This window comes from Oryctolagus cuniculus, chromosome 10 (genome assembly GCF_051225735.1).
Source record: "Oryctolagus cuniculus isolate XC-2025 breed Fujian yellow rabbit chromosome 10, ASM5122573v1, whole genome shotgun sequence".
NCBI lineage: Eukaryota > Metazoa > Chordata > Mammalia > Lagomorpha > Leporidae > Oryctolagus > Oryctolagus cuniculus.
In genome coordinates, this window is record NC_142876.1 from 22,564,206 (window position 1) to 22,852,563 (window position 288,358).

The 288,358-nt window shown below is 40.3% G+C and overlaps 1 long non-coding RNA gene across 2 annotated transcripts; it reads right to left on the bottom strand.

Moving 5' to 3' along the window:
* Positions 1-25,520: 25,520 nt before the first annotated feature.
* Positions 25,521-221,525, bottom strand: LOC103349348 (uncharacterized). Of its 2 annotated transcripts, none has more exons than XR_016213985.1 (4): positions 220,989-221,525; positions 92,739-92,786; positions 32,921-33,039; positions 25,521-26,573 (listed from the first exon to the last, which is right to left on the bottom strand). It is a non-coding gene; the product is annotated as an uncharacterized LOC103349348 (long non-coding RNA). The 2 variants fall into 2 exon arrangements; XR_016213986.1 differs by lacking the exon at positions 220,989-221,525 and adding an exon at positions 149,019-149,337.
* Between the last annotated feature and the right edge of the window lie 66,833 nt (positions 221,526-288,358).

The following is a 288,358-nucleotide window of genomic DNA, read 5'->3' on the forward strand; positions in this document are numbered from 1 at the left end:
ATGCTTTTAACAAAGTGGTAATGTGTTTCAATCCACATGCATGAAAGATAAAATACAGACATTAGCTTTTCCCATCTCTCATTAATTCTTACACCATTGTAATTATATTTGTTATATGCATTTGGTTTTGCACTTTAAAAAACAGATTTTTTTTGTAATGTGGGAACAGTGCAATTTAATGGGAAAATAGGGCGCTTTTAATTTACTTCAGCAAATTATGTTGGCCAGAGAGATTATGGCCTAATCTCTCTAGTATGTTGATAACTCCCTTAACTGGGTGTTGCCTCTATAGGTGATTTTCAAAGCACCCTTTCAGAATAAGAACTGTAACATGCATTCTTCCCATATATTTTAAAATTTTGAATGCTGATATTGTCACCTATAAAGGAAGATGGACAGAAAACAGTGAAAGATGGAAGTCTGGCCATTTTCCAGGTTTCAGACTTTTACTCTTTTTTTCAACAGAGAAATACGCATTGATGCTTGAAATAGAATTAGTTTCTGTCTTTGGACATCCTCAATGAGATGTTAGTGTCAATTTGATTTAGATGAGGGAGAAATCCGAACCTTATTTTTCTAATCACCTTTCATTTTACTGGTGATTGACACAATCAAATAAGAGACCTACTTTCCCAGAGAGCAGGTTCCTGAAGAAGAAGTAAGTGATTTGCAAAGTGACTTGCATAATTAGGTGAACTGGCCACCCAGGGGTGCCTTCAGATACCATTAGAGATAACTGCTAAGGACAAAATCTAACCCTCTTTCCCTTTAAAACCAAATTTCTTTCAAAACAACAAAAGAAAAATTTGAAATTTCATGAGGATTACTCAGAGTCCTCCCAAATGGCCTTAGCTTTGTCAAATCTGGATTTAAATGTCCATAATTTAAGGTTAGCTTTATGTATACAATGTCTATCTCCTGCAGCTGGGCCATATTATTTCAGTGACTTTTTTTATGCTGAAGTTGGCTATAAGTTCTATGCTTGATTTATGAAGCAAAACACTCTATTTACTGTACAATGCTATAGTGCTGACATGCGGGGTCACTCAGAAATGCATTTGGAGTGGAGCGTGGGAACAGGGTTAAATGAGCAACATGCAATGGTTTCTGAATGCAAAATGTAGCTTTTACAAAAAAGAAAGCAAGATTCTAAGGGTCCAAATGGAAATTGTGACAAACAGTAGCAAGCTGTTTAAATTTATTTGTAAGCACAAAGATTACATTTGACTAGGCAACTTTGGATTGCACTGTGAAGTGCAAAGTATATAAAAAAATAAAATAACAATGAAAGTACAGACTTCCCTACCCTTCTCACGGTGGTAAGATTCCAAATGCTTGGGAACTTCTGCTTGTATGCATTCTTACAACATTTGCTCCTTTTGCAGGGACTCAGTATTAGAGGAAATAAATAGTGAAATGATCAATGTAAATATTTTGCAATCAATCACTATTGCCAAATCTGAAGGATCTCTAACATGAACAACCTCAGATGAGTGCATTATGTCAGAATGGGGTCCTATTCTGAATCTGAATTCTAACGTGAAAGCCAAGCATTGATGTAGCTTCTTTCTTCCAGAATCAACAAAAGAAGAAATGACTGGATGAATGTGAGAGGAAGGTACTGATCTCCCTGTTTTGGCATTTTTTTAGGAAAAGAGAAGGGGAGCAATTTTCCAAATTTTATTAAATGGCCATGAAAACCGTGTGGAGGCTGTGAGATGGAGAACGTAAAGTTGGAAGCAGTCAGTCAAGATGTCGCTCGTTCCTCAGTCATTTTTTTACCCTACTTAATTCTAAAATAACTTCCTTGACTAAAGAGAGAAGACAAAATTTTAGAATGAAACATTCCAATTCTGTACCAGGTAGAAATTGTAGAATGCTTTTGTGAAAGTGTTGAAGTTCTGGAGTGGACCCAAGGAGTGCTTGTAGGATCGTGATAGAAGTCCCAGAGACTCAACCACATGAAAAGAAGAACACACCAAACCTTGCCAGACCTGAGGAACAGCTGGAAGGTACAGGTGAAAGCAAAGAAGAAGTGAATGAGAAAAACAATCAGTATGGAGGCTGCTTCACCTGTTGCCTCCATGTAACTTTAGGCTGCCACTACTAGTGAACACCTGTCGGAGCTGGATATTATTTTGCAGTTAAAACAATACCCACGTGAAAAAATAAAAGTGACTGGTTTTGAGAAAACATAGACTTTTTTTTCCAGATTCTCCTCTGACAGTACTGAAGTCTTTGCCGGGGTCATCACGTGACTCACAATAAGGTCGAGCCTGGACCCAGGAACAGCTGTGTCAAATATTAAAGCTGCCTTAAACATGTTCACTCTATGAAAAAAAAGTAATCTGAAGGCAAAGCCCCAAAGCAACTGAATACTGTAAACTTATCTTACAAGGAGATCATTCTTAGATACTAAGGGTGTGACCCAAATGCTTCAGTGAAACTTAATTTCCTGCTAGCTAGGGAAAGAATGACAAACACTTTCTAATTTGATTAAGTCAGGATGAGAGCCGGTGGGTCTCCTGCCACCGTGGTGACTGATAAGATTTCAGCTTCATAGCTGCCGTCAGGGAATAGCCCTGGCCTTTATTTGGGACAACACTTTTGCTATCAAACTGATGGAATATTTTCAGCCTAGGAGAGGGAGGGAAATAAAATTGTTTGTGTTCCCAAGACTCCTGGAAAGCCGCCACATTTGACTTGAACTAGAGGGTTTGGGCAGAATCTGCAGCATCCATAGCTCAGTAGATAGCCCAGTTCCAGTGAGGCTGATGCTAACCCAGTTCAAAGCACCGTAAGATAAGGGTTCTTTCTGTTGAAACAAAGTAGTGAGTATCATGCCCATTTTGGTCACATGAAAATCTGTGACTGCTGCCCTTCCTGTTGACTACCCTGTCAGCATTCTGAAACCTGTTTGATATTTGTCTTGGAGTAAAGCAAGGATTGAGTGAACCCAGCAATTAGTTCAGTCCTGCAGAACGGGAATCTTGACTCTGCTTAGTGTGTATTCCTGAGGATCGCTGCTGTTTGGAGTGGTAAGAGAAGGAGTCACAACAGAATCTTACCTTCGAGGAGGCAGAGAGGCTGTCAAGAGTTGTTAATGAAAATAAAAGAAAACCTTTGAAGAATTACAGATGAACTAACATTAGATAGAAAAACATGGGAAGGAAAGTATCGACACCAGGTAACACAGCAGAAATAACTTTGGAGAGGATCCTACTCTTCATCTCTCTCGCCCAGCCATGTCTCCCTCCAGCACCAACTTCCTCCCCCTCCTGCAAGTTCAACCTCACAGTCACCTTCGACTTCTTGTTACTCATGCCCTCCAAATCATGCAGAATTTTATCACACAGCCAGTAAACTGCATTCTCTCCTTTTTGTTCTTCTGTAGTGGAGGTTCTTATCACATCTCATCTTGTCTCTGGGTCGCCCATCTCTTTTCTATTTTCATTTTAATACACACTATATGCTAGTGCCAGGGTAATGTCAAAATGCAGTTCTCAGTGTATCATTCCTCTGCTCTGAAACCTGCGGTTACACCTCCGTGGACTAAAGAATTAAATTATTAATTCATCATTATTGCTTTTCTGAGTCTGAACAAAATAGCTTATTTTTGAGTATCTCTGTACTTGAGACACTATAGTCCAGCGATACTTATCATACAGTGCCCAAAACCTCAAGTTTAGGTTCCAGTTGTTTAAATGCTGCTTATTAAGACCCATCTCAAATATTATTCCCCTCTTTAAAATTACTCCTATCGATTAGTTCAATGACTGTTCCTTCCTACAGCAATTATTCTACATTGCCGGTTCCTATAGCTGTTGGGGTATTTATTGCACCTGAGCTTGGACTGCTTGACGTCAGGGAATCTCAAAAATCATTCCCTATAGCACTCTGGGTGCTTTCAACATAGTAGCTACTCTATATATGTATGCTGATTTGAATAAAATGCTACAAAGGAAAAAAAAATTTTATGTAGGGTCAGTATAAAAGGAGAAGATTTTGAAAAACAGCATGTTCTACAACAGCTTAATCATTCATAAAATGTGAACTCCAAGAGAAATAAAGAGAAAATTCATTTTCAGGGAGAATCTTAACAAATGTCCCTCCTGCACATTCTAAAATGAGCTACTTACCTTCAAAACTGTGCACCATTGACATTATTCCACAACATGAAACTATAGAAATTAAAAGGGGAAAGGAACTATTGAATAATCTTGGTTTTTTGTTCTGTCAATTCAAGATGTCTACTTTCTTCTATTCTTCATCACGACTGGAAGTAGAAGTCAATTTTCATCTATTCATTTGCCTTTTGACAAGGGAGTTTCAAATGAATTAAATGATTTTTCTGTAGGAGGCTGGTTTCTTTAAGTTATAGTTCATTTTCCTTGTGAATGAAATCTGCCCCACTGTTTAGAGGTCACTAATTGTACAATTGAGGTTGCCACATTGATTTCATTTCTCTTGAATAAGTTGGTGTGTTTTTCAATTCCTATCCTTTTTCCTCAAAAATCTATATAAAATAAGGAATATTCAAAGGCCCTTTTATGTTTATCTGCAGAGTGATGAGTTTTACTTACTTAAGATATTATCTGTAGACAATTTTGAAAACTTAAATTGTGTTATGTCCACTAGATTTCAGCATTAGTGGCAATTGCTAGGGTTAGAACTAGGTCATAGGAACTGGGTGCACTGGGAAACCTGGTAGAGCAACTAACTTGTCCTGGTTTATTTGAGATTTTCCCAGTTTTAGCACTGAAGGTTCTGTGTCCCAGAAAATATTTCAGTTCAGGACAAACTCAATGCTCAGTGATCCTATTGTTAACAATGGTGTCAGGGAACAGGATGTTTTCATTGTGTCTCCTTTTATAATTCTGGATATGGTATTGAATATGCAGTACCCATTCTAAAAATGTATTTAAAAATACAAAATTTTTACCAAGATCTCTAACAATCTATTCAGGAAAAACAAAAACCGGAAACATGCCCAATAATAATAATAAAAAACTCACATTGGTTGAATTTATCTTAATCTCCAAAGAAAAGACGTCCCTAGGTCCACAGTATGAGTTTGGGGATTCTAAACCCATCTTCAACTGTGGAATTACCACAAGGAGCTTGCGGATCCATATGTGCATCAAATTGTATTGGCGCACAGAATAATATGGCTCAAGTATACATGTATCTTTGTTCTTCAGATATTTGTAGGAACAAATTCATTTGATAAACAAACTAAAATACATTTATAATGTTTAATAATATAGTGCATGAATCTTAGAATTGCAGACTTTCAGACCCGAGTGGGACCTTAGAAATTGATTCAGCCAATGCCATTCTTTTACAAATGTGAAAGCAGAGTTGCACAACTACTTAATGGAATGTGTGCTCCATGAATGAATCTACCTCATGGCGCTAAGCTAATTACAGTAGGGTTTATATAGCTCTTATAGAATTGTGATTAAGTCCTGTGGGGTTTTGTGATCATCAATTTGCTGTCTATCGTCAGTGGTACTAAACAATGCCTTTCCCCACTCTCCTTGATTTACCATAAAGTGACAGTCTGGAGTCCAGGAGACAAATACCTCCATGCTAGGCCTGGTTTTGCCACCAACCAGTAGAGTAATCTTGGGAAGTCACTGACCATCTCTAGGCATCCGTGTTCTCTTCTAGGAAAACCAAAGAACTGGTCAAGATGATCCCTACGGTCCTCTTCCTTGATAACATTTCATGACCTGTAAACTATCAAAAGAACTTCCTTGGTCAAAGCCTATAAAAATTGGCTCCTGGAGCTTTAATGGAAGCCAGAATTCCACAGTTACTCAATGGCAGAGTTACAATTAGAATTTAATTCTCTGGACTCCCTGCCTTTTTATCTACTTTGGCCCCCCCACAGTATACATAATTAAGCTTTCAATGACTTCCATCTGCCCCTAGGAACTGTGGAATCACAGATCAACACAACCATGGAAAAGAGAAAAACAAGATAATTCTGAAGTCCAACCTTGGGGATTTGGGGTTCTCTTTTTTGTGGATTATGTGCAAGCAATGATCATTATTGACATTGCTATTGTAGTTATTACTATTAATGACATATTTGAGGGATGCTTTAGACTTTATGACTCATATTACATATAGAATCTCACTTAAGACCATACATGTACTCTGAAATATTTAAAGAAACTGCATTTACTGCCAATTTTTGAGTATGGTGATTATTCTCCAAAATTACATTTTCCAGGAAGCTATTAGCCTCATGTGGCTGTTTAAATTTAAATTAATTAATTAATAAAATTTATAATCAAGTTTCTTGGTCACACTGGCTACATTTTAAGTACTTAGCAGTCATGTCTAGTGACTGTCATATTAGCACATATATTTAATTTCTATTGTTGTCAAAAGTTCCAATGGAAGCATCACTCTAAGAGGTTGTGACTTGCCCACATTCACATAGTGAGCAAGTGATGGAGGTAGGATCGTAGAATTTTTACCCAAAGACTAGTGGCCTCATTCCAGAGTAACTTCTCCTCATCTAGCCTACATATGGTTTTCTTCCTATTTAATTAGTAGTTTCCACAAAAGAAAAGAAAACTAATATTAATATCAGTTAAGGAACTCTGAAGAGGGTAGCACCATCCTAATGTACAGAAAGCATAGGACTACGGATGACAGAGTAGACAGCAAAGTCTGAGCAGAGAACTAAACCCCAGCCACCCCAAAAGTAAACAACAAAGAATTCTCAGAGGGAGAATTCCAAGAAGGAAAAATAGGGAGGGAGCTTCCTGCTCTAGTCTACAGGAAAATAGTTTTAAAAAGTGGAGAGGGGACTGCACTGTGATGTGGTGGGCTAGGCCTCTGCCTGCAGTGCTGGCATCCCATATGGGTATTGGTTCATGTCCTGGGTGCTGCATTTGTGATCCGGCTCCCTGCTAAGGGCCTGGGAAAGCTATGGAAGATGGCCCAAGGGCTTGGGCCCCTGTATCCTTATGGGAGACAAGGAGAAGGCTTCTGGCTCCTGGCTCCTGGCTCCTGGCTCCTGGCTCCTGGCTCCTGGCTTCAGATCAGGGAATGAACCAGTGAATGTCTCTCCTTCTTCTTGTCTGTAACTCTGCCTTTCAAATAAAAAAAAAAAAAAACTTTTTTAAAAAGTGTGGAGAGAGTGCAATCTCATGGAAGAGTTAGGGAGAAAACCATAGAGGAAATTCCCCTCAAATTAGAGGGACACTGTGGATCGATGTGGAGGGCATGGATGCGCACAACTCAGGACCCCAGCAGCGATTAGCCTCAGCACCAGCTTCAGAGAGTGAGGTGAGACCAGACCAGACTGCAGCAGCCTAAGCCACTGGTAATAAAGCAGCAGGAAGAGCCTGGTGTAAGTCCAGGGTGGAGCCTAGTGGGGGACAGTGTACCTGCCAACCTAGAGGAAAAAAATAAAAGAGAGGGTACGTTTCTGTCTCCCTGACCACCAGGCACCAGCGTCCTGTAACTAGAGGGCAGGCACCATTTTGGACATGCATAACAATGATACCAGCTTGCGTCCACACACCCAGAAACCAGGCAAAGAAGATGCCTGAATCTGGCTGTAAGAATTTACGAGGGGCTGGGCTTTTGTGACTGTGGGAGGCCTGTGTGCTGGGATGGACTGTGAAAATACTGTGCCTGCATGGGAGGACTCTCAAGATGTGGCTGCATCTCTGACAAGCCACTGTGGGTGGTTCCACATGCTCAGGGCTCCCTGATCACCTGGTGAGAGTCATTGCTGCCAGATCCATGCTCACACTGAGGACTGCATGGATCCTTTGTGTGGATCTTGTGACAGTGTGGATGAATATTGTACCCACTGGGGCTAGCACCCAGGGAATTGGTCTCTTTGGAGGAGAGGAGGTGAGCATAAGACTATGCCAATAGAGTTGATCAAACCCTCCCCTCTGATAAAAAAAAAAAAAAAAGGAAATTTACCACACCAAACTTCAGTGTCACCTTGGACACTCCCCTCACACTGGAGCACTGAACAGAGCTCCCAGGCCACAGCCAGCGCTTGCCTCTGGGTATTTACTGAAAGAGTAGACATTCCACTAAGCCACAGATGCATAGTCCAAAGATAAAAGTCATCACAGCGGGAGAGGGGGGAAGTATCTCCACAAATGCCAAAAAGTAAACACAGAAGTTAAGGAAACAAGTATAAGGACAAGAACATCATGCCTCCAAAGGAACACAGCAACACTTCAATGCTAGAATGTGAAGATGAATGGATTGAAGAAATGCCAGAAATAGAATTCAAATATTAATTGTAGGATTACTTAGAAGTAATCAGAAGCAAATCCATGAATTAAAAAAATCCATACATGACATGAATGAAAATTTTTCCCAAGAAATAGACTAAATTAAAAGAGAGATCAAAATGAAATATTGGAAATGAAGAATACAATAGGTCAAATAAAAAATGTATTAGAAAGCCTTCACAACAGAACTGGTGAAGAAGACAGACTACCCAAGTTAGAAAACAAATATTTGCAAATAGACCTAAAAATTTTTTCAAGAAATTAGAAAAGTTGAAAACAATATTGGAGATTTATGAGATACTATCAACTGACCCAAAATACAGGTCATATGAGTTTCTGAAGGCGTGGAAAGAGAAAATGGATTAGAAGGACTTTTTTGTGAAATACTTACAGAAAACTTCCCTAATTTGGAGAAAGAAAGGGACATCCAAGTACAGGAAGCACATAGAACTCCTAATAGACAAGACCAGAAAAGATCTTCATCACAGCACATTATAGTCAAAGTCTCAACAGTAAAACATAAAGAAAAGATTCTAAAATATGCCTGAGGGAATGCAAGATTACTTTCAGAAGATCTCCCATTAGACTCACAGCAGAGTTCTCTTCAGAAACCCTATAGGCTGGGAAAGAGTGGTGAGACATATTCCAAGTCTTAAGAGAAAAAAACTGTTGACCCAGAATACTGAACCCTACAAAGTTCTCTTTTATGAATGAAGGTGAATTAAAGATCTTTCATAACAAACAGAAAGTGAAATTTATTACCACATGTCCAGCCTTACAAAAGATAAGCTACACAGAGAAAAACAGAATCATGGTCATCACTATGAAAGAAGGGGAAGGTAGAAAATCTCCCAGTAAAAGTACAAAGAGGTAGCAGCTCAATAGGATAATCCTCCACCTGTGGCGCCGGAACCCCGGGTTCTAGTCCCGGTCAGGGCGCCGGATTCTGTTCTGGTTGCCCCTCTTCCAGGCCAGCTCTCTGCTGTGCCCCAGGAGTGCAGTGGAGGATGGCCCAAGTGCTTGGGCCCTGCAACCACATGGAAGACCAGGAGAAGCACCTGGCTCCTGGCTTCGGATCGGCACGGTCCACCAGCCACAGCGGCCATTGGGGGGTGAACCAATGGAAAAGGAAGACCTTTCTCTCTGTCTCTCTCTCTCTCTCACTGTCCACTCTGCCTATCAAAAAGAGAGAGAGAGAGAGAGAGAGAGAGAGAGATTAAAAAAAAAGTACAAAGAAAATACAAAGTAAAAAAATAGGAATATTTATGGAAAAAAGGCAAGACCAAGTCAATACTTATCAATAGTCACCTTGAATGTAAATGGCCTCAACTCTCCAGTTAAAAGATACAGAATGGGTGAAAGGAAAAAAAATTCTATTTACTGCCTACAAGAAATACATTTCACCAACAAAGATGCAATCAAACTCAGAATGAAAGGACAGAAAAAGATACTCCATGCTAACAGAAACCAAAAAAGAGCTGGTTTAGCCACTCTAACATCAGACAAAATAGACTTTAACACAAAAACTGTTAAGAGAGGGAAGAGATGTGCAATTCAGGACATGCTCAAGCTGACTTACCTCAAACGGTAGAGTTAGAAACATACCAGGGGATTCCAGTTCAATCCCATCAAGGTGGCAGGTACCAATGCAATCTCACTAGTCCCAGTGATCAATTTCTCTTCACAATTGATCATAATGAAAGGACTAAGAACCAAAGGGATCACATAAACAAGACTAGTGTCTGCAAATACTAGCTGATAGAATCAAAAAGGGAGAGAATGATCCAACATGGGAAGTGAGATACACAGCAGACCCATAGAATGGCAGATGTCCTAAACAGCACTCTGGCCTCAGAATCAGCCCTTAAGGCATGCGGATCTGGCTGAAAAGCCCATGAGAGTATTTCAGGCATGGAAAGCCAAGATACTCGGCGGGGGGGGGGGGGGGGGAACCTAAATGAAAGATCTCCACAAGTGAGATCCCAGTGGAAAGAACGGGTCATCAAAGAAGGAGGTACCTTTCTCTGAAGGGAAGAGAGAACTTCCACTTTGACCATGGCCTTGTCTAAATATGATCAAAGTCGGTGAACTCAGGGGGCTTCCATAGCCTTGGCAGCTCATGACAAGAGCCTAGGGTGATTACCGATGCCATAAACAAGAGTGTCAATTTGTTAAGTCAACAACAGGAGTCACTGTGCACTTACTCCTCATGTAGGATCTCTGTCCTTAGTGTGCTGTACATTGAGATTTAATGCTATAACTAGTACTCAAACAGAATTTTTCACTTTATGTTTCTGTGTGGGAGCAAACTGTTGAAATCTTTACTTAATGTATGCTAAACTGATCTTCTGTATATAAAGAGAATCAAAAATGAATCTTGATGTGAATGGAAGGAGAGAGGGAGTGGGAAAGGGTAGGGTTGCGGGTGGGAGGGACGTTATGGGGGGGAAGCCATTGTAGTCCATAAGCTGTACTTTGGAAATTTATATTAATTAAATAAAAGTTTAAAAAAAATAAAGTAAGTAGAAAAAAAAGAAACAAAGAAGGGCATTATGTAATGATTAAGGGATCAATTCAACAGGAAGATGCAACTATAATAAATGTATAAGCACCTAATTACAGGGCATTGACTATTTAAAAGAAATGTTAAGAGATCTAAAGGGAGACATAGACTCCAACACAACAGTAATGGGAGATTCCAATACTCCACTTTCAGCAATGGACAGATTAACCAGACAGAAAATCAGCAAGGAAACAATAGAGTTAATTAACACTATAGACCAATAGACCTAACAGATATCTACAGAAATTTTCATCCTATAGTTGCAGAATACACATTCTTCTCACCAGTGCATGGAACTTTCTCTAGAATGTAGCACTTGGAAGCTGATGAAGCAAGTCTCAGCAAATTAAAAAAATATCGAAGTCATACCATGCATCTTCTCTGACCAAAATGGAATGAAGCTGGAAATCAACAACTCAGGAATTCTGGAACATACTCAAAGAGATGGAGACTAAATGATATGTACATCAGAAATTGGAAAGGCACCAAATAAATTAGTTATAAATACATCTCAAGGACCTAGAAAAACAACAGCAAACCAAACCCAAAAGTAATAGGAGAAAAGAAATAATTAAAATCAGAGAAGAAATAATAAAATTGCAACAAAAAATAAAAAAGACCAGTGAAATGAAGAGCTGGTTTTCTGAAAAACTAAACAAAATTGACACACCATTGGCCCAGTGAACAAAAAAAAAAAAAAAAAAAAAGAGGGAGAAGACCCAGATCAATAAAATTAGAGATGAAAAATGAAAGGTAACAACAGATACCACAGGGAAAAACTATGATCAGAAATTACTATAAAGAGCTGTATGCCAACAAATCAGGAAACCTGGAAGAAATGTATAGATTCTTGGACACATATAACATACCTAAATTGAGCCAAGGAGACATAGAAAACCTAAACAGACCAATAACCAAGAAAGAAATTGAATCAGTATAAAGATCATCCCAACAAAGAAAAGCCCAGGACTGGATGGCCTCACTGCTGAATTTTTCACTGTTGAACTCCAATTTTTCTCAAGCTATTCAAAACAATTGAAAAGGAGGGAATCATCTCAAACTTCCCCCATGAAAGCCAGCATTACCTTAATTCCTACACCTGAAAAAGATACAGTAGAAAAAAAGAACTACAGATCAGTTTCCCTGATGAACATAGATGCAGAAATGCTCAATAAAATATTAACCAATCAAATCCAACCACACATCAGAAACATCATTCACCAGGACCAAGTAGGATTTATCCCTTGTAAGCAGGGATGGCTCAACATTCACAAATCAATCAATGTGGTACATCACATTACAAATTAAAGAAAAAACCTTATGATTAACTCAATAAATGCAGAGAAAGCATTTGATAAAAGACAACCTACTTTCATGATGAAAACTTTAAGAAAATGGGGCATAGAAGGAACATTGCTCAACACAATCAAGGCAATTTATGACAAACCCATGGCCAATGCCCCACTCTCATCATTGCTATTCAATATAGTCCTGGAAGTTTTATCCAGAGCCATTAGGCAAGAAAAAGAAATCAAAGGGATACAAATTGGGAAGGAGGAAGTCAAACTATCCATATTTGGAGATGACATGATTCTACATATAAGGGATCCAAAAGACTCCACTACGTGGCTATTGTTTGTTAAGGTGGCAGGATATAATTTGACACACAAAAAACAATAGCTTTTGTGTACACAGAAAATGCCATTGCCACAAAAGAACTTCTAAGATCAATGCCATTCATAATAGATGTAGAAAAAATTAAATATCTTGGAATAAATTGATTAATGATATCAAAAATCTCTACGATGAGAATCACAACACATTAAAGAAAGAAATAGAAGAAGACACAAAAAATGGAAAAATCTTCCATGTTAATGGGTTGGAATAATCAATATCATCAAAATGTCCGTACTACCAAAAGTAATTTACAGATTCAATGCAATACCAATCAAAATACCAGACATTCTTCTCTGATGTAGAAAAAAAAAAAATGATGCTGAAATTCATATGGGAACACAAGAGACCCCGAATAGCTAACGCAATCTTATACAACAAAAACACAGCTGGAGGCATCACAATATCAGATTTCAAGACATACTACAGGGCAGTTATAATCGAAACAGGCTGGTAGTGGCACAAAAACAGATGGATAGATCAATGCAACAGAATAGAAACTCCAGAAATCAACCCACTCATCTACAACCAACTTATCTTTGACAAAGGAGCTGAACTCAATCTCTGGAACAATGATAGTCTATTCAAGAAATGGTGCTGAGAAAAACAGATCTTCACATGCAGAAGTATGAAGTTCCACCCCACTTACACTTTATACAAAATCCATTCAACATGGTTCAAACACCTAAATCTACAACCTGATATCATCAAATTATTAGGAAACATTGGAAAAACCTTGTAAGACAGTGGCATAGAGAAATAGTTCTTGGAAAAGATCCCAGAGTCACAGGCAATCAAAGCCAAAATTGACAAATAGGATTACACCAAAGTGAGAAGCTTCTGCACTACAAAAGAAACACACAGCAAAGTGAAGAGACAACCAACAGAATGGGAGAAATTATTTGCAAACTATGTAACTGATAAAGGATTAATATCTAAAATATACAAAGACATCAAGACACTGAACAACAAAACAAACAACCCAGTTAAGAATTGGGCAAAGGATTTAAAAGACATTTTTCAAAAGAGGAAATCTAAATGGCCAACGGACACATGAAAAAATGCTCAGGATCACTAGCCATCAGGGAAATGCACACAACGACCACAATGAGGTTTCACCTCACCCCTGTTAGAATGGCTTTCATACAGAAATCAATAAACAACAAGTGCTTGCAAGGATGTGAGGGAAAAGGTACCCTAATCTACTGTTGGTGGGAATGTAAACTTGTAAAGCCACTATGGAAGACAGTATGGAGATACCTCAGAAATCTGAATATAGACTCACCAATGACCCTGCCATTCCACTCCTGGGAATTTACCCAATGCAGATTAAATCAGTATATGAAAGAGTTATCTGTACACCCATGTTTATTGCAGCTCAATTCACAATAGCTAATATGGAATCAACCTAAATGCCCATCAACTGAAGACCAGATAAAGAAATTATGGGATATGTATACCATGGAATACTATACAGCAGTAAAAAATACAAAATCAGGTCATTTGCAACAAAATGGATGGAACAGGAAACTGGAAGACATCATACATAGTGAAGTAAGCCAGTCCCCAAAGCACAAATACCGTATGTTCTCCCTGATCTGTGGTAATTAATACAGCACCTAAAAGGTAATCTATAGAAGTGAAATTGACACTTTGAGGGGCGATAACTCTGCACAGCCCTTCTCTCGACTGTTAAGCAACAGGTCTTTTTTCCATACAACTTGTTGAACTTTTACTTAGTTTAGATTTAATCTTATATGTATAAAGTTAATTGAAAATAGATCTTAGTAGAAAATAAGAATGAGAATAGGCAAGGGATGAGGAAAAAGACTGGAAGTGCAGGTGGGAGGGTGGGTGTGTGGGAAGAATCATCATGTTCCTAAAGCTGTATTTATGAAATGCATAAAGTTTGTATTCCTTAAATAAAAGGTTTATGGGAGAAAATTTTCAAATATTATTAGTGGCAATCTTCCACATTTCAAAGATTATCTACAACCAATTCTGAAAGGATTCAGCTTAGAAAGAGACAAAAAGAAAGAACACTAGAATTTTTAAAAATAGGACTATTAAAGGAGAAATCTGAACATTATCTTGTTTTTTGCATACACTGATTTTCATGCAGTTGTTACAGAAAATACAAAGACTAGTCATAATCTAGCACCACATCTATATGTAATTCAATAGTGGAAGAACACACAGAAATACTATGACAAGGGCAATGATGACTGAGAAACCTTTATTCAGCCCACTTTTGAAGAGATCAAAGATATACAGTACATGTATTTCCAATGGGAAACGGCATGGTGTCTGAAAAGTCTAAACTCTCAAACAACTAAGTATTGCTTAGAATCTTCTTGTATTTTTTCCCTAGTTTTGTGACCTCTAGGAAACCCTGTAAACTCTCTGAATAAAATTAATACTTCAAAGACACAGCTGCATTCCCACATTATTGCCAAACTATTTATAATAGCCAAGAGATGGAAAGAACCCATGTGTCCACCCACTGATCAATGGGTAGAGCAAATATGTTACATGCACATGAATACTATTCAGTATTCAAAAGATTAAATCCTGTGATTTGTTACAACATGGATAGAACTAGAGATCATTATGTTAAGTGGAATCGGAAAGCACAGATCGACAAGTACCTTGTGATCTCACTCATGTGGAATCTGAAAAGGTTGATTTCATAGGAGTTGAGAGTAGAATGATGCTAAAGGCTAGGGAGGGATTGGGGAGGGGTAGGGGTCTGGGGGGAGCTGGTTAGCAGGTTATGAGTTATAATTAGGTAGGAGAAAGAAGTTCTGGTGTTCTGTTGCACAGGAGGATGACTATAGATAACAATAATGTCCTGTGACTTTTTTAAAAGCTAGAAGAGAAAATTGTGAACGTTTTCACCATAAAGAAATGATAAACATTTGAAAAGATTGATATGTTAGCCTTGATTGGAACATTACACAATGTATGCATGGGTTGAATGATCACACAGTACTCCATAAAGATGTATAATTTTTAATGTAATGGTCAAATTTTTAAACTTTTTTAAACTAAAAATTTAAAAAAAACACACACTTTTAATTTGTTCATCTGGAAAACAAAATTTAACTACTTTCCACCGTTGCCTTGAGAACTTGATGATAATCATGTATGGCATCCAGATTTTCTGGGTCTCATGCATTATTATAAACCACATGAGGTTCACTACGAAGTAATATGGCTTAGGTGAGATGGGATAAAGTATGGCATTTAGGTGACAATTTGGACTGGTCATCTAGAATTCTGTTAGGTGAAGATTTCCACTTACTACTGGCTTGCTTTGTTTCAACTGAAGAAATGGTGTAAGTGGCCAAAAAGCACTTGATGAGATGAGGGTTTATAATAAGTAGGATATTTTATTATTAATTTCCCTCAAGAACAGACACTAACATGCCATGTAATTTAGCTATGTCCATCACTTATTCAGATGTAAAAATTCAAATTTTTCATAGGTGGCTATTTTCACCTAAGAGAATTCTAGATGATGGAACCAAACTGTCACTTAATTGCCATCCTTTATCCCATATCACCTAACTGTGTTTATTTACAGCAAACCTCTCACTGAGCAGATAGCAATACACTGGGTCCTGAAAAGCTTGCTTCTAGATATCAATTGCATATGTGTATGTTTATAGATTTCACCCTGGGGAGAAAATACAAATACTCATCTTGTACCTATGTTTTACAAGAACAAGTTCTATGGTAACTTCTACATTCATTATTAGCAAAGGTTGTATTTAAGATTCCTGTGTCTACTGCTTAATAACACCCAAATTAGTCTCGATAGAATTAGCTGTAATTAAGGACATTGTGAAATATGGTGGGGCAAACAGAATTACACTGTATTACTTTATTAATAATATTCTTTAACTACACTGTAAATTGCTATTAGGCCTGCATATTACTGCCTGGATATGGAAATAGTCTTTTGCTATGCTAATCTAACACAATTTTCTTTTAAATGTAAACAAATTATACTCTATTAATATGCTGTTCTACTTGCATAGTTAATTATTGTAACAGTAAGGAATAAAATTGTTCTGCTTTCTCTGTTTCTGATGGAAAAAGGGCTACATAAATAGTTTAATAGGGAACTAATTATGCAAAAAATTTAGATGCCTAAAATGTGTTTGTAATTACATTAAAATGGTCTTCTGTTCAAATATTGGAAAGCCTGCTAATTGGAGGCTAGCTGAAAATTTAAATATTGTGAATCAATGATTTTAATACAGTACATGTTTAGCTGTGTTTCTGTTCATATTTGTCTTGACAATGAAGAGAATATTTAACAGTGTTTAATAAGAGTGGCTCTGAGTTTCATACCAATGAAGTTAGTCTATGACAGACTAGAATTTTAAGCATGTATTTTATAGCATTAACTTTAATTTGCTCAAGAGAAACAGGCAACTTCGGACTTAGTAACAAGAAAAATAAAAGTATACTGCATGAAGAAGAAGCTGATGTGAAAAGAAATTCTGATGTAGACCAAATCAATGAATCCTGGAAAATACCCCATGACAGGCAACCTGGACTTGATACGGCTGTAAATTGCTAAATTGTTTTAGATAAATAAACACATGTAGCAGATCACCTGCCTATTCTCCAAGGATTTCCAAGTGCTTCACCTTACCCAGACATAATTAAGGGGTATTAAAGACATAATGCCTTGCTCTGAATGATTCTTGTGGCATTCAAACTTTTATTTTGATGCGGAAGTGAGGTTCTTAACTGGAGAAAAATACACTGCTAAAATAATCCCACTCTTTTGGAGAGAATTTCAACAACCTGTCCTGAATTTTAAAGTATTTTGGAAAAAAAAAAGAAGGGCAAACTGTTCATTATAATTTTTACAACAATACAAATGAAAGTGCTGCATATGTAACCAGGATTAATCGTACAGATAATTGGGAGCTCAGAAATAACTCAATAATTTAAAATTCTTGCTTCTTAACAGAGTTGTTGTGAGGATCAAGAGAACATACTTGAAAGTGTGTTGAAGGCTATGATACGCCCAAGGAAAGTAGCAAAATAATCACCATGGTTATTTACAATACTAAGATGAGACGTTAATTTGTCCTACAATGTTATCCTTGCTGATAAGTCCTTTCAACCAGACTTCTACAGCCCTCATACCTTGAGGATGCAAGGCAGTGTTTAGGTTTGAGCTCTGGAACTTAACAACCAGAGTATGAATCCTAACTCTACCTCTTAGGGCCTGACATTCTCACGGATGCTGCTCTGGGGATCTGTTTTAAGATTTAGAGAAGGCAATGGACACAACTCATCTATTGACTTATTTCACACAAAGCGTTGCCAATTCTTTCACTTAAGGCATATCTTTTTGCTAATTTTTAAAGAGAAAAAAACACTGCAAAAATTCTCTCCCAGCTGCTTTCAAGAACACTCACCGTGTATGGAGCAAACTCCAACGTCTAAGTCTGGTACTGAAGAGTGTCCGTCCTCTTCGCACTCCCTATCTCACCTCTATGTGAGCTCTGTGCTCTACACAGAGGAAAGGATTCCATCTTTCCCCAGAATGTCGTTCCTCTTCCTACATATGGGTCGTTGTCCTCACTGTAATGCCTCCTCCTCTCCCTATTGGAGTTCCTTACAACACTCTCTCAAATCCTCTTCCTCTAAGGCCTTCATGAAACACTCCAATACTCAGACTTCTCCCTCACTTTGAATTCACTGACACATAATGTCTGTACCTTTCCCTTGACACTTGACTGTCATCTTGCTTGTATTCTGCTTTCTTAGTGTTGTGTACACTTTAACTCAGTAATAGGCTCCTCCAGGGTTTCACACATAACTGTGTTTCTAGCATGCACTAAAACCTCTCGAACATAGGTTTTATATAGATTCTTGCTGTTCCATGAGGCGCAAGCATGTGGTGTTCCAAGACTTTGTGGGGCTGTTTTTAAGTCAGGTTAGCCAGCTTACCCTAAATAACCCATTTAAGAGAAACAGAGGGTCTGAGCCTTCAGGTCCTTTCTGTTCTGTTACCAGTACGGTGGGCAGTTTTGTTTCTCTGAGAAAGCATCTTGGATTATGGTAGAATTTAACAGTTCATAGCAAATGTTTTGATGAAATGGTACTTTGTCTAATTCTTTCCTGCTGTTACATGACAACCACCCACCCATCAACTTCTGTGTGTGCAGAGAAAACACTTTGTATGTACACTGGAGCTGGACAGAAGACACATATCTGAAACTCCCAATCTTGTTTGTTCTCTATACCATTTCTCATATCTCTTCCCCAAGTTCAAATTTTAAAATGTATGACTGCTACTTACTGTAAAGTTTTAACTTATTTATTTATTTGAAAAGCAGCAAGACAGAGATCTTTCACTGGTTCACAGCCCATGTGCACACAAGAGCTGGGAATGAACTGGGCTAAAGCCAAGAGCCTGGAACTTCAGCTTGGTCTCCCAAGTGCATGACAGGGACCCACCTATCTGGGCCATTATCTGCTGCCTAGCAGGATTCACACAAGCAAGAAACTGGAATCAAAAGCAGAGCCAGGGGTCAAACCTGGGCACACCAATATAGGATGTGAGCATTCCAAGTGGCATCTTAACTGCTGCACCAAATGTCTGTCCCTGTAACTGTTTGTTTGGGTGTTTATTATGTCTCATGAAAATTAAATGATTTTCTCATTGTTGATGATGAAGAAAAATCATACACTGACTCGATACCTCCCAGTGGGATTTTAGTGATCACATCTACCTTTTCCAAAATGTCACCAGGAACTCAATACCAGTGTAAAGTCATATATTGGCTGATGCAATCATCCATTAATGTATTGCCTTTTATCTTTTCACAACTATTAATGAGCAGTGAAATGCCAACCTGGTGGAAACAGAGGGAGAAGAAAGAGCTGCAAAGACACCGCTCATTCAAAACTGAAGAAGCAGCTCATGAATAATGCAGAGCTATACGCATACAAATTGCCAGGAGAAGTCATTTCTATTTTTCTTTGATATTTCCATTAGTTCTCTCTATACCATTCAGAAGGCTTCTATTTCCTAGGCCAAGAGTGTACAGTGTGTATCTACATGACCACTCATGTGTATGAAGAATAGCTAAATTCTCTTCATTAAGTGGTATAACAAATATAGCAGAAATATAGCAGGATACTTGCCCTAAACTAAAATTCTCATAACAGAGATGGGGCATATTGTTGTCCACCCACAGCCTTTCTTCTTTGACATCTGCTTTGTTCCCCACTGCAGAAACCTGGAAGAACCTTGTTCAATGTATTGTCACAGAGAGAACCCAAGGGTACACACAATGGAAAGTAGGTCACAAGAAGAAGCAAAGCTCACTAATTTCTTCTTTCCTTTTTCAATTGACATATGTGTGTGTGTGTGTGTGTGTGTGTGTGTGTGTGTATGGTGCTTTCTTGATCTTTTCCACTGATTTCATTATATCTATCTATCTGATCATATGTATATGTGTGTATAGACAGATTGATATAGATAATGACCATTTAAAAAATCACAAACTGTGTGCCAGACCAGTCCATTTTCACTACTTCTGATCTCCTAGCATAACTCAGACAGAATATTCAAATCTAAGAAGGGTTTAGCTCAAGGCACATGTTGTTACTGGTAACTCACAGTATTAAGGTAACCCTATATATTGACAACTGCCATATGTTACATGCATAGATACATGTGCAGACAGTGAGAATGTTTTTTAGAAAACTCATTCCTTTCAATAAAAAAGGTATCCCCTGGAGCATATCACCAAAGCTTTAGGCTATGGATTACTCTCTAACTTTCTGAGTTTTATTTCTGGCTTCACAGGAATTACAGGGAAACCAACTTGTAAAAGTTCTCAGGAAACAAAGAACGGGCACTTACTGAAAAGTCCCAATGAAATGAGATCTATCAGTAAAAGCCCAAAGGTGAGCCACTTGAAGATCTACATTTCAGAGTTAAAAAATGTATATTTTGTGTTCATTTTTGACAAAATATCCCTTGTTGCCAACTGTTAATACAGAAACACCACTAGTAAAACAAAATAAAAAAGTAATAATTTATATGTATAAGGCTCTTCAAAAATTTCATGAAAATGTATATGATGAAAGCACTATTCATGGATTCAGATATTTTTTGAAACCCAAACACATTTTAATTTCATTTTTTCCACAAACATTGGAAGTCCCCGTGTGTGTGTGTGTGTGCGCGCACACACACACAGAGAAAGAAGGATTAAGGTTCATTAGTAGGCTGTGATTTTTTTCTTCACATCCTCTTCAAAAGCTAAGACCTTAGGTTATATAAGCTCTGTCAGAAGATGGAGTGGATTCACATTTCTCAGCCCAGTGAGACAATGCCAAACCCTATCAGCAGCTCCACTTATTCTGTCTGAGGAATGATTAACTGTTTTTGGAAAGAGAACACCACTTTCTCACAAGACCTGGAAGGCCATTTAACACCTTCTTGGTTTGCCCCAGGGATGGAAAGAGAACACATTGAAACTCTGGGAAAATTCATGGAGGAGAATTGTTGTTTGGCTTTTTGAAAAAGCAAAACCTTGGTGAGTGTCTCAGGAAAGATGACAGTGAGCAGTGTAAATGAAGACGTGAAAGACTCCAATCAGAAATTCCAACCTTTTCAGGAAGTCTCTGTCTGAAAGGACCATTACTGTAATGAAGGTAGAAGACTGTGTTGATTTCCTCAATGAAACTGAGACAACACAGAGCCTGAGCAAAGGAGGTTAAGATAAGGACGCTTTGCTTGACCTCGATTCCAAAGGACAAAGTGTGCAGACACAACCAGTGCATGCTGAGCTGTCCATGAGAGAACTGGCTTCTTTGAGACCAAGGTGCTTTATCCTACACATTCTTGAATACAAATGTTTTTCCAAAAGTTCATGGAAAAACATGTATTATGAAGAAAACTGTATGGATCTTAAAGATATTGTGTATGGAAATGAACTTATCTTTTAACTCCATTTTTCCAGAGACTTTCTGAAGTACCCCAGTATTCATAAGAATATGAGTGTTTTTATACTAGTCTAAACTCCACTGTGGTTTCTTGGTCAGTGTGCTTTATGTTGATAGCTAGAATAAAGGGTGATTGTAAGGATAACAACAGCTGTGTCTGGCTGAAGTGGTCTCTTCCATTCTTTGTCACAAAGGAAGTGATTCCTTCCCTTCCTCACGCCATCCCATCTTATCTGCAGGCTTCTTCTTTCTTTTTGAGTCCCAGAAAACTCTATCAGGATCACCCTTCCAGACGCATGGGCCCTGATCTAAACTCCTTCACCATTTTCACACAGTCCCCTCTGCTTTCTCTCTCCTTTCTCACATGAACACACTTTTGAGTCATAGGGGCCCTAAGGAATTGTAGTTCCCAGGCCTAAGATGTCCTGAAAATTCTTGGCCATTCCCTACACATATTATACAACAGCAGAATCAGGGAAGGCATGTCCTAAGCCAAGAATGACCAAAAAGTCAGTTTATGTTAGCTGTGATAATTCAGAAAGCAAAGTGCTTCGTAGTACTTTGCTTCTTTCTAATATCTCCCATCTCCTGTTACAAATAAACAGACACTGATTCTAACTATTAGCCTATATTTTTACTTCAGATTATGGCAAGGCAATATCTATTGTCAAGAAGTAAATAAAATCTTAATCACAGGAAAACTACAAAGAAAAGTAAAACAGATTACATATTCCTCTGTTTAAAATTTTCTCTGGGTCCGCACAGAGAAGTGTATTCCTGGATTATCACACACAACTTCTTTTTAACATAACTCTCATGTTTTTGGTAAGTGCACGAAATAAACATTTCCATACTCTAAGAAGCCTAAAAATTTGTAGACTATTAAACTTAACAAAAAAATAACCACTGAGCATTGTTCTTTACTCCTTCCCCGGTCATAATGTCATCTCATTTGCTATTGAGCCTTAAAAGCTCTCTTGCTTGAAGTCTGCTACTTTCAAAAAAAAAGCAGGAAGTTCTTCAGGGAAGAGAATTTACTTGCCATTTCAGAGGAACGAAGGTAAACCCAAGTCACTGTGGAGAACCAGTTGTTGAATAAAGCATAGATTTGTCACAGATGCAGAGAAAATTAGAGAGACAGATCTTGGGGACAGATACTGCACACGGATTTAAGATGAAGTTGGTTTATGAACTAGAAAAATTATAAAGAAATTAACTATTACATGCTTTTTTCAACTTTTATTTAATGAATAAAAACTTCCAAAGTACAGCTTATGGATTACAATGGCTTCCCCCCATAACTTCCCTCCCATCTGCAACCCTCCCCTTTCCCGATCCCTTCCCCCTTCCATTCACATCAAGATTCATTTTCAATTCTCTTTATATACAGAAGATCAGTTTAGCATATATTAAGTAAAGATTTCAATAGTTTGCACCCACATAGAAACAGAAAGTGAAAAATACTGTTTGAGTACTAGTTATAGCATTAAATCACAATGTACAGCACACTAAGGACAAAGATCCTACATGAGGAGTAAGTGCACAGTGACTCCTGTTGTTAACTTAACAATTTGACACTCTTGTTTATGGCATCAGTAATCACCCCTAGGCTCTTGTCATGAGTTGCCAAGGCTATGGAAGCCTTTTGAGTTCACTGACTCTGATCATATTTAGACAAGGTCGTAGTCAAAGTGGAAGTTCCCTCCTCCCTTCAGAGAAAGGTACCTCCTTCTTTGATGACCTGTTCTTTCCACTGGGATCTCACTCGCGGAGATCTTTCATTTAGGTGCTTTTTTTTTCCCCCCAGAGTGTCTTGGTTTTCCATGCCTGAAATACTCTCATGGGCTTTCCAGCCAGATCCGCATGCCTTAAGGGCTGATTCTGAGGCCAGAGTGCTGTTTAGGACATCTGCCATTCTATGGGTCTGCTGTGTATCTCACTTCCCATGTTGGATCGTTCTCTCCCTTTTTTATTCTATCATATCAGAATAACTGAGCTTCATTCCTGGCTCCAACTCCTGACTCCAGCTTCTTACTAATGCAGACTGAGAGGCAGAAGTGATGGCTAAGTAGTTGGTTTCCTGTGACTCACAAGGGAGACCTGGATTGAATTCCTGGCTCCCATCTTACAGCTCATTAGGCATCAAGGACACCTTTCTCTCCCTCTCCCTCTCCCTCTCCCTCTCCTGCTCTCTCTCAAATTTTTAAAACTTTTAAAGTAAATATGCAAGGGACCAAAACTACAAATAATCTATAGCAATTATCTCTTTATATGATTTATGTAATTTTTATATTTCTATTTAACTCCCAGCTAAGGAACCAGCCCTAGAGTACTGTATTGGTCAGCTTTCATTATTTAACTAAAATGTCTGGGAGAAGATAAGTTACAAAGGAAAAGTTTCACTTTCCCTGACAGATTTGGAGGCCCAAAGTCTAACATCCTATAGTCTCATTAGTCTGACATCTGGGGGAAGCTTTATAAGGCAAGGATCACATGGTGATCCAAGAAGAAAGAAGGGAGAGAGAGAGAGAGAGAGAACACAAAAGAGAGAGAGAGAAGCACAGCCAGGGCACCAGGGCATACTCAGCTTTTTTAACCACCCCCCTCAAGAGAACTACCTGTAAGGGTTCATTTCCAAAGACTAAAGACCTCCCACTGGGCTTACCTCATAGATGCCATAACTAGGTCAAGTCTCCACCCTTAATTCATTAACCACTAACATAAGACTTTGGAAAACAAGCTCCAAATACATGGAGTTTTGGTGGATACCCAAACTATCATCCAAACTATAATGCGCACTGGGAAAATAAATTTGTGTAACATCTTTTAAAATTTTTCTTTTTGGTAAAAATCCCAGAATAATCTTAAGGATTGTCTTAGTGTTTCTTTCTTCTGGAAAATTTAATAGAACCTTGACGATCATGAGGACAAGGGAGTAATAAGAAAAATCAGTGCCTGCATGAGGGATTAGGTGGGAGAGGTACATTGAGTGAGGTCCAACTGTGGCCAACCCTGAATGAGTTTTTATAAAAAACCATCAGTGTAGGCCGGCTCTGTGGCTCACTTGGCTAATCCTCCGCCTGCAGCACCAGCACCCCAGATTCTAGTCCTGGTTGGGGTGCCAGATACTGTCCCAGTTGCTCCTCTTCCAGTCCAGCTCTCTGCTGTGGGCCAGGAAGGCAGTGGAGTATGATGGTCCAAGTGCTTGGGCCCTGCACCTGCATGGGAGACCAGGAAGAAGCACCTGGCTCCTGGCTTCGGATTGGTGCAGCGCACCTGCCGTAGTGGCCATCTGGGGGGTGAACCAATGGAAAAGGAAGACCTTTCTCTCTGTCTGTTACTCTCAGTCTAACTCTGCTTGTTAAAAAAAAAAAATCAGTGTATATGTGTGTGTGTGTGTGTGTGTGTGCGTATATATTTGAGGAGATGGTTAACTCTGGCTACAAATTCTTAATCATATTCATGTAGAATGTTTATATTATAGAATCCTACATTTCATTTCTGTGAATGTTAAAATATAGTCAGTGATGTACATTTTAACAAGAAGACACTGAAAAATGAGCAAACTGAGACTTTTCCTCAAAGTATCACCCTTTCACACTTTATCAGTTCTTTCTTTGTTATGTTTTCTATCATCCATGTCACCTTTACAAGGACAATTGCTATTTATCATCATATTCCTTTTAATTAAGTAGGTTTTCCCTGAATTCCCACTCTAAGATAGGTAGCCAAGTTATTTGTTCCCACCTTACTCTGGAATTCCTTCCCCAACATTCATCCCAGATCACGTTATTTGTTTAAGTGTCTTTCCCCATAGTCTAAGTTCCAAGGGCCAAAAACATATCTGTCTTGTGAACTGTGGCATCTCTAGAAATCTCCATAATATTTTCAATTACTCAAATATTTACGTTACAGAAAAATTTATCAGGCCATTTAAGAGAAGTACATTCCCAATAACTTGATGATTAAAAGTATAATGAAAGCTATATTTTCAAATTTCCCAGAAATATCATGTAGGTGAATGCAACAAATTTGAACTCTTGATTTATTCAACATCTTTGCTTTCACTATCAATTTTTGTTTTATGTTCCAGTCTTCTCATTCTTTTCTTCCTTCGGTAACTCCATTTCCATAGCAGTCAGTGTCCTCTTACTCTAAGGCCACAGCAACCATGTAGGGAAACTGGATGATCACAGTCACAACAACAATTATTGCGCAATAACTGCATTTCTTCTTGAAGAGCTCACAACTGTTCCCTGTCCAGGCCAGGTACAACATCCCCAACATTGTTTATCTGAAACAAGATCATGTCATGCCTACCAATTCCAAAGCAAACATCCAAGTACATTACTGCTACATTTCAGAAGTCTCTAGAGCATCATTTTAACCACTTACTATTGCTGGAATTTTGGGGTTCCCAAATGATCCAATGTTAGTGTGCTATCGTTGTTGTCATCTTAACTGGGTTAATAATTCCCCAAAGTCTTGAATGTTAAAAGAAAAAGTTGCTCGATTTCTGAGCAATGATTTTCAAGAATTTTTTTTAACAAAAGACTGAGAAAAAAATTCTGAAAGCATGATTTCTGAAGTGCCTCAGAGAGGTGGGAATTGTGGTACTGTGAGTTAATCTGCTGCTTGCGATGACTGCATTCCATATTAAGGTACTGGTTTTAGTCCTGGCTCCTTCAGTTCCAAACCAGCTCCCTGCTAATGCACCTAGGAAAGCAAAAGATGATGGACCAACTGCTTGTCACCCACATGGGATACTTGGATGGGGTTCCTGGCTTCTGTCTTCAGCTTGGTCCAGCCATGGCATTTGCACGCATTTGAGGAGTGAACTAGTGGACATAGACTCTCTCTCTCTCTCTCTCTCTCTTTCTCTCTCCCTCTGCCTCTCACATAAAGAAAAAAATTAATATGAAAGCAATGAAGAGCCCCAGTGCAAGCTGAAATAACCCTGTCTTGATAAAGCCTGAGTGATTCATTAACGATTCAAATGATCAACCAACCAAAAACAGAGACAAAATACATCCATGATAATTGTTTTCTTGAATCAAGATCATCTAGAGAGAGAGAAAAAAAAAAAAAACAGCTGATGTATAAAATGTAGGATACACTTTATAATTAGACTTTAGGGGGTACAAAACCTACGGAAGTAACTTGTACCAAAAATTATCATTGTTGATCTTACTTGCTATGTATTCTACTAGGTAATGGAAAAATATATATACACATATATGGGTTCCCTAGTAGGCTGGCTATTTGACAGTTTTTAAGTTGCATTTATTTTTGAAAATTGGAGAGTATTAGATTAAAAACATTAAAAGGCAAATCACAACCAACATGAATATGATATATATACACATATGTATATATGGCAAAGAATATCATATGTATGAGTTTTATCTAGAATATGTAATATATATTTATGTACAAATATATCAATAATTCCTAAAATTTTGTGCTAAAATAGTTGATACTAAAAAATTTTAAAAATAAATTTTAGAAATGAAGAAAATATTCAAACAGGCACTTTACCAAAGAAGATATTTGAATGGCTCACAAACATCTGAAAAGGCATTTCAAATCAAGAATTGCAAATTAAAACCACAAAGAAGTTTCTGCACAGCAAAGGAAGCACTCAACCAAGTAAAGAGGCAACCGACAAAATGGGAAAAAAAATTTGTAAATTATACACCTAATAAAAGATTAAGATGCAGAACATATGAGGAGCTCAAGAAACTCAACACGAAAGCAAACAATCCTGTTGAGACATGGGCTAAAGAAATGAGCAGAAATTTTCAAAGGATGAAATACAAATGGCCAATAGACACATGAAAGATGCTCAGGACCACTAGTCATCAGGGAAATGCAAATCAAAACCACAAAGAGGTTTTACCTCACCCCAGTTAGAATAGCTCTTATACAGAAATACAAAGTAACAAATGCTGGTGAGTATGTGAAGGAAAAGGGACCTGAATACACTGGTGGTAGAGATGTAAACTAGTACAACCATTATGGAAGACAGTATGGAGATTCTTCAGAAATCTGAAAATAGATCTACTGTATGACCAAGTCATTCCACTCCTGAGAATTTACCAAAGAAAATGAAATTAGCACATGAGAGAATTATCTGTGCCCCCATGTTTATAGCAGCTTAATTTACAATAGCTAAGATGTGGAATCAACCCAGATGCCTAGATTAAAAAATGCAATGAAATACTACTTAGCCATAAAAAAGAATGAAATCCTGTCTTTCACAACAAAATGGATACAACTGGAACCCATAATGCTTAGTGAATATGCCAGTCCCCAAAAGACAAATACAATTTGTTCTCCCTTATTTATGGTAACTAATATAAAGAGTATAAAAATGTAATGTATATGAGTGAAACTAACATCTTGAGATTTGATTATTGTTTATAGCTGTTATGTATACTCCTGAGGAATACTGTCTTTCTATTTACTATTTGTTGAATTCTGTATTTTTTGGAGGATTAAGCTTGTGATTATAAATAAATTGAAAGTAAGAAAAATAAAAAAGTAGTAGAGAAAGTGGGAGGATGGGAGGGTAGGGAGTATCATTATGTTCTTAAAACTGTATATATGAAATACAGGAAACCTTTTCCACTTATATAAATTAAAAAATCCATAATGAGGCATTACCACACACATAGTGGGATGCTGTTGTAAACAAGAACAGAACCAAGTGCTGGTATGCATGAGAAACTCTCATATGCTCTCAGTAAAAGTGGAAAATGGTACAACCACTTTGGAAAATTGCTTGGTAGTTTCTAATAAAGTTAAATTTAAGTACACATTCCATTCTAGGTATGTCAACAAAAATTAATAAATGTATATGCCTAGAAAGACTTGAACAAGAATGTTCTGAGCAGAATTATTCATAGCAGCCTAAAACTGCAGCATCAATAAACTTCTGTCAATAGGAGAGTGGACTTGAATGATATTCACACTGTTGTGCATCTCAGAAGCTCATTCTGACTTGTTGGCAGTTATCAATAGCTCATTCTTTTTTGTTCCTGCATAGTGATATATTGCACAATTATAATAAAAATGCTACTGACATACTTCTCTGTGGGGAGCAACTGGGACTAGACTGTTACTCGAATTAAGACTTATTCTATGCATCTGCTCTCCCACAATATGGCGCTGGGAGAGGAGGAAACAGCTTCTACCCAGCTGCCTCTCACCAACTTGACAAGCTGCAGGAGCTGCTCCTGATTGGAGGAGAGCAGCGTACTCGGCGTGTGGGTAGCAGAGTTGGGATTGGTGGAAGAGGACTATAAAGGAGGAGAGAGACAACATGCACCAGGAACACCTGAGGAACATCTGAGCAGCCCCCGAGAGAGCCGGCCAGTGGTGTGCCGCTCCCCGGCGGAAGTGGGGAAAGTGGCAGGGGGAACCACCCTTCCACAGAGGTGGAAGGGACGGTAGCCAACCCGGGAAGAACCAGCAGCAAACCCGGGAAGGGCCGAGCAGACAAAAGAACAGCGCAGGGTCTAGTGTCGTTCCTCCATGAAGAGGGGGAGCAACATAATGGTGCCGTGACTCGGATATGAAGCCTAGGCAGGGTTTAGTGTCGTTCCTCCGTGAAGAGGGGGAGCGACACTTCTCAAACTCCAAATAGCTACCAAACCCTGTATTAATATCCTAGGTTTGCTACTATAATTTGTAACTTTCTTTGGTAATTGAAAAATGGCATTGATAATAGCACTAATATCTTTCCTATGTGATACCAAAAGTCCTTAGGATCTACATGGAAGACCCGTATGTCTTTTTCATTAGTTGCATTACTATGATGAGTCAACAGAATTATGATATATTTTAATACCCAAAATTCCAGTTGTTTCTGACCCAGGTAAGACATAGCAGAACTCACAAAACTAAAAATTGTGAGTTAAGGTGATCATTTTTAACGATCATTAAATTGAGAATCAGAGTGATCATCTCTTAGTAATCATTTTTAATCAATAGCCCATAAAATTAACAAATATTGCAAACAGGTTAACTACCCTTAAAGATTTCTTGAAAATTATAATGGAACTGTTTAAATGTCCCTGCAAAGTCCTCTCTATTTCTCTGATAGGTGTCCACATTCTACTAATGACCATATTTATAGTCTGAAGATAAATAAGACTGTAGTCCTCTTCAATACCTTTATTTAATTCTATTTACCTTAAGACTGATAAAAATAAATACTAAGAAACATTTCATTTATTTTTGCCTTCTAGGTAGCAAGCTTGATGCCACTCAGTCAATGACACAACACTGCTTTTCCACACCCCAAACCAGTCACATGCAGTTCAGTCATTCACACGTTGCACTTGGGCCATTTTGTGGCTGTTAATTTTGAATACACTTCACTTATTTCCTTTGCCATTTCTGTATTTGTCATCTGTGTTGTTTCAATTGAATTACACAATTCATGAGTGCTAGGTTACATGTTCTTTGTTTTGTTGGAAAGAAAATAACCCATCACATATGGAATAGGAGCTCAATATTAATTGATAACAGTGATTATCTTAATTATAATTTATACACCATGAAAACTGATTTAGGAGATCAATATTATATTCATTAATTAGGGCTGTCCTAGTCTATGGAACCGATAAAGTAGTCACTCAGTGGGAGAGAAGTATTAAGACCTTTTTGTTAACAGTTTGGAAAATAATCAAGGATGTAAATATAAATTCCAAAATACCTATAAACAAAGCCTTGTTGTATAGCTAGTATTTGGTATCCAAAATAGAGTTAGAAGTCTTTCACCAAAACATTCTCTATTGAAATGACTCATGGGATAGTGAACCCCATAAACTTACCTTTAAGCAAATCCTTATGTTAACCCCTTAAGTTAACTTCTTATCTGACATTCTCAGGTTAGTGTGAATTACCTCAATTAAAGAATGTTCTATGGATGGGTGTTTACCAGTTATGATGCCATTTAGATACCCAAGGTCCCACAGCTCCACATTGGAGTACCTGAGTTCAATTCCTCCCAACAGCTTCCTGCTACCACAGGTCTTGGGAGGTAGCAATGATGGCTCAGATAGCTGAGTCCCTGCCACCTACATGGAAAACCTGGATCAAGTTTCCAGCCATCAAACTGTGGGTGGTTGTTGGCATTTGGGGAATGAACCAGTAAATGGGAGTTCCCTCTTTTTCTCTCTCTGTCATCTCTCTTGTTCCCTATGCCTCTAAAATAAACAAAGTTTGGTACCAGTGTTGCGGCATAGCAGGTTAAGCTGCTGCAGGTGATGCCAGCATCCCACGTGAGCACCAGTTTGAGTCCATGCTGCTCTGCTTCCGATCCAGTTCCCTGCTAATGTGCCTGGGAAAGCAAAGGAAGGGAGCTCAAGTGCTTGGGCCCAACCACCCATATGGAAGACCCAGATGGAGTTCCAGGCTCCTGGCTTTGGCTTGGCCCAGCTCGGGCCATTGTATCATCTGGGGAGTGAACCAGCTGATGGAGGATCTCATTCTTTGTGTGTATGTGTGTGTGTCCTCTCTCTCTCTCTTCCTCTCCCTCTCTCTCTCTGTAACTCTGCCTTTCAAATAAATAAATAAATCTTTTTTTTTAAATGTTCCCTAAATATTACATGAGAAAAATTCTTGCCATCAGCGTTCTAGCTTGGACACAGAAGAGGGGAAAGAGGAACCAGAGCCAACAAGTGACTTTTGAGTGAAGTGGGTCTGGGTGCACAGGTTTGTGGAAATCTCACAGCAACAAGGAGCCAGCATGGGGGCTCATTTCCTGAGGGAGGAGCTGACACCAAGAGGGAGGTGGGGAAGAGTCCCAGGACACAAGGATATCTTGGGATATATTTTAAGTTGAAAGACCAGAACAAAGGATAGTGCCTGTGGTGCTAATTATTTTTTTTCATGTTTTCATACACAGAGAATTCTTAGAAATAGAAATGTAAATACTTGGTCTTATTGGAGAACAAAAAGACAAAAATGTTTCTGAAGTTAATTGGGCACTGTGAATGAAAAAACTGGAAATGTACATTTATTTCGATGTAGATATGCAAATGTTAGGATTTTCTCCTGAGAAAATAACCAAGCAAATATATCAAATTGTTATATATTCACAAAAAATAAAGCTGCAGTGTTATTCATGATATCAAAAAGATTAAATGACCTGAATATTTATTAGTAGAGAATTGGTTGAATAAATATCAAATTTCCAAATAGCCATACCCACTAAATAATCAAATATCCAAATACTCATACCCACTAAAAAGGATGGTGTTGTTCTGTATTTATTGACATGGAAATAAATGTTCCTGATATTTTCAGTGAAGAGAACATATTTACAAAGTAGTATGTAGAGTGGGATCCAGAAATTTACATATGTATAGACAACAAAAGGCTTGAAAAATATCCACTCCTGAGTGATTATAACTGAAATGGTATTGGCTATTTTTTTTGTTTTTGGATGTTTTTCATCCTTTCCTTCATAATAGGAAATATAGACACCAAAATAAATATTAATTGTTGCAGTTAAAAACATAAAAATCAGAATATCTTAACTCCATACTCCAAATGTGGTAGGAACTGAATTATCTACAGGTTAGTTGTTTGGCTTTTTTTTTTTTTTTTTTAAGATTTATTTATTTATTTGAAAGCAGAGTTACAGAGAGAGAGGGAGACACACACACACACACACAGAGAGAGAGAGAGAGACTGGGAGAGATCTTCCATCTGATGGTTCATTCCCCAAATGGTCCATCCAGGTCTGGGCCAGGTTGAAGCCAGAAGCCAAATGCTTCATCCAAGTCTCCCTCCTGACTGGCTGGAGCTATCCTCTGCTGTTTTCTCAGGCGCATTAACAGGGAGCTGGATCAGAAGTGGAGCAGCTGGGACTTGAGACAGCACCCACATGGAATGCCAACATCACAGGTGGTGGCTTAACATACAGCACCACACTGCTGGCCCCAGTTTTTTTTCTTGCTGTTTGTTTTTGATAGATTGACCCATGGCAAAGGTGGTGATAAATGGATGCAGGCATGAAGTTGAAGGAGTTACAGAGAGTGATGCAGTTAAATCCTAAATCTGATTCTATTTAGATGGTGGCAGCAAAAGGATTCGTATTCTGCCTTCTTTAATTGCTATGAAGATATTTACATTGTGGAGCTCCAGTTACTCTCTTCAATTTGCTTCAGAGTGACAGCACACCACAGTTTATAAGCACTGTCCTACATCCCGCTGGAGGCCCCCAACAATCCTGTGTGAGTCTCGCAATTACTGCTCTCTATTCAGATAGACACTGAAGTAGAGAGGAAAGAGTGATAGATCAAAAGTCACGGATTTTGTACACTGATGAAAGCAAGGCCAGCAGCTATAATAAATAAGCAACAGCATTGCAGTAACTTTATACAACAATTCTTACCTTTTGACAGTCTTACAACCCCATACAGGTGTTTCCGGTTGGTGGGGGTCATCTATGAGGTGATTCAGGACCTGTGCTCCATGGATCTGTGGTTTCACCTTCCTCTCATCTTCAACATCCTGCGAACACATGGGGAAGCAGGAATGGAAAAGACATTCATGCTTGAGCTCCTCAATGCACAGATGATCTATATGGCTTCTGCTGATAGTCTATGGCTAGAACAAGTCACGTGCACCCAACCTGGATGCAAGAGGTTGATACCCAGAAATGTACTTGCATCTGCCTGAGGAAATGTTTGTCAATGCAACTCCCTTCTAGAGAAAAAGGAGCCTATGTGCCACAAGAGAGTAAGTAGAACCCCCAGGTCTCAGAAACAGATATGTGGCTAAATCCAGTGCCTTTGCTATGGCAACACACTACCTGAGTTCAGAGGCGCCTCATCCTATCCCACAGGGTTTGAGCTGCTTTGAGCCTGACTTGGGCACTAGATAATTCTGGAAAGTTGATTGTCCATGATGAGATGAGACACGGAACTGAAGCCCTAGCCCTGCCATATCTGAGTGAATGATCCAGAGTAAATCATAAATTCTTGCTTCATCTCATTTTTCCGAAACATGGATACAACCTTTCCTATTCAGACTACAGGATTCTATTATTATTTTTCCCTAAGATACTCAGATCATCCTGTTACAGAATTTCATGTTGTAAGAGCCCCTTACCAATAAGCAGCAGCTAGTAAAATCACATGCCCTTAGTATAATTCATGCACTGGTAAAAAATAAATAACTAAAAGAGAGTACTTAACTAGCTTGGGCAACAGCTCAATTCCCATTAGGCCACGGGAAATATTGGATGAGGCATGAGGAAATTGCCCATTCTTGGGGCTATCTCCATAGACCTCCAACCAAGAGTTCAGGGGCTCCTCCAGTCCTAACTAGTTACTATCTGAAAATGCCTGTTGTCTCTGCAATCGTAACAAGTGAATTCCAGTCACAGTCCCCTAGCAGAGTGTGTCTAGAAATGCTTGTCTGAATCTGGAAGTGGCTATTAAGCTGGAAGTGGTTAGAGGTGATGGAAAAGGGAGAGAACACTGAAAAAAAAAAAAAAAAAAGAGAGAGAGAGAGAGAGAGAGAGAGAAAACCCTAACACTTAGCAACACTTTGGAAAGTGGAGCAACAAATACTAGAAGACTTAGTGAGTGTGTAACATTGTTTGAACTCCAATATTTTCTTCATGACCCATAAATCCACAATCACCACTCCACCATGAACATCTCCCTTCTTATCCTCTCTTCTATTCAGGAAAGATTCAAAGAGAATTAACATCAGGAACTCCCAATAGCTCTCATAACACTTTTTTATACTTGCTTCTGATAATTTTAAGAAACAGTATAAATAATATTTAAAATGATGAACTTTCCTAGAAACTGTTCCCCATCCCATTTTCTTATTTTCTTCCTCAGAGACAAACACTAATCAAACCTGAATAACCTGAAAATCTGATAAATACCAATATGGTATTCAAATTTTCCATATATAAAGGGTGTGTAACAATATATGTCACCTTTGTTTTTTTGTGTGTTGTCACACAAAATGTATCACATTCTATATATAAATATATATTAATCTATATATTATACTATATATCTATTATTCTTTTCTTTTTTAATTAAAATTTTTAAACTTATTTATTGCAGGATAATAATCTAACACACTTATTTAAAAACCTTTCAAACTTTTCTTTGTATAAATACACCAAGTTTTAAACTCATTCCCCCTATGTACACCACAAGTAACATATAATTCCTTCTGCAAAAGTATGAGAATTTCTGTGATTACATATAGGAATGGGTCAGGTATGGCATTCTCTTCACCTTCACTAGTTATTGACAAGCTTCTCTCAAAATTGGTTTTGACAAGTTCTAAAAACTCCTGCTCCTTTAGTTATTTGTCAAATATCTTCTTTCTAATGTGATTTTATTTGAGTTTGCTTATCAATAATTCCTAGTGTGATGAACATGTTCTCAGGTATATATTGACCATCTGAGCTACTTATTCTGTGAATAGCATGTGCACATGATTTGCCCATTTTTATATTGCACTGTCTCTTTTTACTGAGTTGTAGGACAGTATTGCATGTCTTACACAGGTAATACATATCTCTTGTTACCTGTTGAGTTGCAAACATCTTCCTTCAGTGTTTGTTTTTTATTGTTTTTATAATTTTATTTAAATTTTAGTATAACAACAGTCGTAAATAATTTCCTTTATGATTTATGCTTTTTGTGTCTTGTTTAAGGAAGATAAGTTGCACTCACAAAGATACTTTCCTAATTTTTCCACATAGCTTAGTTTTCTTTAATATTCACACACTTAACCCTTCCTTTCCCCTGGATCTAATTTTTAAGCATTAGTGTGATTAGGAATCGAATTTCATGGAAAACTAATTGTTCCAGACAAGATAGTTTCTCTATATTACTCTTCTTCAGAATGCAATAATTTTTCATAGCTCTTTGTGTGTGTGTTTTTTTTTTTTTTTTTTTTTTTTTTTTTTTTGACAGGCAGAGTGGAAAGAGAGAGACAGAAAGGTCTTCCTTTTTCATTGATTCACCCTCCAATGGTCGCTGCGCACCACGCTGATCCGAAGCCAGGAGCCAGGTGCTTCTCCTGGTCTCCCATGCAGGTGCAGGGCCCAAGGACTTGGGCCATCCTCCACTCCCCTCCAAGGCCACAGCAGAGAGCTGGACTGGAAGAGGGGCAACCAGGACAGAATCCGGCACCCCGACTGGGACTAGAACCCGGTGTGCTTGTGCCGCAGGCAGAGGATTAGCCTATTGAGGCATGGTGCTGGCCGACATCTCATTTTTAATTGTATTAGATCTAGTTATTTCATGTAGAGATAAGCACAACTCAGTTTTATATATTTCAATGTCTTATCCAATGAACTTTCTGAATTCTCCTATTAGTTATAATTGGTGAATAAATTTCTTATATTTTTATTTTCTTTCTTTAGTACAATTATATTTTCTAAAACAAGGACAGTTTTGACTAGTCCTTTCTTTTGATGTTTATTCCTACCCATATAATACTGCAGTATATTGATGATGGGTATCTATTCTCACCTTCTTCCTAAATAAATGGAATGTCAGTTATGCACATTCTGACATAGTATTTAAGCTGCCAGTTAGGACAACCGTGTCCCCCACTGGAATACCTGGGTTCAATTTCCAGCTCTGGTTCCTAATTCTAGATTCTTGTTATTGTGGGTCCTGGGAGGCAGCATGATGGATTCATGTCATCCATATGGGAGACCTGCACTGATTTCCCAGATCCTGGCTTTGGCCCTCTGACTATTGTAGGCATTTGAGGAGTGAACTAGCTGATGGGAGCTTGCTCGCTCTTGCTCTCTCTCTCTCTCTCTCTCTCTCTCTCTTTCCCCACTCCTCACTATGTGTCTATCTCTCTCATTCTGCATTTCTCAAATATTTTTAAGGTTTACTTATTTATTTAATAGGCAGAGTTACAGAGAGGCAGAGGGAGGGAGAGAGAAGTCTTCCATTCACTGGTTTACTCTTCAGATGGTTACAACAGCTGGAGCTGTGCTTATCCGAAGCCAGAAGCCAGGAGCTTCCTCTGGATCTCCCATGAGGGTACAGGGGCCCAAGTACTTGGGCCATATTCTACTGCTTTCCCAGGCCTTAGCAGAGAACTGGATCAGAAGTGGAACAGCCAGGACTCAAACAGGCACCCATATGGGATGGCACTGCAGGCATTGGCTTTACCCACTATGCCATAGCGCCAGCCTCACAGATACGTTTTTTTTTTAAAGATTTATTTATTTGTTTGTTCATTTATTTTAATGGAAGAGCAACAGAGAGAGAGAGAGAGAGAGAGAGAGAGAGAAGAAATCTTCCATGCACTGGTTCAATCCCCAGTTGGCTGCAACAGCAAGGTCTAGACCAGGCCAAAGTCAAGAGCCAGAAACTCCATCCTGGTCTCTCTCCCACATGGGTATCAGGGGCCCAAGTACTTGAGCCATCTTTTGTTGTTTTCCCAGGCTCCATAGCAGGGAGCTGGATAGGAAGCAGAGCAGCAAGGAATCAACCTCACATTCTGATATGGGATGCTAGTGTCACAGCATTGGTTTACTCACTGTGCACAACACTGGTCCCCAATAAGTTCTGTTTTAAGTGGAATTCTTCTAGTGGTTCACTGATATATGATGCTTGCTCTTCTATTCCTAATTTTCTCTGAGTTTTGTATTTTGCTATTGTTTTGAAATCGTTAACAAATGTAGAATTTTATCAGTTTTATCTGCATTTCTTAAGGGAATCACACTATCACTGTTCATTTGCTAGTATGAACTATATTAATATATTTTATGATGTTGAATTATTATTGAATTATTCATGTTTACGTTTCTAAAAACACACTAGTAAAGGGTAGTTTTATGTTGTTTTATTTAGAATTAATGCAACAATGTTCGTGTGGTTAACCTGCAATTCTTTCTTTTTCTTTTTCAAGGGTTTTACCAACAGTTTTTCTACCTTTTATACATCATGAAATACAAATGGAGAGACATGATATTCTTATTTTTTAAAGCTTTGTTGCTGGGATCTGAGTTATTACTTACTGTTAGCATCTAAACCACCAATTATCCATTTCTAGATATTTTCACATTTAGTTTTTTCTTTTATTTTAGTTGCTATATTTTTATTTCCAGCATCTCTACTTTTGCATATCTTCCTGTCCTTGATTCAACCCTGCCTGCCTGTTTCATAATCTTTTTCTTTTAAATGAATATAATCTTCATTTATCTCTTTGAATATTCTAAAAATTCTCATTTTAGTCTTTTTCTGACTATGCCATTAAATTAATTCTTATTCTGCTTGTTGATTTTATTGATTATTTTATTTGGCATTAAATTGCCTTCTCTTATCTTTGGTTTTTTTTCTTCCACATGATTTTTCTGTTTCCTTTCTGTTCCTATCTCCCGTTCTCTCCTTATTTGTCTTCCTAGGCTCTCCTTCCCAGTCTTAATTTTTGAGATTGATATCAAGTCAAGGTCTAGGTCATATTAGAATGTGTTCTACCTGCTCTATTGTGACCTAACAGATGTAACAAATCCAGTCATCACATGAGTTGGCTGAGCTTCTTGTGTTTTTGTCTGAGAATCTGCCTGTGCTCACAGAGCCCTATAAAGCTACAATGTTAGGCAGTGAGTCAGCAATAACTTTCTTCAACTTCATTTGGTAAGCTTATCTCAGTTCTTGGCTTCAAGCTCTAAGCTTGGCTAGGTATGTCCTCTGTCTTGGTGGCATAGGCAGAGTTGCCACTGCCTGCTTCCAGAGTAGGAATGTCTGCACATGCATCCCTGATGACACTTTAGGATCCCGTTTTATTTATGAGCCACAAATATGTTTGCCCCATTTTGGAACTATCTATATCATTTTCCAATTTCATCTGTAGTCGCCATTGGTTTAAAACAGGAGGCTTTTTAAAGTATAAATTGGGGGGTCAGTGCTGAGCATAGCAGGTTTTAGCCCCGGCCTGCAGCACTGGCATCCCTTATGGGCACTGGTTCGAGTCCTGCTGCTCCACTTCCAATCCAGCTCTCTGCTATAGCCTGGGAAAGCAGTGAGAGATGGCCCAGGTCTTTGGACCCCTGCACCTGTGTGGGAGACCCAGAAGAAGCTCCTGGCTCCTGACTTCAGCTTGGCCCAGCTCCAGCCATTGTGGCCATTTGGGGAGAGAACCGGCAGATGGAAGACCTCTCTCACTCACTCTCTGCCTCTGCCTCTACCTCTCTGTAACTCTGCCTTTCAAATAAATAAAGAAATCTTTGAGAAAAAAATAAAGTATAAATTGACAGGAATTTTTTACAAAATTGCTGAAAATTTGTTTCTTAAATGTGGTTTTCATTTTCTTTCTAATGTCTAGTGAGAGGTATGCATGCTATTGATCTTCTTAAGGCCATAATAGAAAAATGGATGAATGAATGAATGAATGAATGAGGAAGAGAGAAAGAAATGAAATAGCATGAATAATTTAAAGACAATATCAAAGAGGATTAAATTATTAAAACAATAATCTGAAAATTCGAAGTTCACAAGTGGAGTAGGTTTGAGGTAACATCCTATCAGGAATGCAGTCCTCTCTCTCAAAGGTTCTCGTAACTCATTCTTTCTCTGATCCACAGTTTCAGAACACCTACTACTGCGTTAAAGCAATGGCTTCCCACAGCTCCAATAGTCAGCTAGGTGAGTCTCCTTGAACAAAACCATGTTACACAGTCATTCCTACACAAAGGACTAACAAGAGAGATGGGATTATCCTTACACCAACTTGGCCCATCCTTTTAAGCAAGGTCAGTTCCCCTAAACACATTGCTATCTCTCATTGAGAGAGAAGTTATAGGATTGATACTACAGAGTCAGTGACAATGTCCCTTTTAGCAGGTAATTGACATCTACTTTAATGCTAGTACATAAATTACTCTTCTGGTTAAGAAAGAGGTTGACTATAGGTTTCATTAGTATGTTCAAGAAATATGTTTTTAAAATTTTGGTTTACTTATAAAGTGGTAACTGATGGAGAGACTATTGCTTAAAATAAATAAAATTATTTTATACACTTGATTTTTTTAAATTACTTTCTGTGGGGGGCCAGTGTTGTGGCACAGCAGGTAAAGCCGCCACCTGTGACACTGGCATCCTATGTGGGCACTGGTTCAAGTCCCACTGCTCCACTTCTGATCCAGCTTCCTGCTAATGCACCTGGGAAAGCAGCAGCGGACAATCCAGGAGCTTGGTTCCCTGCACCCATGTGGGAGACTCAGATAATGTCCTGGCTCCTGGCTTTACTTCACCCAGCCCCAGGGGTTGCGATCATTTGGGGAGTGAACCAGTAGTTAGAAATCTCTCTATATACATATAATTCTGCCTTTTAAATAAATAAAATATATCTTTAAAAAAATTCCTTTCCAAACATTTTAAGGAAGGCTAAAGTAATCCTACAAATCAGACACCATTCTTTTTTACATTATTTATTTATTTCCACTTTATTTGAAAGACAGAAAGACATCTTTCATTCACTGGTTTACTGCCTAAACTCCCTCAACAGCCAGAACTGGACCAGGTGAAAGCCAGATGTCCAGAACTCAATCCACATTCCCTCATCAGTGGCAGGGACCCAAGTTCTTTAGCCATCATCTGCTGCCTCCTATGGTGTACATTAGGCAAAATCTGGATCCAAAAGGAAGGAGCCAGGGCTCAAACCAGACATTCTGATATGGGATATTAGTATCACAAGCAGCATCATAAATGCTACACCAAACACCCACCCCTATTGCTACTCTTCTTATTTTACAAGTGAACACTGAGCTAATCAGATAGTAAGTGCCAAGTATTGAGGGAAGATAGATCACTGTTTGGCAAATATCCACTTTCTCCTTGTACCTTCATTGAGGAGTATAATGCCTGCTCCTTTGATTCTGAGCCTGGAATTATGACTTAATTTATCCAATGAGATACTAACAGACAAGTGAACAGAGTTGAAATATGCTTATAGTTTGCTCTTTTGTACTTCTACCATCAGTAAGAAAACAGCATCCTCAAGATAGCCCATAAGGAACAGAAACGTGGAAGACACGTGGAAGAGATGTGGGCTGACTTGCCACTTGGTGCCAACACCAGTGAAGCTTAGTCTAGGTTGGTAAAATGCTTGAAGTTTGACCAAACTCAGGTGCATAAGCAAGGAGTGGTTGTTGTTTTAATCCACTGCTTTTGGAGGTTTTTTTCTGTAGCAGTATTGGGGTAACATTTAACGGATTCACAAAGGAAGACAAAATGGAAAGAAAACTGACCAAAAAAAAGAAGGAAATATCTTAAATTGAGATAAATATTTGAACTGCTCTTGGTCATTCATCCAGGGTAGAGCCAAATCCCAATCTAATTCCCCTGCTCCCAGATCCTTTGGCTTTTCTAAGACACACATGCTCTCTGTAGCAATAGAAATGATACAGGCAGTTTCCTATTTGTCCATGGTGCTGTAATTGCGCTGGGTAATTCTCTCAGTCACATTATCATATGGTCATAACTCTTCATTCCAGTACATTGATTTTATCAATGAGAGATATGATGCAGTAACTGAACATGAGAGAAATAGGTAATAACTATATACCACTTGAAAAACCTTTGTCTTAACAGGTCTTCAAAGAAGGAGGTACCTTTCTCTGAAGGGAGGAGAGAACCTCCACTTTGACTATGACCTTGTCTAAACAAGATAAGAATCGGAGAACTCAGAGGGCTTCCATAGCCTTGGAAACTCATGACTGGAGCATAGGGAGATTACTGATGCCATAGACAGGAGTGTCAATTGGTAAAGTCAACAACAGGAGTCACTGTGCACTTACTCCTCATGTAGGATCTCTGTCCTTAATGTGCTGTGCATTGAGATTTAATGCTATAACGAGTACTCAAACAATATATTTCACTTTGTGTTTCTATGGGGGTGCAAACTGTTGAAATCTTTACTTAATGCATACTAAACTGATCCTCTGTAAAAAAAAAAAAAAAAAGAAACTATCAACTCCCAACTTGACTCTCACTGGGATTAAACATGACAATAGGTCTGATCTGATTTCATCATCATTTAAAAAAAAATCATCTATTATTTTTCACTTTATGTTTCTGTGTGGGAACAAACTGTTGAAATCCTTACTTAATGTATACTAAGCTGATCTTCTGTATATTAAGATAATCGAAAATGAATCTTGATGTGAATGGAAGGGGAGAGGGAGTGGGAAAGGGGAGGGTTGTGGGTGGGAGGGACGGTATGGGGGGGAAGCCATTGTAATCCATAAGTCGTACTTTGGAAATTTATATTCATTAAATAAAAGTTAAAAAAAAAAAAAGAAAAACCTTTGTCTTATTACGTAACATTCATCTGTTTATTAAAGAGTTGTTTTGTCCAATATGGCAGTCAGTAGTTATATGTAACTGTTTAAATTTAAATTTAATAAAATTTGAAATGCAGTTCTATGGGGCATGCATTTGGCTAAATGGTTAACACTCCAGTTAAGATGCCCCCTCATAGGCCGGCGCCGCAGCTCAATAGGCTAATCCTCCACCTGCGGAGCCAGCACACTGGGTTCTAGTCCCAGTCGGGGCAGCAAATTCTGTCCCGGTTGCCCCTCTTCCAGGCCAGCTCTCTGCTGTGGCCCGGGAGTGCAGTGGAGGATGGCCTAAGTCCTTGGGCCCTGCACCCCATGGGAGACCAGGAGAAGCACCTGGCTCCTGCCTTCGGATCAGTGCGGGACGCTGGCCGCAGCGGCCATTGGAGGGTGAACCAACGGTAAAGAAAGACCTTTCTCCCTGTCTCTCTCTCTCTCTCTCACTCTCCACTCTGCCTGTCAAAAAATAAAAATAAAAATAAAAAAAGATGCTACCTCATGTACCCGTTTTCAAGACATAGGTCAGACTCCTGCCTCCAACTTCCCACTAATGCAGATCCTGGGAGGCAGCAATGATGACTCAAGTGGTTGGGTTCCTGCCTTCCATGTGAGATGCCTGGACTGAGAGAGACCTTGGGTCCCACCTTTGGTCCAGGCCGCCTCCAGCTCTTGCAGGCATTTGGGAAGTGAATCAGCAGATGGGCGCTCTTTCTTTCTTTTTCTTTCTTTCTTTCTTTCTTTCTTTCTTTCTTTCTTTCTTTCTTTCTCTCTCTCTCTCTCTCTCTCTTTCTTTCTTTCTTTCTCTCTCTCTTTCTTTCTCTCTCTTTCTTTCTTTCTTTCTTTCTCTCTCTCTTTTTATCTCTCTATATTTCAAATAACAAATAAATACATTTTTTAAAATTCAGTTCCTCAGCCACGCAGCCACATATCAAGAATTAAACAACCACAGGTTGCCAGTGGCTACCATATCGAGCAGCACCAACACAGACCACTGCCATCATCACAGAAAGCTATGTTGGAAAGCACCGTGACAGAGCGCCCTCTTTTCAGCTGAAGCTAGTTGACTCCTTTGTACAGCTCTGGGATACTTTCAACATGCTGCACTTTGCTGGGAATCCCTTGCTAAAAAAACAATCTCTCTTGAATTAGGACATGTGGAGCCATACAATTCTGTCAGCAAAGCTGGCTGGTGATGTTAAAGCAAATGTGTACAGGTAGTCCTGACCTCTGCCCTCCTGATTCAGCTGGGGCTTCCAGGATAAAAGAGCTTCTGTCTCCATCTGCAAGCGTCTGGAGGCGTGCTCAGCAGTCATGCAGCTGTGCTTACCTCCAACTTGCTGCCAAGCTCAGAAGGGAACAAAATCAATTAAAGGGCTAGATCACAGTATTTACTAAGGAGAAAACCCCCAAATCTGTAACAGTGAGAATAGTAGGCTGATGATTAAAAATATTCTCTGAGCATTGGGAAGATTAAAATGCTGGGTCCAGACTGGACTCTATCTGGAAAGGTTATTTTCATTATCTGGATTTTATATTCCTATCTGTAAGAGAAACTGAATACCTTCCCTTCCTGTCAAATACTATAATGCAGAAACTGCAGGCTTATCAAGGTATGACAGTCACCAACCCCCAACTTCAATGTCACCAGAGAGCTCTGTTCCATCAACAGGTTAACAGACAATGTTCAATTGCCCTTTGTAGAAATCTGACATTAGACATGTGCTAGAATACCTCCACAGGGAACCATAAAAATCCCCGAGACTCTGTATGTAAAAGTGCCTGGGATCTTGCATTATGAGAAGGAGTCATGCATCCCACAATTCAGAGTCTTCCCTCTAGAAAATGACTACAGTTTTAGAGATTGACTATTTAAAATATTACAGTTGTAATAGCAACTCTTAAAATGCATGAAATATAAAAATGAATAAATGTCTGGTGTGAGCAGCATTTTACAGTTTCTCTTCCTAATGGAAAAGACCCCTGTTTCTTTTCATTGGGTGGCTTGGTTTATACTTTCAATTTTTACAGTCCAGACAACCAGCAAAGTCAAATTCAAGCCTACTTTTGTTCCTTACAAAAGGAGCTTGTTTTAAAATAAAAAGGCTTGTGAAAAAATTAATAAAGGAGCTTGTTTGACCTTTTCTGCTAGGCAGATTATTGCCATGAAGAATGAGGTAACCATTTATGCCACAGGTATTTTACTCCACCTGAATTTCCAAACTTAAATAAAACTACCAACACTAAAGGTACCATTATACTTACCAATACAAAAACCACTCAATTCCAAACTATCCCAAATTCTGGAAAACATTCAGAGGTTAAAAATCAAACTTTCCAAAAAAACCAAATTGTTTTCCATTCATTAGTGTCAAGATATTTTATGTAGGAATACAAGGAGACAGAAATAATCCACTCAAGTCTACTGGTCATCCAGTGTTTCATCAATTATCAGTACTGAAGTATCATGATTTTTAATTTATTTTTAAAGTGTGATTTTTATTTGATTTTAAAGTTTTCAACATGTTATGATATTTATTTATTTGCAAGGCAAAGGGACAGAGTGACCCACAGGCAGACAGAAAATTCTCATTCACTCCCTAAATAGCCACAACAAGCAGGGCTAGGCCAAGCTGACGCTGGGACACAGAAACTAAATATGGGTCTCACACATGGGTGGCAGGAACCAACCACTTGACTCAATCACTAAGATTGCCTCCCAGGGTGCACATCAGCAGGAAACTGGAATTGAGAGCGAAGTCCAAACTGTAACCAGGCACCCCAACACGGGACACAGGTATCACAAGTGCATCTAAATCACTCTGCCAAAAGTTCATCCCTATAAGCACATTACTCAATGCTGACCGTTAACTTTCCAGACCCAAATCCAGAACAAAAGGGCTAAAAGTGAGGAAGAATGCTGGGGTCCACAGGAAGGTGTGCAACGGCATTTTCAATGTGAGGTGAAGTTAGCTGCGAGACCAGTCTGAGGGCATGTCGGGGAGCCGGGAGGAAATGGAGCTGCAGGTGCACATCAAAAGCAGATGACAGCAACACCTTAAGGGATCTGAATTTTACTTGGAGACGCCAGAAGGTTTGGGTCACCAAAGATTTCTAAGCTGGGAATTGACATATTCATACTTTAGGAAAATGTTTTGTTGTTAGGAGATGGAACAGACCTGACCTGGTACAGGTGGGACAGGGCAGATTTATCTAAAATTTCAGATACATTAACATGGGAAGGCTTTGAGATAAGAGTACAAGGTTCATATGTACAGCCTTAATGTATGAAAGGAAGATCAAATTTGCTCTTGCTATACTTCTGTTTGAAATGTTATTTACTTTTTGGTGGGCTCCATATCCTAAGGATAATACATACATTATTCTTCATAAACAAATTTGTATGTCATCTGTTACCTATCACCTGATGCTGAGAGCATAGATTCAAAAGTAGATGTGTCTTCAATAATAGATATTTATTCATTCATCCACTTATGTGATTGACAAACCTTCACTGATGACTCCTTTAGTACATACATCATGGATAAGATATATAGAAATTACTTGCAAAAACCATATATTTTGCTTTTCAGTGAGGAAATGATTTCTGTAAGGAGGATCACAAAAACATTTTTGGAGGTGCTGGGCTTTGAAGTAAGCCTGGGAGAATGGGAAGGATTTGAAAAAAAGATGGGTCTAGAGAACAGGCAAGAGGGTGGGCAAGTCAGAGATGGCTGAGAAAAGATAGAGGGCCTAGGTCAGCTGCTGACCAGGATTTTCAAGGAAAACTAATGAAAGGTGAGGCAAGTAAGGTAAGTTGAGAACAAATCCTGGAGCACCTTGAAAATTGAGACTGTAGAAGACAATTGTCACCACTGAAGATTTTAATCAGGGGCTTGACAAACCTAAAATATTATTCAAAAAATAATACTAGAGGGGGCTGGCACTGTGGCACAGAGGGTTAAAGCCCTGGCCTAAAGCGCCGGCATCCCATATGGGCACCAGTTCAAGTCCTGGCTGCTCTTCTTCCTATCCAGCTCTCTGCTATGGCCTAGGAAAGCAGTATAAGATGGCCCAAGTCCTTGGGCCCCTGCACCCACATGGGAGACCCAGAAGAAGCTTCTGGCTCCTGACTTCAGATCGGCACAGCTCCTGCTTTTGCAGCCATCTGGGGAGTGAACCAGCAGATGGAAGACCTCTCTCTCTATCTCTACCTCTCTCTTTCAAATAAATAAATAAATAAAAATCTTAAAAAAAAACCTGTATAAAAATAATAATACCAGAATCAAATTCTCACATAGTCTAGAAAGATCGTCTTAATTTATTATATGTTTTGAAGCTAATATAAAATATAAGGAATTTTTTCTGTCTGCAACTTGAGTAACTAATTAGCATATGGAGGATTGAAATGTTTGGAGTGTCATCAATCCTAGCTTCCATCTCAGCCATAGAAACATCATCATGCTGCTTTGGATAAAGGGCAAATGAAAATATATCACCAAGAAATTAACTACCGTCTCTGAATGCTTCTGTGAAATAGCAAAATTTTATTTAATAAGGAAACTTTCACAGTTCTCACTATTAATTTGCTTTCATTCATCCGGAACATTTAAACTCTTTCTTAATTTAAAAGAAGTAAATAAAAATATCTGGTTTGGAAGCCAAGCCCTAGAATTTCATAAATGATCCCGTCTAAAAATTGTTATGGCTGAGCAATAAATCCCTGGAAAATGATGCTTATATTTGTAATAGAATTGTCACCAGAGCCTTAAATATAGCAGCTAGCCCTGTCTCTATTGCTATGCAGCAAAGTTAAATTTGTAATTGATTTTGACTTGTACCTCCTGCCATGTGTGCTGAGTTTGGTGGCACTGGACAGCATTTTTTTAAATACTTAAATTCCTGATTTTACTCTAAATGGATTAATCTGTAAATCCTTTGTCTCCATCTATATTTTTTAAATCACCTTTCACTACTAAGAACAGATGAATTTGTTCTTGGAATTCTTAATAGTAATAATTGATTTCAGTGGTTATTAAAAAAAGGTCCTAGAATTATACCATATTCCAGCTGCCCTTAAATGGTGAGAGGGAGAAATGAAGAAATCTCCAAGTCAGAGTGTTCATTTATACAGAACTGAACTTCTGATTGTAAGGGCATGGATGGGCATTCCACAACTGTTAGGAAACCATGTGTCAACATTATTGAACAAAATAATGTGATGGTAATTGTGATCTCTCTATTATGCTCTAAGTAAGTAAGCCAGCCAAATAGATACACATACCTAATGATGTTAGCATCCAGCACTCAAAATCCAGTTCATTGTTGTTATGCAAACGTATGAAAGCAGCAATACAAGCTGTCTGTGCAGAATACAATGATAACTGTATGTGGCAGTATGGATTCAAAGTTTAAAAAATTAATTTTCAAATGGCTTTCAGAGATTCTACCAGATGGGAGAGCAACAGAGTTGTGTTTAACCCTTGAGCTGGCAGTATATGGTAGGAACACTGCCAGCTATAAAAAATAATAATCAGAGGCCCATGAACTGCTCTTTTCAAATGGTTACATTAAAACCCAGACACCTGTAGTTTTACTAGTTGTTAAAACGACTTGTAATCGCACATGCATGGAGCAGATGTGTAACCAGAGCTGTAGTAACTGGTTTCCATTATAGAAACACAGGTGAACGGTGGGCAGAAGGAGAATGGAAAACTGAGATTTGTGCATGTTAAAATCAAACATTAGAGATTCATGCAAACCTTTGAAAGCCTTTTTTTTTTTATTAAATCTATATTGGCCTGTTCCTCTATTGCTTTTAAATCATAGATATTTACGTTTTCCTAGATCATCTGCTTAAGTTTGGACAAGATAATAGTGACTAATCCTCCGTGCCTTAAAACATGTGTTCTTCAAAATACTAGTCTTACTGAAATGATTGCCAGTGCTGTGCAGGAAACTTTTCACCAGACTTGAATATTTTAGGGACTTTTTTGTTAGTTTATTTTTTTAAAAAAAAACATAGCTTAAGGGTCTTATAAAAATCAACATTAAAGGATGTTTCCAGAACTTTAGTCTCTCAAAAAACATGAACCAGAGCCTTGTTTCTAGCATCCTGGAGTTTGGTTGTTATAAAATTTACAGTATGGTGCATCGGTTCATTAGGGACTGAGTCACGCAGCCCCGGACGCAGTGCACTGGGGAAGTCATGTGAACCGTTGCACAAATACATTTTTGTGAGTGTTTGGTTTGAGAGCTGGGACTCAGCTGAACTTCAGGGGATTGAATTTTAATTCAAATGTTCCAAAATTCTGGTTTACAACAACATCTGGGATGTGGAGAGTGGATGAGTTATTTTGGAATTTCTTTTAAAAAAAAAAAAGGAAAAATGAAATGAAAACAATTATAACATTCAACAAGAACTGTCCTTCCAGAAATCCTCATCACACCTGGGGTGGAACCTTTGTGCCAATGTTTCCTTTCAGATGTCTCAGCAAACGGAGTGCAAACAGAATGAATGAGCTGGAGTAAACAGGCATGTATGTGAAAATCTCTCTGAATTGAGAAGGAAAACAGGATATGTGTTCATGCTCCCATAACTCATCAGGAAAACTCATTCCAAGTCATTCCCAAAGATGATCTACTCCCCCAGAAGACCTTATCTTTCCACATTTTTTCCATTCTGAAAACACGCTTTTAAAAAAAAAATATATTGAAAGTTGTTCTTGGAATGGAAATGCAGCCTCTTGCAGAATGTGAATGAAAGACATTTCAAGTTGAAGTTGCATGTAATATTTTTAAAGGGCTATGAGGCTCTTTAATCTGTAGCCCCAGCAATTCCCCAGAGTTATGGAGCTAAGGCAATATCAATGATGAGGAAGGTGAGGCAGAGAACGCACCTGCTAGGTCTTCAAACCAGGGCCGGAAAACAACAAATGGACTCAACAGGGCAAAGCTGTTTAGACATATTGCAAAGTCATTTTGGATATTCCCACAATATCTTTTAAATATTCATGTGTATTCTGACAACTATACCCTTGTTCCAGAAGCTTGAAATTATTGGGCCTTTAAGTTATTCTCAGAGTATAAACTGAGCACTCCTAGAAGTGTATTATTTCTTTCAGACTAATAGCATACCATTTACTGTTTGAGTGTTCCACACTCAGTTGGAAAGTCAGAGCATCAAGAAGCTTAGCCTACTCGTATTTTAAAGTTGTGTATGCATTCTGTTTCATAAAGGGCATTAGTTTTCCAACCTGGTTATGGGCTGGAAATACCAGAAGGGCTTTATTAAAATACAGAAGTCTAAGTTCCACTACCGGATTTTTTTTTTTTTTTGAGAGGCAGAGAGACAGAAGGAGAAAGAGAGTTTGTGCAATGGGCACAGAGGTTGAGAGTTTCATCTGCTGGGCTACTCTCCAAACACCCACAATGACCAAGGGCAAACACAGGATCCAGGAACACTGTCAAGGTCTCTCCCACATGGGTGATAGGAACCCCATCACTGGAGCCATCACCACCGTGTCCCAGGGTCTTCAATGTCAGGAAGCTGTAGTCGGGAGCCAGAACCAGGAATTGAACCCAAATATCTCACATGTGTGATGTAGATGTCCTAGCCACCATGCTGAATACTTGCTTCCACTCAGATTTTCACACAGTTGGCCTGAGGCCCCCCCCATATGAATGTTTTCTAAAATGTAAATGCACAGGTAATTTTTGATACATTACCATGACTAAGAAATACTATTAAAAGAGTTAACAGCTTATCAAAACTCTGTACATATGAATTTTATATTTAAACTTAGAAACTCATTTGTAAACCCATCAAGATCATTGCAGTTATGTAGGCCTTGGATGTTGAAAATATGCAGGGATTAATCCCAATACAATCCCATCAAGGTGGCATGTACCAATGCCATCTCACTTGTCCAAGTGATCAATTTCAGTTCACAATTGATCACACTAATAGGTCTAAGAGTCAAAGGGATCACACAAACAAGACTAGTGTCTGCTAATACTAGCCGATAGAATCAAAAAGGGAGAGAACGATCCATCATGGGAAGCGGGATACACAGTAGACTCATAGAATGGCAGATGTCCTAAATAGCACTCTGGCTTCAGAATCAGCCCTTAAGGCATTCGGATATGGCTGAAAAGCCCATGAGAGTATTTTAGACATGGAGAGCCAAGACACCCTGAAAAAAAAAGAAGACCTAAATGGAAGATCCCAGTGGAAAGAATGGGGCCATCAAAGAAGGAGGTACCTTTCTCTGAAGGGAGGAGGGAACTTCCACTTTGACTAGGACCCTGTCAGAATAAGATCAAAGTCGGCGAACTCAAAAGGCTTCCATAGCCTTGGCAACTCATGACTAGAGCCTAGGGAGATTACTGATGTTATAAACAAGAGTGTCAAATTGTTAAGTCAACAACAGGAGTCACTGTGTACTTACTTCTCATGTGGGATCTGTCCTTAGTGTGTTGTCCAATGTGAAGTAATGCTATAACTAGTACTGAAACAGTTTTTACACTTTGTGTTTCTGTGTGGGTGCAAACTGATGAAATCTTTACTTAATATATACTGAATTGATCTTCTATATATAAAGAGAATTGAAAATGAATCTTGATGTGAATGGAATGGGAGAGGTAGCGGGAGATTGGAGGGGTGTGAGTGGGAGGGAAATTATGGGGGGTGGAAGTCATTGTAATCCATTAACTGTACTTTGAAAATTTATATTTACTAAATAAAAAATAAATAAAAAAAGAAAATATGCAGGGATTGGGGTCAACAAAAAGTAGGAAATACAGCAGATGATGTTGGGATAGCTTCTAGCATTCTCTTGTGCCGGTGGCCTTTTCCTGTCTCACAGATAATACCAAAACAGGCACCATCACGGAGACTGGCGGTTTGTGGTTCTCGGAGATATTCCTAGGACAGCTTTCCCCTCAATGGTCCAGTCACTTATCTCTCATGCCTCTAGTAACAACCTGGGTACAGCACTCAACAGTGTCAGGGAACTAGGGTACTCCAAATTGGACGTAACCACTAACAAAATAGACCTAACTGGGCTTCTTCTCCCAAAGTAATCAAAAAACCAAGGTTATCCAAATTGAAGATACTATCTACCTTCCCACTAATAGATGTCCATTTCAAGTCTGAGTCAGAGATCAAAAGAAACTCATGACTGACTTCAAAAGTAAAACTTTAGCTTATCCTGATTTGTCTTGTGTAAGGTGTAAGTTGTAAGTGTTTCATGAAGAATTGATACTAGCCGCCAAGTATAAAGCATTTGTCTCCCATTCTGCAGTTTGGAGGAAGAGACTTTTTGAAGACTTAGTAGAGACTAAAGAAATCCAGGCTAGATCTGCAGGAGGGAACATTTGCCCATCCATTGGCTATCTGATTGGTAGCGACAAACATCCACATCAGTGTCTGACTATTTTTTACTTTTTCCTCAGATATTCTTGACAATTTATACAAACATACATTTTATAGCTTCCATAGAGTCATTGAATCAAGATTTTTAAAATTCCCATTTTAAAAAGAGACAGAGGAGAAGGTGTTTGGCACATCCCATCATGCCTGGTTCAAGTTCCAACTACTCAGCTTCCTGCCACTGCCCATTCTGGTGGGTAGCTGTGGTCATTCTAGTATTTGGGTTCCTGACATGCACATGAGAGACCCAGATGAAGTTCCTGGCTCCAAGCTTCCTCCTGGACCAGTCCTGGTTATTGGAGGCATTTGAGGAACAAACCAGCAAATAGAAAATCAATCTCTCTCTCCACGCACTCTCCAACCCCAGGATTTCAAATGAAAGAAAAAAAAAGTTGTTTTAGTTCATTGAAAAAACACAAAGAAAATAGATATAAAAATCTTGAAAATCAAAGATTCCAGTGCTATAATAACTCCAAATTATTTTTTATCTTGTCCTTATTTCCATTAAAGGATAGGACAGAAAATTTATGTTTTCAATTTCTACTTTTTTATCAATACAAAATGTTTACATCAGATTGTTTCAAAAGTTCTCACTTCCATGATGAAAACTTTGCTTGCAAAATTGGAGTTTCATAAAATTGGAAGCACTGTCGCAGCCTCTCCTGCAGCTCTTCTAAACAGGTCCTCTCTTTATTTATTGCACTAAATACGTCCCATGTCATTCAAAGAACATGACCTTCTAAGTGCTTCTTGATTCAATCAGGTGGCATAACGAAGAACATCTTCATATACATTCTTTAAGTGGGAGGAAAAATAACAAAGAACTTAGGCTTGATCACAACCTGCTCTACCTTTGAGAATTATCCCCTGGTCTGGCTGTCCAACAAGACCCCTTCAGTACGTGGCTGCTCTTTTGTTCTTGTCTCGCCCTGAACTCATTTTCAAAGGCCAATTCCCATAATAACTTAATGCAGCTGTGAAGGCATCCTCTCTCTTTTGATCATTGTGATTAACGACACGCCATAGCACAGGCGAGGCTAGCAACCCCTGCTACTCTTCCTTCCACAGTCCGTGGTGCCTTCTCTTCCACGCCCTGTTCTCCGGATTCTGCGAGCTTCGGCCAGCTTCAGCCCTCACAGCCTTTAAGACGGCTTCTCTGCTGATGGAAGTTCATTTCAGAGTGATTAGGCCAGTGCTTAGGGACTACGTGGGCAGCTCTTCCGTGGGATACACAAGTCGGAAGAGAAGCTGTTCCTCACTACTCCCCAGAGAAGCCTGCTTGGCCTTCATTTCATTCTTCCGTCCGTTGTTGAATGGTTTATGGCAGAATCTTTGTGCTTTTTTTTTTTTTTGTAACTGTTATTCTCCTTGCTGTTTTATAATAGTTGCTCCACAAGTGTATTTTTCTTCCCCAGATCTAGCATGTCAAAATCAAGTGCAAAAACCTTTAAGGTTCTAAAAGAAAAATATATATATATATATATAATCACAGATAAATTGGGATAATAAAAGGTCAGAAATTGAATGTAAGTTATAAGCAACTTTATAATAAAAAAAAGAAAGTGTATACAATAGCAGAAAATCAGAATTTTTCCCCCTATCACGTAGTCTCTGACACCACATTCCTCCCTATATTTTTCAAGCAGGTAAAAAGCTTTGAAATTCATAAACACTTTTGTGAGTGTAATACTTCCTCCAGCAGTGCTCATTTAAGAAGGCTTTATTATATTATAATAAAAAGAGTTTGGGGCTCCTTTTGATAGCACAAAAAAATCAGATTCTTTAATAAGTCAGTATAGAAAAATGTTTTGTCTTCAGGAACACAGTCGCCACTGTAGTAAGTTTACAAATATAATTAATTATACGTCTCGCATTTGGAAGTTTCCTCTTGAGTTTTGGTAAATTATCTGATTCTGTGCATTCAGATAATCATGGGGAAAGATTTAGTACTTCGGAAGTCTTTCTCCTCGAGCACAAAGACCTCAGAGCCCACGGCGAATTCTGGTGAGGAACATACTAAAGAATTTTAGGCTCTGAAATAAGGAAGTTCTTGGAATTGTTTTTTCCGGTTAAAGCTGGTCCAAAAATTGTGTCATGTTTTAATCGGAAAGCATTTAGATAAACGACATAAGGTAAACGTCTCTGCAGCAGCCAAAACATTATCTTCGTTCTTGATTTACGAAATATTAATGTCATTTTCGTGGCAGGAAACCTCTTTTGCTTTAAGCATCTCTTCAGAGAAAGAATGTCAGAAAACAGAAAACGTTAACTGCGTTGGAAAAGTGTTTTTGATGGAACTTATCAGTTGCATCTTTGAACTTCGGGTTCTGCTGTAAGTCAGACCAGGACAAGGAGACCGCTTGGTGAGGGTCTGGAGGGTAAACAGAGGGAGGGACACCACGGGGGCTGGTGCTGTGGCACAGCAGGTAAGGCCACCACCTGCAGTGCCCATTCAAGTCCTGGCTGCTCCTCTTCCGATCCAGCTCTCTGCTATGGCCTGGGAAAGCAGTAGAAGGTGGCCCAAGTCCTTGAGCCCATGCACCTGCAAGGGAGACCCAGAAGAAGCTACGGGCTCCTGGCTTCGGATTGGCACAGCTCTAGCCATTCAGCCAACTGGAGAGTGAACCAGCAGATAGAAGACCTCTCTCTCTCTCTCTCTCTCTTGCTCTCTCTCTCTCTCTCTCTCTCTCTGCTTCTGCCTCTCTGTAATTCTGCCTTTCAAATAAATAAATAAATAAATCTTAAAAAAAAAAAGTTACCACTGATGTCCTTCCTCTTTGGCAGTTTTTTTTTTTTTTTTTTTCCTGACAGTGGCATTAACTTTGTATGCAAGTCCAGGAAGCAAACCATGGAAAAAGGCAAGGGAAGGAATAAACTCCAATTTCCAGGAGCATGATCATCAGAAGACCATGGTAATGACATGGGCGCAGAGACCTAGCATCAGAAACCCTGCTTGTCTTTCATCCTACTCTTATGTGGCCATTTCAACTGGTCATTTCCCTAACATGAAGAACAGGGATGATAAGAGCAATGTTAGGATGACATAGTGAGTGATGTCTGGCCTTGACTTCTGAACTTTCTCCCATGGGAAATAAGGGAGGAGAAACCAATGGGTTATCTATGAGCACTTTCCCCCAAAGAATGACTTGCCCTATGAATTGCTGAATTGCCAGTGAGTAAAGTTACTTAAAAATATTTCCCGCCAAAGCAGTGCAAACAGGAATGAGATACTTCCCAAGTACCTTCTATTTCCTTTAAAAAAAAATAGAACCCCTCTCTCCAGTATCTATTCCTGGAAGTCCTCCATCAGAAACACATACTTCTAGGAGTGACAATACAGATGAAGCCAGCCCCTCATCCCAACACTAACCATACTCCTAAGGAACATCTCACAGTTAGGTTCATGAGTGGCTTTCTGAGGTAGGAATGAGTTACCAGCTTCAGGCACAGGGTGAATCACAGCAAAATTCTGGGACTACAATATCAAGATTAATCTCAAGTCTGTACATAAGCAATTATCCTTTGATATTCTTTCTCCTTGCCCTCTCACTCCTCAAGTCAACACAGTTAGAACTTAGCAAACATGCTTCCAGTCTTGCACACATGCACACACACACACAGATTTGTGTGTACACATGAAAGTATGTGTTTATCTACACGTGCACAGTTTGTGAATAGGAGTGCTTGTAACATTATATGCATTTCACTTAAACAAGAATGCCCTTGGCATGGTATACTTCCTAGGGTTTGATGACTGGATAATAGCAAATGATGAGCTTTGCACCATTAATTCCAGGATTTTGCTCATTGCCAAGGAGATGGCCTTCCCTAAGATTTTCACTCCCATCATAAACAAAAGTGCAAGCTAAATCCTCTGCAAGCCCCAAAGGTGCAGATTAGTTTTATGAGAAATATAGTTTGAAATGGGGTTCTTTCGTCCTCCTTCAATTTTCTTTGAAATGGCCTGGATCTCCTCTCAGCGAATGAGTCCATCTGTAATTACTCTTGCTACATATTTTGCTTAAACTGCTGGGAGTCAGCCGTAGTAGCAAGGTCTTTCGTGGAAAAGTTCCCTCTTCTCCATTTTCTTCCCTATGTTCCGAAAGCTGAGGAATGGTAGATGAATGAAAAAAAAATTATTCTATGCTACCATTTTTTTTAATTGCTATATGGGCAAAACAGGTGCTGAAATGTGAAACCCTTTGGAGGAATTTTCTCGGCAGAACACATCAGTGCTAATACCAAGAGAGGCTGGCTTTCCTGCAGAAGGTTGCACAAAAGCAATGCCTATCCACAGAAGATCCATGGACGACTGTCCCAAAAAGACAAAAAAAAAAATAATAACTATACTGTCACTTTAAGAAAAAATAAACTAAAATATGAACTACCAAAAACCCTGCCATTTCCAGCCTGGGCTTGATTAATGATTTTTCTATCTAATAAAAGGTTCACAAACCATCTGTTTTTCTCCCTAATGCCTTGCCCAAAGGTTTTTCGTTCCTATTTCAGGCTCGGGGCCAACTGACATTCCACTCTTTTTTTTTTCCCAGCCTTGTAAACAAACCCTTCTCTCTTTTTAATCTTCCAGTGCTGTTTCCTACCCATCGTTATGCATATTCATTGCGAGTAAACATTTTTAGTGTCTACACTTAATCTCTTCCACTGGCAATTACTGTTCTATGCTGTTTTGTAATGCAGAAGGGCCAACGCTTTCCGTTCTAATAACAGCTGGGCCGCAGATGGGGCCTGCAGTCATTGTAGAAAATAAAAATTTACAAGATGCCAGTGGAATTTATTTCAGTTTTATGGAGTCACAGGAGGAACCTTTCTGTTATCCGCCTTCAGTGAAATCTGCAGGCACAAGGCAAGCTTTTGACATTTAATCAAAGGGGGGTTCAGGTAGGGTCTGGAACAACGCTAGGAAGAAAGCAGGTGGATCGTATTAGGCAGTGCCATGGTTAATTTATTTAGAAGTGATTGGCTTAGATGTGTGCAGCCAATATTTGACATCATGTATATATCTTGTTTAGCATCCTGCCTCTAAATTGTTACCACTGGAGAGACAGCGAACTGTCACTGTGGACCGAACCAGGTGTTTGGTCGGGTTGCTACTTAGAGGTGCTGATGGGGATGGCACCACACTCACCCAAGACGAGGCATTTGGTGGGCTCTCTAAGAGTTGATTCATTTTTACTTCGCCTCACGGTTCTCTGAACTACTGTAAGTGCTCCTTCAGCAGAATCCCGGAGTGTGCGAATGGGCTTTTGAATACGGGCTGCAACCTTCGATTTAACACAATGTGGTTGAACTGGAAATTTTCTGTTATATGACTCGAGGATGTGAAAATGGATTTATGTGAAAGGCTTAAATTTCCGATGTCGGCTGCTACGCTGATCCAGGGTGGGATTAGAATTGTGCCGTGACATAATTGAGCAGCCCGCGTGCGGTGGGGAAGAGCTAACTACGCCTCCCGAAATGAAAAATACTCTGTCACACGCACACCCTGTAAAACCGCAACCCGAGGCAAAGGCAGGGCTGTTTCTGGAAAGATTCTCCAGGGTTCTTGAGCCCGCCTTGCTGTATCCCCGACTTCGTGCCCCTTACCTTACCCCCAAACCTTTCCCCGCAAAAAATGTGGAAAGGGAATCCACGAAGACCACCCGAGGGTCTCCCACAATTAATTAATAAATGAGCACGAGTTTCTCGCCTAGGTGAATCCCATGCCAAAGGTGCTTCTGTTTTCCCATTTGGGGCCCTTTTTGCCACACACCTTCAGCTGGTTGCCTAGCAACCCTGAGAGACCCACTGAGCATGCTCACTGAGAAACCTAATTGCTATCACAATTTACTTTTGTTGTTGTTTTTAAGCCCATTAACCAAAACAGGATGTTTTCCTTTTTGAAGGACAAGTAAGGTCTGCATGAATTTCAAAGGCAAGAGACTATATTTCAATACCCCCACAATTCATTCAGTGCCATGCCAGGCGTATATGTGGATACGTGTAGCAAACATAAAAAATATTGGAGCAGATTGACATTAAGTAAAGTCTAGATTCCCATTGATTCACATTTTATAGACCCATTCCTTTTATTCCCTTTATGTTTTTTTATTGTGGTTTCTTTTCCTTAAGAAAGTCATTGAGTAACGACGGAATAGCAAAATGTATGTCGCATGATCAAGTATATTGTCAACGAACATAAATGGCTTGATACATTAGATAGCATTTTCCATACCTTTAATTCCTTCCTTCCTTTCTCCCTTCCTATATTTTATTTTTTAATTTCCTGATGGTCCTCAGTCTAAAAGCTAAGATTTAGTTTCTTAATCTTTTTATAAAGGCCAACAATAATTTTGTGTATTTCAGGCAGTTTTTCCTAACTTCAAGACAAAATACATTTTGTTACTGAACCTAATCTATCCATTTATTGAAGTCTCATTACAATGGCTTAGATTTCTAGATAAAACAAACTAGGCTTAGAACATTAAGTCTTATTAACTTGCCTTGTTACTAAACAAAATGCCCTTTGAATGAAATTTTAGGTAGAATTCAAAGCTATATTTCTGAGACTTTTGTGTTTTTTCAGATTTTCTAGCTTATTTTGGAAACTGAACTCTTTGTTCTTTTTTTATATTTATAGATTTGTAGAAGCCATCTTATATTTGAATGAGTATAGTGACTCTCTTCCAAAGGTCCAAGCTTCCCTACTAACTAATCTCATGACCTTGTCTCATGTCCAGTGAGACCAATGGAACCAAATGTGACATGTGTATTTCTGTCAAGCTAGGAGGGACTCTCTGGACGAAGCTCTCCCACCCCACCCACCTTTTAGGAATTTAACAGATATCAACAGGGAATGAAGCTTTTGGGGACAGTTGCTTGTCTAAGCCCTAGACACACAACCCCTATGTCCTACTCTAGCCTCCCCCATTAGACTTTTTTTCCTTCTGCAGCCAAGGCATTCTGGGAAGAAAATGTGCTGGTGATGCTACTGAAGTCACTGCCCAAAGAATACAGTGTTAACTCTCAATGCGAGGGACTGTTTCCCTGAGGATAAATGTACTTGTGTGTTCCCAAACAATAGTTCTTGTGTATGTGGGAGCCCGTAGTTTACCATTTCCTCAGAGACAACCAGCAGAGGGAGCAGCATTTAGCACACGAGCGATATTTCCTGATGTCCCAGCGTTGGTAAGGATTCTGGAAGACATTCTGTCTAAGAAATTAATAAAATTCAATGATTTCATTTCATTATGATTAACCTTATTATGCGTAGAAGCAGGTGGAGCAATGTGCGTAATGAGCAGCTAAGCAAGGGTAATTGGTGTAGTCAGGAGGCCTGGGGGCCCCTGGTTGTGACTACCATAATGTAGCAGGTAAAATGGCACTTGTTTCCCCTTTCTTTCCAAAAAAACTATCACAAAATTTTTTAAAAAACACATACACATATATACACAATATGTGTGTGTTTTTAATTCCATGGTTGGAAATACTTGAGTTCCATTTATATAGTTTCACATATGTTCTTTAATATGTGAAATATATATATATATATATCCTTAGGGAAATCTTTCTTCAATTTCATTCATGTTGACAACTCTCTTCTCTCTCTTCCCTCTCTCCTTGTCCTCTAGTTCATTAGTGTTTCTTCCACTCATGTACAAAGGGACACACACAAACACACACACAGAGACACACAAGCTCTGCAACTTCTATAAAGTTGCAGTCCTCGATGCTTTAGAGCTACTAACATGTTTTGAGAGGACAATAATTTTTCGATTTCTGTTTTAGCCCAAACCTAACAGGTGCCTGGCCTAGAGGGGCTTTGCTGCCTTCGTCCCTGCTCAGAGTTGCTGGGGCACCACAGCTCCAGCTAAATCTCAGAATTTAAACAGAATCTGAACATGTGGGAGCAGAAAGTGATGAGAGCTTTTATGAACAGGGAGAATTGAAGCAATTGTTTGGCATTTTTTTCCTGCTCTCTGTCAGAGTAGGATCAGGATTGATTGTTTCCTCTCACCTGCGGTCATTTTCCTATTTTTTTGTGCATTGATGATATCCGGACCCATGTCATTGTTAAGTTTTCTTAACCTTAATCTCTAGAAATCCTGTAGAGTGTGTCAAATTAGTACCCCATTCCAGAAACTGCATCTTCACATTTCCGTGCAGTTAATTCAATGCATTCATTAGAATATAAAGTGTATAGATTTTCTCCTCACCCCCTGCTTCCATGCTTCTGTTTCTTTCTTCCCACCTCATTCTCCTGCTATATTTCAAGTACTCATACCCTGCGCCTCAGAAAAAAAATTCTATTGGTTTTAACTTATACAAATTTCTATAACATAATCATCCCCTCTTTTATATAAAACCCGACTTTTTGGTTTTTAGTGCAGAAAAAATGGCATACCAAATTCATATGTAAAAATACAAAATCTAAGAAAAAAGGATTATTACATTGTCATATATACTGTGCTTTTCCCTTGCCTGTAAAAATATTTCTCCCTTTTCAGGTTCTTTACAAAATAGCACAAAGATAGCAAAGAATATTAAATGGTCAAATTTCCATGTGTGTGTGTACATATAGATATGTATACATATATATATCTCAGATTTCTTAAAAGCAAATTAAAAATTGTAAGCTCCTAATGTAGAAATGTGAAGTCTTGAAGAATTGCAAAACCACTTTCCTACCCAAATGCATTTGAACAGTTCTTAAGACTGTGCCAAATTCTTATTCATAAAAATCAAAAAAAAATTTTTCAAAAAATTGGCAAACATTTTCTTTGATTAAGCAGAGGGGAAATGTATGTATGCTAACTGATTTATTACAATTGAAATTCCTGCAGGACACAGAGTGTATGGGATAAATGTGACTGTACTGTCATCAAAAACCGCAGACAGAAGAATCTCCTAGTGACTTACTTGACAGGTGCCACAAAATTTTCAATGATTTGGATTAAAGTTGTGTATATTTTCCTCTTACAAAAACGAACATCTATCTGAAAATTCCATTAACATAGAAGAGTGCTTATCCTGGGAGAGTTGTGGGAGTTTTTTTTATTATTATTATTATGAGTTTGAATGCCATAGAAATGGTTACTGAATGGCAGGGTTTTTTCGATAGGAAAAAAAAATCACAAAATATTTTAATAATGCATACCTAACGTTTATTATCTTATTAGTAATTGTTATGAAACCAGAATGCTTTGCCAGCCTATCTGACTGCACCTGTTACTAGATATTTCCAAGAGACTCACACACCAATTTTGCCTGAGTGCACTGGGTGTATTTCCTGTTGTTTTGATTGTACAGTCAGGGCACAGGCAGTTTGCATTCACAAAAGAAGGCACATTTTATTCAAAGAGGGAAAGTGATGTCCTTGGAACTTCAACCTTAATGAAACACTTTTTTGAAAGGACACACTGATTGGAATGGGAAGACATCCAAAGAGAGGCATCCAAAGAGAGAAGAGTGTGTTCGTGATTGAAAAGAAAGGGAAATGGATTAGATCAGCAAACCAAGACTATAGTATCCCAAGAGACTTCTAAAAAATCTGTATGAAGTCATTACAGGCACACAGAATAATCTCGCAGGGTGGATGCTGCTCCGGCGTGCAAAGAAAGTTTGCCCTCAAAGCTGAGTCTCTGCAGAATTAATTCTAAATATTCCCTGCAGTCTAAAGATTTTCCAGTCCCAAATTGCTTCAGTGATGATTAGTTGAAGTCCCTCTGACTAATTTCAACAGAAGTAACATTTCTAGCTGGTTGATTTGGGCATCCAAACGAACCAGTGTCTTCGGACATCTGTACTATAGAGACGCCCTTATGCTAAAACCCAACTCCAGCACTACCCTTACAAAAATAGCACATTTCCGTTCGTGCAGAACGGTGATTAGACTTTCCCAGCACAACTCCTACTTTCTAAAAGGCGCGTCAGAATTTTAAAGTGCATTAAATAAAGGGCATTGGCACATTAATGCAGCTCTCTTTGAGGAAAGATGCCGCATAATTTCCGCTGAACCGTTGCACAAACCTTCACTAAAGAAAGTTCTCAACGAAAAAAAATACGCCCATGCCCACATTTTTATGTTGAGAACAGTGTCCTTGGGAATTACAAAGTGTTGTATGTATATAAAACGCAGCCTTTAAGGTGCTTTGTTTCACAAACTTAAGGAGGAGCGAAAGTCCCCAGGGAACTGTTGTTTTGCTAACTTATTTTAAATATTTTATTTTCCTGCAGCTGTCTGCCTGCGTGGGAGAACTATACAGCACAGTCTGCTGGGCGGTTATTGTTTTAGATAGGTATTACTTTCCTCTACATCGAAGCATGCATTTGTAAAAAATAAATGGCTTTTTGCATTAAGAGCTTTCAAAATGACCATGGCATTGGAACCACACTGGAAGAGTCACAGGAACAGTGTGACAGGTGGATCAGCTCCCTCTTAGCTTTGGCTCTTGCCTGCTCATCTCGGGCAGCTGTGCAGATGTCGTCCAAGCCACAAAAGATAAGGGCTATATGCGTAGAGAGCACCCGCATGATGCCATGCACCCAGTCTACGGTTCTATGTCATGGTCTTCGTGCCTGTTAAAAGGAACACTGAAAGTACAAACTGGGATGGGCCCCAAAACCCAACCCCAACCAAATGAGGCAGTTTTTCAAAACTGGAAGACACTGAACTGAATGGCTGCAGAATTATCCATGGCAGCTGTGGGGATTTGCTCAGTAGATTTCTCTGTGTGGTTGAGTATATTTCAAAGTTAAATGCTTAACAAAAGGAAATTGAGAAGATAAGGGGAAAAATATTTTTATGAAGAAAAATAATAACAATCAAAACACCGTAAGTGTTTTTCTAGCCTGTTTGGGTCATAAAAGAAATGTCTGTTTTGGTTCGACATCTTTTTTCTATTTGCGAAACCCATGTCAGTCATACTTACTGTCAGATTGGAACACGTAGAAAACCAAACAAAAGAATTTTTGCTGTGAGCAACACTAATAACAGTATTGGCCTTCTGTACAGTGGATCTGCTCCCAGCAAAAAGGACCTAGTAGCTAAGCCTGCCCAGATGATTAAGCTGGAAGAGTTACTAAGTTCATAGCTTAAGTAATGGCTTTCACCTGTAGGCTTCCAGCCACAATCAATTTTGCCAAGAGAAACCTACAAAAGTACTCAAGTAAGCCCCTTTCTAAGTCACAAGTGGCACCATCATGCCTGGTCATTGATTTGTTGTTGTTGTTTGGGGCTTGGGGTTTGGGTTTGTTTTTTTTTTTTTTAAATGCCAGTTAATTTCTCTGGCTTCTTGCTCTTAAAAGCTGCCACCTCTCAACTCCTCCTCTTTATGCCGTGTCATGTGTGCACTATAGCAGATCCAGATTTCCTCTAATAAAATTATATATTGCCCCAAACTGGGCCAATCAAGATAGGGTGAGAACAGACAAGGTCACCAGAACTATTTACTAGGTACTAATGTTTTCCAGTCCTACTTTTAGAGGGAAAAAAAAGTCAAAAAAATTTTTTTCTGGGCAAAATTCAGGCATCAAAGACCAAAACGGTTACATCCTGAGAAGATGAGGTGTCTCCCCCATCACTGAGGCATGTAACCAAAGCAGCATGGAAGAGATTTTCTTGTCATGAAAACATGGCAACTTACAAATAAACAGAAAGGGTATTAATTCCTCATGTGTTGAGGTGACGTACAGAACTGGGTCAAAACTAAATTCACAAAATTACAAAATGAAGTGCTGTGGGCATTTTTTAGCATATTCTACTGACATGGGCAGATTTTGAAAAACAAAACATGAGACTCAAACACTTACCCACAGAAAGAGACTCTTTGAGCAAGCCCTTTGAGGTGTCAGAGACTAGAGTTCAGTTTTCCTTCCCTGAGAAAATGAGGTGCTCATTAATCTCAGGGGACAGATTATAGATTTTATAATTCTGATCAAACAACCTAGCACAGCTTCAGCCTCCCACATGTGTATATGTTACTGTGATAGCAAGTGAGATGCACAAGTCCCATTAATAATAGCAGTTGTATGCTTAATTTCATGTGCACCGCACTGAAAAATTATTTCTTACTATCTAAAATAAGATTTGGGGAGAGCCTGGGAAATCAGTATTTCTTCCAACACACCTTCCCAGTCCCAAGGTGACCAAGGAGCTGGCAACTCTTGTCATCACACAGATAAATACGATGGGTGGATTGGAACTGATCAACTCTGAGATCAAGGATCTGCTTGCAACAACAACAAAAAAAGAAAGTGTTGTCAAAATCTTGCAATTCTTTTTACACCCACGCAGGAGAAACACAGTGATTTTACAGGGACGTGTAATTTTGAAATACACAGTCAAGTGAAAAGCAGGTAAGACCTGTGTTGGGAGGCTTGCATTAGAGGCTTTTATTCCGATCTGAATAATTAATTGATGAAGGCAGGGACCTTCCAATATGCTGACCCCAGAATTTGGTCTCTCATGCTGTTCTTACCATGCTTCCATATCATAAATGCATTGAGGAAAGCAAATCTTAGCTACAGTCATAGGTTGGTAGGATTTTAGAGTTGAATGACACCTTTGAGATTCTTGTCCTATTCCTAGGTTTTGTAAGTCTAAATCTAGCATTAATCAGTGTCATAAAAATAAAATAGAAGCCAAAATCACTTTCTCCTTCAGGGAGACCAACTCTTCCTAGGACTTTTGATTGGGACTCTTGTTACTTTGGCACTGAAAGTCCAGCCTTCTAGAAAACCCCTCAGTGCAGGCAAATCAGCATGGCTGAGCACCTGTTATGACCCCTGTTTTCCCCTTCTCTATTGATGGCACTGCTGTTGGTTCTAAGGGCCCAAATTGCAGAGTCGTCTTCACCCCTCATGTGTACATTCAAGGGTTTCTGTTTGATGCCTGGGAGGGTCTCTCTTCTCTGCCTTATCCTTTCCACTCCCACTGTTGGATGCCAGCTCAAGTCCCCATTGTCTCCACCCTGAATCTCTGTGACCATCTGACCTCTTCTCTCCACTTCTCATCCAAGCTTTGGGAGAGGATCTCTCTCTTTGCTTTATTCAAATTGTCATTTGTGACTCCATGTCATGACACTTAGCCCGGAATTCAAGAGCTCACGTTATCACCCCAGTCCGTTTTTCTAGCTTTATAATATAGAAAAAGCAGACAGTTTAACCACAAAGTAGGAAAAGTGTGTCAAAATTCACCATTCTCCATCATAACAGGCTGTGCTAACAAGAACAAACCGTATAGCATCTCTTGGCTTCAAAAATCCAAATTATGAAATATGGCCCATTCATTGAAGGAAGGAAGTAGGCTGGTTGATCTCATAGAGTTCTGATCTAAAAAGTATGGTTTTTTGACCCCCCACTATCATTCTATCTAGACATTGTATGCTATTGGAAAGCTCGTTTCTCTAGGAATCAGCCAGGAGTTTTCTTAGTCACAAATTTGTGTGTCTGTGAGGTTGCGTCTTTCCTTCTATATCCCCTCACGTGTCATATGACTCCTCAGGAAAATATCTACTGGTTGCTACCCCCATCAACAGCCTCAGTTAAACCTCTTCACCTTCTCTCAATTTCTATGACTCATTGTTTTGACCTCCCCTGTGATACTGATGAAATGATTCTGGCTTCTGTATCATTGCTATGCTATTATCTGTGTACATGCCATATTTCCTGTGGTCCCATGAGCTCCCAGGCAACAAAAATGCCATCTCACTTGCAGAGGCACAACAGCAAGCTTGTAAATTATTTTTAAGGGTTGAATTGTGTCTTGCAAAGAAGATATTTTGAAATCCTTACCCCCAAGTACCACAGAATGTGATCTTATTTGGAAATAGGTTTGTTGCAGATGTAATTAGTTAAGATGACGTTATACTGGAATAGAATGGCCCCCAGTCCAATGAGTGGTGTTCTTTAAGAAGAGGCATGGCAATACACAGACACACATGGAGAAGGTCCTGTGACTATGCAGGCAGAGAGAGGAGCTAAGCAGCTGCAAGACAAGGACTGCCAAGAATCGCCAGAAAACACAAGAAGCTAGGAAGAGGCAAAGAAGGATTCTCCTATAGATTTTAAGGAACATGTTTCTGCTGACATCTTTATTTTGGACTTCCAGTCTCCACACTCGTAAGACAACAAATTGCTTCTTGTTTTATGCTACTCAATTTGTTGTGGCAGCCCTAGGAAACTAATGGAGACAAACAAGCTGGATTTGAATCTTTGTTCTGCTGCTTACTGACTGGGTGAGATTCAGCAAGCTACTTCAACACCTGAAGCCTTCATTTCATCTGCAATATGACCATAATAATAAAAACCAACAACCTAGTGTTGATCTAAGGAGTCAAATCAGTGTCTGGAAATAAATGCAGATATCACTGTATTTTTTATTTTTCCCTTCAATACCATGTATATAGTCAACATCAATAAATGTTTATTGAATGAGAAAATAAATAAAATTGGGGCATGAGCCTTTGGTTCAGTGGTTAGTGTGCTACTTGGGATGCCCTCATCCAATATCAGAGTGCTTGGGTTTGAGTACTGGCTCCAGCCCTGAGTCCAGCTTCCAGCTTCTTCCTAATGGACTCTGGGAGAAATCAGGTATTGGCTCAAGTGTTTGGGTCCCTGCAACCCAGCGAAAGACCTGGACTGAGGTCCCAGCTCCTGACTTCAGCCTGGTCTAGCTCTTGGTATTTGTGAGCATTTCAGGAGTGAACCAATAGCTTGGAGATCAGTCTCTCCATCTCTCTCTCTCTCTCTCTCTCTCTCTCTGCCTTTCAAATAAATAAATAGAAAATGTGAATTTATGCAGATATACATATACAGTATATATAGAGAATATATAGTATTATGTATAATGTATAACATATAGTACTTTATATATAATATATAGTATTATATGTATATTATATAGAGAGAATATATAGTATTCCTCAGTATCCATGGGAGGTTGTCTACAGGACCCCCACACCTCAATACCAAAATCTAGGGCTACTCAAGTCCCTTATTAAAGCAACACAGTACTTGCATAGAATCAACACACATTTTTTCATATACTTTAAATCATTTCTATATTACTTAAAACATCTAATATGATATTAATGCTACAGAAATGATTGTTATTCTGTATTTAGAAAACAATGATAAGGAAGAATTCTGTACATGTTTAGTACAGATGCAGGGTTTTTTTTCCAAATATTTTCAATTCATGGGTAGCTTATTTTTCAGACATAGAGCTCATAGATACAAAGGACCGACTGATTATAGCTTGTTTTTTGGTGATATGAGAACTTGACTCAATATGGTAGAATGTTTTACCTGTGGGTCCTTTTCTGTTAAAGTGGTGAGTACCTGTATGGGTTCAGGGTCGGGTAAACACAGGTTCTACAGCTTCCTGGGTGTGTGACCTTGTGTAAGTCCACTTGGCCTCTAGGATGCTCAGCTTCTTCCACTTTAAAATGGAAGACACTTGGTCCATAGAATTTTAAGTGGCGATGATGCCTAACATGCTTGGCTTTCATAAACATCAGCTGTTGCTGTCACTTGATCTTTCCTAAAGTTCTCTTAATGTCTACCCAAGCTCTAAGTCAGTATTCTAAATGGCTTGCACATTTCAAGTTTGTGAACAGAGCAACACAAAGAATGTCTCTCACTGGCTTGCTCTCAATTTCCTGATCTCCAAAATAGAGCTTCTTGGTTTAGAGCCAATCCCCACCACCCTCAAAACCCCAGGAATATTGTGCAATGTCTTAAGACTTTTCTGATTGTTGTGACCAGGGAGTAGGGAGCACCACAGCCAAAATTGTGGCTCATCATCTTGTAATGCCTTGGACAGCCCCTAACAACAAAGAAGCATCCATCCTAAAACACTGATAGTGTCAACAATGGGAAACGCTGCACAAAAATGAGGTTCTTGGACCACATGATGAGACCAGGTGAATTTTCCCAATTCTTTCCACCTCAAATTTTGCATAGGTCCCTGATTTCTGCATTGCATTATAAATGCCTTGCACTCAGACTTTTCAATTAATTATTTTTATCACTCCCTATTTTTCTTTTTTCTTTTTTTTCTTTTTTGGCAGGCAGAGTGGACAGTGAGAGAGAGAAAGACAGAGAGAAAGGTCTTCCTTTGCCGTTGGTTCACCCTCCAATGGCCACCGCGGCCAGCGCGCTGCGGCCGGCACATCGCGCAGATCCGAAGCCAGGAGCCAGGTGCTTCTCCTAGTCTCCCACGGGGTGCAGGGCCCAAGGACTTGGGCCATCCTCCACTGCACTCCCGGGCCATAGCAGAGAGCTGGCCTGGAAGAGGAGCAACCGGGACAGAATCCGGCACCCTGACCGGGACTAGAACCTGGTGTGCCAGCGCCACAGGCGGAGGATTAGCCCTATTGAGCCGCGGCGCCGGCCTCACTCCCTATTTTTCAAATTTATTTTATGATTGTCAAAAAAAGAAATTTTTTGAGATACTCTAAGTTCTCTTAGATTTTTGCTGAATTCTCACTGCTGCACATTCTGAGTGGCTTGATCTTAATGTTCCTATAAAAGTTTTTGATTCACTGTCTTAGGTAGGATATACACTCAAGGCACTTGATAGAAATCCCAGACAGCAGTGGTTTGAGTAAAATAAAAGATGATTTTTTTCACATTTATTTCTCTCTCTAATCATTGCTAAGAAGTGGCTCTAGGAAATCATCAGGACCTGCAGATGTCTTGGGGACACATGAGGTGAAAGCTACAGATTCATTCCCTCTTGTAGTCTGGCCATTCTTAAGGCTTTGCCCTCATCTACATTACCCAAGATGAGAGCAGAACTGTAACCCCATTCTAGCCTGAGAAGTGAGGAAGGGAATAGGAGGATTATGCCCCTTCTCTAAGAATATGACCCCAAAATACCTGCAGAGAGAGGAGCTGACAAGGCCACAACATTTATCAAGATATTAAGGTCTTGCTATAGACTAGTCACCTACTATCATACTTCTGGTTCATGTAAAAGTGTATATAGGAATGGGATAAAGCATTGGGGTAGTGACTCTACAGAAAGTCATCTATCTCTCCTGCTTCACATGGCTGCACATAAGCTCAGTGAAACTCTAAGCACTTGAGGAAAATAAGGTTATCCAGATGCACATCCAATGTGCAAAGATCAGGCAGCCACCTGCATGGGCAGATATTGGGAGAATGTTCTAAAGCACAGGTCACCTCTGTCCCAGCAGTTGAGTTCTCTTTTACTAGGTTGCCCAGAACCCCTCTCTCTCCCTGTGAAAACAGGACCCTTAACTCATCTTGAGATCTGCCACTCTGTGCCCTGCATGGTTCCTTGTGCTCTCAAGCAGAAGTCGTTGTCCCACACAACACAAGGGTGGGGAATGGCCTGAGTATAGCAAGTCATCTGTGTTTATAAAGGATCTGAAAGAAATGAAAGACAAGGAAGCTGAATGTTGATGATGAATTTTTTAATATCTATTTATTTAAAAGGCAGAGTGACAGAGATGATAGAGACAGAAATAGAGATCTTCCATCCACTGGTTCACTCACCAAATGGACATATCAACCCGGGCTATGCTTAAAGCCAGGAGCTAGCAATCCCATCTGTTGCTCCCCCTCTTCGTGGAGGAACGACACAGGACCCTGCGCTGTTCTTTCGTCTGCTCGGCCCTCCCCGGGTTTGCTGCTGGTTCTTCCCGGGTTGGCTACTATCCCTTCCACCTCCGTGGAAGGGCAGTTCCCCCTGGCCACATTCCCCACTTCCGCAGGGGAGCGGCACTCCGCCGGCCGGCTTTCTCGGGGGGCTGCACAGGTGTTCCCTTAGATGTTCCCCTTAGATGTTCCCGGTGCATGCCGTCTCTCTCCTCCTTTATAGTCCTCCTCCGCCAATCCTAACTCGGCTGCCCACACGCCGAGTACGCTGCTCTCCAATCAGGAGCAAGTCCTACAGTTTATTGGTTGAACTGGAGGCAGCTGTGCGGAAGCTGTTTACTTCTCTCCCAGCGCCATATTGTGGGAGAGCAGATGCATAGAATAAGTCTTAATTCCAGTAACTCAGTCTAGTCCGGTTTGCTCCCCACACCATCCTGGTCTCTCACGTAGGTGGCACACATCCAAGCACTTGAGTCAACATCTACTGCCTCCTAGATGCATTAACAGAAAGCTGAACAGGACGTGATATGGGACACCAAGGTCCTGAGTGGTCACTTAGCCCACTACCCAAAATGCTCACCTCCAGAACAGTTTTAATGATGATTCATGGTACCTAAGTTGGTATCAATACCTAGACAGGGTTCAGGTTGGGCTACCTTGAGTCATATCTCCTCCTCCCGTTTTCTGCATATGCCTCTGGATACCACCCTGTCAGATGACCCTACAGCTGCATCCCCAGTCTGTTCTTCCCCATATCCTTGGCTACAAAATTAGCCCTGGCTCCATCATTAAGCAGTAAAGTGTGATGGAAGCTGAAGATGCTGCTGATCTTCCTTGCCAAGACATGGAGTGAAACCATCTAAGAAAAACAGAACAGCACAGAAGAAAATGAATTACAGAGAAGAAGTGAGTGAGCCTGAGCTTTGAAAGAATTGTTTGTACTTTGCCAGTCCAGAAAAGCTCAGGGACTTCCCATCTCCAATATCCCAGTTGAGCCAATAACACCCCCCCACCCCGCCAAATACCACTTTTTGCTCAAACTATTTTCAGTTGTGTTTCTGTGCCTTGCACCAAGTATGCCTCACTAATAGAACCTTCAAGAAAATCTCCTTCTAGTGGGGGCAGAAAATGTACAAATTATTATACTTTTCCCAATTCCAGTGTTGCACTAGATAATGAACATTTTCAGAAACAAATGGCAGAGTTTGTGAACTTTTAGGAAAATGGACCCTTCATGTTTGTGTCAGCCGTTTTGCAAAGATACTAACACTGGTACCATAGGCACTGATACTCATATCTATCACTCCATAAGCTACCGTTAATATTTTCAAAAAAATCTTTCAAACATTTTAATAAAATGTTCAAGGCAGTTCTCCCATTGTTCAAAAATTGATGCCATTTTTAAAAGAAAATATTTTCTCTTAGCAAACATGCATGAAAGAGGCTTTCTATTATATTCTTGTGGCCTTGAATCATAGGTGGCTACCACATGGCAGAATCAATGCAGCTAAGGTTGTTCTGAATGCTTCATTGAAGGCTTCCACTTTAGTGCCAAGGGCAGAATTCCATAGCCTTGGGCTTTGCTCAAGAATGTCTTCTTTTCAGGGTGAGCCAACACTCAGTTAGGGCCTCAAGTAGAATCAACAGAAAACACACAATATACTTCAAGTTTAGGATCTGAGACTACTAACAGCTCTTGAACATGGATTTGGTTTTACATCTTCAGCTTGTTTGAAAGAGATAATCAGAGCCAATGAGACCAGTTTTGGAACCAGCACAAATGCTAAATTTTGGGCCCATGAGCATGGAAGATTGACTTGGCCGGTGGAAAATCACCAGACCGCTCTTGCCAATTTGAAAACACTCAAGGGCGGCACCAGAACCTCTGGGCTGGCGAGCATGTCCCTGGCCGTTCCCTCCTGTTGGCCACTCCAGAGAAAAGAGTGCCATGATGGTAATGTTCAGCTGTAAACCTGCAGGCAGCCTGTGGGGCTGGGCACAAGCTGGAGCCTACGTAAACATTTGCCCTTTCCAAACCAGAACAGCATGCTGTGTGGTTGCTGATGCCCACCTCTCCAAGCGGGACCCTCAGGACTTTCTCCAGAGTTTTGCTGACCTTTTTTCTAGCTATATCCATTCTAACCACCCTCCCAACCCCCAGCAAAGCTCCTCAGATTTGTCCTTCCTCCCTCTTTCCTCTTTTAATTCTCCAGCCACCTGCTGGGGTCATGGTGATGGTTTTGTTGCTGTATTCACTGCCAGGAGCAGTTTTATGCATAGATGGAGATGAAAGCTACCCGTGAATTGAAGGATGCATGAATGTCTGTGGAAACCCAGGAAGCCACCCTTCCCACTCAGTGATGTCCGACACTTTCAGTAATGGTGATTTGCATAAGCATTTACTATATGCCTGGCACTAGTCTAAGGACAGTATATATAAGTATGTATGTACGTAAAATTACTTAATATTTTCATTGCAAATCTAGCACGAGGTTTGGAGTGGCAAAATGTTTGAGAGAGATTGACTCAGACTAAATTCATTCTAAAGTGTTTATGACTGACTGTAGATCTGGTCCTGTTACAATCTTTTACACTTGAGTTGAAGAGAGGAAAACAAAATCAACTCAAAAAGGAGTGTACCACAGTAGGAAGAACAGGGTGCGGACAGGAACAACCTGGCACCTCAATATTAACCACTTAACAGCATCAGTTGCTTCTTGTCTGTTTAAGCTTTCATTTGCCTCCACTCATTCAAATAATCCACACATGTTGTTCTGCAGGGATACAGAGTCCTCTTCCCATGTCTCCTTCTCATACTCCTGGAATAGCTCCCCATGAACCCTAGACCAAAATTAAACCTCAAACACTTCCAGCAGCCCAGGCAGGAATTCACATTTACTTTCCTGAATACCGCATCTCATATTCTGCGTTTCTCTCACTCATTGTACCCTGCAACATGATAACCAGAGGGCAGGACAGGCATTTGGCCTAGTAGTTCAAATGCCCACATCTCACATCTAAGTGCCTGGGTTCAATTCCTGGCTCTGGCTCCTGACTCCAGCTTCCTACTAATACACATCCTAGGAGGCAAAAGAGATGGCCCAAATGATCAGATTCCTGCCCCAACATGGTAGGCCTGGATTGAGTTCCTAGCTTCTGGCTTCAGCCAGACCCTTTATGGACATTTGGGAAGTAGACAAGCAGAAGTAAGATCACTATCTATCTGTCTACGTATCTGCCTCTCAAATATATCTTTAAAAAATAATCAGGGCCGGCGCCGCAGCTCACTTGGCTAATCCTCTGCCTGCGGTGCCAGTACCCCGGGTTCTTGTCCCAGCTGGGGCACCGGATTCTGTCCTGGTTGCGCCTCTTCCAGTCCAGCTCTCTACTGTGGCCCGGGAGTGCAGTGGAGGATGGCCCAAGTGCTTGGGCCCTCAGGAGGAAGCACCTGGCTCCTGGCTTCGGATAGGCGCAGCACGCCACCCAAAGCAGCCATTTGGGGGGTGAACCAACAGAAGAAAGACCTTTCTCTCTGTCTCTCTCTCACTGTCTAACTCTGCCTGTCAAATAATAATAATAATAATCAGGATGGGGCCAGTGCTGTGGTGTAGCGGGTAAAGCCGCCACCTGCAGTGCCAGCATCCCATATGAGTGCTGATTTGAGCCCTGGCTGCTCCACTTCTGATCCAGCTCTCTGCTATGGCCTGGGAAAGCAGCAGAAAATGGCCCAAGTCCTTGGACCCCTGCACCCATGTGGGAAGACCTGGAAGAAGCTCCTGGCTCCAGGCTTCAGATTGGTGCATCTGACCATTGTAGCCATCTGAGAAGTGAACCAGTGATGGAAGACCCCTCTCTCTCTGCCTCTCCTCTCTCTGTGTAACTCTGACTTTCAAATAAATAAATCTTTTAAAAAAATAATCAGGGTACATTTTTGAGCAGCAAACTGTATGCCTGCTATAGAGTTCACATAAAATAATCTAAATATAAAATTTAAGTATAAAATGTATAACTTTTATATAGAAGACAAATATTAACTTAATATTATACTACTGTCTTCAGGATGCTTTATAGGAATTAATTACATGATGTCTGCCGAGTAGTTTGAGAACCTCTGGGAGAGGTGCTATATAAATACCAGGTATGATTATTTTTAGGAACTTCCACTGCTGACATTCAGCATAGCATGAAAGAATGAAAAATTATCTCCATGTTCCCCGTTGTGGTAACAACTTCAGCTTAGAGTTTAGAAAGCCCGTTTATAGAAAGTGCTAAAATTAAAAAATGCGTTCCTTACATGAACTCATCCATGTAGTTTGAACTGTGGAAGAAGCAATCTTTCTAAGCACAACTTTCTTTAAAAAAAAAAAAAACACTAGGACTTTCTAGACCAAAGTCAGCAATTTGGAAATTTAATATTTTTCAGTGAAATACTCAGGCCCTTGGCCCCAAACTCCCTGCCTCAAGAGAGCCCGTATGATTGGATGGACGTTGCGTTTGCCTGTCCTAGAGTTTTCCAGAGGGAGAGAGAGCTCCGTCAACCTCACCACCTGCCTTGTTGAACAGCTCTGCCCCTGGGAAGGCCTTCTTGGTACTTTCTAAGATACGTAGTATTTAGACTTTCAGTAACAATCCTTGATGTTTCCTAATAATTCTGTCACCCTTTTCAACTGTGTGCATAAGCGATTCTGTTCCTAGAATCACTTTCTCCAAATGGCACTCTTCAATTCCACTTCCTTCATATTCAAAAAGGCCATGGGAGATGTCCTAAATAGCACTCTGGCCTCAGAATCAGCCCTAAAGGCATTCAGATCTGGCTGAAAAGCTCATGAGAGTATTTCAGGCATGGAAAGCCAAGACACTCTGGCAAAAGATCTCTGCGAGTGAGATCCCAGTGGAAAGAACAGGTCATCAAAGAAGGAGGTACCTTTCTCTGAAGGGAGGAGAGAACCTCCACTTTGACTATGACCTTGTCTAAACAAGATAAGAGTCGGAGAACTCAGAGGGCTTCCATAGCCTTGGAAACTCATGACTGGAGCATAGGGAGATTACTGATGCCATAGACAGGAGTGTCAATTGGTAAAGTCAACAACAGGAGTCACTGTGCACTTACTCCTCATGTAGGATCTCTATCCTTAATGTGCTGTGCATTGAGATTTAATGCTATAACGAGTACTCAAACAATATATTTCACTTTGTGTTTCTGTGTGGGTGCAAACTGTTGAAATCCTTACTTAATGCATACTAAACTGATCCTCTGTAAAAAAAAAAAAAAGAAATTATCAATTCCCAACTTGACTCTCACTGGGATTAAACATGACAATAGGTCTGCTCTGATTTCATCATCATTTAAAAAAATCATCTATTATTTTTCACTTTATGTTTCTGTGTGGGAGCAAACTGTTGAAATCCATACTTAATGTATACTAAGCTGATCTTCTGTATATTAAGATAATCGAAAATGAATCTTGATGTGAATGGAAGGGGAGAGGGAGTGGGAAAGGGGAGGGTTGTGGGTGGGAAGGATGGTATGGGGGGGAAGCCATTGTAATCCATAAGTCGTACTTTGGAAATTTATATGCATTAAATAAAAGTTTAAAAAAAAAAAGGCCATGGGAAACAGAATTAAGAGATAAGTTTGCTTAAGTACAAAAATGTTTTGAAATCCGTGCCTAGGATGTCATGATACCCTTTCTCCATGAAATTTTTGAAGACTCCTCATATGCATGAATTTCAAAATAGTTTTGCGCCACAGTAAGCTTCTAATTCCATTTTCCATGAAGATTTGGCTGTACCCTTGTGCTGATTTTATCAAGGCGAGGCCCATGAGGGTAGGGAATTTTGCCTGTCTCCCATACTGCTGGATGCCCAGATTGTTGGCCAGTGCCTGGAACACAGCATACACCCATTCCTGCACGTTGAGTACATGAACCAAGGTGCTCTGAAGACTAACTGAAGTCGCAGAGTGCTTAACATTTTAGCATGGAACAAAAGAGGCCTGACTAGACGGCATATTTACACATTTCTGAATTGTACCCTTTTCTTCTTAATATCTGCACTCTGGAAACAGGTACACAATGGTGGCTCATGATAGAAACTTTCTATGGGATTACTTTTGGCTCCCACAATTTTTAAAAGTTTTGCTTATTTAGAATGTTGGTTTCTACCTTCCATTAAAAAGTCAAAAGATGTGACAATAAGGAAAACCTACAACCACACAACAGTGTCCTAGAGCTGAGCAGAAGTCTACTCTTTAAATGGGACTCCTGTTGCTTTCTCATCAGCTTCCATCTCTAGCAGGCCTGCTGCACCCATGTGTTCAACCCACCTGCTATAGGTTGATGGAGCTAAGAGTCCTGCTGGTGACAAAACATCCAAATAAGGGCCGGCGCTGTGGAACAGTGGGTTAAAGCCCTGGCCTGCAGTGCCAGCATCCCATATGGGTGCTGATTCGTATCCCAGCTGCTCCACTTCCAATGCAGCTCTCTGCTGTGGCCTTGGAAAGCAGTAGAAGATGGCCCAAGTGCTTGGGTCCCTGCACCCACGTGGAGGACCTGGAAGACACTCCTGGCTCCTGGCTTTGGATCAGCTCAGCTCTGGCCATTGCAGTCATTTGGAGAGTGAACCAGCAGGTGGAAGACTACTATCTCTCTCTCTCTCTCTCTCTCTCTGGCTCTATCTCTCTCTATAATTCTGCCTTTCAAATAAATGAAATAAATCTTTAAAAAAAGAAAACACCCAAATTACCAACTGAGATGTCCACTTCTCAGCCAGTGGTTAGATGCAATTATCAAGACATGTAATCCTCATGATGGCACTGTAAGCTAGACCCCATCATCATCATCACCATCACCATCATCAACACGTTACGTCTGCATTACATGCAGAGACAAGAAACTGAAATTCACACAAGTCCCTCATACAAAGCATCTCAGTGTTCCAGTTCCTTCTGCAGTGAACAGCTTTCTATGGCAGGGGGCGTCTAACTAGGCTCCAGGGTCAAACCTGCTCCTTCTGTCACTGCACAGAGCCTTGACCATTCATTGACTCCCTGTCTCCTGAGCTGCAGCTGCTGTTCAATTACAAGAGCAGAAATGAGTAGTTGTGTGATAGGCCATGAAATATTTACTGAACATTTGTGATCCCTGGCCTATGGCTTTGTACACTGCTCACTTGAAAGGGGACTTCAGATGCCACTTGGTGTCTCCTCCCTCCCAGGCCAGATAAAATAGGAACCATACTACACTCTGATCGTCAGCAAGCAAATTCACAAGCATACTGTCATCAGAAACATTACTTGGGCATACGATTGTATATTGTAAAAGAATTGACTGAGCTTGATATAATTTAAAAACTTGGAATTAAATTTTAAAGGGGTCAGTGTTGTGGTGTAGTAGGGATAAGTCACCTCTTGAGGTGCCAGCATCCCATCGGAGCACGGGTTTGAGCCCAGCTGCTCTAGTTTCAATTTCACTCCCTGTGAATGCACCTGGGAAGCCAGAAGAGGATGGCCCAAGTAACTAGGCCCCTGCCACCCATTTGGGAGCCCTGGATGAAGCTCCCAGCTCCTGACTTCAGTCTGGACCAGACCTGGCCATGGCAGGTATTTGGGGAATGAAACAGAGGATGAAAAACCTCTCTCTCTCTTTCTCTCTCTCTCTCTCCCTCTCTCTGTTGCTTTGCCTTTCAAATAAATAAATCTTTAAAAACTCACAATAGTTGAATGACTTTTTTTTAACAGTAACTGCATACAATTCATTTTAAGAGAAATGGAGGCTATTTTAATTCAGAGCCTGGCCAAAAATTTGATAATAAGGTTTTTCTTTTTTTGTTTGTTTTTTAAATATTATTTAAGGTATACAAGTTCCACGTATTTCATATATACAGATTTAGAAGATAGTGATACTTCCCACCCTACCCTCCCTCCCACCCATGATCCCCCCCCTCCTCCTTCCTCTCCAATTCCCTCTCTTAATTTTTACAATGATCTACTTTCAGTTTACTTTATACTCATAGATTAACCCTACACTAAGTAAAGAGTTCAACAAATAGCAGGAAAAATAAAACACTGTTCCTCAACAGTAGAGACAAGGGCTGTAAACAATCATCAAAGCTTAAAATGTCAATTTACTTTACCCTAGATGATAACCTCATCTAAATTGGAATGTAGAAGAATAAGCAACGATAGATAGATATGCATGGTTGCATGTGTGTATACATGCACACTACATGAGTATATAAATTAGACTGAATAATTCTGAATGAACAGAAAGATTGGCAGAAAAAACCCTAGGATGAAGCATACCCTACTTAAGGATGGAATGTCTTCTAGCAGTGTGTGTGTGTGTGTGTTAATCCATCTTGTTGTGGATGTGGACTAGCAAATACAAAGTGTGTGCATTGCCAATGACAAGTCTCTGTCCATTCCTCATGTCTACAAAGTAATGGCTAAACTGATTATTGTCCTTTGCCTGTGAAGCCAAAACATAGCTTCAGAATCCTACTTAACACAGTGCCCCACATCATACTCACTGAGAAGAGCTGGCATACTATAGAGAATCTTTGACATTTTTGAAGAAAAGAGACTAGTTAGCAATAGAAGGCAAGAGATTTCAGTTCTCATCTTCACCTTATTTTTAGAAACTAAGTCACTTAGACTATTTGTATCTCAAGCTTTTCCTGTAAAAGTAGGGCTAATTATATTTTTATCCCTTGCCAGGGTATGAGTAAAATGAGAACAAAGGAGTTAATGAGCTCCTTATAAGTTAAACACACTGAACAATTGTAAAGTATTATTTTTGTGGTGGAGGCACTTAATGAACTTAAAAATATGGAAAATAAAATAGCAGAAGGCACAAAATGAAAGCTATCGAAATAAATAAAGGATTAGCTGGATGTTTTCCAGAATGAATCCCTTTTGCAGATTTGAACATAATTTTTTTTCACTTGGTAAAAATATAAAAGTGACTACTTGGTTCAAGAAAATGGGATAACTAGGCACTGAAAGAAGATGATGTTATTTATGGGGGTGCATTTGCAGATATTCCATAAATGCACCCCCATAAAACCACAGAAAGCCATATAGTTTGAAAATATAATAATATATGAAGAGGAGTTGCTTATCCTCTCAAATCCTTTTTGAAATAAAGTGGTGTGATGGTGTGAGATGGGAACTGTGCGCAGCCAATCTGATGGCCACAGATTGCGATGTGGTGGATTAAACACAGAAGAGCTTATTTTGTTCGTGGAACTTAAAGTCAGCATAAACTGTTGTTTGATGTCAGTTCAGCAACTGGTTCAGGCTAACACAGCCTCCAATTCTCTTGGTCTTTCTCTCACGGTTTCAAAATAGCTGCTACAGCTCCGGCCAACACATTCATATTTCAGGCGGAAAGACAAAAAAGAAAAAGTGACCAGAGAAGGCTCTGTCCAATGACTGCTACTTGTTTTCCAATGAATCTTCATCTGCAAGGAGGGCTGGGAAATGTGGCTTTTTGCTTTTGTTTTTGACTGGATTAATTGCTATCTAACAGTACTCTGTATTGAGGAGAAAAGAGAGTGGCTATTCAGTAATAATTAGCCATCTATCATTTATATAAATTAAATAAAATAAATGCTAGCTGTCATGGGAAAATTGATCTTTCTTTCAAAGAGATCCACTCTAATGGGGAAATAAGATAGATACACAACTTAGAACAGAAAACAGCTTGTCATCCAGATAAGCTGCAAACTATCCAAAGGAGACAAAACTGTACTTTATAGAGAGAATATATCAAAATGTCTCTATGCTTTTTAATAGGTCGTGGGACAGTGGCAAATTTTTCTTTGCCTTTTTTTTTTTTTTTTGATGTTTTGTATTCCCCAGGGTCCTAGGATGATGATGATGTGCTAAGGGAGAGAGAGACCTCATGAGGGAAGGCTCACATGTGTCAGTTTCCACATCTAGCTTTTCATTTTACTGCTGTAACCGTGACTTTCAAAGGAACATGAGGGCATAATGCAACATAACAACTTGATTTAAACATGGACTCGTATGAACCCAGATTTTTGGGAAATAGGTGAAAGAAGCGAGTGCCTAAATTGAGCACTGAACTCCACCATGATGATAATTCTCTGCACCCGAAATATATAGAATCCCAGCGTGTTATGTGAGCTGTGAAGAGCAGTGGCAATCTGGGCTGTCATTTATGCTTCTGAGTCCAACTCATTTCCCATTTTCTAAAGAAAGCCATTAGTGGAAGAATGCCAGAAAGTGATTAACAGCAAAACAAGGTGGGGATCTGGCAGATGCACCTGAGCTCTGCGATCCCGAGGATCTGGGCATCAGTGCCTTCCTGCGTCCCCTGACATCTGCACTAAATGGTCCTTTTTATGCAATGACTTTTAATAATACAGTCTATCCTGTCAAAATTACTGATTTCCATTAACTCACATGATAGTAAATTAAGGATCTCCTGGGCCTACTGGTACTTTAAAAATACATGAGGAGGATGGGCATTTGGCACAGCATTCAGGAAGCTGCTGGCAACGCCCACACACCATGTTGGAGTGCTTGGGTTTGAGTTCCTGCTGCATTCCTGACTTCAGTTTCCTGCTAATGTGTAACCTGGAAGCACCAGGTGATGGCTCAACTACTTGAGTCCCTGCCACCCATGAAGGAGACCTGGATTGAGTTCCTAGCACTTGGCTTTGGCCTGGCCCAGCTGCTGTGGGCATTTGGGGAGTAAACCAGTGGATGGAAGATTTTTTTCTGTCTCTTTTTTTCCCTCCCTCTCTCTCTCCTTCTATCCATCCCCACATTTCAAGTTATTAAAATGAAATAAGCAAAAATATTTAAAAAATACCTGAGGAACAATAAGAATAACGTTAGGGGCAAGAGCAAGTTATGAATCTGTAGCTCACTGAAATTACTTAATTGGGTAATGGTCTCTGTGACCAAAGGGAACTTCTTTCACGTAGAGGTATAACCCAAACACCCATCTCCTAACAAATTGTTCAGACAGATGAGTCATCTGTGTTTCTTTTCATAGTGAAGTTGCCTTTGCTGCTTAATTTTGGTTTTGTTCTCTTTTTGCTATAATCGTGTTCCTGGCCCAGACAGCTACAAAGCATAGTCCTCCTAACTGTCATATAAACAGAAGATCAGATGCCCGCCCACTGCTCCTCCTACTGCTCTCCTTGTCAGCTCCAGCATGCAGTTGATTGCTATGGTCATTCACTGAGAAATCTGACAGCTGAAGACACAGACATCAAGTTCAATGGCAGTCAGCGAATGTTTTCTGAGCACCCACCATGTTCCAAGGACTGTTGTCCTACAAGTACAGCAATGAGAAAGAAAGCAGAGTTTTGGCCAGGGGGAGCCTCTGTGTCTTGGGATGAGACATGATAACCACATAAACAAGAAGTGAATATTTATAGGAACTAATCAATTCTGCATAGAAGATAAAATGAAGTGGTCAGTGGGACTGGGCCCACAGGTTTGGCTTCCATGGTAGGGGAGGCTTCTAAAATGGAGACATTTGTTTAGAGAGCTGCATGTTGAAAAAGAGGCAGCTACCCAAACATGTGGGAGTAGGGGCTAGGAAGTGGGAAGGCACATTCAAGCTTGAATTGCCTTCGGTTCAAGTTTGGGTGAGATGCAGTGAAGTGGTAAGCCTCCTTTGACTTGAACCAAAATGGATGATGGCCCACATACACTGACAGATAGAAGTAGCTGGATCTTGCTATATGATCTGGTGGAAGAGTTGAGAGAACTTGCTGAAAGGCAGGACAGGAAGGCTGGAAGGCTTTTCACAGGTGCTGTGACTCAATCTGAGTTATACTTTTGAGCTGGCTCTGAGGGGATGGACTGCAGGAAAACAGGAGAGAGCAGGAAGGCAGAAGGTGGTGCAGTAACCTGGGCTGGGGGCTACAATGCTTGGACCAGAAAAGTGGCTGTAGGATGCGAGAAGTGGAGGGTTTGGGATATCAATCTGACTCTACAGGCTGCAGGATTTATGACTGGTTTTGAAATGAACAGATCAGGTTTTTGCTGTTGTTGTAACACAGAAAACCCAGTGGACAGAACCAGGGAGAAAAGTCCAAATGACCTTCTGTGAACTACTAGATCTTTCTTCCGCCTTCTACCCCTTCATGCACTACACTAATGTAATGAACTCTAAACTCAGCTTCCAAGCATGCCCCACCCCATGCCCATGGGCCTGGATGATTGTTCGCAGTGCCCTTCCCATGCATGGAAGGTGGGGTTTGTGCAAAAGGAATCCTAATTGGTCAAATGTTCAGGCCGCTGAGCACAGTTGATTCACCACTAGCCCAGTCTGAGGGACTTTTCCAGAGACCTTGCACTGAGGACACATGAAGTGCCATGGAGGGAGAACTGGGTGTTTTGTTTGAGGGACTCCATGAAGCACCCAGAGACCTGGGCAAGGCTGCCCTACCTGGTTCACTGAAGCACATGCTGAGTTTACTCCTGGCTCTACAGATGTGTTTCAGTTGATTTCCAGTTTTTCTAGACATGAGCTCTTTCCATAATCCACAAAAAAAATGAATTCGGCATTGCAGATCACTTCCTGATCATAACTACATGTGTTTTGCCCTTCACAACAATGGGTGGGCACAGTTGCTGTCTCTGCTAACAAATCTTTCTTCTTGGTGGGCAGGCAGATACCTCATTGTCCTCACCCTGCATGCTGCCTGCAGTGGGAATGGGTGAGTCAGGCAAAGCACTTGAGTTCCTGCCAAACCAGGACAAGGGGCTCATCCTTGCTCTCAATGCCATCCTATCATTGAATGTTTCCAGGTTGCTTAGGACCTGCATTGTGTACGTTTTGTCTTTTTATCCTTACTCTGCATTCAACCAATGGATAAAATTAGTTATGAATTAACCCATTTATCTAACAAACATATTTGAGTTACCCACAGTGTAGGGGTTAAGAGTCAAGAGAGCTACTTGTTTTTTGTTTTGTTGTTTTCCAAATTTTTGCTGCTATGATAATTGACTTTTTAATTTTTTTCATTTTATTTGAAAGGCAGAGACAGAGAGACAGGGAAAGAGAGATTTTCCATCACCTGATCTACTCCCCCAAATTTCTTCAACAGCCAGAACTGGCTGTTTCAAGCCAAAGTCAGGAGCCTGGAACTGAATCCAGATCTCGCCTGTGAGTGGCAAGGACCGCTGTATTTGAGACATTATTGACTGTGTCTCAGCATGTACATTATCAGGGAGCTGGATTGGAAGTGCAGTGATGGGGACTCAAACTAGACACTGTGATATGGGATGTAGGTCTCCTCAATGATGACTTAGCACTACACCAAATGCCTTCCCCGGTTGCTGTTATTTGAGTATCAACTTCTTAATCTGTTGAAACAGTGATGATAGTAGCACCTACCTCTGTATTCTCATGAAGGTTAAATGAAAAAACACACAGAAAGATACTAATAATACAAGGAGCACATGGTATACACTATAAACCTTTGCTACATTTTTCATTGCTAGGGCCATAAATTGTGCAGGTATTATGTAGTTCTGGAGAGATGAAAGATTGGATAGATAGATAGGTAGACAGATATCATAGATATCAAAAAATAAAGACTGAAACTATAACCAAAGGAGACCAAGGAGGTATGATGACAAAATGTAATGGTATCTTGCAGAAAAATGACATGAGTGGACAGGCCAGTGAGATCCGAATAGAGTATGATCTTTAGTTAATAATAAAGTGCCACTGTTTGGGCTTAGTTTCAACAAGTAATGCAAAACGTCAACCTTAATAAGGGAAACTAGGTAAAAGGGACATGGGGACTCTGTTCCCATTGCGCGGTTGACAGTTAGGCAGCTTTTCTACAAGTCTACTGAAATAAAAAGTTTGTTTTTGAAAAGAGAAGTTTTTCAAGACAAAAAAATCTCTAATTTCAAAAAATTATTTTATTGAGAAATAAATAAGAAAATAAAGAGCAAAAATACAACATTCTGGCTGTAAGAAGGACGGAGCTAGGGGAGCAGGAAGGATGCACTGCCGTTCGCTCAGCCTGGACAACGGCTGTCTGAGAAGTGACAACCGTGTTGTGCTCTCTAAGCAGCCAGGGAAGGGCATTTCAGGCAGAAAAAATGTTTGCAAAAGCTTGCCAGCCAATATAAACAAAGCGGCAGTATTCAAATACCTGGGAAACCAGCGCAGTGAGTATGTGTGGTTCCTGAAAAGGAGTGACCAGGCCTAGAACTCAAGGGGAAGGTGAAGGTGAGATCATACCAGGCACTTTTCAAAGGACAAATCTACTGATGTGTCAGTGACTTCTGATAGACTACACGTCTCTATATTTAACACGTACAAGTCAATAAGTCTTTGTACAAATCCACGAAACTATCACCACAGATAAGGCACACAAATAACACACCAATCATCCCCAAAAGTTTTCTCACACCTCCACCCCCACCACCCAATGACTCCTTCTGTCTTAGATCTGCTTTCTTTCAGCATAGATTGGATCGCATTGTCTAGACTTTTATGTAAATTGAATCATACAGTGTTACAGGCTGAATAGCATCCTTCCAAAATTCCCGCGTTGAAGCCCTAACCCCAGTTCCTCAGAATGCGACCACAGGAACTTTAAAGAAGGAAATAAGTAGAACAGGACGGGCCCTCATCCAATCTGACTGGGGTTCTTCCACGAAAAGGGCACTTAAACACAGACAGAGGTGCAAAGGCAAGACTATGTGAAGACACAGGGAGAAGATCTCCTGCAAGCTGAGAGCCCTCAGGAGAAACCAACCCTTCCAACACCTTGATCTTGTACTGCTGCCTCACAAGAGTGAGAGCATCAACTTCCATTGCATTAGCTGCCCACAGAGCTCAGGTACTTTTTCACAGTAGCCATAGCAAACTGATTAAAACAGAAAGTACTCATATCCTGCCTGGCTTTTCGCTCAGTATATCTATGCTGTTTTCATATCCATAATTTTTTTCTTTTCTCTTGCTGTATGGCACCTGTGTCTAGATCACGACTTGTTTATCCATTCACTGTAATCAACATCTAGATTGTTTCCTGATTATTATCTTTTTCTAGACAAATTTATTTCATATCTTTTAGGGAATATCTAAAAGTAGAAAAGTTAGACAGTAAGATAAATACATTTTTAGCTTTATAAGAAATTGTCAAACTAGTTTCCAAAGTGATTGCATCATCGTATATCCCCACAGCAGAGTGTGTGGGAATTTCTTGCTTTTCCTCGTCAGTACTTGATATGGTGAATCTCTCTAATTTTAGTCATTCTAATAGCTGTGCAGTAATATCTCCATGGTTTTTAAATTTGCATTTCACAATGACTAATAATGTTGAGCATATATTTTCATGTTTTTTGTCATCTGCATATCTTATTTAGTAGTGTCTGTTTAAATATTTTGTAAAGAATGTTTTTAGATCATGCTGAAGAGTTCAGGTTTCATTCTGCTTGCAGTAGAAAACTACTGATAGGCTGTGGGCAGGGAATGAGTGGTAAGATCTCTGCTCTGGAACGATTACTTCATGGTAATGAGGTAGAAGAGACAGTAGAAGCTGGGAGGCTGGTGTAGTCCACAGATGAGACAGGATGAGAGCCTGCGGACAGTGGAGAGAACAGACTGAGGAGTAGGCAGCAGTGACCAGAGCTTCGTGCAGGTGCAATCAGATCTTGGTGACTAATGGACGCACCAGCTGACTTGGAATGAAGGAGAAAGAGGGGTTAGATGTCTCTCTGGTTTCTGGCTTGGATGGCAGTGAGTAGCCTGATGAGAGTGAGTCATCTCCAGGGAATGTTAAGAAAGGGGTCAATCACATTATCAGTGCTGACCCCAAGATTTGAATCGAGTCAAAACGGGAGCACATGAAGGAGGACAAAACAGATTAATCTCTTGGCCTTGGTGAAATGAAGAGTTAAGTAACCTTTCCTTAACCACAGCTGAGCCTACTAACTCTTTTGCCACCTGCTAATCTCATGAGTCACTGCCTCCCTATTGTCCTGGCCTAACTAAGGGCCGCTCCTAGGAGTCCAGGGTTCCTCAGGCAGGCCTCTATCCATTTATTTAATACTTTAAACTGAAATTATTCATTCACTACACTCAGTAATGGGCCCCTCAAAGTCAAGGACCAATTATTGTCTACTATCAATTTTTGTCTGGCAAAGTCCCCTAATGGACAGGTGCTCAATACACTTTGTCAAAATAAGTTAGAATGCACAGCAAAGGAGCCATGCAATGGAACAGTGGCAAACCTTCTGTTATGACTCCTACTGCGAGGTCAGTGGTGGTCACACCACCTTTCCAGTTACCCATTGTTCAAGAAAATGGTGTAAACTCAAGAGATAGTGAACTGTTCCAGCTTTACTCCAAGTGGGCTACCTGTATTTGCTTAACCATAGAAGAAAATTGGAGGTTCACCTGCAGATCAGAGTCACATGCTCTGTCTTGTTCTGCAGCTACAGGTGGAGGTGTTTCCACTACCTGTGGCCAGCCGCAGGCAGCAGAAGAGGTAACTGGTACCTGGCAACGCCAGCTGCAGCTTGGAGGAGGGTCTGTATGTCTCAGCATTGCTTGGTCTTTTCGCAGTTTATTCAGATGTAGGAGGAGACACTGGGGGCCCAGGTATCTCGGTCGTATTTCTGATTCCCGGGGCTGGCATTCAGGCATGAGCACCAGCCTTTTCTCTGGGAGGCGATCTTTTCCTGGAGAGCTCCCCAGTGTCTGTTGTTGATTGAGATTGACATTTGTTCCAGGCCAGTGGGCGGGAGGGAGAAGACTGCACTAAGCGACACAGCAGGAACAGAATGCTTGTAACATTCTCCAGTGGTGTTTCCCCCTTCTCAGAACTTCCAGAAAACTCCCTCCTCTTGTTTCTTTCTCCTATGTTCTCACCCAACTGTGAAATATCAGGAGTTCTGACTTGCTTTTAGAATTGTAGTGGGATGGGACAGATCAGCAAAGTGGCCACAGATGCTCACCCTTCATCCCCCTTCTCACCTCCCGCAGACCCCATGTCCTTCCAACTTTCTCATTTCCTGAGATAAATTACGTTCTATTACACACATCCACATCACTGTCTTTCGCTAGACAAATCAGACGAATGGCAGGCTTGCTGACATCACAAGGGATTTTTTTTTTTTCAGTTCAGACTACACATCTTTGTTTTTCTGGGAAGAGAAAATCAAAATTTTAACATCTAAATAACATGGGTGATGTGGGTGCATCATTTCGAGTAATTACAGCACCACAACCCCTGCTCCCTAATTAAACCCAAAGTAGGCTCTATTTGGGGCCTCTAATTTCTTTCCTTTTTAGTGTTTTTTTTTTAATGTCCTGCAACAGCCTCTTTTGAACGAAAAATTATTATGCTTTAGTCTCAAGCCAAAGAAAAATTTATTTTGGAAAGTTTGAATCAAATTTTCTGAGTAACTCATGAAGGAAAAGGTCATGCAAATGCAATATTTCTGACTTAGGTTTAAAAAAGAAGATGTTACTGAACTTTTGGAATTCCCTCCATTCAAAAATACTTTAAAAAAAGACTGAACTTTTTTTGACCTAGGATTCCCATAACAAAATAGTGGTAAGCTATACTTGAACAGATGATATTTAAAGTGTTAAAGTACATAAGTATACTTTCTGGTTACATATGGTTAACTCATAATACTAATTGGTCACCTCTTGGCTATGCATATTATTGGTTAGAGATATAGATTCTATAAACAGTGGGCAAGTCTACAGCCATGAATATCTATCATCAGAATACCTTACACCTTAGTATATCAGAGGGCCTTACCTGGAAATGTATAATTCCTCCGATGAATTTGGAGCCACATTATAAAATTGAACTTCATAACGCATTTCATTATTTCCCAAATTTTCTATGTTAAATTAATAAATCGTATTTAAAAGTTAACTCATGCCATGTTATTAAAGCATTCCCTTGCTCCCCAAGCTTTTCTGCGCTAAACTCTTCCATTGCATGATGGAAATGAGCACAAGATACAAATTATGAACCAAACATGTGTTTTAGTAATCTAGCTGTATTTGTAATTTCACATTCCCTTAGGTTGTAGGAAGTAATTAAGTGCTTTCACTTAAAAGGCCACCTGGGGGATGGCTGGGTCCAGAAGTAAATTGTGAATAGAGACATCAAATGACATTATCGGATTCTTTAATTCTGTCCAAAAGAATTTAAAATACGAATCTCTGAAGGTAACTCGAAATGAGAAAAATCTATGTGCAAGAAATCAAGAATAGAAATCAAGCATGGCTCCAAATCTACATAGATCTTACTGTGTCAGTAAATTGAGCTTGACTGTCAGAGCCATCTCAGATACCACAAGGTTTTATAGCCCAGGAGCCTCTGCATTAGGACAGCTCATTCCCAGCTCCAGAGTAACCTGAGTGCAGCTCTGAGGCTGTGGAAGAAGCAGTTGGTCTCAGTTGCAGCCCGTGGACACTTTGCAGAAATTAAGGCTCCCAGTGCTGCCAGACCTTTCTATCAAGAGAGCTAAAAATCTGGATTTTTATGTGAATGCTCCCAATTTTTTAAATGTTAGTAGCCAGTGAGACTTTTTTTTTAAATAGTGAGTAGACCAAACAAAACACAACTGGATACCAGATGTGGATCAAGGTCCAATAGTTTGCAACATCCAATTTATATAATTTGTTGTAACTAAATATAGCCCATGTTCCCAAATACATGAAATGTTACTTTAAATGTGTTTTTATAAGAGATCACAATGTTTTTCCCACCTCAACCAAGACTTCTTTGTGCTTTTCTTCTTGTTGCAATCTCAAGTAAGATGCAGAATTTTTAATTTGTGAGTTTTGATCCTCCGTTCTAAGGTTTCATTCTCTTAGCAGTTTGCAAGGTGCTTCTTACTGTTTTACAACATAGTCTTCCACTTCTATCAACAACAAAAATATATTTTTCACTCCTTGTTTTTCCTGACTTTAAGGGGGAAAGAAGCCCTTCTCATTCACTTTCCTAACAATGACTTGCAGCATCACTGATGCCAACAGAGCCACAAGGGAGAAAAGGGGCTCAATTAAATGTCTCTTAATGCTTAGTTGTTCCATGGAAAGAGAACAGAATATTCTGAAAAAGTGGTTAAACTAATTTTAAAAATATGGAAAGAATGCTGTTGTTGGTTCAGCACCAGGCGCTTTGGTGAAGCGATAAGATTTTTAAAAAGCAAAGCTTTTCACCAGGTGTACGACACCATTTCACATAGCCATTTGGGTTTAAATGGAATGAAACTGGGAAAAGAATGCATTTTGCATTTGTAATTCAGTTAAATAGCTGCAACACATGAATTGGTCTGCTGGTAGTTCCCCATATGTTCCTTTAGTCGTTTTAACATTTTCTCCACAACCACTAAAAATGATCACGTTTCTATGAGATTTAACCTTTTATCTTAAAATTTGATAGTTATGCTTTTCTGCTTTTGGATCTATAATTATTATTACCACAGTAATTATAAACAACACTCTGAAAATTATTCATCAAGTGCTTGTCATCATCAAATAATATTTATGCTGCACCTTGGGGACACATCACTCTTCTGTGGCAGGGCCCCAAGTCTTAAATCCCATGCAAATCCTCATTTAAGAAAGGGAAAGGCAACTTCCCCTTCCTGAGATATAACTCGACTCTAAACCTGTGTTCTGGTGCTGCACACCATTAAACCACAAGAGAAAAATGAATATATATTATTTCCAAGGAGAATCACCATTATCTTTTACTTCTATTACTTGTGGCTTTATTTGAAAAACTCAACTACTGATGTTATAGATACCATGTCCAAACTGCTACCTGTATATTTTAATTTTAAGATATTACATTTACATGTCATATATAGTGTCATGAATGTGAATATCAGGTTCTTGGATCTGCCTTCTTAGAACCCATAAAAAATAATAATTCCATCAGCTTACCATCAGCAAGGGTATATTACACAGCTAATATCTGGGCTCTATGCTTCAGAAGTGACTACAACTGGAAGGCAGTATATAAACTTGGATTCTCAATCCCCAAGTTCAACACCTTGTGTCAGACTTAAGTCTTCTCTTTCTCACCTGCTATATCTAATCAGTGGACAATCTACTAACTCTACTTCCACAGTGTTTGATGCATTAATCTCATGCTTTCCTTCATTGGCATTTCTACCATACAACTTCAGAATCCCAGTTACTAGTTGATGATAGACTTCATGGAAGTAAAATCACTTGATATGTCTGGAAGAATTCATGGAAGTAAAATCATTTGATATGTCTGGGTACACCTGCCCCAAATCTGCTTCCAACTTTAAGTCATGACTAAGTGGTGGGTTGTAGCATCACCATCAGGGTCTCTCTAGGCATAAGATGATGATGATGGCCCAGAAGAGCATGAGAATATTCTGGAATGACTCAGTCTTAAGGAATGCCTGGTTGAGGATTTTCCTTTCTCCTGTGATCTATACTACATGAATTTTTCCTCCAAGCAGACCCACATGGACCGAGATACTTTGACTGGATACAATAAGGGTCATATCCATGTGAAATGACTGGAGAAAGGGAATGATGTCTAAGGTAAATTGAAGGAAACACTAAAGACAGAAAGCTTTTGCACAGATTCCTATTTCAGCTCTACCTAGATTCTAGCCATCTCAAAATCAACCTGTGGACCAGCCTGGATACAGCACAGAAGTTCCTGAAGCTCCCAAAGGAGTTGAAATCTTAGTGGAAAAGAGGAAAATGCCCAGAGGCCAGCCGTGATGAGATGGGAGAGACCTTGCTGTGGAGGTTGAGACCAAGGGGAAGGTGTGGCAGAGGCACAGGTGTTTCTAAAAACAAGGAAGCCACGAAAAAAAAAATGTAACCTGGAAGGGCTGTATAGCCCTAGCCTCCCTGACACTTACTAAGCCACAGATCAAATCAGCTGCCAGTTCTATCCACCAAGAAGTCAGCAGAGTGACAAAGAGTCATCACTCCAAGACTAGATGGGCTGCAGTACTCCGGTGCCTCTCTGGAGCTGCTATCAGTACAGAAACAATAATATTAAGGACAGTAATAACTTTTTGAGAACTTACAGTCCTAGGTTCTGTTGTAATTACTTTTCCTAAGTCAATTCAAGTCCCAACAAATTTTGTGGGCTTTTACTCTACTAGATTATATATAGTGTATCTATATATATATATATTATATATTTTTTACTATACTATATATATATATATATATAAAATTTCACACCTTGTAGAAGCTGAGACACAGAATGAAGGAATGAGCAATTAGCCTGAGATCACTCTGCCACTACTAAGTGGCAGGCCTGGGATTCACAACGGGTCCTGTGGCTGAAAGGCTGTCAGTCACGATCATTCTGCTATGATGTCTTTCCTTAAAAAAGAAATCCTTGTTGCACAGACACCTTAATGCAAATCCTTGTTACACAGACACCTTAATACCCAAGGTGGAGTAACCCTACCCTTCTGCACTAGACATGGTCACCATTTTAAAGAGAAATTGGGAAAGGAGAGAATAGAGAGGCTGATGACCATGATCATGATAGTGAACCCTTTCTACTTGCCTGGCTTTGCACTAAGCACTTTAGATGTACTGACTCATTTACTTCTCAGCATACCTTTGCGATGTAGACCACCGCTTCCCAGTAGAACTTTACAATTGTAATGTTTTGTTCTGTGCTCTCCAGTACAGTCACCACCACTCACAGGTGGCTCCTGAGTGCTTGAAATGTGGCTAGTGCAACTGAAGAACTGAATCACTATCCTCAGTTTATTTTCATCACTTTAAATTTAAATTTACGTGACCGTATGTGGCTGGTGGCTACCAAATTGCAAAACTCAAAGGTAGCTCTTCTTCTCCAGTTTGCATATGAGGAAACAGAGGCACAGAATGTCTGTGCCCCTTGTCCCACGTTACGGAGTCGTAAGTCAAAGCCTTGGTTTTAACCTGGACAGTCTGACTCTGGAGCACACATTTTTAACTGTAACATTTCCAGGACAGATCCAAAGCAATCATTCCAGACCACTGAGCATTACCTGTGGTACTGTACAAATTACAGACCTGAACACTGAGTTTCTTTCCCCCAGCCCCCAACAGTTGGGGATTGATGCAGAAAGGCGGATCTGTAACTGACAAAACAAAGACACTCTATTTTCTCGTTAGTTTCTGAACTATGCTGTCTGCTCTCCAGGCAATAGGATGTGTTTCAAACAGCATGATAAGGCAATCCCATTTGGCCTGGTTGCTCTTGCACACCCTGGATGCAGAAGGCTGCCAAATTCCTGTTACCCTAAAAAGGCTGAACTGAAAGGGGGATTGCTCAGTGAATGGGGCAGCCAAGCCTATTTCATCGAGGCTGCCAGGGGAGGCAGCTCACAGGTGCAAGGACCCTGGGGTCAAGCTGAAGGGATGAGGGTGGGATGTCATTGAGAGAAGTAACGCCTGAGTAATTAGAGTGCCAGAAAACCATGAAGCAGAGCTGGAAGCCCAGAGAGATGCAAATTTGGTAGTCAGATTGGAAAATTTTTCTTAAGCCAGGGGCATGTCTTAACATTGGCACAATACTCAATACAGATACCCAGCCACACAAGTAAAGCCTGCCTAACCCCCACTGACATCTTGAAAGACCTTACGCAAAAGTGTCATGGTTCAATGTTACCAATGACCCAGAGACAAGAGTCCCCTCATTCTGAAGTCAATGATTTATTTGCAAAGGGCTCTCTTAGTTGCCTATGGAAGAAAAAGGACTAAAATCTAAATATGGAGGAACATTTTTCTTGTTATGATTTTTTAGATGCTTCGGTTCATGCACAAAGAGAATTGTATTTCCCCGGTTTTTCTCCTAATTCAATTTCCGTGTGTCTCATTCCGGGTTTGGGAGAGAGACGCTGGGAGGTCAGTTTCTCTGGGTCCCATCTTGAGACATGGTTTTCAATGAGAATCAAAACAGGAATCTTTGTCTGAGAGAACAGTTGGGCTTCCAATAAAGCTGCTTTCTCTTTGGAATACAAGACTGTATGTATTAAATTTTTGAGAAAGGCGAACAATGAAGCAGGTCCTGGAAACCAGTGACTTTTTAACCGCAAGTTTCATCAAAGCAAAGGCAAGTCGACCCACTAAAGTGCTCCTATAGAACGGAAGTCTATTAATTTATTATGAAGAACAAAAACCTGGGGGAGGTTGTGTGCCAAGGGGGAGAATTCTGCAATTTAAAATGTGTATGCGTGCGGGTGTGTGTGACATTTGTAAAATTTCACAAAATGTTTCCGTTTTGCCAGGCAGTGTTCATAAAGCCAAACCTTGGAGCTTTGCACAGCACCTAGGCCAAAAGCAATCAACAGCCCGAGCCCACACAACGGCACATTAGAATAAATGCCAACTTCCCTCACATCACGCAGTCAAAGAAACGAAAACCGCAAGGCTGAATTGTACAACTCCCAGAACAGGAGAAACAAAATGGAAAGAAGAAAATCATTTAAAAGGCAAGTTCTTATTACCAATTAGACATGATTGAGAGATAGCTTTGATTTATTTCAATATAACATGCAAACAAACTGGGTTTTTGATGTTTAATCAGTATAACCATCAGACATCCTAAGGAAGTCAAGATTTGCTGTTGTTCTGGTCATCTATGCCCTGAGGAATGTCCCAGGATAGCAGTCAGTAAACATTTGGTATCAAGAGCCAAATAATAAATATTTTAGACGTTGTGAGCCATGCAATCTCAGTTGCAACTACCCAACTCTGCTGTTGTAGTATAAAAACAGCCATACACAATACGTGCATGAATGTGTTCCAATAAAACTTTACTTACAAAAAACAAGTGGCGATTCCTTGTCTGCCAGCTCCTATCCCAGGGAATCTGATAAGGAGAAAAGCATATATTTAGATACCACCACAAGAATAAGATTTATTGATAGTTCATAGGGAGCATGATAATTTTAAATTTTGCATAATTCTTATCTAAATTTACTTAATCTAACTCTATCCAGCATTTTAATATAAAGCCCAGAATTTGGAGAAGATACGGTCATAAATTCATTGGTAAATCTGTGTTTTTGTCATGCTATCTAGCTGAAATGTGTCCTCCACAGAAGAGACCATCCTAAACAAGTTCTGTCATTCTTTTTGTCCCTCAGACACTTGTCTGTAGATCCGTGGTACCTTCTCTGAATTCCTGTAGCCTAAGATTATGTCTCAAGTATAAGACAGCTTGACAATGTAAGAAATGACTGCACTCCTATTTCATTCTTTCACTCAAAAAATAATCAGAATTTTAATTCTAAAATAGAGTTGAAAAGTAACTTCAAAGTTGAGAAGGAAAATGATGTGGGTTCTCCATTTCTATTCCCAGTAACTCAATAAAGCCATTTACAGACATTGAAGGACTCAGAAAATGTGCCACTCACAAAGCCTTTCTAAAGACGTATTCAAGAGTGTGTGCCAAAAAAATGAAAAACGAATCCAAGGAGGAGAAAAGGCATGGGAGTCAAAAAACAGTAAGTTGAGAATACACAAAACTTACAAACAGATCCAAATAATTATTTGTAATGATGCTTTTAATCTTAGTTGAATTATTAAGAAAAAATTCCTTAGAAAATGGAGCAAGATGTAAAAAATGTCAGTCACAGTGTTGAAATAAAATTTCCGCCCATATCAACAAAGAGTAGGTAATAGAGTCACAAAGAAGTAAAAGGGAAAGTTTCAGTCTCATTTTGAGGAAGCGAGAAGGAATACTAATGTTAGAAATTAATAATAAGGAACATGTTCAAATATGATATTAAAAGCAGGCATAAGCCCTAGATGAATGGTGGTAGTATGTAAACTCTTCAAATCAGCCAACTACAACAATAACAAAAAATAACAATAAAGATAACTGATCACTCCATGAAAGGGTAAAAACTAATTTACATAAAAATAGGAAACCAACCAGGGATGTCAGAATGAGACCAAATGTTTCCATTTTCCTAGCAAATGACAACACATAAATTTCCCAATTTAAAGACAGAGAATTTCAGATTAGGGTTTTCTTTACACAAAATCAAGGTATACCTGTTTCCAAGAGATACGTCTAGAACAAAATGATTCAGAAAGATCAAATATAAAGGGAAGGACAAAGATAGTAGGCAAATGCTAATAATAGACAGCAGAAATGGCAACATTACAAGTACAGTTAGCCAAGGCAAGAAGCATTAGATGAGACAAAGACAGTATAATCCGTAAGAAAGATATGAACTGCATGCATTTAACATTAAACTATCAAACCACATTTTAGAAAAAGTATCTATTTAAAATCCAAAAAGAAACTGACATGTTTAATACTGCTAGGAAATATTTTAATACTTCTCTCTCAGAAATGATAGAAAAATCATACCCCAAAAGTGAGGATTTCAGTAACACAATTAATGTATTTGATTTAATAAATATATGGAGAACTTAGTAACAAAAGTAGTAGAATACACATTCTTTTCAAACATCCACAGAACATTTATAAGACTGATGATAGACTGGAAAAATATTTTCAAAAGTTTTGATAGTAGAAATTATGCCAATCATATTCTACAGCTATAATTTAATAAAACCAAACATTAACAACAAAAAATGGCCAAATTAAAATTTACCTCCAGGAAATACAAAAACATATCTTAAATCAGTTTGAGATTAATAAGAAATTCATAATTAATATTATAGACCACTTATAAAATGATGATACTTAAACACTACAAATCAAAATTTGAGGGCATTTGGCATTTCATGGAAACAAAGAAATGATTGAAAATAAGTAGACCAAGTGTACTTTCTAAAAGCTGGATAAGACCAAATGGGCCTCATAATAATAAAATAATAAATAAAATAAAATCAGATATGGATATAGAGATATATAAATAGAAGATAGAAAATAAAATAATTAGTTTACTTGGTGGATCAAAGAAAACAAAAGATTGTTACTTGAAGAAAGATTAACTAGAAATGAGAATGGGGTTTAGGTACAATAAACCTTAAGAGAGTACTGTGTACAGTTTATGCAAATACACTTGGAAACATAGGTGAAATGGATCATTTTCTAAAACAATGCAAATGCTCAAAATTGCAAAGAAATATTAAAAAAAAAAAGGAAAGACCTGACCAAATAACCACAAAGACACTGAAAACAAAAGATAAATCCTCTCCCTGTTGTGGGTTTTACTGGTCCATCAAAGACAAGTCACTGCTATTAAGATATTTCACAGTAAAAAACACAAAATTCTAACAAACTATCACAAGGTGAACAAAACCCCAACAGTAAAATCAGAGTAGAAGAAAGAAAACTGTGCATCAGTCTAAAGCATGAATATAAGTACAAAATAACACATCACTAAATTGATTCTAGTAAAGCATTCGAATTCAAAATAAGATGATCAAAGAAGGTTTATCCCAGAACCACTAAGACTAGCTAAAAATTAAGAAACGAAGAACGCAATTTAAGACCTTAATAATGATTAAAAAATGATGATCTCAATCTATGCTGATCATAATTAGATAAAAGTCAATGTTTATTTCAAAATGTAGGAAAAAAACTTCCTTAACTGAATGAAGTCTATCAAATAGAAATTGATAGCTATCATCACACTTGTTGGTGAATTTTAGGCATATACTCACTCAAGGACTAGAATGACTTTCGTGCCTACTCCCAAGGAATACTATTCATTAGTCATCAGACATGAGCAATAAGTGATATCAATATAGGAACTAATAACAAATTCATTACCATGGACAAAAATGTTTAATATACCTAAAATCAGAAAGATTATAAAAATAAGGGAATTCAATTAGATAATCAGACAAAACACTAGCATTCACAATTTTCTCAATTCTCAAAATAACATTGAGAAAATGTGGTGGGAAAAAAAATAACTCATTGAAAGAGTAGAACTCTTGGGAAAAAGACAAAACTAATAAGTATACAAGAAACTGATGAAGACTCTGAAACTTTATTCAGAGACATTTTAAAAATCTGACTAAAAAGAAACTAGCTGTGATCATAAATGATCAAAAGCATACAGTAATGGTATCAGTTATCCACAAATTAGTCCATTCTTTTACAGTACAAAATCCCAACTGACAAAGTTTTTTCTAAATTTCAACCTAAAGAGAAAAATGACATTTAGGGAAATAAATAGATTTTTAAAATAAGATGAAAACTTGCTTCAATGCTAAATTAATTTTTTAAAAGGTGACAATGATATAAAGACAGACGTATAGTCCAATGAAACAGAACAGAGAGCCCAGAAATTTTCACAGATATGGTCAAGGGAATTTCACTCAATAGGGAACAGACAATCTTTTATATAAATAGCATTAGGTATCCATATGCCAGAAAATTAAGTTCAATCCTTGCCTTAAACATACAAAAAACAAAAACAGACAAATGCAAAGTGGATCAAAATCTAAACAGAAGAATTTGTAAAAAACACACAAAGGAAAAGTTTTATGACATTGGAAAAGATTTATGACATTGGATATGACTTCTTGGCTGTCATACTAAAAGCACAAAGAAACAAAAATAAAATAGGTTAGACTTCATCAAAAGACACTAACACAATTAAAAGACAATATACTGAACAGAATAAAATATTTGAAAATCATCTCTCTGTTACAGGATTGCTATCGTAAGTCTATAAAGAACTCCTACAACTCAACAATAACAAAAACCACTAAATTTAAAAGTATACAAAGGACTTGAATAGACATTTCTCCAAAGAAGACATATAGATGGCCCATAAACTCAAGATCACTAATCATCAGAAAAATATAAAACTACAATGAGGTTTCCATTTACATACCATAGGATGTTATTCAAAAACACAGAAAATAAGTTTTAGTGAAGATATGGAGAAACTACAACCCTTGTGCACTGCCGTTGGGAGTATAAATAGTGCAGATATTGTGATTCCTCAAAATAAGGGAATATGGAAGGACTACATAAGCCAGCAATTTCACATCTGTGTGTATACCAAAACAGAAGGGAAAGCAAGGATTTGAACAGATAGTGGTACACCCATGTTCACAGCAGCATTATTTACAATAGCCAAATGTGCAGATAACCCAAGGGCCTACTGATAGATGGATGAGACTTACATGAGGAAGCTTCAAAAAGTTTGGGGGAAAATAGAATTAAAAGATATATTTACTTTGGTGCAAACAATCTTTGACGTTCTTGCATGGTTTTTTTCATAATATGCATTTGCAATGAATCTTGAAGACAAGTACACACATGTATCTGCATATATAATACAAGATAACTGAAGTGTACAATTGTATTATGTTAGGATATATTAATGTATTATGTGCTATTAAATCATCTAAAAGATCGATAAAAATAGGCACTCATTTTCTATCAGTTACTATATTACTATGACCTCTAAAGTAATACAGCAGTAAATTTTAGAATTAAAAATGCATAAGCTATCCCAGCCATTCCACTTGGTAATTCAACAGAAATGAGAGTAATAATAAACAAAAGTACAATACTTGAAACTATATATACAAAGGAATTTATTGCTACATTGTTTGTAACAATAAAAAAACTAGAAACAAAGCGAGGTTAATCAATAGAAAAGAAGCATGGCTGAATAAATCACAACACATTCCTTTCACAGACTATTGCATAACAAATTAAATATTACACATTCAATCTATATGAGTTAATTTCCCAAAGTTTCCATCTCATATTGATCAATGAAAATATTTTCAAAGGAATCGTGCTATTTTGGAATAGGATGGGAAGTAGAACTTCTCTAATGAATTTGTGCCTGAATAATGGTACATCAGTACAGCTGGCACATGATTTAAGAAGGAAAAGAGATGATTTTACTTTCAGCACTTCCACAGTGATTATGTGGCTTGTATTTTCACATACAATAAGCAGATATGCCTACAAATAAGAAAAATAATGCAAGGGGTGGTCAATGCCCAGAGAATTATAGAAATATGCATCATAAATGCCAGGATCTGTCCAGCAGAAGTAGTTGCAGGGGCAGCAGAGACATCTTGGAGGTCTGTGGTACTCAGCGGGGTTGAGTCTTTAGGTCTCACCCTAGTATGGAGTTCTGCAGAAGAAGGAGTCTCTTGCCTGATCATTGGCCAGTAGCTGGCATTTCAAGACTATAATCTTTTCAACTTATTGACCCTAAAGTCTATGTTCACTGTTACTTTCTTTCCCCAAAATTTTCCAACCTTGGCATTGCTGACATTTTAAGAAGATAATTCTGGGGACCGTGTAGGGATGGGTTATCTGTGTTATGTATTGAAAGATATTTATTTAGCAGCATTCCTGGTCCCTACTCACTGTATGCCAGCAGCATCTCTTCCCCCCAGTTGTAACAATCAAACCTGTCTCCACACATTACCAAGTGTCTCCTGGGAAGCAAAATGGCTTTGGCTGAAAACCACTGGGTCCAATCATTAGGACAAGCAGTCTTGTCCTGGGGAAACTATTGATCTGCATGAACAAACTTGCACTCAGCTACTTAACTAGCAGCTATTACGAGGAACACACACACACAAATCACGTAACACACGAAAATGTTCAAGGTTATTTTTGTTCCATCATTTCACATCTGATCTTTAGAAATAAAATCTTAAAAGAAGTAAACCATGTTCTTTTATGAAAGGTGAGAATTAGAACCCTGTTATCTCTTGGCCACTCCCAGTTTGCTCCTAGGATGTATGAAGAGCATGATGCTGGTTATGTAGAGGGAAAATCTTTCTCAGTCTTTGAATCCATTGGGATTGTAGAAAAGAAAATCCTGTGTGGTTAAAGAAAACAAAATGTGTAAATGCCTGAAAATGCAAACTTAATAGGTATTACAGTCATAGGCTTTACCAACTGTTCTCCTTGACCTAGGTCAAATCATCAGGAATCCTAGCAGAATTTAGAAGATAAAGCCCTAGCAGTAGTGGCTAATAACACATAACAAATAAGACACAGAAGACAGGCATGGTAATACATGTCTTAAAAAAGGCTCTGAAGTACCAGAATTGTTGCTGTTGGGTGTTTCTACCAGGATGGTGGTAAAATTTCACCTTCAGCACCTCTTCCAAGAATCTAGGACAAATGCCTTATTTGCTTCTGAAAGTCATTGCCCTGTAGTTGTGAAAAACAGAGTCACAGGCTATGAACTTTATAGGGCTGTGGACCAAAGTTGAGGAGGGGAGGAGGGGTTACAGTTTTGAATGGAGATGGTGATAAGGTGGCCCCAGACTTACAGGAAGTCACAAGTTGTTTTTAAGTCCCACATGGCAGCTGTTTCAGTTTTAGAGGTTTATTGAAAGTGGACATTATTTACACCATGTTCATACAAAAATACAAGCAGTGTTTCCCCGGCACCTGTGGCAGATGTTTAAGGGGGAAAAACTGAGCTCACATAACCTCAAGAATCATAAACATGCCAGCCTCTCGCAAAAGAATACCTCCCTTTATGGCCAGGCCGGCCTCCCACTTCATGCTGGATCTCTTATCTCAATGTGAACTTGGATGAACTGCCTCTTTTAACCCACCTTTGGCTAGAAACTGTCTGGTCTCATAAGCTACGTAGGTTCAATCCTGGTCTGAATGGGCATGCTCCAAGGAAAATCAGAGAGTTGTCTTAGAAAGCATTGATTCCAGAAACTGTGCATGAGCTTCGAACTGGTTCAGAACCCAAGTTCCTGGATCCTGGGAGCAAAATGGGGAGAAAATAACTCAAGGATGGGGAGCAGGATGCAGAGAATTCTGTCTGAACAAATAGCTTGCTTCAAGGGGAGACTTCTCAGTGTGTGGACTCTTAGTGTTGGTAATACCCCAGTGTTTTCATTTTGCTTCCTGGAATAAAATGATTTTTTAGCTCTGCCTTCTTCTGTGGTCTTGCATGTAAAGCTTCATTTTCTTCCCATTTACTTAAACAAATTGGGTCTGGGCCTGATCTGTTAGTTTAGTTTTTGGCTTGAAGTCCAGAGTGGTGAGAGGGAGCTGAATGGGTTTATCATTTATGCTTTGGAAGAGAGCAATGGATGCAAGGAGGTTTGGTTAAGCACAAGTGATCCACAGAGTCACACACGTGGAGGTCTTCTCCAGTGCGATGGAACTTACAAGATCAAAGCACTAAAGGTTCATTCTATGTTCTGTGAAACCCTCCAGGTACAATATATGGTGATACAGGCATTCCAGGGTGCATCAAAGCAAGCATTATCATCACCATTGGCATTTGAGTTGATGATAGACAATCCATAGCTAAAGAACTTTGCCTCTTTCCAGGCTCTGTTCTTACGCAAAGGCTCCCAGATTATTTCCACTTGTTAAAGAAAAAAAAATTATTCAATGATACTTGTTAAAGCGTGGTAAGGAAGACTTCATTCCAGACAATCAGGGTAGCTATAAAAGCCATAGAATGGGATTTACTATTGGGGAGCCAGATGAGACTCAACTCCAAATAAAACATAGTCAAATGAGAACTTAAAGCCAGAAGGGGGAGGGGAGTCAGAGCGTAGAAAATTACTAAGAAGAAATATCAGAGGTAAGGAGGATTCTGGCTAAACTGACCTAACAGGATTCTTACTTAAGACAGGCACGGGTGATCAGCTATCGCCTGGGGGCTGCTGGAGGAGAAAAAAAGAACCCAATCAGATCCGAAAGGTGATCAGGATCGCAGTAAACCGACTCAGTAGGTTTATTTGTTAGAGCTGGATTTTCCGAGGACGCATGCACAATAGGCCTAGAAGAAAGATCAGGAGACTGACTAAAGTACAGTCAAGAAAGAACCCTCGTCTCTGCCCAGGAAGCCCACGGCCACTGGAGAGAACATTGGTCCTTTCACAAGGAGCACAGTGTTCTTCCAAGAAATCCAGTCCTCCCGTACTGGCTCATATCAGATATTCCTCAGACTGAAACTTGGGAAACATTTAGCTTGAACAAGAGGATATTAGAGCTGGAAAGGATTTCAACTCACTTCTGACCAGCTCCTTGCGTTTAAGCAGAAGGAAACTAAAGGGGAAATGATCCCAAATCACCAGCTGATAAGTGCTGAAACCAAGACCAGAATTCACTTCTCTGCTCCCAGAGCTTTCAAAAGCTGCGCCATAACGATGGTTGTAGAAACACACCTTTGTTATGTCCTCCTCAGCCTCTGGTACGCGAGGGCAGACATGCAAGGAACTATGCAGCAGTCCCTTGTATTTTAAAGTTTTAGGAGTCCTGATACAGATGTCTTTGCACCATTGTTTCTGCTCTGATTTAAAGCTCTGTCTCAGTCACTTGAGCCCATTTCCTTCTTGCAGCCTTGGGAACTGTTTTTCCTTCTGTGTGTTGTGTGTGCTGGGCGTGAGAGGCAGAGGAATGGAGTAATCACCCTTTTTCACACAACTCATGCTTCAAGAAAAAACATCTGTTGACTCATCCACTTAGTGAATGGGTTATCTGTAGCCAATTTTAAAATAATATCTGCCTTGCTGCATTCTAAAGAAGTAGCAGCAACATATCCGAGAAACTAACCAACAGCCTCATTAAAGTGTGACAATCACCAAAAATGGAAATATATACTTAGATTTTTAATAATATAAGGGAAGATGGGCAGGGAATTAGCCAAGAATTATTTTCCAAAAAAATTGGTGGGAGAGAAGAGGTGGTCTGGAGACTATAAAGTTTGGTGAAGTCCTCAACATCCCTAAGAAAAGGGATGGGACCTCCTGGTCACCCTGTGCTCTGTTGCAAGGCTCCTCATGATATTCTTCAGACCCATTACTTTAACACAAGTGCCAGGAGAAAGCACAGAGCCGAACACAGGCCTCGGGCACCACAATTCAGATCAGTAATGCACAACTAAGTCTATGCCATGGAATTGAAGCCCTAAGTCACCAGATTTCTTGTCTTTTGGGAACCATTTTTGTCTTGCATTCAACCTTTCACTGAATTATGTTTGGTTTGCAGAAGGGGTGTGGGGAGGTCAGAGGCCAGAGGCAAACCCCTTTTCTGCTGAAGAACAGGAACCAGCGTGCGGAGTTGAGCCCTCCTTTCCTATTCTTCTTAGTTTTATTTCTCTGAGGAGGTAGCAGGTGACACCCTCAGAGGGCCTCTGAGTCCAAGCAGAGGAGACAACGCACGTTCTTTTGATGTATCACATACATTTCCATCCGTTGATCTGAACCTGTTTTCAAGTTGACCCCAGAAGTGAATTAAAAACCAAAGGAACCACAACCTGGAGAAGAGAGCAAAGCTACATGGGAAAATAAGAAGTAGGCCCATATATCTCACAGGCCAGGAAAAATATTGAGTCAAATTACACCTCTGAATTATTTACACTATTTCTCTTTGCTAAATCTAAGCAAACATTCCACTTGCATCAAATCTACTCTGGGGGTTTTAACTGTTTATTGTAAAATCAAGTACACAATAGCTCTTTCATCAAACATTTAGCTATATGTTTAGCACTAACAAATATCACACATATATTATGAATGCTTCCTTATTATGAAGCTAAACATTCAGTGCATGAAACTTAGAGCTCTGTATTCCAAATCATTATGAACAAGATGTTTCCTCTCAGGCAGTTTCTTCTGGTGATGTGGAACCTTTGAATAAATAGTGACGCTAGTATTTTTAATAGCTGTTTCCCACCACATATTGCAAAGGAAACGTTAACAAGGCTGAATTCATAACTCATCATTGTACAAGTCCCAGACTTAACAACATTTATGGTGAACCCATAAATTATTTTATTTGCGAATGTTCTGCCACGTGGATAATTCCATTTGGTTTCATGTTCCCCACCTTATCATCTTGAACAGAAGATGCCCTGTCTATGAAAGGTCCTCAACAGCATGGGATATTTTAAGAGAACACGGCAGAAGGTGGGGTGGCACATGCCTGTCGTAATTTAACCAAGACTGTTTTCCCTCTTTGATAAAATGAGTTTCTGAGAGAACCATGGCAATAATGCTCTACTAAGTATCCATCCTCCTCTCTTTATATTCTAGTCCTTTTGACCTGTTTGGTTTCCAATAGAGCAGTAACCCCTTCTTGCTTCACGCTGTCCTCCAAATGGTTACCAACATCACACAAGATGCTTTGTTCTTCTGGGTAAAAGGGGGACTACCCTCTCCTTTTTCTGATCTCAGTAAACTCCAACAAGAGAGGGCATTGTATTTTACTGGTTTTTATAAAGTCGTGAAATGGGAACACAGCCTTTTTAGCTTTTTTTAATGCCTGTTGTGGAGTTTTCGGCCTTGCAAAATGTTTGTTAATTCCCTGTTTGTGAAGTGTCACTTACAGTTGTAGCATGATGTGTTTGAAGGACACAGCAGAGACTATCAGATCCATCGAATCCTGCCCAGAGAAAGTGCCGCAAACACACCTGCTAAGCCCCTTGTTTGTCGATTCAGGCTTAGCAGTCAAACTTGGGAGCAAGTGGATGGGACAGGTCAGGAGTTTATTTGTCCACCTTCTGGATTTGTTTTTTTAATGTAAGACTGAAAAAAACTTTCTAAGCAAGTCACAAAACTCATAAATGTAAGAGAAATACATATTGGATTTCATAAAAACTGGAAATTCAGACAAACTTAATGAAAACATAAAAATCAAAGCCCAAAGAAAAATTATGAAGTAGAGGAAATGTTTGCCAATGTGATTTCCCATAACAAAGAACTCTTACAAAGCAATAAGAAAATAAGTTTCTACCCAACTTCATTCATATAAATTATACATTAAAAAATAAAATAACATTGTTGTATATCTGATTCAATAAGATTTAAAATGTAGTAGTTTGGATTTACATGGTCTCTGTTAGTGAGAGTACATTGGTACTACTACTTTGGAAGATAGTTTTCAACATTTATAATGCAAAGTAATTACACAGAAAAGACAATGCCAGATTAAACTATTCCCCCACTTATAATTAATAGTATGAGCAATTATAATTCTCAAAACAAAATTTAAAAAGTGTACCAATAGCAGAGAGTCAGAGAAAGGAGTGACAACTTGATAGCATAAACTTTAAGACGAGGCCAAGGAAATGTATTTATTTTACCCAGGATGTTGATGTTACTCTTCACTGTTCTTCACCATAATTTTGCTGCCCAGAGATGTAACAAGGCAGAAATGGGAGGAAAAAATTAAAATTCCAGGAACATTCCCCTAGTTGGATAGAAGCATACCGAGGCTGGTGGGTAAGTAACCTTGTGAAATTATAGGAACAAGTCCAGGATAACAGACGCTCCCATCTGCAGAATTTCAACAATGGAAGACAACAGCCCCTTTTCCAACTAGTAGAGAAAACTGGGCACATAAATTTCATAAAATACAGATTTAAAACTTCACGTAGGCCGTCGCCGCGGCTCACTAGTCTAATCCTCTGCCTTGCGGCTCCGGCACACCGGGTTCTAGTCCCGGTCCGGGCGCCGGATTCTGTCCAGGTTGCCCCTCTTCCAGGCCAGCTCTCTGCTGTGGCCAGGGAGTGCAGTGGAGGATGGCCCAAGTGCTTGGGCCCTGCACCCCATGGGAGACCAGGAGAAGCACCTGGCTCCTGCCATCGGATCAGCGCGGTGCACTGGCCACAGCGCACTGGCCGTGGCAGCCATTGGAGAGTGAACCAATGGCAAAGGAAGACCTTTCTCTCTGTCTCTCTCTCTCACTGTCCACTCTGCCTGTCAAAAAAATAATAATAATAATAAAAAACTTCACGTGGAAAAAATACATTAGAGGAAAAAGAAAATCTAATAATAATATGAATTCACTTCAATAAGAGCTGGAGGAGGAGAGTGCATGTGCAGGGATAATAAAGCATTCAAAAGGAAACTAAGAGCTGAGGAAATAAGTTGAGAATCAAAAATAGTATTATGCATTTAATAGAAATATTAGAAACAGCAAGAGGAAAATATGCATGTGAAATTTAAATTGCCAGTGGGAAAAGCTATAGATAAACTACACAGGAAACAGAGAGAGAAGAAGGAGTATACAAAGAACAAAGCAAATGATTCAACATAAAATAATGCTAAATTAGGAAACAAATTTTAATGAAAAAGTATTATACAATGTAACAAAAACTTCAGAGAATGAAAGAAGTAAACATGCAGATTATGAATGTTTGCCAAATTCCAAAAACAGTTGATATAGAAGAAAAAATACACCAGAATATATTCAAATTAAATTTAACTTTCAAAGCAAATAAATCTTCAGACAGCCACCCAGCAAAGGCAAATCATTTACAAGGCTGGGCCTCACAGCACTAATTAGACAATTTCCAATGCAACATTCTATTCTAAAAAACAGTAATGTCTAGAAAATTCTAAAGGAAATATGACCCAAGAATATTATACATGGTCAATTGGTTCCTTGTGTATAAAATAGCTAACCTGTGTTCTCAAGCATTCGAACACCTAGAAAAATAGTAATCTGACTCCTTCTTGAAAAATAAAAATAATGTTAGTTAAACCTAGGTAACCAAGAAATAAATCAAAATAACTCAAGAATAGAAAAGCCTTAGCTGTAAAAATAACTCATGAATCTATTAAATATAGAAACTTTTTTAACTTAAAACCCTGGAAGTGGGAGAGGCAGAATAAAATATTATATGAGTGGATTTCATCTTCAAGAGTTTTCAAATCTTTCGTTTTAATTTTAAAGAGAGCTTTTAGAAACTAATACCTTCTGTGGCAACAAAAACTTAATCTACAGTTTAGAAATTCCTTTACCATCACTCTAATTTCTTTTTATCCTGGTACATTCAAAGAAAAAATAAATACAGTATACTTTTAAATCAGCTTATATTCCATGAGCCTTTTAAAAAGGAAATTATTCTATCTATCTGGCTTTCTTTTTACATAGATATTAACAGATATCTGTTAGGATAGTCATCTAAGGTAGACATGGTAATATTAAGGGCCAGCATTGTGGCATAGCATCCCATAAGACTGCTGGTTCAAGTCCCGACTGCCCTGCTTCAGATCCATCTGAATGCTAATGGGTCCCTGCCACCTACATGGGAGATGTAGGAGATGGAGCGCCAGGCTGTGGGCCTAAGTCTGGTCCAATTCCACCCATTGTGGTTATTTAGGGAGTGATCCACCAGCTGGAAGATCTCTATCACTCTCTCTCCAATCACCTTTCAAATAAATAAATAAATAATTTTTTAAAATGGTGAGTTCTATATGGTTATGAATTGGAATAAATTTTTGCTGTCCTCTTTTTATTATTCTTTATTGCTTAGCTTTTTATAAATAAATCTGATTTTCCCCCAAAACAATGTTTTAAAAAATCAGTTGTGCATTATCTTTCACTTATTTAAAATAATAATTTTGACTGGTAATTTCATTTCAGAATTCTCTCTATGTCTGTTTGCCTATTTGTGCTTAGAATATCATAGAGACAAGTACATTCATTGTGGCAAACTTAATGCCCTTCAATTGAAAACTGATTAGATAAATTGTGGCATATTCATACAATGAAATATACAACTTGTTTTTTAAGAATTTTTATTTATTTATTTGACAGGTAGAGTTACAGACAGTGAGAGAGAGAGAGACAGAGAGCAAGGTCTTCCTTCCATTGGTTCACTCCCCAAATGGCCGCCACAGCCGGAGCTACGCCAATCCAAAGCCGGGAGCCAGGAGCTTCTTTCCTGGTATCCCATGCGGGTGCAGGCGCCCAAGCACTTGGGCCATCCTCCACTGCCTTCTCAGGCCACAGCAGAGAGCTGGACTGGAAGCATCAGGGCTAGAACCTGGCGCCCATATGGGATGCCGGCGCCGCAGGCAGAGGATTAACCTAGTGCGCCACCACGCTGGCCCCAAAATATATAACTTCTAAAAATGATGACAAAATACGGTAATAAGAAAAATGTCTCCAAGATATGTATCATTTTATAAAATTCAACTGAACAGTGAGTGTAGTATATTCCCATTTGAGCTAAAAAGAAAATGACAGTTGTGTATAAACACAAATATACCTACATGCCTGGCTATGTACACACATAAAATGTGTATTGGAGTGCACACAATCTATTCATAGCAATTGCATTTAAGGAGAAGAGCAGCAGGCTGGAATGAGAGAACTATTTATATTTTATTTACATTTTTCCCTTTCTTTCACTTATTACTTTCTTTCTTTGGGGAAAATAGTTTAAGAAAGAAAACTTTACCAGTAATGTTGTTGTATTTTATGGGTAAAAAAGCAAAGACTGGGGGCCACTTAAATTACCTGCTCTATCACATAGTTAACTTGTGATTATAATTTATTTTTCTGGAGACAATTCCAATGTGCTCTGTATCCTATCTCATTCTTGTAACAGGGTTGTTACTAAGATAATGACAACAAATACCATCATAATATACAATTTACAGTCTCTCACTGGGATGCTTAGAATTTTAACAATTCCAAAAAGGGCAGGTTGCAACTCAATTAAGGAAGACTTTTGGGGAAATTTGTGGCATGTCAGGTGACATCAAATTGCCATCTACATTACTGTCACCCATAACCTAACACACTTGTTCACAGATGGTTTTTACCTAGATTAATCTCAATTGGCTCTTAAGATCAATTGATCACTCTCCTAAAAACAAAACAAAACAAAACAGAGAGCCCTGATATAGAGAGAAACCATTCTAGAATGTAGTTTAGGAATACTTCCCGTAGAAGTCTACCCTCATACTTAGGCCAATCCTGAGACATCTCCACATTCCAACATGGGGCACACTCATCTGTCATGTTCTGATAAGCATTTTCACACATGGACTTCACACAGACACGACAGATAAACCAATCTGATTTTTTAAATTATTAACTTTCTAACCTCCCATGAGCTTTTCATAAAATCTTTGCCTGCCAAGAGACAATGCAATACCATTTAAAAAAAGAAGGAGAAAGAAAAAGGGATAGATTTGTTTGAATTCTGGCTCTGCTCTTTCCTAATTAAACAATCTTGGGCATATTGGTCTCCAGCCATCAGATTTTCATCTTTAAAATGAGAATAATAGTGGCAGCTTCTCAGGATTATGGAGAGAATTGAATGAGATAATATATGTCAGTGCCAAAACCAGGCTGTGTCAAAAGTAGATATAAAATAAATGTGAATTTCCTTCCCCTCTTTCCCTAGATGAAAACAAGTTGAAAGGAATGTAGACATGTATGCTTAAAGAAAAATTATGTATAATGAATCAGATTTGAAAGAAATCAGCCTGAAATGGAAATGGACTCAAATAATGAATGTGGTCATTCAGTGAATTGAAATTAAATACGCTTCATCTCAGTGATGTCAGTGGTACCAACAGAAAGAAGAGAAAATGCAGGACTGCGTTCCCTTGTATCTCTTGTTCTCAAATTGGCTTCTTTGCTTATAATTATCAAATACAAATGAGGAAAAGTGGTTTGGAGTTGTATAATTAAAATGAAGAAAAGGTAATTTTTGGCAAAGTATGTGGAAAGTGTTTTGATAATGAGATTGTAATACAAGTATTTTCTAGAAAAAATAATTGAATCCTTATAATTTGAGACAGCTAAAGCATCTCTATCAGATGTGTGCTATTTATCATGCAACTAATACCCCAGTGTTATTTTCTAATACAAAGAAACTTGTATTTAATAAAATCCTTGTTTTGTATATAATGCACACAGGATGAGCACTATCTAAAAACATGCAGTACTATGGATAGATGTATGAATATTCATGTTTAGTAAGTCCTTAATAAGCAATGTTCTATACTAAGTCAAAATGTGTGTGTGTGTCTATGACTCAAATAGTGAAATTTGGTACAAGCATTTGGCCTAGTGGTTAAGAATCCAGTTAAGTTGCCTTTGTCCCACATCAGAGTATCTGGGCTCTGTATCCAGTTCTGCTACTAACTCTAGCTTCCAGCTGCTGCAGACCCGGGGAGACAGTAGTGACTATTCCAGCAATTAGATCTCTGTCACCCATTTGGGTGATATGAATTGAGTTCCCAGATCCCAGCTTTGACATCCCAGCCATTGTGAACATTTGGGGAGTGAACAAGCAGATAGGAGCTCTCCTCTGTCTATCCATCTTTCTTTCTCTCTGTGTCTCAGACTCCTTTTTTAAGATTTATTTTTATTTATTTGAAAGGCACAATTAGAGATAGAAGGAAGGAGAGAAATGCAGAGAGAGAGAGAGAGAGATCTTCCATTTAATGGTTCACTCCCAAATGGCTGCAACAGCTAGGGTTGGGCAAGACCAAAGCCAGGAGCCAGGAATTCTTCCAGATTTCTCATGGGCCATCTTCTGCTGCTTTTTTCAAGCCAGTAGAAGGGAGCTGGATCAGAAATTGAGCAGCCAGGACACACCCATATGAGATGCCAGTGGTGGCTATATCCACTACACGACATCAACCCCCTCATATATTAAGTGAATAAATAGCTTAAATGATATTCTTGTATTATACTACCTATATTTATAAGCACTGTGTTTCAGGACTGATCAGTTCTTAATTTCTGTGGAACTAATCTAGTCAGAAACACACAACTAAAAAAAATGGGCCTATTAAATTAGGAAAAGGAGAAGTAATAAATACAAAGTAAAAATAGAATTAGTTTGCTTTTCTCTATCAGATTAGTATTATTATGACATGTGATATCAAATGTCAGTAATATTGGCACAAGGTAGAATAGTCTACAGAAGCATTGTGTATAAACCCTGTCCCTGTTAAGCTGCCAGCATTAGACTCCTATACTGTGATCAAGGCAGCAGGTCTTAAGGAAAGATAAGGTCAAGATGTTAACAGAGATCTCCACATAAAATAAGACCCCTACCTTACACCTTATATAAAAATCAACTCATAATGGATCAAGGATCTAAATCTATGACCTAATACTATTAAATCACTAGAAGAGAACATTGGGAAAACTGCAAAACATCGGCATAGTCAAAGTCTTCTTGGAAAAGACCTCAGAAGCATAGGCAATAAAAGCAAAAATTCACAAATGGGATTAAATCACGCTGAGAAACTTCTCCATTGCAAAGGAAACACACAACAAAGCAAAGAGGCAATTGACAGAATGGGAAAAAATATTTGCAAACTTTGCAACTGATAAAGGATTGATATCCAGGATCTATAAAGAGTTCAAGAAATTCAATAACAACAAAACAGGAAATCCAGTTAAGAAATGGGCAAAGGATATGAACAGATATTTTTCAAAGGATGAAACATAAATTGCCAACAGACACATGAAAAAATGTTCAGGATCAGCCCTGGCTGTTACATTTTCAGGAGTAAAAAAATGGATGGAAGATCTCTCTCTTCTCCCCTTCCCTTCGCTCCATCTTTCCCTCTCTCTCCTTCTGTCGCTCTGCCTTTCAAGTAAATAAAAATGAATAAAGGCACTGATTGCTGAAATGAATGAAAAATCAAGACATAACTATACACGGTATACAAGAAACTAAGTATAAAACATAGAAAATTAAAAATGACAAAGTAGAAAAATATTCCATGCAAATATGAACTATAAGAAATCTGGAATAATTATATTTTTTAACTTTTATTTAATGAATATAAATTTCCAAAGTACAGCTTATGGATTACAATGGCTCCCCCCCCCCATTACTTCCCTCCCACCCGCAACCTTCCCCATTCCTGCTCCCTCTCCCCTTCCATTCACATCAAAATTCATTTTCAATTCTCTTTATATACAGAAGATCAGTTTAGCATATATTAAGTAAAGATTTAAACATTTTGTACCCACATAGAAACACAGAGTGAAAAATACTGTTTGAGTACTAATTATAGCATTAAATCACAATGTACAGCACAATAAGGACAGAGATCCTACATGAGGAGTAAGTGCACAGTGACTCCTGTCGTTGACTTAACAAATTGACACTCTTGTTTATGGCATCAGTAATCACCCTCGGCTCTTGTCATGAGTTGCCAAGGCTATGGAAGCCTTTTGAGTTCACCGACTCTGATCATATTTAGACAAGTTCATAGTCAAAGTGGAAGTTCTCTCCACCCATCAGAGAAAGGTACCTCCTTCTTTGATGACCTGTTCTTTCCACTGGGATCTCACTTGCGGAGATCTTTCATTTAGGTTTTTTGTTTGTTTGTTTGTTTGTTTTTGTTTTTTGTTTTTTGCCAGAGTGTCTTGGCTTTCCATGCCTGAAATACTCTCATGGGCTTTTCAGCTGGATCCGCATGCCTTAAGGGCTGATTCTGAGGCCAAAGTGCTATTGAGGACATCCGCCATTCTATGAGTCTGCTGTGTATCTCGCTTCCCATGTTGGATCATTCTCTCCCTTTTTTATTCTATCAGTTAGTATTTACAGACACTAGTCTTGTTTATGTGATCCCTTTGACTCTTAGTCCTATCATGATGATCAATTGTGAACAGAAATTGATCACTTGGACTAGTGAGATGGCATTGGTACCTGTCACCTTGATGGGATTGAATTGGAATCCCCTGGTATGTTTCTAACTCTACCGTTTGGGGCAAGTCAGCTTGAGCATGTCCCAAATTGTACATCTCTTCCCTCTCTTATTCCCACTCTTATATTTAACAGGGATCACTTTTCAGTTAAGTTTCAACAATTAAGAATAACTGTGTATGAATTACAGAATTCAACCAATAGTATTAAGTAGAACAAACAAAAAAAATACTAAGAGGGATAACGCATTAAGTTGTTCATCAACAGTCAGGGCAAGGGCTGATCAAATCACCGTATCTCATAGTGTTCATTTCACTTTAACAGGTTTCCTTTTTGGTGCTCGGTTAGTTGTCACTGATCAGGGAAAACATATGATATTTGTCCCTTTGGGACGGTTTATTTCACTCAACATAATGTTTTCCAGATTCTTCATTTTGTTGCAAATGACTGAATTTCATTGTTTTTACTGCTCTATAGTATTCTATAGAGTACATATCCCATAATTTCTTTATCCAATCTACTGGTTTTTTTTGACTTTTATTTAATGAATATAAATTTCCAAAGTATGACTTATGGATTACAATGGCTTCCCCCCCATACCGTCCCTCCCACCCACAACCCTCCCCTTTCCCACTCCCTCTCCCCTTCCATTCACATCAAGATTCATTTTCGATTATCTTAATATACAGAAGATCAGCTTAGTATACATTAAGTAAGGATTTCAACAGTTTGCTCTCACACAGAAACATAAAGTGAAAAATAATAGATGATTTTTTTAAATGATGATGAAATCAGAGCAGACCTATTGTCATGTTTAATCCCAGTGAGAGTCAAGTTGGGAGTTGATAATTTCTTTTTTTTTTTTTTTTTTACAGAGGATCAGTTTAGTATGCATTAAGTAAAGATTTCAACAGTATGCACCCCCATAGAAACACAAAGTGAAATAAACTGTTTGAGTACTCGTTATAGCATTAAGCCTCAATGTACAGCACATTAAGGACAGAGATCCTACATGAGGAGTAAGTGCACAGTGACTCCTGTTGTTGACTTTACCAATTGACACTCCTGTTTATGGCATCAGTAATCTCCCTATGCACCAGTCATGAGTTTCCAAGGCTATGGAAGCCCCTTGAGTTCTCCGACTCTTATCTTGTTTAGACAAGGTCATAGTCAAAGTGGAGGTTCTCTCCTCCCTTCAGAGAAAGGTACCTCCTCCTTTGAAGACCTGTTCTTTCCACTGGGATCTCACTCACAGAGATCTTTTTGCCAGAGTGTCTTGGCTTTCCATGCCTGAAATACTCTCATGGGCTTTTCAGCCAGATCCGAATGCCTTTAGGGCTGATTCTGAGGCCAGAGTGCTATTTAGGACATCTGCCATTCTATGAGTCTGCTGAGTATCTCACTTCCCATGTTGGATCACTCTCCCCTTTATTTATTCTATCGGTTAGTGTTAGCAGGTACTAGACTTGTTTATGTGCTCCCTTTGACTCTTAGTCCTTTCATTATGATCAATTGTGAACTGAAATTGATCACTTGGAATAGTGAGATGGCATTGAATTGGAATCCCCTGGTATGTTTCTAACTCTACCATTTGGGGCAAGTCAGCTTGAGCATGTCCCAAATTGTACATCTCTTCCCTCTCTTATTCCCACTCTTATGTTTAACAGGGATCACATTTCAGTTAATTTTCAACACTTAAGAATAACTGTGTGATAATTACAGAATTAAACCAGTCATATTAAGTAGAACAGACAAAAAAAAATACTAAGAGGGATAATGTATTAAGTTGTTCATTAACAGTCAGGGCTATGCTGATCAAGTCACCATTTCTCATAGTGTCCATTTCACTTCAGGAGGTTTCCTTTTTGGTGTTCAGTCAGTTGTCACCGATCAGGGAGAACATATGGTATTTGTCCCCTTGGGACTGGCTTACTTCACTCAGCATGATGTGTTCCAGATTCCTCCATTTTGTTGCAAATGACTGGATTTCATTGTTTCTTACTGCGGTATAGTATTCTAAAGAATACATATCCCATAATTTCTTTATCCAGTCTACCGTTGATGGGCATTTAGGTTGGTTCCAGGTCTTGGCTATTGTGAATTGAGCTGCAATAAACATTAGGCTGCAGACCGCTTTTTTGTTTGTCAATTTAAACTCCTTTGGGTAAATTCCAAGGAGTGGGATGGCTGGGTCGAACGGTAGGGTTATCTTCAGGTTTCTGAGGAATCTCCAGACTGATTTCCATAGTGGCTTGACCAGTTTGCATTCCCACCAACAGTGGGTTAGTGTCCCTTTTTCCCCACATCCTCTCCAGCATCTGTTGTTGGTAGATTTCTGTATGTAAGCCATTCTCACCAGGGTGAGGTGGAACCTCATTGTGGTTTTGATTTGCATTTCCCTGATTGCTAGTGATCTTGAACATTTTTTCATGTGCCTGTTGGCCATTTGGATTTCCTCTTTTGAAAAATGTCTATTGAGGTCCTTGGCCCATCTCTTAAGTGGGTTGCTTGTTTTGTTGCTGTGAAGTTTCTTGAACTCTTTGTAGATTTTGGTGATTAATCCTTTATCTATAGCATAGTTTGCAAATATTTTTCCCATTCTGTCAGTTGCCTCTTCACTCTCCTGACTGTTTCTTTTGCAGTACAGAAACTTCTCAATTTGATGCAATCCCAATAGTTAATTTTGGCTTTGACTGCCTGTGCCTCCAGGGTCTTTTCTAGGAAGTCTTTGCTGGTGCCAATATCTTGCAGGGTTTCTCTAATATTCTCTAATAATTTGATGGTGTCGGGTCATAGATTTAGGTCTTTAATCCATGTTGAGTGGATTTTTGTGTAAGGTGTAAGGTAGGGGTCTTGCTTCATGTTTCTGCACGTGGAAATCCAGTTTTCCCAGCACCATTTATTGAATAGACTGTCCTTACTCCAGAGATTGGTTTTAAATCCTTGATGAAATATAAGTTAGCTGTAGATGTTTGGGTTGATTTCTGGGGTTTCTATTCTGTTCCATTGGTCTATACATCTGTTTCTGTACCAGTACCATGCTGTTTTGATTACAACTGCCCTGTAGTATGTCCTGAAATCTGGTATTGTGATGCCTCTGGCTTTGTTTTTGTTGTACAAAATTGCTTTAGCTATTCAAGGTCTCCTGTGTCTCCATATGAAATTCAGCATCATTTTTCTAGATCTGAGAAGAATGTCTTTGGTATCTTGATTGGAATTGCATTGAATCTGTAAATTGCTTTTGGGAGAATGGACATTTTGATGATGTTGATTCTTCCAATCCATGAGCATGGAAGATTTTTCCATTTTTTGGTATCCTCTTCTATTTCTTTCTTTAAGGTTTTGTAATTCTCATCATAGAGATCTTTAACATCCTTGGTTAAGTTTATTCCAATGTATTTGATTGTTTTTGTAGCTATTGTGAATGGAATTGATCTTAGCAGTTCTTTCTCAGCCGTGGCATTGCCTGTGTATACAAAAGCTGTTGATTTTTTGTGTCTTGATTTTATATCCTGCTACTTTGCCAAACTCTTCTATGAGTTCCAATAGTCTCTTAGTAGAGTTCTTTGGATCCTCTAAATAAAGAATCATATTGTCTACAAAGAGGGATAGTTTGACTTCTTCCTTCCCAATTTGTATCCCTTTAATTTCTTTTTCTTGCCTGATGGTTCTGGCTAAGACTTCCAGAACTATGTTGAATAGCAGTGGTGAGAGTGGGCATCCCTGTCTGGTGCCAGATCTCAGTGGAAAGGCTTCCAACTTTTCCCCATTCAATAGGATGCTGGCCGTGAGTTTTTCATAAATTGCTTTGATTATATTGAGGAATGTTCCTTCTATACCCAATTTGCTTGGAGTTTTCATCAAGAAAGGGTGTTGAATTTTATCAAATGCTTTCTCTGCATCTATTGAGATAATCATATGGTTGTTCTTCTGCAGTCTGTTAATGTGGTGTATCACATTGATTGATTTGCCAACACTGAACCATCCCTGCATTCCAGGGATAAATCCCACTTGGTCTGGGTGGATGATTTTTCTGATGTGTTGTTGTATTCTATTGGCAAGAATTTTATTGAGGATTTTTGCATCTATATTCATCAGGGATATTGGTCTGTAATTTTCTTTCAATGCTGCATCTTTCTCTGGCTTAGGGATTAAGGTAATGCTGGCTTCATAGAAAGAATTTGGGAGGATTCCATCTTTTTCAATTGTTCTGAATAGTTTGAGAAGAATTGGAATTAGTTCTTTAAATGTCTGGTAGAATTCAGCAGTGAATCCATCTGGTCCTGGCCTTTTCTTTGTTGGGAGGGCCTTTATTACTGTTTCAATTTCTTTCCCAGTTATGGGTCTATTTAGGTTTTCTGTGTCTTCCTGGTTCAATTTAGGTAGATTACATGTGTCCAGGAATCTATCCATTTCTGATAGGTTTTCCTGTTTGCTGGCATACAAGTCCTTGCAGTAATTTCTGATGATTCTTTTTATTTCTGTGGTATCTGTTGTTACGTTTCCTTTTTCATCTCTGATTTTATTGATTCAGGTCTTCTCTCTTCTTTTTTTAGTTAGTTGGACCAATGGGGTGTCAATTTTGTTTATTTTTTCAAAAAAAAAACACCTTTTCGCTTGGCTGATTTTTTGTAATGTTTTTTTTGGATTCAATCCTGTTGATTTCTTCTCTGATTTTAATTATTTCTCTTCTCCTACTAGATTTGGGTCTGGTTTGCTGTAGTTTTTCTAGATCCTTGAGATGCATTGAAAGCTCATTTATTTGGTGCCCTTCCAATTTCTTGACGTAGACACCTATTGCTATAAACTTTCCTCTCAACACTGCTGTTGTCATATCCCATAAGTTTTGATATGTTGTGTTGTTATCCTCATTTACTTCCAGAAAGTTTTTGATTTCTCTTTTGATTTCTTCGATGACCCAGTGTTCATTCAGGAGCATGTTGTTCAGTCTCCATGTGTTTGCATACTCTCTAGGGATTCCTGAGTTGCTAATATCCACCTTCATTCCACTGTGGTCTGAGAAGCTGCATGGTATGATTCTAATTCTTTTGAATTTGCTGAAACTTGCTTTATGGCCTAGTATGTGTTCAATCCTAGAGAAGGTTACATGCACTGCTGAGAAGAATGTAAAATCTTTAAATGTAGGATGAAAAGTTCTGTAGATATCTGTTAGATCCATTTGGGCAATAATGTCAGTTAAATCTGCTGTTTCCTTGTTGATCTTCTGTCCTGTTGTTCTGTCTATTTCTGAGAGTGGAGTATTGAAGTCCCCCAGTACTATTGTATTGGGGTCTAAGTCTCCCTTTAAGTCCCTTAACATACCTTTTAAATAAACCGGTGCCCTGTAATTAGGTTCATATACATTTATAATAGTTACATCTTCCTGTTGAATTGAACCCTTAATCATTATACAGTGTCCCTCTTTGTCTCTCTTAACAGTTTTTGTGTTAAAGTTTATTTTGTCTGATATTAATATGGCTACACCTGCTTTTTTTTTCATTTCTGTTGGCATGGAATATCTTTTTCCAACCTTTCACTTTCAGTCTGCATGAATCTTTGTTGGAAAGATGTGTTCCTTGTAGGCAGCAAATAGATGAGTTTTGTTCCTTTACCCAATCAGCCAATCGGTGTCTTTTAACTGGACAGTTCAGGCCATTAACATTCAATGTGCCTATTGATAAGTAGTAGCTTTGCCCTGCCATTTTCCCAGATATTTTCTAGTATATGCTTTGAGCTTTCTATGATCTTTTACTGGGAGGTTTTCTTCCTTTACCTTCTTTCATATTGATGGCTGTGTTTCTGTGTTTCTGTGTGTAGTACATCTTTAAGCATTTTTTGCAGGGCTGGACGAGTGGCGATAAATTCTTTCAATTTCTGTTTGCTATGAAAGGTCTTTATTTCATCTTCATTCACAAATGAGAGCTTTGCAGGATATAATATTCTGGGCTGGCAATTTTTCTCTGTTAGCACCTGTGCTATGTCTTGCCATTCCCTCCTAGCCTGTAGTGTTTCTGATGAGAAGTCTGCTGTGAGTCTAATTGGAGATCTTCTGAGAGTAATCTGACATTTCTCTCTTGCACATTTTAGGATCTTTTCTTTATGTTTCACTGTGGTGAGGATCTCTTTAGGTCATGTTTATTAGGGTTTCTATGAGCTTCCTGTACTAGGATGTCTCTGTCCTTCTCCAAACCTGGGAAATTTTCTGCTAGTATTTCACTAAAAAGTCCTTCTAATCCTTTCTCCCTCTCCATGCCTTCAGGAACTCCTAGAACCCGAATGTTGGTTTTTTTAATAGTATCCTGTAGATTCCCAACAATATTTTTTAGATTTCTAATTTCCTCTTCTTTTCTTTTGTTTGACTGTATACTTTCCTGTTCTCTGTCTTCTAAGTCCGATATTCTCTCTTCTGCTTCACCCATTCTGTTTTTAAGGCTCTCTAATGTGTTTGTCATTTGATCTATTGAATTCTTCATTTCATTATGATTTCTCATCACTATCACAGTTTAATGTTCTACTAGTTGTTTCATTTCATTTTGATTCCTCCTTAATATTTTATTTTCGTGAGAGAGATTTTCTATCCTGTCCATTAAGCATTTCTGTAGTTCAAGAATTTGTTTTTGAAAACTTCTTAATGTTCTTATCAATTTTTTGAGATCCGCTTCTTGCATTTCTTCTATCTCATCATCTTCATAATCTTGAATTGGGGTGTCTTTTTCATTTGGGGGCATGATAGTGTCTTCCTTGTTCTTGTTACCTCGGTTTCAGCGTTTTTTGTTTGGCATTGTGGAGATATTCTTTGGTTTCTTCACTGTGGTGCTTTTTCTTGTTATACTATGACTCTAGATTAAGTGGACTGCCTGCTTTTGATGGATCCTTAGAGGCTGTGATGGGTGTGGCCAGAGAGCTCTGTTTGGTTCTTCAGGGTTAAGTGTGTGCCAAAGGTGACTCACCCAGATTGTTCTCTCGCTTGCTCTCTCTCTCTCTGTTTTTTTTTTTTTTTTTTTGACTCAGTTGGGAAGTAATTCCACACAGCTGAGTGGAATTGAGGGTAGTTGATATATGAAATCTGGCCCCTGTGGGTATTCGTCTGCTTACCCCTGGGACCACACAAAAATTTTATGCAGCCCTCAGTGTGGTCTCAAATTTCTCTGCAGTCTCTCACCGGGTTGTCAAGGTTACTGAGTTTGTGTACTCGGTGAGTTCTCTTGCCCCCCCCCCCCAGATTTTCACAGTCTCAGTTCGTTAGCTCCACACTTTCACTAGGTCCTAACCTCCTGTTATTTCTCCCCACTAGAGTCAGGTTTTTCTGCTTGGCTGATGGCGGGCGCCGCTTTACGTATGTCCAAAATGGCGCCTGCTCTTTGTCTTGCTCAGCTTTCTAAGGTGAGTGGAGAGAGAGGCTAGTGTCCATGCTGGTTCCCCTTATTTATTCATTTTTTTCTCTCCTCCAGTCAGCCTGGTGAACTTTCCCCAGTGGGGCTTCAAGCCTTGTTCCCTCTAGGCTCTTTCTGCCTTTCCCCGCCAAAGTCCAGGGTTACCGAGGTTTTTCTCTCACGTCCCCTTTCAGTGCTGGCGTGCAGACTCTGTGGCTGGGCTTCCACGCAGTGGGCAACCTTGCTCTCCCCATAGGTCCTCCCTGTCACATCCACTAGATCTGGAAGAGTTTCCTCTGCAATTTTTTCCTGCAGTAACTCCACTTTTATTAAACTATCTTTTCCTGGACTATCAGTGCATGCCCTCACTATTCTGCCATCTTGGCTCTGCCTCCCTTGAATAATTATATTAATAATAGGCAAAGTGGGCTTCAGAACAGTAAGTTTATCATGGATAAAAAGGAACACTACATAATAATAAAGAAGACAGTTAACCAAAACGACTTGATCCTAATATGTATACCCCTAATAAAGAAGCTTCAGGCAAAAACTTAGGAAACTGAAATGGAAAGTAAACAAATATACATTTACAGTCAAAGGCTTCAACATACACACCTCTATAAGCAATTATAGGACAACTTGATACAGAATAAGCAAAGACACAAGAAGATATGAGCAACATCATCAACCAGTTATGTTTAAATTACACTTATAGAACATTCCATCCAACAGTAGCAGTATACACATTCTTTTCAAAGATATATCATAATCTGCACCCTTAAAAAAAAAAACAAAGTAATTTTGAATCATATGAAGTGTGTTCTCCAGCATAATGTCAATTAGAAATTAGTAGCAGAAAAACATATGAAGTTGTCTTTGAAAAATTGGGAATAACATACTGTTAGATAGCCTATTGTTGAAGTAAAACCTCAAAAAGGATGTATAATTTGAATGGAAAGAACATGAAAATACAACATGTCAAATTTATAGGATACACTTAAAGCAGTGCTTAGATAAAAATGTATAGCTTTGAATTCTTATGTTAATAATTTAAGAAGAAAAGTTTAAAATTAATTATCTAAGTTTCTATATAAAATGTAAAGCAAATTAAACCTAAAGTAAGCAGTATGATGATAATGATAAAGTCTAAAGTAGTAATTAATAAAAAAAGAAATGGAAACACAACTTTTTAAAAACCAAGGAAGCTTAAGGCTTGCAAATAACAACTATAAAACTCTGATGAAAAAAATCAAAGAAATAAATGAATGAAGAGATATTCCATGTTCATGGATAGGAAGATTCAATGTTGTCAAGATATCAGCTCTTCCAAACCTGGCCTACAGAGTCAATGAAATTCCAACCAAATTTTTAGAAAATTATACTACTGACAATCACAAAATGATTCTAAAGTTTATGTGGAGAGGCAAAAAGATCCAAAATCACCAACACAACCTTGAGGGAGAGCAAAGTTGGAAGAAAAACACTACCTGACTTCAAGACATACTACAATGGAATCTTAATCAAGACAACATAATACTGCAGAAGAATAGACAAATACATCAAGGGAACAGAATAGAGACACCAAAAATTGACACAAATAAATATAGCCAGCTGATCTTTGACAAAAGAACAAAGGCAATACACTAAAGAAAACATGTTCTTTTCAACAAATAGTTATGGGATACATGGACATTCACATGGAAAAAATAATTATAAGCTAATTTAGACACAGATCTTAACCTTTTCCAAGTATTAACTCAAAATGAATTACAAGAGACAGCATTGTGGCACATCCCACATTTTACTCTGTTTTAGTCCCAGTTTCTCTACTTCTAATCCAGCTTCCTATTAATGTGCCTGAGAAGGCAATGGAAAAAGTGTCAAGTATTTGGGCCCTAGCCACCCATGGGGAAGTCCAAGATGGATCCTAAAACTCAATAACTAAAAGAAAATTAAAAATGGATTAGGAGCAGGTGTGTGGCACGGGAGTTAAGTTGCACTTGGAACCCCTGCATCCCGTATCAGAATACCTTGTTCATGTCCTGACTACTCCACTTCTAATTCAACCACCTGCTAGTGCATACCCCGGGAGATATCACGTGATGACTCAAGTACTTGGAACCCTGCCACACATGTGGGAGACACAGATTGAGTTCCAGGCTTCAGGTTGCAGCCTGGCCCAACCTTGGCTGTTGTGGACATTTAAGGAGTGATTTAGTGAGTGCAAGATCTTTCTCCATCTGTCTGTCTGTCTTTCTTTCTCTGTGTGCTGGTCTCTAGCCTTTCAAATAAAATGAAAATAATTTTTTAAATGGACTGAAGACTTTAACACACACCTCATCAAAGAAGCTAAACAGATGGTAAGTAAGCATACGAATAGATGTTCCACATCCTATATAATCAGGGAAATGCCAATTGAATGAGATGTCATTATGCATCTATTAGCATGGCCAAAATCCAGAATACTGAAAGTACCAAATGTTGCCAAAGATGTAGAGCAACAGAAACTCTCTTTCATTACTGCTGGGATTGCAAAATGGCACATCCACTTTGGTAGACATTTTGGCAGTTTCTTATAGAAGTAAACATATTCTTACCATATGATCCAGCAATCACAGTCCATGGTATTTACTCATATGAGTTCAAAACTTATGTCCACACAAAAGCCTGCACACAGATGCTTGTAGCAGTTTTATTCATAATCACCAAAATTTTCAATCAACCAAGATACCCTTCAATAAGTGAATGGATAAGTTGTGGTATATCCAGACAATGGAATACTGTTCATTCCTAAAAACAAATGAATTATTAAGATGTGAAAAAACATGGAGGAAATGCAGGTAAACTGTACTAGGTGAAAGAAGCTAGTCTGAAATGACTTCATGCCATCTGAACCCAACTACATGACATTCTAGAAAGCCAAAGCTATACAGTGAAAGATAATGGTTGTCTACAATTGGGGAAAGAGAGAGCTGAGTAGGTAAAGCTCAGAGGATTCTTAGATCAGTGAAACTACTCTGTGTGATACTATTAGGGTGAATATGTGTCATTACACATTAGACTAAACCCACAGAATGCATAACACCAAAAGTAAATCCTAATATCAACTATGTACTTTGGATGCTAATGCTGTGACAGTGCAGATTCATCAATTGTAACCAAGGTGCCACTTTGTGTGCATGCTGATAATTGAGAAGGCCATATGTATGGTTAATTCTGTAATGTTCTCTCAATTTTGCTGTAAATCTAAAACTATTATGAAAATTGTCTAATTTTATAAAATATAATCAGAAACATTCAAAATGAAATCATACTAATGACAAATAGAGAATTGGCTAAGCAACTATGATCCAGAAATAGCTGTCTATCTTAATGATTTGAGTATTGTGAATTTACAGTGTCTTAATATTAGTAAACAAAAGTATTTTTCAAAAAGGACACATTAGGGCTGGTGTATTAGGTAAAGCTGCCACCTGCAGTGCCAGCATCCTATATGGGCACCAGTTCGAGTCTCGGCTGCTCCACTTCTGATCCAGCTCTCTGATATGGCCTGAGAAAGCAATAGAAGATGGCCCATATGCCCCTGCACCTGCATGGGAGACCTGCAAGAAGCTCCAGGTTCCTGGCTTTGGATCAGTGTAGCTCTGGCCATTGTGGCCAATTAGGGAATGAATCAGCAGACGGAAGATCTTCCTCTCTCTCTCTCTCTCTCTCTCTCTCTCTGTCTCTCTTTCTCTCTGCCTCTCCTTCTCTGTGTGTGTGTGTAAGTCTGACTTTCAAATTAATAAATAAATATTTTTAAAAAACAAAAAGGATACATCATGATTTTATTAGAATCCCATAAAATTGCTAAAATTGAAAAAATTATCAAGCACTGATGAGGATATGGAGCAACTCATACATTGATGTAAGGAGATTCAAATGGGGCAGATACTTTGGGAAACAGTTGACAAATTTTTCTAGCTTTTAATTTACCTTATCCAAACTTTCTACTTCTAGCTATTGATCCAGAAGAAAGAAAGGCATTTGTCTACCCAAATTTGAGACAACCTAAATGTTCATCAACAGGTAAACAGATAAACAAATTATGACATGTACACTTGATGAAATGTAACTCAAAAATAAAAAAATTACTAATCCTTGCCATTTCAGATTTTAATATCCTGAACAGAAAAGATCAGACACACACAAAAAATGTTTTTATCATATGGGTCTATCTTATAGAAAACTCTAGAGATGAGCGTTTAGCGTAGTGGTTGAGACACTCCTTGAGATGCTGTCATCCCAAATCAGTGTACCAAGATGTGAGTCCTGGCTTCACTTCTGATTACAACTTCCTCTTAATGAGAATCACAAGAGCCAGCAGGCAATGACCCAAGTAGTCAGGTCCTGCTACCTATGTGGAGGACCTGGAATAAATTCTCAGCTGCTAGCTTTGGCCTGAACCAGCCCTGGCTATTGTGAACATTTGGGGAGTAAACCAGTGTATGGGAGATCTCACTCTCCCTGTCTCTTCCTTTCAAATTAATTTACTATCTAAAAAAAAAAAAAAAAGTCTACAAAGGCTAAATCTAATCTCTAATGATGGGGTTGGTAGGGAATGACTGACAGTTGCCTAGGGCCAACATGGAGGTGACTGACTGAATACACACAGAAAATGTTTTAGGAAAATATATCAGGAAAGATCTCAAAGTGCAACAGTATCGCATAGAGAAAGGAAAGACCACAGCCTTGTCCAAATCATGCAGGCATACATTGTTCTACTTTCCTTGTCAGAGCTTTCTATGTCAGAGCTGCTCACACTGATGTGCCAAATACAGGAGACACAGTGGAGAATGTGAAACTGGATCTTGTGTAGATTTGAAGGCTGAGTCTACATAAGAGCAAAGTGTCGGATGTTTTGTCTCCTCATTGCCAAACATCTGGACTGAATGAAAGCTGGACCAAATGGACCTCCTGTTCATCCTATTCATCCTATTCAAGGTTGTCTTGTGCTCTTTCTGGCTGTGAAACACCCTTTGATAACAGTAGCAGGTCTGTGCACGGAAATCACCTTCCACACAGAAATTAGGGAAGGAAGCCTTGCTCAGTCTGTCCATCAATGTCCCTTTTTACCTTTCCATTCTTTTCCCCAAGCTCTCTGAGGGATCAGGCCATGCTGCTCCCCCTAATCCATCAGCAAAGAGCAGATAGGTGCCCCCTGCTGTCTTCCCCAGAAACAGGGTGCTCCCACTTGTGCCTAAGGTCTACCTCCCTGCCTCACCCACTCTCCCACTGCAAGGCAGACCAGCGCCTGCTCTGTGGCAAATCCCTCACCCTTCTGGTCTCTCTGCAAGATAAGGGAAGTAGCTCCAGCCCATCTCGGAGCCTCAGATTCAACAAAGCAACATAATGAGCTGCATTTTGTTGAGGGCTCTTCAGGTCCCCCAAATCTTTCTCAAATGTGATTGTTTATAAAATGTTTGATAAAAATAAATGATGCTTTCAATTTAAACAAAATTTCACACTGTTACTGGTTTTAATAACAGTTTTGACAGATGAGATTTTCATCATCTGTTTTTTCTTTGTGAAGGCTTCTTCAATAAGCTAAAAATGCTTTAAACTAACAGATGTGACTATAAAGTAAGGCTTGAGTGTGAGACATCAGGAACTAAGGCTTGTCAAATGCTTCATCATAGAAATTTATTCCTAGTACAAACGTCTCCTGGGTATCAGGAAAGTCACCAACTTAATGCTTGCCGTCTAATGTGTGAAGCTTGTTTTAGCAGAAAGATACCATTTATCCCAAACTGGGAGTCTTCTGCTGCCTGTCCCATCCCAATTACCCTCTGGACCTTGCGATTTCTGCTTCTCCAGCTATCAGAAATCTATTAGGAAGACAACCCAGATTTGTCGGAGCTGATGTTGACATCTGACAAGACTGATGATTCACAATTATTTTTTTTCATCAGCTCAAAAATTTGAATTTTCAATGATACTCTGTTTACAATGTTATTTTTGCCTACTTTAAAAATACATACAGTGTATTCATTTTTAAAAGAGCTGAAGGCTTGATTAAGTACTCTCATTTTGAAATAGCTCACTTGCCTCCGAAATATAGTAGTTCAATGGAAAATTTTCCCTTCTTTTTTATTGTGGTGTCATTAAAAGTCTTAAACTGTCTTTCTTGCACAGAGAAATGAAACACTGTCAGACATACTGACAATTTAGTTGAACACCAAAAGTAACCCTGAAGCTTAGGTAAGTCAATGAGCGATATTATGTAAAGAAAATTTCTTCTTAGATCTTGTCATATAAAGCTTTCTTTCACCCTGAAAAGTATATGTTTAAATTTATTAACATAACCTAAAGATTAAAATAAGAAGCTAAGAAACACTCATTTTCATTTTCATTTCTATCTCTACTACTAACACACACACTCACATACACATACACACATACATGCATCGGAGAGGTCTTTGAAAAGATCATAGAAAATGAGTACTCTGGAAAAATTGCGTGTACATTTCAAACATTTTTGCACCACGATAAACTCATGCTAACTTGTGCTAACTTATTTGAACCAGATCTAATTTGAGGTACTGAGGGGTATAAGACATTGGCTTGAAAAAAAAAAAGTCCTATGAGAGACACATGAATTCTGCTAAAATTAAAGCAAGAACAAGTATCCACTTTATAATGAAGGTTGGATGGAAGAATAGTGAAATCACTGTCACTCTGTGTAAAGTTGATGGGGACAATGCCCCCAAAGAAATCAGCAAATTGCAGATGGACAGCTCATTTTAATACAGAACGAGAAGATACTAAAGACGAAGCCCATGGTAACAGACCAGCCACATCTGTTTGTGAGGAAAAAATTAATCCTGTTCATGCCCTAACTGAAGAGGACTGAGATTTAACAACAGAAACAATAACCAAGCCCATATACATCTCATTGTTTCAGCTTATAAAATTCTGAGAAATTAAAGTGGAGGAAACTTCCAATTCAGTGGGTGACAAAATCTGGGGTCTCCCAAAGAATGGGTGTCTTCACAACAGCTGAAGACAAAAGTAGAACTTTCAATAGAATCTTTTTTTTTTTTAATTTGACAGAGTTAGGCGGTGTGAGAGAGAGACAGAGAGAAAGGTCTTCCCTCTGTTGGTTAACCCCCTAAATGGCCACTACAGCCGGAGCTACGCCGATCCGAAGCCAGGAGCCAGGTGCCTCCTCCAGGTCTCCCATGCGAGTGCAGTCACCCAAGCACCTGGGCCATCCTCCACTGCCTTCCCAGGCCACAACAGAGAGCCAGATTGGAAGAGGAGCAACCGGGACTAGAACCCAATGCCCACATGAGATGCCGGTGCCACAAGCGGAGGATTAGCCAAGTGAGCCATGGCACCAGCCCCTCAAGTAACATCAAGAGCCTGAATAACCTCTTAGTAAGACGTGATTTTAGTAAGACATGAATCATGGCTTTTTCAGGATGATCCCAAAGACAAAGTACAATTAAAGCAACAGCTGCCAAGAGGTGAAAGTAGTCCAATCAAAGCCAAAGACTGATCAACAGCAAAAGTCATGGCAACAGTTTTTCAGGATGCTCAGGGCATTTAGCTTATTGACTTTCTGGAGGGCTAAAGAATGATAAAATGTCTTTATTATGAGAGTGTTCTGAGAAATTCAGTTGAAGCTGTAGCAAAATTTAAAAAAAAAAAAAAAGCCCAGGAAAGCTTCTCTACCATGAAAATGTGCTTACTCATTGCTTTCATCAAACATAAACCATTTTTAATATCAATGGAAAGTTATTAGGTATCCACTTAAACAGTCCTGATTTGTGTCCTACTGACTTCTTCTTGTTTTCCACTCTGAAGAGCATTCAGTTTTTCTTCTTTTAATAATATAGGAAAGACTGCATTGACATGGTTAAATTTCCAGGATGGACCAAATGGCTTACAGATGTATCTTGATCTTGAGCTTATATTGAGAAATAAAGCTTCTACTTTTTAATTTTCATCTTTTAATTCAATTTTTCCATGAAAATTTGGAAGTCAATTCATATATTCCATCATGTTATTCATTCCACAGCTTTATACTTTCCTTGAGGTGAGCAGAGAGCATTTGGCTTCTACATCATGGAGTGAGTGAATAATATGTCACTTTGGTCTCACTAACCTTCCGTTAGTCCTTATGAAAGCTGCTAATGACTTCATTGTTGAATCACCCTTAGTAGGAACAAGAACTCATTCCACTCAACAGAAGGCATCCAGAGAAATTTCTCTGCCAAGACAAGTATCCACTAGGACCATGACCTTGCAGGGGTTCTCACAGAGTTAGGTAGCAGGGGCCATCTTTGCTGTGAGGCATTCTGGGAGGCCTCACAGCAAGGCAATGCATGAAGGAGGAGAGAGCTGTCTAAGGAAAAGAGGAAAAGGCCTAAACCAATTGCCAAGAATGGCCTTCAGCAGGGGTATTCAGGTAGGTAAAAACCAGCATCGAAAGATATGACAGGATCAGACTTGAACTGGGTGACAATTGGAACAAAGTGGTACTGGGGAAGAGACCAATTCAGAACACAGGGGGTCTGGGTGTTTGCTGAAGAGGCAATATCTAAGCTCCTGGTGGAGAGTGTGGGAAAGACCAAGGAGAGCTTCAGAGCTCCAGTCCTTGCTAAATTCTGGGGCTCTGGACAGAGTAGTCAGGCTGAGAGCAGCCTGGATACTAAAGTAGGACATCAATCTGGGAGTTGGGGTTGAGATGTGTCAGCACAGGGCAGGGAGGGGTCAGACGTACGGGGACTCAGGCCTCACACTCGCAGGCTTTAGCTCTCTTGTCTGTCTCCCTTGTTAGACTGTGAACTCATTTGAGAAGACCCACATTGCGTTCCTCTCCAGATCTTTAGCACTCATGTACTATCTCCACATAGCAGCATCCTGGTTCATACTTCTCAATGAGAGGATAAATGAGCCCGAGTGAATAATTTGTGACTGAATAAATATGAAACCACTTGAATGTGTAAGAATACACAATTCTATCTGCCAATTTGTGTATACTCATACACCAAAATGTTGTCTTCAGAAAGATCATAGACAGAATTATCTGATGCTTACAGTGACATGCTTTTCTAAGTGTGAATACTGAAAGACTTAAAAATATGACCCCATGCTTTCATCTTTTATAGATTCTCAGACTTCCTGTTTGTTTCTCACCTGTCAACTCTACCAAATATGTGTTATGGTCAGAAATGGAGCTATAATGAAGATAAATTTAGTGCTAACTATGGAAATTAAAGGACATGGTCCTTTTTCATCTCAACATACCAGAGACTAACCATCTATCATCTCATTCCTTTTCCCAGGCTCTGAAAGAACTTGGTCACCCTTCAACCTTTCCTTCTCCAGTCACCTCCTGGCTCTGCTCAAATAATCATTCTTTTATCTTCTGACATCTTTAGCCATTTTCACTTACTAATGAATCAGGCATTCACTTGTTTCTGCACTCAACTAAACTCTGTGCCCACTATCAAGTATGCAAAGGATATAAACACATGTAGAAAGACATACACAATAGGATAGTGTATTCCACTACTTTCCTTGCCCATGGAAGATTGCAGTCTAGCTCCATCTAATGCCACCTTGGAAAGGAGCAGGGGCTTGTTATCATCACCTTGAGATCCCCTCGATGGAGTTATTGTAAGAGAGATGAGTCCTGGGCACGATCTTAGTCCCAGAATGGCATAATGGATGCTTGCAAAATCACCCTCACTCACTGGCGATGAAAAGGACAGCTGAGTGCTATCTGGGCTTCCATGTACCTCACTAGTGTGGAGGACAGAATGCCTTCGCTGGTGAAAACCTGTTTCTTCACCTCCTGCTCTCCACTCCTTACTCTGCCGTGGGGGACCCATAATCTAACCTCTGAAATAGATTAGTCTCTGAAAGCCACAAAACTCGCTTCACCAGTATGCATTCAAGTCTTCCCAAATTACACTAAGACCAGAGGATTTTCAAATATTTTTAGACTTTGTTTGGGGTGATTCACCGTCTAGCTATCTACTAGTCCTGAGGTAGAGGAGAGAGAGGCTGCAGAGAGCAGGGTGATGTCTTTGGGACACAAGAAAAGAAATGCAAAGATCTCAGAGACAGAAAAAAATATATTAATACATAAAATATATTCATATCCATGAATACAACCCCTCTACTTCTTAATGTAAACTACTGAGTAACAAACTGTATTAAATGGAAGAAGTCAAAGAATTGAGGATCAGAGATAGAGCGTTGATCTCCCCAAAGGTTCTACTTCAATTTCTCTACACATTTTCACTTTTGTGCCTCATGCATAGCCAGGACTTTCTCCTCATCTGTTCTTTTCTTAATCCCTGTAACCTGGCTTCCATCTCCATTGCAATACTGAAACTAGGTACTTAAAGGTTGCCAATTGCTTTTTTTTTTTTTTTTTTTTTTTTTTTTTTTTTTTGACAAGCAGAGTGGACAGTGAGAGAGAGAGAGAGAAAGGTCTTCCTTTCTGCCATTGGTTCACCCTCCAATGGCCGCCAAGGCTGGCGTGTTGCACTGATACAAAGCCAGGAGCCAGGTGCTTCTCCTGGTCTCCCACGCAGGTGCAGGGCCCAAGCACTTGGGCCATCCTCCACTGTACTCCTGGGCCACAGCAGAGAGCTGGCCTGGAAGAGGGGCAACCGGGAAAGAATCCAGCACCCCGACTGGGACTAGAACCTGGTATGCCGGCGCTGCAAGGCGGAGGATTAGCCTATTGAGCTGCGGCACCGGCCGCCAATTGCTTTTTGTCTGACAACTTCGGGGGGGCATTTCTGAGTTCCACTTTCCTTTGTGTCTCTGATTAGAACCACTTACAACATTTTTTTAGCTACTTACCAAGATTTTAAAAGCAAATGTTTGGTGGCTTGGTTATGAAAACAATAGTTACAGATAACCCCCAACTTGAAATGGTTCGACATGCCATGGCTCATCATAGATTTATTTCAGCATGACAACTGTGTCAAAGTGGTATATATTCAATAGAAACCTCATTTCACACCTTGAATTTTGCTCTTCGCCTGAGCTAGCCATGTGCAGTCCAATCCTCTCTTGCAATAGTTGGCAGCCCTGTGATCATAAGAGGAAACAAGCAATATTCTGCAGTGGACTGTGTTGCTAAGCTAGAATATTCAGTCAGTTAGGTATATTCACTGCATTTTTCACTTACAATAAAGACAGAGATGACCATATATGGGCAGTGGCACACTAAGCTTAAAAGTCACAGATATATCCTAAGCAAACAGAACTGATGCCTCAATGCACTGCACTGCATTGGGGCATTTGGGCTTGAAAGAGCCTACAAGGTCATTTCCAGGACAAGGCCACACCAGCCAAGGCTGAACAAATATACAGCATACTGGGGGCCTCAGTAGTTGCTAAAACATCTTTTCTCTCATTGCAGCTACTACACCCAGGGCAAGGGACAGGAATGAGAATAAATTTAGAAGCCAGTAGTGAAATTTTAGCCTCTGTGTAGGAAAGTATCTCAACTCAGCCTGTCAATGGTTCCATCGACTCATGCTTGTGAATGGCCTGTTAGCCACTGAGTGGAAATTCTCAGGCTTCACAAACCTCTCCTTCCAGTATGGAGGCCCCAGATTTTAATCCTTTGCTGATCTTGCTTCCTCTACTGCAGAAATAAATATATGTCCAAATTTCTCTCCTTACTTAGACCCATTTTAATTTCAAATGAGTAAGAAAAGTAACTCTTTTTTGGTTGAACAGAGCTAGCTGGCTTTAAGCTTTCATTACAACCTGGCTTTAATAGTTAACACATCAAGGCCGGCGCCACGGCTTAATAGGCTAATCCTCCGCCTGCGGCGCCAGCACCCCGGGTTCTAGTCCCAGTTGGAGTGCCAGATTCTGTCCCGGTTGCTCCTCTTCCAGGTCAGCTCTCTGCTGTGGGCCAGGAAGGCAGTGGAGGCCCAAGTCCTTGGGCCCTGCACCCACATGGGAGACCAGGAGAAGCACCTGGCTCCTGGCTTCAGATCAGCGCAGTGTGCCGGCCACAGCACGCCGGCCGCAGCGGCCATTGAGGGGTGAACCAACGGAAAAAGGAAGACCTTCCTCTCTGTCTCTCTCCTCACTGTCCATTCTGCCTGTCAAAAAAAAAAATAGTTAACACATCAGTACACAATGAAATAACTTGGCAAAAATGAAAGCACTTACATATTTGCATTGATCAGCAATAATAATCTTTCATATTTTAGCTTCCTTTGCATTTATTTTATTTTATTTTTTTGACAGGCAGAGTGGACAGTGAGAGAGAGAGACAGAGAGAAAGGTCTTCCTTTGCCATTGGTTCACCCTCCAATGGCCACCGCGGCCGGTGCGCTGCAGACGGTGCACCGCGCTGATCCAAAGCCAGGAGCCAGGTACTGCTCCTGGTCTCCCATGGGGTGCAGGGCCCAAGTGCTTGAGCCATCCTCCACTGCACTCCTTGGCCACAGCAGAGAGCTGGCCTGGAAGAGGGGCAACCGGGACAGAATCTGGCGCCCCGACCAGGACTAGAACCCGGTGTGCCGGCGCCGCAAGGCAGAGGATTAGCCTAGTGAGCCGCGGCGCCGGCCCCCATTGCATTTAAATTGCTGATTTCTTTATTACTGTCTGCTTTGCCTTTGCCTCTCGCGCCCTAAATGGGGACACTGCACAAGGCTAACCCGATGCTCAGGACTTCTCTCTCTGTGCTCTCTCCCACAGTCCCCTCATGTTCAGGATAAGCTGTGTTCCCTGCAATGATGGCATCTCTACTATTGTGATCTGATAATGCTCCAGTCTGGAAGCCCAGGACCTCAGGACATCCTGGCTTCAGTTGAGTTCAGGCTGTCAATCAGTTCAGTTCTGAAGGATAAAAGAAAATGGAATAAACATTTATGGATCTGTCGTGTACCCTAGTCTGTGCTGAGGTTTTATATGTCATTATCTCTATTTCTTCAAGTTATAGGACTGAGAAAATGAACACTGACATCACCAAAGGTTGCCAGATAACAACACCTGAACAGTGGCGTGGCCAAGCCCGTTATTGACATCTGTCTGACTCCCAAGTTCATGAGCTTGTTCACCATGCTACCTCCCTTGAAAGCAAAGCTTATAATCATCCCTGAATTTCACTCAAGAAACTGGATCTATTTCTCTGTATTACACTTGGAGTCCACATTTTTTAAAATATTAAAAGGCTTTGGAAAACTTACTAATTGATATCCAGGACTAACTTACTAAATTCACTGAAAATATATTGAGAATTTACCTAGTGCTGATAAATGTTACAAGTCCTGGCTGGAAAAGCAATCAAGACATTATCAAAGAGATTATCATCTTTTTTGTTGTTGTTGTTTTCTGATTCCAATATGTCCAACACATGGTCTGCACCATACACTAATATAACTAAAATCCTCTTCACAAACTAAATAAACTTTGAATAATCACTCTCTTAATCACTACTTGAGCTACCGATAAAGTTAAGATATCTCCAACCTCAAGAAACTCATATCTGGGTCACTGTCATATCTAGGGTTCCACTGTTTTGAATCGTATCTTCTCTGCAAAGCATTAAATCCACGACTCAGTCATCTCTCTCTGCCTTAAATTCATAGACCATGACTGCCATACTGTTAGTTGTTCTAATTATCTCTTATGTGTTAATTTCATCCCATAATGACACTATAATCTACTTAAGACCCAGGATCACTGCTTACCATCATTCTTTTTGGTCATACACAAGACAAGGGATTACTTCTTTGTCTTTGAACCCGAAGAGCTCTTTCATCTCATGATGATTTAAAAGACTTTAAAAGACTTGATTGATTTACAGGAACAAATTCAACAGCCCAGAATTTTCCTGCTTTATTAAAAATTCCACTTAGCTCTTTAATATATAAATCTTCACTAATATTTATGACAAAAAATTGAATTTTAAAAGGGTATCTGAATGGGAATAGCACAGAAAGCATTGTTAGTAACATGACATCTAAAGTTTAGAATTGGTTCTTTTTCATTATAAATTATCCTTTTGGTTTTTCTTTCACTTTATTGCATTTGTATTTTTACCAATCAGGCTAAAACTCTATTAGCATTAGCTTGTTATTTCAGAGAAATGTAAGGTCAAATCATTGCATAGCTTTTCTATAATACCTATAGTCAATGATCATATTACTTTGTTTTTGAGTATGAAAGAAAGGAAATGTCTTAATTTCAATCAAGCTGTTGGTGTATGGGAGTTTATTTTCTGTGCCACATCGTGTGTTTCATGACCCTATCTTGTGACCTTGTCTGAGAGGACCCACAACTAGACCTTCATCTGCTCGCTGTGCTGGGCTGGCAACCACTGATAAGTTTCAGTGGCTAAGAAGTTCAATTTGTCCTGAAGAATAAGAGTCTAATGACAGGGAGAATGGATCTGCCATTGGCAGGGGGAGATAGAATATACTTTATAACACATAGTCATAGATGAATTGTAGTAATGAATGTCCTAGGGAACAGATGAAAATAGAATTTCACAGAGGCAGCTGGCACCAGAGAAGTTAGCCAGAAGGTGGGTGGGATCAGGCATAAGTGGACTGAAAAACCAGAGAGCCACCAGTCAACCATGCATCTTCAGGGAAACAGGCTAAGTCTAATCAACCAAAACAGGGTGTGCCGTAAGAGTAACTTGGGGCTCCCATAATCTAGAGGATGAAGCAAAGTCATCTTGTAAATGAGGCTAAGTGGTTTTCAGGACTTGAGAAATACAGGCAGATTTGGAGCTCAGTTTACCAGGAAACCACTACGCAATAATCATGAGTAAATGCACGACCCCACCTTACAAGTGTGTCCAAAGTGAAGCCTTCCAGACTCTCTGATGTGGTGTTCAGGGTCAAGTCCTAAGGTGGGAGGCAGCTCTGAAGCCCTCAGCTTATGTTGCTTTTGCCTAATCAGAAGACAGATTCAGCACAGAAACCTGCCTGTTCCAAACTGATGCCTATTTATGGGTTTTCTCTGTCCTAAGGATGCAGGCAGAATAGCATATTGCAAAGTTCAGCAAACTGGCCCACAGTGCAAATCTGACCCATCAAATGTTTAATTTTGTTTTTAATAAAATGTTATTAAAGCAAAGCAAGCAATTATTTATGTATAATCTGGACCTGCTTTTTTAGTACAGAGTTGGATAGTTGTGACTGTGTGGCCTGCAAAGCCTAAAATATTTACCATTTGGTCCTTGTTGAAAAAGGTGGTCAGTTCCTGGGACATGGATTATAGAGTATGATTGCTGTAGTTCGTCCCTACCCTTACTATTTACTAAGAAAATAATTTTGGGCAAATCATTATAACTCTTTATCCCTCTAATTCTTCATCTTTAAATGGTGATAATAAAGTAATCACCTCCATGGAATAGGTATAAAGACCCAATGCAATATACTTCCCTAGACTGTGCCTAGCACAGTGCCTGGCATGTAATAAGCATCATATTACAATTTAGAACTACAGCTATCCATCAACTAATGGCAATCTCAGGATTGCATTTAAGTGGAATTTGTTTTTAATAGGAAACCTATAAAGTAAATGTGTACTCTTGATAAATGTACCAATATAGGCATTGGCCAAAACCAGTTGAATCCGGATAAGGTACTTGGTTTTAATATTGTCAATATAAAAACTTTTAAGATCACTTATCATTCTTTATTGCTGGGAATCTCTACAATATCTTGTAAATTGCTTTAAATGGGTACTTAAAGTTTTCTGTAGGACTCTGTCAAATGCAGATAAGGGTTGTGAAGGAAAAATTTACATTTCATCAGTATTAAAAATTTATTAAAACTCATGAAAATGTACTTCATTGAGCTTTTTTTATTCTTGGCTGTTTTATATTACAATCCCTGGAACATATTTTGAAAAAAAATCATTGCACTGCTGCAGCTTAAATCTTAAAACATCTCAAATTCTCTCTTCAACTCAGAATGCCATTCATTAAATTCTTTCTTCTAAGGAACCATAAATGCAGTAATCTAGACCCTGATAAAGGCTTTAAAGTTGTCCCATAGGATACTTGGGGTGGAGAAAGATGGAACATTAGTGTCAAAGAAGCATATTATTTGATTCTCAATATAATTAATAAACTCTTTCTCTCTCCCACAGGAATCTGCTAAATCTCCAATTCTTATTTGTGTTGAAGCAAAAGATTTAGTTACCTACCTAACAAAAAGGAAAAAAAGATCTGAAGAAGGCTTTAAGTATTTAGTAGTTTAAACCCTGCATAAATTGGAGATTTGAATAAAAAATCAGCCCTGGTATTTTTCTATGAAAATGGTGAACAGAAGGAATATATGTGCTCAGTGGAATAGCGTTTTATGCCAAACATCAATCAACCCGGCTTTAGAAGCCTATTTATAATACTGCGGGGGTCCTGGACAGTTGCACTTCACACTGTGAGGACCAATCCATGACATTAGATAGCGAACAATTGAAGTCTTTACAAATAATTAAAACCTTGTTTGAAAATGGAGATGTTTTCCACAGCTTTCCTGTGTATGCACGATGTCATCGATATTCAAGAGTGTAAATATTGACTAGTTATTGCTGGTAGCCAGAAGGAGCAAAATCTCCTTTGAAATAATAATGTGGAGTGTGTGTATATAACATATACATATGTATGCACACACATATGCATGGAGATGTTAAATATATAGTCATATAGAGAGGGAAAATATAGATTTCACTTTATATGACAGTTGAATAGCTATACTTTAAACAACCTATGTTCACTGCCAGTGCCATTCTAGTGTGAGTGTGTATGCATGTATGTATGTGTGTGTGTGTGTGTACGATATGCAGAGAAGATGCAAAAATATTTCTGAAAATTTTATCTGTAATTTTGGTTTCTTTCTTAGCATAAATATGAGAGCTATTATAAAGAAGATTTTTTTTATCTTAACTGAAGACCTTCCATTGTTTGCGCTGGGATCTAGAACTATGATTTTTAGAGCTGGCAGGAACAGAATTAATGATCTTGTCTAGTTTCCATAATATTTTAAGCCCACCTTAAATCCTTTTGGGGTGGAGGCAAAGCACAAGTAATACATAAATTAAACTCCTGGAAATGACTCCTTAACTTAACAATTTTTCATTTAAGGGACATGGGACTTAGAAAATTTTTGAGATTAAAAAAAGATCCCTCAGGATTATTCTTTCAATTTATGCATTTAGCAGAAAACTATTGAAGATATCAGCATGCTCCGGCAATGAAGATGCAGAAAAAAACAAAAGCTATGACTTTCCCCCTGCGAAGCTCCCAGTTCAGAGCCACAGAGAACACACCTGCCTGTACAGGTTGCAGAAATGTCAGTGTGGGGCTCTCTGGAAGGAGAGTTCATTGGGAGGCGCAGACAATAAATGGGAAGAGAGTTAGGAAAGGGAGCAACGTGCACACGGGAGCATTGTCAGGAAAGAGGTGAGCCTTGAACTAGAGAAAAGTAAGTCACAAATGCTGGAGGCAGGATGGGATAGAGGACCACGCTGCTGAGGGCATTAGCAGAGGTGAGCATAGCGTGTAGACAGGATGTGCAATTCTGAGCCAGATGAACTAAAATTGGTGGTCTTTTGAGTGGGCTTCAGTTTCACTTTTGGCTTCTAAGCATTCCCACTCAAGCAACATTAGACACACAAAATGAAAGGAAACGAAAAATTCTGCGTTTACTTAGAAGGTGAAAGGCTGATGATAAAGTAGATTCATCCCTTTCAACTATGTTAACAAACACTGAAGTTTGTCCCGGAACCGATTTGCCCAGGTGTTGGCAGGGATTATATTTCTACGTTTTTTATTCTCTCCACAGTATGAACCAGGAGCAGCCCTAACCACACACATGAAGATAAATCGTATGTATCCAGTAGACTGAGTGGAATTCCCCTCATCACCTTTACCTTCACAGGTGACCAAAGTCCACAGGAGTTCCCGTCCCCTAGTGTTAAAAAGGTCACTGTGAATACAGGACATTACTGGGGTCCCAGGTGGGGCAGGTACTAGGCATCTGTGATGGCTTTATGGCATCCGCGTGGACTAAGGAAGTGTGACAAAGAGAACAATTTTAGGCACCAAGTGATGCAGTCGGATTCCAAGAGTAATCCGATCCAGAGTACAGCTGCCAAATCCCCCACTTCAAATGTGGTTTTGTAAACATGCTCTCTGACAAAACAAGACGTCCACCTAAGGTGACAGCTTAGAAATGGGCCTTTTAAGACAATTCCGTTTTGCTTTTACGCTGTGTAGACGCATTGGCTTGCGGTGCCTTCAGTCAGCCTGAACACAGCAAGGCACCAGGGGGAGCTCCCACATCTTGCTTCTTCTCTTCCCCCTCTTAGAGAGAGAGGGTTGGCTCTTGTAGCCCAGCAAAAGGGTGGGTCAAAAGCAACAACACACAAAATGATTCACTAAAGCTAAACAAGGGTGACTCATCCTGTAAAAATGCACTAGATGCTTTTTGAAGACTGCACTACATCCCGCATTTTGGGCACACCTAACGTCAGCCTTCAGCCAACTCAGCTGGCTTTAACACTGCCCCTGAGATGCCCCCTGGGTGTCTCAGAGACCAAGTTCCTGCCTCCTTGCACGGGGGAAGGGTGGGTCTTTGGGTTTCCATATTGATCAATGGGATTGATTTTTCTGAGTTTTAAAAAAGAGAACTAGTTGCTTTCTCTCTCTCTCTCTCTCTCTCTCTCTCTCTCTCTCTCTTGCATTGAAAACATGAAGCTAGAAAGAAACTCAAAATATCTAATTCATTTTGTATTTTCAATATTTATGGAGAGAACTGTGGCACTAGAATCTTAAATGGCAAGACAATTCACGTGTTTGGCTTCCTGGTGTTGTACTTCTGACCCCCGGATCAGAATGGCAGCCCCGCACGATGGTGGGAGGGACAGAAGACCACCTACTACTGGTATTTAGTTCACATCATGCCTTCTTCTCTCCACTTCCGGCCTAAAGAAATGATAGATTTCTAATCCTAGATTTCAATCTACTGATCACAAAACCAGAGACCCTAGCCCTTGGGGATACTTCCTGGGGCCATCTGATCAAGTCTCTATGCTGAGAGATACTTGCTTTAAATTTTCTGGCATAGTTAAAGTCCTTAAGATCGAAGAGAAAAATGAAGAACCTCGCTTACACTGGTCAATAATTCTTTTCCCATACGGCAACCAGTTCTCCATCCCCACCCACCCTCCCTAAGACTGTGAATACAGTGGTTTTTTTTTTTTTTTTTTTTAATAGCCTGAGTCTAAACTTTTCCCACAAAAAGGGAAAGACAAGAATTCTACGGTCGCGTGGAATTGAAAATTGAGGTAGCTGCGAAAACGCTGGGACTGACGCAAATCTCTCATCAAACGTGGCTTTCTCCTGGGTGGGAGGCGGCTGAGCGGTGGCCTCCCAGGTCCCCCGTGTCGCGCCGCAGCTCCTTGCGCGGAGAGGCAGCTGCTGCCCGGTGCCCGGAGCCGCCAAGTCCCGAGGCGGGGCTGGAGGGGGGTCCGGGCAGCACCGGGCGGCGGGGAGTGCGCCTTGAACCCGGTTTGCAGGGGGGCAGCGGTGCGCTCAGCAGGGGACCCAGGCAGGAGCGCTCTCGGAATGCCAGGGGCGCACCCACAGTGGGCGAGGGCCGCGGCCACCCGCGTCCAGCTGGGCAGGCTGAGACCGCGCCGCCGCCGCCGCCGCCGCACCTGCCACGACTGCGCGAGATGTAACTGAAGATGTAGCCAGGGAGGTGCCTGCAGCGGGGCAGATCCAAGCCACCTCCTTGTCGTGGCCGGAGGACCGGCTGCAGAGGGACAGGGGGGCTGAATGGTGACACTACACCCTGTGCGTAGCCCAGGACTCGAACATCTGAGATTAAAATGCTTGGGACTCACACTTCAGTGCCGCAGAATTCCAGGCGGCTCCGGCGGGAGCCACCTCTTAAGGACAGCTGTCCCTATCACTCTGGCCGCCCACGGACCGCACCATCTGACCTGCAGGAAACGAAATCTGAGCTCGGGAAGGCTTGCACATTCACTCCGGGAAGATCCCCTAGGAGAGGAACTTCATTCTCCACTCTTTTTAGGGAGATGATGTCCTGAGTGGGATACGTAGGCAGACGACAGCATAAGCAAGACACAGAAAACTCTAAATTGTAGACACGTAAGCACCAACTGTCTCGGGCCCTGAGGGTTTGGGGGAGATGATCCATCACAAACTTCACACACTGCCGGCCCTTGGCCTTCGCTAAATCAGCAGAGGGTGTGGAAATTGTCAGAGCACACAACTCATATCCCCGGAAACTTCCTAAGTCCAGAAGCTAAAGGATTTCTTTAGCCCCGTCATTCTTTTGGGTTTAACCACCAAAGAATAATTCCTTATCAGCAAATCAGCAACAACGACAACAAAACTATTTCCACTCAGTATCGCTGCGTGGGGAATATCTGCGCCTGCGGTTTGCTGTGTCACTTTCACCATAAGCGAGTGTGCCATCCACGAGACCTAGCATTGGCCAGGCACTCTCACCTGAGTCCCAGGCGCTGGGCTCTTTTTCTGTTTGGTTTTCTGTTTGCTTGGGTTTCAGTGGAAAGGGAAATGGAAGCGACGGGTTACTGGCTATATCCTAACCCTGTTGGAGTTTGCTCCTTCCTGTGAGGTGGAATGCAGAATTGACAAGTATGAGATCGAAAAAGAAGTTCTCCTAGAAAAGGAACCAGAAATACAAAGTGTTCCTGGGGAAGAAGAAAAGCAAAACCCTTAGTGTGGCACACAGTGGCTTCACATAGAGAATTGGGAACAGGCACAGGAAAAGGAGAGAGGATGCTCACCTTACAAGCCCCATCCGACCCCCGCATCCCACCCAGCCAATGGATCAAGAACTTTACTTACATTATCTCATTTAATCTTCCCCCAACACAAAAGGGGGGGGATATTCTTATTTCTGTTTTTAAACAGATGAGAGACTTGTATCTCAGCAGCCCAAAGTAAACTACCTGAAGGCATAGAGCTAAGTAGGAGCAGAATTAGAATTGTTTGGGATAAAGGAATTCCTTGGGAATGAGTGTTTTTAAATCTTGACTGGCCACAGAGAGCAGTAGGCAAGATTGGTAGGGAAATGAGGCTAAACCCACAGAAAGACAAGCCAGTGGTCCATCATTCGGTTATGGGAAAACTGTGTTGATTTGGGGGCCACTGATGATGCCCGAATTCGTCTAAACCTATTGACCTTCTAGATATCATTAAGCAGACGTCCATGTTCTTCAGGAAACTTCCACGATTTGAAGAGAAAATTAAAGAACTTCCGATTGTCTCAAATTGAAGACAATTTGAATGTTAGGTGTAAAATAGACAATCTGAATGATTCCATTTAAAAGGCTTGGAAAGACACTCCAAAGTAACAGTAACAACCTCAGCCAGCGAGAGTAAGCACAGCTTTCAAAAAAAAAAAAAAAAAGTGTGGCTTTGAGCATGTGCGCCCCGCTGTGTGAGCCTGACAGCTTACTTAACCACTCTGAGCTTGAGTATCCTCATCTGTAAAATGAGGCAAATAACAAGGCTACGTACTGTGATGGTGAAAGAAAGTAGTAGGGGCCAAAGCCCTGCACAAAATGCTTAAGAACGTTAGCAACGTTTCATGAGGTGGAAGCAGGAGAAAGATTTGAAGACAGTGGGAGTGCATCAGACGCTGGGCTGGGCTCCCTTCAGCTCTCTGACAATGCTGCCTGGGGCTGGCCATGGGGGAAAGGCATGGATTCTCAGCAGTCTGAATCCGTAGGACTCTCTTGAGAAAGGACAACCAGCTACAAAAGCAAGCGAGGGGCTTTGGAAAGGTTGGGTGGTTATGGAAAGTTATCTCCACCTCTTTGATCTTGAGATGAAACATCAGTACTTTCAAAAACTGCAAGAAATTAAGGCAAATTACCTGCTGTGTAGTTTTTAAATGAGCTAATACCAATGATGTAAATATAACATGGTTTGTGGCTTTACTTAAACCTTGAGCGGCTAAGAGAATTCTTTTTCTTCAGTGTTTTAAAATAGAGATAGCGTAACCAATTTTAAAATAAATATACACAATTTTTGCCTGATATTTACTACTGCCCTGCCAACAATTATTACTTTGAGGCTTGTGTTTGAGTAGATTTGTGAAATTCTTCCTTAAAAAGTAAACAAAACAACTTATCAAAGTATTTTTTACTAGACAAAAAGCAAGATTTTGTACTAGACCAAAAGTAAGATTAATTCTAGGAATTTTTCGAGAATAATGATTTTTTTTCTAATGATGAAAGTAGTACACACTGATTGTAGACACCTAATATAAACGGTGACTAATATATATATAAATATAAATATTTATATTATATTATATATTTATGTATTATATAAAATTTATATATTATATAAAATATATTATATTTATATATTATATATGGATCACATAATTTATATTATATTTATTATAAATAATATATAATGTATATTATATTGAATAAATATATACATATAAATAATGAATGCAGTATAAAGAATATAAAATCACACATCCTACCAGTAAAAGTTGACCATTTTAAATATTTTAGTGATTTCCTATAAGTCTCCACTTTTTTTAACCTTGGTATGAACTTATTATATATAAAATTTTGTATTCTGCCTTTTATATTTATTTTTCCTCATGTCAGTAAAAATGATCTGTAATGTTATTTTTAGTGGCTAATTTTATATCATACCAATATAACATAATTCTCTATTGTTGAATGTTTGTGGTTTTCATTATTTGCTATTATAAATTCTACTAAAATGAAATTCTGTCTGCATAAATCTTTGAGTTTAATACTACCATATAGAATAGCTTTCCATAATTAGAATGACTTAATCCATATATATATCCTCTGTAATACTTGTGAAATATATTGTCAAATTGGTTTTTAGTAATTATAGCAATTTTCAGTTTTTTGTTTTTGTTTTTGTTTTTTTTTTGACAGGCAGAGTGGACAGTGAGAGAGAGACAGAGAGAAAGGTCTTCCTTTGCCGTTGGTTCACCCTCCAATGGCCGCCGCTGCAGCCGGCGCACCACGCTGATCCGATGGCAGGAGCCAGGATCCAGGTGCTTTTCCTGGTCTCCCATGGGGTGCAGGGCCCAAGCACCTGGGCCATCCTCCACTGCACTCCCTGGCCACAGCAGAGAGCTGGCCTGGAAGAGGGGCAACCGGGACAGAATCCGGTGCCCCGACCGGGACTAGAACCCGATGTGCCGGCGCCGCAAGGTGGAGGATTAGCCTATTGAGCCACGGCGCCGGCTCAATTTTCAGTTTTAACAGCAGTAAGTGAAGACTGTCCCTCCTTCCTATGTCTCTACTAGTGACTAATATTAATGCCAAAAAACTTTTCTAATTTGATAAGTTTACAAAAAGATTTTTGGCAGTTTTATTTGCATTTATTTGGGCAACTAATGTTAAATAGCTTTGTCAGATGCTCACTAGCCATTTCCTCTTTCATAAATTATCTCTTCATGTCCTTTATTCATTTTTCTATTGGGATCCCAGCACTTTTTAAATTCATTTAAATAAACTCATCCAAATCAGCCCTTTGGCATAATTGTGACAGCTTTTCTCCCCATTTTTCTCCTTGATTTTTAATTTTGCTCATGATTTTTTGCATTATTTATTTATTTTATTTAATTAAAAGGCAGAGAGAGAGATAGTTCCCATCTGCTTGTTCACTCCCCAAATGCCAGCTGTCGCTCCCCCTCTTCGTGGAGGAACGACACAGGACCCTGCACTGTTCTTTTGTCTGCTCGGCCCTTCCCGAGTTTGCTGCTGGTTCTTCCCGGGTTGGCTGCGGTCCCTCCACCTCCGTGGAAGGGCGGTTCCCCCTGCCACTTTCCCCACTTCCACGGGGGAGCGGCACACCGCCAGCCGGCTCTCTCGGGGGCTGCTCAGATGTTCCTCAGGTGTTCCCCTTAGATGTTCCCGGTGCATGTTGTCTCTCTCCTCCTTTATAGTCCTCTTCCACCAATCCCAACTCTGCTACCCACACGCTGAGTACACTGCTCTCCTCCAATCAGGAGCAGGATCAGCTCCTGCAGGTTACTGGTCGAACTGGAGGCAGCTGTGTAGAAGTTGTTTACTCCTCTCCCAGCGCCATATTGTGGGAGAGCAGATGCATAGAATAAGTCTTAATTCCAGTAACTTAGTCTAGTCTGAGTTGCTCCCCACAGCCAGCAACAGCCAGGGTTAAGCCAGGCCAAAGCCAAGAGCTAGGAGCTCAACCTAGGTCTCCCACATGGATGGCAGGAACCCAGTCACTGGAGCCATCACTTGCTGCCTGCCAGGCTGCACGTTAATAGGAAGCTGGAATTGGATGCAGAGCCAGAACACAGACCCAAGCCCTCCAGTATGACATGTGGGCCTCTGAAGCAGCATCTTAATCACTGTTCCAAAAACCTTCTCCTTTGTGCATGATTTCTGATATGCAAACTTTTAATAGTTATTTAGATAAATGTGTCACATATTTCTTGAGGGTATTTTCATATTATGTTGCTATTTTTCTACTTACATTTTTATAACAAACTGTTTTACCTTTAACTCTTTATTGCTCCACTGTTTTATTTCATTGTGAAGTGAGTATCTGATCCACCCAATCCCCATCCCCAAATAGCTAAGCAGTTTTTGCATACTGTCAACTCCACATCCATTCCTGCCTCGTGGATTTACTGTGCTTTCTACTTCAGAGACCTCTTCTGGTTGAGAAGTTGGAGAATGCTGTTTACAACTGAGCAGGAAACAGTCCATGAAACAAGGACATCAACCAATCAGGACCAACACCAACCATAAACATCAGATTTGACCAATGAGTTCATTCCAGTTGAAGGTCAGCATTGCAAATGCAACCCAAGAAATTCCTCCAAGCAAAAAAGAAGTGAGAGAGAGAGAGAGATTCATTTTCTAAGAAAGATCTGTGTAATTGATCTTATGTTCAAAAGGGGTTTCTACTGTAAGTTCCATTTGGTTCACTTGGAGTTTCAATTAGCCCCATTGTGTTCACACAGCAAACATTAATTAGGTCTCCACTATAAGCAGGCATTATTTTAGGTGATAGGTATGTAGATAGGTAAGTAGATAGATAGATAGATAGTCCCTCTCTCTTCCCTCTCTCTGTAGCTTCTGTCTCTCTGATATTGTCAACAAATGTTATTGAACTCAGTGAAATTTACATTAAGTAGTACCAATTTCTTATCTTTTCACCTCCCATCTTTCTGCCTTCATTTAAATAATTGTCACTGTTCTTTAAGATGATACAAATCTCATCTGCCAGTAATTTGGTTCACTTATTTGAAATATTGATAGACCTCAGTTTGTCCAACTGTTCTCATGGTTTGTTCCTTAAAGAATTTGATACTTAATACACTTTGGAAGTGGCTTTATTTTGCATGTGTTTCTCGATTTTCTTTGGCATGATAACAATATCAGAAAGATGTCCCAATTTTATTTTGTATCTTTTCTTGGACTTTAAAATAATTTAAATAACTTTGAGAGTAACTGATGAAGAAATTTTATATCTATCAAATTCTTTATGCAATTAAAATCAGGGGATGAAATTGGTATCTGTGACTCTACCCAGTATAATCTAGAATGTTGATGCTGTTCTATTATTTTAGAATGAGACAACCAATAGCCAAACAATTTTGTTCTGGAAAATTCACTAGGATCCACCCAAAGTAGGCAAAAGGTAAAGGAATCAGGATCCAGCCTGGCTGTTGGGTTGAGCTGCTTGCTGGGGCCTTTGGCCATGGGTCTGGCATTGGATGGGCTCCAAAGAAGTCACCCATCATCAAATGGGGTAGTGGGGAGGAATTCAGGGAACAACCATGACGCCAGGGCCTGGCAAGTAAACACAAGCCATGAGGCTGCTAACAGGACAAGACTCCCTTCATTGCAGGGAGAAAGTCAAGACAGAACCAAGTAGGTTTTCTTCACAGCCATGGGAAAGAAACAGCCCCAAAATGTCTATCAATAGATCCAAAAGTATTGAAAAACCATTGAAATAATCAAATTGACAGAGATTAACCAGATGAGGCTTTCTGGCATCAGAAGGAATGGTGACTCATGATAAAAATTTAGGTTAGTAGAAAAAAATACATGTGTCTTACATTTCTGGATCATCCTCATTAAGACAATGACACTAGATTGGGTCCAGGACATGGGAGTTCTTGTAGAGGGTCCAAATACAGTGTTCTATATGTAGTATGACTGTAGGATTGGACTCCTGCCATTCCTTGGGCACTTAACCTGCTCTTGCTGGGGATTCAGTCCTGACACAACGCCTGTTCCAAACATCAGGTCAACTAAGATCTATGGCATTGCCACTTGCCTTTCTCTAACCATCCCAATCTGAGGCTTCCATCCCCAGATTGTATTCCTTTGGAATTAAGTGCTGAACTTGATCCAAATGGAGTTTGTCATAGACTTCAAAAGATTCAAATTCAATATTTTACAGGATTAGATGGCACCATAAACATCACAACAAAAGCTGCAATGGCTATATTGGGTTATGGGAATTATGATTGATTTGACACATAATATGCATGTATTATATGTGTATAATAACAATATAGTGTAATTCACTAATTTAATAAATAATATTTCGCCAATTCAAGGTATCCTAGTTTATTCAGTGAATTTACTCAAGCTTGGACATGTAGGACATTTGTAATTAAATGATACCACTTAGTAAGTAGAAACATCATCTTCACCTATGGAGATGAGGGAGGAGAGGCCCTATGGGAGGGATGAACAAATGGTTTCAACTCCATCCATAATGATTTCCTTCTTATTCTGGATATAGGGCAAAGATGTGCTCATTACATTACTCTTCATGCTTTTTGCTCGTGTTAAATGCTTCATAATAGATTTTAACAGTAATGCTATCTAGGTCAGTGTTTGATGCTGCAGTTAAGTGCTTCATAATCGATTTTAACAATAATATGATAGGACTGGTTGTTTAATGTCACCACTTGGGACAGCCACATCCTACATGGAGAGTGTCCAGCTACTTCATCTCCAGTCTAGCTTCCTGCTCATGGGAACCCTGGAAGGCGACAGGTGATGAAAACAGGAGGACAAGAAAACACAATTATGGAAGAATGAAAAAAAAAAAGTCAATAGGCATTTGAAAGATGACAGTTCTAGTTCTATAGAAATATGAATTAAAATCACAATGACTTTTCTTCCATTATTTCAATACCAAAGCCTCTTTGAAAATATGATAATAGTGTTAGGCACAATTACTAAAAAATAGGCACTCTCACATAACACTATGAGATCGTGAAGTGGTACTGTCTTTTTGACAAATTGTCAAACTGAACAGAAAATCAAAGGGCCTGCCCTTTGACCTACCAATTCCATTTTCTAGAATTATAGCTAAAAACTGTCCCAAAAGCCTAAAAGATATGCAAAGATATTTGCTGTATATTCATTGTATCATTGCTATAATTGTGAAGAACAGGAACAAAACATTGTGCTGAGAAAGGAGCCAATGTGGTCAAATTTTGAGCAGAAAGGTGACAAAAAGATTGAAATATTAAACCATCTTTGCATTTCTGAAATAAATCCTATTCAGCCGAGTATGAGTCCTTTACTACATTACTAATTTAAGTTTACTAGTGTTACCTAGGGCAATACCTGCCCAATCTGTTTAAGTTTCTTCTCTTATTCTAACATTGCTTTTCATTTGAGAACAGGAAGCCTTAGCCTTAGAAATTCCTCCTCAGGCTAACTAACCAAAATCAGTTGCTAGACCCAATGTGGCTGCCTGCCCGAGCAACCTCCAGGCAATATTAAATTTCATTATAATATAATTTCCATACTAAACAACACAACTACTAGATACCACTAAGGAAATATCCAACCATAAAGGATGCGGCACCCAAGTTCCAAGAAATCTCCACCTGATCCAGGAAAACACAGGAATATTTCCCCTCTGCATTTCTGTTGCCCTTTCTTGAAGACCCCAGAGTCCGCATCAGGTTAAGTAGTTGACCTGGGGCCCAGTGCTGTGGCCTAGAGGATAAAGCCATTGCCTGCAGTGCTAGCATTCCATATGGGCACCAGTTTGAGTCCTGGCTGCTCCACTTCCGATCCAGCTCTCTGCTACGGCCTGAGAAGGCAATAAAGGATGGCCTAAGTCCTTTGGCCTCTGCACCCCCATTGGAAACCCAGAAGCAGCTCCTGGCTCATGGCTTCAGATCAGTGCAGCTCCAGCCATTGCAGCCCTCTGGGGAGTGAACCAGCAGATCTTTCTTTCTTTCTGCCTCTGCCTCTCTGTAACTCAGCCTTTCAAATAAATAAATAAATCTTTGGCGATGGGGGGAGGGAGAAATTGATTTATAAGCCAGGCTCCCACTTCCCCATTCTCTGATCAATGACTAAACCTGCGCTACTGGCACTGTTTCCATTTCAGCATTGGCTTTTTATAACAAATGGACAAAGGACCCCACACTGGGGTCCCTGCCCAGGAAGGGGGAGCAGCACTGTGATGGTGATGCTAGTATTTTATCCAGCAATTTTTTTTTACTTCTACTTAAAATAGAAATTTATTGAATTTCAGACTAATTTGAAAATAAAATATGAGAAATTATTCATCTTGCTAAATTCTACTGTGTTAGTTTCCATCCTATCTCAGCTTTTTAAATAAGTTTGCTCATTTGTTTGTTTTATAGGAAGGACACTCCTGTGCTCAACCAAAACAAAAAAAAAATTATATTTCCTAGCCTCTCTTGCAGCTAAGTGACTGAAGCCCAAGCCCTTGCTTTGTAAGTGGAAGTTTGCAGGCACTTGTGTCAAAGTTTGTTAAGGACGTATACCCATTTTCTCTTTCTCCTGTCTTCTTCTTGCATAGGATATGAACATTAACCTTGAAGTTCTAATAATTATTCTGTCTGATGAAGTAAAATTGAGGATTGGAAAAGAGATAATGGAGCAAAAAGATGGTAGGAGCCTGAATCTTCAGTAACTGAATCTTATGGAGATGCATATCTTTGTGCTTCTTTTAAGTATGAAATACCTTTGAATTTTTATTTGGTTTGCTCATATTTTTATAACATCAGGAAATTCCATAGGCATGCCTTCCTTGACTAAACTTAAATCTTAGTCCTCTAGGTTAAAACATTAATTTAAAACCTTTAGAAATAACTATTCAATTAAGTATTAATTCCACTTATCACAGTATTATCTTGCCAATAGTCTATGTACTTGCATTTTCCACTCTATCAACCATCTTACTAAATAAAGATAGCCCGGGCTTTTAAAACTCTCCTTAAACCTGCCTGTGGTATAATAAAGAATTTGTCTGGTCTTTGTCCCATGTTCCTGTCAGGGAGCTTCAAAAAACCCTTGGAATTTCCTGAGTGATAGGAGTATCTCATTTATGCTAATGAGATGACTCATAGCGGACCCTTAGATAGCTTCAAGATGAAGACTGGTCACAAGAAAGACTCACCATATGATTATAGGGTTGGGACTTTCAGCTGCCTGACCTCCAGGGAGGAGAGGGGAACTGAAAATTGAGTTCAATTACAGGGCCAATGATTTAATCAATCCCTGCCTATGTTACGGAACACCAATGAAAACCAGAGCTAGCTGGTGGAGCTCTCTCGATGGTGAACACACGGATGCACCAAGAGAGTGACACTCCCCACTCCATGGGAAGAAGGGTATGGATACTCTGTTCTCCCCTTAGACTTCGCCCTATCTTGATAGTAAAATTACAATTATTAAATGTGCTTTCCCGAGTTCTGTGAGCCCTCCTATTGAATTATTAAGCCAAAGGAAAGGTCATAGGAACAGAGAAAATTGGTAGCCAGTTTGCTAGAAGAGTATGTGGTCCAGGGGCTCTACTTATTCTTGGCATCTGAAATGAGGTCCTGTTTTGGAGGACTGAGCCCTTAATGTGTAGGTGGTAGCAACAGAACAGTATTGTGGTACACCCCATTGGTGTCCAAGTATTACCCAAATTAATAACTATCCCAAAAATAGAAAAAGGAAGGGAGGGAGAGAGGTAGGGAGGGAGAGAGAGAGAGAGAGAGAGAAAGAGGAAGGGAGAGAAAGAGGAAGGGAGAGGGACGGAGGGAGGAAGGAAGGAAGGAAAGAAAGAAAGAAGTAGAGTAGGTCTGGGTTGCTTAGATTCCTTAGTTGTGATAAACCCATTCCAGCTCCCACAATTATTCTCTTTTCTACATTAAGTCACCTGTTAAATAGTATGTGTTTACTAAGTAATTATTCTGGCAATGTTCTTCAATCCCACCATTCCATAGCTTGCCAAATTCTCTGTCATTTCACAAAGCTTACCAGTGGATATAGAGAGTTCATGTAAGAGTCTTTGTAAGAAACTTGAGATGATTCCTGTCGCTCCCCCTCTTCGTGGAGGAACGACACAGGACCCTGCGCTGTTCTTTCGTCTGCTCGGCCCTCCCCGGGTTTGCTGCTGGTTCTTCCCGGGTTGGCTACTATCCCTTCCACCTCCGTGGAAGGGCAGTTCCCCCTGGCCGCATTCCCCACTTCCGCAGGGGAGCGGCACACCGCCGGCCGGTTCTCTCGGGGGCTGCACGGGTTCCCTTAGATGTTCCCCATAGATGTTCCCGGTGCATGCCGTCTCTCTCCTCCTTTATAGTCCTCCTCCGCCAATCCCAACTCGGCTGCCCACACGCCGAGAACGCTGCTCTCCAATCAGGAGCAAGTCCTACAGTTTATTAGTTGAACTGGAGGCAGCTGTGCGGAAGCTGTTTACTTCTCTCCCAACGCCATGTTGTGGGAGAGCAGATGCATAGAATAAGTCTTAATTTCAGTAACTTAGTCCAGTCCGGATTGCTCCCCACAATTCCACGTGACTGAATGATCTTTTCCAAGCTCTTGGTTTTAGTTTCCTGACAACAGTATTTGCTCTAGTTGGGAGCATGATTGGTACACAACAGTTTTCTATGATTATCCTTTTGTAATGGTTTAGTAATTTGCCTAAAGTAATGATTCTGATCCAGGTGATTTTCCCCCCAGAAAGATAGCTGGCGACGTTTTAAGCTGTTTTGAGTTGTCACAACAGGGGAGGGGGCACCACTGGGCCTTCCAAGGGTAGAGGCCAAAGATGCAGCTAATCACCCTGCCAGCCACACAAAGGCCACCCAGAGCAAAGAACTACCTCATCCACCAGGCCAGTTGAGCCCTGGGTAAGAAATCCTGCACTAAGCTTCCCTCGGGAGCATGAGACAGCAAAGACTCAACTAAGGTCTTCACGATGCCAAAGGCTACTCTCAGAATGACCCGCGTTCTATTTTTAACTGCTCACACCTATTCTTTATTTGAAACACTTTGTATTCATAATCATCATTTCCTTTTTGAGACCCACTCACCTGTGGATAGCCTTTCTTTTAGAAACTTTGGCCAACGTACAGTATTCCATTTTTTTTTTTTTAACTTTTTGATATCTGATTTCCCAGAGTCTAAGATGTCCCAGACCCTTCATGATTTGGCTCCAAAATGACAGGAAATCTTCTTTCCCTGAGATTTTCAGCACTTTCACATCACCCACAGTTTTAGAGTGCTAAAATGTGGGGCTAGCTCTGTGGCACAGCAGGTTAAAGCCCCAGCCTGCAGCGCCAGCATCCCATATGGGTGCTGGTTTGAGTCCCGGATGCTCCTCTTCTGATCCAGCTCTCTGCTGTGGCCTGGGAAAGTGGTGGAGGATGGCCCAAGTCCATGGGCCCCTGCACCTGCATGGGAGACCTGGAGGAAACTCCTGGCTTCTGGCTTCTAGCTTCAGATCAGCTCAGCTCTGGCTGTTGTGTTCATTTGAGGAGTGAACTAGCAGAATGGAAGACCTCTCTCTCTCTCTGGCTCTACTTCTCTCTGTAACTCTGTCTTTCAACATAAATAAAACAATTCTTAAAAAAAAGTCTAAAAAATGTTCACTATGCCTTACGGGTAACACAAAAAAGGATAAACACCACTGCACAAAAGAGATATTATTGCCTTTGATCATGTGCTTTTGTGTTTTTCAGATAAGTCAGTTTTCAAATCAGGAGACTCTAATAGATATTATTGCTACTTAGGAAGATAATTTTATGTGAAAAACAGTAGAGGTATATTTGTATGGGCTGTAAAGAATACTTTTCTGCCATGAATCTATTTTTAAGAAGGACCAAGGTGTCACTTAGAAAAAGTACATTGCACAAAAGAAAACGTGGAGTCACATCATCTTGATCCAAAGAGCTGTTACTTAACAAGAAGAGCTATGTAAAAAAATATTCTTTGCTTTCTCCATTGCTGTGAAGGATTTATATCAGACTTCTAAGGATTAAAGATGGTAACCAAAAATCTAAATCAGCTTTTCAAAAGCTGATGTGTGGGCCAGTGCTGTGGCATAGCGGCTAAACCACCACTTGCAGTGCCGGCATCCCTTGTGGGCACCGGTTCAAGTCCTGGATGATCCACATCTGATCCAGCTCTCCGCTGTGGCCTGGGAAAGCAGTAGAAGAGGACCCAAGTCCTTGGGCCCCTGCACCCACACGGGAGACCTGAAAGAAGCTCCTGGCTCCTGGCTTCAGATCAGTGCAGCTCCGACTGTTGCGGCCATCTGAGGAGTGGGCCAGCAGGAGGAAGATATCTCTCTCTCTCTCTCTCTCTCTCTCTCTCTCCCTCGCTACCTCTCTACCTCTCTGTAACTCTTTCAAATAAAATAAATAAATCTTAAAAAAAAAAAAAAAGCTGATGCATGGGGTGGAAGTACTGTTGGTTCTCAGTTGGAGACTGACTGGCAAAGGAGCAGAAAATCTTTTTTTTAAGTCCTTACAACTCTAATACACATGTAATTCTTTTTTACTTATTTATTTTTATTTGAAAGACAGAATGAGAGAGAGAGAGATCTTCTGTCTACTGGTTCACTCTCCAAATATCTACAACAGCCCAGACTGGTTAAGGCTGAAGCCAGGAGCCAGGAACTCCATCTGGATCTCCCACGTGAATGGCAGGGACCCAGATACTTGAGCCATCATCTGCTGCCTCCCTCGGTGTACATTAGCAGAAAGCTGGATCAGAAGTCAGAGTAAATAGAACTTGAACCAGGCATGCCGATAAGGATGGGGGCTTCCCCAGTGGCGGCTTTACCAACTGCACCACAATCTCCACCTTGGAGCAAGAAATCTTATAGCAGACTATGCTGGTCAAGTCAGCTGAGTACGGCCGTCACATCAGCCTACTGATGAGCAGCATGCGAAGATGGAGAACCACAAGGCCAGCCACAGGAACCACAGAAGAGGAAAATGGCAGGTGCCGCTTGGAAGCCAGTGGCTTTGCATTTCTCAGCACAGGTGAACATTCCTGGGTGCAGAGCTAGAAATTACTGAAGGGTACCTGGAATTCCTCTAGCCACAAGGGAGGAAAATGAGCTGGGAGAACAGTGAGCCCCAGAGAAACAGGTTATCATCACTAAAAGGATCTTAATCAGTGTGGCTTCTTTCCATCTGAGCTGCTCTACACAGGACTCCAGTCAATTCAATCTCAAAGTCAGTCACTTGGTGCCTACAACAGGGTCAGAAGAAGTATTCGGTTCCTGGACATCTAAAGAACCATGATTATTCCAAAGTTATTTCAGGGAATTAGACAGACTTCATGATCTATTGAATGGCTAGTGTTTTCTTCCTTGCAAGGTCTGAAATTTCCTCATTATATTGCCAAGTTATGAAGTCAAATCTCTGTTGACATTCAGAAATTGATTGCAAGGCCCCCAGCTAGGAACATAATGCCTAAGGACATGAACTTGAAGTGAAACTTGATTCAAACCTCTGTGCCAGAAATGGTATGCGTGGATTGCTGGCAGCTATAAGTCATCTTTCTATCTCCTCTGAATTTCCTTGGACACTGTCTGTCTTCTTAGTCCTATGTGGTAATAGTGTTATTTACATGTAGCTCTCATCTCTTCAATATGCCTTACTAAGTGAGCATATTGAGGGCAGATTCCAGAACTTAATGTCCTTTTAGGTCATTCCTTAATGTCCTCTTCTAGGTGAGAAGTCTAAAATGTTTACAGCCAATATGATATAGCATATTTTGATTCACTCACCATATGTCAGTGTTGGCTATACAAGTATTTACATCAGATCAGCATATCTCTCTAATAGTCAGAAAAATATTGGACAAATCACCTCATGTAGACCAAATAACCAAATTAATTGATTGCTTCCCTTTCAACCATTTCTGTTGCCACCAATGTCTTCTTTAAACACTAAAATTCACATCAACAACTTTTAAGTGAAACTAAATCAGTTGGAGAGTTTCTATATATAACTATCACTAATATATCTATTTTATAGAAGGTGAAAAATCCCTGCAGAGTAATGAGTTTTTGGAATACTCCCCCAAAAATCTCTGTTTAACTTTATTCCTAAATCACCTGTTCCAGTTAGACATGGCTTTTCAAGGTGTCCCCAGCTCTTTTGACCTAAACAGTTTTGGTCACCGTGATTTAACAGTTTTCCTTTCTCCTCCCCTTACTTGCACCCCACCTACTCTTCAAGGCCTACTGCAAATTCCATCTACAAGAAAACCCTTTTGCAGCACTCCAGGCTACACCACGTTGCCCCTTCTCTGAACTCTTGCTCACACAGTGTATCTCTTAATAGTTCCCTAATTGTTTCATGTTATGTTAGAGTTGTCTCTCCAAGTGGATCATAAACTGTCTGCTGTCTTTCTCCTACAAATCTTTACACAATGTTGGACTTCCTTTAGTGCCCCATAAATTTTGGTCAATTGGCTGCTTGGGTCAGAACCAAAAGTACATAGTAGAGGTAGGGGAAGACTAAAAAGCACTAAGAGATTGCAGATCTGGTCAAATTTTGATGAAGTTTAAACATATATATTCCTTTGAAAATGAGTGCTCCAGCCATAGGCTCTGGGGTAAGCAGGTTGGTCCAGCATGCCTCAGACTTAGGAGTAATCTTTCTGATTTGGTTTTCCTAGGACGTGACTTTGAGAAGATGGATTATAGTGTGCTCCTAATACACTACACAGCCTATTGATTTTATATGTCATCAATGTATATCGTATGTCTACACCATTACCAGGAGAAGCAGGAGGTGCATGTAGTTATGCTACTGCCTCAGCCCGTCATCCCATGCTGTGCCCGATGGGAAGCCACTGATTCTTACACTTGGAGCTGGGACAATGCAACTTAATCAGACTGACAGGAAACAGGCAGCAATTACAGTGTGCTGCTACATCTGCTGGGTTCCACTTCACTGAAGGAAGAGTTATCTCAATTTTAATGTACATCCCTTTTTCATGTTTCATTTAACCTCTGCTGTATTATTAAACACATCAAAATATAATGACACTCGTTAAAGAAGAAAAAGAGGACAGTTGGGATAGTTTGGACTGTATCTCCTATATTTGTAACTTAATTGTATCATTTTTGCTTCTCTCCCACATCTCCCCCTGGTGAATAACTAATTCAGTATATAGGTATTTAAATAGCGAGTTGGGAACTGGCTGTTTAAACACCTACATCAACACTGAGTTCAGCTACAATGGAATGTCCCTCAATCATTTGTCTGTTTTCACCAGGAGTGTTTTGCTTTTCAAAAGCATTCTTTTGCAATGTGTCAAAATAGCTAGTTTACCCATTACCGCCGCGCATATAAACTGCTTTAAAAGCAGCTCAATGAAATTCCCAGGAATGAATTTGTAATATGACTCAGGAAACCTTTGGAACTTGAACTAGCAGGTGTCTCACCCACTGGCTCACCCTGGAACAGCCAGAGCCCAGACAGCTGATCCTCCTGAGCTGGAGGAGCAATTAAACCGTTCATTTCTGCAAGACAAATGTGGTGACACACCAGGCAGACCTTCTCATTTGGGATTTTGTAAATTTTTTTCTTTCCACTTTGATTCTCTGATCCCACATGGTTTCTTGAGCTCCAGTATTTTAAATTTATTAATTTATTTGAAAGGCAGACTTACAGAGAGGTAGAAAAAGGAAGAGGGGAGGGGATGGAGATTTTATATATATATATATAGAGAGAGAGAGAGAGAGAGAGAGGGCACTTCTATCCACTGATTCACTCCCCAAATGAATGAAACAGCCAGAACTGGGCCAGACCTGAAGCCAAGAGCCTGGAACTCCACCCTGGTTTCCCATGTGGGTAGCAGCAGCTTGCATTACCTTCTGCTGCTTTCCTGGGTACATTTGCAGAGAGCTGGATTAGAACTGGAGCAGCCAGGACTACAAATGGCACCCACATTAAACATTGGCATCACAGGTGAACGCTTAACCCATGGCACTATAAGCTCCAAGTTTCAGTTTTCTAATTGCATCAGCGGTGTTTAGTATAATCTTCCCAAGAATTAAATGTCCACCCAAGACTCATTGTGGACTCCAACTACAGACTGACCCCAAGTTTCCAGAGATATAATAGAAATGTGATCCTGGACATTGGCTTGAAATAGTGTTTGGCTACCAGAAATTGTAAAACGCTTAAATGAGTTTATGTGGATTGGGGAAATGGGGGAAAAGATAACAGTGAAAGATAAGCTTCTGTGGAAAGAGGCAGTCACAGGGAAGAGTTCAGGAGAAAACAGCAGAGGAAACTCTATGCAAATTGGAGGGACACAGTAGACCTATATGAAGGGCAAGGACATGAACAACTAATGGCCCCAGCAGCTGAGAGCCTCCACACCAGTGTTGGGTGTTGGAGAGTGAGTTGAGACCAAACTGCAGTAGCCCAAGCCACTGGTAAAAAAAGATCAAGGAATAACCTACAGAGATTCTGGCTTGGAGCCCTGTGGGGAATAGTGTAACTGCCAAACTAGAGAAAAAACAAAAGGGGGGCACGTTTTCTCTCTCCCCAATCACCGTGCAAAGGCATCCTATAACAAGCTGATAGAGAGCAAGCACCATTTTGGACATACATAAGAGCTGTGCCAGCTCATGTCTGCACTCAGCAATCAGCCAAGCGCAGACTCTTGAGTCTTATGGGAGAACAGACAGGGGCTGGGTGCTTGTGACTGTGGGGGATTTGTGTGCTGGGACTGTGAAAACACTGAAGCTGCATGGGGGAACTCAGGGTATGTCTGGGACTTTGGGCAATCACTGTGGGAGGCTCCAAATGATCAGGACTCCCTGGTTACCTGGTGAGGGACATTGCCAGGGAATCTGAGCTTACATTGAGTACTACTCAGATCCTTTGTGTGGTACCTTGTGGCAGAGTGGACAAATAATATACCTACTGGGGCTAGCACCCAGCACTGGTTTCCTGTGAGGAGAGTAGCTCAGCTGAGTCTATACCAACAGAGAAGAACAAACCTCCCCTCTGATTAAAAAAAAAAAAAAAAAAAGATTTACCACACCAAACCTGGGTGTGACACCTCTCAGACATGCCCTTCACCCTGAAGTGCTGAAGAGAGCTCTTGGCCACACCTACTACACATCTCTAGGTATTCCCTGAAAGCAGACACTCCACTAATACACACAGACATAGTCCAAAGATAAAAGCCACCCCAGCGAAAAAAGAAAGAAGAAACCAATGAGTATCTCTACAAATGCTGAATAACAAATGAACCAATTCAAGAAACAAGAATAAGGAAGACAACATGATGCCCCCAAAAGAACACAACACTTCAATACTAGATTGTGAAGATGATGACATTGAAGAAATGCCAGAAATGGAATTCAAAAAAAATTCATAGGCTTACTTAGAAGTAATCAGAAGCAAATGCATGAACTACTGAAATCCATAGAGGACATGAGAGAGAATTTCTCCCATGAAATTGAGATCTTAAAGAGAAAGCAAAATGAAATATTGGAGGTGAAGAATTCAATAAAGCAAAAAAAATGCAGTGGAAAGCCTTATCAACCTAATTGGTGAAACAGAAGAAAGAATATCTGACTTAGAAGACAAATGACAGGAAATTACACGGTCAGACCAAACACAAGAAGGAAAAAATAGAAAACTAAAAAACATTGTTGGTAATCTACAGGATGTTATCAAAGGACCCAACATACAGGTTCTAGGAGTTCCTGATGGCATGGAAAGAGAGAAAGGATTAATGAAATAATAACAGAAAATTTCCCTGATTTGGAGAAAAAAAGGGGCATCCAAGTACAAGAAGTACATGGAACTCCTAATAGACATGACCAGAAAAGATCATCACCATGACATATTGTAATCAAACTCTCCACATAAAATATAAAGATTCTAAAATGTGCATGAGAAAAATGCCAGATTACTTTCATAGAATCTCCAATTAGACTCACAGCAAACTTCTCATCAGAAAGCCTACAGGCTAGAAGAGAATGGCAAGATATATCACAAGGCTTAAGAGAAAAGAACTGTCAACCAAGAATACTATACCCTGCAAAGTTCTCATTTATAGTGAAGGTGAAATAAAGACCTTCTATGACAAACAGAAATTGAAAGAATTTGTCACCATCCATCCAGCCCTACAGAAGATGCTTAAGGATGTACTGCACACAGAACCACAGAAACATGGTCATCATTATGAAAGAAAGGAAAGGAAAGGAATCTCCCAGTAAAAGCACAAGGAAATCCAAACTAAAAAAAAAGGAATATTTATGGAAAAATGGTAGGACAAAGTTGTTACTTATCAATAGTCACCTTGAGTATACATAGCCTTACTTCTCCAGTTAAAAGACACAGACCAGCTGAATGGATTAAAAAACAAAACCCATCTATTTGCTGTCTACAAGAACACATCTCACCAACAAAGATGCACACAGACTGAATGTGAAAGGATAGGAAAATATATTCCATGCTAACAGAAACCAAAAAAGAGCTGGTGTAACCATTCTAATATCAGATAAAACAGACTTTAACACTGAAACTGTTAAAAGAGACAAAGGGCATGATGTAATGATTAAGGGATCAATTCAACACGAAGATGTAATTATTATAAATGTATATGAACCTAATTACAGGTCACCTGGCTACTTAAAAGAAATATTAAGGGATCTAAAGGGACATATACACTCAATTACAATAGTAATGGGGGATTTTTTTTTTTTTTTTTTTTTTGGACAGGCAAAGTTAGACAGTGAGAGAGAGAGACACAGAGAAAGGTCTTCCTTCCATTGGTTCACCCCCAAAATGGCTGCTATGGCCGGCGCTGCACCAATCTGAAGCCAGGAGCCAGGTGATTCTCCTGGTCTCCCATGTGGGTGCAGGGCCCAAGCACTTGGGCCATCTCCACTTCCTTCCCGAGCCACAGCAGAGAGCTGGATTGGAAGAGGAGCAACCAGGACAGAATCTGGCACCCAAACAGGGACTAGAACCCAGGGTGCCAGCACCCCAGGCAGAGGATTAGCCTAGTGAGCCGTGGCACTGGCTAGTAATGGGGGATTTTAATAGCTCACTTTCAGCAATACACATATCATCCAGACAGAAAATCAGCAAGCAAATATCAGAGTTAACTGACACTATAGACCAAATGGACCTAATAGATAAATACAGAACTTTTCATCCTACAGTTGCAGAATACACATTCTTCTCAGCAGTGCACAGAACTTTCTCTAGGATTCACCACATGCTAGGCCATAAAGCAAATCTAAGCAAATTCTAGAAAATCAAAATCATACCATGCATCTTCTTGGAACACAAAGGAATGAAGCCAGAAATTGGCAACTCAGGAATCTCTAGAACATATGCTAACACATGGAGACTGAACAACATGCTCCTGAATGAATGGTGGATCATAGAAGAAATCAAGAGAGAAATCAAGAAGATTCTAGAAACAAATGAAGATGAAAATACAACATACCAAAACTTATGAGATACAGCAAAAGCAGTGTTAAGAGGGAAATTTATAGCAATTGGTGCCTACATCAAGAAATTGGAAAGGCACCAAATAAATGAACTATCAATGCATCTCAAGGATCTAGAAAAACAATAGCAAACCAAACCCAAAACTAGTAGGAGAATATAAATAATTAAAATTAGAGACAAAGTCAACAAAATTGAATCTAAAAAAAATACAAGTGTTCAGCAAAATTAAGAGCTGGTTTTTTGAAAAAAATAAAGCAAAATTGACATACCATTGGCCCAACTAACCAAAAAAAGGAGAGAGGAGATCCAAATCATCAAAATTAGAAGTGAAAAAAGAAAGTTAACAACAGACACCATAGAAATTAAAAGAATCATCAGAAATTACTCCAATGTGCTATATGCCAACAAACTGGAAAACCTAGAAGAAATGGATAGATTCCTGGACACATACAACCTACCTAAATTGAGCATGAAGACACAGAAAACCTAAAGAGACCCATAGTCAAGACAGAAATTAAATCAGTTAATAAAGATGCTTCCAACAAAGAAAAGCCCAGGACCAGATGGGTTCACTGCTGAATTCTACCAGACATTTAAAGAACTAACTCTAATTCTTCTCAAGCTATCAAAACAATTGAAAAGGAGGAAATCCTCCCAAATACTTTCTATGAAACCAACATCACCTTAATTCCTAAACGTTGGAAGACCAATTTCCCTGATGAACATAGACACAAAAATCCTCAAAATATTTTAGCCAGTCGAATCCAACAACACATCAGAAAGATCATTCACATAGACTACATGGGATTTATCCCTGGTATGCAGGGATGGTTCAACATTTGCAAATCAATCAATGTGATATATCACATTAAAAAATTGAAGAACAAAAACCATATAATTATCTCAATAGATGCAGAGAAAGCATTTGATAAAATACAACACCCTATCATAATGAAAACTCTAAGAAAATTGGATATAGAAGGAACACTCCTCCACACAACTAAGGCAATTTATGATAAAGCCACAGCCAGAGTCCTACTGAATGGGGAAAAATGGGAAGCATTCCCACTGAGATCTGGAACCAGACAAGGATGCCCACCCTCACCTACTTATTCAAGATAGTCCTGAAAGTTTTAGCCAGAGCCATTAGGCAAGAAAAAGAAATCCCTTTGATTTCTTTTGAAGATGACATGATTCTATATATATAGGATCAAAGACACCACCAAGAAACTATTAGAACTCATAGAAGAGTTTGGTAAAGTAGCAGGATATAAAATCAAGACACAAAAAAATCAAGTCTTTGTATACAAAGACAATGCCAAGGCTGAGAAAGAACTTCTAATATGAATCCAATTCACAATAACTACAAAAAAAAATCAAATACCTTGGAATAAATTTAACCAAGGGTGTCAAAGATCTCTATGATGAGAATTACAAAACATTAAAAAAATGAATAGAAGAAGATATTTTTAAAAAGGAAGTCTTACCGTGATAATGGATTAGAAGAATCAATATTATCAAAATGTCCATTTTTCCAAAACCAATTGACAGATTCAATGTGAAATAAATTAAAATACCAAAGACATTTTCTCTGATCTAGAAAAAATGATGCTGAAATTCATATGGAAACACAGGAGACCTTGAATAGCTAAAGCAATCTTATACAACAAACACAAAGCCGGAGACATCACAATGCCAAATTTCAAGACATACTTATAAGGCAATTATAATCAAAACAACCTGGTACTGGTACAAAAACAGATGGATAGACCAATGGAACAGAATAGAATTGCCAGAAATCAATCCAATAGCCGGCGCCGTGGCTCAATAGGCTAATCCTCCACCTTGCGGCGCCGGCACACCGGGTTCTAGTCCCGGTTGGGGCGCCGGATTCTGTCCCGGTTGCCCCTCTTCCAGGCCAGCTCTCTGCTATGGCCAGGGAGTGCAGTGGAGGATGGCCCAGGTGCTTGGGCCCTGCACCCCATGGGAGACCAGGAAAAAGCACCTGGCTCCTGGCTCCTGCCAGGATCAGCGCGGTGCGCCGGCTGCAGCGGCGGCCATTGGAGGGTGAACCAGCGGCAAAGGAAGACCTTTCTCTCTCTCTGTCTCTCTCTCACTGTCCACTCTGCCTGTCAAAAAAAAAAAAAAAAAAAAAAAAAAAAAAAAGTTTAAAAAAAAAAAAAAAAAAAAAAAAAAAAAAAAGAAATCAATCCAAGCATCTACAACCAACTTTTGTTTCACCAAGGAGCTAAAACCAATCCCTGGAGCAAGGACAGTGTCTTCAACAAATGATGCTGGGAAAACAGGATTTCCACATGCAGATGCATGAGGCAGGACCCCTGCCTTACACATTACACAAAAATCTATTCAAAATGGATTAAAGAACTAAATCTACGACCTAATACCAACAAAGTATTAGAGAACATTGCGGAAACTCTGCAAGATATTGACACTGGCAAAGAGTTCTTGGAAAAGACTCCAGAGGCATAGGCAATCAATGCCCAAATTAACAAATGGGATTACATCAAATTGAAAAGCTTCTGTACTGCAAAAAAAAAAAAAAAAAAAAAAAAAAAACACTCAGGAAAGTGAAGAGGCAACTGAGAGAATGAGAGAAATTATTTGCAAAGTATGCAACTCATAAAAGATTAATAACCAGAATATATAAAGAGATCAAGAAAATCCACAACAACAAAACAAACAACCCAGTTAAGAAATTGGCAAAGGACTTAAACGGACACTTTTCAAAAGAAGAAATCCAAATGGCCAACAGATACATGAAAAAAACATATTCAGGATCACTAACTGTCAGGGAAATTCAAATCAAAACCACAATGATGTTTCACCTCACCCCAGTTATAATGGCTTTCATACAGAAATCAACAAACAACAAATGCTGGTGAGGATATGGGGAAAAAGTACCCTAATCCACTGTTGGCGGGAATGTAAACTGGTACAGCCACTATGGAAGACAGTATGGAGATTACTCAGAAATCTGAATATAGACCTACCATATGACCCAGCCATCCCACTCCTGGGAATTTACTTTAGGGAAATGAAATCAACAAATTAAAGAGTTATCTGCACCCCCACGTTAACGCAGCTCAATTCACACTAGCTAAGACACGGAATCAACCTAAATGCCTGTCAACCAGAGACTGGATAAAGAAATTAGGGAATCTGTACTCTATGGAATACAACACAGTGGTAAAAAAAAAAAAAAAAAAAAGGCCGGCGCCGCGGCTCACTAGGCTAATCCTCCGCCTAGTGGCGCCGGCACACCGGGTTCTAGTCCCGGTCGGGACGCCGGATTCTGTCCTGGTTGCCCCTCTTCCAGGCCAGCCCTCTGCTGTGGCCAGGGAGTGCAGTGGAGGATGGCCCAGGTGCTTGGGCCCTGCACCCCATGGGAGACCAGGAAAAGCACCTGGCTCCTGGCTCCTGCCATCGGATCAGCGCGGTGCGCTGGCCGCAGCGCGCCGGCCGCGGCGGCCATTGGAGGGTGAACCAACAGCAAAGGAAGACCTTTCTCTCTGTGTCTTTCTCACTGTCCACTCTGCCTGTCAAAAAAAAAAAGAAAAGAAAAAAAGAAATCTGGTCATTTGCAACAAAATGGATGAATCTGGAAAACATCATACTTAGTGAAATAAGCCAGACCCAAATGGACAAATCCACATGTTCTCCCTGATCTGCGACAGCTAATAGAGCACCTAAAAGGAAATCTGTAGCAGTAAAATTGACACTTTGAGAGCAATGACTTGTAAAGCCCTTGTCTTGACTTTTGAGGAACAATTTATTTTTTCTCTTCTTCATACTATGGTTGAACTTTTGCTTAAAATAGAGTTAATCATATGTGTATAAAGTCAATTGAAAATATATCTCAGTAAAAAAAAAAAAAAAAAAGAGTGGGAATCAGAGAGGGAGGAGGAAGTTTCTAAATGTAAAGCTGTATAGTTCTGCATACATTCCTACAGACTTACTTCTAAGTGTACGGTTTAAAAACTTGCAATGGGACCCCAAATCCCATTAAGCTGGGTAGTAAAAATGCTTTCTTAAGTGTTAAAGTGACCATATTAAGTGTTGAAGTGAACATATAGATAGGATTAAGTGTAAAAGATATCATATAAATAAGATCAAGTGTTTCATAATAATAATAGATAGAACTAAAAAGAAGAGAATGTTCTAACATGGAAAGCAGTCCACACAGCAGACTCATAGAATGACAATCACTTTTGATAGCACTCTGACCTCTGAATCAGCCCTTAAGGCATTCTGGTCTGGCTGAAAAGCCATGAGAGCATTTCAGGCATGGAAAGCCAAGACATTGTGGCCAAAAAAAATTCCTACATCAAGGATTTCTGTGAGAGAGACCCCAGTGGAAAGAAGTAGCCATAAAGAAGGATGTACTTTTCTCTGAAGGGAGGAGAGAACTTCCAGTTTGCTTATGGCCTTGTCTAAATACTGACAGAGATTGTGGATTCAAAAGGCTTCCATACTGGGGCTGGTGCTGTGGCATAGTTGATAAAGCTGCCACCTGCTGTGCCAGTACCCTATATAGGCATTGGCTTGCGTCCCCACTGCTCCACTTCTGCCCAGCTCTCTGCCATGGCCTGGGAAAGCAGCGGAAGATGACCCAAGTCCTTGGGCCCCTGACCAACATGGGAGACCTGGAAGAAGCTCCTGGCACCTGGCTTTGGATAGGCCCAGCCCTTGCTGTTGCTGCCATCTGGGAAGTGAACCAGGGGATGGAAGATCTCTCTTTCTCTCTCTTTCTCTGCCTCTCTAGCTCTGCCTTTCAAATAAATAAATAAATCTTAAAGCTTCCATAGCCTTCGCAGCTCCTGTCAAGAGCCTCCAGTGATCACTGACATCATACATAAGAGTGTTCATTGTTAAATTAACAACAGGAGTCACTATGCACTTACTTCTCATCTAGGAATTCTGCCCTCAATGAGTTGTATTATGAGAATCAACTGTAAAACTTGTTCCCAGTTTTGTGTGCGTGTGTATGTGTGCAAATTGCTGATATCTTTACCTAGTATACAGTTGGTCTTCTGTGTATAAAGTTAATTGAAAATGAATCTTAATGGAAAATGGGAATGGGAATGGGAGAGGGAAGAGGAGGTAAGGTGAGAGTGTGGGTAGGAGGACGGTTATGGTGGGAAGAATCACTACATTCCTAAAGTTGTACTTATGAAATTCGTACTCATTAAATAAAAAGGTTTCTTTGGGAAAACAAAGAAAGAAAGATATATTTCTATACAAAGAGTTTTATAGGTTAACAAAAAATTCCAATGTCCCAAAATAAAAAAAAAAAATCTCAATTTTTCTTTAATACATAATCTAATCAAAATACTACAGGTATATCCATCATCAATAATAAACATGGGTTACTAAGAACCAGGATGTTGAAAAAAGGTACAAGAAGGAGTCTGTTTTCAAGGAGCTAACATCTAGTTGTGGAATCAAAACCAATACAGAAAAAGATAAGCCAGGGCCCAGACTTGTCCTTATGGGTATGTGGAATTCACAGCAGGATAACACTCCAATGACTTATGTTTGCAGTTAGGTGAACAAGAGCTGAGGTCCTCAAGATCCCCTTTAGGATAAAAATAGCCTACTTCCCAGCCCACAAACACCTCCACGTGCCTCCCACAAGCCTGTCATCAGCAGCCCTCTGAGTGTTCGTTGCATAGGGTTCTGCATAGGGCTGTGACTAGGCTGAATAGCATTCTGCATCAAAGACTCTGATAAAAGCAATACCGCTTAACTCCTACTTTACTGAAGTGCTCACTGCAGGATCATGATCATCAACCTTGAAAAGACAGAATGAATATCATCAGGCAAGAAGGGAACACAAGATTAGAGCAATGATTGCAACCATCCATGTCCGGTGCAGTCGAATCTCCAGACACAAATTACACCCCTGGGTGCTCAAAGTGCTTGGAGGTGCAATCACAAAACCAACGTCAACAGGCTGAAAAATAATGGAGGGGGAACAGTATAAAGAAAGATTGGCTTGTCTTTCCAAAGAAGAAGAAGAGAAGAAGACAGGGGTTAGGGGTGGAGGAGGAGAAGATCAACTTCAGGAACTACAGACTACCGAGTGGAATGCTTATCTTCATTAATACTTCCAAAGAACTCTTAATAGTTGTTGAGTAAATTTGAGTGGAAGAATTGATCATGGGGAGATAACATAAGGTCACTAAATTGAAGAAATCTAAAACTGCATTTTTAAAAATAAGACGTAATGAGTCAAGGAAACAGTACCACCATACCGTACCCGGATTATGTGAATGCATAACCACATCATTAATGACACATTTGTAGACTTGAGTAAGATATAAAAATTGGAACTAAAATGAAAAGTACTTCTAATGAAACAAAGGGGCTCTCTCCTTGACCATTTTATTTTTGCTAACTCTGTATGATAAAGGTCAAGTTTGAGGGCCAGTATTGTGATGCTTCATGTTAAACTACCAGCTGCAACTCCAACCTCCTACATCAGAACCCTGGTTGGAGTCCCACCTTCTTAGCTTCCAATCCAGCTCCCTGTTAATGGCACCCAAGAAGGTGGTAAAAGATGGCACAAGTGCTTGGGCCCCCAGAGCTCCCAAAGGATACCCGATGTAGGTCCTGGCTCCTGGCTTCAGCCTGGCCCAGCCATGGCTGTTGCAGCATCTTAGAAGTGAACCAGCAATTAGAAGCTCGCTCACTCTCTCTCTCTCTCTCTCTGCCTATCAAATAAATAAATCTTTTTTAAAAAAGTCTAGTTTCATTTAACTCAAAGAAATTTGATCAGTTAATAAGCAAATTCTGGGAAATTTTACAGCAAGAAAAAATGAACCCTGCCAACAGAAAGAATGATTGATGATTTAAAGAATTTTAGGATAGAAACTAGCAACAGAGCTACAAAGATATTTATAGAAAGCAGAATGACAACTGTAAGGCTTTTGTCTGGTTGCACACCGAGTCATTTCAGGTTTATTATGTTGTTGGCGAAAATTTTCTTCCCATGTGAGAAAGGCATAATTTTAAAGTTTATTGTCTTCAGTTTGTCCCCAACCCTATGATCACCTATTTCGTCTAGAATTTTCCAGCGGTAAGCTACTATGTACAGTCCTCTCCTCTCAGTTAGTTTAGACCACTGTTTTTTTTTTTTGTTTTTTTGTTTTTTCTGTAAACTCCCTGTCCACTGCTCCCTGGCAAATAAAATGCCAGGAAAGGTAAGGCCCGTCAAACCCCACTAAACCTGTCTCAAAGGCTCTTCCCTGAAGTCTGAAGAGCACTCAAACCTGAACTGGCTGCAGGTTGCCTTTCAGCTGAACCCACAGCTTCCCTACCCGGAGGTCAGAATTCTGTGTCCGCTGCAACCATCATCAAACTTCAAAATGGACTTGTGCTTCCCCACACTGTCTGTCCCCTTCCAGACGACCTGTGTCTGCGTTCCCTGGACTCTGCAGAGCCGCCCAATCCTTCGGCTGTCAGCGAGAAGGGCTTCTGCCTTCTTCAAATCCCAGCCCTCTGTTTGCTTGGGACTCTCCTTGACACTTCACAGATGGGCCTCATTCTTCAGAGCTAAACGGGATCTTTAACCTGGTACGCGCTAAGTTTGTACGTGCAGCTGAGATGGGGGACGCTTATGAACAAGCAATTAGAGAGGGAGAGGAGAGAGTGAGAAAGAGGTGTGGAGGGGGAGACAGTGAAGGGGGAAGGAAAAGAAAGGGAAGGAAGGAGTCGCTTGAAGGAGGGAAGAAGAGAAGAAAGTTAAAAGACATGAGGCAAAAACAAATGAGAAAGAATCATCCCTCAGTTTTCCTCTGCTAATATTTAATGACTTCTATTTAATCTTTATCTTAAATTTTCCAATTTCCCATCCTCCCTGCATATCATGTAGCTTCTTCCTTACTCCTTTACCCTCGTCTCTAAGATAACCCACTTGTTCTCCTCCTCATATGTTTCCAAGACCCCATGGACTTGCTGCCCCCAGGGAATAATCTCGTAGTGTCTCTCTTAGTTATCTTACCTAGATTCCCGTGTTTTTCCACAGAAAATGGTTGACTGAACACACTCTCCAGTGGTGTGCAGAAGCCTGGAATTAGATGTTCTCCAGTGTTTAATGTTTTCTTGCAACAATATTCATCTCTCAGTTTTGTGCTAGCTTTTCTTCTGCAGTCTTTCTACCTCTCATGATTTCTGACACATTTTTTACATTTCAGTTTTTTTTTTTTTTCAGAAAAAAATAAACTTTGGAAAAAGCTGGTTTTTTTTTTTTAAGTTTTTCCTGGCACATTTTACTCATTGACATTTAACATTCCTACCACCTACTCTTGCTCATGTTTCTGATTTTGATCTGCTCTTTATACATTTTGGCTTTTTCTTCACTATCCCAAAATATGTCATTAACACACCAGACATGCAGCTGATACCTGGATATTTTCTGTACAGAATACCAAGCCTCTGGCTTCTAGAAGCACCCCTTCCACTCCTTACTCCAGCTCTTTCCCTTGGCAACACGCCTCCCACTCTGGGTCTTGAGCTGTCCAGAGCACTCTCAGGCTGTGCGCAGTCTCTTCTTTTACCCGTGAGTGACACACAAGCAACCTACGCGCACAAATAACTTCTATTCCTGTCTTTGTAAGACTACAGGAGGTGGGACCAGTGCTGTGGCATAGCGGGTAAAGCCACTGCCTGCAGTGACTGGCCGGCATCCCATATGGGCGCCAGTTCGAGTCCTGGCTGCTTCACTTCCAATCTAGCTCTCTGCTATGGCTCATCACAAAAAAAAAAAAAAAATACGATATGGTCTCTCTGATCTGTGGTAACTAATAGAGTACCTAAAAGGTAATCTACAGGAGTGAAACTGACACCTTGAGATTCAATTTAACTGAAAACAGATCTTTGCAAAAAATAAGAATGAGAAAAGGAGAAGGCAGAGAAAGAAGGATAGGAATATGGCGGGGGGGGAGAATCACCATGTTCCCAAATATGAAGATATAAAATGCACAAAGTTCGTATTCCTTAAATAAAATAAAAGTTTTGTTTTTTTTTTTTTATCTTTTATTTAATGAATATAAATTTCCAAAGTACGACTCATGGGTTACAATGGCTTTCCCCCCCCATACCGTCCCTCCCACCCACAACCCTCCCCTTTCCCACTCCCTCTCCCCTTCCATTCACATCAAGATTCACCTTAAATAAAATAAAAGTTTTAAAAAAAATTTTTAAAAATAAGATGTCCCAGCCGGCGCCGTGGCTCACTAGGCTAATCCTCCACATTGCGGCGCCGGCACACCGGGTTCTAGTCCCCGTCAGGGCGCCGGATTCTGTCCCGGTTGCCCCTCTTCCAGGCCAGCTCTCTGCTGTGGCCTGGGAGTGCAGTGGAGGATGGCCCAAGTGCTTGGGCCCTGCACCCCATGGGAGACCAGGAGAAGCACCTGGCTCCTGGTTTCGGATCAGTGCGGTGCACCGGCAGCAGCGTGCCAGCCGCGGCGGCCATTGGAGGGTGAACCAACGGCAAAAGAAGACCTTTCTCTCTGTCTCTCTCTCTCACTGTCCACTCTGCCTGTAAAAAAAAAAAAAAAAAAAAAAAAAAAAAGAAGATGTCCCAAGTCCTTAGGCCTCTGCACCCACATGGGAAGACTTGGAGGAAGCTCCTGGCTCCTGGCTCCTGGCTTTGGATCGGTGCAGCTCCAGCCTTGTGGCCAGCTGGGGAGTGAACCAGTGGATGGAAGAACTCTCCCTCCGCCACCCCTTCCCCCCCCCTTCCCCTCCCCCTCCCCCTCTGTGTAACTCTGACTTTGAAATAAATAAATAAATCTTTTAAAAAAAAAGATTACAGGAGCAAGAGGCAAAATCAATGAATGCTAATTAAAAAAATACAAATGAACTAATATTTGTGAAAGTGAATAGAAAAGGAAAAAAACCATGGAACAGGCGTTTAGCCTAGATACTAAGGTGCCCTACTTCCAGATAAGATTACCTGGCTTCCACTCCCAGCTCTGGCTCCTGACTCCAACTTCCTGCTATTGTAGACCCTGGGGAGCAGTAGTGAAGATTCAAGTAACTGGGCTCCTGCCATCCACCCAGCCTTGGTTGTGCCTGGCATATGGAGAGTCAATCAGAAGTTGGAAACTTGCTCTATCTGTGTCACTTTCTGCCTCTCAAATAAACATTGGGATTGGCAGTTAAGCCACAGCCTGCAACATTGACTCCCTACTTCTCTGCTTCTGATCCAAGTTCCTACTAATTTACCTGGGAAGGCACCAGTGGATGGTCAAGTGCTTGGGTCTCTGCCACCTCTGTGGGAGACCCTAAGGGATTTTCCTAGCTATTGGCTTCAACCTGGCCCACACCTGATTGTTGTGGCCAATTGAGACTCGAACCAGGAAATGGAAGATCTCTCTCCCTCTCTATCTGCTCCTCTGCCTTTTAAATAAATAAATATCTTTTAAAAATAATAAAAATTAATTAATTAAAAATTTTAAATGCCTCTGACAGTAAGGACCAGGCTAGAGCCGGGAGCCAGGAATTCCATCCAGGTTTGCCACATGGGTGTCATGGGCCCAGGCAGTTCAGCCATCTTCTGTTGCCTTCCCAGGCACATAGGCCTGCCTCAGAAGTGGAGCAGCCAGGACTTAAGCCAGAGCTCTGAAGATACAGGATGCTGGTGTTGAAGGGGGTAGCTTTACCAGCTATGCAACCATGCCTGCACCCTCCAGAAGCATTTCAATCAGCAGGACTAACTACAATAGGAATGTCATTGTCAGGATGTACTCCCTTCCATTCAATGTCTTTTAATCAAATATTCCTTGTCCCCTCCCTGTTCCATGATTCCTGGATTGGAGATCCCAGCCTGCCTTGGTGAATGGCCTTGCTCCCTCTACTCAAATGAGAGGAAAGGACAGCTGCGGGAGAACTGTGAAGTCAGACGACTTGTGTGGCCCAGCCTCTCCTCTCTGCCCTGGGCGCACCCCCTTGTTTGGATAAAAGTCTCCCCAGACCAATCTACCAGCACCTTGAACAAAGCGAGTATATCTGTGAGGGTTGTGAAGTTGTTCCCCTGTGTGACTGTCATGAGCCTCCATCCCTTCCTGGGCAGACACTGGACCCATTGGTTAAGCAGCTTAGAGTTTGAATTGGAAAGAATATGAGCCAGGGAGAAAATTAGAGGCTGTCTGGACCAATGCCTATTTTACAGATGGGATGACTGAGGCCCAAGAAATGGAAAAAAATTTGCTTAGGCTCTCACGACACTTTTGGGAGACCACGACCGGACTGGAGCCCATGTCTCTCCTGCCTGGTGCACTCTTCTCTCCAGTAGCTGATGTTCTCAACGTGGGGCCCAGTCCAGGAGCACCAGTGTCACCTGGAGAGCAGTGAGACATGCACACTCTCCATTCCCATCCCAGACCCCCTGCATCAGGGGCTGCAGGCCAAGACTCTGGATTTTAACAAACTCACCCCATCATTCTGACGCTCCCTCAAGTTGAGGAAACACTGCATTATATAAAGTTCTTGCCCATTAAAGAATCATTTGCTGGACAACAGAATTCCTGATTTTGTAATACATCAAGTATAGTCATTCTTCTTTAGGTTAAACAGCCCTTTTAGTATCATCCTTACATGAAAATCTGCTCCCCAAAAACTATGATTTCAGAATCAATAAAATTATTAATAATTCTCACTGAATTCTGATTAAGAGTCAGGTAACACACTTTTTGGTATACATGCATATATATCAGAAATATGTAATATTAGCAGTAATTATAACCTTCTTATTAATTGATTTTTCATGATGTCTCACCTTCTATAAAGTCTGTATCTAAAGGGCCAATAAATATCAATGGGAGGAGATGGGGTTGTAGCATGTAAGGTCCCAAGCAATGGGACAAGAACCCATGGAAACTTCCAGAGTCTGCTCGCTGGAAAGCAAGATGAAGCCCAACATATTCAATGGAAGCTGTTAAAAGAGGGGCCAAGGCACAGAAGCCAGAGTTGGAAGGGGGTTATTGTGCATGGTGTGTAGACTGTACACTGAACAATTCCAGAGGACACCATCCCCTAGGAAGCAGGTATGCTCAGCCCAAACTCCGCCTACTTCAAGCACTACCAGTGGCTGGGTTTTCCCTGAGAATTGAGCTCTGTAGCTAGGATGCTGTGAGATGCCAAGGGGACTGCAGAGTTCTGGCTACAGGGTCATTCAGACTGGGTGATTTGTTAGAGGGCAGGAGGCTGCGTGAGATTTGCCAGTGTCCTACATTCCTCACAGAGCCAGACCACCAGAGATGTCCACTCCATTACCACTCCCGGGGATAAGTTAAGGGGAAGGACCTAAAGTTGACCCTCTGAGTCCTTCTGCCCAGGACCCTTGCCACTCAGGTTCCCCAAACATGCCGTGAAATGCTGATGTAATTTTGTCTGGCATGTTTGCTTTGCTTTATAAGTTTAATTTAAATTGAATTCATTTTTTGAATGACAAAACACTTCACCAAAGTCTGTAAAATACATGAGATTTCCTGAGTAAGCCATAAATAACTGATTCCAAAGATCAACTCTGCAAACGGCCATGAACTACAGCAGAACACCAGCCACCCCTGGACATGGCCACCATCTCTTTGAAGCTCAGAACAGTAACCTCATCATGTTTAAGTCTTGATAGAATCCACTGGGCACTGTAACTTAGTTATGTTAGTGTCATCTTCCCCTAAGTCAAAGCATGGAGGATTTCATTTTTCAAGTAGGTTCCAGATAAAGAGGACTTGAGGAAAAACAGGGTAATCCACTGGGCCAAGTCAAGTTCTTGTGCTGGAGTTTAGAGCAAGAAAAACAAGCAGCTTAAAATTTAGAAGAAATAAAAAATGCATTGACAGGCCAAAATGATGTACGAAGAAATCAGTGGTGAAACATTAATAAAGGTTTAAAAGAATATGGGAAGAATAGATGTCAAATGGAATTAGGGCAACAGGGAATAACAAATCATTACTACTACCACCTACAATGCAAGTATCCCATATCAGAGTGCCAGTTCAAATCCTGGCTGCTCCTCTTCCTATCCAGCTTCCTGCTAACCTGCCTGGGAAAGCAGCAGAGGATGTGCTTGGGCCCCTGCTACTCTCATGGGAGACCTGGATGGAGTTCCATACTCTTGGCTGACTAGAGTCAGCCATTGCAGCCATTTGGAATGTGAACCAGTAGATGGAAGATATCACCCCCCCCTTTCAAATAAATAAATCTTAAGAAAAAATTGTAACGTGCTGCACCTCAAAAGCTAGCAGTTGCTACTGCTTTCCACTGTAACTTACTCAGCATTTTTTAAAAATCTAGTCCACCAATACTACTATTCACAATCATACCTCCAGAGGTCAATTTCACTCCAGTTAGAACAGCTGCCACTTGTGCAACATTCATATTAATGATGTTAATTCTCACCAGCTCATCATGAGGCAAGGACTCTTGGATACCACAGGGTAAGCAGGCGATCACAGCACACCACCGCCTGCCCACTGCTGCCATGCACAGGAGAACCAGCCACACTCATCTTTGAATCCTGCACGAAAGTTCAGGAAACTTCTTCCATTTGACCAAGGAAAAACAAACTCGCCTGTTTGACACTTATCCCCCAAAAGAAAATCCCAAGGATGCTGCTTTGTGCTTCAAATGAAAGATTATCTGCTTATAACTACTGAATAAAAATCATTCTACTGCAACTCGGGATCATAGGGCTGCATCTTTGAAGTTAAGGCTGTAGCAGTTTGCTAGTAATTCCACAATAAAGTACTGCAGACTGGGAAGCTGAAACTGCAGAAATCTGTTTTCTAATGATTCTGGAGGCTGGAAGTCCAAGAGCAAGGTGCTGGCAGGATTGAGTTCTCTGTGCTTGGCTTGCTTGGCTGTCTTCTCCCTGTGTCCTTGCATGGTCTTCCCTCAATGGATATCTGTGTTCTAATCTCATCTTCTTATAAGGACAAAAGTCATGTTGGATTAGGACCCATTCTAAAGACTTTATTTTAACTTAATTACCTTTTTAAGGAGTCTGTGCCCGGTACAGTCGCATTCTGAGATTCCGGGGGACAGAACTTGAACATAAGAATTTGGAGTAGGGGATAATCCAGCCCACACAAAGGTCTCTGGGTTGACTGCCTTCATTTTCCCATTCTTGCATCAGAATTTCATGCTGTATGTGCTTTTATGAACATCATGTAGAATCTGAACCCATAATTCTGTCTCCCTTTTCATCACCTTCAGTCAGCAGTTAGTGCTCGGTTTCATGGCTGGTCTTGGGATCACATGCCATTCCATCACTAGGGCATAACACCCACTAGCAACAAGTCTCATCTCAGAAACTTTCAATTTTATGTAAAGTGTTAGCTCTCACTAGACCTTAGCTGCTGTCACTCTGAGGAAGTCATATGATAGAAGCCACCTCCAAAGGAAATCTTTTCGTCAAATTAAAATAATTCATTTTCATTTACTTTTTATTGTTTTTTTTTTTTTTGACAGGCAGAGTGGACAGTGAGAGAGAGAGACAGAGAGAAAGGTCTTCCTTTGCCGTTGGTTCACCCTCCAATGGCCGCTGCAGCCGGCGCACTGCGGCTAGTGCACCGTGCTGATCCCATGGCAGGAGCCAGGTGCTTCTCCTGGTCTACCATGGGGTGCAGGGCCCAAGCACTTGGGCCATCCTCCACTGCACTCCCAGGCCACAGCAGAGAGCTGGCCTGGAAGAGGGGCAACCGGAACAGAATCTGGCGCCCCGACGGGGACTGGAACCTGGTGTGCCGGCGCCGCAATGCGGAGGATTATCCTAGTGAGCCACAGTGCCGGCCTGATTTGTTTTTACATTATGCTGGATGAGACACAGAGTGTGTCATCTAAGAATGACATGCTTCTTACTCAGATGATAGCGCACTAGCAAGTCATGCCCAAGTGAGTATATTCAAACTAAATCTCATTTAAATAATGAGTTGGGGCCCTGAATTGTGGCACAGCAGGTAAAACCACTACTTGAGACTCCCCATTCCATTTTATGTGCCAGTTCAAATTCTGGCTGCTCTACTTCTGATCTAGCTCCCTGCTAATGTGCCTGGAAAGTAGCAGATGGTGGCTCATGTACTCAGCCCCCTGCTGGCCAGTTAGAGGCCTGGATGGAATTCCTTGCTTCTGGTTTTTGCTTGGCCCAGACATGGCTCTTATGGTCATTTGGGGAATGAACCAGTAATAGAAGATCTCTCTCTCTCTCTCTCTCTCTCTCTCATCTGGCCATTTAAATAAATAAATAAATAAATATGGTGTACCACTACTATACACACACACACACACACACACACACGAGGAGAGAGAGCTGATAATTCGTACCCCAAATGACTGTAATAACCAGGTCTGAGCCAGGACAGAGCAGGAACTCCATCTGGGTCTCCTATGTGAGTGGCAAGCATGTGGGCCATCTTCTGCTGCCTTCCCAGGCACATTGGCAGGAAGCTGGATCAGAAGTACAGCAGCTGGTACTCAAACCAACACTCCAATTGGGATGCTGACTTAAACCTACTGAGCCACAATACTGGCCCCAAATTTCCTTTTGTACTTATTAAACTTTACACTTACCTAATTTTGCTAAATAAAAGGAATATTTTTGCACATTTCAATCATTTGAGAAATTCTCATTGCCTGACATTTGAATCACATATGAAATGAAAATTTTAGATATGCTGGTCTGATAAATCTATTGCAAAACCTCTGGGAAAAATGACCATTGAACCTCCACTAAATCTAGAATTAACCAAATTAAACTTGAAACTTAAAGTTTTTACAAAATAATATGATTTGCAAAAAACCTTTATACATAAAGGTTTAAAAATTCTTGATTTCTATGAAATGTAAAAAAAGGTTTCTTATAAGGAGTAGTTGGGACAACTGTACTGACATATTAAGTGCTTGTAAAAACATATCAGTTGAAAGGGCAGTGCTATTCAAAGGAATCAAATCTCCTTTAAAGGATTATTATATTGATTTATATGATAACTCTTCAACTTTGATATGTATTAACTATAACTATAGAATTAGAAAGACTTAAAATAAATTGATTTAAATCCAAAAAGTGCTAAATGCTGGGCAAAAGTAACAAATGAAATAAAAAGGCAATGGTACATGCTATTTGAAAAATTGGCACAAGAAAGTAAAAACTGCAAAAAAGTTGGCAAAGCAGAAAATGATTTTTAAAAGACTTAAAAGAAGTCAAAATGCACTGAATGAATATATATATACACACATACATACATATATATTTGAATATAGAATTTTGGCACCTGTGAAGAAAAACACTTTCTGAATAATAAGTGTTTCAAAAGACAAACTACCCTATGATTATTAGCAATGTATATATAGAAAATGCCTGAAGATACTGCTATGAAAACCATCAACTATAATTTTATAGAATCTTTAAAATATTTAAAATGATCCTACTTCCTTGTCAGCTTTTCATTACTCTAACTAAAATATTTGAGAAGAGCTATGTAAGGGAGAAGGTTTATTTAGGTTCTCAGTCTAAGATCAGCCCCATTGGCTTAGACATCTGATGAGGCTGGAATTTGACAGATAAAGAGTCACATGGTAAACCAGGAGGCAGAGAAACACAGGGAGCACACTCAGCTCATATAACAAGTCTTTCACAGCAACTACCTTCCAAGGACAAGCCCTCAATGACCTAAAGACCAGCCAGGAGGCCCACCTTACAGGTGCCATAATTAGATCAAGTACTTACCCTTAATCCATCAGCAGTTAACACAAAGTCATTAACTGTTGGCATAAGACTTAGCGGTTTAAACATCTGCATAAGTTGGGGAACCAAATCTTGTCCAAATAATACATGAATTACTATAAATGACAGTTAAAATAATCTTTTCTCTTTTTTGTAAATAGTAAATACCAAGCAAATTGATATGAGATTTAGATCCCATGTTCTTTTTTTGTCTTATCCTTAAACCCAATTCTCTGACTCTTTAAATCTTGACACAACTCTGAAAGAGAGGTCTCAATCATTACAGTTTGAATTGCATACCAGTGCAGGACAGAGATTTGCAATTGGACTGGTGCTGACTACAGAAATTTCTATATCACCACTTCCCACCCACCAAGAGGGCTATAATCAAAAAGGCACACAATAGCAAGTGTTGCTGATGACGTGGAGAAACTGGAACTCCTGCTTGTTGCTGCTGGGGATGTAAAATGGTACAACCACTTGGGAAACAGTTCGGAAGTTCCTCAAAACCTTAAACATGTTACTATCCAACAAGGCAACTTTACTCCTAGCCGACTGCGCAAGAGAATTGAAAGCCTATGTTCAGCCCGCGCCGCGGCTCACTAAGCTAATCCTCCGCCTTGCGGCGCCGCCACACCGGGTTCTAGTCCCCGTCGGGATTCTGTCCCGGTTGCCCCTCTTCCAGGCCAGCTCTCTGCTGTGGCCTGGGAGTGCAGTGGAGGATGGCCCAAGTCCTTGGGCCCTGCACCCCATGGGAGACCAGGAGAAGCACCTGGCTCCTGCCATCGGATCAGCACGGCGCACTGGCCGCAGCGCGCCAGCCACAGCAGGCATTGGAGGGTGAACCAACGGCAAAGGAAGACCTTTCTCTCTGTCTCTCTCTCTCTCACTGTCCACTCTGCCTGTCAAAAAATAAAAAAAATAAATAAATTTAAAAAAAAAGAAAGCCTATGTTCACACAAAAACTTGTATGTCGACCTTTATAACAGGCAAAAAATGAAGAGAATCGAGTGTCCACCAGGTAATAAATAGATGAACAAAACTGTAGTGTAGCTGTGCAATGGAATATTATATTGACATAAAGAAGGAATAAAGTAGCAATACATGCTAAAATATGCATGAAACTTGAAAACATTACCCTACATGAATGAGGCCAAGTGCAAAAGGCCACATGGGGTATGATTCTAACCAGAGTACTTTAAATATTTATGGAGAATGGAAATGTGGGTTTCTTTTGGTGAAAAAAAAAATTTTGAAACCCATGCATGACTTTCTTGTCAGATGGGTTTTCCACGAACTTTTGAAAGACACTATATACACATGAAGCTCAATCGTGGAGGGCACCAATATAAAATTATCTTTTAATTACATTTTCTGCAAACTTTTTGAAGTATCCTTCCAATTATAAGGAATATCCAGAATAGGCAAATCCATAAAGTAGCAAAGTCAATTACTGGTTGCTGGGGACTGGATATGGGGAAAATGGAAAGTAATTGCTAACGGGTACAGGGTTACTTTTGAGGCCAGCTAGATAGAGTTTTAAAATTATATAGTGCTTACTTGGACAACTCTGACTATACTAGAAATCATTGATTTGGGTACTTCAAAAGGGTGAATTTTATGACATGTGAATTATGTCTTTACAAAGCTGATATATATATGTCATCAGATATATATGTATACATATATACAGAAATATCTGTAATTATTATTTCTTTTCTATTTGAGTTTGGGATTAAGATATATTTACATACATAAATTTCATAAATGAGACCCCATTGTTCACACTGTTTTGTAGCATGGTGTTTCCCTCCAAAGTACAAGTGTCTTGGATATTTGTCTTTGTCCATGAATCCATTACACATCATCCTTTTGAACAATTCCCCCTGTGTACCATCAGGAGGTCTAGCTTAATGACTTAACCATCTAGAACATCTCAAATGTTTTGGTAGAGTAACAACACAGATATGTGACAATACATATAGTCATTTGCACACTTTTCAAATTATCCCCTGAAAATAAGATCACCTAAAATCCTACCAGTGGGATTTTTGGGTCAGTGCACATTCTGTGTGTTGAGCCACAGTGCTAAACTGCCCTTTAGAAAAGCTTTTTTCCCATCAGTTCACACCATCCCCAGCTGTAATGGAGACTACCATTCCCCTGGTCATACCTTCAGCCCTCAGGATTCTGTTTTTTATTTGAATCTGAAAGCTAGAAGGGGATTTGTTCTTGTTGCTGTTATTCGCATCCATTTGATTGATTCTCAGATTGAGAATCCCCACACACACACTTTAGCCATGGGTACTTCCTGTTTGTGAGTGTCTTAAGTGCGTCCCTTGACTTTTTTCTTATTGTGGTGTTTGTCACTTTCATCTAATTTGCCTGTTCTTTTTGTGGAATAGGAACTGTTACCTCTTAATCGGACATGTTAAAAATGGCTTTTCCTACACACAAAAAAAATGGCTTTAAAGCTTTAAAAATATGTGTTCCAAATTCTCCTGGAAGAGTTAGCTATGGCGTCATCTTTGACAGCAGACCCTAACTAGGTGAAAAGGATAAAATTGGCTCTCATAGAAGCAAGTGAGTTTCTTGTCTTTAGAAAAGTCCAAATAGACATGGGTTTACCATCTAGCCAGGACACTGTAAGAAGCAATTCAAGCAGGGCAAGGGTGGTTGGACCGGGTAACTTTTATGATAGCTCCCAACCCTGAGAGTGTAGGAGTTTGTGAGGGAGACAAATATTTAACTTCATGCAAGCAAGCCACTGCACCTGTGATAACAAGTGAGGAATTGATTCCTATTGCCAAAAAAAATCCCCCTGGGAGAGGACTTCCCTGAGCCCAGATGCCAACAAAGGATCTGTGTGTGTGTGTGTATGTGTGTGTGTGTAGGTGGGTGTGGGTGAATTTCTGTGTGTATGTGTATGCCTAAATACTTTTTCTCAACTCCATGAAATAGGTATCATTGTTAATCCCATTTTACTGATGAAGAACTGAGGCACAGAGAAATGAGATAACTTGCCCAAGGCCACACAGCTAGTAGTAGCAGAGTCAGGATCCAAACACAGGCAGCTAGGTTCCAGCGCGCAGCATCCTAACCCCCACTCAGCACTGCCTGTTACCTAGATCAGTGGTCCCATGAGGCTGGGGAGTCCATAGCAGACCTGACTTCAAATCCACGCTCTGGTGCTTCAAAGCTCTGTGACTTTGCAAGAACCATTTCCCTGCTTAGAGCCTGATCCTGGTTTTCAAACGGCCCGAATAACTTCTGATGCAGTAGCTGCGATGATGAGGAAATGAAATGAGTTTGGGGTCTGCAAGCTGAGAAACAACAAATCACAGCTAGGACAATGCACCTGCTTCAGACTTAAATGCCACAACAACTTGAGGCAAGGAGTTGCTTAAGGACAATTAAACTGTGTTAGAGGGCCACACCCTCTTAGAAAAGTTGGAGGTCCAACAGGAAAAATACCAGGGTGGAAACGAAATCCTCCCACTCCACTCCAAGAGCTCCTGGGTGATAAGACTCCTTCCTCGCTGCCACAGGGCCTTGTTGCATTGTTATCCTCGCACAGATCCCTTGAGGCTCTGGTAGGAGTGGGTCATCTTAGGTGATAAGGGTTGTTAAGGAATTACAACGCCTGATAAAGCCTCTGGTCTTGTTTGCCCATACTTTGAAGAGATATGGGTGACACAGATAAAGTACTGGCAAAAAACCCCAGGTGGGCTTAAACTAACTCCTGGGAGGACTGCAAAGCAGCTGACATTTGGGGCTGACCTGCTACTGTATTTGCTCGGGCTTATCTCAGCAGAGGCTGGGAGCCAGCAAGGGCCAGGTCGGGCTGGAGCCCTCTAGAAAGAGGCGTGAGCGCCTGGGGATTCTCCAAAGGGAGAAAGTTTTTGGTCTCCAAAATGCCAGCTTATGTCACCACAGGGAGACCACTGTGCCATTCTTCCCGCACAAAGGGCTGGTTGTGAGGAAGGCAGGGTCAGGCAGGCTGTCAGAGAGGGAGGCACCAGGCCTGTGCTGTGGGGACGCTGGAAGGGTGGTTCATCCTGACTGGGTGTGGGGGCAGAGGAGACAGAAGACTTCCGGCATCTCCCACATTGATAAGAACATGCTCTCTACAATACACTCAAGTTATCCTTTGGAAATGAAATCTGCCTTTATATGGAGTGTGTGCTCCATGAATGCATGCAGATGTTTCTAGAAGGATTTGTCTGAAATGGTTTATAACAAAGATATGGGAGAAATGGTTGTAGGGGCTTCTGGAAGATGAATGAGGCTTTGAGAGGGATTGAAGGGAGGTCTGAAGTCCTAATACTCTATGTTTTATGCCACTGCATTTTTTCCCACATATATGAAAGTATTTCAAAAAGTACATGGAAAAGGCATTTGGTGTAGTGGCTAAGAGACCACCTGGGGATCTGTATCGGAGTGCATGAGTTCCAGTCCCAGCTCCGCTCCTGATCCCAGCTTCCTGTCAGTGCACACTCAAGAGTAGTTGGGTCCCCCTCCCCCACCCAGGTGGGAGCCCCCAGATTGAGTTCCCCGCTCCTAACTTCTTGGGGAGCAATCCTGTGGATGGAAAATGGATCTCTCTCTGTCTCTTTCCCCTACCTTTCAAATAAATTTAAAAAAAAATACTTTCAAAAGTTTATGGAAAATGTAACTAAAAGATGTTTATTTTGCTGTGAAAATTTTGAAATTTCTGTATACCTTTTTCACAATATTCATTTTCCATGAACTTTTTTGAGGACCCCTTGTACATGTAACTTTTATAATTTAAAAAACAAATTTATGCTTTAATAAAACTTCATTTTTAAAACTTACCACAAGGACAAATATCTTAGCTTCTTTCCTTGGATGCTAAGAGACTGTATTTGCTCATCACAGTCCCTTCTGGGCTATTAATGTATCCAGAATTGACTTTATTTTTGAATTATTTATCTTTCAGGAAAAGCACTCCAGACAGTTCCTGAGTTTTCAGGATGGATCCAAAGCTATTTTTATGGTTTGGGCTGACTGCTATCACTCAGCCCCACCCCCCTTAAAAAAGGGCCCACTCTGTTGTCACCCTCCTAAAATTCTTAATTTTTAAGCAAGATATCCCTCGCTTGCAATGACCCTGGGCCTCACAAATTATACAGCTGCTCTTGCTTAAGGCACTGGGTCACCTTTGGAGACGTGAGGTTTGGAATAAGCCACTGTCCCAGCGGCAGCACACGGAAATTGCTGGGAGGAGTGAACCAGCACCAAAAGCCACCTGGGAAGGTGAGTAGAGAGCCTGTGCCCCACGGTGGGGGGACAGGGGTTGGGGCACAAAAAAGCTGAAAATTTCAATTTTTTTTAATCTGAAACTCCCAATTTTGAAATGTTGCCTACTAATTTGTAGATAAACTCTGAATAGAGTATTGCATACACTAAATTTGGCCTCTATGATTCCCAGTTTCAGCCTCTGTGTTCTATCCTGAAAATACTGGTCAGCAACAACTACAGGGGCACATTGTCAGCCGGGGCTGGTCCTATTCACACATGAGCCGGAACCGGAGTTTGCTTCACCTTAAAGGTGAGCCACTGGCTTAACACAAGCATAGAGTTGTGTCTAGTTCCTCTGAAGGAACAAGGACAATGTGCTGGTCACAATTTTCTTGGAAATTCAACCTCTCTCGCTCATTTGCTGTGCTACCTGCCTTGGTGTTGAATGTGGCAGCACTGTTGTTACAGGGATATTTTTATTATCGCTTCATTGTATCAGAATGCTTTTCAATGATGATGCAAAAATCAAGCAAACAAACAAACAAAATTCGGGCATCTCTTTGGAAGGCTGTGGTTTTGAGCAATGCCATTAGGAAATTTAACAAAATGAGAACTAGCCCTTGGATCCCATCACCCAATGTACTTTACAACTCCAAATATTCAAAAAGTCATTTAGAATCAGAGGATTTGAGAAGCGATGACAGTGATGCTAAAATTAAGAACCACGTAGCACAGATAATTTAATGCATCTTCAAGTCTTGAGATTTTAAATTGAGCCATCCTTAGTCTCATACATGTAAACAGTCTCTGGATTCCCCTGTCCCATCCCCAAATCCCAGATTTTTCTGTTTCAAATAGGATCTTTCCTGGAATTGAGATCATTTTTAATTTTTCAGGAAAGAAAAAGCATTTGTATCTTATAAAATGAAGACAACACTTAAATGGCCAGGGAGATGCTCTTTTTGTATACATAGCTTTCCACCCAGCAGCAAGTTACACACACATATAATCTACCTTCCCCATGGCCCTCTCCAACCCTGATGTACCAAGACAGGGGGCTCCTAAAAGTGGACATGGCCCTAGTGGTGGCAATAAACTGTTAAGGTGTTGGGGAGATAAGCCCCCTACCTGCCAGACCAACTCAGCAGGCTGTAAAATTTAACTCTTTGCAAGCAGCAGTTCAGGTCAGTCTATTCCCAATGATTCTAACAGTTGCAAGGATCCCAGCTTCCAGTGGTAAGAGGATTAGGAAAACTACCTGGAGAGTTGTTGAGTCTTTCTTCACAGGTAGGGAGGCAAGGCTAGAGGGGAGGGGCCGCTCTTCATTAGCCCCAGTATTACAGGACTGGAAACAAGTCCCACAGACAGACTTACTGCATTTGTGCCAGACGCTGAAATTTTCCCACATGCTTTAAGTGTATGAAAGAAGGATCTTGCTTTCCTCCCATTTTCTAGGGTTACATTTTACTGTTTGCAATAAAAGTGAGTGGTTAGCAGATCCATTTCTCTGCCTCCTGGTCTCTCGATACCTTCCATTTAGGGCAAGCCAGCTTGCTTATAAGTTACCATACCTCAAATACTTGTGGTCACAGCTGAAAAAAGACAGTGATGACTTGATCACAATAAACAAAATCTTCAGCTTCTTATCAGCATTACATTAAAGCTCTGACTTGTTCGACAAGATTGTGTACTTCCCCATTTTCCTTCTATGTGTACACGAATAATCATTTCAGAGGCAACACTATTATCTCGATTTTCCACAACAAAACAACCTTGCATGCAAAAAGCCAGACAACTGAGCACAACACAAACGTAACTTTCCCGAAGCCATCGCAGCTCTTTACACATTTGTTATTCTGTTTGACACGCACAATAAATCGTAATAGTTACCAAATTACTGTTCAGTTTCAAATGATGAGCCCACATCTATAATCTTAGTTAGCTGCTTGCTGGCCTGCTTCAGGAATACCATTGCATCCTCCAGGGTAATTCTATATCAATGACTTTTCCAAATAAATCTAGTTGCTGGTTTATATTAATGAACTGTCACAGTTTCTATTGTTTTCCCATGGCCTTGCAGCTGTATTCCTTCACAGGTGCTTGGCAAATTAAAATGATGCTGGTTTGGGGTTTCAGCTTGATGCAAAATCACTCCTTCAGCATATTTCTAGCAAGTTATTCATGCAAGAAACACATCTTTACTCTAGACATTCAGCTTTTCCCCATATCCAATACCCAGGCCTTTCCGACGCTCGCATTTCTGTTTTACTTAGCAAAGAAGTACAAAAAGAGATCGTCTTTCTGACTTGGAACATGTCTATTAAAGAATCACAAGCCTTGGAAGCATTTTTTTTAGAAAAAGAAATGTGTTCTTTTTAGTCAATCCTAACACTTTGTTCACAGATCACAAACATTAATTACTGATGTTTGCAGATTCTATATCTTTTGGGGTTGTTTTTGTTAACAATCAGTACACGAGGGATCAGCAGACAGGAAGAAAATTATTATATGCTAACTATCCAAAAGCACATAAATGCTCCTTTCCAAATCTATTATAACATTCATTTAAAAACACTTTGCTTATGACTAACTTCTACCAGTGGAAATGAGAATGATTAACGTGTAAGGACTGGCTCAATCACATTATCCTGGCTTTGGGATAAATGGTGCTTCCTCCTGGCATTGAACCTTACTTTCCTCTCATAGTCCTGAATTCCTTTCTTGACCGCTTGGTGCATTTGAGCTCAGATCACTGGGGTGTTCTGGGCTGCCCTTCAGGGGTCAAAATATTATCAATTCTTTGGGAGCTCATCTTGGTATTTTTACACACTCACACACCTTCCTGATGGCTTCACTTGGGGATATTTTTCTGTTTGATATTGTCTTTAATGTAAGGCCTGCTGCAAAATTGCTATGTATTATAAATGATCAACATATTTTGATCTGAATTCTCAGGTTCCATATTTGCATTGTCTTATGATATGGATGCAAATACTTTCTCTCCAACCCTCCTCATAAACACAAGTGCTGCAGATTGCTGGTGGTGGTCCATCCAGTATCTGCTATCTATTTTGTTCATTTTGAGACTTAAAGAGATGGAGAGGAAGAACTACATTTCCTGACCTCCCTTGCAAAGGTGGCACTCAAGAGATTGTAAATGGGAATGAGTACAGGCAAGCCTGCCCCTAACTTTTGGAAGGATGGGTTCAAAAGTCCATTCTCCGTTACTATGATAGAACTCAACAGACTGGGTAATTTATAGACACTCATGGTAATGTATGTTCCACTCATGGTTCTAGAATCTGATCAGTCCAAGATGACAGCACCAGCATCGGATGAAGTTCTTCTTGCTGTGTCATAACATGGCAAAGGGCAGGAAGCACAAAGAGGGAGAGAAGGCAAGAGGGGCCGAATTAGTAACAAACCCTCCCTCTTGCTGACTGAGCCTCTCCGGCTAGGAGGTCCCTAATCCTTTCAAGAGGACAGAGCTCTTGTGGGCTATCACCACTTAGGCTCCACCTCCCACCTCATCTGCTTTGGAGGGGACATTGCAACCCAGCAAATGAGTACAATTTTAAAGTTGGATATTGACTATCGCCAGTGTCATCAATCCTTCCCCGAGGAGCACCTCAACACAGCTTAAAAGCATTTGGAATAAAATGAATGGCAAAATGATGGGAGTAGAAGGGAGCATTATTCACAAAGGAAATGGAATGAACAAAAGTCTGGATGTGGACAGAATATATTTGGAAAATGGGGAATAGGATCGTTGGATCTTGTGGGGCAATGACAGATCTACATTAGCACAAAGAGGTTGAGACCCAAACAGAAAAGAGAAAGGAACCCTGGCTTACTCACAACTCCCGTTGATCTGCACAAAGTCTGGTAAGTCAGCATTCAATTGCGTGTGCCTCTTTGAAGTCTTTTCTCATCAGGGAAAATTAACTACACATGAGAATGTAACACACTTGCACACACACTGTGATCCATGTATACGCAGAGTCATACGGCACACTGTACAATTGCAGCCTTGCACATTGTATAGCAATTGTTGATGTGTCTGCTCACTTTTTGGTAAACGTATTGGGAACCAAGTCTTATCTTAGTGTCTCTGTGCTCTTGGTGCACAATCTGGAGCTTGATGCATAGTAGGTATTCGTTCCATAAGCCTTGGGATAACTAATTACTTGGGTAGATAATGGGAAATGATTGGGGGTAAATAATAGTATCTTCAAACAGATATTTTTATTAATCTGCTACTGCTGAGCTGGATGTCTTGGAGGAAAGAAAAAAATAGATGATGGCATTCCAATTGCTCCAGTTTAAAGAAATTCTTGATCCTGGGATGGAAGCCCCAGGAACAGAAAGTGCAAGTTGTATGTGACTATGATTGTGAACAAAATCAAGAAGGTAGTAGTCAGATTAAGTCTGAAATGCAAGGACTGAGAAGAATTTACAGAAGACATGGAGATTTTGAGGTTGGCTTTAAGAATGATGGTACTGAAGTGGAATTTATGAAAATGAGAGGGACTAGTTTCAATGAGAAACAAATTAGTAGTACTGGCTTAATCTTGTTGAGACTGAACACTCAGTGAGACTCTAAAGTAATAATATCTACTAGGAAATTGGAAACATGATAAAATATTAGAGATATTTCCATGTTTTTTTTTAATTCCTTATTTGAAAGGCTTACAGATAGAAACAGAGATCTTCCACCCACTGGTTCACTCCCCACAAATAGCTACAACAGCCAGGGCCAGGACAGGTCAAAGCTAGAAACTTGAAACTCAATCAAGAGCTCCTTATTGGATGGCAGAGACCCAAATACTTGAGCCAACACCTACTGCCTCCTAGGGTTCACATTAGCAAGGAGCTGGAATCAAGAGCAGAGCCCAGACTCAAACCCAGGCACTCCAGTATGTGATGCAGGCATCCTAAGTGGTGGCTTAACTTCTGTACCAAACACCTGACCTGTCTTTCCAATTTTAGTACTAGTGAGTGTTCATTAAATTCTCTTACTGTGCTTTTCTTTTTCTAAATTTAAGACCCAAAACAAAATATTATTGTCTCCATTTTGCAGAAGAGACAACTGAAGCACCCTGAAATTTAGTCAATTTCTCAAGGACATGGAGCTACTAAGTGGCAGAGCCAGGATTCAAACTCTAGCAGCCCAGTTACATCAGCATCCAAAGGAATCAGTTTTAAACTGTAGGCTCTTCCTTGGTCTGTCCCATTCTGGGCCCCAGAATCTTGGTTGAAGCTATAAGTAGAAATCACTTATTCTGTAATTTCATACTTAAAAGCAAATTTTATACAAATGATTTTCCAGTGGACTCTAGTTCTACATGGCTTCAATATGTATTGCTCAGGAGGGAACAGGGAGCACAGCACAGAGGATTTTTAGGACAAACTACTCTGTATGCTATTATCATGGTAGATATACATCATCATACTTTTGTCCAAACCCAGAAACTGTACAACATCAAGAATGAATCTTAATGTGAACTCTGAACTTTGGGTGACAATGATGTGTTAATGTAGGTTCATCAGACACAGTAAATGCACTGCTCTGGGAGGGGATTTTGACAATGGGGGAGGCTATGCACGTGTGGGGACAAGAGGTAAAGTGAAATATCTGCACCTTCCCCTCAATTCTGTTGTGAACTTGAAAATGCTCTAAAATATAAAGCTTTTCTTAATAAAGAGGGTGGGTTGGGCATTGTGGTACAGTGAGCTTAGCTGTCACTGGGGACATCGCGTAACTAAGTGCCTGAGTTTGAGCCCTAGCTACTCCTCTTCCTATCCAATGCACTGTTAATACAGACCCTGGGAGGCAGTAAATGATGACTCGAGTACTTGAATCCCTGTCACCCACCTGGGAGACTTGGAGGGGAATTCCTGACTCCTGGCTTCAGCCTGGTCCAGCCTTGGCTGTAGTGGGCATTTCAGGAGTGACCCAGTAGTCAAAAGTTCTCCCTCTCCCTTGCACTCTCTGTCCCTCTGCGGTTCAACTAACCAAAAATGAGGTTGAGGTGGACAATACTCAATGAAGCAGAACTCGGCATTACAAGACTTCTCAGAGCCTGTGATGAGCTAATAAGGGTTGGTGCTCCATGGAACCCATTTGGTACTTTAAGAAACCAACAAAAGTGCTACTGAAAGCTATATACACTATGGAATAAAAGCAAATACTCTTTAGAACAGTGGCTCCTAATAATAACTCAATCACCTGGGTATATTTTTAAAAACTGTGAAGACCTTTTTTTAAAAAAAAATACTGATTTTATGGGTCTAAGCTAGGGCTCAGGCATCAGAAATTTTCCCGGGTGCTTCCAAAGCACAGCAAAGTTTGAAAAGACCAGCTCTAGAATAATCTTAAGCATAATAACATAGGAAAACTGTAAATGGACCAGATTAGGGTCTAAACATCAAATGCTACTTCTCTGTCATTGAGAAATTATTGACAACTACCAGAGAATCATCACTGTTATGACTGAGGACTGGAGTCCTCTCCTTCTGCCTCAGGCATATTCTTCTGTGTACTCTGCTTCCTTTTTCATCATACATGGGTTTGTGCTGGGATATTTATCGGATTCCTTATTAGATTCCTTATTACATTGCATTGCACTGCATTTTTTTGCTCATTCCATTGCCTAATATTGACCCAAGAACAGTTTTTTTTTTAAAGATTATTTATTTGAAAGTCAAAGTTAGAGAGAAAGAGAGAGAGAGAAAGAGATCTTCCACCTGCTGGTGAATACCCCAAATGGCCACAACAGCCAACACTGAGCTAGGCTGAAGTCAGGAGCCAGGAGCTTCAGCTGGGTCTACCCTCATGGTAGCAGGGGCCCAAGTAATTGGTCCATCTTCTGCTACTTCCTCAGACACATTAGTAGGGAGCTAGATTGGAAGCGGAGTGGCCAGGACTCAAAATGGCACCCCTATGGGTTGCTGGCATCGCAGGTGGTACCTTAACCCAATACACCATAACACTGACCCTGACACAAGCATAGTCGTTATCAGTGCATTAAAAGAGTTAGTTTCATATCGTCCTAGAAGTCTTATGTCAGTTATTTATTCTTCTCTAACTTACAAAAGCTGCAGCTCTGTTTTCTTTCTTGCTCTTCCTCTCTCTCCCTGGATCCCTCACGGGCATTGCCAGTTGTCTCTGTGTTCTGGCTGCTATAGAAGAGATGAGTGTCTCCTATTTGGTTTTTATTCTGGGCAAGGAAAGTGGCTTTCAGACTGAAGTTGAGGAGAAATGGATTCCTCACTTCAGAACAACATGTCCATCCTAAGACATATCCTGTGTGTATCTATTAAACATATTCTCTACCAGCTCCACAGCTGATATACTGTATATTTCACACCATTTCCATGTGAGGGGCTGCACCATCTGAGACGGCTGATCCCACACTTCCTTAGCCCCAACTCCAGTGATCGGCACCAGAAGCAGGTGAATCTCAACATGAGGAAATTCAGACCCATTAAAAGCTCAGCCGCAACTTTAGCCCTGAGTGGTATGAGAGACATGAAGTCATGCCCATGGAAGCCTGCCAGACAGCCAGAAGGTACGGAGCATGAGCAGGGGGAGGGAAAGGAGTAAAGGACTGGATGAAACTGAGAGGAAAGTGGGAAGAGATAGGAAACAGAAGGAAAGGGGAGGAAAAAGGAGAGAGCAGGGGGGAGGAGGGAACCAGGACAGAATCACAAAATATCATCTACTATGGCCTCAGGTGCCATTTAGCTCCATGCTTTGACTAACTCCTCCCTAGACAGCAAACAGATCAACAGATCATATCAACACAATTAATCCTGTTCTTTTTTCAAAGATTATAATCAATAACAGCTTTATAAATGGCAGTGATATGTAGCTATTTGAGTGCAGTCAGCAATTGACTAGAATTTAGAGAATCATCACCCACTCACCCAATTCTTTTGGAAAAAGCAAAGTTCAAGTTTTACTTCTCAAAGCACAATACCTTGTGGGCTTATTAGGAAGGCTGAGGTTAGCATCTGAGTATGGCCTGCCTTTTCTAATTGGTCCAAGGGAAAAGTGCCTCATAGCCACAGCATCTTTTATGGTTTGAATTAAACCTTTCCCAGGGAGTTAATTGCTGGGGATCTTTCATCAAGCTCCTTGTTAATATTCCTCATAATATTCCCACCTGTTCTGATGTCAGTCTGGCTCATCCATCACCCCCGAGGGGTTACTGTCGCATCCAGGGCCACCGACTCATTCTGCATCATGGCTCACACTCTAGTGCGACTGGGGATTGATGACTGCCTCTGATTCTATCAACTCAGGCCAGGCCTGGCCAGGCCTTTGACTCACTCACTATACATTTTGATAGTACAGTTGTGTCTAAAATGCTCCCTCCACTGCTGGCAGAGTCTCATTCCAAACAATGGAAAAAGCTCCCATTTTCCATGAGACTTCAAACAGGCTGACCTACTATGGATCCCTTTAAGCAACTGGGACTACCAGCTTATGTGGACCCAATGGCAGACACAGACAGAGCACATGCACGTGTGTGCACATGCATGCGTGCATACATTTTCTCTGCTCTCACTCAGTCCCATTATTGAAATGAATTATATACTTATCTTATTTCTTCCACATTACTTGAACTCTTAGCTAATCTAAATTATGTTTATTTTTACAATTCCATAATCTATTAGGATTAACTTCTTAAAAATATGCCCATATAATTAGTGTAATTTTCCTGAGAGTAAGGCTTGGCCTCCTCCAACACATGCCATGAATGCTTAATACGTTATCAATAATAAGAGATGGGCAGCTCTCCCAACTAGAGCCCAATATGCCTCTTTATTGTTTCCTATTTAACCTGTGGGTAGGAGAGAAGTGAGATCCAATTATTTCCTTGGAAAAATAGATACCCAGCCCTCTTATATCCTGAGTTTTAATTCGGTTCAATAGTCATTTCTTCACTGATGTAACCATGCAACACTTCATCTGCTCTATGGATGTGCCTTTGTGTCTGAACAGACAGGGTGAAGAACTACCCACACCCATTGGCCCTCCACTTATTTTGTTTTGATGTAGCGCCTCAAGGAACGGGTTCCGTTGGGGTGTGTGTGTTCTGCTGGCTGTTGACTCAGTCTCAGCTTCCCCCAGTGACAACCTGTCTCAACACTGTCAATACCTCTTCAGTGCTGACAATAAGCAGACCTGATGGCAGGCTGTTCGTGTCTGCTCACTTAATGACTTCACTGATGACATGCAGGTGTGCACTGGTGCCGTACCTAGTCTTGAAGCTTTCGTGTTCTCCTGGGTGGTTGGAGGGCTGGCTCCATTAACTTCTAGCCTTGCAAGAATATATAAAACTGTTCTGGGCGCTTGCCAGCTCGAGATGAACAATGTATGGTCGTAATGAATCCCTGACTCATAATTTTCGAGATAGTACTAAGGACATATTGGGTCACTTCATCTAACAGACTGAAATGCATCAAGACCACACTTTAAGTTAGCAGCATGTGAGGATCCAGGCTACCCCTCCCATTTTACAATTGGAACATTGTTCAGCCTTTAAAAGCAAGCACTGCAAACTAATTTCAGACATTCAATCCCAAATTTGCTTCACTCATCCTTCTGAAGCCTGATCGACAATTAAGCTTAGTGTTTACGCACATGAACTCTGGAACCAAACTCTCTTGATTTGAATCCTAGTTTTAGCCAACGCCCTGACCTCGCTGTGACTCAGTTTCCTCATATGTACCCTTGGACAGTACATACTTTTCTAGGGTTATCACTAAAATCAAACAATGCCCAGCCCCTAGGATGTGCTCAATACTGGAGAGCTATTATTAATGGAACTGAAGCAAAAAGGAGGCAAAATGATTTTTCTTAAGACTAGAGAAAGGATCTGAGACAGGCCTGGGAATCCAAGGCCAGTCTTCAGATCACTTTGCCACAGCTGCATCCAACAGATAATATCCCCTAGACAGTGTAGGCTATCAGTGGTGATTGAGTGATTGATTCCTTTATGCTGGTTTGCTTGTTTACTCTCTGCTCAGCACTCTTAAGGACACCTTTTCCCTGCAGTTGTTTGTCCTTTTTCCTAATTGTCATCCTGGGTGTCTGTGCTGACACTGGTGCTAAGGCGCACGCAGACTCTGTATCTGTCAACACAGGCTGGCTTTGCCTCCGACACACTACTTACCAGTTGCAGCACCATGGAAGGTGATGAATGGACACTTGTGAATACATTACTTTGCTCAGTTTCCATAACAGTGCCTACAGGACTATGCACAATTACATAGGACTGGACTTAGCCAATCTCCAGATGTGTATGGGATGTCTATTACATGCAGGTAGATAGAACAGGGGCGAACAGAGAACAGGAGAGGAAACAAACTTGATCCAGGGTCTTAGTGCACTGGACAGAGCGCCAGGCACTTCAGATGAATCCTCCTCACATTTTATAGATGAAGAACCGGAATGCCAGAAACATTCCAACCTAGGATGGCTGACTCCAACAATGACCAAGAATGTTTTCACGGATGAAGTGATTGGTGCATAAGTAGAAGAAATCAACATCACCAGGGTCTTTAGGATACAACAAGAGCCATCTTCATTCCTGCTCACTGAGAATCGTATCTTTCCTTCACACTACAGCAGTCCCTTCAGCAGGACCCTAGATCTCATCTTAGAATGTAACCTCCTGCTTCCTCTAGGACCAGGCCATCCCCGTTTTTGCCCTAATCCCACATCAGATGCTACACTTTTGCAAATCATCATTCGCAGGTGCTACTAACCATTGCCAGTCCTGACAGAGTCCACTCACATGGATCCCTGAAGAGTGTTCATGAAATTTGTGGGCAAGACGCACAAAGAGAGGCAATATAAGACAGGGGTCAAGAGCTGGGGACACAGTCCCGGATGTCCAGAGTTAGTATCCTAGCTTCAACATTTAGTAGACCTATCCTGAGTTCCCAAAATAGGAATGGTTGTACCTATGTCATTAAGCAGTGAGAAGTAAATGAGTTAATTCAGGTGTACTGCCTAGAACATTGTCCACCACAATACATATTCTTATCAACATCAACAACTCCAAGAATAGATCGAAGTTTTACTTTCTATACCTGCATCTCATAATTAACTTCCTGTAGCTGAGCCTCTGACTTATTTGGAAAATATTACCATACACACTGTTAGAGCTTATCAATTTCACCTTGAATTCCCCTCTGTTTCCACGCACACAGAATTGCAGTGCCAGCACAGCCTCAGTGTTAAGTGATGTTTTTTGATGACCTCTGTCCGATGAGCCCACATCAAATGAATGACTGATGTGGGACTGTGAAGCCCAGACCCATGCTCCCAATGTGGGAAGTTCTAAAAGATCCTCTTCTTGGCCGGCGCCGCAGCTCGATAGGCTAATCCTCTGCCTTGCGGCGCCGGCACACCGGGTTCGAGTCCCGGTCGGGGCGCCAGATTCTGTCCCAGTTGCCCCTCTTCCAGGCCAGCTCTCTGCTGTGGCCAGGGAGTGCAGTGGAGGATGGCCCAAGTCCTTGGGCCCTGCACCCCATGGGAGACCAGGATAAGTACCTGGCTCCTGCCATCGGATCAGCGCGGTGCGCCGGCAGCAACGCGCCGGCCGCAGCGGCCATTGGAGGGTGAACCAACGGCAAAGGAAGACCTTTCTCTTTGTCTCTCTCTCACTGTCCACTCTGCCTGTCAAAAAAATAAAAAAAAAATAATAAAAAAAGAGATCCTCTTCTTCTCCAAACTCCCATAAGATCCATTGGAGCCTTCATTGAGACTGCATCACAATCCAACTACTCCTTCCAAATCCTGCCTTCCTAACCATTCTTTCCTTTGATATTAGTCCCAAAAGCAGTCCCTAATAAACACCTGTGGGCTTACCGCCATCTCAATGTCTGTTTCCTAGGGAAACCAATCTGCAGCACCCATACCAGTTCACACAGCCATGCTTTGTGAAATAGGGCCCCACAATTAGTGAAGATAATGAAGCTTAATTTCCCAGATAGAAGGATTATCATTGACCTAGAAATGGTCTGTATCCTACATGAGGATTCATAGAAACCACGTATTTTGCAGATTGGAAACAACCATGAAAAGCCTGGCTGTGAACCACTCCAGGCACAAAGACTTCCTCACCTTTTGGAAGGTTTCGGAAGGCCTGGCGTGGAAGACTGGCTCACAGTTCTGGAGGCTCACAGTCCAAGATCAGGTAGCACCACAGATTGTGCATCTAGTGAGGATGTTCTTACTGGAGAATCCCAGTGCAATGCAGAGCGTCACATGGCAAGAGGCAGCACATGGTCTGTATCTGTACTCGGAGAGCCACAGTATTGATCATGGGAGCTCCAACCAGACAAATTAATCCAACCTAGTCATTTCCCAAAAGGCCCACCTTCAGATACTGTAACTGGATCAATTTTCTACCCACCTTGTACCATCAACGTAAAACTTTGGAAATCAAACCTTTCATACAAGGGCCTTCAGGGAACTAAATGTCCAAACTATGTCCAAACCACAGCAAAGACCTAGACTGTCGAAGAGGTCCAGATGTTGCCAGAGTTCATAAAAAAGATTATCTCCCATTTCTTAGCTATAATGGCACCAACAACCAACCTCCTCAAGAAAGGGAAGGAATTGTCTGATTCTTGGCCATTGGTTTATCTTTTTAGCAGCTGAAAACTTCCTTCTCTCATACGTCAATCAAGTTAACCAAACCACCCAGCACAAATCTACTATTGAAACCACGTCAAGCAAGATACTCTTGGGTAATTACTGACCTGAAAAGTAACAGCTCATGGGCTAGAATTACTGGAAAACTAGCCTGCTTTACAAGTTGTACGGTTAGTTGCTGCTGCTTACAGAGTTGAAGCTACCTTTCCAAAGATGCACTGGTCTTTCTGCGCACTCACATATCAGGGCTTGCTGTGGTTGGACGACATTCCTTTGAAATATGCCGTGAATGCTTTGTGATTGTTGGACATGACACACTCACTCAATTGTTCCCCTTCCTATGTGATCCATTCATGAAAGAGGAAAGGATAAGAGACAGGGGCCTTTCTGGAGAACATTGCTTGGATGCAGAGGTAACTCTGATCACAGCACTCAGGACGCCCTGAAGGAAAATCACAATGGCGGTGAGGCTACATGTCCACAGCAACACTTTTGCTATTGTACTGTATTGTTGCTTGCTATGCTGCTGTTGTTCCAACTAAAAGAAACAACTTGTTCTTGAAGATCTCCTGTTGAGTCATCCAACTCCCCCATTCTGTGTTCTACAGGAGTGGAGATGAGGGTTTGTGTTTGTCGGATGCTGTTTATTAGAGGTGGAGGGGAGGGCACGGAGGGCCGGTAATACTTTATAATGAAAAATTGGGGCGTGGATGTACCAGCTCTGTGTGTGACAGGTTATCAGTGAAGATTCCCAGGGTCAAAACAAATCCTCACCCGATCTAACTTAGCTCCCAATCATGAAAACAGCATGGAACAAAAGGAACACACACAGTCTCATTGAACGTGCTTTTTGGTTCAACAGCAACAGAGAAGAATCTGTGTGTCCCACAGAAAAAAAGATACCTAGAAACTGGAGGGGAATTATGGTAATTAAAAAAAAAAAAAACATTCCCCAGACAATGTTCTTAACAAATACATAGGTCTGGATATGTATTTGCTTTCTGTCATGTGGCTGCAAGTGTAACCACAAACCACCCAAAACTGTCTTGGATTCCAAATGAGCTCTCGGTTTTGTGTGTTACAACACGCAGTATCTGGACCTAAGGGTACTGCTTGTCCTTAAGTAGACATAAATGGAAAGTCTTCTGGTTGTTGGTGGCCTGTCACCACTGGTGGGTGTGTTTGACTTTGTTCTGTTACCAGGTGGCAATCTTCCATGATATCTCCTTTAATCCCCCAGAAGTTAACCCAGGAAGGGAAGGGGAAACAATGGAGAACTGTACCTAGGATTGCCTTTCTTACCAAATACGAGACCCAGTGCCAACCCTAATATCCTATATTGCTTGATTCCAAGGAAGCATAAAAATGCAGAAGAAATTTTAGACTTTTTAAAGTCAGGCTTGAGATATGAAGCTATGAACGTTTAAGGTAGAAAAGAGTCTTAGGTACATGATTACCAAAATAAATGATCTTCTCCATAAAAGTCCATAGTTTTATATTTTGTTCCTATAACAAAAAGGAAAACATTTGAAAGTGGGTAGATCTTATTTTAAGGAAAATAGTTCAAAAAAGGGTATTTCTATACAAGATAAATGTGATAGATAAAATTCATTTAACAAAATGGATTTTTATATCTCAAATTCACCATGAGATTTCTTTTATTAGGAAAATATGAAGAAAAGATTTTACTAATAAAAACATGATTTTTGAGATGTAACATAAAGCAATGATTAAAAGCATCAACTCCTGGGTTCAAGTCCCATTCTTGGCCTCGTACTGTTGGGTTAAGTTCTTTAACTTCTATATTCCCCAGTTTTCTTGTCTTGAAATAAGGGTAAAAGTAACATTACTAATTCATACAAGTGCTGGAAAGATTAAACAAGGAAATACTGGTAAAAGCTTTAAAACAATACCTGACACATAGAAAGTACCAGCGAAGCATTTGTGAAGTAAATAATTATAATTTCAGATGTCTATCCATCCAAAACAGACAGATTTACGTAAACATCTCTTCTTCTGTGTGTTAAGATGTCATTGCTGGACTATCCTGTAATTTTTTTCATTCCTAGATCAACCTACATATTTTATTTTTTAGAAAATATCCCAAGGACAGTAATCAATCTTAAGAGTTTCTTATCATACCATAATACAACATTTCTATAATCATAGCCACTGATAGGCAATGCCTTTAAAAACATATATCTTCGAAAGAGACATTTGGTGCAGCAATCAAGACACACTTGTGATACCCACGTTCCATATCAGAGTGCCAGGCTTCCAGTCCCTTCTCTGCTCCTATCCTAGCATTCTACTAATGTGCACACCCTGGGAGACAGTGGGTGATGGCTCAAGCCCTTGGGTCCCTGACACTCATGTGGGAGACCTGGGCTAAGTTCACAGCTGCTAGCTTCAGACTGGCCCAGCCCTGACTGTTGTGGGGATTCGGGGAACAAGCCAGTGAGTGGAAGATATTTCTCTGTGTGTTGCCCCACCTTTCTAAGAAATAAGTAAAACTTTAAAAAATATATTTATCTTTATGGATTGCATTATGTTTTCGTATGGCCCAGAACACAAAGGTGCTTGCTTTGACTAAAAGAGTGCTGGATTGATGACTTAGCTGTAAGCCGTGCCTCCTTCCCTGACTCTCCTTCCCCCATTCCCTGCCACTTTGCCATCATTACCTGACCAAGAAAGGCAGGGGCAGGGGCAGAAGAGAAAAAGCACAAAGAAAGGAAGAAAACCAAGTTGATATTTCTCAGTGTCCTGGATTAACTATCAGTAGGACCATAATCATAAAATTTAAATGCATGTTTAAAAAATCTAGACTGCATATCTCTATAGTTCCTGTTTTTATAGACCAAATCCTCCAGTGATCCAAAGAGACACTAAAGGAATCCACTGCCAGTCTGGACTTGGGAAGATGGAGGAATGAGGGACACGCCAGGACTTGGGAGAAGTGTGAGCGTCAAGGGTGAATCATTTGCTTGAAGGGCTTGCCTTGTATTTCTCCTTATGAGACTCTGCCTGTTGTTTGGATTTATTTTTCCTCCGGGACAAGCAAGAGTACCTGACTTTCCTCCATATGCTCTCCTATAAAAGGGTTAAGATTTCTCCTAAAATAGCTAACCAAAATACTTCCAAAATGTACAAGTGAGCAAAATTTAGGAACTTACCATGAAAAACAAATGAGAAGAAATTTTGTCTCTATATTATACACAGCATGTGGAAATTATGATATAAAAATTCCCTTCCTAAACACAGGCTTGCTAGAATTGGGCACAGAAAGGTTTCATTTGTACACTCGTCTAAATAAAGTCTTCAAGTCCAACTTCTATTCATTTTCATGGTATTCATTGATCTATTCTTTTCTCCTACCTCTCTTACCTCTCACGTGGTCATTTCTTGGTTTTGTCCTGTTGCTTATTTAAACTTTTTGTTTGTTTAATGGCTTCTTAAACTATATTTCTACACCATTGTTTTCAAATATGCAATCCTGAGCCAAGAAAAGATGTATGAGAAAAATAAAGTTAGAACAAGGAGACAGAGAATCAAGGAGGTTTTAGGGAAGTTGCCAAAAGGGGAAGAATTTCTATGTATGCAATTGTTTTACAGAATCTACGCTTTTAGCTTTACTATATTCTTTCCTAGAGTTGTCATAACAAAGTACTACAATAGGATGGGGAAGAGTGGCTTAAAACAGGAATTTATTCTCTGGGAGTTTTGGAGCCCAGAAGTCTGAAATCAAGGTGTCAGCAGCGCTGTGTGTTCCCAGAAACTGTGGTAGAGGCATGGGCATTTGGGGCAACAAAGGTGCATTCTATATCAGAGTGCCTGGGTTTGAATCCTGGCTCCACTTCTGATTCTGGCTTCCTGCCAGTGCACATCCTGGGAGGCAGCTGGTGATGGCTCAAGTGACTGAGTCCTTGCCACACTCAGGAGACCCAGATTGAGTTCCAGGCTTCTGACACTGGCCTGGCTCAGCAAGCCTTGGGAGTGAACTAGCAGATAGGAGGCTCTCTCTCACTCTCTCTCTCTCTTTCTCCCTCTCTCTCTCTCCTCCCTCTCTCTCTCCCCTCCCTCTCTCTCTCCCCTTCTCCTCTCCCAACCTTCTCTCTCTCCTTCCTCCTCTATCCCCTTCTCCCCATCCCTCCATCTGCCTTTCTAATGAAATAAAGACAGCAACTCTGGTAGAAATCTTTCTTGATTCTTCCAGCTGGCAACACTTGGGCTCCTTCACTGGCGGTTACATCACTTGAACCCTTGCCTCTGTCATCACATGGCTTTCCCACCCCCACCCCCACCTGCCTGTGCCTATCTTCACATTCTTTCTTCATGTAAGGACAGTCAGATTGGCTTAAGGGTCCCACCCTACTCCAGTATGACCTCATCTTAACTGATTATATTTAAAAGGTCCCTATTTCCAAATAAGTCACAATCTGAGGGGCTAGAAATTATTAATAGTAACAGCAAGCAAGATCATATCTATCTTTTCCCCAAAACTGCAGAATCTCAACCCTTTTTTAAACTTTCTTTTCCCGGACTATCAGTATGCTCCCTCCCTATTCCGCCATCTTCCATTGAAGTGAAATGGACACTATGAGAGACAATGACATGATCAGCCCTTGTCTAGACTATTGAGGAACAACTTACTATTTTATTCCTTTTAGTATTTTTGTTGTTGTTGTTGCCCTGTTTGTTCTACTTAAGACCACTAGTTGAACTTTATAATCAATACACAATTATTCTTAGGTGTTTAAAATTAAAAGAAAAGTGATCTCTGTTAAATATAGGAGTGGAATAAGAGAGGGAGGAGATATATAGGTCGGCACATGCTCACTGGACTTACCTCCAATGGTAGAGCTAGAAATGTGCCAGGGGGCCAGCGCCACAGCTCAATAGGCTAATCCTCCGCCTAGCGGCGCCGGCACACCGGGTTCTAGTCCCAGTTGGAGTGCCAGATTCTGTTCTGGTTGCCCCTCTTCCAGGCCAGCTCTCTGCTATGGCCCTGGAGTGCAGTGGAGGATGGCCCAAGTGCTTGGGCCCTGCACCCCATGGGAGACCAGGAGAAGCACCTGGCTCCTGCCTTCGGATCAGCGCCGTGCGCTGGCCTCTGCGGCCATTGGAGGGTGAACCAACGGCAAAGGAAGACCTTTCTCTCTGTCTCTCTCTCTCTATCCACTCTGCCTGTAAAAAAAAAAAAAAAAAAAAAAAAAAAAAAAAAAAAAAAAAGGAAATGTGCCAGGGGATTTCAACTCAGTCTTATCAAGGAGGCATGTACCAATGCCACCTCACTTGGTAAAGTGATAAGCATAAGTACATAACCAATAAAAAAGATAGGGTAAGTATCAAAGAGATTTCACAAATAAGACCAGTGTAAGCAAATAATGAAGGATAGAATTAAAAGAGAGAGAATGATCCTTCAGGGAAAGCAGGACACACAGCAGACTCATAGAATAGCAAACGCCCCAAACAGCACTCCGGCCTCAGAGTCAATCCTTGGGGCTTCGGATCTGGCTAAAAGGCCCATGAGAGTCTCATAGGCATGGGAAGCCAAGACACGGTGGCAAAAACAACCTAAATGAAAGATCCTGGTGAACAAGACCCCAGCGGAAGGAACAGGCCATCAAGGAGGGAGGCGCCTTTCTCTGAAGGGAGGAAGGAACCTCCACTGTGATACGGCCTTGACTAAAAAAGTTCAGAGTTGGTGAACTCAAGGGGCTTCCATAGCCTAGACAGCTCATGGCAAGAGTCTCGGGTGATTGCTGACGCCATAAATAAGAGTGCCAATTGTTAAATCTACAACGGGAGTCCCTACGTAGCACTGTCTCTCTCTCACTGTCCACTCTGCCTGTCAAAAAAAAAAAAGATTTTGAGAGGCAGAGTTACAGATAGAGAGAGAGGTCTTCCTCCCATTGGTTGACTCCCCAGATGGCCACAATGTCCCTATGTAGCACAGGCTCCCTACGTAGGATCTCTGTCCTAATGTGTTTTACTATGAGACTTAAAGACAACACTACTAGTCAAAAAATACCCTATACCTTGTGCGGTTGTGTGAGGGCAGCCTGCTGAAATCCTTGCTTAGTGTATACTAAGTTGATCTTCTGCATATGAAGGTAATTGAAAATGAAACTCTATGAAGGGCGGGATGGGAGAGGGAGTGGGAGAGGGGAGGGCCGCGGGAGGGAGGGAGGTTGAGGGGGGAAGGCACAGTAATACAAAAGTTGCACTTTGTAAATTCACATTTATTAAATTAAAAAGACAAAAAAAGATCATATCTATATATACTACATATATACTATCTCACAAATGTCTCACAATCAGCATTATCAGCCCTCATTTTGTAGACTGAGAAACTTCTACTTTTAAGAGGGTAAGTCCCTTGCCCCAGGTCACATAGCTAATAAAGAGTCAAGATTTGAATAGACTCCAGAGTATTCAAGCTCCAGCTTCACCTAGGCATTTCACAAAAGAATGTGTTACCTCAACAGCCCTTCACCAGAGACTCAGCGGCTACTGCAGGAGCACTACAGGCGTCTTAAAGGTTTCTAACACTGCGAACAGACAAGTTGAAGTCTAAGAAGAGTAAATTGGGAGGGGACACAGGTGGTCACTCGAATACGTCAATGGCCGACTTTATTGGGGAGGACTGGATTCAGAGCCCAGGGGGCAGAGTCACTGTGCCTAGCACATTACCGGGAACCAAAAACCATGAAGACCCCTACTATTATTCAAATGCTGCCTAAGTGCTCTTGAGTCATAAAATGCCCACTCACACGTTTTACAAGCCCAGAGGAAATATTTTGTGCTATAAATGAATATGTAACACTCTATTCCTAAGTCCAGTTGTATTATACTATATTCTGTATCTAAAACTTTAATTATTTATATACTGATTTCAAAATTTTATTTTATCAGCATACAGCCTATGGTGAGTATTTTTCTTATTCACTTCAATAAATATTTTTATTTTAAATGGAACCTAATACTTTTGTACATAAAAATCCAGTATTACATATCATAAGTAGAAGTATAAATTGTATTTACTTTTGTACGTAAGTACATTTAAAACCATAACATAATGTCATACTTTAAAGATGAAAATAAATAATGAAATATAAAACTAACATGAAATAAAAGGTTTTTAAAAGGTATTCAACTTTCAAAATGTCTGCATGTACTTCAAAAAGTTCTTGGGAAACTGGAATTAAAGAATCAGTTTATCCTTTCATGGTACAAAATCTGAAATCTATGTATAGCTTTTTGTATAATATGAATTTTCCATGAAATTTTTGAAAGCCTCTCATATATATGGAAATGAAGTTTCTCAATGAAGAAACCTGGGATGATGTAGAATCTGTTGGTGGTATAGGATTACTTGGCTCTGTGTTAGGAGATTTAAGTCATCAACAGTGTAGTTCTTTTTTTCAGTTTTGATGAGAGTTGACACTAAGAACCCCAAATCATGTGCATATATAGTTGGAAAGGAAAAAAAAATTTGACTTTCTTCCCTGATAGAGTGAAGTCAGTATTAATTCCTAGTCAAAATGATTTAGGTAACTTTTATTTGAAATTTTTTTATTTTAAAAAACTCTATAAAGAGATATCCAGATTATATTTTTCTGATGGCTTCAGAAAATTGATTATGTCCCCCAAAGTGACAAGGAAAAAGATCCATGAAATAGCCAGACAGTCACAGGATCTATTATGTCCACGGCACGGATCAAAGGACCAGGCATGCCTCAGTCACTTAATATGTTATCCCTCTTAGTATTTTGTTTGTTTGTTTGTTCTACTTAATCGAAAATGAATCATGATGTGAATGGAAGGGGAGAGGGAGCGGGAAAGGGGAGGGTTGCGGGTGGGAGGGACGTTATGGGGGGGAAGCCATTGTAATCCATAAGCTGTACTTTGGAAATTTATATTCATTAAATAAAAGTTAAAAAAAATAAATAAAAGTTAAAAAAAATAAGGTACCCCTGATTTTCTCTTTTGTCTGCCATAACATATAGTTGGAAAGTCAAACATTGAGCAAATAATCCACTACAAGGTAATGTGTGTTGGAAAGTACAGGGAGCTGTGTTTGCAGGAGCCTACCCTAATCCTGAGGGTGTAGAGGGTCTCTCGGGTGACTGATCTTCAGGAGACCCCTAAAATGAGTAGGAATTTACCTGGTAGAAAGCAAAGAGTGTCTCCTGAAGGAGGAGAGGATAACGGAGCCTAGATTATCAAGGGTTGTCGTAAAGGCTGGAAATTGATCCTGATGACAAGGGGAAGCCACTGAATGTCAGGTCTCAAAGTTAGGTATTGCCCAGTAATTTATCTTTGTTTATTGGATTTAATACTGATACCATGAAGAAAACACGACTACTCCATTTTTAAAAATGGAAAATAAAGAATTTGCTAGATGAAATTAGTGAATACATAAAGCATCATGGGCTAAAATTTTGACTCTAGATTTTCTAAACAGCAATCACAAAAATCTTTGTTTTATAAAAATGATCCAGTATTTCCTATTAAAATGATACAACTTTTCACTCTTAACAAGAGCTTACAATTTTCAAGTGAAAATGATAAGAAAACTGAAATCTGTATATCCAGTAAAAAACTCTCTACAATTTCAAAACACTCCAAGTTGACAATAAGAAGAGGAGGGTGATTTGTACTTGAAATTTTGTAGCCTTTCTTTTTTTTAAGATTTATTTTATCTGTTTGAAAGGCAGAGTTGGGGGGTGGGGGGAGAGAGTCTTCCATCCATTGGTTCACTCCCCAGATAGCCACAACACCTAGGGCAGGAGCTTCTTCTGATTTTCCCACGTGGGTGCAGGGGCCCCAGCACTTGGGCCCTCTCCTACTGCTTTCCCAGGTGCATTATCAGGGAGCTTTGTTGGATGTAAAACAGCCAGGACTCCAACCTGCACCCATATGGGATGCTGGCATTGAAAGCAGCAGCTTTAGCGGCTATGCCACAACACCGACTCCTATGTTATTATTTAATTTGTAGATTTTAGATTGTGAAGATGATGTTTTTACAACTTAAAAATTATTTATAAAGTATTAAAAGGTATTTTTAATTAGTCATTCTGTCAATGCTTCTATGTGATGTTTGTCAATTCTTCTCTGGATTATTAACCCCTTTTTTGGCATTGTAATTTGTTTCTTAATTCTGAATGTCAAAGTCCAAAGAATAATTTCATTATGATTGTATGCTGAATTGTACCGAATCTAAAAATTGATTGTAGGGAGTAGATGTCTAGTCTAGCAATTAAGATACCCATGTCCCATATCAGAGACCCTGAGTTCAATTCCTCACTCCAGCTACTGACTTCTTGCTGATACAGCCCCTGAGAGTCAGCAATGATGGCTGAACTAATTGGATTCCAGCCACCCACATAGGAGACCTGGACTGAGTTCCCAATTCCTGGTTTTGGCCCTGGCTTAGCCTTGACTGTGGCAGCCATGTGGGGGGCAAACCAGCAGATGGAAGGTGTCTCTCCCTCTCTCTCTCTTCTGTCTCTTGACCTATCAAATTTTTTAAAAGTTTGTGGAACATTTGGCACTGGTATAATACCAAGCATTCAAAGTAATTTAGTCCTTTTTCTTTCATTTTCTAATGCTTTCAATAAAGTTATCTTCTTCCTAAAGAATCTACACATTTCCTAATTCCTAGATCGATGACATTTTATTACTCTGTATGTACTTTCCACTGCTTTTTTTTTTTTGTATTTTTTTAGCTAGTTGTTATTTTTGTCATGTTCTATCTGTCTCCTTTTTTACTAAAAGACCATTTCATTCACATGGTGGGTATTTTTTAAAATGTTATTGACAGCTGGCGCCACGGCTCACTAGGCTAATCCTCCGCCTGTGGCGCTGGTACTCTGGGTTCTAGTCCTGGTCGGGGTGCTGGGTTCTGTCCCGGTTGCTCCTCTTCCAGGCCAGCTCTCTGCTATGGCCCGGGAGTGCAGTGGAGGATGGCCCAAGTGCTTGGGCCCTGCACCCACATGGGAGACCAGGAGGAAGCACCTGGCTCCTGGCTTCGGATCGGCGCAGCACCAGCCGTAGCGGCCATTCGGGGAGTGAACCAACGGAAGTAAGACCTTTCTCTCTGTCTCTCTCTCTGTCTCTCTCTCTCTCTCTCTCTCTCTCACTGTCTAACTCTGCCTGTCCAAAAAAAAAATGTTATTGACTTGTGCTTGATCTTAATTTCTCAAGGTTTTAAAAGTTACATTAGCAGTTTGACTGTAGGTAATCTGTAATAAAACTGTCACATTCAAATTCTTCCTTATGCCTTCTTTGTTTTTTAAAAAGAAAATTCTTTGTTTTGCCTTATGCAGTATGGCACTTACATACTATGGATCATATACCACTCTGATAAAAGCATATTTAAAGATAGAACCTGGGGCTGACGCTGTGGCATAGCAGGTAAAGCCACTATCCACAGTGCTGGCATCCCCTATGGGCACAGGTTCAAGTCCCAGCTGCTCCACATTCAATCCAGCTCCCTTCTAACGGCCTGAGGAAGCAGCAGAAGATGGTCCCAAGTGCTTAGGCCCCTGCTACCCCTGTGGGAAACCTGGAAAAAGATCCTAGCTCCTGGCTTTGGCTGGGCCTGACCCCAGACGTTGCATCCATCTGGAGAATGAACCAGTGGGTGGACTCTCTCTCTCTCTCTCTCTCTTTCTCTCCCTCTGTAATGCTTTCAAAGAAATAAATCAATGTTTTTTAAAAAGGACAGAACCTATTGATTGATACATTAAGCAATTTTCTAAAAAGAAGTTTAATAAGATAAGCACTAAAATAAGAATGAGGAAATGGAAATTTATACATGTTTACTAGTTTCAAAAATAAATTTTAGATTACCTTCAGTGTTTATATAATGGCAGTGAATAAAATTAAAGAACCAATTTATACAAGTATAATGATATAGATTTTATTTTATGTCAAATTCAGAAGTTGTCAAAATAATAGTATTTACTCTTTCTAGGGAAATAGGTGTTGGACAAAAGCAGAATTATTTGAAGAATTTTATTTTAACACTTACTATTTTGCCTAGTAGAGATCTTTTGGTTAGTAGATCTGAATCTTTTCTAATTAGCACATTTGATGCTTTGTGTAAAAGAGTGTGACTAAAGGGATTTTAGAAACTTGAAAGCAGTTTAGCCAGGCTAAGCATTCCTTTTGCAGTCTTTACACTCTTAAAATGCTTAGCATCAAAATCCTTTTATTTTCATATATGGTGCAAAGATAAGGCAGCTCCCACTCATTACCATGATACACTTTTACGGTATTTATTGCCACTGTGAGCAGGTGCTTTCAATCACTAACAACCTGTGCAACCTTGAGTAAATCACTTAATCTCTGGATCCGTTTCCTCATTCACTACAGAAGAAAGTAAGGATCAATGATGACAAAAACATTCCCTTTAACTCTGCAATTCTAAATCTATAACTGAAATTGCATGCTAAGTATTATCCTTTAGACTGCAATTTGTGCTCTGTCCCCCCAAAATAGATAAGAGTTCATATAATTCTAACAGACAACTTGAAATATGAAACAAGAGATTAAAAATGTGAACTCTGAGCTTTCACTTCCAGCCATGATTGGATAGGATTGGACTAGACCACCTACATTAAATCACAAAAGTAGGCAAATACTTGAAAATAGGAAATTCTAGAGTATATTCTTTGAGCATTAAGTAACTCACAAGGGGATCTCTACAATCTACTGAGTCCTCTGCAGGGGAGAATCATCCCATCCATGGTACAGAGTGCTGGAGTCTAAGATAGGCACGGTGACCTAGTGAAATGAGGATGCATAGACCAGAGTTTAGAGCAGCAGGAGGGGCTGGAATGTGCAAATCAGGGTATAAAACAGGATGGAAATGAATCCAGGCAATGGGTGAAGGGAGATCTCCTGAGATGTTTATGGATTCCCCTAGAAGTCCTTGGTCAAAGAACATAGGGTAAATCTACATGAGGCTTTGAAGAGAGTGATTGCTGAATGATTAAGGGAAGCTGACACACTAGAAGTTCAGTAGTTCTGAAGAAGTTGAATTACCCACTTAGGGCGCAGAAATCTCTCTTTTTTCAAGATTTATTTGGAAGGCACAGTTGCAGAGAGAAGGAAAAGGAGAGAGAGAGAGAGAGAGAGAGAGACATCTTCTGTCCACAGGTTCTTTCCAAAATAGCTGTAACTGCCAGGGCTGTGTCAAGTTGAAGCCAGGAGCCCAGAATTCTATCCGGGTCTCCCACATGGGTGGCAGGGGCCCAAGTACTTGGGCTATCTTCCACAGCTTCCCCAGGCACATTAGCAGGTAGCTGGTTCAAAGTGGAGTAGCCAGCACTCAAATTGGCACTCTGATATGGGATTCTGGCATACTAGGCCATGGTTCAATCGGGTGCACCACAACACTGGTTCTCAGAAAGTCTTTAAAGTGTTTCATTTTATGGCACCCAGTTGAAACATCAGGAATCTGTACTAATAGTAAGGACCTTGCCCTAGAGCAAGCCCCACTTTTGACCCCTGCTTTACAGATTAAATCCAATTCCTAACAGGATCTACAGAAGAAAGAGGTCCCACCAAGTAAAAAGTGCTTGGGAAACACCTTGGACTTAGCAAAGATCAGCTCTAACAAAATGCCATATAAAGCAAGCTTACACTCTTATAGGATGATAACGTAGTAATTGAAGATGCCCCTAGAACAAAATCCATCACTTTTCAGAGGAAGACAACAGAATCCAATACCCCATATATGTCCAATACACAATAAAAATTACTGGATATGCAAGGACACAAGAAAATATGGCCCATAGACAAGAAAGTAAAAAATAGCCAATGGAATGAAAACCACCGTGGCTCAGATATTTAACAAGCAGATAAATATACTAAAGTAGCTATTTTAAATGTAGCTAGGTGCTGCTAAACAATGGAGATATATTCTGTAAAGTACATGGCCAGAAGATTTTGTCAATCTGCGAAAATCAGAGTGCCCTTACACTAGCTAATGTAATCTTCTGGGACCACTGTCATACTTGAGGTCCACTGTTGACTGAAACACCATTATGTGGCACATGAATGCATGTTCAAAGCACTAAAAGAGAACGTGTTCAAACAAAGCATGATCTTAATGAGTGAAAAAATTAGAAATCTCACTAAAAAATGGAAACTATAAATAAGAAATACATTGATGGTGAAAGTATGAAATGATACAACCCCTTTAGAAACTGCTTTGTAGTTTGTTAAAAATTATGCATATTGACAGCTATTCAGCAATAAAAAGGAAACAACTATTAAAATAACATGTCCCAGGTGCTCCTCTTCCAATACAGCCCTCTGCTATGGCCTGGGAAAGCAGTAGCTGATGGTCCAAGTGCTTGGGCCCCTGCATCAAATGGGAGACCTGGAAGAAGCTCCTGGCTCCTAGCTTCAAATCAGCCCAGCTCCAGCCATAGCAGCCATTTGAGGAGTGAATCAGCAGATGGAAGACCTTTCTCTCTGTCTTTCCCCTTGTCTGTAATTCTACCTCCCAAATAAATAAATAAAATCTTTTAAAAATGAAATAGTGAAACACTTGGATGAATCCCCAGGAAAATTATGATGAGTGAAAAAAAAAAGACAAACCCAAAATGTTACATATGGTATGATTCAAGTTATGTAATATTCTTGAAATGACAAAAAATATAGAAATGGAGAAGACATTGGCTGTTTTCAGGGACTGGGGACAGGGGCTGAGCAGAGAGGAGGAGGGTGATTGTCCCAGTAAGTGAGAAACATGAAGGATCTTGGTAGTGATGGGTTGTTCTTTATCTTGACTACATCAATCTCACATTTTAGATATAATGTACTATTATGTTTTCTTAAAGATTTATTTATATATTTTAAAGTCAGAGTGACAAAGAGAAAGAGATTGGGGATGGGTTGGAGTGGAGTTGGGGAGATCTTCCATCTGCTGTTTCATTCTCCAAATGTCTGCAATAGCCAGGTCTGGGTCAAGCCAAAGCCAGGAACCAGGAGCTCCATCTTGGACTCCTACGTGGGTATCAGGGGCCCAAGGACTTGAGCCATTTTCCACTGGTTTCCAGGTTCATTATCAGGAAACTGGATAGAAAGTGGAGCAGCCGGGATTTGAAACTACTCTCCATTACAGGATGTCAGCTTGCAAGCAATGACTTCACCCACTGCACCACAATGCCTGCCCCCCGTACTATTGTTTTTGCAAGATGTTGTCACTGGGGGAAACTGGAGAGTAAATGAAATCTTTCTATATTGCTACTTTAGACTGAATGTAAATCTACAATTATCTCAAAATAACTTTTAAAAATTACTGTGCATCTACCTTATAGCCCAGGAAGTCAATTCTTATGTGCATTCATCCAAAAATGTAAAATATATAACCAAAAAAAGCCTTGTACAAAAATGTTCATAGCAGCTTTCTACATAATAGTGAAAAGCCAGAAACAGCTCAGATGTCTATCAATAGATATAATAGATAATAGAATTTGTAAAGGAACTGAAGTATATTCCTACAATGATAACTATTCAGCAATAAAACACAGTAAAATAATGTTACATAAAATAACATGGCTGTATCTCAAAAATATTAAGCTGGCTAAAAATAATCTGGATGGGGTGGGTGTTTGGTACAGCATAAAGATGCTGCTCAAGAAGTCCACATCCCTTATCAGAGTGCCTGGTTCAAGTCCCAGCTCCTCCACTTCCCATCAAGCTTCTTGCTAATATACATCCTGGGACACAGCATATGATGACTCAGACACTTTGCTCATGCCATCCAGGTGGGAGAACTGGATTGAATTCCAAGTTCCTAGCTTTGGCCTTGCCCAGTCTTGACTCTTGTGGGCATTTGGAGAGTAAACCAATGTATGGAAAATTCAGCCTTTCTCTCTCACTCTCCTCCCACCTTCCAAATAAAATAAAAAAAATGCATCTTTTTAAAAATCTGGACACACACAAAACATAGTTCATGTTGTATGATCTCATTTATAATATTCTAGAATAACCCAAATAATTCATCAATTTACTGCTCTGTGAAGGATACTACTGGGATACACAAGAACTATCAGGGATTATAGAAATATTCTGAATCTTGATGAGAACTCATGGAAGTACATGCAGTTACAATATGCACAAAATCTGAGTGTGTTCTCTGTGACTAATACCTTATGAAAACAAATGGAAATTCTGAAAAATATAATAAGTAAAATGAAAAATTCACTTTATGGACTTAGCAGCAGAATGGAGGTGACAAAAGACTAAATGAAATTGGATATGGATTGAAATAAATTATCTAATGTGAAAAACAGAGGGATAAAAGCTTAGAGAAAAATTATGAGAGTCTATGTGACCTGTGTGATATCATCAAACAGCCTACTGTATATCTAATGAGATTCTTGGAGAAGCAGAGGATAAAAATGAGTTCGAAAGTATATTTAAAGAAATCATGGCTAAACTTTCTAAATTTCATGAACAGTATCAAACTGCAGGTCCAACTTCAATGAACTGAAATTCAAATATGTACAGTAAAAACCATACATAGTCACAGCACAAATAATTCATGAATATCCAATAGAAAAAGGAAATTTTGAAAGAATTCAAAGGAGAAAAGGACACAAGAGATAAGATATAGAGAGGCCAGAAGACAGGAATGATGCCCAGAAAGTGCTGCAAGTATAAAATAATGATCCACAATTACACCCCCTGAAAATATTCTTCAAAAATGAGTGAAAAATGAAGACATCTCTTATACAAATGAAAACTGAGGGAATTTGTGGCAGCAAAACTATAAAAATTCTATAAATGTTCCTTCAGCTGAATGGAAATGATAGTGGGAGGAAACTTGAATATATGAGTATAGAAAGGAAAGAAGAGTTTCAAAAATTGCAGCTAAATGAATAAATATGAAGATTATGTTATGTATCTTCTAACAAATTCCTTAAAAGACAAGTGACTATTTAATGCAAACAACATTATATGGTGGGATGTGTGAAGTATGTTGAAGCAAGATGTGACAACAATAATACAAAGCATAGGAAAGGTAGGTAAATGGAATGATAATGTTGTAACATTATTATAATTGTGAAGTGAAAAATAGACAGTGTGAGGTGTGAAGTCAATAGAGAGGCAAGTGGGAAGAGGGAAGTGAGAACTGCAAAGTGCAGATTGCAAAAGTAGGAAGTGTGAAGAATCAGGTGTGAAGTGGGAAGCAGAAAGTGGGACAATAGTGACTATAAATTGATTTGGTAAGTTTGCCATAGAATAACAAATAAGAACTTTAAACATATAGCTAGGAATCCAATAGCTAAAACACAATACTTAAAGTTCTGTGATTAACCTAAAATAAAGCATAAAAGAAACAACAGAGAAAAATTAGAAGGCAGTTTTGGAAAGTAAATAAGAAGATGGTAGACACAAATCCCACCATATCTTCCTTTCCAATTTGAATGGTTTTTATTTCTCTTTTCTTCATAACTGCTCTGGCTAGTACTTCCAGCACTGTGCTAAACAGAGTTGGTAAAATCTGGAATGCTTGTCTTGTTCCCAGTCTTAGAGGAAAAGCTTTCAGTCTTTTGCCATTGATGGCAATGTAGGGTTTCCATACATGGCCATTGCTGTGTTGAAGGCATGCTCTTCCATTTTTAGTTATTTCTGTTAATAGATGACATGATTTTATACACAGAAAACCCTAAGGACTCCACAAAAATCTTCTACATTCATGGATTGGAAGAATTAATATCATCAAAATGCCTTTAGTACCCAAAGTAATTTACAGATTCAATGTGATCCCAATCAAAATACCACAAATGTTCTCAGGCCTGGAAAAAATGACCCTAAAATTAATATGGAATCACAAGAAACACCAAACAGATAATGTGATCTTAAACAATAAAAATACCACTGGAGGTACCACAATACCATATTTCAAAACATATTATAGGGCAATTATAATCAAAACAGCTGGGCACAGGCACAAAATCAGACCCTTCGCCCAATAGAATATATTTGAGACCACTGAAATTAATCTACACATCTACAATCAACTGATCTTTGACAAACAAGCTAAAATCACTCCCTAAAGAAAAGACAGTGTCTTCCACAAATGAAGTCGGGATAATTGGATCTCTGTATGCGGAAGGATGATACAAGACCCCTATTTTACTCCTTAAACAAAAATCTACTTACAGTGGATTAGGGAACTAAATCTAAGACTTAAAACATCAAATTACTGGAGGGAAACATAGGGAAAACTCTGCAAGACATTGGTATAGGCAAAGACTTCTTGGATAAGGTCCCACCAGCACAGGCAATAAAGCCAAAATTGGTAAGTGGGATTACATCAAGCTAAGAAGCTTCTATACAGCAAGGGAAACACTCAACAAAATGAAGAGGCAACCAACAGAATGGAGGTAAATGTTTTTAAACTATACAACTGATAAAAGATTAAGATCCAGAATCTATAAGGAGTTCAAGAAACTCAACAACAACAAAATAAGCAATCCAGTTAAGACATGGGCTAAGGATATGAACAGGCATTTTTCAAAGGATTAAATACAAATGGCCAACAGGCACATGAAAAAATGCTCAGGATCACCAGCCATCAGGGAAATGCAAATCAAAACCACAATGAGGTTTCACCTCACCCCAGTTAGAATGGCTATCATCCAAACATCAAAAAATAACAAATGCTAGCAAGGATGTATGGGAAAAAGTACACTAATACACTGTTGATGGGAATATAAACTAGTACAATTGTATGGAAGACAGTATGGAGATTCTTCAGAAATCTGAAAATAGATCTACAATATGACCCAGCAATCCCACTCCTGGGAATTTACCAAAATGATATGAAATCATGTACCCCCATGTTTATAGCACTCAACCCACAGCTCTAAGATATGGAATCAATCTACAAGTCTATCAATTGATAACTGGATAAGGAATTATGGTGTATATATACATTATAGAATACTAATCATCCATAAAAAAGAATGAAATCCTGTTTTCACAACAAAATGGATGCAACTGGAAACTATTACACTTAGTGAAATAAGCCAGTCCCCAAAAGACAAATATATGTTTTCCCTGATTTCTGGTAACTAATGTAAAGAGTACAAAAAAAGTAATTTATGTGAGCAAAATTGACATTTTGAGATTATTGTTTATAACTCTTGTCTATATTCTTGAGGAACAGTGGTTTTTCTACTTACTACTTGCTGAATTCTGTATTTGGTAGAGTGTAAAACTCATGGTTATAAAGAAAATTGAGAGTATACCATTGTAAAAATTAAAATAAAAATAAGAAAAGAAGGAGGGATGGTAGGAGTGAGGGAGAGTAGGGTGGGATGTATCATTATACTCTTAAAACTGTATATATGAAATACATAAAGTTTGTTCCCATTTTATAAATAATTTTAAAAACCTGTTAAAATTGATAAATTCAGCAAAGTTGCCAAATGCAAAATAAGCATGCAAAAACCAATTGTATTTCTATGAACTAGCAATAAGCAATATAAGAGGAAAATTAAGAAAATAATTTCATACACAGCAGCATCATGAAGAACAATGTACTTAGGAGGTACAAAACACATTCTGAAAACTACAAAACATTGCTGAAAGAAATTAAGAAAGTCCTAACTAAGGCCAGCACCATGGCTCACTAGGCTAATCCTCCGCCAGCAGCACTGGCATCTCGGGTTCTAGTCCCAGTTGGGGTGCTGGGTACTAGTTCCAGTTGCTCCTCTTCCAGTCCAGCTCTCTGCTGTGGCCCAGGAGGGCAGTGGAGGATGGCCCAAGTGCTTGGGTCCCTGCACCGTCAAAGGAGACCGGGAGGAAGCACCTGGCTCCTGGCTTCAGATCTGCTCAGCACCGGCCATGGCGGCCATTGGAAAATGAACCAACGGAAGGAAGACCTTTCTCACTCTCTATAACTCTTTCTGTCTCTCTCTCTCACTGTCTAACTCTGCCTGTCAAAAAAAAAAAAAAAAAAAAGTCCTACTAAATGGAAAGCTGTTTTGTGATCATGGATTAGAAGACTTGACATTAAGAAGACAATACAATCTCCCCAGTTATCTACAGACTCAGTGTGAATACTATCAAAAGTATCAACAGAATTTTTTTCCACAGAAATAGAAAAATCTATCCTAAAATTCATATGGGATTTTAAGGGATCCTGAAGAGCCAAGATAATTTTGAGAAAGCAGAACAAAGTTGGAGGACAAACACTTCTGCAATTATAAAACTCACTATAAAGCTACACTAATCAAAATAATGTAGGACTGGCATAAGAATAAATATATGTAGCCATGGAAGAAAATAGAGAATCCAGACATGAACCCACACATTACATGGCCAACTGATTTTCAACAAAGACACCAAGACCATTCAATGCAGACAGGACAGTTGCTTCCACAAATGGTGCTGAGAAAATGGAATATCCACAAACAAAAGAATAGTGTTGAAGTCTTATTTTAGACAAAATTTAACTTAAAATGGATCAAAACCAAAAATTTAAGAGCAAGTCAAGTTTGTTGATATAATTCATCACATATCCTTATCAATTTTTTAATGCCTGAAATCATTAGTGGTATCTCTTTCTTTCATACTTGATAGTCATAATTTATATTATTTTCCTGATTTATCAAGGTTATTCACAATCCAAACAGCTGCCTTTTAGATTTGTTAATTCTTTTTTTCATGTGTCTTTTTCTATTTCACTGATTTTTGCTGTTATCTCTAATATTTATTTCCTTGCACTAACTTCTGCTCTTTTTTCCTTAGATGAATTAGATAAATTGCTTCTAAAATACAAGTTACCAGATAAAAATCTGCTAACTATATCAACCATTGAAATTAATGTCATATTCAAAATCCTCCAGCAAAGAAAATTCCAGGGCCACACTGTTTCCCTGGTTAGCTCACTGTTTATTTAAGGTAGAAGTAATAATGCCAATTTTACACAAATTATTTTGTAAAATAAAGGACAATCATACATCAACTCATTTTATAGAACATCAAAACATTACAATGCCAGCAAACCCCCCACCCTACAGACACAGAAAGAATACCTTTAGCTCAATATAATTAATAAGATAAAATAGTCTCCAAAAGTAATAACAAATGCAATCCAGCAACAAAAAGGATACTACTTCATGAAAAAGTGGGATTAATCCAGAAATTGAATACTGGTTTAACATTAGAAAAGCAACCAATATAAATTACCATCTTAACAGAATAAAAGACAAATATCTATGATAGTCTTAATATTTGCAGAGAAAGCCTTTGAAGACATTTAACATTTTTTCCTGATAAAAACTTATCAAACTAAGCATAATTGGAAATAAAGTAAATCCACCCAGAAAAAAGAAAACACAACTCTGCAACTAACACAATTATTATTGGTGAGAAGTTGAACAGTTTCTTGTACCATGAAGAATACAAAAACATGTTCACTCTTACCACTTCTGTTTAACATTGAATGGCATTCTAGCAGTGTAATTAGGCAATAGAAAAAAAAATAAAAATAAGGGGGCATACAGCCTGAAAAACAATAAGCAAAACTTTGTTTGCAGTTGATAGGATGCCTTTACAAAAAATGCCAAGTAATCTACAAAAACCTACTAGAATTAGTAAGTGAATTTAGCATGTTTAGAGGATATAAAGCCAATTTATAGAAATCAATCATGTCTCTATCTGTTAGCTACCATCATTTTTAAAACAAAATTGTTTAAAGAATGCCACATGGGCCGGCGCAGCGGCTCACTAGTCTAATCCTCCACCTTGCGGCGGCGGCACACCAGGTTCCAGTCCCAGTCGGGGTGCCGGATTCTGTCCCGGTTGCCCCTCTTCCAGGCCAGCTCTCTGCTGTGGCCAGGGAGTGCAGTGGAGGATGGCCCAAGTCCTTGGGCCCTGCACCCCATGGGAGACCAGGATAAGTACCTGGCTCCTGGCTTCAGATCAACGCGGTGTACCGGCTGCAGTGCGCCAGCCATGGCAGCCATTGGAGGGTGAACCAACGGCAAAAGGAAGACCTTTCTCTCTGTCTCTCTCCCTCTCACTGTCCACTCTGCCTGTCAAAAATAAAAAAAAATAATAAAAATAAATAAATAAAAAACAGTGGACAACTTATGCCACTTGACTTCAAGACTAATTGCATACTTACATTGATCAAGAAAGTTTGGGAGAGATATGAAAATAGATATATCTATATTAGAACAGAATATGAAGCCCTAAGTGGGCCCACAAAATGAACAATTAATTAATTTCCAACAAAGGTAATAACAGAATTCAATGGGAAAGTAGAATATTTTTAAGAAAAGATGCTAGAATAAATATACATCTATTTGTGGCAAAAAGAAAGAAACTCAACCCTTATCTCATATTGTGTACAAAAATTAGAGGTAAATCATTGACCTCAACATAAAATATGAAGTTATAAGATTATAGAAGGAAACATAGGAGAATACTTTTATTACTTGGGGTCTAGCAAATAACAAATAATAAAAGAAAATAATAAATGAGAACTCATAAAAAATTTTAAATCCTGCTTATTGGAAGGTAAGATTAAGAAAATAGACAAGTCAAAATCTTGGAGTTTTAGTTATAAAACATATCTAATAAAGTATTGGTATCCAAGCAATATAAAGAATGTATACAAGTCAATGACCAAAAAAAAGGAACAACTATATTTTTAAAAATAAACAACTTGAATAGACATTTCATACAGAAGAAAAGCACATGAAAAAGAACACAACATAATTAGTCATTGTGGAAATGTAAATTAAAACCACAATGAGTTACCATTATACACCCACTGAAATGGATAAAATTAGAGACTGACAACACCAAATGTTGGCAAAGATGTAATGCAACCTCAGATTCCATACATTGCTGGTGGGAGTACAGAATGTTAAACTGCTTTAGAAAATGGGCCTGTTTCTCATATAACCAAGCATAGCTGTATCCCAGCAATTCTACTCTCAGGTATTTACCCAAGAGAAATGAAAGCATATACCACAGATTTGTACAAAATGCTCATAAGTTTTAATCATGGCACAAAAAATTAGAAACACAAGTGTCCATTAATAGGAGTATGTAAGCAAAATGTGGTGTATTCATAGAATAAAATACTTTAAGCAATTTTTTAAAAAGATCCATGCATCTACATTAATGAAATTTAAAAAATATCATTCTGATTGAAAGAAACATTTCCCAAGAAAATGAACACTACATGATTGTCTTGTATAAAGAGCTAGAATAGGCAAAAGTAATGTAGAGTCTCATTTGTTAAAAGTCAGAACAGCAATTGCTTTGGAGATGTGGGGACAGGGATTAATTTAGAAGGGACATAAAAGGACATAGGAATCACGCATTTTTCAAAAGACATCAGCTGGTACACTTAAAATTTATACACCTCATGGTATGTAAACTATACTTAAAATTTTAAAACTATAAGGAGTAATTCAATTACACTTAATAACACTCATGCTGGCATGTTTGGAATGAAGTGTACTGATGTTTGCAACTTATCTTAAAATATATAAAAAATAAGACAAATAATACAGATTAGATGATGTATCTGTGCTAAAGAAAATATATCTAAATGGTAATCATAGCATCTGGGTGGGGTTGGGCACATGGATGTTTAATGTACTTTTATATTTTTTGCTTACAATTCTCACATTGATATGTGAATTTGGCAAAGTTCTGTGACACACCGTCGAGATATAAAATCAATTGCATCTGTATATAAGTAGAAAACAATTAGGAAATGCTTTTACAATAGCATCAAATATTTAGGAATATATTTAATAAAAGATAAAAAGTACACAGACTAAAAAGTATAAAAATACTGTGTATGACAGAAATTAAATGAAGTTTTTAAATAAATGAAGATATATATATATCACGTTCACAAGTTAGAATTAATAGTGTTAAGACTTCAGTCTCTCCATATTAACTGATAAATGTATTGAATGGAAACTAAATTTTCAGCAGACCTGCGGCAGTCATGTAGCCTGGCAGTTGAAAAGGCAGTTAAGATGCCTACATCCCATAATGGAATGCCTGTGATTGATTCCTGGCTCCACTTGCCCACTAATGCAGACCCTGGGAGGCAGCAGTAATGGCTCAAGTCATTGGGTTCCTGCCACTCATATGGAAGACCTTGGTCCAGTTCCTGGTGCCCTTCAATTGGTCCAGGTTCAGCAGCTGTGGCCATCTAGGGAGTGATCTCTCTCTCTCTCTCTCTCCTTCCCTCCTTTCCTCCCTCCCTCTCCAACCCCCTCAAATAGATAATTGTTTTTAATTCTAAGTTTATATCCTTTTAAAAATTGACAAGATGTTTCTATGACCTAAAGGGAAATGCAAGGAACCTAAGTTAGCCAAAGCAATTCTGAAAAAGAAAAACAAAACTGGAAGAACTGAACTACCTGATTTCAGAATTTGTTATATTTAGTTTCACAAAGGAAGAATGGCACTAGCATAAGAAAAGACTAACAGACCAATAGAAGACCAAAGTCCAGAAATAGTTTCATACATGTATGTTCAGTTGACTTTTTAATAGAAATGTTCCACCTCTGTTATAATTTTTTTTGAAAGACAGAGACAGAAACATAAAGAGATCTTCCATGTACTGGTTCATTCACCAAGTGGCTACAACAACCAGGGCTTACCCAAGCCAAAGCCAGGAGCCAGGCACTGCAGTGAGAACTCCCATGTCGGGGTCAAGGAACCCAGGTATTTCTGCATCACCTGCTATCTCCCAGAGTGCGCATTGGCAGGCAGCTGGAATTGACAGTGGACCTGTGACTGACACAGATTCTCAGAGGAATCCAAAACAGCAACTGAACACATCAAATGTCTGCCCCTATTCGGCTGATTTTCCCAAAGGTGCCAACATAGTTCAGTAAGTAAAGGATATCTCTTAACAAATGGTGATGAAACAATTGGGCATCCATATTTTTTAAGTTCAATCCTGACCCTCACTTAATCACAGGTACAAAAATTGCATTAAAAGTGCACAATAAGCCTAAACAGAAAAGCAGTTCAAGTCCTTTGCTCATTTTTTAAAAGTTTTTATTTAATATTTTTTTATTTATTTTCATTTTATTTGAAAGAGAGAGAGAGAGAGAGACCATCCACCCACTGACTCTCTCCCCAGATGCCAGCAACAGCAGGAGCCCGGCCAGGCCAAAGCCAGGAGCCTAGAACTCAATCTGTGTATCTCACGTAAGCAGGTGGCAAGGGCTCAATGAGCCATCATGTGCTGCCTCATCAGTGCACATTAGCAAGAATCTGGGATGGGAAGCACAACTCGGACTAACACCAAATACTCAGATATGGAATATGGGTGTCTTAACCACTACACCAAACATTTACCACCCTTGCTCATTTTTAATTGGGTTATTTGTTTTTCTGCCACTGAGTTGTAAAAATTATTTGAGTTTTGGATATTATCCCTTAGAGTAAAACTTCCAGAGAAAAAAAAACACAAATGTTTACAACCTTGTAGTACGCAAAGATTTCTTTGCACTCAGAAAGTCAGATTGCATTTTTTAAAATTGGTAAGCTAGACTTCATTAAAATTTAAACCTCTGTTCTTCAAAAGATATTGCAGACATCTTGTGACTTTGACTGGTGTTTTTAGCCCTTGTTTATACTCCTGTGGAACTGTGGTCTTTCTACTTCTTACTTGTTGAATATTATGGTTAGTGATGCATTAAACCTGTGATTGTAGAATAGATAGAAATTATGTTTTTGCAAAAATTAAAGAGGAAGGAGGGGGTTTAAGGGAGGGATGGGGGAAGGAGGGAAGTATGGTTATCTTCTTAGAACTGTTCTCTTTATATTAATAAAACATTTTAAAAAGAAAAAAATGAGAGCCACACATTAGGAGAAAATACTTTCTAAACACCATTTGGAAAAAGAATTGTACTCCTTTTGTTATAATGCACTATTAATAAGATAGACAATCTAATTTAAAAAGCCAAAAGGGTAAACAAAAGCTTCCGTAAGAGAACATATGAATGATCAAGGAAGAATTAAGAAAAAATACATGTCACTGGTCATCAGGGAAATGAAAAACAAAACCACAATGAGATATCACATCACACTCATTAGAATGGAAAAAAAGTAAAAAGTCTCACCATACTGGTTGTGGGTCAGAGCTCCAAGACACAGTTCATGGAATAGAAAACGGTAGGACCATGTTGGAAAACTGATCATCAGTTTCTTATTAAGTTGAACGTAGACATAGTATGTAACCCAGAAAAAAAATGCCCACAAAAATTTGTACATGGTTGCATAGCAGTTCAGCCCATAATAGTACCAAACCAGAAACAACTCATCCATTCACATTTTGAAGGGCGTATAAGTGAATTGCTTTGCTCATACAATAGAATATTAATCACCAAAAGGAGTCAATGTATGATACACCCAGTACCACACAGAACTCTCCACTCTGTGCTGGGAGAACGAGCTAGATACATAAGAATACTACTTATTTGAATGTATGAATTTATCAACCAGCCTAACAAACTCACAGTGGTGGGTTATACTGCTTGATTTGCAAGAGGATAGTTGTGGTGTGGGGAGGAGAAATTGACCCCAAAAGAACCAAAGAATTTTCTGGGGTGATTCATTGGGTTGATAGATACTTGAATGTATACATTTATCAAATCATCAGATAAAATACTTTCTCCCTCTCTTTCTCCCTCTCCCTCTCTTTCTCCCTTTCCCTCTCTCTCTGTCTCTGTCTCTTCCGCTTACTGTAACACTACCTTTCCAATAAAATAATAAATATTTTTTAAAAAAAAATAGAAAAGAAACAAAAAATTAAAATAAACATTAAAAGCAATGAAGACTTGGAGACAATTTCTCTTGGTAATACTTAGGTAACTTTTCATGGTTTTGGATTCATTTTTCTAATGTGTGTTTGGCTTGTATTATGTGAAGCTTAAAAGCTTATTAATGCTAAAGTCACATCTTAACCTCTTCCACACATTAAAACTGTCAATCAAATTTTATTATGTGAATGAAGTACTTTACCTTAAATCTGTCAAGATAATTGCTGAGATTAAGTTAAATGGAAAGAAAAATAAAAGTAACACGTAGGACAGGAAGTTATTTTTAAATTAAAGAAGTTTCTATAAGGAATTGTAAAGCACTGTGGCACTATGATATATTCACTTTCCTATAATATCTTTCCATCTTGGCAAATGTGTGTAGGGCTTAACTCTCCGAAACATACTAAGGAAACCAAATGGAACCTCTCTGCCTTCAGCTGCACAGAGTTAGAAACCCTGATTTGACTGCCTTAAACAATCAGGCATTTCTTATCTCCTATAACTAGATGATCTCCAGGGACAGTTCATTTGCTGGCTCATTGGTATCATCTTTCTATTCTAAATTTCTCCTCAGAGCAGCACTTCTCAAAGCTCCAAGATAGTGACGGTAGCTATGATCACATCCAGGAAAAGCCATCATATCTTTCTGCTTGCCTCTGTTAAATAGTCAACTAATGCCTGCTAGCACACTCCTCCAGAATTTCATCGCATGCCCATAATTCATTAACAAGGGAAATGAGACCAACACACAACCTAAGCCAGCACTTGTTGGCAGCCCATCTTCCACTTTGAAGTACTTGAGTTTGATTCTCTACTTTGGCCCCTGACTTCACTTTTCTACTAAAGTGGACCCTGGAAGGCAGCAGCAATGACTCAAGTAATTGAGTTGCCACAACCCACATGGGAGACTTAAATTAAGTTCCATGCTCCCAGATGTGGCCAGGCCCAACTCCTGCTGATGCAAACATTTGGGGAGTGAACGAATGAATGGGAGTGCTCGCTCTCTGTCTCTCTCACTCTTGCCCTCACTCTTTCTCTCTTCCTGTCAAATAAAATACAATAAATTAAAATACAAGAAAAAATTGAATGCAACACTGAGTCATCAAGAAAATAAATTTGATTCTTAAAGATCTATTAATTTTTCATTTTACTCTTGCATGAATATCTCACTCTGGGTTATTTTTTTTTCCACCTGTAAAGGAAAATCAAATTGAAAACCACCACAAGTCAAAGCCAGCTTCCCAAATCCTTGGCCCCCTTTAAGAGGCTCAAGAACATGTGCTGACTTTTGGACCAGCACAGAGGAAATTAAAGCAATTCTCACTCTTTACGTGCTATTTACTGCTCTCTACATCACTAAACTGTATTTATTTCTTGGTTTGCAGCACAGTGATTGTAGAATAAGTGCTAAGCAGCAAATGACTTCCCTGCTGCCGAAATTGGTGGTGATTTTGCTCTCAGTGGAGCGCATTACATGACCCCTCAATGATGGTAAATGGCTGTGGGCTTTTTTCCCACCTCTAATTGTCATGATGTGTAGGACTGGTGAGTGGTCTCACAGACAGACAACTTTTTACATAGTGGCGTAAGATCCTAAACTCTAGTATTCTCACATAGGGCATGCTGCCACCCATTGTCTGCAGAATCTTTATCTACTAGAATGTTTGTGGTGCCCCTTAGCTGACCACCTTTCCTTGAGGCAGTAGCCCTTCTCCTACTGTAGAACCAGTTGAATGTGCACACGGTAATTGAACATTCATAGAACTCCTGCATTCAGATGACGTTACAAGTTACGGTTTAGTGAATGTTGGAATCTCATTTTGATTTGAACGGAGATCTGAATCTGTTCTCTTCTTCTCAACTTTTACCCTTGAAAGAAGCAAGATTGGCCATTCTATTACTGTCGATATGCTATCCTAAACATTTCTTGGCCAATCTTAGGACAACTCTTACCTTCAACATGTTCAGCCACCTCCAGAGCATCGGAGTGTCCTTAAGTCTACTGTTGCAGTAAAGAAATGATTGTAAAAAATCATGCCTCCGGCTGGCGCCGCAGCTCACTAGGCTAATCCTCCGCCTAGCGGCGCCGGCACACCGGGTTCTAGTCCCGGTCGGGGCACCGGATTCTGTCCCAGTTGCCCCTCTTCCAGGCCAGCTCTCTGCTGTGGCCAGGGAGTGCAGTGGAGGATGGCCCAAGTACTTGGGCCCTGCACCCCATGGGAGACCAGGAGAAGCACCTGGCTCCTGCCATCGGATCAGCGCGGTGCGCCGGCCGCAGAACGCTGGCTGTGGCGGCCATTGGAGGGTGAACCAACAGCAAAAAAAGGAAGACCTTTCTCTCTGTCTCTCTCTCTCTCTCACTGTCCACTCTGCCTGTCAAAAAAAAAAAAAATCATGCCATCATGCCTCAGTTTCCTCAACTGTAAGCGGAGAATGTATCTTAACAATGGCAATAAATAACCCAACGTTCCCCATTCTCAGAGCAAGCAATGGTTTCCCAGGGAATCAAAACAGCCTGATCTTATAATCAACGTGTTCTCAATCCTGGCTCTCTCGGAATCACCTGGGGAGCTTTAAAAAGTTCTGACACCAGGGTTCCCCTCCTTCTAATTTATATTTAATTGGTCTGGGCTGCAGCCTGGGCTTGGGGCTGTCTTTTAAAGCTTCCTAGATGATTCTAATGTGCAGCCAGGGTTGAACACCATTTATAGAAAGCAGTGGTTCTCAAAGTGTGTTCCCTCAGCAAGTTGCATTGGCATCATCTAAGAACCTGTTAGAAATGCACATTCAATTCAAGCTTGGCTCCAGATCAATTAAATGAGGAATTCTGGGGATGGAGCCCAGTAACTTTTATCCTATCCTTACTCCAGGAGATTCTGATACATGCTAAGCTGGAGGACAACTAGAGGCAATTCTTTCCAGATTTAACATTCTGTGAGTTCACCCTGCTTCCTATTAAGCAGATCTTATGGCCTTAAAAAGGACATGTATGTTCTTGAAAGCAATCTGTGACATAATCACACAACTCCATGGTAGGATTGCCTGAGTCTTGCTACCTTCCTTGAGCCAGCTCAGCCACGTTCATAATGCCCCCGGGACTGGTTGCATAGGGCCTATGAAAAGTTCTCTCCTTTCCATGCTGCACCCAGGTCTCCCACATGGGTGGCAGGACCCAAGTACTTGAACCATCTCCTACTGCCTCCCAGGATGCACATCATCAGCAAGCTGGACCAGAAGAGCAGCTGTAACTCAAACCAGATGCAGGTGTCTGCAACGCAAATGCTGCAGCAAACTCCTTTTTTTAATTTTTTAAATTCATCACATTTTTAAATTTAATCAGATTTAAATTGCTAGGATGGTAATGGTATGAGAGAAAACAATGATTGCAATGGTTTTTCAAAACAATAGCTACCTCATGACAAGGACAGTGTTTGCTGACAATATGAATTTTGAATGATGCTTCCCTTGCTTAGTATCAAAATAAGTTCTGCCACCTTGGAGAGTTACTGTTCACCCTTTAGAGGTGTGTGTGTGTGTGTGTGTGTGTGTATGCATGTGTATTACATGCAAGGGTTCCCCACAGGAGACCAAAATGACATGGGAAGAAGGGCAGGTGCAGATCTTTGCCTCCTGCTCATGAAAGAATGGTCCAAGAACAGCAATTAGAATGTAAATCCCATTCTGAGCTGTTCTGCTCAAGTTCTATTCTAGCCCAACTCCTATTTCTGGATTCTACTATTCTGAATTATTGTATACTTAGGTTATTGTGACAAAGGGAGATGTGAGACAATGCCATGGGCTAGAGATAAGGTTTTCCTAAAGGGGAAGGTTTCATTGTGAGGGATTGAAAAAAAATATCTCTCTCTCTTTCTTTCTCTCTCTCTGAAGGAGAAGGAGAAGAAGGAGGGGGCAGGAGTGGAGGAAAATAAGGATGAAGAAGAGGAGGAGAAGGAGGAGGTGGAAGAGGAAGAGGAAGAAAAGGGTGATGTTCCTAAGACAAAGAGGCGAAGTTTTTCCTTTTGCCTTGGTTTCTGGGAATGGTGACTTAGAATTTAGTTTTTTCTTCATTATTAATTCCCTCAAGTTAATTCTCTCACTCTGTCACCAACCTTTAGTAAAGACCATTGCATAGAAAGCAAATTTGTGCTGGTTGCATGGATAATTAAAGCCCAAGGACTCACAAGACACCACAGCTTCTCCGCCTAGTTGGGGCCAGCACTACTGTGGCATCACCATATCATGGGCAATTATTCATCTCAGAGTTGCAGGAAGTAGATGCCAGCAGTCAAGCAAGCAGAGGTCTAGGGTGGGCTGAGAGTAGCTACAGCATCCATTCACTTAGGAATGAAGGCGATAAAAATTCTATTAACCTCCTGAGTGCAGAGCTTCACTCAAGTTAGAGTAAAATTAAGAACAAAGAAGGTTTTAACAGGAGACTCTCTGTGAGCCAAAAAACTTACGATTGTTGGATAATTTTCCTTGCCATCATACATTTCATGTGTTACAGATTTTGCATGAATGGTACAGAATGCATCAGATCTTCCAATGCTTTGATAAAATATGAGACTCTTATTTGGTGATGAAAATTATCGCAAAAAAAGTCACACATGTATTCCAAACACCTACAAACTTCTACATATAATTAATACTTGTTCTGTTGTATTGGTCTGAAATACCGCAAAACAAGCACAAACACAGGCATCTCAAAAATACCAGAAAACACATATCTAAATAAAATTTCTAACATACTATCTACATACACCCCAGTGTATCATCCAGCAGCCCCGAGCTACTCACACCCATCTGAAGCCCCTGGCTTAGAAGATCACAGGACTTGGAATCAAATAAATCTGGATTAGACTCTCCATGTAGCCATTTACAGGCTGTGAGACTCTAAATCTCAGTTTTCCAGACAATGCCCCTTAAATGGTCTTTGAAAAAATTTACATGAGATGATGCTTATAAATCATCTGGCTTTGCCCTTATGTTTTTGTGCCTACCACATAGTAAATGCTCAATAAATGCCAACCACTGTTAACAGTTGCTATTGTTGGTCTGAAGCTCGCTGAGGTCAGAAGAAACAGAATAATACCTTTCTCTGTGTAAATAAGCCCACAGGGAACGTTCCTTTGCAAGGAAAGAGTTAATGAAAAGATTTCAGTGATAGATAATAAAGAAAATCCCACCACAACAGACTAGTGATGGTCTAAGGGATGATGAGTAGTTACTTACTGTATTTATTATCCAGAGAGGAATACAGATTATATATTTCATGAGCCAGATGGGAATAGTTATTTAACTACAGTAACGACTACTCTAAATGGCTCTATTGAATCTCTACTTAAAAGTGTACTTCAGAAGAGTTGCAGGCTATGAGGGAATAAAGCAAGAAACAAATGTAATGGTTAAAGGATATTTTTGCTGAGGCTTAATTAAACTTCAGATTTTGTACCATTCTGTATATAATCTTCAAAAGATTTTTTTCAGGAAAGATAGACCAGAAAGGGTGCTATGAAATTAGCCTTAGAGCTATGTAGATTTTGAAGGGCCCTTAAGAAAAAAAATGTAAAAAAAATACAGATTTCAATTTGAAGCAAGAAATTGAAATTGCTTTCTGGCATCCCACACTTCCAGCAGCATTGGTACCTACTTGAAATGAACAACTGCTAAAGGAAACAGCTGGTTGAAAGCTGTTACTGCAAAGCAAAGTGCAATATGCATGCTGTAATTAGTTTGCAATCATTACTCAGTCCACTGTTGGAGCAAAACCTGGATTTGATCACACCAGAAGCATTCCGGTGAGTGAGCAAAATTCAAGACAATTCTCTCCCCAAATCCAAATAGAACTCTCACCTCCACTACACCTGCTGATATGATGAGTTTTTAAATACAGTCACAATGACAATGGGCCCTAGAGTGTTATGTAAAACAAAGGTTTCAGGCCGGCGCCGTGGCTCAATAGGTTAATCCTCCACCTTGCGGCGCCGGCACACCGGGTTCTAGTCCCGGTCCGGGCGCCGGATTCTGTCCCGGTTGCCCCTCTTCCAGGCCAGCTCTCTGCTATGGCCAGGGAGTGCAGTGGAGGATGGCCCAGGTGCTTGGGCCCTGCACCCCATGGGAGACCAGGAAAAGCACCTGGATCCTGGCTCCTGCCATCGGATCAGCGCGGTGCGCCGGCTGCAGCGGCGGCCATTGGAGGGTGAACCAACGGCAAGGGAAGACCTTTCTCTCTCTGTCTCTCTCTCTCACTGTCCACTCTGCCTGTCAAAAAAATAAATAAATAAATAAATAAATAAATAAATAAAATAAAAAAAAAACAAAGGTTTTCTGCTTTCCCTGAAAGTAAGACATACTCAAAAATAATAGCCAAATTCTTTTAGTGTTTTCTATATGCTAGATTGGCATTGTCCAAATGAAATATAACTCAAGTATCAAATGTGAACCACATAAAGAATGAAATATACTGGTAGCCACATTCTTTTTTTTTTTTTTAGAAAGGAAGTTAGTTTTAATGGCATATGTTATTTAACATAGTCTATCCAAAACATCTTTTTGATATGTAATCAATAAAAATTCATTAATGAGATATGTTCAATGCTTTTTCCTACAATGACTTCTAAATCTGGTAAGTCAAGTACACTTACAGCACATTTTAGTTTGAACTAGCCACATTTCAAGTGCAGAACAGCCACATGTAGCAAGTGTGTTCCACATAGAAAACTGTGGTTCCAAATTATTTACATGGATTATAGAATTTAATTGTCCTAATAATCATGTGATATAATAATTATTACTCTGTGGATTAGCGATATCAGATGGGGTAATAGATATAAATTTTTGTCACTATAATGAAATGCCTGAGGCAGACTAACTTTCTAAGTAAAAGAGTTTTATTTAGCTCAGACTTCTGGAGAAACAGGGGCCTGTTGCTGGCATCAGCCTGGCTGTGGTGAGGACCTCATGGCTGTACTACCTCATAGCATATCCCATCTTGGCAGTAGCACAAGTGTAAAGAAAAGATCACTTGACTCAATGGAGTGCAAGAGAGAGACTGGTGGAGCCAGGCTCAGACTTTTATAACAACCCTCTCATGAGAACTAACCAGGGTCACATGAGAAATACTTTAATCCCTTCTGAAGGCATGTCCCCAATTGACTCAAGACCTCTCTTCCTAGAGGGGCCCACCTTTTAAAAGTTCCACATCACCTCCCAACACCACCACCGGGAGGACCAGGCTCTCAACACACGAGCCACATCTAAAAGATAGCACTCAACTAGAAAAAAGGGGCACAAGAAGAACAAGAAGCTCATCAAGGTCATCAAGCTAGGAGGTGGCAGACTCAGGGAGAATCCAGGTGACCTGACTTCAGAGCCTGCCCCTCAGTGTTGTGCTATGTTGCCTCATGTGCTTGTCTGTGTGGCTCACAGACCGTGCTACCAGACCAGTGAGAGAGTTTGAAAATAATAAAGATCATCATGAAAAGTTACCAAGACAAAATATAGACTTCATTATTGAGCCCTCTGCAAGGCAACCACCTTATGGGGTAAACACTGTTATGAGTTCCACCTCTCTCAAAACTGAGGCAAAAGGGCTATTATTTTCTCAAGGTCACAAAGCTAGGATATATTGCAGCTGTGATTTGACACCCGGATTCCTGGCTCCAGAACCTAAGCATTAATCACTGGTTTGGTTCTATTAACAGATCTGACTAATAAAATACTCATGGACAAAGAACCACTCCACAGCAAGTATGAATAATAATAACTTCTGAAGACCACAGAGTTGAAACACGGAAACTGAGCCAACTAACTTAATTCAAGAAGTAAAGTAGAAAAGAGTACATTGAGTGTAGATTAAAAATTGTGAATTTGCTTGATAAGGAAAAAAAATTATGGAGTTTATTATCATGTATCCAGCAAGGCATGAGAAATGGATAGAAATCCTGCAAACACTCTAAATTCCCATTTCATGGTCCACAACAGTGTTATTTTCTCATGCTATTTGTTCCAAGGTATCTCCCATAAGAATCACTGTTTAGGATAATAAAGATCAGCATATGAAAGGAAGATCCCTTTATAAAAAGGTGTATTTATTTATTTGAAAGAGTTACAGAGAGAGAAAGAGAGAGACAATCTTCCATTTGCTGGTTCCTTCCCCAGATGGCTGCAACAACCAGGGCTAGACCATACTGAAGCCAGGAGCCAGGAGCTTCTTCCAGGTCTCCCACGAGGGTAGCAGGGGCCCAAGTATTTGAACTATATTCCATTGCTTTTCCCGGACCATTATCAGGGAGCTGGATCAGAAATGGAGGAGCTAGGACACGATCTGGTGCTCACATAGGGTGCCGACATCACAGGAGGCAGCTTTACCCACTATGCCACAATGCTGGTCCCAAAGCAAGATCTTTAAGTAATCATATATTCCAGCTACTTTATGCAAATACAAAAGCTTATATAAATGTAGTGTGATAACTATTTTTGCTGAAGTATCAACAATACAGAAAACAATCTGGAAATAATGTCTGTCAGTGGTTATGGAAGTGTAGAGAAAAACACAGGAATCTTAATTTCTGCAATGACAATCTCTCTAATGCTTGAATTTTCACAACCAGCCTAGATTACATTGGTTGAAAAATGATAGAAGAGATAGATATGTGATTGATAGATAGTAGATAAAAGGTAGGTGGTAGAGGATGGTGATAGATAAATAGAAAGATTAAAGAATAGAGAGTTGCATTTTAATACTCCTCCATGGTGTTGGTTTCATTCCATCTCTCATTAGGAAAGATTAGTTTCAGATGTGTTCTTGCCTCTTTGGCAAACACTGCATTACACAGCCTGAGATCTGCCTGGAAAAAGATGTAGTTCTATGTGGGCAAGCAACAGAGCTGGAAAAAGTCTGGCACTGGGCATCCCTCAGAGGAGAAATCAAAGTTGAGTCACTGGGGAAAACAGAAAGGAAGAGAACTCAGAAGGTCATTCAAAGTCCTTGTACTTCTGTTATATAAATGCAAGAAGGAATTGTATCCACTATTAACTGTTTCCTTAGAGATTTAGCTTTCAAATTTTGTCACAGCTTTGACCTAAACCCTTTATGCTATCTCCCTGCTTAATCTCCTCTGTTCCAAGGACAAATCTGTTATATTCCCAGAACAGGCCTCTCCTTTGTCTTCTAAATCTACATATACAAACTGGGGAATGAGACCAAATGTGTTCACCAAAAGCCACATACACAAATGTACATAGCAGAATCTGCGTAAGAGCCAAACCTGGAACAACTTCATGCAGGAATGGGAATGGATGAGCCGCAGCTACTCATGAAGGAAGCTCTTAAACAAGATCTTGAGCAAAAGCAGACAGACACAAAGTATAGTCACATTCAAGTAGTAGCGCTTGGAAGAAACAGAAAATCGACTTCCATGGTACAGGCAGTGTTTTATTTCTTGATATGGGAGCTGGTTACATGTGTTCAGTATGAACCAATTCATCATATACATTTTTATGTACATTTCTCTGCGTGTGTTTTAGAGATACAGAATTTTTAAATAGGGGCAGGTGCTGTGACCTGTGATGCTGGCATCCTTTAGGGGCACCAGTTCATTTCCCAGCTGCTCTGCTCCCAATCCAGCTCCCTGCTAATGCCCTAGGAAAAGCAGCAAAAGATGGCCCACGTGCTTGGGCCCCTGCAACCCATTTGGGAGGCCTGGAGGAAGCCCCTGGCTCTGGCTTCAGCCTAACCTGGCCATTGCATTGGCCATTGCAGTCACCTGGGGAGTGAATCAGCAGATCAAAGATTTCTCTCTCTGCCTCTCTTTGTCTCTGTGTTATTCTTTCAAAATAAAAAATATATCTATTTTTAAAAAGTTTTAAAATGTTTTTAAGGAAAAATCTCACAAGTTGAACAATAAATTTATTCCCTGATAAAGAACATAAATTTCAAAATATTCCTTAAGTAAGAATGATTTTGCATGCTTGCTGAGTTCTTCTGTGCCTTCTTTGGTCTTGGAAATCCAGATCAGAAGACACCTTATCCATCTTCCAAGTACATTCACCTGGAAGTCATTCATTGTCTCATGGACTGCTTCAAGGTGTGATCTTTTGAGAAATATTCACAACATTCATGCTGTCAATTTTCCTGTATGATTCCAGAGAAATAAAAATTGGATTGATTTTCACAAGTGCTCCCAAGAAGAGAGAAAAAAGGAGAAGATGATGAAGATAAAGACAGATAGATAGATGATGGATAGATATATTAGACAGATAGATAGATAGATAGATGATGGATGATGGATGATAGATACATAGATAAATGATGTATAGATAGATAATAGATACAGATCAGGAGGAGAGAGAAGGAAGAAGAGGAGGAGGGAAGAGATGAGGAGAAGGAAAGAAGAGGAGGAAGAGGAAGAAAAGAGAGAAGTGGAGGGTGAGAGAATGAGGGGAGGAAGAAAGCAGAATGAGGAGAAAGAAGAAGGAAGAGAAATGGGGAGGGAAGTGGAACCGGAAATGAAGGGGGCAGAGGAAAAGAACAGAGGGGACAGGCAAGACTAGGAAGAGGATGCTCTGTAGAGGTCTGTAAACAGCAGATATTTTGGTTTGGAAATGCCCTGTAGTTGGGTTACTTAGTCAGAGTACTGGTTTCACTCTGCACATTAGCTGGCTTTTAGAATTGAGCCATAAAACTAAAATCAGTAGGAGAGGGCTGCAGCTTAGGGGAAGCCAAATAAAAACCAAATGCCTGGACTAAGAAGCAAAAAAAAAAAAAAAAAAAAAAAAAAAGAGTCCCACAAGACTCATCGTCAAGCCTTGGGCTGTGAAGACGGCTTTGGAAATGTGAAGATAGGTAAGAAACAGCCAGAGTGCATCAGAGCTGATGGATGCTGAGGGCTCCAGGAAGGATGGCAGCATTTGAGTGCTCACTTTGTCCAACATGAAGGTGATGGTGAGTGGAAGCTTGGATAAAGGTCCCTGAAGCAGACCACAGAGAAAAGCAGAAGTTCTCCTGGCTACCCCTAGAGTCATAGAAATATGGAAAATGCTAGAAGACCTGGAGATGCTGGGAATGAAAGTTCACACATCAGTTGCAAAGGACTGAAGCCACCATTCCCAGCGGCTGGGCCCACTCAGCAGCCAAGGAGCTTGTTCCAAACAACTCAGTGGCCAATAGCCCAGCCACTCTAAAACAAGGAAATACAAGAGCCCACCCTGCCATTATCCCCCAAGCATACAGTAAATAATTAGACCTCCATACTGGCACCATCTTGCAGAAAAGATGATGAATGGGGCAGCTCTCACAAGGTCTGGGTATTTTCCTAAAGCAATCAAGTATAGGCTATCTAGATGGTTTAAACAAAGGGGATGAACTTTGATTGGATTGAAAGGGTTCTGTTGAAAGCAGAACACATTGTGCTATTTTTAATTGACAAGCATAAGTTTCCTGAGATCCATCAGGTGTGCATTCTTAAGGGGAAAAAAAAAAGCATCTAACTTTAAAGAAAATCCAGAAACACGGAAGCTCTATCTGCAAATGCAGTGTGAGAACATCATTGGCTTCAATACATGAGACAAGAACCCCCCCACGTAATTCATGTCCAATTAACTCGTCTAGAGTACCCTTTCCAATCAAAATGTATATTAGACCACCAGCATGTTTTAATGTTATTGCTTTTATGGAAGATATTTGATGAAAACTCCAGATAGCAATTTTCTTTGATTTCTTCTAACAAAACAGATTAGTGACCTCTACGTATTTTCCTGTCAGCCAAGATTTGCATCAAAATGGCAGCTTCAAGAGATAAGCGTTCCAAAAGAAGACACCAAACACAAAGCCTTATATCAAGGATGAAATACAGTTGTGTGGACCATGAAGAGAAAAGATTATCTCCCCTTCTAACACAGTTACTGTGAAGTGTATCTATCTGTATATATTATAAATACCCTATACATTCTGCCAGGAATAAAGCTAAGCTGTCAGATGAAAGACTTCGGCCTCTTCAAATGTAAAACGAATGATGTGCAATGGAAAACCACAGAGGTCCTTTCTACCTCTGAACACTGTGGCTTGAGAGTGAGGGCAGATTAAAAGTGGACTGATCATAAAAATGCTGTCTATGTTATTCCACGTGCTCAAATTCAGTAGATGCAGTAGTTTTACCATTGGCTGCCAATCAGCACCTGGAAGAACATCTTGAACATAACAGTTATTTGATATTGGTTAGTGCTGACAAAAATTCCTGCAAGTGGTAAATGTTTCTCAAATGGACTCCTTACAACCATATTCCATGACAAAATACTGGGTGATTTTGCAAAGAATTCAGCTCTCAAGAGGCACTAGGACTTATATCAGGTTTCACAAGGATTGTATTTTTCAAAAAATGTATTCATAGACAGGAAATGAATGAAACTTTCTGCAAAGATGTCTGTGATTTCAATTTCACTCATAAAATCAGAATGCCACAATTAAGACGCAAGTTAGAGATTAACCAGGGAAATGCCCAAATATTAAAATGAGGAAACTGAAGAAGCAGTTAATATTCCTAAATACAAATAGTTATGCCATGATGGAATCAGAGTACCTACTCGTACTCAAGTGCCAGGTTTCTGTCTCCCTATTGCACTATACAACCATCCCAGGAGCAGAAGATACTGGCTGGATATTTCTATCCTGATTTTTTTTTTTTTTTTTTTTTTGACAGGCAGAGTGGATAGTGAGAGAGAGAGAGAGAGAGAGACAGAGAGAAAGGTCTTCCTTTGCCGTTGGTTCACCCTCCAATGGCCACCGCGCTGATCCGAAGGCAGGAGCCAGGTGCTTCTCCTGGTCTCCCATGGGGTGCAGGGCCCAAGCACTTGGGCCATCCTCCACTGCACTCCCGGGCCACAGCAGAGAGCTGGCCTGGGAGAGAGGCAACCGGGACAGAATCCGGCATCCCGACCAGGACTAGAACCCAGTGTGCCGGCGCCTCAAGGCGGAGGATTAGCCTAGTGAACCTCGGCGCCGGCCTCTGAATTTAATACTATTGGTATCACTCATAGCCAGAAACCAGGGTATGTAGGTCCTAATTATTTTAGTATCAAGCCATACGTCATTGGCGATCTTTTTTTTTTTTTCAGTTTTTAAGGTTTTATTTAAACACAAATAAAATGTGGACCTGAGCTGTCTATTACTTTCTTCAGTGCGCAGCCTGGCATTGGGGTTGGTACCTCTGATGGGCAGCTGGGCTGCTCCCTCCGTGATGGCTTCCCGGTTCTAGGAGGAAGTGTTGTGAGCAACCTCCACGCGGGAAGATTCGTTGCACATCAGCAGCACCTCCAGCTCCTTGATATTGTGAACTGGGAACTTCCGGAAGCCACTGGGCAGCATGTGCTTTGTTTTCTTGTTGCCCACATAACCAATGTTGGGCATCAAGATCTGGCCTTGGATCTTCTCGGCACCCTGTTGCAAATACCTGTGAGTTTCTGCCAGGTACGCCTAATCCTGACATTTCAGTCGGACTGGTGCTGGATGAACTTCTTGGTCCTCTTTTTGATGCTCTTTAGCTTCACCAGGGGTCTGAGGGCTACCACGATACCAAATAAAAGGCAGCCACCTCCATAGGTAGCACCAAGAAAGAGCCGTTGGCGATCATTTAACCTCATGACATTTCAGTATGTCATTTTCTCTTCTAGAAAATGATGGGTTCTGTTTAGATAGTATATTCATAGAGCCTTAGAGTTAGAGATATAATTTCTTCTTTTAATATAGCAATCTTCTTTGTGAGTTCAGATGGAGCCTGTCTACATGGATGAAGTGGAATTTATCTTTTATCAATGAAGACCTTTCATATGGCAATTTCAGACAAACTAATCTTTTCCTTATCTTACAAGTTGGTAGATAAGACCTATTGTCAGCATGATCCAGACAACTGTCCCATTGTCTTCATCTTCCCACTGAAACACAGGCGTCTGGGTGCAGCAATTATCTAGTGGATTTACAGGATATAGGCCAAATTACAGTGCCAGGCACAAAACTGAGAACTTAAAAATTTCAGATTGTTTTACAGTCTTCAAAATTCCAGGTCATTAGTTAGCTTGACTGTTGCACAGACAGATCTTGCCTTTCCAACACTTGGCTTACAGTGAGGAAAAAGATGATACTAAACAAGGTATACTAACTACAAGCATACTAGAAAAAGTTCATGCAAAATGGAACTGAAAGACAAATTTGGGAGCAAGCCTTTAGCTTGGAAGTTAAGACACTTGCATCCCACATTAAAGTACTTGGGTTCAGTTCCTGGTCCAGGTCGTGATTCCGGTTTTTTCCTGCAAATGCAGTCCTGGAAGTTAGCAGTGATGGCTCATGTAATTGGATTCCTGCCACCCAGGTGAAAACCTGGATCATGTTCCCAGCTCCCAGCTTCAGCCTAGACCCTGCCCCCGGAGCACGTGGGGCATCTGGGGAGTGAGCCAGCAGACACGAGTACTCTATCTCTCTGCCTTCCTCGGTCTGTCTTTCTCTGTATGTGTGTGTCTCTCTTTGCCTCTCAAATGACTTTTTTAAAAACATGTTTATGTTGATACAAAAAGAAATTTGAAATCTATATGTAGTTTTTTATAAGATGCATTTTCCATCAACTTTTTGAAGATTCTTCTTATGCATGAATTTCAAAAAATTTTGCATTAAAATAAGCTTATCTTTTAATTCCATTTCGTTTTCCATGAACCTTTTGAAATGCCCTTTTATTTATATACTATTTATTACAATTGACTTAATGCTTGCTTAAAATTTTAATAATATGAACTCTGAATGATATTTATCCAATAAAATTCCAAATCCTTCTAAGCACAGGACAACACACACTGTTTTCATTCCAGTGTCTTCTTCTGAGTTTATAGTAGACAATTCCATTCTCCAATGCCATGTACTGTGTTTACTTGGAGCGCTGCTGACATCAAAGCTGCAAACTGCCTATTCACTTCTCATTGCATTATTATTCTAATTAATGTAAGTCACACAGGTGCAATGTGTGATGGGAGCCATTTATAAATTAATAAATAAACACGTTTCAAAAGGACTGTGACTTATAAAAATAATGCCTTGCTATAAAAAAAGAACCCGACTATTGTCCAAAGACTGTTTGTTGGATTATTGGTTTACAAGCAAACAAACAGAAAAGTGACAGAAATTTCAAACAGTAACCTCTCTGGAGGGAAACAAAGCAGTTCAGTAGAAGCATACAGCTGTGCATAAAAGACTGTGTTAAGAGTAATTAAAAAAATCCTGAGAAAGTGATAAGCTTAGTGAATATCCTTTTGAAAGAAAGAAAGAGAAACAGAAACCTGGGATTGAAATAATATCTCGTGGCTTAACAAAGCTTTTTATCCAAGGACCCTTCCACTTTACAAAAACAAATTCATTAATTTTCCACACACCCTTTTGATTCTGGGTAAGTGCTGTGTTATTGCAACTCGTTGTAGACAGAAGGGAAGACTCACAGCACAGGATCAGTGATGAGCCCTGCTCAGCGTCTCAGACACCTCTCTCCCGCAACTCTCCAACTTGCTCCTCATGCTTGCTCATGCACAGACCAAAGAGGAACACAGATGAAAGTATCAGTAGCATAACACTCAATATTAGGTATCTTTCGTCCAGGATTCTTTGTGGACATTACCCTCTAACCTCATAATATCTCTTAGAAAGGGAGTAAGGGAGTGGTCTCCACATTCACATAATGGATGGGATAGCAATTGCTGAAGACTAGGACATAATTCAATGCTATGGCTAAAAACAGTCACATACCCTAAACCTTCAGATCAGGGCTCTGGCAGCTACTGCAGGAATAAGTGGAGCGCTCCAGGGTAGCTAACAGCGAAGAAAGCTAATTCCCAACATTAGCAGATGTGAAAGTCGACTGGATGAATAATGCTACTCAGTGTTATCAAATGCAGCAAAACAGACTCTTCATGTGTTAAGAACACAACTGTTTATTGAGGGCCTGCTAGGAATATTTTCTGTTAGAAGGATATAGCAGGCAGTTCCCTGTTGTTATAGTAAATACCTAAGGCTGGACACTTGACAAAGAAAGGAAGCAATGTAGATCACAGCTTTGAAGGCTGGAAGGCCAAGGCTGCCTAGCCCCGCTGATTAGGCCTCTGGTGAGGGCCTCATGGTGGATGACCCCATTTGTTATGCAGGGAGTGCATCTGAGCTGGAAAGATCGAGTGGTGAAATAAGAAGACAGAGAGATTCAGAAGTCAGGTCTACTCCCTTATGAAAATCCCACTCTCCCAAGAGCTAACTCACCCCAGAAGACCAGCATCAATCCATCTTGAGGGCAGTGCTCCCCATGACCAAAGTACCAAGTTTTATCTCTTAAATGTTTAACCTCCTCACAACACAACTGGGGACCAAGTTGACAACACAAGAACCTTTGGAGACAAAGCACATCCAAATGATAATAAAGGGACAAAGAAAGGAAACTGGGAAAAAGAAAGACCCCTAAATCAGACATCAACCCTCCACTCCAACGGTTTGCATTCATTCATTCATTCATCAACTCATTCAACAATTGGAAACCTTCCAAGTGCCATTTAAAGTATGGGGATACAAATACAACTCAGACCTTACCTTTAAGAATAGCCTAATAGGCTTCTCAGATTTTGAAAACTTTGGGTATAGTGCAATAAATACTAAATGAAAATTATGTCTAACTGCTATGGAAACACAAAAGAATATTTAAGTCAAAGGGACATGGAGTAGAATCATTCTTGCAGTCATGCCTAGCATATGGGCTAGAAAGAAGTACCAGCCATCTCTTTGGGTGTACTGGACCTGGGTTTTCAAAGTAGGTTGACCTGCGTCCATCAAGGGTGGGGGTCAATCAAGAGTGGGGGTAAAGAGACCCCCACAAAATAAAGGAAGACTTCTCTGCCCTCTGTTCTGATTTCCATGCCTTATTTGGCTAAATTAGATCAGAAAGTCCTGAGTTAACTGACCAACCACCTCGGATAACAGTGGAAGAGTAGACCAAGAATTTCTCTCTTTTTCTTTCCTGAAGAGGCCATAGTGCATTAAACCAAGAACACAGTTTCCTACCTATGACTTAGAAAACACCTTTTTGCATTATTAAAACACTCCTGTATTCTCCATGCCTGTTACGATCATACATAGAGAAAGGTAGGTGTGGCAAGCATCTGCACGGCCCTGTGTGCATCTGCATTATGGGATGTAACCATGAAGTAGTATGACTAAGCACACTATTTATATGTGAGGGTTTAGATCATGTTTTATATATTTTTCAAACATGTTGCTCCACAAATTATTTCATTTTGATTTTTACAGCATGCTGTGAAAACACAAGACATGTGATACTATGACTGCTGATGACTAAAGAAAATGAAGCGCGGAGAGTTCAAAGATTTGTCCAGGTTACAACAGAAAATGAGATGCTAAGCCAGACTCCACACAAGGCTTCCTGACTCTCTCCCTGTCCAGACATTTCCTCAGCCCTCTTAATGAGGCTGAGAGCCGAGAGCCTGAAAGGACTGGTAAAAGATAAGATCACTGGTTGACCAAAAAGAGGGAAGCTCTCTGAGAAAGGCAAAGTACAGATGTGTTCCAGCAAGTTCTCAGGTGTGTCAAGAACTCAGAGCAGTGAGGAAATCCTCAGAGGAAGAACACAAATGGAGCCGAGCCCTACTCGGTGTGCTTTCAACCCTGCTTCCCAGCTCTGCCTACAAGCTTTTTACCCAAGAATCTCTAGATTCTGTGATTTGGCCCCACACACGTGTACTGGCAGAGGTACCACCAAAGCTAGACTGCATTGTCTTTCATTGTGAATGGTAACAGATCTTGGGGAGAATTCCAGGGCACCGACACAGCCTTTGTTTAACGACGTGCTCCAGCCAAAGTCAACATGGAAAAGATGAAACACAGCCATGACTCTGTTCATCTTTGAAGATTTAAGGAAGAGCAATTTTCCAGGGGACACTGTGACAGCATCTTTTCTGTTTGTGTTCCTTCTGATTGTGCTTTTTAGGTTTGATTCTAACAAGTGAAATTAATTCTTCAAAGCACTTGAAGTCCGTATTCCTCTATGGCAACTTAAGTGCAAAGATTGAAAATTTCAGACTCCTACTCTGGGTGTTGAAATGACTGCCCAGTGAAGGTGGCTTTCCCCCCAAAGTCTCTACAGGTGGTCCATGAGACTCCCAAGTCTTGGTATGTTGATCTTCCACACTTCATCTCCACGCTTCACCCCATTCCTCTTTTACCATCACCACCACCTTACCCCTTGCTTTCTGCCTTTTCAAAAAGGCTTTCACAAGGATTTCCAGGAATTTTGTGAGACAGGCATTTCTCTAAAATGGCAGAGACTGGGTTGTAATTTATCTGTTGTTAGATCCATCTCACTCTGTTTTGCACCAGTGACTCCATCCAAAGAAGAGATAACGGGAACCTCAACCCTGGTTTACAAACATAGAATACTTCAAAGGGCTGATCTTGGTGGTTACATGACTAGATAGCAGCAGATTCAGTCTCAGTCCTGAGATCTCAGACCAGGTTCCAAGGCATAACCCCAAACTCCGCTGCCCACAGCAGCGGAGATGCTGGGATGAGGAGAGGTCTAGCTTCCCCCCAGGCAGGAGAATAGAGAATGGGAAGTGTACCTGATTCCCCACTGCATCTTCTCTACGACTTTCCCTAGGCAGAAGGAAGCGGTCTTCCCATGGACACCTGGTACACCGCTCTCCTCTTGGGTAGATCCGTTGGCAAGCATAAGCCTTCCTCACAAAGATCTCCAATGCCCTGACATCAGGATTTAGCATTCAGGTAGTGCTCAGCAAATGGATGAATAAGGACACAGGGGGAATAAAGTAAAGGTGAACACAATAATGTATGCATTCGTGTATTTACCAGGTAAGAAGAGGAAGGACAACATCCAAGCCACTACCTCGTAAACTAACACTGCCAATACACTCAGCAGGAACAAGATCGCACAAGGTGTATGTGAGAGCAAAGCGCACATTTAAGCCTCTGCTGTACTTCAGCTCAGTGTTAAAGACATTGTTAGCATATAAAACCAGAAATATGAAGAGTGAGCCCTCAAAAGTATGCAGACAGGAGTTGGAGATGACAACACCTTTTCTGCCATTGAGCATAGAAACCTTCCCTCCTCATTGACATCATTGTGCCCAAACCACAGGAGGATAAGTTCCCATTCCCAGGGTTTCTGAGGGGAGACACACATAAGGCTCTACAAGTGTCGACACGTGTAATCTGACCAATTCCATGGTTCCAGGCCCGTGGATTTCAGGGCCCAGCAAAATCCTATTAGAGAAAAACATGGGCTTCTGATATAAGCTTACAAATACTATATTTTTCCCAAAGGAAATAGTTATGCTGTATAATTGCAGGAACCTTTCCTTTGAATGCAAAAAAAATAGGAAGAACCTCATTTCAGAGGGGAAAATGGTTTTACAAAGTGGCATAAGTTTAGCTTTGTGAAAAATGACTTCAAGGGCCTCAGTTTCCCACTTTGCTGCAGAGTGCTGCAGATTTCGTCAGGGACCAGTGGCAACCCCAGACGGATGCTTCATTTACCAACAGGCATTAGGGAAGCAAAGCCTGAGACCACGCCCAGGATATAAAAAGGAGGGACCATTACACTTCCAGCAAGTAGCAGTGACACTAGGTAGTGACTGTCAGTAAATGAATACAACAGACAGTGAATTCACTTACTGTAAAGTATTAGAGATCAACTGTGTAACAGCGCAGCGTGTGGCTGATAAATCTGTGAAAGGCAGGGTTGCAGCCATGGGCGCTCCGGGTAGCCCCATCAGGGAACCCATCCCCCGGACTTAGCCAGGGCAACCTTCCAGGCTCTTAAGTAGTTGTTGCTCAGAAATACTATGCTTGTGGAAGAGAGATGAGATCCTCAATTATCCCAGCACAGTATACTACTGATGCTTCAGTTTATATATAACATATACCGCAGTAAGATTGTGCATTTCCACAAATTGGGAAATATAGCCAGGAAAAATGGAAGGATGGTAAATGCAATATTTCTCATGTTTTCATTTTGCTACTTAAGCAAGAAACAAATAAAATCTACAGGGAGATTTTGAGGAAATTGTTGCTTTTCTAATCAAATGATAAGCATTGAAGCTTTCTTTCCTCCTTTCTTTCTGCTTTGAACATGTACTTGATGTCTGGAGCTTTGGCAGCCATTTTATAACTATGAGGGAAGCATCAACGTTATCTCGGAGATACTGCCCTGACGTAGAGCCACTGAGACACCACAAGCATCTGCATTCCCCTCAGAGTTTCAATACATGAGAAAACTGCATTTTTAATTTCTTGAGCCCAGTGGATTAGGTTTCTCTATTTAGAATTCCTTTCTAACACAAAACTCTTAAATTTCTGAATTTTTGCACAGGCAAAGAACCAGGGAAATACACACCCTGGCCTTTTATTCCTCTCTGCTCGTCTTCCATCTCCCCCTGTGGTGGGGTGGCTGACTCCAGTTTTTTGTCTCCAACATAGGAAAAGAATTCAAGGACAAGACATAAGTAGATAGGTCCGCAGAAAAGCAAGATTCCGTTGCATGTACAATAAAAGTACACACTCAGGACTGTGTGCAGGCATATCCAAAAGACAGCTGCACTCCATGGGGTTCCGGGAGATCCCTATGATCTGAGGCATAGGGTGTGGTGTCTGGGGCGGGTCTTAATTGAGTATTCAAAGAGGGTGGAGTTTGGGACAGGGTTTGAGTGCCACTCGTTTCCTTACCCTATTTGAAAAGCTCAGAAATGCCAGGGTATCAGGTGGGAAAAACTAGAATAGGTGGTATCAGCCGTGGTAATTCTATTATAATGAACTTACAATGTTGGCAAATGTCATTGTGAGGATGCTGGCTGCCACGGTGGTTATTTTTAGCCAGTGCCAGCCATAAACAGAGAAGCTGTGGAAGATGTGGGTTTTCCCCTGCACGGCTGGGGGCGTGGAGGCAGTGGTCAGGTGGTGCAGGCAGGGCTGCAAGGAGGGACTGGCAACCTCAGCCCATCCTTGCTAGCAACCTCCCTGCCCTGTCACTCCCAGTTCTCCAGGTACCTGAGGACAGGAGAGCCAGCTATGGACTGCCAGCTCCCCCAAAGGCCCCAGGCAGGATGGAGAGAGCCAGGAAGAAGAGAGTCAAGCCAACCTGCAGTCTTTAAGTTGTTCTCCTAGAAGCAAAGCCCTGCGACAAACGACATCAAACACCCCATGCTGATACTCGGATGAGAACGGAGCTTCCCCAGCTGAACACTGGGAGAAACTCCCAGGGCCTCTTCTCTCTGCCTTCTTCTTACCCCTCCCACCACGGCCACTCCCAACCTACTCCCCCACCCCCGCCCTAACTTCTCAACCTCCCCACCACGGCCTGAGCTCTAGGGATGCTTGAAAAATGAATTTGCAGATGCCAGTTATAGGATGGGTAGTCAGATAAAATACAGGGCATCACCTGGCTAGATCTAGTAAATCATACTGCATTGAGGAAACTTCACCTAAAACTGTATTTGGGAAAATTCACCTGGACATCTAGTTACTGTTATTTATGAAATCTGATAATCTCTTAATTTGTAACATGATAGGGCACAAATAGAAAGGGACGGGACACGGAAGGGTCACTTTTTTTAAATAGGAGAGATGTGCAAATATCACAGGTACATAGCCGAGGGGTGCTGAAAGTGGACGGAAACACAGGCAACTTTAAAAGGCCGGAACCCAGGGTTTATCCAGTTCACAATTTTGTTCAAGACTGGCAGTGAAAAGCCCGCAATTGTCTTTTCCACCTAAACTGCTGCTGTCTTGTATCTCCAACTACCCTACGCAGAGTCCATGCGGTCTTTTAAAAGTTGAGGCTACCAAGCCACCCACGGGGAGAAGGTAGAGGGGCACAAAGCTTTGCTGTCAGTGATATCCTCAAATCCGGGCTTCCTGACTCCCAATCTGGGACATTTGGCTGTTTTCACAGGCAGAAAATGTTCCTCGTCCAATTAAATCAAATGAAGCCGAAGCCAGGTGGAAAGCTTCCAGTTAAATACTTGCGCCTCTTATCTTCCCGTTCACACCCTTCCCCTCATTATCACAACTGAGCACATCAGCGCTCTCTGGTTTCTAATAGAGATGTTCCCACCGTATTCCTAACGAACAGAGCGCCCGGCTAATGGCCCCCTTCCTCTGTGACCCCAGTGAGGGACACAGGCGCCCAGACTCGCTTGGGAAAGCTGCCTCCTTGGTCAGTTCCCCTGGTGAGGGGGACGTGGAGTATTTACAAATTCCCTCGTTGGAAACTCAGCTCTACACATCATCTGATCCTGACTCAGACGATTTTAAGAGTCATAAAGCAGTTATGTTTCCAGGCTTCTGAGAAGCTAAATACACACACAGTCAGCACCCAGTGACAAGGGCTGCACCTTCAGGGGTACCCGATTGGTCCAGCGTGTCAGGTTTAAGCTGAAGCCAAGAGTAAAGTGGTCGATTCAAAAGAGGAAAACAAATTGGACCAACCAACCAAGAGCGTCGTTTATATTTATGAACAATGTGGTTTATTATAAGAAAAGCCAAGCCCGAAATACTTAGTGACTCGAATCTGTGCAAAGCAAAATGTTACCTGTGTGGAGGAAAACAGAAGACTCCTTCGAGAATTTAGTGATTCATTTGCAGATAGGTTTTTTTAAACCCAATGATGGAGGAGATTGGGACCTACGTGGGAGGTGGAAGCACGTGATGCCATCTCCATTTTATCCTATTTTTAGTGGAGGAGCTGAAATCACTGAGGGAAGTGGAGAGAAGCCAGACTACATCATGTGGTTTTCTTTGACTCCCAGTTCAAAGACTGTTTCTGACACTGTGCTGGGCTACTTAGAAATAATGCTCTTCTCAATAGACGCTGAGATCTTTTCCCCAATACTACGAAGGATATTACAAAGCTGATATTTGACTTTGGGCTTTATATATAAAATATATCGTATTAAATATGATATATGTTTTATGTACAGTATAAATTTGAAGATGTGTTTGTGTGTCACATGTGAGAGGAACTCTCAGAATTCCTAAATAATGAGTTTTAAGTAGTGGCATTTACCTTTTATAAACTGATCCGCCAGCCAAATCTATTTGGCTTTTCGACATAACTTATTTTTTGTTTGTTTTGTTTTGTTTTGTTTTTTAATTTGTTTGAGAGACAGAGAGATGAGGGAGAGAGAGAGACATAGATAAAGATCTTCTATCAGCTGGTCCACTCCCCAGATTAATGTGAAAAGAGCTCTCTTTTTATTTTAGCATGTGTATTTCTGTTCCAAAACAGATACAGTTTAGTTAAAGTAACTTCCTGTGCCCTGCTGGGGGGCTGTGTGATGAGAACGATTTTACCCTAACTTAACACAATTACCCTGCTGCTGGTCATGCAAGGCTGGAGTAAACAAAAACATTAAGGGGAGTTAGGATGTTATTAGCCAAGTGTTTTCCCCCATTTCTGGGTTTGTGTTGAGACAGCCACCCAACCTGAAAAAGATCAAATGTGTTCAGGCAGATTTCTTAAACCAGCACACATCAACATTCAAATCCTTACAAGTCTTTTTCCTTGACATCACTTTTGGATTTAAAAAAACAAGGAGCCTCACTTTCATGGAGAAGCATCCTATCATGGAATGCATTTGACAGGATTGCAAGTTCACATATACATCATTCTTCATAAAGAGCAACAAAAAAAGAGATCTGATTTATTTAGAATTACCATAATAAATATCAGATCTCTTCTGAAATCCATTCATTAATATTCATGAGCTTTTTTACTATGTGTACATCATTATGCAAGGCTCTTGGGTGATTCAAGAATGAATGGAATCTTGACCTTCACATAGGTTCTTTTGTTTATTCTACATGGGGGGGGGGGTACCTAGTGTGTGTAATTCCTAGGCAAACAGAGGTATCCAAAAAGTCTAGCACTCCTTTTCCATCAGAAAGTAAAAATGCGCATAGTTGTGGTGGTGACCCCTGGGCTAGCAGGTGCCACTCTTCCCAACACTTTTGGAAGCCCCTAATTCCCGTTCCACTTAAGATACCTGGTGCAGGTCATGCTTGCAACTGAATTCTGACTCACTCAGTGTGTTTTTAATGTATCCCAGTTTGAACCCAAACCTCTGAATGAAATACACACAATCCTTGATGCCATGAAGGAGAATATTCTTATTAATTCGAAAGGCTAAACAAAAGCATTTATTCTCTCCCCTGTATCACACAGACTTCATCTTAGTCCAACAAGTCCAATTTCTTCATACCTCCTTTGTATATCTGAAAAAAAACTATTTGCTCTGTTTTCATTTTGAAAACTATTTTTGGGCTGGCGCCACGGCTCACGAGGCTAATCCTCTGCCTGCGGCGCCGGCACACCGGGTTCTAGTCCCGGTCGGGGCACCGGATTCTGTCCCGGTTGCTCCTCTTCCAGGCCAGCTCTCTACTGTGGCCCAGGAGTGCAGTGGAGGATGGCCCAAGTGCTTGGGCCCTGTACCCGCATGGGAGACCAGGAAAAGCACCTGGCTCCTGGCTTAGGATCAGCGCGGTGCACCGGCCGCAGCAGCCATTGGAGGGTGAACCAACGGTAAAGGAAAACCTTTTTCTCCGTCTCTCTCTCTCTCTCTCTCTCTCTCTCTCACTGTCTGCTCTGCCTGTCAAAAAAAAAAAAAAAAACTATTTTTGGTGCATACAGAATTGTAAGTTGAGTTTGGTTATGTTTTTTTGGTACATGAACGGTCTTCTGGCACGCATTGTTTCTGATGAGAAATCTAACATCCTTACTTCTGTTCCTCTGTAGATAACCTGGCTTTTCTCACATTGCTTTTAAATGTCTTATTATCACTGCTTATAAACTATTTTATTATGTTGTGTTGGTATCTTTTTTTATGTTTCTTGTGATTGGATTTCACTATGCATCTTGAATCTGTGAGTTTTTAATTTTCATAAAATTTGGAGAAATTTACAGCCACTATTTCTTTAAGTGACTCTTCTTTTCCCCCACCAATCTAACATACATTACACCACTTGAAGTGTTCCCACAGCTCATAGATGCACAACTCATTTTTCTGGTCCTTTTTCCCCTGAGTTTCCTTCTGGGTAGTGGCTATGCTATGTCTTCCAATTTACCAGTGTTTTCTGACACCATCTAAGCTGCTGCCATTTCCAACTGGTGAGTTTTCACTTCTGACACTGGTTTAACTCAAAAAGTATGATTTGGCCTATTGTATTCCCCATCTTTCTATTTAGTTTATTCAATCTATCCTCTGGAATTTTAAATATATGGGCTCTAGTTCCCAGATGAGTTTTAAAGTCTTTTACGTGGCAGATTTCCTGTAGGACACATCACTTGATAATGACTGAGTTTTCTTCTGTACAATATGCACTTTCTTCAGGTTAATACAGACTTTGTAGCACAAATTCCATGTAAAATAATATCTACCAGGAAGAACTTTCTATCTTCCTACGTGTTGAGAAAGCTGTGATTTCTTATGCTTATTCTACATTATCTTAAACACGTTACTTTACTCCATATAAAGCCAATTTAATTTGCAGTTAACTTAAGCTTCAGTAAGTGGTGATTCCCACTTGCTCAAAGGAAATGTCTTGAGAACCAAACAGTTATGTTTAGAACAAGGCTGTGATGCGACAAAAACCTGAAGCAGAAAGGGAAAATGTCAATTAGGAACCTGCTGGCCGTCTTACCATGCCCCTCGCGGGGACTTTGTCATCAGGGCAAGGACTGCTTGCTTTGAAGACCCCTGGGTAACGAGGGTCTCACATATTGTGAAAGTCATTTTGGGGATTTCACTCCAGCCTCTGCAGAATTTTACCGATGCACCAGACTATGTACGAGCACCTCACTCAACTACCAGGTTTTAAACTGTGAACAATGAGTCCTCGTTGCTGCAGCAAAGGCAGTAATGTGGACTAGTTAGGTGCAGCCCACGCACAGTGAAGGGGACACACGAATGGCAAATCCACGACTCCCACTCATAGTGGGATTCTATGGCACGGCAATAGAGCTTTTTTTATTTTTTTAATTTTATTTTATTTATTTTTGGACAGGCAGAGTTAGACAGTGAGAGACAGAGAGAAAGGTCTTCCTTCCATTGGTTCACCCCCCAAATGGCCGCCATGGCCGGCGTGCTGCGCCGAACCGAAGCCAGGAGCCAGGTGCTTCCTCCTGGTCTCCCATGTGGGTGCAGGGCCCAAGCACTTGGGCCATCCTCCACTGCCCTCCTGGGCCACAGCAGAGAGCTGGACTGGAAGAGGAGCAACCGGGACAGAATCCAGTGCCCCAACCGGGACTAGAACCCTGGGGTGCCAGCGCCACAGGCGGAGGATTAGCCAAGTGAGCCACGGCGCCGGCCAGGCAATAGAGCTTTACAACCTAAAGCAGACAGCTCTAGATGTTTCGAAATAGTGTCTGTGAAATAAGAATGTGTATGCTTTGTTCTAACAACTGCAAAAAGAGTCACGTGATAAAAGTTAGCAACATTTAAAAATGGAAGATAGAAGATCTTTATCTACAGAGATACCCAAATATACGCTGTCGGGCATAATACAAATATGCCTTAATTGTCATTTGAATGGTAATAAAGGATGATCAAAATATTACCATGTGGAAAATCCACAGGCCCAGGGTGAAACAGACCCAAGTCCAAACCCTGGGTATATCCTTCATTTCTTCCCTTCAAGGAGCAATTTTCATCATGTTTAAAATGGGAATGATGGCATCTTTCAGGGCTGTTATGAAGTTTGAAGTGAGCATTGGCAAAAGGCCCAGCATAGTGGCCAGCACCATGCTTGACAACTATTACTGGAGGTCCCAGCAGAGTATGGGGAAGAGTGCAGGTTTGAAAGCCATACAGGGGGCCAGCACTGTGGCGTAGCAGGTAAAGCCGCTGCCTGCAGTGCCAGCATCCCATACGGGCACTGGTTTGAGTCCCAGCTGCTCCACTTCTGATCTAGCTCTCTGCTATGGCCTGGGAAAGCAGTAAAAGATGGCCCAACCCCTTGGGCCCCTGCACTCATGTGGGAGACCCGGAAGAAAATCCTGGGTCCTGGCTTCAGACTGGCACAGCTCCAGCCATTGCAACACTCTGGGGAGTGAACCAGTGGAGGGAAGCCCTCTCTCTTTCTCATTCTGCCTCTCCCTTTCTGTAACTCTGCCTTTCAAACAAAATAAATAAATCTTTAAAAGGGAGAGAGAGAGAGAGAGAGAGAGAGAGAGAGTCATACAGACCCAGGATCTCACATAAACACTAGGGCTGGGTTAAGTTGCCACCTGCAGGGCCAGCATCCCATATAGGTGCCAGTTCAAGTCCCAGCTGCTCCACTTCTTATCCACCTGCTGGCTAATAGCCTGGGAAAGCAGCAGAGGATGGTCCTAGCACTTGGGCCTCTGACACCCATGTGGGAGTCCCAGCTTCAGCCTGGCCTTTCTCCTGCCATTGTGGCAATTTAGAGAGTCAACCAGTAACTGGAAGATCCGTGTGTGTGTGTTTCTCATCTTCTCTGTGTAAGTAACTCAACCTTTGAAATAAATAAATAAATCTTTAAAAAAATAAACTCTCTGAGCTGTAGTTTCCCTCTGAAGTCGCAGAGATGATTATAAAAATACCTTCCTGGCATGCTTTTAAAAGTAATAGACACAGTATATGTGTCAGGAGGCTGCTTGTGAAGTCTCTATGGAGAAGAGGTAGTGAGAAGTAGTGGAGGAATCAGTGTCGCCAATGTTTCCTTCCTTCCTAAGGGATGAGGAGAGGCTTCTGATTCTGGCAGGGGGGTGGGTCCTGAGTTATAAAAGAGGCGACAGTGCTTAGTATGCCACAAAGCAGTACAGATCCTTGGTAAAGATCGGAGTCCAGGGACTGGTGCTGTGGTATAGCGGGTAAGGCCTATACCTGCTATGCCAGCATCTCATATGGGCGCCAGTTCAAGCACCTGCTTCTCCGCTTCCAATCCTGCTCCATGCTTAGTGTGCTTGGGAAAGCAGCAGAAGATGACCCAAATACTTGGGCCCCTGCACACATGTGGGAGACCCAGAAGAAGCTCCTCACTCCTGGCTTCAGATAAGCCCAGCTCCAACCACTGTGGCCATCTGGGGAATGAACCAGCAGATGGCAGACCTCTCTCTCTCTCTCTCTCTCTCTCTCTCTCTGCCTCTGCCTCTCTGTAACTCTGCCTTTCAAATAAATAAATAAATCTTTTTTTAAAAAAAAGTGACTGCAGTGATTCTGGAGAAAATTTAAAAAAAAAAAACTCAATATTTTTGCCTGTCTTTTAATAGTAGCTATTATCCTGAATGCCAGAAGTAGAGGAGGCATGATTTTTTAATACTTTTTAAAATATTTGTTTTATTTTTTGAATTTACATTTTTTTCCATTTCATTCCTACCCATTTTTTTCAACTTTTATTTAATAAATATAAATTTCCAAAGCACAACTTTTGAATTATAGCAGCTTTTCCCCCCATAACCTCCCTCTCACCCACAACTTTCCCATCTCCCACTCCCTCTCCCATCCCATTCTTCATCACGATTCATTTTCAATTATCTTTATATACAGGCCGGCGCCGCGGCTCACTAGGCTAATCCTCTGCCTTGCGGCGCCGGCACACCGGGTTCTAGTCCCGGTCGGGGCGCCGGATTCTGTCCCGGTTGCCCCTCTTCCAGGCCAGCCCTCTGCTGTGGCCAGGGAGTGCAGTGGAGGATGGCCCAGGTGCTTGGGCCCTGAACCCCATGGGTGACCAGGAAAAGCACCTGGCTCCTGGCTCCTGCCATCGGATCAGCGCGGTGCGCCGGCCGCAGCGCGCCGGCCGCGGCGGCCATTGGAGGGTGAACCAACGGCAAAGGAAGACCTTTCTCTCTGTCTCTCTCTCTCACTGTCCACTCTGCCTGTCAAAAAAAAAAAAAATTATCTTTATATACAGAAGATCAACTTAGTATATACTAAGTAAAGATTTCAACAGACTGCACCCACAAAGACACACAAAGTATATAGTACTGTTTGAGTAGTAGTTTAACCATTAATTCGCATAGTACAACACATTAAGTACAGAGATCCTACATGGGGAGCAGGTGCACAGTGACTCCCATTGTTGATTTAACAATTGACACTCTTATTTATGATGTCAGTAATCACCAGAGGCTCTTGTCATGAGATGCCAAGGCTATGGAAGCCTCTTGAGTTCACCAACTCTGATCTTATTTAGATAAGGCAATATTCAAAGTGGAAGTTCTCTCCTCCCTTCAGAGAAAGGTACTGCCTTCTTTGATGGCCCATTCTTTCCGCTGAGATCTCACTCACAGAAAACTTTCATTTAGGTCATTTTTTTTTGCCACAGTGTCTTGGCTTTCCATGCCTGAAATACTCTCATGGGCTTTTTAGCCAGATCCGAATGCCTTAAGGGCTGGTTCTGAGGCCAGAGTGCTGTTTAAGGCATTTGCCATTCTATGAGTCTGCTGTGTATCCTGCTTCCCATGTAGGATCATTCTCTCCTTTTTAATTCTATCAATTATTTGCAGACACTGGTCTTATTTATGTAATCCCTTTGACACTTAATCCTATCTTTTTGATCAATTACAAACTTAAACTGAACGCTTTAACAAGTTAGATGGCATTGGTACATGCCACCTTGATGGCATTGAATTGGAATCCCCTGGCACGTTTCTAGCTCTACCATTAGGGGTAAGTCCGAGTAAGCATGTGCTGAACTGTACATCATAGGAGGTATGATTTTTAAATATCCAAACTCCCAACAATCAATAAACCATAAACTACAAGGTCAGCATTAAGTAAATGCAAGAATCATTTTAATGTAATTACCTTGGTTTTGCAATTGAAGGTAGTATAATGACTCAGTGTGTAAGCTTTAGAGTCAGACAGACCTGGATTCAAGTCCTAGCTCTGCCATTAATCAGGTATGAGACTTTGGACAATATCCTTTGCCTCTGTAAACCTCGGTGTTCACATCTGTGAAATGGGAGCCATACTAGCATCTACCTCCTTAGGCAGTGGTGAGGGATTCAATGATTCCCACATGGTGCTTCCAACCACACCCAGCAAACAGTAGTTGCTCAATAAATTGCTGTGGTTTCAGTTATTATCTCAAGAATCCAACCTGGCCTGTTCTCCTTGTCAGCCTCAGTCTAAGCACAGAAGCAAATCAAGGAAGAATCCTGGGTTTTGCCAAGATTTCCCGACTCTTCTATTACAGTATCTTTGGACATCTGTCCCTTCTTTCCATTCCTACTTTCACCAAAATAGTTCAGGTATTTATAATTTCACAGGTATTTTGTTACAGTCACCTTGGTAATAGTCCTCCCACAAACCATACTGCATACCTTTGCCACTGAAATCCTCACAAGATCTCCCTCTGATTGTCAGCAGCTCTCCACTGTCCACGTTTCCACATCCTGACGGGCAAGGCAAGGTTGGCCTTCACCCGACTTCCTCCTGTCTTTCCAACCCAACTTCCCATTTCTCTCCTGCATTTTACCAGCACTAATTGCATGGCTACCTTGCAGCAGCACTTCCCAGATACTCGCCACCTTATTCTCACTCTGTCTTCATAATTCACAGATGAAATGAAGCTGCCACAGCCATTTAGTGCCCAGATCTGAATTAAAAGCCAGGATTTTCTTTGCACATCCCATGCTCTTTGCATGGGGCTCTCTGAACTCATGTCTGGTCTTGGCATTCTTCCCAGCTATGCAAGCCCTTGCCTTACTCTTGCTTTCCCCCTCCCTGCCATTCCCATCCATCTCAACATCCCCACCATCTTCACCTACCACAATCTTCATTCCTTAAAGCCCAGTTTGAATGCCACCGTCTCTGTGAAGCATTTCCTGCTCTTCTGGTGTGGAGTACACACAGGTTTCTTCACCATATCACCAGGCCACCCTCTATCATTGATCACAACGAGCTTTAATATGTGATCATTGCACACATCATGTCTCCCTATGGGACTTTCCCTACTTGGCCACAGGAATCTAATCTGTGCTGTGTCACCCCTCTCAGTACTTCACAGGATGACCTCACAGTATGGACTGGGTTCTCAGTGAGGTACTGAGAAGTCAGAAAGAAAGCATTATGTAGGTGGCCCGATAGATTGCCTCTGTGTTCAAGATTACAGAGAAGAAATCTGCTGCACCCAGAGAAGTCAAAGGTCTGAGAGAGAGAGAGAGAGAGAAAGAGAGAGAGAGAGAGATGAGGTATATATAAAGGCAAAGGAAGGTGGATGTGGGGACAGTAGGGAGATTGTGGTCCCAGGATCGGGATAAGGACAGGGGCACTGTGGTGAGAGGAGGAGAACAAGGCTGTCAAAAAAAGATGGAAGAGTAAACAATAAGTAGATAGTCCCCAGGGGCCAGGTGCAAAGTCTGACTGGATACAAGGGAGACTTGGGGGACAGGAGAGCCTCCAACAATTATGATGACACTATAAAATCTCATTAAGGAGGGTTGTCCGAAAGCTCAGCCCACCAGGTGAGATGGCCACTCCTGAGCTTGTTTTCCACTATTTAAAATGGGGGTGATAAACCAAAAGAAATCAGTTAATGAAAGAGTTATCTGTACCCCCATGTTCACTGCAGCACAATTCACAGTAGCTAAGATAGGGAATCAACCCAGATGTCCATCAACTATTGACTGGATAAAGAAATTACGATATATATACACTATGGGGTACTGTTCAGCTGTAAAAAAAAAAAAAAATCCTGTCTTTTGCAACTAAATGGTCACAACTGGAAACCATTATACTTAGTGAAATAAGCCAACCCCCAAAGACAAATATCATATGTGTTCCCTGATCTGATGCAACTAATAGAATACCTGAAATGTAAAGTATTGGAGTGAAACAGACATTTTGAGAATGGATGATTGTTTATAGCTTTCATCTCTTTCATTGAAGAACAATCTTTTGTTTTATTTTGTTTTCTTTCTCTTCACACTATTTGCTGAACTCTTTTACTTGGAGCAGGGTTAACTATATGATCACTAATTATACTGATAAAAGATTATTGTAAAAATTAAGAAAATGAATCCAACAGGGAAAGAGGGAAGGATTGGAATGTGGGTGGGAAGGAGAGGAAGTCCACTATGTTCCTAAATCTGTGTATATGAAGTATATGAAGCTTGTAAAACTTAAATAAATTTTTAAAAATAAAAAATAAATCAAATGGAGTGATAATATTCTTCCTGGTTGAATTAACAGATTAGTGGAAAGAATTTTTAAGAATAAAATGAGTAACAGCATTTCAACCCTTGCATAACCCATAAAAATAAAAAAATTATATAAATGTGTAAAAATATATGGAACACAGATACACATTTTAGTAATTGTTCACATAGGGGTATCATCTTGGTGTCCTATACTCTCATAAAAGCACCTAGTCAAGAGCGCTAATATTATCTCATGTTGTGGAGTTAATTTGCTTTACTCATGGTTTTCTTTGCAGCCACATCATCCAAAAACAAACCACAGTCATTTATATCATGTATCTGAGCAAATTAAAATTCAGCCTTTGTAATACATTGGGGCATCCGTCTACCATATATATATAGTAAGTGCACAATAACATCAGAGTCTATGTTTTATGGGTTCTCATCATTGCCCTTTTTTAGCCTATATTTGGATCTTGCAATAACGCAAGATAAATTTACATCACATGGGACATAGTCACTTTTAGAGTTTGCTTATTTACCCTTGTATAATTTGTCTCTGGTTGCTCTAAAAATGTATTAGTTTACAGCGATCAATTTTGGAGTGCTCCAACTACGTGGCTGTGGCTCATAGTTTCCTATGAGGATGCAGGTAGGGTTTTAGCTGGGACCACATTCACCCGAAGGCAGGATGACTCCTCACTAGAGGGGCTCAGTTCCTCTCTGGTTATTGGCATGTGGTCCTAGTTCTTTGCTACACGATTCTCCATAGGGCCCCTTAAAGGTCCCCACAACATGGGGATTGATCCAAGAAAGGGAGCCTGGAAGAAGCCAGGATGTCTTTTATGATCCAGCCTTAGAAGTCACAGACCATGATTTCACAACCTCGTAGAGGTTACACAAGTGATCCCTATCGCACTGGGAGAGGCTACCCAAAGGCACGAATACCAGGAAGCAGAGATTACTGCAGCTATCTTGGAGTCTGTTTATCACAACCTGAATGACGACTGTAATTCAAACCACTATGATTGCAACTCTCGTCTTCCCAGGAAACATCCACAGCCCTTTACTTTGCACTTATGTTAACAGCCCGTATTTCAACAGCTCTTATTCCCTCCTGCTTTTGAAGGAACTGCAACTTGGTGACAGTTCCCATGAATATTTCCAAGAGACCCAGGAGACCTTTCACAAGCAAGACTTACCACCATCACTGATGGCTTCCCGGTTTCTTTCCCCTTTATGCACAAGATCTCCTGAAAGTAGGGATCTCCTACTTCCAGGGCACCAACTCACACTTCTGGGTGCTTCCCCTGCCTCTGCCATCAAGCCTACTTTAGATGACAGGGACCTTTGGGCTACCAGTTCCAGCACTCAGACAGTCATTCAACCAAAGTTTATTGATTTTTCTGGTATGATGCTGGATTCTCAGGCCACAACAGGAAACAGGTATACCATCCAGAATTCTAGACCACTAGACTCATAGAACCTTATCTAGTGGTCAAATAGAGAGTATATGTTGGCCTCACAATTGATCAGGGTTAATAGGAGCCACCAAAGGAATGTTCCGGTTACCCAAATATTTCAAGAACTTTAGCTCTTTCCATTTTAGCATCTAGACGATATTTTCCAAATAAGAATCACACAAGAGGGCATGGAAGGCTGGGCCAGAAACCAAATTCAAAAGGTGGATTCCTGCTCTACTTAGAAACAGGAATCCTTCCTCCAAGTCTTTGTTGCAGGGCTAGTTTTGTACGCGCAGAGCACATTCTGCCCTTTGTATGGTGTCTCTCCCAAGATATCATGCAAATAACCTCCAGAGGGCCAGCCTCAACCTTCAGCTGGACATACCCAAGCAATTGAGTTGTACATCAATGAAAACCACATTCCTGTACAGCCTTGCTCCCTCGAGGCACCTTGATGTGCAAAGAGAAACAGAATAACTATCATATCACCTTGGAATAAAAAATCTGTTAAACTGTTTCTGAGTAATGTGTTAGCAGTGAATCCTTTTAGTGTTGCCTTGGTGGTTGTTTTGTTTTGTTTTTTACTATTCAGATAATTCGCACACTAAAATACTTCCATTCGAGAATTACTCTTTAATTCTCCAAGCAAGTTTCAATATATTCAATATACTTACTATTTACTATGCTTTATCTAGTATATCTCATTCTATTTTATTCTGCATTCAACTTTGTAGAATGTGGTGTTACAAAGGGGTTTTATGCTGCTGTAATTTGCTACTGTGTCTGCATTTATTTCTTTAATGACATAAAATTGAAAAGCTGGCAAAGAAACAAGTTAGTACATAATTTAGAAAATTTCTTTGGAACAACAATCTTCTAGAAATATTCAGAATGATTTGCTATTAAAATGTGATCAGAACACATAAGCCTTCTTAATATATAGAACAATAGCCATGCTATCCTAGAGAGAAGGCATTTCCTCAATAAAACATCTAGTCTCAATTCCCACCCCCAGAGCACATAAACTTGGAAATGACCTTGGCAAGTCTCCTTCAAACTTAACTTACTTCTCTTGCTTATAATGCTAAAATTTTATAAGGGAACAACCAATAACAAAATGTACTTTGAATATTTTATTAACACTAGTCCAATTGTCTCTACATTAAAAAAGCTGAAATAAAGTCTTTCCATATGGTAAAACTATAACTTAAAATTTATTTATAAACCTAATGATGAAAAACAATGGAAAAACTATTACTAAGTTGTTAGAGAAATTGCAAAATTTCACTAAATAGTGTTTAAGTTTAAGATATATTCTGATTTTTACAGATCTATCAACAAGTAGATGAAGCCATGACACATAAACTTGGCAGACATTCGTTTAAAGTTAATGTGCTGAAATCGTAGATAACCAAAACACTAAATCAAGACAACTCACTTCTTTTGCTTAAACAGAAATCTTCAGGGACATAACTTAGTATTATGCTATTCTCAATATAGTAGTTACTAAGATGAAAACCAAATGTCATGCCTAGACTTATCCAAATCTACCAAATGAAGTCACTTATGCCCTGCATCCAATGGTTCACTTCCCTCAGACTGAGCCAGAGAGCTAAACCGAGGGCCTGATGCCACAGAAGTAGGACTTGCAAGGTCCCAAACCCCATGGAGTGACAGACACTTGTGACTAGAATGGCCATCAGCGCCTTTCTCCACTGCGTTCTGCTCTTCGGTCATACAGGGCCATTTGCTTTTAATTCTTGGAGTACACCGCATTCTCATATCTTCACCCCTTGGCACCTGCTTCTTCCTCTGTCTCAAACACCTCTCCCTAACCTCTTTTCCTGGATGATGGCTCTTTGGTATATCAGGCCTTGGATTAGCTGTCGTAGCTTCAGGGACCTCTTCCCTCACCCTCACTCTCCACGGCCAGCCTGAGTGAAATACCTCTGTTGTGCTCTGAGTTGTGATGATCTAGTTGGTACTCAACTCTTCCCCCTTGAAATAGACTTTGAGGCTAGGTCTTACAGACGTGTGCGTCCTCACTGACAAGTACAGTGTGAGCACATAGTGAGAGCTCAAACACTTGTCTGATGGATGAAACTGAAACTCCTTCAACTGCCAAGGACCCAGAACCCAAGGGTCTCAAGAAAGCCCTGGACCTTAACATCAACCTTCCCTCCCCCAACTATGTTGCTCATTTTTCAAGGCGTCTCCATTCCCCCTCCACCACTCAATGTGCCAGCTTTGCACCGAGTCTGGACCCTGTTCTGACACATCATTGTGGGTGATGCATCCTTCCTCCCATGCTACTTCCTCTTGCAGCTGGAACTTCTGCTGTGTTCTGTCTCGGACTGCCTGGCCTTTCCCAACGTATTAAAACTTCCTCCTTGAATACCAGTTCTCATCAAACTTGAGCTTTAATTTACTGTTCCCTTTGGAAGATGAACACCTGATTGTGTTCGGAGTCACTCAAGGGTGAGCCTACTTCTAGGTAAGTTTTCCCAGCCCCCTGCCTTACACAGTACTAGCTTATTCCCCTTTCCCAATTTCTGGGGTGGAGTACCTTTTGTCTGAAAAGGGCCTTTTGGATATTTATAACATCATTTGCACACCATACACAATGATTTAAAAATTAGCCTGCTTTAGACTTAATAAATTTTAAGAGCTATCTGCAGTCGCTTTGCTAGGGCCATATCAAATGGGCTGAACATTCTTCCACCACATTCTAATCACTAGAGTCCTTCAGATACTTTGGGCAATAATGTATTATATTTAACTAAAAAAAGAGTCCTAATTGAAAAGAAGCGCAAATGATCATTGATCTCTGTTGATTCAGATACAAAAGCTGACCCCAGACTGAGACTAATTTCATTTTAACAAATAAACAGAGATATGAAGCTTTTCTCCCTGAGGGTACTCATTCCACAAATATATCTGAACGAATATGTTCAAAATATGAGGAAATTCAGCCTAAAAACTTTTATTTTGGAACACCCAAAAACTTAACTCAAAATTAATAGTAGTTATTTCCAGAAATAAAATTCACCCTTAAAGCATAAACATGTACCTCATTAAGAATATTCATATTAGTATACTACAAGTTCTAAAGGTGTTTCTAAAAGGGAAATGTATTAATATTTTGAGTAAAGTTGTGTGATCTAAGTAAGTGTGTAAACTCTCCAAAAGATTACTTGGAAAAAGATCACAGATTGTTTACTTTAATGTGAAAAAAGAAAAGTAACTCAAACATGTATTGTCAGGCCGGCACTGTGGCGCAGCAGGTTAACGCCCTGGCCTGTAGTGCCGGCATCCCATATGGGGGCCGGTTCTAGTCCCCGTTGCTCCTCTTCTAATCCAGCTCTCTGCTGTGGCCTGGGAAAGTGGTGGAAGATGGCCCAGTACTTGGGCCCCTGCACCCGCGTGGGAGACCCCGCGTGGGAGACCCGGAGGAAGTTCCTGGCTCCTGGCTTCGGATTGGTGTAGCTCCGGCCGTTGCAACCAATTGGGGAGTGAACCACCATATGGAAGACCTCTCTCTCTCTCTCTCTCTCACTGTAACTCTGAGTTTCAAATAAATAAATAAGTCTTTAACAACAACAACAACAAAATGCATTGTCCTTTTCTTGCACAAGTCACAGGGAATATTATACAATATATTTATTTTGTCCAAGAATCATACTTCAGTATAAATATATCACAAAAAGTCTGTACATAATTATCTCCCAAAAATGAATTTTCCATTGCCTGGTATTGCCATTCAGTACCTTCATACATGAAGTTAGCTGGGATTATTCCACTTGGAGAAGTAAAGGAGGTACTAATTTATTTTTCCACAATAATGGCAGCAGCTTTCAAAACACTGAAAAATTGTAGAAACAGCCAAACTCCTTCTGTTTCCTGGATCCACCTTTGCCTTTTGCTTTCTTCACATCCCCCCTTTTGTTTGTTTCAGCTGCTTTAGCTTTAGACAGGAACAGAAGGGAGGTTTCTCTGTGCCATCCACCTGTCATGGTCTTCACATTAATCCCTAGTTGTGGGGTTAACAAGGGCCTTTCTCTCTAACAATGAGAAAATCAAATAGGAGCACACCACAGAGAAGAAATGTGCCGCCCCTCTGTTTTCACCACCCCCAGTGTAACCTGCCCAGTGCGGTTGATGTGAATGCCCAATCTGCCTCTACGAGAATGCTCAATTGTTAATGGGTGAAAGCCCAGCAAGGCAGCAAATGGAGTTTGCGGCTGGATGAGTTATCAGATGACAGGAACTTAGGATTTGAAAAGTGGGGTTATTTGCAGGACCTCTCCCAAGTGGCAATCTTCTAGAAACTTCTTTACCTAAAGCTATAACCATAAAGCAGGTAGAACTGTTCTCCTTCTCCTTTCGGTCTTTCTTCTTTTCTCCTTCCAGTCTGCATATTTGTTCGTTTTTACTGGAGTTCATCCACTTAAAATGACAGTGAAGAAGCCTCGTCCATGCAGGCTCTCCTCTCCAAGATCCGCAATATTTAGGGAAAGTTCCACCGCCTCATTGTTCTGCAGAAGTGGCCTGCCTTCATTCCCCTCTCCTGCCACCACTGTAGACTCCCCACAAGGAGCTCTGTCTTTCTGTGTGCTGAGGATGAGTTTATCTCAATCCCCATTTTCCCATCCCAGAGCAACTGCTGAGCCTCCCAGCTATAATCCAGGCATCCTCCAGCACTAGTCTGCCTATTGCCTCATAGCAATCAACCTCGAAATCTCTGTGGTTTACGACAATCCGAGCTTATTGCTCATTCAGTTGGGGAGCCGGGGTGACTCTGCCCCACTTGTCTCTCATTCTCATTCCCAGACCAGCAGGCCAGCCCAGGCATGTGCTTTTCATAGGGATGACAAAAATGCAAGTAGACAAGCCTTGCCGGCTATTGAAGCACATTCCGACTCCCTGCTATGTCACACGTGTTAACATCTCATTGGCCAAGCAAGTCACAGGACCAAGTCCAAATTCAAGTGGCGTGGAAACACACTGCACCTTTTGTGCATTTACCCGACAAAGTCTAAAGGGAGGGGTGAGGTATTGGGGCCAATGACTCACCCAATATATCTCCAAACTTTATCAACTTGTAGGTACAAATGTCACAACTTAGTCAAAATATGTATACATCTACATCTCAAGAACTCAGTACCCTGCCGGCCTGATGATCAACCCTCAGTACACTGTCAACGTTTCTTGCCTCTTTCCTAACATGTTAGAGGTAACCCACCAGAAGGAGAAGTCATGTCTCTTGTGTTCTTCCATCTGTCCAAGCTGTGGCTGTGCCTCCAATGTCACTGGAAATAGTCATGCAACCTAAGTGTCTCCCGTAGACCACTCTCCATCCTGTTGTCAGCTGGCTCAGATACTTTCAGACCCTTAACTTAAGTTACACTTAGCTTTTCTTCACAACACAAGTCAGATGAGGCTCACCAGATACACCCAAAGAATCCAGGCAAAGAAAAGAGACCCGAATGTACAAAGCAGTCATATCTGATTCCTAGGTGTGATTGCTCCCAGGATCCACAGTCCATAGGTTATCCATATAGGATTACCAGCTGGTCAGCTGCCTGTCATCGCAGACACTGGTTTGTCTCACAAAACTGTACCTACCACTACCCAGTGACCTGGGAATATCCTTCCTTGTTTACACCCTGACTCCTTAGCATCTAGGCCCAAGAGGAGCTATTTATTCATTGATTTTCCAAGTGTTCTCTTCCTCTTGTAAAATCTGACTCATCAATAGATGAATGACAGCAGAACGGGCCTCTCTCTTTGCAGAAGAATCTGCCCCTGTCCATAGCTGTCCCTGCTTGAATAAAAGAGCCAGCTGCTACCAGAAAACTTTGAGAGCCATCATTAAAGGAATGATCTACCCCAAAGTTGTACTTATTTCTTCCCCCTCCTTTTTTTTTTAAAAGATTTATTGCATTTATTTGAAAGACAGAGTTACAATGAGAGGTAGAGACAGAAGAGAGAGAGGTCTTCCATCCGCTGGTTCAGTCCCTAGATGGCCGCAACAGCCGGAGCTGCGCCAATCTGAAGTTAGGAGCCAGGAGCTAGGAGCTTCTTCCAGGTCTCCCACGTGGGTGCAGGGGCGCAAGGACCTGGGCTGTCTTTTACTGTTTTCCCAGGCCTTAGCAGGGAGCTGGATCAGAAGAGGAGCAGCCAGGACTAAAACTGGCGCCCATATGGGATTTTGGGGCTTCAGGCCAAGGCTTTAACCCGCTGCGGCACAGTGCCAGCCCCTTATTTCTCTCCTTTTACAATACAGTATATTTTGCAGTAATAGTTTTCTCTTTTTTAAAGATTTATTTATTTATTTGAAAGTCAGACTTACACAGAGAAAGAAGGAGAGGCAGAGAAAGAAAGAGGTCTTCCATCTTCTGGTTCACTCCCCAATTGGCCATAGCAGCCAGATCTGCGCCCATCTAAAGCCAGGAGTCAGGAGCTTCCTCCAGGTCTCCCATGCAGGTGCAGGGGCCCAAGGACTTGGGCCATCTTCCACCACTTTCCCAGGCCACAGCAGAGAGCTGGACGGGAAGTGGAGCAGCCGGAACTAGAATCTGTGCCCATATGGGATGCTGGGACCGCAGGCAGCAGCTTTACCTGCTATGCCACAGTGCTGCCCCCACAATGGCTGAGGCTGTGCTGATATGAAGCCAGGAGCCAGGAGCTTCCTCTAGGTCTTCCCATGTGGAAGAGGGGGCTCAAAGACCTGGGCCATCTTCTACTGCTTTCCCAGGCAATAGCAAGGAGCTGAATCAGAAGTGGAGCAGCCAGGACTCAAACCAGTGCCAATATTTGATGCCGGCACTGCAGATGGCAGCTTTACCCGCTACACCACAGCGCTGGCCCTGCAGTAATAGTTTTCTGGACATCTAATATTTCTCCCCAGTGTTCAAAAAAAAAAAAAAAAGAGAGAGAGAGAGAGAGGGGGGCTTCTCATTTCAACCAGAACTCACTCTCAAGATACCCAAAGTGAGGCCACTGTTGTGACAAGCAGGTTAAGCTTCCTCTTACAACACCAGCATCCCATACTGCAGTGTTAGCTCAAGTCCTGGCTGCCTGGCTTCCAATCCAGCTCCCTGCTAATGCACCTGGGAAGGCAGCTGAAGCTATGCTTGGGCCCCAGCCACCCATGTGGGAGACCCAGAAGGAGTTCCTGGCTCCTGGCTTTGGCTTGGCCCAGCACTGGCTGATGCGGGCATTTGGGAAGTAAACCAGCAGATGGAAGACACCTCTGTGTGTGTGTGTGTCCTTCTCTCCCCTTCTCTCTGCCTTTTGAATAAATAAATAAATAATCCTTTTTTAAAAAGATACTCAAAACAGCTTCAGCAATAAACAATCCCAAATATTTAGGGGCTTTTAGCCATCAAGATTTCTTTCTAGTTCATATTGAGTGTCTGGAGGAGACTGGCTGTGGCTCTTACAGATCATCCCTGCCTCATAGAACCACGAGGCATACTGTTGGCATAGCAGGGCATGAAACTAAGAGCTAAAGCAGCAATGGCCCGTAAGACTCCTGAGTGGGTGTGGCACATGACTAAATTTTCATTGGCTGATGCCAGTTGGTCAGGCCAGTAATACTCACCTCAAGGAAAATGTCAAAGTCCCACAGCCATGGCGAAGTCAGGTGAATACAAAAACTGAGCAAGAAAACAATGGCTAGCGCCACACTTCTAACTCCTATGTCACTACCTGGCGACTCACTCTGCAGCCTCGTGTGTGGCTGAGGGGCTGTGTCTTCTCACTTCCACCCCAGCTCCAGTGGTGGCCTGAGAGGCTGTGCTCCCAGTGGTGGATCATATCCTGTTCCTGCACCAAGGGCAGCCAGCTCAGAGCTTTCAGTCCCTTGTGCTGCTTCCTTCCATTTTGCTCAGTCACTGAGGGGTGAAGAAGCTGTGCATGCACGCGGTGAGGCTGAGCCCAGTGCACCACACAGGGTTCAACCACAACTCAAAAGAGCAGCAAACTCGGCGATTGTCCTCAGCACCAAGGTTGAGACAGGACACATAATGGCCCCTCCGATCCCAGTTCTGGCCTAGCAGAGCAGCAGAGGTGAGGATCGTGGGTTGGATGGAAGGTGCTGCTGTTGAGTGAATGCTTCTCTCTGGTCCCAATCTGTGTTGCACCCAGGGATCTCCCCATGTGGCAGCTCTCAGTGTTTGGAGAAGGGGAGAGATGAGCTGAATTACTGGCAAAGTTGGGGCAGGAGGAAAGTGGGCAGGGATCTCCATGTTCAGAAGAAAACTGGCATATAGACATTTTTCAAGAATGGAGTGCTTGTGTCCACCCACGAGAGGTAGCAGATCCAGGTGGATGGAGGACATCTGTCCATGTGATTCTTACGCTCTGGGCACAGGAACCCCCACAGGTCAGGGTGGATTACAACTCACACAGGACTACAGCTCAGTTTCATTTCTGTCACCTCTCTTGGAGGCACTCATTGACTGTGTTCATCTCCTTTCTGCAGTCCATTGTGGAGGACATTTGAGCTCCCTAAACAATATAAATTTATGTTCAATTTCTTTAAAAAAAGATTTATTTATTTGAAAGTCAGAATGACAGTGTACACACAGGAGAGAGAGAGAGAGAGAAAGAGTAAGAGAGAGAGAGAGAGAGAGAATCTTCTATCCACTTGTTCAGTCCCCAGATAGCTACAACAACCAGGGCTGCACCAGGCCAAAGACAGAAACCTGAGGTCTTCCATGTGAGTGGTAGGGGTTCAAGTACCTGGGCCATCTTCTCCTGCCTTCCCAGGTGAATTAGCAGGAAGTTGGATCAAATGCAGAGCAGCCAGGACTTGGACAGGTGCACCGATAAGGGATGCCAGCATCACAAATGGCACAACCCTGGCCCCCCTACTCAACTATTTATTGTGGATTTTGTGATCTTCATTCCTTCCCCCAAATATATATGTGTGTGTGCACAATATATTCAAAATCAGGAGGGATATACAAATGTATTTGCACACAAAGGTGTGAGAGAAGAGAGATTACTATAAACAACATACTGAACATGATGCTACTCATTCTCCCTCGTTGGTTTATTATCAAATTATATTTATTTGTCATTTCTATTCCATAGAAAACCTTTAAGGATAAATGGAAAATAAAGCAAGATCAGTCAGTAGCAGTTGATATTTAAGGTCATATTTTTACTTACATAACCATAACCTTTAAAATGGTAAGTATTGTTTCTCTTTCATTAACTTTCCTGTTATAAATTCTCCACATGCAACAAATCCTCAGAAACCTAGTGATATTGTGATTTCTTTGGTCAGTGCGTTTCTGCACTGAACTCACCAGGGTCTGTATATCCAAATGCATCCAGGGTATGGAAACATTCTACTGCTTTCTGTGTCTTTCCTTGCCAACATTCTGATTGAGTGTTTTGCTTGACGTGAATCTGCTTAAAGGATATTTCCCTTTATCCTTTTCTTATTCTTATTGCATCTTTCAGCTTAAGTGTAAAATCTTCTGGTTTTGCCATTTTTATCCCACAAGACATGACTATTTCTCTTTAATCTTTTGTATTCATCTGATCTAGCTTTCCACTGTGTGTGGATTTCCCATTTGGGTTTAAGCTGCTTATAGAATTCTTATTTTGGCTAATTAGTTTTGATTCTGAAAGCTGAGACAGAGCCAAATGCATCAGTTTTTACCCCCTCCCCCAAAAAGAAGTTCTGTCCCAGATGTAGGCAACAAGGACCTAAAGAAGCACAGGTCTGGACATCCATGGCATAATACTTGTGGTATCATCTCATCTCATGGGATACAAATTCCCATGCCCCAACCCCTCTTTCTGCCAAATGTCTCCCACCTGCTGTCTGCTACTTGGAATAACTTTCTCCATGAAGTAAGCTTTTCATCCCACAATTACAGCTACCTTAAAATGCACACACAGAAACACACACACAGAAGAGGAAAAATGATTTAAACTTCAATTTTTCTAGATTTAAGATCATTTTTTTCTTTCTCCAGAGTAAGTTTCAATAGAAGGAACATCCTAGATTCCAAAAGCTAAAAAGATGAGAGTTTGCTACTTCACAGTTTTCCCAGACTTACGTAGAAACATCCAGACTCATCCAGGGATGTGGCCTACATAAGGAGTAGCCATGGTTTGAAGATCCAGGTTGCGTTAGCATTGGGGTGGGGTGAGGTGGGGCGTGGGCATTTAGCTGAGCTGTTAAGATGCCCACATCCCACACTGGAGTGCCTGGGTTTGATCCCTGGCTCCAGCTCCTGCCTCATGCTTTCCACCCATCAGACCCTGGGAAACAGCAGGTGATGGTTCAAGTAACTCAGGTTCCTGTCACCCATGTGGGAGACCTGGATTGCATTCCTGGCTCCTGGTTCCTGGCTCCTAGCTCTTGGCTTTGGCCCCAGCTCAGCCCCAGTCATAGCTGGTATTTAAGGAGTGAACCAGAGGATAGGAGCTTTCTATCAGTGAATGAGAGTGCTCTCTCTCTCTCTCTCTCTCTGCATCTCAAGTAAATACATTTTTAAAAAATGTGTTTTGAAGAGAAGAATCCATCCCTAGAGAGCCCCTCCTCCTCCTGTTTACTTTATCTCCTTTGGAAGTCAACTTGAACTCAACCAAATTCCAAACCTTAATATTTGTAGCAGTATTGAATGCTTCCACCATGACCACGTATTTCACTCAAAAGTATGTTAACTCACATTGCCCATGAACAATATGTGGCGTAATTATTCACATTATTTTGAGAGTGCAATTGAGTTATTCTATCTATATGTGCCTGAGGGTATAACAACTCCTTAGCAAAAGTGAGACTATGCTGTAAATGCTTTTGGTAAAGCAAGAGTTATAGAAGCTACAAAAACAAAAATAAGCAAGAAATGACAACAAAGAAAAGGCAGAACAAAACAATTATACTCATCATTTTTATGGTAGGTTATCAGAGAAAAGCTTATTAAAACAAGTATTTTTAGATTATTAAAATTTAAAATTTAACCTCAAAATATTAAAATCATTTCTGAAATATTTCAAAGCATGTATGCATAATTATTTCCAATCTAAGCAACTGCTAAGTATTTTTAAATTCCTTTTAGTTTTGAATGTTTATTAACACTATTTTAATTTATTTCCTTGGAATTGATATCATATATCTTTTAAACATTTTTATTTCTTTTATTTATTTATTTATTTATTTATATTAATTTATTTTCATCTCTCTGAAAAGCATCTTCCATCCGCTGGTTCACTCTCCATATGGAAGCCAGGAGCCCAGAATTCAATCCAGGTGTCCCTTGAGGGTATCAGAGCCCTCAGTGCTTGAACCATCACCTACTGTCAACCAGGGATCACATTAGCAGGAAGCTGGATCAGAAGTGAAATCCAGGCACTCCGATTTGGGATACTTATCAGGTTTTTAGTAGTAGCTGTGTTATCAACCACCTCACAAAATTTCTGTAACTTTTTTTCTTTTTCTTTTCAAATATTTCAAATAAATAGAAAAATATAAAGAAGCGGTCAATGAGCACAAATAGATGTAACAGTTTTTTAACACTTTGCAGTATTTGCTTCATATGTAAACATTATATATAAATATTATATATAAAGAGTTCATATATATTATAAACATATTTAAAACACACACACATATATATTGCATCTTTTTTTTTTAGTTTTTTTTTTTTTAATTTTTTTGACAGGCAGAGTGGACAGTGAGAGAGAGAGAGACAGAGAGAACGGTCTTCCTTTTGCCGTTGGTTCACCCTCCAATGGCCGCCACGGCCAGTGTGCTGCGGCCAGTGCGCTGCGGCCGGCGCACCATGCTGATCCGAAGGCAGGAGCCAGGTACTTATCCTGGTCTCCCATGGGGTATAGGGCCCAAGTACTTGGGCCATCCTCCACTGCACTCCCTGGCCACAGCAGAGAGCTGGCCTGAAAGAGGGGCAACCGGGACAGAATCCGGCGCCCTGACCGGGACTAGAACCCGGTGTGCCGGTGCCGCAAGGCGGATTAGCCTATGAGCCACGGTGCCGGCCTATATTGCATCTTTTTCAAAGCAAAGGTATGTATAGTAGTATCACATAATGTGAGATTCATGACAAAGATCATAAATTGAAAAAAGAAGGGTATATTATTATGTAATGAAAATAATTCAATGATAATCAAAAATGAATCTTGATGTGAATGGAAGGGGAGAGGGAGTGGGAAAGGGGAGGGTTGTGGGTGGGAGGGACGGTATGGGGCGGGGAAGCCATTGTAACCCATGAGTCGTACTTTGGAAATTTATATTCATTAAATAAAAGATAAAAAAAATACATCTTAAGACGAAAAAAAAAAAGAAAAGAATTCAATGAAGATAAAATTTGTAAATACAAATATCGGTATACCAAATTATATGTCATCCAGTTTTTAACAATATATATATATAGTAACTCCCACCTAATATTGCAAAGCATTCTAATAAAATTGCAGTTAACAAAAAATAAAGTTTTTTTAAAAATAAAGAACCAAATAATCTTTAACTTGAGTTTACAGACTTCCCACAGATTTTTAGAAACACTGCTCCTCTCTATCTGTTGAGTCTTGATCGAGTGGATTCCTTTCACGTCCTTGGACTTCCTCATCATCAGTTTGTGTATGTGCATGTTCATCCTTTCTTCCTTACAGGTTCCTTACACTTTTATCGACAAATTCATTCTACTATACCAATGTCCAAGTTCAAAGAACAAAGTACTGGTCTTACAAAGTGTTTTACGCTGATGTTCCATTGCTCTATCAGAAAGAGCAATATCTGTCTATTCACCTTTCACTTTTTTTGAAAAGATAATATATACTCACAACACAAAATTCAAAATCTGGCCTTTTTAGAAGTGTATTTTTATGTAAAGTGTTTTTATTTTATACTTCATTAATATTGTGTGAATGAGTTTTTCATTGGCTATATTGCTAACATTCATCTATGTCACTGCATGTCACTATAGTTCATCTGTATCAACTACAATATAATATTCCACTCTAAATAGTGCACAGTTTATTCAGCCACTCAAGCAAATGGACATTCAGGTTGTTTTCATATTTTGTGTTGTCTAAAGAAAGCACTAGTGTCTTTGATTACATATGTGCAAAAGTTATTCTAGGACAAGTATCTAGGAGATAATTGTTTTATACTAAAGAACATGAATGTTTGACCTTAAGAAATAGTACCATGATGGTTATTGTGGCACAACAAGTGAGGGTGCCATTTCAGATGCCCACATGCTATGTCAGAGTGCCAGTTCAAGTTCCAGCTATTCTGTTTCTAACCCAGCTTCCTGCTAGTGCACCCTGGGAGGCAGCAGATAAAGGCTCAAATTCTTGGGTCCCTGCCACCCATGTAGGAGTCTGGATGGAGTTCTGGCCTCCTGGCCTCAGCCTGGCCCAGCCCTAGTTGTTTGGGCATTCGTGAAGTAAACCAACGGATGAAAGATCTCTCCCATTCTCGCTGCTGCTCTCAGGTTTTTCTCTCTCTTCTGTTCTGCCTTTCAAGTAGATGAAAATATATAAATAAGTCCTTTTTAAAAAGTAGAGAAAGCATATCAAAATATTTTCCAAGGTGTTTGAAACATTTCACATTCCCATAGTGGTAAATAAGAAACATATGGACATATATATATACATACATGCGTGTGTGTGAGTGTGTGTGTGTGTGTGTGTGTGTTCTCCAACACTTGGCTTAGAACAGATAGAAAATTTTAAGCAATTAAAATGTTGATATTTGCTTTTCCCTGATCACTAATGATGTTGATCATCATTTCATATATTTAATGGACATGAATGTTTTCTATTCTGTAAAAAGCCTGTTCATGACTTTTGCCCTTTTTATTATCAATTCTTTGAAACTTATTAATGATTTGTAATACAAAATCATGTATTTTTCATGCTAAGTTCTTACTTTTTGTGTGTATTACAAATATGTGTGCTCAGTCTGAACTTATCTGCTTATTATCCCTAAGATTTTTTAAATGAACAAACCTCTTAACTCTAATTTGTCAGTTATTTATCTTTTCTTTTATAATCAGTGTTTTCTGTGTTGTTTAAGAAATCATGGTATAAAAGGCATTCAAGGGACCAGCGCTGTGGTGCTGTGGGTTAAGCCCTGGCCTGAAGTGCCGGCATCCCATATGGGCGCCTGTTCTAATCCCGGCTGCTCCTCTTCCAATCCAGCTGTCGTCTATGGCCTGAGAAAGCAGTAGAAGATGGCACAAGTCCTTGGGTCCCTGCACCTATGTGGGAGACCTGGAAGAAGCTCCTGACTCCTGGCTTTGGATCAGTGCAGCTCCAGCCATTGCGACCAATTGGGGAGCTAACCAGCAGATGGAAGACCTCTCTGTCTCTACATCTCTCTGTAACTGTTTTTCAAATTAATAAAATAAATCTTAAAAAATAAAAATAAAAGGCATTCAATTATTTTTTCTATTAAAGCTTACAGGTTTTGGATTTTAAATTTAAGTTCTTAATATATTTTGGAGTTTTTTTTTTACAAATGAATACACATTTTTACAATCCAAATCTATCCATTAGCCATGCCTACCTTTCTCCATTAATCTCACTTATTACTTCTATTAAGTTCCAAAGTTCCATTATTGGGTGTATTCTAGGCTTCTGTTCCATTTGTTAACTTTGGTGCATTTTGCTAATAGCATCCTCATAATGATCTAGCTTTACAATATTCCCTGACACCTGGTAGGGCATGTCTTCTCCTCTACTCTAGCTTTATAATAAGCCTTGCTACGCAGTCAGAAATACTGCCTCTTTCTGCTCTTGTCCTGGAGTGCCAAGGTTAATTTTGGTTTCTTATTATTTAATATAAATTTTAGAAATATTATCTTACTTTTTATGAAAAACCACCTTAGCATTTTATTTGAGTTGTATTGGTTTTTTTGGTTTTTTGTTTGTTTGTTTGTTTGTTTTTACAGGCAGAGTGGACAGTGAGAGAGAGAGAGACAGAGAGAAAGGTCTTCCTTTTGCCATTGGTCCACCCTCCAATGGCCACCGCGGCCGGCGCACTGTGGCCGGCGCATCGCGCTGATCCGAAGGCAGGAGCCAGGTGCTTCTCCTGGTCTCCCATGGGGTGCAGGGCCCAAGCACTTGGGCCATCCTCCACTGCACTCCCTGGCCACAGTAGAGAGCTGGCCTGGAAGAGGGGAACCGGGACAGAATCCAGCACCCTGACCGGGACTAGAACCCGGTGTGCTGGTGCCACAAGGCAGAGGATTAGCCTAGTGAGCCACGGCACCGGCCCAAGTTGTATTGGTTTTAACACTTGGACATGGAAAGTTTGCCTTCTTTGCAGTAGTAACTGTTCTTGTTGATAGACATAGTGTATCTTTTCATTCATGGTTTTTCTTAAAGAGGATTCATAATTCTTATAGATGTCTTGCCTATATTTTGCTGCATTTATTACTAGGTATGTAATACTCTCTGATTATGTTACAAATGGCATTTTGTCTTTATTTTTCTAGTTATGTGTTATGAGTCTATGGAAACACAACTTGGTAGGTAAATCTTGATAGACTTTCCAATTATTTCTAATAAACTATAAACAGCTTTGTGTTTTCTATATTGACAATCATATTATGCAAATAATTTAATATTTGCTTCCTTTTCTTCCAATTCTTAAGCATCTTATTTTTTCATATTTATTTCACTGACTATATCCTGTGGTAAATTGTTGAATAGAAGTAGTGACTCATGAAACTTAGTATAGAAGCAGTTTCTGCAAGCTGGCACTGCATCCCCCTCAAGAAGCCACCTTCTGCTGGAACCCTGTCTGACTGCGCTTCCCAATGATGCCCACTTGCAGCATGAAGCAGCCAGAGCAATCATCACCCACTCCCCCCCATCAGATGTTAGGGGCCATTCTTCTTGAGGGGGGTAATTGAGGTGTCAGATGGGTTAATAGGCAGTCAGATTGGTCCCAGTGGAATTTGGGTTATAGAATGCTTGCTTCCCCGCAAAAAAGTTAACAAGAACAAAATGTCACCCTCCTTCCTTAGGAATCTCCAAATTTACCATGAGAATATCAAGGGAGTGGCGATCCCATCCTCCTGAGCTCACAGTTTATTGTGAAAACAAGTTACCTATCCCGTCCTTCTGGATACTTTTCTGTTTTATCAATAGCAAGCCAGAAAGGATAAAGGATTGTAAATCAGGTCTTTTGATGGGTTCATCCCTGTCTTGTAACTACCATGGACCACTTTGGGTTTTTCCTCTCTTGGAAGCCTCCCTCTATGCTACTTTTTCTGGAGGAATTTGGCTTTTTACATTTGAAAAAAAATAAACAAAAACAAATAATGACTGAGGATATCCTGGTCTCATTTCAAATTTAGAACCTGCCTTGCATCCTTGGAATAAATTCCTCTTGATCATGATATCATTATTTTTATGTATTGCTGATTCTATTTTCTATTACTGAGGATTTTTCTGTATTCATGGGGGTTGTTTTCTGTAATTTTCTTTGAGCTGGGTTTCCGGGTAATAATAGCTTCATCAAATGAACTTGGAGTTGTCCCCTCTTCTATTTTTTTCAAGAGATTGTATAGAATGCTTGTTTAATCTTCCTTAAACATCTGGTTTAAGGAAGCTCTCCAGCAAAACTATTGGGTATTGAAGATTTCTTTTGGGGAAGGGGAAGGAGGGCCTTTTAATTACAAATTCAGTTTTCATAATATTTATAGAGCCATTTTAATTATGTATCTCATGTTGGGTGAATTACAACAGTTTGTGTTTTCTAAGAATTCACTCATTTAACCTAAGTTTTTAAATTTATCTGTAGAGTTGTTCATGGTATTCTCTTATTATTTTTTGATGACTGCAAGGTACATAATGATATTCTCTTCTTTATTTGTGATAATAATTAATATTCTCTTTTTATCTCTTTGTCATTTGTTAGATGTTTGTAAATTTAATTGTTCTCTTCAAAAACAATCTTTTGTTTCATTGAGTTTCTCTATTGTGTTTTGTTTTCTATTTCATTGATTTTTGCTTTCATTTTTCTTATTTCCTTCCTTCTTTTTGCTGTGAGTGTATTATCCTCTGCATTTTTCTAAGTTAGTGAGATAAGAGCTTAGATTATTGACTTTAAATTTTTTTCTAATGTATGTGTTAATTGTTTTAAATTCTAATCTCTGTTCTATTTTAGCTGTATCTCACAAATTTTGATTTGTCCCCTCATTTCCATTCAGTTCTATGTATTTTTTAAATTTCTATTAGAAATTTCTCTTGGTCCCTGAATTATTTAGCAGTCTGATTAGTTTACAATTTTTTGGAGAGTTTCTTGTTATCTTTGTCAAGGTTTTCTAGACTGATTCCATTGTGATCAGAAAATATACTCTGTATTATCCCAATTATGTCAAGTATGGTGAAGGCTGTTTTATGACTGAGGATATAGTATATTTCGGTATGTGTGTGTGAAGACTTGAATAGAATGTGTGTGCTCTAAGTATTGATAATTTTCTTGTTCATTGATACTATTGTTGAGTTATTCTATACACTTGCTGATTTTCTATTTTTATCACTTGTTAAGAGAAGGGTTTTGAAGCTTCCAACCATAATTGTTGATTTGTCTGTTTCTCCTTTCAGCCTTGCTTCACATATTTTGCATCTCTTGTGTTTGATGCATGCACATTTAAGATTGCTATGTCTTCTTGATTGATTGACTCTTTTATTTCTGAAAAGTTTCATTGCTGCAAAGTCTATTGTATTTCCCATTAATATAGCAAACTCCTGTTTTTTGGGCTAATATTTGCATGCTATAACTTTTTTCGAACTTTTACTTTCAAACTGTCTATGTCATTACATTTGAAGTGAGTTGCATGTAGCTAGTGCATACTTGGTCATGTCTTATAATCCATTCAATAAATTTGGGACTTGTGAGTGGTATATTTCAGCCATTTATATTTAATATAATTAATGAAACACTAGGACTTAAGTCTGTCATTTAGTTTTTTATTTGCTGTTTGTTCTTTCTGTTTTTCATTTATCTATTTTCTTTTTTACCTCCCTATGACTTACTGGAATATTTTTAAAACTCCACTTGTTTTGTTTATGTGGTTTTAAGTATATCTCTTTGTACAGCTTTCTTAGTGATTATTCTGGGCATTACAAATAACTTATCACAGTCTCCTAGCATTGTCATTTTATCACTTTATGTCCTTTAATTCTCTCCATTTAAAAATGATTGCATTAAATAATTTCTCTACAAACATTTAAAACCAAACCACATACTGTTAAAATTTTTTGTTTCAACCATCAAACAATTTAGGAAATTCAAGAGAAGGAAACTCTTACACTTACCCCATATTTTGGCTTATAGTGTTCTTCCTTCTTGATGTTCGATGATTCCCTTTTGTAAATAAATTGTTTCCTTTCTGTTTAGAGAATTTTCTTTAGCCATTCTTTTAGGGAAATTCTTTTAGTGCCTTCATTTGAGAACATCTTAGTTTCCTCTTGCTTCCTGAGGAATATTTTCACTGGACGTAGTAGTCTGAGTTAACAGCTATTTTCTTTCAGCACTGGAAATGTGTTGTACTACTTCCTTCTGGCCTCCACTGTTTCTGGAGAGAAATCCACTGTCATTCCAACTGTTTCTTCTACTGCTAGATTGTCATTTCTCTCTTGCACCGTTAAGATTCTTTTATGTCTTTATAGTTTTTAATATAGTTTAATTACAATATGTCTTGGTGTGTGGATTTGTGGGAATGGAATTTATATTTCTTGGGAATCCTAGCTTTATGTCTTTTGCCAAATTTTTAAAGTTTTCAGCTATTGTTTCTTTTCCTTTTTTTTCAGCCTTGCCCTCTTTCTCCTCTCTTTCAAGGAACCCGATGATTTGAATTTAGATCTTTTGCTTTTAACACAGATCTCTAAGGCTGTCTTCTTTTGCTTTCCAGACTACATTCTGTGCGTTGTTAAGATTAAAGAATTATGGTTGATCCATCTTCCAGTACAGATTTGCTCTTCTCTCTCTCTCCGCTCCGGTGTTGAGTCTATCCACTAAGTTCTTATTTTGGTTACTGTATTTGACGGTTCTAGAGTGTTCATTTGGTTCTTCTTTATATCTTCTCTTTCTTTTTTTTAACTTTTATTTAGTAAATATAAATTTCCAAAGTACAGTTTATGGATTACAATGGCTTTCCCCCCCCCCCATAACTTCCCTCCCACTCCCACCCCTCCCATCTCCCGCTCCCTCTCCCATTCCTTTCACATCAAGATTCATTTTCAATTATCTTTATATACAGAAGATTGATTCAGTATATATTAAGTAAAGATTTCATCAGTTTGCACCCACACAGAAACACAAAGTGTAAAATACTGTTTCAGTACTAGTTATAGCGTTACTTCACATTGGACAACACACTAAGGACAGATCCCACATGAGGAGTAAGTACACAATGACTCCTGTTGTTGACTTAATAATTTGACACTCTTGTTTATGGCATCAGTAATCTCCCTAGGCTCTAGTCATGAGTTGCCAAGGCTATGGAAGCCTTTTGAGTTCACCGACTCTGATCATATTTAGACAAGGTCATAGTCAAAGTGGAAGTTCTCTCCTCCCTTCAGAGAAATGTACCTCCTTCTTTGATGGCCCCGTTCTTTCCACTGGGATCTCACTCGCAGAGATCTTTCATTTAGGCTTTTTTTTTTTTTTTTTTTTTTTTTTTTTTTTTTTGCCATAGTGTCTTGGCTTTCCATGCCTGAAATACTCTCATGGGCTTTTCAACTGGATGTGTTGTTGTATTCTATTGGCGAACCAATATCACTGATGAATATAAACGCAAAAATCCTCAATAAAATTCTCACCAATAGAATACAACAACACATCAGAGAAATCATCCACCCAGACCAAGTGGGATTTATCCCTGGTATGCAGGGATGGTTCAATGTTTGCAAAACAATCAATGTGATACACCACATTAACAGACTGCAGAAGAAAAACCATATGAATATTTCAATAGATGCAGAGAAAGCATTTGATAAAATACAACACCCTTTCATGATGAAAACTCTAAGCAAATTGTGTATGGAAGGAACATTCCTCAATACAATATATCTTCTCTTTCTTTGCTGAAGGTTACAATTTGTTTCACTAGCTTCAAATGTGTTCATAAGTGCTCACTGAAGCATTTTCTTAAATTAATTTAATTATTTGAAAGGTAGAGTTATAGAGATGCAGAGGCAGAAAGAGAAAGGGAGAAGAGAGAGAAAGGTCCTCCATCCGCTGGTTCACTCCCCAAATGGCCACAATGGCAGGAGCTGAACAAATCCGAAGCCAGGAGCCAGGAGCTTCTTCCAGGTCTCCCATGTGGGTGCAGGAGCCCAAGGACTTGCACCGTCTTCCACTGCTTTCCCAGGCACACTAGCCGGGAGCTGGATTGGAAATGGAGCAGCTGGGACTCAAACCGGTGCCCATATGGGATGCCAGCCCTGCAGGCAGCAGCATTATCCACTATGCCACAGTACCAGCCCCCACTGAAGCATTTTTTGAGGTGACTTCTTTTTTTATTTTTTTTTATTATTACTTATTTGAAAGAGAGAGAGGTTGAACCAGAGAGCAAGGTCTTCCATTCCACTGGCTCACTCCCCAAGAGACCACAACAGCTAGAGCTGAGCCGATCCAAAACCAGGATCTTCTTTTGGGTCTCCAACATGGGAGCAGGGGCCCAAGGACCTGGGCCATCTTTTACTGCTTTCCCAGGCCATAGCAGAGAGCTGGATTGGAAGAGGAGCAGCTGGGACACGAACCGGCACCCATATGGGCTGCCGGTGTTGCAGCCTAGGGCTTTAACCTGCTGCGCCACAGCACCAGCCCCTTGAGGTGACTTCTTTAAATTTTCTGTTGGGTAATTCTAATATCCTCGTCATCTCAGTATTAGCATCAATTTGTTGTCTTTTTTTTTTTAAATTCAATATGATATCTTCCTGGTTCTTGATACAATGAATGAATTTTCCATTTAAAATCTGTTGTTCAAGGATATTGTTTTATGAGACTCTAGATTTTCTTTAAACTTCTCTTCTTGGTGACTTATTACAAGAGCACTCCAACATGGGATGGTGTGTGTAAGTGCATGTGTGTCCTGTTACTGCCGAGTGTGGGCAGAAGTCTAGGTTTCTATTGACTGTCCATTGACCCCTGATGGATAAGGGCTTCTCATTACTGCTGGGCAGGGATAGGAAGTGAGAAGTCAGAATGCCTCCCTGAAATTTTTACCATGGCTTCCACTGACACCATGGTAAGGAGACTCACTATTAATGGGTATGATGAAAGATTTGCCTCTCTACTAGGCCTTCCCAATGTCACCCTACTGGGGAAAACTTCAGCACGTCACTGCAGCCAAATTGGAGTGCAAACCCAGGCTCCCTCCATGGTCTCCACTGGCATCACAAGAAAAGAAGCCTTCAGTACAGAGTTTAGAAGTAGAAATAAATCCGAGGCTCCCCATTCAGCATGCTCTGACACCACCACAGCATGAGAACAGGAGTGCCTTCTTCAATTCCACTTCATGTATTTTGAGGTCACTTTATCACTTATCATTAGCCCCATCCCCAATGAAACTCTTGTTTGCTCTTCGCATCTAATTTAGTTAGCAATTAATGTAAGTATACAAACTGGTTTTAAAATTAACATTCACCTGCTTTGCTTTTTGCCATTCTTTTACTTTCAATCTCTTTGCATTGTGATGCCTAAAAGTGTGTCTATAATAAACAACATAATTCTGGATTTTTTCTCCAAACTTGTCAACATTTACATTTTCCTTTTTACATTTGTTCAATTATAGATTTTTTTGAACATTTTCCTACCTGCCTAATTTATTCTCCACTTTTTCTATGGCACATTTTAATACATTCGCTGATTTGTTTGTTTTTAATTTGGATATCTACATATATCTCCTAGAAAACATATTGAGTGCATTCTCATACATTACAGTTATCCTTCAATCCACATTATGTTGATTTTATCCAGACACCACACTTTTCAGGCTATTATGGATACACCGTCTCATTTTCTTCCATCTTAGTAATGTTTTAATGACAACAAAAAGCTACTGAAATATTAAATTTTTTCTACTTCATATATTTATTGAAGCTTTCTCTAAATTTGTCTCCACTTCTTGGAGTGCTTTATCCAAAATTCTTTCCCATCTTTGAGTGGGAAATCGTGTGAGGTCTTATGCATGAGAGAATATTTTTATCTAGCCCTCATGCTTGAATGACAATTTGGCTAGATACAAAATTCCAGATTTGAAATTGTTTTTCTTAAATATTTTTTAAAATTTTTTTAAAAAAATACTACTATTTCTTACAGGTATATATACATATAACAGATATATATATACATATTCTTACAGATATGTACATATAACATATATTATATTACATTATGTTACATAATATATATGTTATATGTATATCTATTTGGAATGGGCATAACTTGTCCCAAGGCAATGTTAGGAGATGTAAGACAGAAACTCCTGAGCTCTATCCTTACTTTATCCCCCAACAAAACTGCTGAGTTGCCTCCTGCCCCAGAGCAATGCCCCACCCCTCCCCAAAAACACTTAAGACACAACTTCAAAGCACCCAGCGTTACCCCAGGAATTCCTCACAGTTCTCTCCGTATATTATTATTCTCCCTCTATGGCAATGATTCTCAATGTTGGCTGCCTGTTATAATTGCTTGGGAATGTTTTATAAATCCTAACACTCTCAGACCAATTAATGAAGAAGCTCTTGGGATAATACTAACTGATTTTTTTTTCCCCCTTGCAGACTAGAGGTCTTTTCTAAATTTATTTATTTGTTTTTACTCCCATTATGCTGTGGATTCATAGTGAATAGAACAGGCCCCTTTGCACTGGTTTTCACAAAGTGAGCTTCTCTGGGTGGAGCAGCCTGATGCTTCAGCTGCAATCACGTGCCTTTCTCTTTGGCTTCCTTCTGTTTTCTAATCATTTTCCTTCACACATTTCAGGACGCCATCTCAGATCTGAGCGTGCTTAATGCGTTCAACACGTACGTTAATTCTCTTGGCAAGACTCTTTCCCTCAACTTGTTTGTTTACTGCAACGCCAAAAGGATGCTGGGTAACATCCTAGACTCTTCCAGCTTTGCCATGGTAACATTTGTCAGCATTACTTTTTGAACAGTGCCCATTCCCTTGATGTCTATAATATCCCCTTTCTTGTAGATTAGCATGTATTTGGCCAAAGGAGCCACCCCATGCTTTCTGAAAGACTCAGAGAACATTCTTTGGGTGCCTTTCCTTTTTACCTTTGCGTTCATCATCTTGTCAAATTATCAAAAGATGGAGGTTGCGGTTTAAATGAAGGCACAATTTTTAAAAACATCTCAGGATATTGCAATGTGCATCCAGGGTTGAGAATACTCTTGCTTCTTCGAGTTGATCTTGGAGATAAGAACCAGAAAGTGGGATACTTTAATATCTTGGTAGAAACTGAAATCATAAATGACCTCTCCATAGCCAAATACTTCCATCGTTTCTAACTCAACCTCATGAGCATCTCCATGCTATTTGAACTTCCCTCAGGAAATTCCTTCCTCAGATGGTTGCTAAAGTCCATGATGCCTTGGCTCTCATCTAACTTATTTCACTGTTTCCCCTTCCCTCTGCTCTCTTACCAAAATGCTAGAATTGGTTGCTTCTCAGTAGTTATGGTCCATGATTCTCTTTCCCTCCAAGAACCCTGCCAGCAAATACATCTCTAGTCCTGATCTCACTCCCACATTCTTTCTCTAATTCACCTCCAGTTGAATGTCACATTGGCATCTCAAATGCAATCTATCTAAAATGGGACTCATAAATTTTTGTATAAACCACATCTTTTGTAGCTTCCTCTTATCAACCCAAGCACCATCTTCAGGATCATCTTTATTTCTTCTTTCTATGCTTTATTTCCAAAGTTTAGTTGGACTTCCCTGTACAGTACCACTTTTACATTATGCCATCTTTCAAGTTCAGATTCTGACAATTTCTTGTCTAGACTATTGAATTAGCCTCTTGTTCAGTCTCCCTTCTTTGTTACTCCCTACCCTCTGTGTAATCTATTCAACACTGTCAGATACTTAGTACAGGGGACAATTCCGGTTACGTAACTCACAACCCATTGCTTAAAACCCATTAACAATCTATCATCAAAGTACAAGGTCCCTGGCATCCAGTGCTCTTAATTAATGGCTCAAAGTGTTTTCCTTACCATTTTTGCAAGTATCTCCAACACTTGATAGGACTATTTTTTTCTTTTTTAAGTAGAAAGAACATAAACTTTATATCAGACAGAATTAGTTTCAAATGCCAATCTGCTACTACTACTTTAAATAATTTGCTAACCTACTATGAGGCTCAGTTTCCACACTTAAACAGAAACAAAGTATACAGACAATAATACCTATTAGGGATTTCCGGCAAGATGGCGGAATAGGAAGGGAGCACACTGATAGTCTGGGGAGAGATAGTTTAATAAAAGTGGAGATACTGCAGGTTCAAGGAAGAGTAGGGGAGGAAACAGCAGAAGAAACTCTTCCGGAACGCGTGACTCACAGCGGACCTGCGTGGAGAGCGTGGGAGCCCACAGTTCGGGACATCAGCGGCAGACTCAACACACCAGCGCTGGAACGCGAGGTGAGCCGAACCTCAATAGCCCGAGACACCGGCAGGCAAGCGGAGAGAGGAGACTAGAGGGAACGACCCCCGGGGGGGGAAGTTCACAAGGCTAACTGGAAGAGAGAGAGAGAGAGAAAAAAGGGTGACTAGTACGGACACGGGTTTCTCTCTCTCCGCTCACCTCTCAAGGGCGAGCAAGACAAAGAGCAGGCGCCATCTTGGACATACGTCATAAGCAGAGCGACCTCAGGTCTGCACCGGCCCTGAGCCTAGCAGAAAAACCTGACTCTGGGCGGGGCGAATTAACAGGAGATTAGGAGCTAGTAAATTTGTGGTGCTACTGAACTGAGACTGTGAAAAAAGAGACGGTGGGGGAGAGAACTCATGGAATTCACGTGAGCACTCTCCAGAGACGCTACAATTCCATAACTTTGGCAACCCAGTGGGAGGCTGAAGGAGAATTTGAGCCCACTCTGAGAGCCGAACAGATTCCCTGTGGGGATCTTGGGAAAGAGCTTCCGATCTCTGGCTCCTGTGGGTATATCATTTGCCTGCTAACTACCTCCAACTTCGTTCAGCTGTGCGGAATTACTTCCCTTTTGAATCAAAAAAAAAAAAAGAGAGAGAGAGAGAGAGATTTACCACGCCTAACCTGGGAGTGTCACCTTTGGCACACCAAACAGAGCTCTCAGGCCACACCCATCTCAAGCCCTAAGGCTCCGTCAAAAACAGATAGTCCACTTAATCTAGAGTCATAGTATAACAAGAAAAAGAACCACAGTGAAGAAACCAAATATCTCCAATATGCCAAATAACAAACGCAAAAACCGAGGTAATAAAAACAAGGAAGTCACCATGACGCCCTCAAATGAAAAAGACACCCCAATTCAAGATTATGAAGATGATGACATAGAAGAAATGCAAGAAGCAGATCTCAAAAAATTGATAAGAACATTAAGAAGTTCTCAAAAACAAATTCTGGAACTACACAAATCCTTAATGGACAAGATAGAAAATCTCTCTCGTGAAAATGAAATATTAAGGAGGAATCAAAATGAAACGAAACAACTAGTACAACAGGAAACTGTGATAGTGACTGAAGTGAAGAATTCAATAGATCAAATGAAAAACACAATAGAGAGCCTTACAAACAGAATGGGTGAAGCAGAAGAGAGAATATCGGACTTAGAAGACAGAGAACAGGAAAGGATACAGTCAGACCAAAGAAAAGAAGAGGAAATTAGAAATCTGAAACATATTGTCGGGAATCTTCAGGATACTATTAAAAAACCCAACATTCGGGTTCTAGGAGTTCCTGAAGGCATGGAGAGGGAGAAAGGATTAGAAGGCCTTTTTAGTGAGATATTAGCAGAAAATTTCCCAGGTTTGGAGAAGGACAGAGAAATCCTAGTACAGGAAGCCCACAGAACCCCTAATAAACACGACCAAAAGAGATCCTCACCACGACACGTTGTAATTAAACTCTCCACAGTGAAACATAAAGAAAAGATCCTAAAATGTGCAAGAGAGAAACGTCAGATTACTCTCAGAGGATCGCCAATCAGACTCACAGCTGACTTCTCATCAGAAACTCTAAAAGCTAGGAGGGAATGGCGAGATATAGCCCAGGTACTAAGAGAGAACAACTGCCAGCCCAGAATATTATATCCTGCAAAGCTATCATTTGTGAATGAAGGTGAAATAAAGACTTTTCATTGCAAACAGAAATTGAAAGAATTTGTTGCCACTCGTCCAGCCCTGCAAAAGATGCTTAAAGATGTGTTACACACAGAAACACAGAAACACGGTCATCAATATGAAAGAAGGTAAAGGAAGGAAACCAAGGAAGGAAACCTCACAGCAAAAGATCACAGGGAATTCAAAGCATATATTAGAACTTATCTTTGGCAAATGGCAGGGCAAAGTTACCACTTATCATTAGTCACTTTGAACGTGAATGGCCTGAACTGTCCAGTTAAAAGACACCGATTGGCTGATTGGGTTAAGGAACAAAACCCATCTATTTGCTGCTTACAAGAAACACATCTTTCCAACAAAGATCCATACAGACTGAAAGTGAAAGGCTGGAAAAAGATATACCATGCCAACAGAAATGAAAAAAGAGCGGGCGTAGCCATCTTAATATCGGACAACATAAACTTTACCACAAAAACTGTTAAGAGAGACAAAGAGGGACACTATATCATGATTAAGGGATCAATTCAACAGGAAGATATAACAATTATCAATGTATATGCACCTAACTACAGGGCACCAGTTTATCTAAAAGATTTATTAACGGACTTAAAGGGAGACTTAGACCCCAATACAGTAGTACTGGGGGACTTCAATACTCCACTCTCAGAAATAGACAGATCATCCGGTCAGAAGATCAACAAGGATACAGTAGATTTAAACGACACTATAGCCCAAATGGATCTAACAGATATATACAGAACTTTCAATCCTACAGCTAAAGATTTTACATTCTTCTCAGCAGTACATGGAAGCTTCTCTAGGATTGACCACATACTAGGCCATAAAGCGAGTCTCAGCAAATTCAAAAGAATTAGAATCATACCATGCAGCTTCTCAGACCATAAAGGAATGAAGTTGGAAATTACCAACTCAGGAATCCCTAGAGCATACGCAAACACATGGAGATTGAACAACATGCTCCTGAATCAACAATGGGTCATAGAAGAAATCAAAAGAGAAATCAAAAACTTTCTGGAAGTAAATGAGGATAACAGCACAACATACCAAAACTTATGGGACACAGCAAAAGCAGTGTTAAGAGGAAAGTTTATATCAATAGGTGCCTACATCAAGAAATTGGAAAGACACCAAATAGATGAGCTTTCAATTCACCTCAAGGATCTAGAAAACCTACAGCAAATCAGACCCAAATCTAGTAGGAGAAGAGAAATAATTAAAATCAGAGAAGAAATCAACAGGATTGAATCAAGAAAAACATTACAAAAAATCAGCCAAACGAAGAGCTGGTTTTTTGAAAAAATAAACAAAATTGACACCCCATTGGCCCAACTAACTAAAAAAAGAAGAGAAAAGACCCAAATCAATAAAATCAGAGATGAAAAAGGAAATGTAACAACAGACACCACAGAAATAAAAAGAATCATCAGAAATTACTACAAGGACTTGTATGCCAGCAAACAGGGAAACCTATCAGAAATGGATAGATTCCTGGACACATGCAACCTGCCTAAATTGAACCAGGAAGACATCGAAAACCTAAACAGACCCATAACTGAGACAGAAATTGAAACAGTAATAAAGGCCCTCCCAACAAAGAAAAGCCCAGGACCAGATGGATTCACTGCTGAATTCTACCAGACGTTTAAAGAAGAACTAACTCCAATTCTTCTCAAACTATTCAGAACAATCGAAGAAGAGGGAGTCCTCCCAAATTCTTTCTATGAAGCCAGCATCACCTTAATTCCTAAGCCGGAAAAAGATGCAGCACTGAAAGAGAATTACAGACCAATATCCCTGATGAACATAGATGCAAAAATCCTCAATAAAATTCTGGCCAATAGAATGCAACAACACATCAGAAAGATCATCCACCCAGACCAAGTGGGATTCATCCCTGGTATGCAGGGATGGTTTAATGTGCGCAAGACAATCAATGTGATACACCACATTAATAGACTGCAGAAGAAAAACCATATGATTATCTCAATAGATGCCGAGAAAGCATTTGATAAAATACAACACCCGTTCATGATGAAAACTCTAAGCAAACTGGGTTTGGAAGGAACATTCCTCAATACAATCAAAGCAATCTATGAAAAACCCACAGCCAACATCCTATTGAATGGGGAAAAGTTGGAAGCATTTCCACTGAGATCTGGAACCAGACAGGGATGCCCACTCTCACCACTGCTATTCAATATAGTTCTGGAGGTTCTAGCCAGAGCTATTAGGCAAGAAAAAGAAATTAAAGGGATACAAATTGGGAAGGAAGAGCTCAAACTATCCCTCTTTGCAGATGACATGATTCTTTATTTAGAGGACCCAAAGAACTCTACTAAGAGACTATTGGAACTCATAGAAGAGTTTGGCAAAGTAGCAGGGTATAAAATCAATGCACAAAAATCAACAGCCTTTGTGTACACAGACAATGCCATGGCTGAGGAAGAACTTCTAAGATCAATCCCATTCACAATAGCTACAAAAACAATCAAATACCTTGGAATAAACTTAACCAAAGACGTTAAAGATCTCTACGATGAAAATTACAAAACCTTAAAGAAAGAAATAGAAGAGGATACCAAGAAATGGAAAAATCTGCCATGCTCATGGATTGGAAGAATCAACATCATCAAAATGTCCATTCTCCCAAAAGCAATTTACAGATTCAATGCAATACCAATCAAGATACCGAAGACCTTCTTCTCAGATCTGGAAAAAATGGTGCTGAAATTTATATGGAGGCACAAGAGACCTCGAATAGCTAAAGCAATCTTGTACAACAAAAACAAAGCCGGAGGCATCACAATACCAGATTTCAGGACATACTACAGGGCAGTTGTAATCAAAACAGCATGGTACTGGTACAGAAACAGATGGATAGACCAATGGAACAGAATTGAAACACCAGAAATCAACCCAAACATCTACAGCCAACTTATATTTGATCAAGGATCTAAAACTAATTCCTGGAGCAAGGACAGTCTATTCAATAAATGGTGCTGGGAAAATTGGATTTCCACGTGCAGAATCATGAAGCAAGACCCCTACCTTACACCTTACACAAAAATCCACTCCACATGGATTAAAGACCTAAATCTACGACCTGACACCATCAAGTTACTAGAGAACATTGGAGAAACCCTTCAAGATATTGGCACAGGCAAAGAATTTCTGGAAAAGACCCGGGAGGCACAGGCAGTCAAAGCCAAAATCAACTATTGGGATTGCATCAAATTGAGAAGTTTCTGTACTGCAAAAGAAACAGTGAGGAGAGTGAAAAGACAACCGACAGAATGGGAAAAAATATTTGCAAACTATGCAACAGACAAAGGGTTAATAACCAGAATCTACAAAGAGATCAAGAAACTCCACAAAAACAAAACCAACAACCCACTTAAGAGATGGGCCAAGGACCTCAATAGACATTTTTCAAAAGAGGAAATCCAAATGGCCAACAGGCACATGAAAAAATGTTCAAGGTCATTGGCAATCAGGGAAATGCAAATCAAAACCACAATGAGGTTTCACCTCACCCCGGTTAGAATGGCTCACATGCAGAAATCTACCAACAACAGATGCTGGCGAGGATGTGGGGAAAAAGGGACACTAACCCACTGTTGGTGGGAATGCAAACTGGTCAAGCCACTATGGAAGTCAGTCTGGAGATTCCTCAGAAACCTGAAGATAACCCTACCGTTCGACCCAGCCATCCCACTCCTTGGAATTTACCCAAAGGAATTTAAATTGGCAAACAAAAAAGCGGTCTGCACCCTAATGTTTATTGCAGCTCAATTCACAATAGCTAAGACCTGGAACCAACCTAAATGCCCATCAACGATAGACTGGATAAAGAAATTATGGGATATGTACTCTTTAGAATACTATACCGCAGTAAGAAACAACGAAATCCAGTCATTTGCAACAAAATGGAGGAATCTGGAACACATCATGCTGAGTGAAATAAGCCAGTCCCAAAGGGACAAATACCATATGTTCTCCCTGATCGGTGACGACTGACTGAACACCAAGAGGGAAACCTGTTGGAGTGAGGTGGACACTATGGGAAATGGTGGCTTGATCAGCATAGCCCTGACTGTTAATGAACAACTAAATACATTATCCCTCTTAGTAGTTTTTTTTATCTGTTCTACTTAATATGACTGGTTTAGATCTGTAATTGATGCACAGTTATTCTTAAGTGTTGAAAATTAACTGAAATGTGATCCCTGTTGAACATGGTGGTGGGAATGGGAGAGGGAAGAGATGTATAATTTGGGACATGCTCAGGCTGACTTGCCCCAAGTGGTGGAGTTGGAAGCATACCAGGGGATTCCAATTCAATCCCATCGAGGTGGCATGTACCAATGCCATCTCACTGTTCCAGGTGATCAGTTTCAGTTCACAGCTGGTCATGGTGAAGGGACTGGGAGTCAAAGGGAGCACATAGACAAGTCTAGTACCTGCTAACGCTAACTGATGGAGTAAATAAAGGGGAGAGTGATCCAACATGGGAAGTGAGAATCTCAGCAGACTCATAGAATGGCAGATGTCCTAAATAGCACTCTGGCCTCAGAATCAGCCCTAAAGGCATTCGGAGCTGGCTGAAAAGCCCATGAGAGTATTTCAGGCATGGAAAGCCAAGACACTCTGGCAAAAGATCTCTGCGAGTGAGATCCCAGTGGAAAGAACAGGCCATCAAAGAAGGAGGTACCTTTCTCTGAAGGGAGGAGAGAACCTCCACTTTGACTATGAGCTTGTCTAAACAAGATAAGAGTCGGAGAACTCAGAGGGCTTCCATAGCCTTGGAAACTCATGACTGGAGCATAGGGAGATTACTGATGCCATAGACAGGAGTGTCAATTGGTAAAGTCAACAACAGGAGTCACTGTGTACTTACTCCTCATGTAGGATCTCTATCCTTAATGTGCTGTACATTGAGATTTAATGCTATAACGAGTACTCAAACAATATATTTCACTTTGTGTTTCTATGGGGGTGCAAACTGTTGAAATCCTTACTTAATGCATACTAAACTGATCCTCTGTAAAAAAAAAAAAAAAAAAAAAAAAAAAGAAATTATCAATTCCCAACTTGACTCTCACTGGGATTAAACATGACAATAGGTCTGCTCTGATTTCATCATCATTTTAAAAAATCATCTATTATTTTTCACTTTATGTTTCTGTGTGGGAGCAAACTGTTGAAATCCATACTTAATGTATACTAAGCTGATCTTCTGTATATTAAGATAATCGAAAATGAATCTTGATGTGAATGGAAGGGGAGAGGGAGTGGGAAAGGGGAGGGTTGTGGGTGGGAGGGACGGTGTGGGGGGAAAGCCATTGTAATCCATAAGTCGTACTTTGGAAATTTATATGCATTAAATAAAAGTTTAAAAAAAAATGTAAATATTGTTCAGGATGATTTAAAAATTTGCATTTTTTGTAGCAAGAAATGTAAGTTTTTTGTTTTTTCCAAATAAATGCAATTTGAAAAAAAAAAAATACCTATTAGGACTATTTTGTGTACATTATAATACCATAAGAATTGTTGTTAGATCTGAAACGCACCTGCTACATCCGGTTCACGAGTTAGGAGTTGGGATTTTTTGTTTTTGTTCTTATTGTTTCATTCTTTTGTTCTATAGTCATTATGTATAGCTGTTTCCTCTGGCTATGTTCTATGCCAAGCATTGACAAAACTGTAGCCCATGAGCCTGCCTTGGACTTAACTGAACCACATTCATTCATTTAAGCATCGTCTGTGGCTGCTTTCCTCCTACAGCGCAGGGTGGAATAGCTGTACAGAGACAACGAGGCTTGCAAAGCCCAAAATATTTGGTCTCTGGCCCTTTACAGAAAAAATTTGCCAACCCCTGTTCTAAGGTTTCCTCCTTTTCTCACTTCAAATTATCTTCCTAGGGTAATGGTTGATACATATGTCCACAGATTATTCAACAAAACTCACCTGTAAAGGTGGAGCATTACAAAAATCATTTTTTAAGATTCTAACTAAAGTAGTTGGGTTACTGACACCCACCTGGGAGGCCTGAATTGAGTTCTTATCTCCCAGCTAAGCCCCTCAACCCCACCCATCAGGGGCATTTTCAAGAGTAAACCAATGGATGGGAGCTCTCTCTATCTCAAATATCTCTTTCCCTCCTTCGCCTTCTCTCTCTGTGTGTGCATGTGTGTGTGTGTGTCTCCTTTCTCTCACATAAGATACTAATAATAATAGTAGTGGAAACTAATTCCTATCCTCTTAAATGTGGACTAAAAATAGTAACTTGCTTGTAGCAAAATAGAATGTGGCACTGTAACTGCGTGCACCATCTTAGATTAAATTGTAAGAGGCACTTGTTGGATTGTCAGTTCTGTGAGTGGTCAATCAGCACATCATGAAGACACTCAAGTAGCCTGAAGGGATTCCAGGCAGAGAGAGTGGCAACCTCCTCACAACAGCCAGCCCCAATGTGCCAGCCGTGTGGGAGCCCCTCCAGGACCTGTGGAAGCCTTCAGAAGAACTTTCTGACCACAGCCCTCTATCAACATCTTGACTAGAAACCTCAGAAGAAAACACAATCCAAAACCTTCTGGCTAAGCCTCTCCAAATATCTGAACAATAGAAACTGTGAGGATAATAAATGCTTAATGTTGTTGTAAGCCACTATGATTTGGGTTAATTTTTTAATATGGCCATAGGTGACGAACAGTGACCATCCGCAGGTCATAGACAAATGCACAACCACTACCTGGCCTTCTCCTATGACCTCATACCTTTGTATATCAGGGCGGTGCTTTTGAGCAGTAGATTGAGAATACTATTTCATTGTCTTTGACACCTGCTCCTCATGAGGAGTCTGCTGTAAGAGAACTCTTTGACAGTAATCTATCTTGCCCTCTGATAGCTGTGAGGGATTCTGTACATTCTCGAACCTAAATGTAGATTTGTTTTATTATCTGACTTAAGACTTGGTGGGATTTTTTTCAGTCTGAAGATTTACATATCTCTTCAACTCTTGAAACTTTCAATCTTTATGGCCTTTTGAATATTCCCTTTTGACTCCTCTCTCAATTACTTCTGTATCAGCCTGGGTACCATCAGGAGACGGAACACACATCAGTAATTTTTTTTTTGACAGTCAGAGTTAGACAGTGAGAGAGAAAGACAGAGAAAGGTCTTCCTTCCGTTGGTTCATCCCCCAGATGGCCACTATGGCCAGCAAGCTGCGCCGATCCGAAATCAGGAGCCAGGTGCTTCCTCCTAGTCTCCCATGTGGGTGAGAGCCCAAGCACTTGGGCTGTCCTACACTGCCTTCCGGGGCCACAGCAGAGAGCTGGACTGGAAGAGGAGCAACCAGGATAGAATCCGGTGCCCCATCCGGGACTAGAACCCCGGGTACCGGCACCGCAGGCTGAGGATTAGTCTAGTGAGCCACAGCGCCAGCCACACATCAGTAATTTTAGCAAATACTTACTTTAACAAGTTGTTAATCATTTCAAGTGCAAAATGAGGGCACTGATGTATGGAACTAGTGACTACAGGAAGCTGCTACCACACTAGGACTAAGAGAGCAAAGGATGAGATTAGCATTATTAAAATTTACAAACTTGGAGGAAGGACCTGGCAGAAGTGAAACTAGCATCTCTGAGCAAGGTGTGCTGGCTAGTTGGTGCCAGTGTTTCTGAGGGGAACAGTGATACTGGTTAAACAACTTTTGGAAAAACTGCAAGTTGAGATAACTGCTCCCACTGGAATGAAGTCCACTACCTGAATGAGTATTAAACATCATTCCCTAAGGCGCTAATCTACTCTCAGAAACCAATGATCTAAGTCTTCCACTCCAGACAATGGCTTTGTTTTTAGGCACATCTTGATCAATTTCCCTTTTGCTCTCCAGCTCAACTGTTGATTCTAAGCATGACTGTGTTTGGAGCAGATGGGGCTGAGGCCTTCACCAACCCAGTCATTTGCTCAAGAGGCTCTGTGTGCTGTCTCCCAGCTGTTCTGAAGCATTATCCTTTCTTCCCTGGACTACTAGCACTGTCTTCTACCTTGCCCACCTGCATTCATTCTAGCATGTCTACTACTTTTTCTCTGCCCTGCAACTAATGTTTTCTAAACCCTGATATAAAAAGCATCATGTCTAAAATAAGTTCCTTCTCATGGCTCTTACAGTATAAAAATGTTTCCCATAACCCATAAGACGTGTGTGTCCTGGCAGGTACCATCTTGTATCATGTTTTTCATTCTGTGTTCTACGGCCACTCTGGCCTTCTTTCCTATTCCCAAAGAAGACCAAGCCTTTGCATTTGCTGATGTCCTTGCCTCTGCCTCTTCCAAGCTGTTTGCAACTGAATCCTTTCTCATCCTAGAGCTCATAAATCAAATGTCATTTCTTCTTAGTTTCCTTCAGACTAGTTAAACTCAGTTTATATGGTGTCACTACCCTAGGTACCTGTTTTAACTCAATTTATTACAGGTAACCACTGGAGTGTGTATATATATATATATATATCCATCCACTGGAGTATAAGCTCCAAAAGAGAAGAAAACATAAGCCTCCCAAGTTCCTAGCAAGAGTTTCTGACACACAGTAGGCATTTAATAGCTATTTATAGACTCAGTACATGAACCATAATAAATGATCATTGAATTTCAATGTGTTTTGCACCAATCAGCTTGTAAATCTTGGCCCTTTTTCTGAAGTTGGAACACAGTTATATAGCACAGTTATACAGCATAACTGTGTTGTGATACACCTGACATAATTCCTTTCTTTTCTGCTATGGCTCTGGTATTCTCTGTTAGTACATATTTATCAAGATCAGGAGCCTTAGAGAGGGAGTCTGGTTTAGTGGTTAAGGTGCCATTTAGGGCACCTGTGTCTGGGTTTGAGTCCTGACTCCACTCCCAATTCCAGCTTCCTACAGGCAATAGTTGATGACTCCAGTAGTCAGGTCCCTGCTATTCATGTGGGAGATCTGGATCCTGGTTTCAGCCTGGTCCAGCTCCAGCCATTGTGGGCTTTTGGGGAATGAACCAGCAGTTGGAAGTTATCTCTGTTACTCTCTTTCTCTCTTCTCTCTCTCCCTGCCATTAAAATAAATTAAATTTAAAACTAATTTAAGCTTAACAAAGTCATATTTACATTACATCATTGTCATAGAAGGCTTTTCATCCTGATGATTAAAAAAAAGATCAGGGGCTTCTATATTATTTTTAAATTCTCAGTGCTGAGTACATTGTCATGGAGATAGTATACAATCAACTAATTCTTATTATTCA